This window comes from Neolamprologus multifasciatus, chromosome 5, assembly GCF_963576455.1.
Source record: "Neolamprologus multifasciatus chromosome 5, fNeoMul1.2, whole genome shotgun sequence".
In the NCBI taxonomy this organism is placed as follows: Eukaryota; Metazoa; Chordata; class Actinopteri; order Cichliformes; family Cichlidae; genus Neolamprologus; species Neolamprologus multifasciatus.
The window spans coordinates 22,979,265-23,264,377 of record NC_140443.1 but is presented as its reverse complement, the minus strand read 5'-3'; the positions used below and the strand labels follow the sequence as shown (position 1 = coordinate 23,264,377).

The window sequence follows — 285,113 nt, the reverse complement described above, 5'->3', positions numbered from 1 at the left end:
AAGAGCTCAGACCAACATAAAATATAGAAAATCAAATATACAGGTAAAAAAAGCAACATTCAGCTGCATCTTCAGATAAATCTGTGTCATTACTTTCACACCACTCAGCCAGTTCAGCGACAGTCACAGCTGCTTTCATGTTTCCTTAACAGAAACTCATTTCCACTTCACTTTGCCAAAATGAAAAATCCACCTCCAAGCTATGTGCTTCAGCCGCAAGCACCTGCTTATCAGATAACAGATCTTCCACCTCCTTTACGTCTCCCATTTTGGGTGTCAATTCCACATCAGTTGATCATGATGAAGTTTGACTTACAGTGGGCTGAAAAACCAATCACCCACATGTTAGTGCTTCAGATGGATGAGAGCCCAAAGACTTCCTTTTATTTATTAAAGGAATAATAGACTTTCTATAAACTTTCCTTTCTCGCCACTTACCGATAAACTCAGCAACAGCGTCATGTTCTCCATCTGTGCGGATCGTTCCTGCGATGCTGTCATTCTCAAGGATCGGCAAGAAGAGTTGAACAAAGTCCGACGTATAGGGAGGCGCGATCACATCCAGCACCTTTAAGAGAAATATCTCACACTGAGCTCTGTTCACAAAGGTCTGATGTACTGAAACAGTGTCTTATTTCCACATTTACCAATTATAGAGCATCAACTCCAGGTGTTTTATAAAGATTCTAGGTCAAATATTCATCCCCTTTTTTTGGCATATACCAACTACTTGGGTAAAGACGTCACTAACCAATAACAGGAATGGAAACAGTGAACATTAATCTGTGCAAAGCTGAAATTGAACAAACAACAGGAGAACAGACCTGACAGGAAAGAGTGCACACATAAATCAGATTTCCATAAGCAGCTGTTACCTCAGTGACAAAATATCTAATGAGGGAGATATCTGTGTTGAGTTTCTCCAGACATTTGCGGATGTAGCTGACGACGGGCAGGACGTAGCCACGACTCAGCAGGTGAACCATTCGGTCCAGCAGAGTCTTCTTCAACTCCAACTGGAGGGGGAAATAAAACAAACACGCTGTCAGCTCAGAGCTACAACACACAGGCGTCTGTTAACAAGCTGGAATTAAAAGCATGCGAGGCACACAACGCCCACCTGCTCCATGACGTCCAGCTGAGAGTGCTCGGTCTCAAAGAGCTTGATGAGCAGCTGGAGGACCTGCGGGTGCAGCAGCTGGTGACACGTACAGATCTGTGCAGAGAAAATTATAATGTTTGAACTTTAAGCTCCGCAAATTAATCACAATTTAATCTTTCATCTTGCAGCAGTGTCGCACCTCATCCAGTAAAGCTAAATGGACGGGAGTGTGGTCTGTTTGCAGCTGGAAGTACCGCGGCTCGGACACCGTCCAGTCCACCCACTTCAGAACTCCCATAGCAACCACTGGAAACCTGAACACACAGACGGTCAGTCAGTGAGGAAGTCTGGGTCTCAAACTCCGGTTTTACTTTAAGTACCAATATTTGAACCCTTCTGTACCGTATATACAATAGATTCTAATGGTATAAAACTAAATAATCATACATGTAAATAGATTTTTCATTTGCACATTTCATCTGGCAAATCTTGGAAGCCCATAAGCTCGAGCTGAGCTGTATTCAGGCTTTGAATGATTAACTGAAGATCAACATATTAAAAATGCTGTTGCTTCAAGTTTCCCCTTTGTTTCTTCTTTAACACAATCTACTTCCTACTTTTACTACAGACCTTACTCTACAACAATGAAAACATTATGACACAAATCTGACTGTACGGGTTCTGCTTCAAAATATTGAACTGTCTTCAGTGCCTAAGAAAATATCAAAATTAACTGCACAGTCTGGTAACATCACTAGATTTGTTGCTTCAGAAAGAAAAACAGAGGTGAAAGTAACTCTACGATGGTGCAGTAAGCACTGAAAGAGCTGTATTCTAATAAATAACCTTGTTCATTTTCACTGATTAAAAGTGCATCTTTTCCTGGTAAAACGATGCTTAACAACCATTGCAACATGTCTCAATAACCCTTACACTCCTTTACAAAGATTCACTGCATGATGGGGCTAAAATTTACAACAAGTAAGATTAGTGTGTTAGATGATAGAAGAGTCGCATTAGATACGATGAAACCAACTAACCAATATTTCATATTTGAAAGCTCTTGTCAAACACTCACCTGATGCACTGGTACAAAGTGCCGAGCTCAGCAATCAGCTCGGTGGCTCCTTTGTTCTCATTGCAGCACAGGTTGTGCACGGTCTCAATAGCCTTAGAGGTTGACTTCAGCTCATCTTTATTAATGTTCACTCGCTTGTTCTGGAATTGGGATAAAATAAGCATATTTTCATTATTATATGATTTAAATTAACAATGCACACAGCATCATTGTTTTTTTTTTGTACCTTTTTCCAGGTCTCCACCACACTGGCAGCATAGGCTAAAATGTGGATGTATTTGTGTTTATGGTCTTGGTTGATCTTCGATCCAGGCTTGAAAAGCGACTGCATAAACAGGTCGAGAAAGGCCGGCACTCTGATCTAAAGACAAGACAGACAAGTGCTTAAATTCAGAGTGCTTTAGTTAGTAAACACTGGACATAAACAGCAGGAAGAATGTTCTGAACTCACCAGTTCGACTGGAGGAGGGTCCATGCTGCTAAACATCTTGAACAGAACTGTTATATCAGCAGGATTCAGGGCTCCTTTGGACAACATGGCGCCGAGAGCCTGGCAGGCTCGAGGGTAGGCTGCCGCTGTACCAAGTGCAAGGGTTATCTGACTGGCATCGTGACCTCTGCAATATAAACCACCTTTATTGCACCATTTTTATTACTCAAGCTCATCCACAAAACTCTAATCTCACAGTTCACTTGATCACTTTGACTACATCAGTTGACAACGTTACCTCTCATGTGCAGACTTTTGCACCTCCTGGCCGATCCTGCGGACAGCTGAACCTCCCTGTTCCTCCTGAGCAAGGATGGACATCATTGCCTGGGCAAAGAGGTAGGTGTGCTCGCCGTGACACACCATTTTCTGTTGGAAAGAGTCGGGCGCAGCTCATCAGAGACCATTACTTACAGCACTTTTAAAAAAGTGGCACATAGAGACAAAAAGATACATATTTTACAGATCTTTGATGGTTGACAGAACAGACACGCAAAGTAATCCTCACAGCAAATTCGGGCAGGTTCTTCTCCAGGTTTTCTTCTCCTCCGTCTAGCAGCGTGGCCAAAGATGTTCTCAATACCCGAGAGAAAACTTCCAGCTGTTGGCAGGCTGTGGACACGCTGGTGATCTCGCCCTGGTAACCTGCGTCTGAAATGAGCTAAACAAACACAAACACAATACTGAAAAGAAGCAGTGACAGTCCAAGTCATCAAGCTGCAAAAATGTAAAAAAGAAGAAAAATGATTCAATTAAGGTGAATTTTCATATTCGGGTGAATTACAATTACAACAATACACTTACTGATCATGTTTTTATGTACACCTGTTTAGCTGCTTGTTAACAAAAATAACTAATGAGTCAAACCCATGCAGAGCCAGACTGATTTATTAGCAGGCCTACATTACCTTTTCTGCTGATCTATTGGTATTGGCATTAACTGTTGCATAGTTTGTCCACCGGAGGGCCCTCTGCAACTTTCCTGCTGCCAATACTTGGAATCTCACTAAAACAAAATCTAACTGATCTAAGAAGAGTTGGACAGAGCATATACAAATAAATAAAAAACTACACATAAAAAATAAAATACATAAATCTGTCTGTGTTTCATGTGTCTGAAAAAAATTAGATGCAAATGTCTCCGAATATCTGATTCTTAAATCGGTCATACAAATCATATCAGTGACTTTGAATGTTGCACAGATGTTGGTGCCAGGATCAATGTGGACCAAAATCTGAGGAATTTTCCCAGCATGAAGAATTAAGGCAGTTCTGAATCCAAAGGCTTCAAGCAAAGTGTCCCTAATAATGTGTCCAATGAGTGTAAACCACAATGACAGAACATCAGAAACAAATTTAAAGTTAAAATCTTTAACTTGACTCTTTCTATTGGTTAGTTTGTGTTCATGTCCTAATCTTCAGCTCCTGCTGCTCTTACTGTTTCCACAGCTACTACTATACCTTTACAGTGAAGTTGAGCATCAGGCAATCTGGGTGAGCCTCTGCCAGCTTATAGAAGAGATCTCTCCATGTTGTGTGCGCTATCATCTGCTCAAGCCAAGCAGGAGTCTAAAAGGGCAGGAGACTGGATTAGTTTGGTTTCTCTGAGCTTCAGTTAGATTTAAAATCACTCATTAAATTATGAAGCACAACACGCTCAAGGTTTCTCACCACTTTCATTTGTCATATGTGTAATTACCCCGTGTGTTTAGAGATCTCACCTCTCCCTCAACGGTGAAGATGGAATCAGCTTTCTGGGGGTCAAAGTGTTTTATCAGAAGACTCTTAAGGTGATTTTCTACTCGTTCTTGGACCTGTGCAGGCTCCACACCTGAATAATTACATTACACATTAATGAAAAGCCATCAGTAAGACAAACTAAAATTAGCTTTCTGACACAACAACAGTAAGACGAGTAGTCTGACAGGTACCCATCTGGATGAGCCACTCGGCCAGCAGATTAACAGTCTGAGCCACGGCAGAGTAATTTTCAGAGAGAAGCTGGATGACATGTTCTGGAGAGCCACCTGCTTGAAAATACCTGCAGAAAGAACATGGTTGTTAATCAATAAATGTCTTTTTAACAAAACTTATATTAAATTTACATGAGAGTGCAGACACTTACGTTTTGAGGGTGCTGAAGATAGCAGGCTCCATGATGTAATCCCTGCTGGAGAATTTCTCCAGGCAAGCTTCCTGGATTTTCCCATCATTCTCTCCTTCACCGTAACCATCCTCCTGAAATACACAGTGATGCAGATGCTTCTAAAGTTATTCATCTATCTGGGGAATAATAAGTAATACTCTGGTTCTCATTTGCATATAGTAACATATTATGGTGTAGCTACAAGGTAGAGGAGAATCGACAGGTGCTATACAAGATGTTATTATTAGACTCTGAGCAGGTTTTCTAACAATCATCCAAGTTAAAAGACACGGATATGTAGACATCAGGTTTCTGCTTCAGTTCCGTAACTAGGCAGAAGTTTCGCTTAAAACACACAGCTCTAACAATTTGAGCTTATTTTCTTGTCTCTTCAAGTTGAATACAGGTCTATGTGACTATCGCACCTTATCCTGATTTACTACTGTTTGAAAAACATGCACAAGGCAAAATTAACTTCTACAGTCATAGTTTATATATGAGGACATAATAAAAACCATCCGTTCCTAGAAGTGACAATCACCAGACACTGCACGATGCGTTATCACAATACTTCACTCACGATGTTTATTATAATAAATTTAATCAATAATTAAATAGATTTAATTTATTGAAATTTTCATTTCAATAAATGAAAATTTTCTTTTTTTTCCAACTGTAAATTATGTCATCAAAGTTAAACTTTGTCAATATCTGTTTAAGCCATTAAGATAAAGTTACATTACTTTTGCTCACCAGTCTGTAATAGAATGGGGTCACGCTGGCATTTAAGGGGGTAAGTAGCCAGGTTTCTGTGCGAGCACATCTATAAATGTATTGGCAGTAGGGCTGCACAAACGATTATTTTGATAGTCGACTACTCACCGATTATTTTTGCGATTAGTCGACTAATCAGAACATCCATCCATTGGACGTACAACGTACAGCTTATTGCACCAGCATGCATCTGCTCTTACATAACTATCATTAGCTTACAGCTTTAAGTGTAAGACAAGATGATAGTTTATTACATTTTAATGAAATTTGCAGATTGTGTCGGTGAAGTTTAATAAATTCAGCCGTCTGCTCCTTGCTATCTAAAATGTAACAGGACACCGGAGTATATTCTGGAGCATCTCACACTTCTGATAATCAGTTGTCTGTTTGACATTTATTCAGCTGTGTAAAAACTATTGTTAGGTTTTGTATTGTTGATTGTCATTTATGCTTAGAAATATCTACTTATATATGCTTAGAGGTGTATAATCAATTGTGTAGTGATAGGATGTGTGATCTTTAGCGGGCTGCAAAGGCTTGGTGTGGATTCCAGAGTGTTCTGGAATCCACACCTACATCCTGGGAGCATGGGAAAAGGTCGTACCTTCTCTTATTGTTTTATGGTAGGATAAACGTGGCTATATCTGTTTTAGGCTAAGTGCCTTTTGTTTAGATGAACTGGTGGACTTTCCAGACCAGTGGGTTTAGGGAAGTCATTTATGGGGTCACACTCTGACCCCCCACACACACACACACATACACACACACAATCCTTTGTTCACATGTATACCTATGTAAGATGTTATATGTTAATGACCCTATGCATATTCATGTAACCACAATAAAAGGAGTGCTATGGGGAACCTGGCTGAGAGTCTGATGGAGGTCAAGTGGTGGAACGACACTTGGCTCCAGGCAGGTCTCCCTCATGCATGAGTAACATGAAGAACTTTGCCTACTTGGTGTTCAATGCTTTTGCTGTGGTTTTAAATTGTCTCGTTCCAGCGGTGGGCCTGTGCTAGACAGACCCAACATTAATTGGTCCTTCGGAGCCGGAGCCCTAGAATTGACATTCACCGAGGGGAAAAAGAGACACGCCGAAAGACGTCAGCCAGGACGTATAGAAGTTCCTGTAGTAAAGTCCCGAGACGTGAGAATTCGTCATCGGGCCGGTGGATTAGCTGTCTGTTTTTTCTCCTCGCTGGATGGTGATTGACGGGATTCGAGATTAATGCAAGAGCAACACCAAGTAAGTACTGTAAAAAGAAGAGCGCTGTAGCTGCGCGGGTTCACGCGAGCACGGTCGCGCGGGTTTCACGCGGACCTGAGCCGTGCGGTTAATCGCAGGCTTATAAAGGAAAGAGAGCGACGGCTCCTTAGCTGCGCGGGTATACGCGAGCACGGTCGCGCGGGTTTCACGCGGACCTGAGCCGTGCGGTTAATCGCAGGCTTATAAACAAAAGAGAGCGACGCCTATGCCGTGCGGTTTCACGCAGGCAGGTGCATCTCAGTGACTGCGCGGGTACACGCGAGTCCAGGAGCTCAACGGCCGTGCGGGTTCACGCAGGCTGGGGAAAGTTATAGGCCTATCTGTGTTGTTTGTGTACGTCTGTGTCAGTTGTTAAAAGTAATCTGCATTAAGCTTAGGGTTGCTAAAATTAAGTACAATGATATATGAGATGAAGTGATATAGGTAAATATTTAAACTAAGGATGTGCATAGAGGCATTTGACCTGTGTGAAAGACTGTCGTCTTATTATGAGCCATTGCTGAGATATAGAGCACACCTGTGAAAACAACTAATATGCTGAACCCTGTATGAAACAGCTGAAAATTACATGATGGAGAAGCTGAATTGAATATGAAAGTGCAAGTCTTTGCCACTGTGGGGCAAAGCACGCAACCACTGTGTGAGGTTGTGTTGTGGTCTCTTCTGAGCTGATGAGCAAGCTACACATTTTCAGATCGGGAGCTGGCTGAGAACTCTTCAAAGAGAGGGAAACAGGACTATGATAACTATGATAACTGGAGTGTGCAGCTTTTCCGCGAGTTCAGTTTCTTCTTTCAGATGCGCAGCAGTTTTCCTGCATCTTGACTCATGTGTGTGGAGTGTTCATAGCATCAGCATCATGTTTTTGTTTATTTGTTTTGTTGGGTTGAAAATAATTAAATAAACTTGTGATCATACTTATGGATCACCATGGCACATGCCATTGGCCAAATGATTTATTTACGCAGATGAAAAAAGTGAGTGTGAATGTGTCTGACGTCACAGTGTTTTTGTGCGCTGTGTAAAAGTAATTGCCTCTGATTGTGAGAGCGGTGATTCTGCAGGTCACCAGCTATTGTAAAGAAAAAAAAAAGAGTGAAAAAGAGACAAAATTTACATTGTAGATGAAAAATAATCATAGGAAAAGGTTTTGTGTTGATCAGCCAAGAACAACTACAATCTCATTTTCTGCTTTTAAGAAAGGACTGTTCACAAAAACACAGAGAGAGAGTTGTGTGTGTTGATTAAGCAGTGATAATAATAATGAAAATGTCTTAGTTTGTCACTTTCAGGTGACAAGCAGACCTGAATCAATTTTCCACATGCAGCGGTCGGAAGAAAGCTATAGTTTAACATCATTGGAAACGTTCAGGCCAAGTTTTTGGCTAACTTATTTACAGCTCCATGTGTCTCTCAACCTCACAAGCAAGCTCTCACTCCCCCCTGAAGACAAGGAATGCAGCTCCAAAGAGCAATGACATGGCAGATAAAGAGACAGCAGCAGAGTCCTGAGCAAAGACTCCCGAGCAAAGAGTCCCAGCAAGCAGCAGCAGTGTGGACAAACAGCATCAGAGAAGAAGAGCAAACCCATCATCCTGCCTGATTGGATGAATGGCACTGTGTTTCCAACAAGCTGCAACTTCACTGTGCATGTGAAAAGAACGTTTGAGGAGAACTGAGGAGACTGTTGGAGTTTGACATTTGCCACCTTTGGAGTAAAATGGCAAGAAGAGTCAGTGAAACACAGGACAAAGCTGAAGGAGAACTGCCTGCTATTGGACTGTTGAAGTGGGAGAGGACAACAGTGAGAGCAGTGGTGAGAACACATAGGAATTTTGTTGTTTTCAATATGGGAAATCAAAATTTGGGTTAGCAAACCTGGGGAAAAGAAAACTGACTGCTTAAGTTGGAAAATTGTGAAGGAGTCTGAAACACTGCAAAAAAGAAACATACAAAATCACACACACAAGCAGAACATGCATTAACCCTACTAACACTTCCAAACACAAGAGAGCTCATCAAGATTAGACAACATCTTAAGCATGTGAGTTTGTTTATCATCTTGTCCAAGTCACTTAGTGTGATGAGAAGTGATGCAAAGATCAATGGACTCATAGCACATCAGTTAAGAAATGATCAAATAATAGCAGAGAAATGTGTAGGACAGGCAGCTTTAAGAACATGCCCTGCTGGAGATGCAGCTCCACAGACATTGATTAAACCTGCCTAATAACACAAACACACATGCAATGAAGATCAGCTTGTTATCATTCATCAGTGTTAAAATAGTGTTAATTTAACAGACACTTGTTATCAAATACTGAATTTATCCAATGCTGACAACTAACTCTCTAGGTTGCAGGACAACAGTTTAACTTTTGTGGGGAAAAAAAAAGATTCTGGTTTGACCACCCAGTAATCAGACAATAAATTTAGTTGTTACAGTAAATTGGGAGATGCTTCCTGCTTGATTGATGCAGCACAAATAATTTACTGTATGAGGGGAATTCTATTTTTGTGATAACATTTTGAACATGCATTTCTGTTGTCCTGTCATCTTAGTGGGTTAATAGCTGATATGCAAATTAGTTGATCGTTCTTAGATTGAGGAAAGGTGACTGAATTCTAGCACGAGTGAATGGGATGTGTTGGAGTCTGTTGTGTGTTGAGTGGAGACTCTAAAACACTGAGTTTCCTGTTTTGATGTGCGAGTGAATCCTGTACCTAAATACACAATTCTGAATACGTCAGAACAAACTTCTTTTGTGAAGTGCATGACAACATGTCACGTTTTATGATGAAGGGAAAAAGGAAAACTGAATAAAATGGGTGTGTGGCCTAAATGAGTGAAAGGCACAGACCTGTGGATTAAACTCCTAGCTAATAAGACGTTAGGCTTATGTTGTGTGTTGTGCAGCTGATGATTGGTTTGGAGTGAATCTAGCTGATGATTTTTCTTTTGTTGTGAAGTTGAGCCTGCCAATTAGTATGATGGTATGATAAACCATGCTAATGGTATGATTTACCCTCCTGAGATGAGGAGCATATGTCATGACTTAACAAGGCCTTTTTATTTTTGTTACTTTCACCGTGCACTGAAAGTTTTGTTCGATAATCTCTGTTTGAGCAGATCTGCACGATTAGAACAGAAAGCGCTGTACGACACGTCGTCGAGAAAATTGTTACAAGTGAGTTTCTCCACATTAAAATGGGCTCAGGAGAAAGCCACTTATTTGGGACAATTAGAAAATGAGAGTCCCTGCCTAAAAGGATTCAGCGATGTAATCCGATCTAAAGTTCTTCTTTTTCTTTTTGAAATGATGTCATTTTGCTGAGAGTGGAAACGTAATGCGACGATCGATTCCACTATTAGCAAAGAAAGAAAGAATGAATGTATGAATGAATGAGTGAAAGAAAAAAAAAACCTGGTTGGTAAAAGCTGACAAGGCTTGACCACTACTCAAGGTTAACCTCCACCTAGACAGGCCAAAAGGGTGGATGAATCTATGTGTGTTTCCTTTTACAGGAGCAGAAAGATGACAACAACATTCGAGGTTGCGTGACGATTTAACCTTTTAAATGCCACTTTCTGTGTCTGTGCATCTACCAGGGGTGTTATTCACCACCTTGTGTTGCTCACAGAGGAAACTGTGAGAAAGAGTGTATACATCTGCGCAGCGCTAACATTTGCATTTTCTTTTCTACAGCATTACAGTTCTTCATGTGAATTGATCATGTGATTTATACCAGGACAGCTGGTTGATGTTTTTTCCTACTACAGGATTTCTGGGTTTATGTGTGAATAAAACTGTGTTTACAGGTTATGAGTGGTGATGCTGTTACACTGTGTTTTTGGGAAAATGTGAAGGTTACTTTGACAATGTGAATGACACGTGAGAAATTTCCTGTGTTGAAAACTAGTGTCACTTCTTTCCACAGCTATGGATGGTTAACTTTATGGTCCTTTTATAGCACCTCTGGAACCTGTCGACCTGCGTCTGACCACCGGGATGGTCAATGTGTGTTGCTAATGTTTGTTTTTCTAAGAGTACATGTAGAGGATTCAGCAGAAGCGGACAAGTGACATGAGAAAAACAAATAAGAGATGCAGTGTTTATGGAATAGTTGAACATGGAGCTCATTAACTGGCCATTTTTGAGCTCCTAGTGATACATGAGTGGAGTGACTTTGCTTAAGGGAAGTCACCGATTACATTAATGTTGACTGAGTACATGGGATGATCCATGTCTGAGGCAAATTATGGTAATAATTGTAGTTTACTGATTTGAGAAAACCTGCACATGACACTTGTCTTGCTGATGTTGAATACTTTATTACTCTTATGATATAATTGTTTACAAGTGTGAAGTTTGATTTCACTTCCAGATCTTGTTTTCCAGGCCATTATGGTATGTATGCAGGCTCCTGGCAGAGCCAGTTTTTAAGCAAACTTAATATACAAAACACACTAACATTTTTTTATTGCAGGGTTGTGGAGCTACTCCAGAGGAGACACCCTGATGTTGCCTGGGACATGATCTAGCTAACCTTTTTTCTTTAAGACAGGAATCTAGGTTTGATGGGTTGACTCATGGGAGTGTCCATGAGTCAAGAGGAGGGGTCCAGGATTAACATGAAACAATGTTTTTTATGATTGTTGCAGTGATTTGTGTGATTAACAGTTCATTTATGGGTATTTTAACCTATGCAAGTGGAGCATTCAGGTTCAGATGAGGCTTTGATGGCCTATAAGTGAAGTTCACTGAACTAAAGAATGTGGTTTGATGATTGTTGACATGCTCTCCAAATAGAAGTTTTTCGTCCTAGTAAGGAAATACAGGTGCAGCAGTCAAATTATTGCTGGAAGGAATCTCCTGAGAAATCTCCAGAGGCCCAGTGAGAAACAAGAACCATTCCAGGCATGGCTGACAGTCCAGGCAGTGGTTGAGGTCAAAGGTCAAGCTGGTTGGGGCCCATCATGAGATCAGACTTTGGAGCCACAGCAAGGACCACGAAGCTGCGTTGGAATGAGAACTGTGCCAAGGGGGCTTTCCAGAGGCCAACAGAGGAGATTGTGGACAACAGACGGGCACCTGAAAGATGAGGGGAGCGTGCCAAGCTCCATCGACAGCGCAGAGGGAGTCCAAGGATGACATCATGATTCTGTGAAAAGCACAGGAACCAGAAGCTATGGTGGTGATGGCAGCAATTTCCTATGAACATCACCTAATGCTGTGCCACTGTACTGTGCATATGATGACACTCTGAAGACTGCTGGGATCTTAACAGCAGTAAGATAACTGGACCCAGCACCCTTTCCACAGAGGGGTTTTTCTGCAGAGCATGGACAATGGAGGAGTCATAAGTATCCCCCTCGCAGGACGAGGGCCTGAAGTGAGGTGATGGGGGTTGATAGAGGCCATAAAACTAGAGTGCTGAAGAGGTCTGCAGCTTTGGAGATAGCTGAGACCCATGTTGACAAACAACAAAACTAACTGGTATGTTTGAATGTCTATTCTACATACATTTGGACTCTGGTCCTATGGACAATGATGGGAACAACTGGAAGAGACATTTATGACGCCCTGCAGAACTTAAACCACTCTGCAGAGAGACATGTGATTTGCGCGCCCAGAGGAGCACCACCAAGCTGAGATGTTTTTGAAAATGTTAATTTCTCTTTTAACTATTAACTTAACAATTCATTTGTTTGCTCGTAGGATGCAGTTTGCCATTGGATGAGATCAATGAGGAATGGGATAACTGCTAATACATTTGTTAAACTGTGTACTTTTACAGTAATTTAGAGTGATTGACATATGCTGTGTGTAAAAATGTTTGCATTTACACTGTCAGGCATGAGGTGATCATAACTGGGAACTTTTCTAGCATAAAGGTCAAAAAGGGGGGAATGTTAGGTTTTGTATTGTTGATTGTCATTTATGCTTAGAAATATCTACTTATATATGCTTAGAGGTGTATAATCAATTGTGTAGTGATAGGATGTGTGATCTTTAGCGGGCTGCAAAGGCTTGGTGTGGATTCCAGAGTGTTCTGGAATCCACACCTACATCCTGGGAGCATGGGAAAAGGTCGTACCTTCTCTTATTGTTTTATGGTAGGATAAACGTGGCTATATCTGTTTTAGGCTAAGTGCCTTTTGTTTAGATGAACTGGTGGACTTTCCAGACCAGTGGGTTTAGGGAAGTCATTTATGGGGTCACACTCTGACCCCCCACACACACACACACATACACACACACAATCCTTTGTTCACATGTATACCTATGTAAGATGTTATATGTTAATGACCCTATGCATATTCATGTAACCACAATAAAAGGAGTGCTATGGGGAACCTGGCTGAGAGTCTGATGGAGGTCAAGTGGTGGAACGACACTTGGCTCCAGGCAGGTCTCCCTCATGCATGAGTAACATGAAGAACTTTGCCTACTTGGTGTTCAATGCTTTTGCTGTGGTTTTAAATTGTCTCGTTCCAGCGGTGGGCCTGTGCTAGACAGACCCAACAACTATAACCTTAATCTCAGCCAAACTGATTTACTCAGGAACAAATAAAATACTGAAAAAAGCCAAACAATAACATTTTTAAGTTATCTAAGTGACTTATATATCATGTTTAACCCGAGTAGCGAAAGACGGCAGTGGGTTTGAAAACGATTTGCCGGGAGTCTGCAGTTCTCACCGGCTCTGGTGATCCTTGCCCCCGGCTAGCTATTGAGCTGGTGGGTAACAGATGTCTCCGAAAACGTCGGAGCCCTTTTGAAAATATGTGGTGTCTTGATAAACTGAGCAGATATTTGAGGTTTACACACCTACATCCTGAAAATATGTTAAGCCTTTATTTTGTAATCCAGAAATTATAGAGTAATATTAAAACTAACTAGCTGCCGCCATTGCTGGAAACTGAACAGGGCTGTGCTATGAATTCTGGGACACAGCTTCTTCTTCTTCGGGGTTTAACGGCAGCAGGCTTGTACATGCAGTGCTACCATCTTCTATTTCCAGTGTTGGGGAGTAACGGAATACATGTACCGCCGTTACGTATTTAAAATACAAAATATGAGTAACTGTATTCCGTTACAGTTACTGTTTAAAAATGTGGTATTTAGAATACAGTTACTTTGTTGAAATAAATGTATTACACGGCGGTACTTCCCTGTTTCATATTGTCGCGGGTCAGGACTGTTTGGGTTTTGTTTGACAGCTACGTTCTGTTGTTCCAGGCGGCAGCGTTACGGTTGCCATGGTTACAGGGTGACGCTCTCTCTCTGCGTGTTTCCTGGGTGAGAGAGCGCCTGTTGTTGTTGTGCTAAGCTAATAGGCAGAATGCTACAGGCATAGCCCTAAAGAATGTAGCATCATGGGCAGTGTAGTCCGTGCTGCAGGGAGAATGGACTGCCATACACGTTATGTGCTGCAGCCAAGAAGCCAAGAAGAGTGCCTGACGAGCCCAGTTGTAAGTAAGCTATTAAGACTCGACTGTACGCTGTGTTCGTGTTTTCCTCCAAAAACAATAAGTTCCGTTGGAGCAGCCTTTCAACGCCTCTCTCTGTCTCTCGCTAGCAAAGTTGACCCAGACAACAAAGTAAAGCTAGTTTTCAGCTACCAGCCCGACACAGAACCCACCGTATTAGCCAGAGGTCCCTTTACTACGGTTCAGAGCCGCGGACCTTCAGTAACAGTAATAAATCACAGCAATTGTACATTCACGTAGTTGTAAACAGCATGATAATATATTAAGTAATCCAAAGTATTCAGAATACGTTACTCTCATTGAGTAACGTAACGGAATACGTTACAGAATACATTTTGGGGCATGTATTCTGTATTCTGTAATGGAATACATTTTAAAAGTAACCTTCCCAACACTGTCTATTTCAGTCCCTTATTACACTCTTAAATTCTACTACTTATTCTTGCGTCTTTTGTGATCTTACAAAGCTTCAAACAATGCCTCGACTATTAAGGCTATGTCCACACGTACCGGGTATTTTTGAAAACGCAGATTTTTCTATGTTTGCACCTCTCGTTCACACGTAAACGGCGTTTTCGGTCACTGAAAACGGAGATTTCTAAAAACTCCGACCAGGGTGGATATTTTCTAAAACTCCGTTTTTGCATTTATGTGTGGACAGAAAAACGGAGACAACGCAGCTTCAAAGATGTGCGCCTTTTTTGACGTCACAGTGTGTTATTGTTTCGGTGAAATGAATTTCTACTAGTAATGGGTCGTTCGTGAACGAAATGGCTCTTAGAGCCAACTCTTTGACGTGAACGACTCGAGTCGGCTCCTTATCGCAAGCCGTCACGTTTTTTTTTTTTTTTCTTCTTTCTCTCAGCCTCTCCTCACACTTTTTTCGCTTCACTCTGCAATGAGCCTTGTGCTTTACGCTGGGCAGAGGGGGGAGGGGCGGTAGTTACACTCAGTAGCACAGGAAGGGACAGAGGGAGAGAGAGAAAGAGAGCCAGGGACAACAGCGTCACATTAGAAAGGTATAGTAATCATCCACAACTATTTTCGTTTGCAGATGATAAAGGATTCAGAAAGTTTATTCATGCAAGCCCATATGACAGAGAATATGCATCTTCTTTTTGTTTTCATATTTTAATTTATATTTAATTGTGTTGTGGTTTGCAGTGTTTTGTGTTGTTTCACTTTAAATTTGTAAAAGGAAAAAGTTGAAAATTTAAATAGTTAAAATTTGAAATGTGAATAGTTGATTTTTGTATTATATGATTTATTTATTACATTTTATGTGGAGTGAATAAATAAAAGTATATTTACGGTGGACCCTAGAGACAAAGCACATACAAACTTCAAATCACGTACAAACTCCAAAACAGGAAGCACGTACAAACTCCGAAACACGTGAAAACTCAAAACACGTACAAGCTTTTGTTACCTAGTGAGCTTTTGTTACCTAGTGGCTAGTACACAAGCCAGCAAGTACCAACTACCGGATTTGGTGTGTTTATATATAAACATTTATAAATAAAACCACTTTTTTTATGTTAGTAATTCCTTTTGTGCATAATTTTATATTATTGTTAATAATAAATTAATTAAAGCAACAAAACAACCTGAAGAGCCGGTTCGGAGCCGGATCTCTAAAAAGAGCCGGAAATCCCATCACTAATTTCTACAATACTGTTACTGTTAATTGTACTCTCTGCAGTGTTTAAATGCTTACATATACACACACAGTTACTGTCCCTCCACACATACAACTCGGTTCTGCTTCTATGCCCCAGCTTTGTTTACTTTTTCCCACAGAGGCTTCTAGACTTCTGATTGGCCAACATACGGTTAGGAATATAGCGCCACCTGCTGCTTTGGCATGTTCCTAGCAGCGTTTTCCTTCTGCGTTTACGTGTGGACGGGATTATTTTTTAAAACGAAAACGGAAAATCTCCGTTTTCAAAAATACCCGTGTACGTGTGGACATAGCCTAAATCAGTCGTCGACGATTTTGATAGTCTACATAATCGTGACTAGTCGACCAATCGTGGCAGCCCTAGATGGCAGTTTGCTGCTCTGGAGCATTCAGGTGTCTCTGTTCCCCAGAGAACCCATCCCATCAAATTCACCTCAAGGTCAGAGCATGCCATGCTCAGAAAAACTGCAAAAACCCAAGAACTACATCTCAGACTCTACAGACTTCAGTTATCATGTTAAAGGTTAAAGTTCATGGTGGAGGGCTCGTTTTGCAGCCACAGGACCTGAGCGTCTTGTAAACATTGAGTCAACCATGAGCTCCTCGGTATACCAAAGTGTTCTAGAGTCAAATGGTCCAACAGCTAAAGCTTGGCCCAAAGTGGGTCAATTTTTATCATGTCCTGATTTACAAAACCTTAGAATTGACACAGGTGCGATTTCTCCTTTGTAACCACGACTGTGTGAACACTATCAAAACAGTCGATTCTGTTTTCTGTTGTTCCAAATCAGAGATAAAATATGTTTTTATCAATTTATTTTATCAGATATTTTAGTCAGAAATAAAACAAACTTGAACCTATAGCGAGTTGATCACCAGTTTGTAACATGAACATGAAGCAGCTGTGTCGTTAATTAGCCTGCAGCTGACTAACAAAGTAGCCAAGCCGCTGAGTTTAGACTATACAATGCATCTTTAGAGTACCGGAAGCACTTGTCTCAGCACATCAGCTTTTGTATTAAAGATAACAAGGGTCTGACAATCATCAGCTGCTGTGACTCCAGCGATGCTAATGCTGGCTAGCTAACCGAGAGCCAAACAGAAACAAGTCGCGATCTCACCATGCTACCCTCCGTGCCTTCCCAGTCTCCGGAACCGCTGTAATATTCCTCGTCCATGGTCACGGGGAAAGCAGGGACGTCGGGAACCGCTGCAATAACACACCGGTTGTATTTAAATCATGCACCGACTCGTTTAACTGCAGACACCGGGCTGACGGTCAGCTTAGCCAGCAAGCTAACAACAACACAGGAGGAAAATGGCGAGGCTGTAGGCCACGTCCCCATTATGGGTTCTCTCCCTGAGTTTAGACTTTCAGGCTCAAACCGATTGGAGTTTCCTTTGTTTAGTACTTACAATGGTAAACTTTTGCAAGGGAAAGTGGAAAAGGGTGCAGTGATTTATTTAAACTTTAAAAACATACATGGAAATACAACATATAAGGAAAAAACTGAGTTTGTGCAATTCTAATGAGCTCAAAAGCCACTATTTGGTACAATCACTGGAATCTCAGATGTCTTAGGCAAGCTTTCTCATAATTTGTTAAGCAGTCTTTAGGAATAGTTCTGCAACCTTCTTGAAGTGCATGGTTCAGGGTTAAGTGGTTTAACAAAGAAAAAAAAACATTCCTTTGAAAATGGTCAGGTAAAAAGAAGACATTCAGAAAGCTTTGTGAAGTATTGCTCAAGAGCACTTAAAAGAAATAAAACAATAGAAACTCTGGCTTCTTGTAAACAAAATATAAAGAAATGAGGAGTGATTAAAATATTTGCATAGTACTGCATGTGACCAATTTATCTTCAGGTAGACCTTTGTAAAAACCAGAGGAATGTTTACTATTTACTTCTTACTAATATAAACTAATTAGTTAATATAATTAGCACAATTGTTTAAGGCATTCCTGAAGGCACTAAAAGTCCACATATTACATTGTGCACATTATAACCAACAACAGGACTGTTGAGTAAAATAGCATTGGACCAACAAAAATGATCTCTTAGATTAGTGAAAATGTAATGTTACAGAAGGTGCAGATGGTAAAGCTTTACAGGATGTGAAAATAGTTTCTTTAGATTTGCATGTATGCATTACAGAGGCCTAAACTATTTTAAGTGTGCACTAAGTGAGTCTGTCAAAACTGAGAGTATCCACGTCCTGCCTTGTCTACTTTAGAGAAGAACACAGACTGTCTGGGCTGAGTAACCAGAATTTCTTCTGTAATTTTACACATTTCTTCAAATTTAAGCCCAAAGTGTAGCACTGAAAGATTTCTTTCATTTCCTCCAGCAGAATTTCTATATCATGTGGAAAATGTAGGATATACTGTCAGAATAGTACTTCTTTTTCTTATATTAAACTATTTCAGGGGTTAAATGTGCAGGTAATCGTCTTTACAACAATAGAAAGGAGGGTTTCAGTGGTCTGGCCGGTTTAAGATCAAAGTGGGCTGTATGTGGCCCTTGATTAAAAAAAAAAAGAGTTTAACATCCCTGTGAGGTCAGTTCCTTCATCATAATTATGCAAATTCTCATGACCATTCATCACCAACCACTGATCAAGGCCCACTGATCAAAGACCATGAGTACCATTCACAGAGAGTTGGGGAATGGCTGCAATCACAGCATTGTAAGATGGCGAAAGATGTACCCTTAGGCCCCCTCCTTGATTCGGGATGTGTACATCCTCATCATTGAAAGAGTGTCCACTGGCCTGTAGGTGTAAATAGACTGCAGAGTCCTGGCCTGACAAGGTGGCTCTTCTGTGTTGTGTCATCCGCTTCGCCAGAGGTTGTTTGGTTTCCCCGATGTATAAATCCTGGCAATCCTCCTGGCACTTAACAGCGTGCACTATGTTACTCTGTTTGTTTGTCTTATTGTGAACACCATCCCCACAGATACAGCGGCCAGGGAAGCAGAAGAACATCACATCAAGAAGGCCCTGAGTAAATGTGGTTATCCCAGCTGGACTTTTGTCAAAGCTGGGGCCGCCAAAAGAAAGCTCCAGCCGATCCAGGAGAGAAGGACAACCGTTGCCTAAACGAAAACCTTTTACCATCTTACAATGCTGTGGTTGCAGCCATTCCCCAACTCTCTGTGAATGGGACTCATGGCCATTGATCAGTGGGCCTTGATCAGTGGTCAATGGTCATGAGAATTTGCATAATTATGATGAAGGTGACCTACAGCCCATTGTTCCTTCAGTGGGCTGGTTTCAGTCATTATGCAAATGTGCTGTTTATAAGAAGGGGAAAACCTGCAGTCAGCTGAGACTGAAGAAGTCACTTGGATGAGTGACGAAATGTTTCTCCCACTGAAAATCCTACCTCCAGGTGAACAGAATCAACTTTTGGAGATTTACTTACCTGGATGATTGAGCACGCGTCAAGACGATGTAATTTATGCCTTTACTTTGACACCCTCTATTGGTCACATACTACATTGCAGAAGTTAGTATTTTGTTTTTAATTCTGAAAGATTGGGTCAGACTCTGCTGAAAACTTGCACAGGTCACTCTTTTTATTATTATAATTCATTCAATAGAATTAATAAATCGAACTGGTGGAGACTCCATCCACATAATGTTCAGTAAGACCACCAGTGATGTATACCTGTTGGCTCAGCCATCGGACTCATGCACAACTCCTCTCCTCTTTGGTCATCAGCCTTCGTACCTGTATCTTGTGGCATACTGTTCCCTGTACGTTAGCGTTGACCACAAATAAGGGCTATATATTAATTTTTACAAAGTTAGTGTAGCTAAACATATGAGCCTCAGTACAGTATAGACTTTTAAATTACAAACTGTTCAAATAAACAGGATAGCCAACTAAACAACCCTTTATTGGGTTTTAAAAGAATAGTATGTCAAAAGTTGTGCTTGAGAAAGAACTCAAGTGAATTTCATTTTTGGCTTGCCAGCAGACACTGGAGCCTGTGATAGTGTGTGTATGCTGAGCTCTTTGTGCAGTTAATGGAATTTACATGTGAGGAATTATATTAGTGGCAATAAATACCTGTGTCTGTTAAACAATCACAAATAAATGCCCCCCCCCCCCCCAAAGTTTGTTTTCTACTGAATGAAGTATGCTACAAGCTCACAGTTATTAAGCGAAGGAGATGAAATCAATTCCGAAGTCTCCCCAACAGGTTGAAGTGACTCTGTTTCTGAAGCGATCAGTTTACCTGTGACCTGTGTTAATTTCCTGCCGACTTGAGGATCACTGAACATATTTTCCTCTTCCAAGATGGATGGAAAAAAAAAAATACAATTTAAAAAACAAACAAAAAAACAGCTGAAAATCCACAAACTAACTTTCATGGTATTCAACGCAGAGTACTGAGGAGTCCAGCCGTACAGGAACAAACGTTTTATTTTATAATGCAAACTGCAACATATGAATTATATTATTTACCCAAAGGAGCAGGAAAAAGGTCATATACCCGTGTCAAAATAAATCACACAGTCTGTGTTAAATCTAAGTCCAACACATATATCAGCCTCAGCCATAAAGGGAAAATCCACCCAAAAAACAACATGTACATTCCTTTGATGTCGGACAGTTCATTCTTACTTTGTGGCTTTAATTGAGTCTCACCCAACAGCAGGAATATGGGATCCAGGACTTTTACTTTCCTCTGCAGACATCGCAGAAGGAAAACCTGACTTTATATCAAAGTCAGTGGTTCGTGAAAGGATCGTTGATCCATTTCGGTTTTGACGTCTACACAAATTTGAAGTGAACTGTGTATCATAGGGTAATAAAGTGAATTCTTCAGGGTTTTTGCTTTAGGAAGGTATTTTATCAAAGTTTTTCTACGCACAAATATAGCTCAGGTGAAAACCGAACCTTCAATTAATCTGTTCAGCTATTGCTTAGATAAATAATATTTACTCTACAAGAAAAAAAAAAAGAAAAAAAGATAAGTTTCACATTGTTCAGATGCATGTAAAAGAAAAACAAACTGTTCTAAAATGCCAAACTGACATTTTTTGGTTGAAAAATCCCTGCGCTGTTGGTTCTTGAAACATGTTACCACATCTGCATCGAGTCTTGGAAAGTTTCAGAAAGGATTAGTTGACTGGCTGAAAACCCAGCCATGTGACAAATAAAACAAAACAGTGACAGAAGTCTTTAGTAACTCTGGGGAAAAAGAAGTAGCACCATGTTCACTGAGGGCAAGCCAGAAGGTAAAGGGGAGAAGCCGCAGGACACACAGAGTTCAGGTGTGCACTTAAGTGCTGCAGCATCTGCAGTAAATCTGCTCATCCTTCAACATGACTTTTTGGTCTTTATTCTGCTCTGCTGTATTCTGGCTGTGTGCAGCTTATGCAAACATAATCCTCCTTCTCCGCACGCTCAGCAGACAGGCCGACGCAGATCTGGTGAAACCATTGATTGCAGTTGCCATCACACTGGACCCAGTTTACCTAAAAATGACAAGACGAGATACAATAAATTTTCCACTTTGTACACTTAAACTTCAGCTATACAGGCTATACATATATAAGTTGGTGTAAATGCAGCAGACTAATGAAACTCACCTCATCACCCTCTGGCTCTCTGCACCACGGTGCAGCACACAGCGAGTAGTCCTCTTCTGAATCTGAAAGAGCAGGGTCAGACGACGTGCGAGTGGGCGATCCGCTTCTCTTTGATTCTTCGCTCCTTTCTTTGCTTCTCTTGGGCTTTTTCTTGCGACACTTCTTGGCCTTCTCGCTGTGCTGAGAATCGGAGCTGTCCTTACGTCGCTTGGTCCGCTTGCTCTGACTGTTCACGGCCTCCTTTTTCAGGCTCGATACGCCATTCTAAGCACAACATACGGAAAGTGGACTTAATAAACAAGAGCATTATGGCATAATGCATTTGGTGTGACACTTAGTAGGAGCTGTTACCTTGTGTTGAGGGCTCCCTTTTGGAGACTTCTGGTCCTGTTCTGTGCTGTTCCCACAGGGAGGGCTCTGTGAGGGCAGGGGGACCAGTTTGTAGAGTAGATATCTGTACAGCTGCTCCGTCTCAGGCAGAGTGACCTGCAGCAGGAATCCCTCCACCATCAGCTCCTCCAGCTCAGGACTAAGTCCTGTGAAAAATTGAAACAAAATGAGCATCAGAGTTGCTCTGAAAAGTGAAACTGCACAGAGTGCTTAAATGAAAAAGCTTTGACACTTACCGTGGAGCGGAACAGACTTGTGCTCTGTATAAAAAGCTGACCCATTTTTTTCCTGAGGCAAATGTGAAGACTCTCTAGGTCCAACTCTCACCTGAAACAATTTAAAAATGCCATCAGTGACTGTAAATGCTCAGTGTCTAGTGTTTCCATGATGGCGTCTAGAAAACGGGACCCCTGATGGTGAATCACAATAATTCAGACCACAAACGCTAAACTTAAATCAACAATGTTTACAAAATAAAAGCCACTGACCATCTTTGACACGTTCTCGAGTACTCCATCTGCGCAGGCTTGCTGGACTCTGTGCTGCCATCTCACAGTCCTCTCGATGAGGAACCGCAGAGCGTCGCCCTCTGGCAGGCGGACCCGAATCCTCTGAAGGGAGGCCAGCAGGGGCAGGACTTTGTCTAAGGGTGGTTTTCTCGACCGCTGGCACAGCGGGCACAGCCAGGCCTGACCGTACTCAAGTTCTGCGGTTGTTGTAACACACCCGCAGTGGAAAATGTCTCGACAGAGCTCGCACTGCATCATGGCTCCTGAGGGAACCTTTTGGCAAACACAAACAGTAAGTGCACAACAGCTTTCAGCAGGAAGGAGCTTGGACTCGTTTGAAGACCTCAGAGACAGTAAGATCTCCATCTCCCTCTGTCGCACCTCTGCGAGAGTGGTCATCTGTGAGGAGAGAAAATTAGATGAAATTAAAAACGAATCTGAAGCCTAACGCCAATGTCTCTATTAATATATGAACTTTCCCTGATGAGACTTCTAATAAAGGAAATCATATTTTTCCCTCCCATTCATTTTCTGAGGAACCCTCCACTCATCGTTACACAGATTTGTGCCTACTAAACCTCGTTTTATGCCAAGTTAACCTACTAAAGGTGACCAAGATAGAGTCAGAGTCACTGCTTCTAATACTAGGTTAAATGGTTGAAATGGCATTCATAGACAATATTTACTGACAGAGTAAGGAAGAACAAGTGAATAAATAAAAAGATCAGTTTTTATCTGTTTATAAGTTAAAAAAAAACAGCACTTCTTAACAAAGAAATATTCTGGAGTAAAGGTAACTCTACAAGAGCTGGTTTTTAGTCCTAACTATACTGAAAAAGTTACCAGAGAAAAAGAAAATTTGATGCAGCCATACTTACAGCAGAGGCAGAGTCCTTACTCTCAGAGAGAGCTCTCTCTACATCACACAAAGAGTCCAGTTTTGTTAAAGTCTTTTTAATGATCTGTGGAGCTTCTTTCACTTTTTTAGATTTTGACTTCTGATGTGCAGATCCGATGTCACACCTTGGGCAGAGGACCTGAACACATGATGACAAATTCTATTAGAGGCACTTTTCAAGTTCAGGTAATTTGCCACACTTGTAGTTTTGTGATATCTGGCACTAAATTTTCATACTGATGCATAATGATTAAATTGGTCAGCCACATTTGCATACGCATTTACCTCTAGAAGTGAGAAAGGGGAGTTTTTCAATAGGAATGTCTTTGCGGCTGTCTCCTTCCAGCTCTTGACATCACTGACAAGGGCCTCCAGTCGACTGAGCGGGTCGAGCTTCACTGGGATGCCCTCTGCTCTGAGAACCAGCTCAGAGAGAATGTCGAGCACAGGAATACGTCCCCCAAGCTGTAAGCACAGACAAGATTAATAATTCAGTTTCACCCATTGCTCAAACTAAAGTGCTGAAAGCACAAAGTATGATTTTTACCTGCAGTGTTTCAGCTTCATGGAGCCATTTTTTGGCCTTGGTGACGACATCCTTCAGCTGCAGACAGTTGGGCAGATAAGCAGGGATGTTTTCTACTTCCTGCAGAGCAGCTACAAGGGTTTCTATGCCCTGATATGGCCTGTGAAGAGGCGTCAGGGTTAGAAAACAGTGTAGATGTTTAGGTTTTATACAAGTGATAAAGAAATAAAATAGACATTTCTAAAAATGAAAGACCATAAGCTCATTTGTAGCATTTGGTTTATGTTCATCTATTAATGGTTAAGCCAGTGGTTCCCAAACTTCTTTTGCTAGGCCCCCCTTTGTTTTTGTTTTTTTCATATATTTTTATTGAAATTTTTTATAGTACAATACAAACAAATGTTGAACACCCTCCCATTCACACATCCATCCATACATCAAACCTGCCTACATCACATTCAAATGTAGAAATGAGCATAGTTCTCAGTAATACAAAAATACAATGGGTTAGGATAGACAAGATTTTCCCTTCCTTCCCTTCTTCTTTTCCTTCTTTTTCATAAATGTCCTTCACCTCCACTCCCCAAAATATCCATATATGGCTTCCACATATTCACAAAGTCCCATTGTTTGCCCTTGGCAATATATGTTAGTCTTTCCAGGCCTAGAGAGACTGCAATTTCCTTCTTCCAGAGTCCCATGGAGGGAGCATCCATACTCTTCCAACATAGCGCAATGGCTCTTCTGGCTTGAAGTAGTCCATAGTCCAGTAATTTAGTTTTTTTTTTCCGATTGCTTAAATTCCCTTGGATATATTCCAAGTACACAGAGTTTTCCTTTTAAAGGGATTTTTACCTTAAACACTTCGGACAGATATTTGATAACATCTTTCCAAAAGTCCTGGATTTTAGGACACTCCCATAGACAATGAAGAAGAGTTCCTTTTTCAACTAAACATTTAGTACAGATGTCTGGAATATCATTGGACATATGATGAAGCTTGACAGGTGTTATATAGGTTCTCATGAGCCATTTATATTGCAGTAGTTTAAAGCGTGTGTTTATTGTTTGTTTGTTTTTGTGCTTTTAAGCAAGCCTGGTTCCAGTCATTTTCATCTATGTCCTCTTGGATCTCCCTTCTCCAAGCATCCAGCTTATCTGCTGCTGAGTCTTTGGAGGAAAGCATCAGTAAATTATAATATATAGAGAGAAAACCTTTCCCTTTTGTATTCTTAATGCATGCCTCCTCTTTTTTTGTCAATGGTGGAAGTTCAGCAATCCTTTGCAGTTTTGATGACAAATAGTTTTTCAATTGTAAATATTTAAAAAATTGCTTTGGGGGTATTAAATATTTTTTACATAACTGATCAAATGTGAGCAGCATGCCGTCTGCATATAGGTCTTTAATTTTTTTGAATGCCTTTATTTTTCCATATTTTAAAACCTCCATCACTTTTACCAGGTGTGAACTTTTTATTTCCCCAAATAGGGGTAAATTGTGAAAGCGATGGAGGATCGCCCACATATTTATGAGCTGCATGCCAAATTATAATTGTATTTTTCAGGAAAGGGTTCCTTGTATTTTTTCTTAATGTCTTAGTGTCTGAAGAATATAGAAAAGTGTGTAAGGGAAGATCTGGAACAGATTTTTGCTCAATGTCAACCCAGGCTGGAGGTGTTGTTGGGCAGAAATAATGGGTGGCTGATGTTAGTTGGGCAGCCATATAATACCATCTGAGGTTGGGGACTTGGAGACCTCCTCTTTCATAGGGCAAGTAAAGTAGTTGTAAGCGGAGCCTTGCCTTCTTATTATTCCAAATAAATTGGTTAAATAGTTTGTTTACACTGTCAAAAAATGAAGTTGGTAGAGGCAACGGAAGTGTTTGGAAGTAATATAAAAATTTGGGTAAAATTGTCATTTTTAGGATATTTATCCGGCCTATCACAGATACAGGCAGGTTTGTCCAACGGTTTAGCATTTCCGTGACCTCTTCTACAAGGGGATCATAATTTATTGAGGTTATGTCCTTGAGGCTTGGGGTGATCCTAATGCCTAAATATTTAAAGCCTGTTGTATTTGTTTTTTAATGGGGTGGCCACCACAGGGCTTCTTCTTTCTTCTTCATTAAGAAACATTAATTCTGATTTAGAATTGTTAATTTTGTATCCTGAAAATTCTCCAAATGTTTTTATTAATGTTACTAAATTAGGGATACTATCTTTCACATTAGTCAAAAAAATAATAATAAAAATATCATCTGCAAATAAAGAAATTAGATGGTCTCTTCCTCCAATTCTTATCCCTGATATTCCTGCATTTGCTCTCACAGCTATGGCCAGAGGTTCTATTGCTAACACAAAGAGAATTGGTGACAGAGGGCAGCCCTGCCTGGTTGATCGCTGTAAATTAAAGGATTTTGATACGTTATTATTAGTTAAAACTTGTGCTGTTGGATGTGTATACAATAATCTGATCCATTTCAGGAATGTTTCACCTAGTCCATATCTGGGGAGCACTTGTAAGAGATAATTCCATTCTATTCTATCGAAGGCTTTGCACGCATCTAGTGATAGCAGCGCAGTGTCCTCCCTATTGTTTTTCTCATAAAGTACATTGAGGACACGTCTTAAATTATGATAGCCTTGTCTTGTTTTAACAAAACCTTGTTGATCGTCTGTTATCAAATTAGGCACATATTTATCTAGTCTCCTAGAGAGTGCTTTACACAAAATCTTCGTATCACATCCCATAAGACTAATTCCCCTATAAGAGGAGCATTCAGTCGGAGGCTTATTTGGCTTCAATAAAAGGGTTATTGTAGCTAATCTCAGTGAGTCTGGGAGTATTCCGGACTTATATGACTCCTCATACATGTTAAGAAGTGGCTGCATTAATTTATTTTTAAATGTTTTATAGAATTCCATTGGAAGTCCATCAGGACCAGGCGTTTTACCGCTATTCAGGTCGTCTATGGCTTCTGACAGGTCTTTTATTGTTAAAGGACTATCAAGGGCTGTTTTACCCTCTTCTGAGAGGGTTTGAAATTTTAACTGATCAAGAAATGCATCTTGTGTTACTCGGTTTCCTGTATATTCAGATTGGTATAAAGATTGATAAAACTCTCTGAAATTTTCGTTTATTTTTAAAGGGTCTGTTGTTGTTATAATACCCGATTTGGGCCCCCCTTTGTTTTACAAGAAAAATGTTTGCCGGCTGTCACAGCACCATAATCCACTTTTATCCACCACGACCCAGCTCTACAGATGTGGCACATTTCACTCCGTCTGAAGTTTTCAGCTGGTTTTACACTTTCACACGACACAAAATGTGAATTTTACTGCATTTTCATAAACTTTATTAGTTGCAATAACCTTGGATTTTCTTCATTTCTGCCTTCTGTCATCACGATGTGAGCATGAAAGAAGATGTGAACCGTCATATCCTCACCTGGCCTCCAGGAGACTGAGCACTCGCTCCTCCCACTGCTCTGACACGGTCAGCAACTCCTGCAGACGAGCCATGGCCCTCTCCACAGAGCTGTGAGGGGCCAGGCCCACACCCTGGTCTATCAGCCTCCTCATCGTGTCCAGACACAAGCTGTCCGGCCGACTGCTGGCTTGCTGAACGGTCTCCAACCATCGAGCCTGCTCCAGTCTCTCTCTGAGAAGGGGTAGCTGCGGCAGCTCCACGTCCAGGCCCAGACTCACATCCAGCAGGTCCTGCAGCTCCAGCGCGCTGGGTGACTCATCAGAAAGGAGGCGTTCACTGCGCTGCTGGAAGTCATCCACCCGAGTCAAAAGGTCCTGGAGATCACATCCAACAGGTATGACATTGCAATATTACCTCGGCCACACCGTACAAATCTAAAGTCTAGAGATACTGCCAAACCTTGGACACATAAGGACTGAAGTTGAAGCAATTTCCTCAAGAGACTAATAGCTTGGAATAATTAAATTTATACAATTAAAAATTGTATTTACTTTTTAAATAAACAAACCTTCAGTAAAGGAGCCTGTCGGATGTTACATGGCAGGCTGTCCAGTTGTTTGACAAATGACCTCAGCTCCTCCACAGTTAACTCATTCTGGCTTTGGGACTTACCTCCCCCAGAGCGGTACCTGAAACACAGATTAAAACTGATTTACACACCACTTAGCACTTTGACTGGCAAAAAAAAAGAAAAGAAAGAAAACACAAGCAGATGAGCTCGACAACAGCAATTTGCATAAATGTGAGTAAGCTCACGCTAGCACAAACTGGAAATCTGTCCCACAAAACAGGTTGTTCCAGAAAATAACAAGAACATGACATAATTGTGTAATATCTTGTGTGACCTTATATGAAACTGAATCAACATGGCCGTTTCACGGCAATAAAGATGGAGCCACGAGCAGCGTGGAACATTTCAAATCAGATTTCAGTACCTCGTCTGCCTCTTCCCGTTGAGAAGCTGCTGTGCCGTCACAGAAACTTTATCGGCCTCCGAGGCAATTGTACGCAGCTGATCCAGGAGGCTGCTTTGAGGAAATACCTTTGTTTCCGCTTGCTCTACCAGGATGTGAAGTTCCTCCAACCCTAACCAGGAAAAACAAGAGTTCGTTAGAAGAGTCCAAACTACACGTTAACATTTGAGTAACTCGCTGAGATTACAGAAAGTGCATCACTGTGGTGGCACCTTTTTTCTTGGTTCCTTTGTTTTCCACAATGTCCTGGACATTAGACACCCAGTCTTTATATGAATTGGCACGCAGCTTCACAGATGCCATCAGTGGGTACAACTCATCCAGTGTAAATTTGTAACTGGACAAAAAAAGAAAAACAAAACTTGGTGAATAAACTGATAATTGCCATGTCAGTTTTCAGCAGAAATTCATAATTGCCTATGCCAAACATTGCAAGCTCCAAACCTTGTCTTTATAAAAAAAAAAAAAAAAAAAAAAAAGGCAGGCTGGCCTTGCACAGCTTAATATTTGTAGGTTGACTAGTAGATGGTGAAAGTATAAAGTTACTTTTTTTGTGAAAAAGTGCTTAGTTTTTTATGTTTTTGCTTTCAGGGAAAACTTGCTCCAACTTTTACTTCACGTAACATTTAAAGTAGGCCATACAGCTGAAGCAGACCCCTTGGTTACAATTTGGTTACAAATGATCTTCTTATGGCCTCTGACAGTGGACTCATCTCTGTGCTTGTCCTTCTTGACCTTAGTGCAGCATTCGATACTGTTGACCATAATATTCTATTAGAGCGATTAGAACATGCTGTAGGTATTACAGGTATTGCACTGCAGTGGTTTGTATCATATCTATCTAATAGACTCCAATTTGTGCATGTAAATGGAGAGTCCTCTTCACACACTGAGGTTAATTATGGAGTTCCACAGGGTTCGGTGCTAGGACCAATTCTGTTTACATTATACATGCTTCCCCTAGGCAGCATCATTAGAAGACATAGCATACATTTTCACTGCTATGCAGATGACACCCAGCTCTATCTGTCCATGAAGCCAGATAACACACACCAATTAGTTAAACTGCAGGAATGTCTTAAAGACATAAAGACTTGGATGGCCACTAACTTTCTGCTTCTTAACTCAGATAAAACTGAGGTCATTGTACTCGGCGCTGAAAAGCTTAGAAATATGGTATCTAACCAGATTCTTACTCTGGATGGCATTACCTTGGCCTCCAGTAACACTGTGAGGAACCTTGGAGTCATTTTGACCAGGATATGTCCTTCAACGCACATATTAAACAAATATGTAAGACTGCGTTCTTCCATTTGCGCAACATCTCTAAAATTAGAAATATCCTGTCTCAGAGTGACGCTGAAAAACTAGTTCATGCATTTATTACTTCCAGGCTGGACTACTGCAATTCATTATTATCAGGATGTCCAAAAAACTCACTGAAAAGCCTTCAGTTAATCCAAAATGCTGCAGCAAGAGTACTGACAGGGACTAGAAGGAGAGAGCATATTTCTCCTGTTTTGGCTTCCCTTCATTGGCTTCCTGTTAAATCCAGAATTGAATTCAAAATCCTGCTCCTCACATACAAGGTCTTAAATAATCAGGCCCCATCTTATCTTAATGACCTTGTAGTACCATATCACCCTATTAGAGCACTTCGCTCCCGCTCTGCAGGCCTACTTGTTGTTCCTAGAGTATTTAAAAGTAGAATGGGAGGGAGAGCCTTCAGTTTTCAGGCCCCTCTTCTGTGGAACCAGCTTCCAGTTTGGATTCAGGAGACAGACACTATCTCTACTTTTAAGATTAGGCTTAAAACCTTCCTTTTTGCTAAAGCATATAGTTAGGGCTGGACCAGGTGACCCTGAATCCTCCCTTAGTTATGCTGCAATAGATGTAGGCTGCCGGGGGATTCCCATGATGCATTGAGTTTTTCCTTTCCAGTCACCTTTCTCACTCACTATGTATTAACAGACCTCTCTGTATTGAATCGTATCTGTTATTAATCTCTGTCTCTCTTCCACAGCATGTCTTTATCCTGTCTTCCTTCTCTCACCCCAACCGGTCGCAGCAGATGGCCGCCCCTCCCTGAGCCTGGTTCTGCCGGAGGTTTCTTCCTGTTAAAAGGGAGTTTTTCCTTCCCACTGTCGCCAAAGTGCTTGCTCATAGGGGGTCATATGATTGTTGGGCTTTTCTCTGTATCTATGAAGCGCCTTGAGGCGACATTTGTTGTGATTTGGCGCTATATAAATAAAATTGAATTGAATTGAATTGAATTGAATTGTGACAGTACATGAGAAGAGAAATGAATATGAAAATAAGTATGCAGTGTTCCTCTGATTAATTACTTACTGGAGTGTGAGGTTGATAGGAGGACAAGAGCAGAGGTTCTGGGTGTGGTACAGGCAAACCATCTTGTCAGGACTGCAAGCACAGGTGATGCCAGACAGGTAACAGGTGGTCAGACACTTGAAACACTGCCGCGCCTCGTCTGGGAGCACCTCATAATCAACCTGTCGAGACTGCATCACACCCTGGGGACACAGATTCAGTCGTTAGAGCAGCACAAGAGGCAGAGGAGCCAAATGTGACATATGTGTACCTAAAAAACAAGATCTCTTGAGTGGAAACTTATATTGTGACAAACATCTTCTTTAAAAATTTTAAGTTCTCCCTTATTTCAGTCCGATAGATGAAATCTGTTATTTTGTGCTTCTTTTTGGATGGCTGTAATGTGCATGTTTACAAACACTGGATACTGAGGATGAAGCTGCTCACCTTTTTGGTGATTTTCTCTCGTAGTTCCTTCTCCTGTTGGATCATGATAACCATATCCTCATGCAGAGTGGCGGCCAGGTTGACATCTATCGTGTCTGCTTTAATGGCTATGTTGCAAACCATCTCATCGTGGGAGAAGACACAGTATCTGTTCAGCTGGCGATAGTGAGCCACACAGCCACGGCCAAGGGGCATCTATCAGAAAACATGGAGATCAAGGGGTGTTCAAGAGGAATGAGTCAATCATGTGGTGCCAAAACAGTAATATTAGTAACAACAAGCTTCTGTTTAGGGTCTAATCCTGGATTAAGCTTAGTGAAACAAACTGCAAACTAAGTATAGTATTATGTGATGCAGTACAAACATTTCTTACCCAGTCCATTGTGCAGAAGTTGACCGCTTCAGCAAAGTTGAAACCCTGGTTGAATCCACTGTGGTAAGCTCTGGGGAAAGTGATGACGAACTCACCTGCACACTGGTTGGTGCGATAAATCTACAGGTGAAAATACAAGAAAGAAATGTTCCATGAAGTTGTTTTAAAATGAATTCAAAACAAATGAGTAAGTAAAACAGTTTAAACAATGTTGACATTTAAATCTTTTTAATTTAATTTCCATAATTGTGTGAGAACATCATGTATGCGCAGATTTGTCTTCACTGTTTTTATTTACCGGGACGCCGTTGTTCATCAGCGTGTTGGGATTCATGATCGTGACCAGCTGATGAAGGAGGTCTGGCTGAGACTCAAACAGCTCAGGAGCTAGTTTCTTCATGACCGCTTCAAGGTGCTCTGCAGCATAACCAGGAGCCCCATACCACGTCTTAGGCTCACCCCTGCACATGTGGACAAACCTCTTAGTAACAAAAAAAACCAATCACAGTAACCCCGCATGTAACACATTTTTATGCATTTTAAATAAGTTTCACAATAGAGTGACACACTCCTGTCCGTTTGTTTTTTCCTTGATTCTGAAGTTCAGATGAGATGTGTTTTTAAATGTACACATACACACACACACACACACAAAACTGCTTTTAGAGTTAAAAAAAATAAAATAAAAATCCAAACTCCCAAATTAAAAATCATCATCATCACAGTTACACAATAGAGTTAAAACGTCCACTGTACCAGTGAAGATAGTTTATGGAGTAGCTCCAGTGGTCCTCGATGTGCCAGCAGAAAGAGGAAAAACACATGCCCACGTACAGCCAGGGTACCTTCATGCCACAGATGTCGGCTGTAATGTGAGTCAGCACTGAGGCATCGAGGACCGGCATATTGTTCAAGTTCCAGCCGCTGGTCAGGTAATGCTGCAGGTAAGACACAGGTCTAAATACTCCACTCACTCAGATATAGCCCAGAAAACTTTTAATATGCGACTGCAAACATCAGTCATGCTTATTTTTACTGTTGCCTGCCAGAAATCTAACACCACTTTTTTTGGTGATAATTCAGCTGTAAAAGTTATCATGCTTTGAGAAATTAAACATTAATATACATAAAAATATTAATCTTATATAGACAACTATATTTTTTTCTATTGTTTATTGATTTTTAATGTTTTAAAGAAAACAAAAGGAGACAAAGCATTTTCACAGAGAGAAGGCACAATACATTCCCATGACAGACAATTTGTACCTCATCCTCAGGAGAAACTTCAAAATGGCCGTTTCTCACGGGAAAACCACTCCCAAACTCCTTGGAGGCGATGTCTGCTCCATACTCCACAGTCACATCCTCCTCGATGGTACTCACTAGACGCCAGAACTCCTTCTCCACCAGTTCAGTAGGCACCATCTTAATAGAATTAAGAAAAAAAAATTAATGAAGGATTTATAATCATAATGGAATCCAGGGCCGTTTTCCTTGTTTTTTAAAAAACTGGTTTATGATGAAAATGGCACTTTCGTGCACTGGAATACTTTGCTTTTGTACATCCTTATGGTGTTGCACACAGAGCAGTTAGTAAGAGCCAGTGCAGCCTCTGTTTTGATTGTGCAAGCTGTCACATTTGGAGGTCATTCAATAGCATAAATAAATAAAGTTGTGGGAAAACTAGTTTTACATCACTTCTGGTAAGAAGTTGCTTACAACGCGGTTAAAAAAAAAAAAAAAAAAAAAATTGGTAAACTGGAGCACATTAAAGAATTTCTCAGTTTGTTTTTTTTTTCACTTCTGATTGTTGTTATTCTATTTCTATCATGGCCTGTATGTGTGTGTTTAAAATTTCTGAATAGTGAAATAAATTTAAATAAATTCATTCCACTTCCCCAACTTATCATAATTGCACTTAGTAATAACTTAATCTAGTATATGTTTCATATTAGTGCTCATATGTTTGAGCTGAAAAATATGATGAAATTCTCATTTATGTTGATGGTTGGTTAAAAGACATTATTATAGCATAAACTCATTGGCCAATTCATTAGATAGGTCTGGTCAACTGCTTATCAATGCAGGTGTCTAATTAGCCAATCACATGGCAGCAGCTATCACAAATGAGTATCACAAATGAGGAAGAAAGATGATTTAAATGACACTGAACATGTGAGGTTGTAGGTGCCAGTCTGACTGGTTTGAGGATTTCAAAAACTGCTGATGTGCTGAAATCTTCCCCACAAAACCACCTCTGTTTATAGAGAATGGTTTGAAAAAGAGGAATTATTCAGTGAGTGTCCATTTAGCCCATTTTTGTTGTATATAGAGAACCTTCACGCTTACATTTCTAAACTATTAAGCTGCTAACATCAATAAACAGAAACAAGAAACTGGAACTTAAAGACTTTACTTTTGACTAATATGAACTGCAAGCATCAACAAAACAGACTAAAGGCTACTCAGTGTATGTGTGATGAAAACTCACATGAACTGGCATATTGAAATAATCAGACTTGAAGGAGTCAGCCATGTCTCCAAAAGTTTGGAGGGTGTAGCTCCTGCTGGCCTGCTCAAAGCCAAATGCAACAGCTGGTTTGCCACATTCCTGTCAAAACCAAAAGATGGTATATGAAGTTAAAACAAGCCACTTGGGATTATACTATAATTGTACATGTCAGATGGGAGACTACACTCCAGTTCACGGTGACTTGAGCTTCCTGAGGGGGCAGGAGGTATAGCTCACCTCAACCAGGCACCTGGGGCATCTCCAGTCGCCTCTGGGAACATCATGGAGCGGAGGGATGAGACAGAAGATGTGATAGCTGTCATCGCAGCCATCGCATAATAGCAGGCGGTCCTCAGCGCTTCCACTGCCACACACCAGACACATGTAGTGGTCCACCTGATGAGACAGAACACTTATGAGGATGTACTGTGTACAAAATAGATCCATGTTTGAATCATGTAACAAAACAAAGTAGTTGGGCAATAAATTTAGTACATAGGGAAACATTTACTTTATTCACCGGAGGTTTGATAATTTTATCTAATACAGTTTCTTCATATTCAGTTGTATCCTTGTGATCAATGGGCTCCTTTTTCACCTCAGTGACTGCCATTCTCACTGAAAGACAAGGACGAAGATTGATTGGAGGCTTCAGGAGTCCCCAATAACACTCAGACCCATTACACAACCCATTTATTTCTATTTAGAAATCTATCAGTACAGGTCAGGTTTATTTTTCTTACCAGGTTCTGGTTTGGCAACAAATGTTCCCATCCTCCTCCTCAGGTTGGGACGAGTCTCACGAACTTCTCTGGGTTCACTTTTGACATAGCCCCTCTGCAGTGATAGCGAGAGTCAGAAACAGAGTCAGCTGTACTTTTAAAACTAATGTGGGAATATAACTAGTAAAATGCTGTCATAATGACAAGACAGAAACATCTTGTTTTAGAGCTAAAACACAAGCCTGTCAAGACAAATGCACAACACTTTATTTTAAAAAAAAAATTAATAATAAATAATAAAAAAAAACAAAACGCATGCAGCAGAGAGTCATTAAGAATGCTGCACACTGGAACAGTGCCCACTACTCATGCGTCAACTAAGCCTTCCTGCAGTTCTTCTGCAGTCAACAGGGAGTTGTGTTTTGCCTAAATGCCCAGCAGACATGTGGTTTTCTGGTTCCTGCTGTTTTGCTGCAACTTTCACAGTTCCTTTAGCGTCCATTACAGTCAGTGTAAACTACCTTTTTATAGCCTTCGCCTGCTTCAAAGGCATCAATTAGCTTCGCTGGAGATCAGATGGTTAAAGGAGGCCATCGTTGTTTAAAGTAACCACAAATCTGGAGAACAAACTCTACTGCCAGCATCCAGTAACAATTATTGACCTGACCTTCTAGGTGAAAATGAGTTAATCAAAGCCTAACAATTAAATAGAGTTTTAAGAATTTCAGAGTAAAATCATAACACAAAGAAGTTATGATTCAGAGGGAAATGTCAAAGATGACAGACAGACTCACCTCAGATCTCATTCGTTTGGCTCGGCGAGCAATGCTGCAGGTCTCCTGGGGCTGGACAGATTGGCGCTGCGGCAGGTCGTGAGGGGTGTACTCCTTATCTTTAGTGTCGTTGGTCAAGGTGGCTGCCTGTAGGAAGAAGTGAATGACACCAAATTAAAAACAAAACATTAAAAACTGGCAACAATTTAATTATCAAATATCTGAGGATCTCTACATTCAAACATTGTTCTCAACATTTGAAAGTACCAGAATTGAGTATATGAGTTTTACCGCTGTGGTGCTTCTATTTAAAGACATCAAACAAGAAATGTCAGTCAGAGTGTAGATCTGTCAACAGATCTCATAGTTTAAGTCAAACTTGCAAGATACCTGCATCTAAATTTGTTGCCAGTGAATTTTTACTAGGGATGCACCGATACCGATACTGGTATCGGGTCCGATACTGTAAAATGTGGTATCGGTTAACTCGTAAAAGTTAACCGATACCACGAACCGATACTAACTTATTTCATTAATCAGAGGGTGGATTGTCATTTCTGTTGTAGTTTTCTAGATTGGCCACTAGGGGGACATCCCGCGCTAAACAGGCACAGGGTTAGACGAGTGAGACTGGCGGCTCCAGATAAAAAAAGAGAAACTGGAGGCTGCTATAGCTAGGCTCAACAAAATGTCAGCAGTGTGGACTGGAACAGCCAACTTTAACTCGGGTTTTGGAAAAGCGATGAAAAATGTCAAGAGAAAATCCACGGGCAGTTAAAATAACAGAGGCTCTGACTCATTTTATTGCTCTGGATGACCAGCCAATGCCGGTCGTGGAAAACATAGGATTGCACGTCTTCTCATCATACTCGAGCTGCGATATAAAATTCCCAGCCGCCCACACATCAGGGAGATAATGGTGCCAAAACTTTCTAAAGAGGTAAAGACAAGCAGTGTGTGCGATGTCAGTCCTTGATTTAACGGCACAGTGGACTGATGATCCAGGGCAGATGGGGAGTTCGTTCCTCAATGCCAAATACTTTCGTTATTTTTTTTTGTTTGTTTATAATATGGACACTCTGCAATAATTTAAAAGTTTATTTTATTCTCAAACCTAATTTGTATTTATTTTATTCCAAACAGAAGTGTTTATTTATTATTCTGAAAGCTCGAGACAGTGCCAATAGTTCAGTGATATTTTGTTAAATTACAATGTGGAGACTCTGCAATAATTTAAGAGAAGTGCTTATTTTTCACTTGAAATTTTTTTGTGGTCATTTTTATTAAGATATTATTTATTATCGGCAGAGAATAAAATAAAACCTGTCTTCCAATTCATTGCATTTGTGTGTGTGTGGTAGAAGTATCGGTTTTTGTACTCGGTATCGGCAAGTACTCAGATCCAAGTATCGGTATCGTATCGGTTTGAAAAAAATTGGTATCGTTGCATCCCTAATTTTTACTGTCAGTTTTAACTTTTAGGAATTTGTGTTGGATAAAATCAGTCTTTCTTACACTGGAAAAGTCACTCTGACAACACCTTATTTTGGTGTGTGCATAATGGAAGGTCATAAAACACTTGAATTTACATGGTGGAAACTTTTACAATAAATGCACATCAAGTGCAAATAAAATTCCTTCATACTCATTTGCTTTCAAGACACTGTCAAGAGACTGAACTGCACCGGTTTTGGTGTGTACTGGATGAAGGTAAAGCAACAGTACTACATGCTTTGTAGTCCTGAGGTCTGTACTACAAGGCCAATTTAACATAACCAGGATGTCCTCTCTGTTATCTGGTTTCACTTACCCTAAGATCAACAATCAGGTTACGTGGTCACATGAAGCTGAGCGCATAACTCAGTAAGTGGTTTCTCAATCTAGCTACCAGCACATTAACATGAAAGAGATGACATTAATGGCATCTGACCAGTAACAAACATGGACAGGTCCACTGGCTGAATGGTTGGCTTTACAAAGAAAGCTAAATCTATTAGAAAAATATGGAGAATTAACACATAAAACAGGCTTAAAGTATATTACAAATATGTGGTACAAATGTCTGTAACAGGATAAGCACTGAAAAGGACTGTATTAATGTGTGTGCACTTTAAGCTCTTTGGCCAGTGAGACTGGAAAAGGTCTACTACATTAATAAAGTTTAGCCTTTTTAAAACCAGGAAGGAAAGCTGGCAAAAATGCTGACACTGCAAGTTAACAACCTTCTTGGTATCACAGCTGTATTATTAAGACGTGGAAGTGTCTGACAGATAATATAATTGTTGTTCCATTAAATTAATGTTTAGATGTGCTTATGATAGTTTTCCTTTTTAATCCATCAGCTGCAGTGGTATTTGACAATATGAGTGTAAAGATTAAATATAAAGACATTGTTCACATGTAGAATTACTCTACTTGCAAATTTTATATAAGGTCAACAAGCACAAATAGGTGCCCTGTTCTTTAGACCATCCACACTGATATCCGTGTGGAATCTTCTGGGAATGGTGACGCTATTTTCCAGAGATTTGATCAGTCACTAAGTGTAGATTTCACACCTGCTGACCTCTAAACTAGAACATAGCTTACTCAGGAGGCAGTTAGGTCTGCAGTATAAGTTACCATGGAGATGTACTCCAGCAAGAATTGAACTGCTATTGCAATTTTGAAAACCCAGGGTTAACCCTGGAGCTACTTTCACATGCCTGCTTTGTACTACAGGCCTCTGGTTGATCTAACCTCTGAAGCACAAAATAAATGTATTAATTAAAAAAATAAAAAAAATCACAAAATAAACCCCGTTACTCTTTGAAAACTGTGCACAGTATCACTGTGGTTGAGAAGGCTCAATAAGACACTAAAGTGCTTAAGACCAGGCTGTTGTTTCCATTGTATTCCACATTTACTCCATTAAAATAATTATTTTTCTGTCATTATAATACGACCAATAATTTCATGTGCATTTAGCCTGCAAACAAGCAGTCCCCGGTCATTGCTCCTGAGTTCCTCTCCTGTGTACATCTTGGAAGAAACTAATGGATTGCAGAGTCTTCCAATAAACATCCAGCCAGCTGTGAACCAGACTGCCTACTGTTACTCTGTAAAAAGAAAACAGGTGAGAGTACGTACAGGGAGATTGGCTCCAGTCTGGAAAAGGTTATATGGGTAGAGGATTCGCTCATAGTGTGCCCGCAGATGGGAGCCAATAGCCTTTCCTGGAGCAAAGCCCATCTTGACGGAAATCTTAGTCCAGCGGCGTTCTCTGCAGACTGCATCAAAACCACCCTCTTCGTTCACCAACTTGCGTGAAATAAGTGAAATAATAAATTAAATATCAAGTAAGGCAAGTTCACTGGTGTAGAAAGTTGTTGTACTGACAAGTGATAAATTAAAAAAAAATAAAATAAATAATGGAGATGAATTGTCTTAGTAGGAAAATCATTTTCCAAGTCTCTGCTCCCAGCTGGGGTGCAGGTTTTTCCCAGCTCAGATTGGAGTCTAAGCCACTATTGAGGGGGTTACTTTCACCAGGACAAGTGAAACCAAACAATCTTAGTTAAATCAGGGGTTCTGGTTTGGGGGCCAGGGACCCCTTACAGGGGTGTAAAAAAAATTTTAAGAACCCCTTTACAATCCTCATGCTGATAAAACTCTGGTTGCTTTGTGATGAGATGCCACTTTAGGTTGGCTGGCTTCATTTACTAACACTCAAAGACAAACAACACATTTTGGTCTTCCATTGCCATTCTCGATAAAGCCAAGATCGAGGTAAATGTTGTCATACTTTCTAATTTTAGCTGGTTTGGCTTTTGCATTACTTAGTAATGTGAACTGACTTAAAAATTTTTCCATTGTGCTAATTAGCTCAACTGCAGATGATGCATTTATGTGCCACTACATGCCAGGTACCATAATGTGTTAATGTAATTACCCAATCTATGGCTCACAAACCCTAGTTTGAGGCCACTGAGCTAAATGATCCCCCCCTCCTCTTATACTTAGCCTCACAGCTCCTCACTGTAGTACTTAAAGGTTCAGGTTTTTCCTTTAATTTGTCACCCATCTGCTGATTCACAAGTCATAAAAATCAATCGTAATTCAGTTGTAACGTATTCATGATCACCCTCTTAGATTCATAACTGTAGCGCTAGTGGGGATTTTCACACCTTATTCAGTTGGTACAGATCCAGAATCTTTCTTTCCACTTGAGGAATTTTCAGTTTGCATCCTTGTAGCTCCCAGAATTTTGCTATTTGATCCAGGAAGTTGAGTTTAACTCTGGTCTGAGCCTTAAAGAAAAAAGAAAAATTGTTTAGCTCCTCAAACAATAAGCATTGGAGTTGTAAGAAAATAATCTGAAAAGTACTAAGTGCTCCAAAAGAAGAGTACAAAAAAATAAAGAAATAAAATGACTGAGTTACTATCTTTCCGCATTCTCTCCTACTAGTATTAACATTTTTTTAAAAGACAGAAATAAGTCTGCAGTCTTTTCACGGCTCACCATGACATGGATAGTGAATCAGATATTTTGATGATGCTGCCATTTTTTTTTTTTTTGAAGGACAATGAACAAAAGCACAGCCAGTGAGGAAATACCTGAATACAAGAGATGAGCAAAACTGGATTTTGTAAATATATAAAGATGACAAATGTACCTCAAGCTCATTGAGCCGTTGTATTCGCGGTGTGAATTTAAGTCTGTCGACATCACAAGCAAACGGTGGCTGCCAATCCTGAAATGAGTAAAGGAAAAACAAAAAACAAAATAAAAAGACAGAACATTTTAAGCAAGATTAGACTAAAGCTGTGACGATTAGACTCACTGAAACCTGCTTTTGTTTGCAGATTTTTCAGTTTCAGCTGTATCATCGTATACAGCAAGATTCCAAGTCTACTTGCAGTAATCATCATCATTACACTCAAATGAGCCAATGTAGAGGAAAAAGCTGATGTTACCAAATGAATTAGGCTTTAGTCTTTCAGGCTTTATACCCGTCTGAGCTCCAAGTAAATACTTCAATTTCAATACCTGAAAATAAGATGCGAGTACTGCAGCTTGGCACATGAGAATGACGCAAAGACAATGGCATAATGAGAAACAATAAGCCACTGTTTCGGGAAAGTCAACATTTTAATGCTATTAAATATAATGAGTGTAAATATGACAAAAAGGTAGTAAATTTGTCAAACATAGGTTTGCTTTATTTCTGCTAATTAGCTATTATTTAACAGAACCTGTCCCCACTTTCACTTAAAAACAAAAACTTCACTTCGATGTCTAACCGCATGCGAAGCAACTGAGCAAAACAACTGTCTTACAAACTAAAACACTAACCATGCTATACTGCACAACTTCCTGTATGACTAGTTGTAAGTGCAAGTTCAAGATTCAGGAAAATGATCTCAATTTTGTACAGTTCAATGTGTGATACAAAACAGTGTTATTATAACTGTGTTATTCTCACATATTATCAAACCGATAATGGTAAATGGTGTCATACAGTTAAAGGACAGTCTCAACTGCTTCCTAAGAACAAAGAACAGTAAACAAAAAAAGAAAAGAAAAAATGAAAAATGAAAAAAGAAAAAAGTTTATTGTAGAGATAAGCTTTTCAGGTTTCACATTTGTTCTTCTATAGCATAACAAGCACTTATAAAAACAACTATACAGAAACCTCCCAATAAATGTGCAGCCACAGCTTCTCTCAGTTATTTGTTGTTGCATTGTGCCTTTTATTATTGACTAATGTTTAGTCGATAGAGTTTCCACATTGTGAACATGTATCCATGAAACTTTCTGTGCCTAAAGTGACGTCTTCCAATGTACTGTTTTGTCTATTCTGGAGTCAAAAAGGCCAAAATGTTCAGTCTGTGGGATTCTTAGAGTCAGAACATGAAGCATTCGAGTAGAAAATTATCATTGTTATTCAAACTAAACAAAACATGCAGGTTACATTTTCTTTAATGTTTCAATGGCATTGTTAGTCTAAATATTATTAATACCGATGGAAAATAGATGAACAGATGCTGTAAACAGCTTGTGTTCTCAATGTGCATAACATATGTTTGCACTGTAGGATCTAATATCAATAGATTATGATTTTGTAACTTTTAGTCATTTGTGATAACATCCTAACCTGTGATAAGTATACAAAAAGGGGAGCCATTTTTACTTAAAAAACAACAACAAACAAACCAGGTCTGTTTTCTCTTTTAAGATGACTACATTTACATGCCAAACCAACTGAAACAGTACTGTAATGAGAAGGAAATGTGGCAAATTTACATATACAGGCTGATAATGAGACCTGCAAATTAGTCTAACGCTCCTGGTGTGTTTCAATCTTCAACTATCGCAACATTTCTTAAAAATGAACACAAACATTTACTGTTAAAGCTGACTGCCTACTGTGTGCAGCGTTACCAGAGGCTCTTTAAAATGTCACAGTGAAGATTTACTGGGCCTGGACAATGAGTGAAATGCTGGCCAGAGAAGAGATAACAACAGCTGCATTAACACCACCTTATTGTTGGATTAGTCTAACAAATGTTGTGGGACCAAAGCAAAACAATCATTTTTGAAAACAAATAGAAAAAGTGCTCTGTTTTACTGACCATCCTCCACAAGTCTGACCATGGTAGTTAAGACTGCAAGCACAAATTTTGGTCTCTACATGACTCAGGCCCTCCAATCTCAATCCAAAATGACAAATACAATTGTGAGAAATTAACCACAAACAGGCCTGGCAATGTCCCCGAAAATCATCTGCATGTGCGCTACTAACCTCTATAGTCAAAATATGAGCCATGTAAAACCCTGAAGGAAACTCTACCTGTATACCGTGCACCAAATAAAAATCACTGATCGAAAACAGGTTGTGGTGCAGTGTTAACTTCCTTTTTCAAACATTGTCTGAACCGTTTGTACATGGGAAAGGGTTAAAAGAGAATAATGAAACAAAGAAACAGGGCTCTCAAATAAGAGCCAATCTATAATCTCTGGATTGTATACACCATTTGCACACACAATTTGCAGACAAAAAATAAAACTCCAGGATCTCTCTCTTTACAAATAGATAGAAATAACAGTTTTTAAAAAACACATTAAAATTACGAACTTATAAATTTGTCCTGGTAAAAAACTCAGCTCAAGAGCCCAGTTTCCATCTCTTCAAGGATTTAAGATTATTTATTGGTCTGTCTGAGCCACATTTTGATCCAAACATCCCAGAATAAACTGCTGGTGCTGACTTATAATTGTGAAATGTAAATCATAATTTAGACAGCACAAATAGATCTCGAATATCAAGCCAACTACTATCAGCAGCTAATCTTTGCTCACATTTACCCCACTGGCTTCTTTTGTTTACATGAGCTGTGCATTTCAGCCATTTACCCAGCAAACACTGAAAGCAGTCACCCCACCCATCCGCTTTTGATGACAATTCAATCCCTTGTACTCATACCCAACGGGTTAAAGTGTGCAAAATAAGCTTTTTTTTCCCCCTCCTTTTTTCATGCTTCCTGATTTCTGCTTTAGACGCATGGCACACATGTTAAAACATTTCCACCCATGTCAAGGACCTTGCAAAAAATAAATATACATTTTATCTTTTTAAGTTGACATAGAGAATACCTGGAAAAAAATTACGTCAGGCATATTAAAAAAAAATCAGTTCAATCTACCCTTTTAACGCATGGACACACCCTTGAATAAAATATATGCCCACTACTGTCACATGTCTCAGAAATAAGGTCAATGGGACATTATTTTTGCATTATGTTAGCTCTAAGATATTTAAGGGGGGGGGGGGGGGGGGGAGCCATTTTATTGTCAGTATTTCCTTACAGACTTTGATATTTGACCCCTGAGACGTTAGAGAGGTGTGAATTACGCCAGACCAATCGTCCAATTAGAATTATTATTAAAAAAAATAGCCCTGGATTTGCTTCCATAATAGCGAAATAAAGATTAGCCTGCAAGTATAAAACTATCTGGTTAATAAACTAACGCTAGTAGCAGTCGGGAATAACCGTAATTTGCGTGGATAAAGTTGATAAAACTACGATGAAAGAGAGAAACAGTGTCCCCCACTGAGTGCCGTGTTTCTACGACCCTTTTCTCCATAAACAGTTGGCCACCGAGCACGTACGTTAGCCAGCGTGAGATGTCAGAAAACTGCGGCTTTAAACGGGCCCCGACTGATGCTAGTCAGGTTAATTCACCCTGTCTAAATCCGTCAAATCCTACTCAAATACTTTGACTTGCTCAGATACATTTAACCAAGTGCGCAGAAATGGTTGTTAAATTATTAGTAGGTCAAGTCTAGGCGAGCCATTTCCGTGCGCAGACTCCAGGAAGCACTTCATTCTGCGCTAACGTAAACAATTTGCATCATATTTTGCGTACAGGCAAACTTTTGCCTTTGAATAATTTTTTATAGCGCTCTTTAAGTTGGGCGACCCTCTATCATGAATCCAGGTCTGGTTTGTTTTTACGACTAAGCCCGACCAGGACACAGGTTTCCTCTTGAATGGCATGTGTCTGAGAGCTTCCCATTGCCGTTACAAACACAACACAGTCCAGCTCGGGCTAGCTCACTATTCTTACTCGCAGGCGCAATCCGCCATGTTGAAACCTGTCTTAAAAACACAACTTTGCCTTCTAAATTAGCCACAGCGGCAGAGACCAGCACACCGTGCAAACACCACGAATAATTGTAAAAAATAAAAGAATTACTCACCGGCGGTGGTCGGATCTTGCAGATACCAGTTTTCTCTGCAATTGGTCGTATTTTGTTGATGTACGCAAAAGGGTCGGCAAATTCCTCCCAGCTGGGCTCAAAAACAGGGCACTCGGGAGGAGGAATGAACTCATTCACCTGCGGCTGAGTCATCGTTGCATCTTCGTTATGACTCCAGCTGAAATATTTTTTAAAAAGGGGGGTTCCAAGCAGTCTGTGCTTGCTTTGATCTCCAGTCTTTCAGTTCATGTCCACTCTCCACTCATTGAACTCAAAGACGAATTATCTAGTTGGAGACGAGCTCTGACAGCGAGGGGACGTACACGTCCGCTTCGACAAGTAGACACCCACGAATTATTTAGGCTAACGTCATTTTTGCGCCGTTTTCGTGCGCAAACATGCACTTTTGTTACCGAGATAGAAGTAAAAAACGGACTGTGTCTAAATTGACATTTTATTACACCAATTTAAGGTGTGCTTTTGTAACACAAAGGACTTACATGGCTGCAAATCTGTGGTACGATGGAGTAACTTTATTTTAGTTTTCACAGCGTTTTTAAAAATATACTGTAGTTAATACTTTAGTAGCGAACAGTTTAGGACTATATAGCTTATTGGTTCAGTGGTTTCCTCACAGATGATTGCTCCCTTGTTGGGTGCGTTTGGTTATTTCACCCTGTGGTGAGACAATGCTCCTGTTCTCCCCTTCTCAAATAAAGACAGAAGCCTCACTCCGCCCGGCTAAGGCGAAAGACTAGCAGACATTACCCGGTGTTTACTAATCGAACCCACCTTGAAGATCTTTGCGCGCTGACCGGCACTTTGTTTTTAAATGGTCTAGAGAAGCTCGTTGATTGGCAGAGAGGAGTCATATGTTGATAGCTCAGCCGTTTGTGTTTTTAAAATAAACATTTTAATTTGTTTGACGCCAAATGTATAATAACAATAATAATTATACGATATATTATTTTTATGCTATCGATAGCTTGTTGGGTGTGCTACAATTGCTTTAAACATCTAACTTCACAAAGAGTAGCTTTTGGCTCTGAAAGGCTACTCTTTGTGCCAAAAACTGACCACCACCACCCAAAAAACAACAACAACCCGAAAAGTTTTTTTCTTCAGTTTTTGGCATATTTGTCACACTTGCATGCTTCAGATCAACAAAAACAAATCTTAGTGATAGTCAAAGATAACCTCTGTAAATACAAAATGTAGTTTTTAAATGATTGTTTCATTTATTAAGAGAAAAAGGCTATCTTAACTTGGGGGACTCTATGTGGAAAAGTAATTGCTCTCTAAACCCCATAATTGGGTTTGGCAATAATCTTTCACACTGCTGTAGAGGAATTTTGTCTCACTCTTCTTTTCAGCCACATTGGAAGGTTTTCCAGGATTAACGGCCTGTTTAAGATCATGACAAAGCATTTCAATCGGCTTCAAGACCTCTTTAACTACCCCAAAACCTTTTTGGGAGGGTAGTCAAACATGTCTAATTCAGAGGTGGACTCGCTGGTGTGTTTCGGATGATTGTCCTGTTGAGTAACTTGAGTGAGTTCGAGTTTCAGGGCTTGACATTCTCCTTTGGGTACAGAGCTCACGGTACCACCACCATGTTTGACTGTTGTTATGAAATGCTATGTTAGTTTTACACCAGATGTAACAGGACTCAAACCTTCTGAAAGGTTTAACTTTTGTCTTATCAGTCCACAGAATATTATCCCCAAAGTCTTGGTATTTTGGCAAATATGTCGTTGAATTATTGTTGAATCATGAACTCTGACCAAAGCTGAGGGAAGTGAAGCCTGCGGTTCTTTAAACGTTGTTCTGGGTTCTCTTGTGACTTCCTGGAGGAGTCATTAATGCACTCTTGGAGTCATTTTGGTGGGCCGGTCACCCCTGGGAAGGTTTAACAGTGTCCCAAGTTTTCCTCTGTTTGTGGATAATGGCTCTCATTGTAGTTCACTGGAGTTCCAAAGCCTTAGGAAATTGCTTTATAACCCTTTCCAGACTGAGATGTCAGTGACTTCTTTTCTCAGTTGCTTCTTTAGATCGTGGAATGATTCGTTGCTTTTTGAGATAATTTAGCCTACTTCACTTTGTCAGACAGGTTCTATTTAAGCGATTTCAGGGAGTAGTCAGGCATGGGTGAGGCTAGTGAAAATGAACTCAGTTTTCTAAAAATTGTGGTTATTAACTGTTAATTCATGATTTAACATGAGAGGCAGTTCCTTTTCCACACAGGACCAAGCATATTTGAATAGCTTTCCCCCCTTAATGAATAAAATATTTTAAAAACTGGACTTTGCCTTTATTTCGGTTATTTTTCTCTCATATTAAAATTTGTTTGATGATCTGAAACATGTGTGACAAATACGCAAAAAAAGAATAAGAACTCAGGAAGCAGGCAAATACTGTTTTTCTCAGCACTGTACAGAGCTGATTTGAATGTCCCTGTTTTCTGTTTCGCCTAAACTTCCTGTTGGACGGTAAACTGGCAGGTGTTTTTTAATGTATGCTCACTCTTAACAAAAACTGCTGTTAGCACAGGATATTTTCTTCCCTTCTGTCCCAAGCAAGTGAAGAACTTTAAGTCATTCTGGTACCTTTAAACTCATAATGACATAGTAATACATAATTTATACAGCGGTAGTCTTCAGAACACAAATCTTTTCATTCTTCACAAACCCACATCCACCACACAAGGTATTTCAACTAATACCACCCCTGAAACTCACATGGTGGGACTCATCTTACCAGGTGTGAGCATCTGGAACCACATCACAAAGAAAATGTGCTGGCAGCTATAAAATCAGGACCCTTAGTGATGAACAGTAGACCTCTCATAGCGTGAACCACAGAACATAAATTATTACAGAGAAACTGGAGACAGTTGGGTTGAACAAAATTATATTCAGAACTATAAAATCTACAGCTTAAAACTTTGCTTTGCAAGGAGGATCAGACTGGATGCAAATGTAATAAATGCTTCCAACACCATATCGATAATGCAGACTTGCTCACATGTTAACACCTCGTTTGTGGATTTAAATGAATAATGTACCAAACTGAATTTCAGATGGTAAGTAACTTAGCATTTCCAGTTTTACTTGTTTTTGGGAACAGAAGTCCAAAACTGTGAAATACACTAAAACCTACATGCAGTCATGTGATGGGAAAAAAAAAATGTATTTACAGCACTTTGTGTTGACTCGTGAAAAGCAAAGTACACTCTTACAGTTTCCAAACGTATTAAGAGAGTAAATATTTGTCAGGTGCTGCCAAATAAATGTGTGAGCACCTATATAAAAGCAGAAGTTTTGGCAGTTTGCTATTCTGGAGCATTCAGTCAAGACTGAGAAACTAAAAAGTCCAAAAGCTACATCTCAGACTTAACAGGCCTCAGTTATCATATTAAATGTTAAGGTTCATGATAGTACAATTAGAAAAAGCCTGAGCAAGTGTGGCTTGTTTGAAAGGCCTTCCATGTGAAAGTCTATTCTCTCTACAAAAACATGGCAGCACAGCTTAGGTTTGCAAAGTTTCATCTGAGCAAATCATAAGATTTTGTGAACAATGTCCTTTAGACAGACAAGACCAAAGTGGAGATATTTGACCATAATGACCAGCACCACATCTGGAGAAAACAAAAGCACAGCCTATCAGCACAAGTAGCTCATATCAACTGTTAGACATGGTGGTGGAAAGATCATGATTTGGGCTTGATTTGTAACCACAGGACTCAGGCATCTTGTAGTCACTGAGTCGACCATGAACTCCTTTGTATACCAAAGTATTCTCAAGCTAGGCCGACACTGGAGCAACACGACAATGAGCAATAGCACAGCAGCAAATTTACAGCAGAATGGCTGAAAAAGAAAAGAATCAAGGTGTTGCGATTGTCCAGTCAGTCCAGAACTCAACCTGATTAAATGCTGTGATGGGTGACTGTGACAGCTGTGCATGAATGAATACCTGTAAACCACAATGAACTGAATTAACACTGTAAAGAAGATTGGGACAAAATTCCTCGATGTGAGACACTGACCAAGTCAGACCGAAAACAATTCCTTAAAGTTGTTGCTGCTAAACGTGGTTCTACAAGCTACTAAATCATCAGTGTACTTACTTTTTCCCCAGGAGTGTTATAGGATAAACTGAGTGATTACCTGCTTTTTTGTGCTCCATAATGTTTCAGTGTTCAACTGGCATCTTTTAACTGATTATAAAAGAATATGCTAAAATAAAGGATGAAACCAAATTTTCTTTCAGGAGGAAGCTGCAAAAGACTGCATTCAACATCAATTTCCTAAAAACCTTTTTTATTAGAACATGATGGTGAAACTTGTCAGCATGAAACATGAGAATGAAAACAACACAGTCCTGTCACCGTTAAAGACATACACACCAGTATCTGTAAGCATGTGTGGTGGATGAAGTCGGGGTCACCTCTGGGAGTAAATCCATGAACCGATGCTCTGCCTGCTAACACATTATTTTCAAGTTCTCGTGCACTCACTTACATATGCACTCAAACTATGCGTGGTTCACCCTGTCCAAAGCAATGTAGAAACTTTTCTTGTCATCCAAACAGTGCCAGCCGATTGGTCCAATCTCACAGTCTGCACAGATGAGGTACTTGATCCTCCCCACGTCGTTAGTGAAGCCCACGTTCTCAAAAGTGTACATGTCATCCACGAACCAGTGGGCAGTCAGTGTGTCACCGTCCACTGAGGCCTCTGTGCTGCTGAGGCCACTCTTTTTCCGCATGGATGGCAGGAACAGCTGGTGGCAGAAAACACAGGAACAGATGATTTAAAAAACAAAACAAAAAAACTTGTGAAACAGCACAAAATTAGGAGTGAAACAGGGTAAGCATGAAGGGGTTTGTGTCAGCCTCCAGCTCAGATTTAAATTTCTCTCATCTGTTGAGCACCAATACAGCTCATCTTGAAGAAACAGAGTTAAATCCCTGATTTTCTACTTTGCATTTGAGCGTAAATAGGATGTTTTTCTTTGCATAGAATTAGCTGAGTATGAAAAAAATTTAATAAAAACCTCCAGCACCTGCAGTTGTATTCTGCTCTTCAAAGAGTCAGCATATCCTAAATATCCATGTGCCTTTTGCTCACACATCTGCAGAGCCAAGTCTGTCTTTAGTAACTAAGGCCTAAAGAATACATCTGTTTCCTTTCTTAATTCAGTAGCAGCACCTGCAGTATATTTACTGAAAAGCACCCTGAAGAATCAGTAATTTCATTCATTCATTTATTTATAAAGCACGTTTAATAACAACAGGAAGCTGACCAAAGTGCTGTACAGAGTGACAGTTAAACAATGACATTGACAACAACGACAAGTAAGAAAATTAAAAGAAAATTAGGATAAAAGAATTGGTAACTCATGCAGTTTCGAAAGCCAGAGTAAAAAAATATGTTTTAAGATGCGATTTAAAAAGAGTAAGAGTTGGGGCCTTTCTAATGTGGAGAGGTAGATCATTCCACATTTTCACTGCCACAACCGCAAATGCCTGATCTCCTCTATGAACCATCCTAGACTTATATAAGGTAAGGAGCAGGTGATCGCTTGATCGAAGGGCTCTAGAGGGCGTATAAAGCTGCAATAGGTCAGACAAATAGTCCGGTGCCTGGCCAATTAGCACTTTATAAGTCAAAAGTAAGATTTTGAATTTAATTCTAAAATGCACTGGAAGCCAATGAAGGGAAGCAAGCACCGGAGTAATATGTTGGTGTTTCTTCACACGGGTCAAAAGGCGAGCTGCAGCATTCTGTACAAGTTGGAGCCGGGCCAAGCTGGACTGACTGACACCCACATATAGTGAATTGCAGTAATCCAGTTGAGATAAAACAAACGCATGAATTGCTCGTTCCAAATTTCTAAAAGATAAGAAAAGATCTCACTTTGGATAGGAGCCTTAATTTAAAAAAGGACTGCTGGACAACTGAATTAATTTGTTTCTCAAATGTAAGTTTGCTATCCAAGAAAACCCCCAGGTTTTTTACATGCGTTTTAACAGCACATGTTAGGTTGCATAAGTCCAGATCTGGGGCATTGAAATTACAGCTCGGTCCAAAAATAATTACCTCAGTTTTATCCTCGTTGAAGGTAAGAAAATTTGACGCCATCCAGGTTTTAACTTCATCAAGACATTTGACTAGCGATTCCATGGGCGTGGAGGTGTTTCTATTAAACCGAAGATAAATCTGGGTGTCGTCGGCATATGAGTGAAAGCAGATGTTATGCTTCCTAAAGATTAGGCCTAGGGGCAACATGTAGATTGAAAAAATAATTGGGCCTAATATGGAACCCTGCGGGACACCACAAGTAAAAGGAGCTGGGGAAGAAATAAAATTATCAAGGCTCACGGAAAAAGTCCTCTCGGAGAGGTACGACCTAAACCATTCCAAGGGGATACCTTTGATATCACATTGCTCCAAACGGGAGATCAGAATGCTGTGGTCAACAGTATCAAAGGCTGCAGTTAAGTCTAGGAGCAGGAGCACAGCTGGGTCTCCTGAGTCAGTGATTAAAAAAATATCATTAAGTATTTTTAGGAGGGCAGTTTCTGTGCTGTGGTGGGTTTTGAAGCCCGACTGGAACTTCTCAAAAATATTATGACTATTTAGAAAGGTTTGTAGCTGCTCAAATACAATCCTTTCTAAAAATTTTGACAGAAACGGAAGCTTGGAAACAGGTCTAAAATTAGCAAGAACTACAGTACAGTAATGACTTTGGTGTTTACAATCATTGGTCATTTTTTATTAGGTACATCTGTTCAATCGCTCATTAATACAAATAGCTAATCAACCAATCACATGCCAGCACCTGGCAGCAGACAACCTGCTGAAGTTTAAACTGAGCATAAGAATGCAGAAGAGAATCTCTGAACACACAACACCTATCGATCTTCTGATTGTGGCTTACAGCAGGATAACACTCAATGTAACAACTCAAATGAACTCAAACTGGTTTCTTAAACATGAAAATGAGTTTGCTGTACTCAAATCATCTCCACTGTCATTAGATCTCCCAAAAAGCACCTTTGGGATGTGGTGGAACAGGAGTCACATCATGGATGTGCAGCCAACAAATCTGCAGCAACTGTGTGATGTTTTCATGTCAATATGGACCCAAATCTCACGAGGAATTTTTCCACCTTGTTGAATCTGCCACAAAGAATTAATGCAGTCCTAAAGACAAAAACTGGTCCAACCTGGTCCTAGCAAGTTGTACCTAATAAAATGACCAGTGAGTGCATATCTGCCTCTGATTGGTTTGTTTCAGCAGCACTTTGGTTTGGCTTTATTATCCTTTGAAGCACACAGGAACTCACTGATATTAAAACGATGAATGTCAAAAGAGACTGAATGCATGCGCCATACCTCCTTCTCCGCTAACACGGCCGTACCGGGGCAGAGCACCTTGGACCCGCAGCGTTGACACAGCACAGACTTGCTGTTTTTGCCGTCATCAGAAACCAGGCTGGATCGGTCCGTGCTTTCTTTCGATTCCTGATCCATGTCGATCCTCAAAGAAGAGCAGGTTTACTCGGACGAACGAGCACAAAGAGGCTCAGGGGAGACTTCCACCAAGAAAACCAGGCTGGTCCAAGAGATCTCCGTTAACTGTAACGGTTAAGGAGATGATGTTAACTAAAGTGCGATCTTAAACAAAAAAAGAAGAATAAAGGGAGGGCACGAACAGAAAGGGTGCACCGGAATTACGAGCCGTGCGGAAGTCCCTAATCCTAATTCATTTTTCTTTACGTTACAAATACAGGTCACACATATTCCTAAACCACAGCTTGAAAAATACATTTAAGAAGATAATTTTAACCTAATGCAGTCCAATGGGATGACCCGTATCTTCATGTGTGCTAACTCCGGGTCTGACACTGATATACATAAACCTAAAGAGCAGAGACATATGTTTTAGACACATGCATTTTAAATTAAGCCAAATAACGCGTACCTATATGTTGCAGAAGATGCTCTGAACAAAACTGTATGAGACAAGCAAGCTAGCCCAAGCTAGGCAAACAATCTGGGTCTCTGTGTGCCAACCAGTAAATGCTCCCGTGTTGAAACACGGAGCTGTGACTTGGTTCCCAGTTAGGTTTTATTTTATGTTGTTTTTTTCTTCACTGTTTACCTAACCAACCAAACAAAAAAATCAGCTTAGTTTAGGTTAATTTACGTACGAAGAAGTATTAGGACCACATTAAAAAAATAGTGTCCATTTTAAATATTAAAGTCAAGATTTTGAGATTAAACTCGAAATAGCAAACAAACAAACAAAGTCGAACTGTAGAGATTCCATTTGTCCTTTTAAGCCAAACAGCTGCCACGGCTCCTATGCCCTCTGCAAAACGTGTAGATGAGTTAGTGAAACAAAATAATCAGTTGTCTTATCGTGTCCTGTGTTACAACATACAGGACGTGATCATCCAGTCCGAAGCGGGTGGATTATAGCTATCCTTGCATCTGACCACAGCCATTTCATTTTGTATAAATCCGGCCACCGGATGCAGCTTTCTGCTTTCTCTCTTCAGTGTCCTTATACTTACCGCCACAATTTCCTTGTTACTAAAACCGAATCCGAAGTAAGATTTCACGATCCCATCTACACAAGGCATTTTGTAGAGGGTATAACAGCCGTGGCAGTTTGTCTCAAAAGAAAAACTGTAATCTCCACATTTTGACTTTATTTTCAAAATGATACTCCTTCATATGTATACCAGAGCCTACTTGAGTATTGAATATTAGGAAAATCAGTACAGGTATTACAATAAAGCCTCATAAGTTCATAACAAATTAACAAGTATCTGCTTGACTAAGTTAGTTTTCCCCAAAAGTTCCTCAAATCATTTCATTTAGTTTTTATTTTAGTTAACTATAATAACCTTGTTTCCAATGTTTGGGCCGCGATCTTGCAAGCGAGCCGTCAGAGGTAATTTCCTGTATAAATAATTCAATTGCCTGAAATACCTCTCACCATGTGTGTTGCCCTGTGGTAGGACAAACAGACTGAGATGCAGCTACTTAACGAATACCTTAACACTGAACCTCAACAGACTTCAACCACCTCCACCTTCTCTTTCTGCAATAATTTCTCCGGTGTATAGTATCACAGCTAATGATCAATATCTTCAAATGATTAGAATTCTCTTTGCAACATTGTCTATTTTTAGCTAAGTCACGATGCAGTTTCATGCTGCTCCTTAACATGAATGCTTTTTGTTACCACATTATTACCATCTTATGTAGTACTTTTGTAGATCTTATGTAGTACCTAGTACTATAACTTTAAAAGAAAAACTATGGGATAAGATGGACTCATATATGCTGAATCAAATGACAATCCTTATGGAATAAATCTTATAAAATCAGATGAGGAAAAAATCCTTTGGCTCTCAAATTTACCTTAGGAATCCTAATGGAGTTTTGACTTGTGTTTTGAAATGCAGTTTAAAATAGTCATGAAATGTTAACGTTGTAAAAAGAAACTGAACTAGTGAAGCCACAGGGTTTAAAAAAATACTATCAGAAGAACACAAAAATAATATTCTGCAGCTGACCTGAGAAAAATAATTAAGATTTTAGGCTCCTGTGTAGTACAATATCACCCCCCCCCCTCCAAAAAAAACAAAAAAAACCAAAACATGTCAAACTGCATATACTTTATAGCTAAACATTTATCACCTTCAGTAAGTTTGAGGCTTCATTTGTGAATTAAAAATATTAAGTGTGTTCAGGAGTGCAGTTTTGCCAACACAGCGGTTTACATTTAATTTGTACCACTGACGACATGATACAATCAAATTATGTTTGAACAAACATCAAACCACAAAAGAAAGCACTGAAACATGGTACAGATTATATTCTTGACATACCTGAGAAGAAGTAGACCATGAATGCTTTTCTCTTCATTTTTTAAACTGGTGATGTGTCATTTGAAAGTTCAAGTCATACATTCCTGTGACTGATGCTGAACCTGCTGAGTGTATGTTAATGTAATCAGCTGCTTGTAGTCCCTGAACCTTTAAAATGTACACTGGAGAAAACTGGACACCACATTTTCACGTGTGGAAAAGAATTTATTACAATAATTTTCCAAGATTACCATTAATAAATATTTAGGTTTACATTTCTGTGAAATGTATGATTTATCACTTTCTACACAGGACATTACACAAAGTCAAGAATACACATTGTTTTAGTCTTTGTAATAAAGTTTGAATAAGTTCATCTAGAAAAAGGAGTCTTAAATTGAAGTTCATACAACCTATCAATGGAAGTGTAAGTGTAATGCAAATCCAGTAATGATTCGATTGATATATATATATATATCTATCAAGAAAAACAAGAAAAGTCAACATCCGGAAATCCTTGATACTCCCTTCACTCTTAAGATAGGCCATTTTATTTAAAAACATTTCCATTGGCCTAAGGCACAGGAATACTAAAACTTTATACAGAGCATGTTTCCTCATATGGATTCTAGGTTTTTTAATTTAATAATGTACGCTAAGGTGTATTTCATATTTATACCTCTCACTTCATTTGAGATCTAACAAAAGAAAAACCTCTGACAAAAATGCAATTGAACCAATCCATATCTGTACATTGTGCGTAGCCCAGGAACTAACTCTAGAAATTAATCCATGAAGTGCTGGGTGACTGATAAATAATGACTGGGTAGTTCTTGTCACCTCAATGTTTCAAGCATCTTAGTTTAACCTGAACTAAGCTGATTTATTTTTATACAGCAGCTACAAACTCTTAGGGCTTTTCTGTGCCGTTAAATGATTTGAAAATGATCCATTTATGATTTTTCTTGATTTAAACGACGCAACAGAAGCAGAAAAGAAACATTCAACCCTGTGAGGATCTGATTAGCTTTAATCCATGTGTTACTCAAACACTTACTGTGCGTAGCTCTTATTTATGGGGCCTAAGCTCTAAGCTTTATTCAAAAATTATTTATCTGTTTGCTGAGCAGGGAGTGTCCACATGAACAAACGAGCTGTGGATGAGCTGGAGTTAGCCAAGAGGCAGTTTTCCTCCTCCAGGCATATGGTTCAAAGTCACCCTAAAACCACACAAGAACGTAACACTTAAGCTTTGACCGGGCTTTCAGATAAACTTGTGGTTTATTGCTGAGTGGGCTTATGTAACAGATAAATGAATATGTGCCGGTACACACACCAAAACAGACAAACAAAAACAAAAAACAAGTGCTGACAACCATGCCGAAAACTAGATGCTCCCAACCAGCTAAGCTGTCTTCAGCTGCTCTACACCAAACTCTTGCTGGACAGCACATTCATCTACTAGCTTCCATGGAAAATAGGAAAGGAATGGTTTACAGTATGTGCCTTCTTCTACAGCACAAATTGGTGACAAATGACAAAGTGGCTGGGGTACTAGTAAGCTGCAGTTTCAGGAATACATGACTTTTTTTTGGCTAAAATCCCACTTTTATCTTAGCTGAAAATGCAGATTTTAAGCTTAATAACAATTTTATTAACAAGTAGCGCCTGTTTCCACCATGGTACATTGGCTAGTTAATGCTACTTTATTGAAGCAAAAAGGAGCCAAAGCAGAAAGATCACAAAAAACCCAAACAAGATGTTAAAAAACATCAGAAGTATAGAAGGAGGAATAAGTGACTGTTTTGAATTCCAGCAGCATTTTGTGTTTGTGTGTGTGTGTGTGTGAGAGAGAGAAAGAGGGGGCTATAGAGAAAAGTTTAAGTCACAGTCAGGCCTCTCAGAGCAGAGAGTCATCTGTGCATCCTCCCTCGAGGCCGTATCGGAACTCCTGCAGGTTGGAAACGCCATAGAAATGGATGAACGCTGCTGCCACGACCAGAACATGAAAAATCTGATGAGAATGGAACTGACAGAAAGAAAGATGTGCATATTAGCAGCATTTATTATCATTTGCTTGGTATTTAAACAAACTACCAAAGATACATCCAGAGGCTACAGCTGAGTATAACACTGTTCCTTTAGTCACTCACTCCCTTCTAAACCTACAATAGATGGACAATCTGATATCCTCGTGTTGGTGCTGTTCCCTCGTCATCATAAATAATGTTGTTCCAGGTTCAACATTGCAAGTGACCAATCACCTTCTGCTGATGTCATCGCGACCTCGAAAAAAACAAACGCCTTAAAAAAATCTACTTCACTTGCGAGAAGAGAAACCGCCTCTGTAAGGACAATATGTGTAATGCTTACCGTTTATGAAAGGAAAGTATCGTAAAATGCAAAGAATTCAAGTTCCTGGATCGGCGGACAGAAGCGGTTTCTCTTCTCGCAAGTGAAGTTGATTTTTTTAAGGCGGTATTTTTAAGGCACAAAAGGGGGACGTCACAACAATGTTATTGGTCACTTGCAATGTTGAACCTGGAACAACATTTATTATGATGATGTGGGAACAACACCGACACGAGGATATCAGATCATCCACAATGGACTGTAAATACTGAGCTTTGAACTTGCTCAGACCACTACTGACTGCTTGCATGTTTGAGGGAGGAAAAACTTACCCAGATGTCGCACTTGCCAGGGAAAAAGCGTTCAGGGATCCTGGCTGCGTACAGACCAGCGCCGGTGATATACATGGCCCCCATCAGGTAGAACCAACCCATCTGGCCGACTGTGGTTGCCTTAACAAAGCCCTCCTCAATGGTGAAGTGCATGGTGGGAACAATGCCACTTAGTCCGAGACCCATGAAGACGCCTAGAAACATGGATTGCAGTTACGTGTTATTAGTTTCCTGAAAATATCCCCACTGCTCAGAAGAGGAATAAACGGAGGTGTGATAAAACTGCAACCAAAACAAACTGCTGCAAGTGTAAACAGTGTGTATGTTCCTTTACTGGTGCCCACCTGCTCTTGTAGGTCTGTGACGAGGTGTAGAGAATCGGTCCCACTGGGCGACAATGATGGCGGCAATGCCGAGGATACATACAATGGTGAGGTAGATAAGGCGAGGCTGAGGGGAACAATAGAATGAGTAGTACAGCCAGGGCACGAAGGAGCCCATGATTAGGAGGGCGATCCCCGAGTAGTCAAGCCTGAGGAGAGAAAATGAGTGTTTGGATAGAAGACCTACAACAAAAATATCAAACTCATTTTACACTGCTGACCACATACAGCCCACTTTAATCTTAAGTGGAATGCACCAGTTTCACTCCTCTTTCTGTCGGTGTAGACAAGTTTAGAAATATTTTAATATTAAAAAAAGTGCAAGTTCAGAAATGCCTCTAAGTTTTTCTACATGAGAACGAAATGCTGATTTGGTCTTAAATTGTAACAAATAAATCTGTAAAATTACAGAAAAAGTTCTCATTGTGCAGACTGTCCTGCAATTATAAAACAGATAATTTTTGTTAACTGAGAGAATGTCCTCTTTTTTTCTTTTTTACAGCAAAACCAATGTAAAAAACTAAACTAAACTAAAACAAAAAATCCCCAAACAAAATCATAGATTTTGTTAGTAGACAGTGAAAAAACAGGAACTTTCTGTCATTTAATTGTTTTTATACTATTGCTTAGTTACTTTTGTGTAGTATGAATGGATATAGTGGAGGTCTTTATCAGTAGGAAAGGATGTTAAACTTGTGAAAATCAAGTTAAAAGTCTAAAATGCATTCTGTGCTTCACATTTTTCAAAGCCATCAGGTGGGCTAGATTGGGGTCTTTTGCGGACTGATTCTGGCCCCCAGGCCTTATGTTGCAACACCCCCAATCTAGAAGAAGCAAAAACTAAAAACTTTTTCATGTTTCTGAAAAAGAAAAACAACAGAACTTTGTTTCCAGGTCTATTCAAAACATATATTGTTGAAATATGATAACTGCTATGTAAACATGAGCTGTGGGTATATTAAGTATAGTGATGCTTCAAGTCTGCCACAATAAATACTCTGCATCTTTAACCACAGATCAATAAAAGCACTGACAAACTCTGGGGTCAGGTTCTTGTTAAATGACCCTTGGAACATGGACAAAAAGGGTTGGCATCAAATCACTAACTCTTCCTGTTCTTACAGTAATATGTGTATGTGTGTGTGTGTGTGTGTGTGTATATCAGTTAAACATCCAAGCAGAAACATGTTTTAAAATAAATACTAAAGTCACTTGATGATTAAACAAAAACTATAGAGGATTTAGCACAGTGTTATAAATATGTAATCAATATTACACAACACTCAAGGCGACAAGTTCGAGTTGCATGTGTGATTTAAAGATGTGACTGAACTTTAACAGCCTCCATAAACAAATGAAATTTTATTTAGTCTGACAGAAATTAATCGTTCATGATGTACAAAGCACCGTTTGACAGTGTGAGGCCTTACTTGGAGAATGTGCGAGACACTTTCTCAGAGTGGCAGTAGACCGTATGAAAAAGCCAGGAGAAGCTGAGGCAAAGCACAGCACCTAGGAAGAACATCCCAAACACAACCTTCTCTTGCAGTGGGGCCATAAAATACATGTTGGGCCGCAGCATGGTTAATGTGCCCAGACACAGGAATAAGATCAGCCCTGAGAAAGACAAAACAGGTGGGAAATATGCAGAATGACTCAGATGAAAATATTTTTGACCATAATGGAAAATTTTTATCTGTTGCTAATCAGTTTGTAACACTCACCTAACAGGTGAGTCCAGATGTTTCCTGTTTCAGTGTGAATTCTGAAGATGCTTCCGAAACAGGCCCGGAAGGATGGCATGGGTGGTCGATGTCCGTGCAGGAGGTAATCATTGTCCTTCAGCCACTCTGGCAGGACGTGAAAAGGGATTACTCTCCAGCGCCCCTCCCAGACCTGAAAAACAAGAATAACTTTTGCTCAGAGAGGCATAAATTCTGAGTTTATTGTGAGGGTCTTCAAATAAAACACACAGAAAAATGAAAAACAATACAGGAGTTATATTCAGCATGTTAAAGATTGTGTATGAATTAAAAACAAAAAAACAAAAACCAAATATGTAAACATGTCTGAGAGTTTGACGGCAAAATTAAACAAGTCCAATATTATTAAAAAAAAAAAAGTACTCCGTAAATGTGTCGTTACAGAACTGTGACCTAGATATGAAAGACATTTTTCAGTACAAAAAAGAAGTGCTCATCATTGCTCTTGTGTGGACTACTTACTTAATGAACAGTTTCTTGTGATTTATTAAAAACACTGACATATTCTTAATAAGCCAATTCATTAGTCTTTTTCCCTCAACGAGTTCTGTTTAAGCATTAAAAGACAATTTTTTATTTTTTTTTACCTTATGTACAAACTCCTCCATCTTCTCCATAGCATGGTGAGCCTGTAGCGGTAAGGTCAGAACCTCACCCACCTCATCATCCTCCTCTTCCTCATCAGCAAGCATTGCGGCTCCCTTTAAAGAGGTTACGACACTACTGAAGTTACAGAGAAATAACAGCTTCTTTCTTTGTTGCTTATTCTGAAACAATCCTACCTCAGGGTGGACACTTTTGGATACTCCCTGCCGCGCCCCTCCCTCTTCCAGCAATGGCCCCAGCTCCATCAGCTCAACATCTGGGACTTGGCAGTCCTCAGAGATCCGGCAGTCTGCATCACTGGCAGACCCGTTTCGGCCTGACATAGGGAGACTGCCTGATGATCCACTCACAGTCGATGTATTCTGCTTCAGATGGTATACTTGAATTTCCTCCTGGGGGGCACCAGAATTGCAATCAGCTTTACAATCTAAGTATGTCAATACCTTCATGTAGTCTGACTCCAGTTCTCTTCAGTCCTCGAAACACTCAGTGATTAAAACTACACAACTAAAGACTGCAACGAAAATAATAAACTAATAAAAGAAAAGTAAAAACAACCAAAATTAAATAACGAATATCTATGATAAGACTGATATTACGTTATCTACAGACAAAAATGCCTCACAATGCAAATGAGCTAGAATTAATTATGAGATGATAACTGTGGAGGCAAGAGGCCAACAGTATTATTGGCTGATATCTCTGTTGTACAGGATAAAAGACTCATTTCGAAACACCCAGAGCACAACCTGAAGAAATAAAAATGAACTGCTTTGTCCACGACTTGAATTCGGAATATTTAAAAGAACTAAACAAAGCAAATCAGGATATGTTGTGTTTTGTATTTAGAACCTGACAAGTATGTCAACTAATATGTTGTTCTAGACCAGGGATATCACCTAAAACCTGGTCTGAAAGGGGATCAGCTTTAAGTAACTGAGAACAGAAAAGCAGAGCCTGCCAGTAAGGAGAAAAGGTGACTGACTTTAACCTACATATTTAAATAAGCAGCATTTGAATGTAACATGTTAAGTTTACATTTATCAAATGAAGGGTATATCCTATGAACGCTGATGCTGATGTTAAACACTTTTTTTTTGTGCCTGCAGTAAAATAAAGCCATCAGTCCAATTTGCTTCAATTGACCTCCTTTGTAAGTGAAGTTTCTGTTTCCATGTTACTGTGTCACTATTAGTAAGCTGCTATATTATATTACTATAAAACATTTAGTATAAATAGTCTGCATTGCCTTGCTTCAGGTTTATGCCTAACTCAGAATAAGCCTTTGTAGAAAAACAAAGTGAACAATGAACGCAATCTGTCTGTGATGCCTTGTTTTTTGATTAAAGTTTAACGGTTATTTCTGCAGTTCTGTTAAACAAAATGTCCACTGTGCTTCAGGAAATGAGCCCCGCTTAACAAAACTGGTTAGAAATAATCAATTTATTACAGATAAACGCTGCTGATTTCCTACTTTCACTCTAAATGAAACCTCTTAAGAGGTTCTCAATAACTCATCTATGTCATAAACCCATCTACTTGTCATTTCATAGGGCTTCAACAGCTCAATAATTAGCACTCACGATGCAATTAATACGTCTAGTACTTCTAAAAAAAAAAAAAAAAAAGGACATTAATGTGAGCTTCGCATGAAACCCCTGTGTTACTGACCAAAAAAACAACAAGGAAACAAAAGAAGTGGCTAAACTTGTTTAGCTGTACGTCTCCGGACAAGTACAGCACGACGGCAATTCTTATTTCAGACAGGATAACGATTTATGTAACCCTAGTACTGACTGCACACCTAACACATTTAACCATTTTACTGTTTAGCCCAGGCTCCCAGACGGATGTTGATTAACGTTAGCACAGCGTCAGACGAAACAGGGACCACAAAATGTAAACAACACCAAGATACAGAGGATTTGATACAAATTCTCAGTATCAGTGCGCTTTCTTACACTTTTTAAAGAGTAAAGCATTAATTGCAACCTTGTCCGACAACGCTTATAATGAGCTGGTCTAAGGTGCTATAATATCAGGTTGCTAACGTTTCCTTTAAGCTAGCGCCGAGCTGTCGCTGAGGAGGGGACAATTTTCAGAGAATTAACTTAATAATAAAAGTATTTACGAATTCATCAGTCTGAAGTATTATCTAGAAGCTTTACTGTCCCAAGATCCTTTATGACAAGTTCATTTAAAGCATAAAAGTTACCTGGCAGGGTAGCCTTCAAACCAGGAAGGTGAATTATTTACCGACGAGAAACACAATTCTTTCCGGAAGTTGAAATCTCTTTTGTAAGCCGAATCCAGTTCTCCTTTCAAAATAAAAGCATCAATTCGAATGTCGAGAACAAGTCAGACGTCTTCACGAGGTCAGAAAAGGTTTTTAAATTATTAATTTTAGTCAGTGCAATTCCAAAATGACTTAAACAATGTAAAAATATTGTTTTTAAATGTAAATGTTTACAAATGTAAAACAGACAATAGTGTAGAACCCCAGCCCATTACACAATAACTGGTGACTGATATGATACATAGGCGAATGCATAGTGTTGGAATCTTGCACTGGTGTAAATAACCCAAAATAAGTCCTGATGTCTGCTGATGTGGTCTGCTGCCATAAAAGTCAAGAAAATGGGTTTATATGCTCCTGTTGTTGCATATGGCTCTTTTATTGCTATTTTTTATACTTGTCTTTTTTAAAATCTAATTTTATCCCACGTCGTCCGTTGACAGTCACCAAACGTAATTTTGTTGCATTTAAAAAATTTTTTTTTTTTTTACAAATAAATAATCTTAATCTTAAATCTAAATTATATCAAAATTAATTTACTATCGCGCATAACTATTACACTTTCGTTTCTTCTAATTAGCTTTTGTTTTGAGTTTAGCCATTTATTCGTTTCAGCAATAATTTAACTCTTTTTAATTATTCCACTTTGGAAGGATTTTATTATTGTTTGTACAACACTTTTTGAAGTGTTGTGTCAAACACTAAATATAAGGACATTTCTGTATAATTTATGTGTACAATATTGTTCAGTATCTATTTTTATTTCAATTAACCAAAATTGCCCCCCCCCCCGCCACCCCGCAGCCTTTAGTAGATGCAGCTATTGTATTTATGTGAAACGTCATATAACTTTCTTCTTGAATTATCATGTTCATGAGATTATCAGAAAACTTGATCTCTTACCTTGACCTTTAAGTCAAGATCACCAATAGTTAAACCCCTTCAAGATTTTCAGTTATTGCATCTACAGTGGCAATTTAAAAATCCTACGTTGCCTCGTTTACTAGTTATTATGTCCACAAATGTGGGTCCACGCTGCCTGCCAGCCAGTGATGATAATAACCCATCAGCCTTTTATGACTGAGGGATTAAAAGTAGACTTGTGCAGTTTTCTGGAAAGACTAAGAATATACATGGTAATTTTTTTTCTTTAAACTTTGTGCATCTCAGATATAAAACAGTGGCTAACTTGCTGTTATGGGTAATGTCTCAAATATTAATGCAAAATTGTCTATTTACAGTTGATCAAATTGGATTTCTCCCTTCAATGTTAATAGTAATTAAGGTTAATAGCATTAATAGTAACTGGTATTCAGATCAATGCTTAACCTGTAAATATTAAAGTGGCCAAAAAACAAAGAAAAACAAAAACATTCCACTCACATTAATGAGTCTTTAATCATAAATGACTAAGTAGTGTGTTACTTCATCTCACACTGTTTTCTGTATTCGTGAAGTTTATATAAAAATTCTAGCATCAGCACATTTACTCTAAATGTAAAACCATCCCCAAAACACTTAACTTCATAATTAATATTTTGTTAGCTCCACTTCTTATTTCTCAGTCATATTTTGTATGATCGTATGCCATCCTTGCTCTTTCAAAGGTAAATGGCACAAAAGGCAGTGATAGTCCAAGTCACATGATCGGTTGTGTCCGAGGACAACCAGACAGTGTGATAGTGAGCCAGCATCTTGAAAATTAATCATTCAAGCAACAATATGGCCATAATTATGTACATTTAAATCAATTTTTTTCTACCTTGACAAGTCAGAATGTCTTCAGGAAGTATTTGTATTACAAAGATCCCGTCACAACACACAATATAAGCTAATTAAACTCAACAATACTCAAACAATAATCTTTATTTATCTCCACAGGAAAAACACTTTCACAGATTTCTTTTTAAAACAGCAACATAACACAATAACTCCACTTGAACTACTGTAAATGATAAATAAAAAAGACAGTAAAAAAAGAGACACAAAGGGTAACATGATTGTGGTCTGTTTTTCTTTTTGTAAACTAGACACCTGATTTGTTTTGCAAACTCTGGTCCATATTTTATTTAATTTCAAGTCTGACTTTTCACAGGTCCAGTGGTGCAAATCACAATAAATTAAGATAAATAGATTACTGTGAGAGACCAGTCAGTGTGTATCTGTAGCTGAATTCACTCTACATGATTCTCAAATATCTATTATTTGAAGTTTGTTTGGTTGAGAGTGGTGGGCTTGGAGTGTTTGTGTCTACCTCAGTGTCAAACTATTACTGCTGCTAACAGAAAGGTTAGTGAGCTGCTCTCTCAGACGCAGGTAAAGGCACGGATGAAGTTCAAAACATTACAATTTGGCACACTAATAAGCTGCCAAGCCTCAAGCCTCTGCTCAATTTGCCACCATCCCACATGGATGAGTTAGTGTCTAGTTTCAACTAGCTGATTAAGTCTGTTAGTTCAAGTCAAATGTTTCTGTAGCTGTGCCAGTTGTAACAAGTATAACATTGAGACAAATTTGCCTCCATAAGTATGTGATAAAGAGGTCAAACCTGGGATCGTGAAATAAAGCAGCACAAGTTCAATAAAACTGTGACTTCATTAATCTCAGGCAACATGATAAAAAAAACAACCCAAACACACATTTACAAAGGATGAGTTGCTAATTTACATTATTTTGGCAGTAGACTCCTTTCCTTCATACAGGTAGAATGAAAATGAGTATATTAGTTTTCCAACTAGTAAACAGCAGAAACTTAGTTTCTCTGTCTGGGGGTACATTTCTCAAAATGATTAATTATTTGGTTTGTTTTAAGCTAGAGATAACCACATCTATGTTACATTAAGGCCATGCTAACACGTGTATTTTCTTGTTTTAAATACATTTATACATCATGTCCACATTACTGCATTTAAGGCACCATAAAGCATAATTTTTTTTAACCCTGTTTAATTCTGCATTTTATAGATGCAGGACGCACATCCATTGTGTTTTAAAACAAAAACATGTTAGTGTGGATCTAAAGTACCTAAGGTAGTTCAATATCAATCTGGCATTATCAATTCATCCTAGATTCATTTCTAATACAACTTTACATCTGACTACACTACGCACATTTTGGTAGCTGATTCTTTGTAGGATCTCATGTCATCTCTTCCTCCATTTTTCATTTTGTTTGATTGCTTCAGATGTGAAGGAATGATAAGAAACCTGCAAGGTTTAATCAATGGATTGACCTAAATTTAGCTGCTTCATTAATAGTAATTCACTGGCATTCAGATCTATGCTTAACCTATAAATATTAAAATGGCCAAAAAACAAAGAAAATCAAACAAACACTGCACTCACATTTCTGAGGATGTCTGATTTATGGTAACCTGGAAACTATAGTTAGTGCTGTGCCATGTAACATTGTTTTGTAAGACGCTCCAATTTTTTACTCTAGGATAACAAAACCTTTCATGAGAAGTCCTTTTAGAAATAAAAAATTCCTCTATATCAATTTTCTATCTCACTTTGGTATAATGGGAAAATATGCTGCCTTTACGTTAACAGAGTTAAGTTTGGCATCCAAGTTTCTTCTCTTTATACTTGGCTGTAAAAGTGAGAGGCGTCCTCTCCAAACCAGCGGCCTTGAGCACCCTCTGCAGCTCTGTGGAGAGTCCCTCTCTGAATAACCTGAAAATGATCAACAGAAAGAAAAGATGAACATGTGGAGACGTACGTACAGCAGTGAAAAGCAGCGTATTCTCCCTGTCGCAGCAACACAAAGTAATTGTTCACTTTCACTTCAAACAGCTGCCAGCATTTAAAAACTGAGACAGGTGCACAGTTTTACTGTGTCAGATCATCACAATGCAAACATTTTGTCTGTATCATATCAGCATTTATGTATTGTTCAATTTCTCACCTACTTATGACTCTATTAAAGAAAGCAGAATGAAATGCTTTGGAAAAAACAATAAGCTTAGCTCATTTACCTGCTCATGGTACTGCTGAGTTTGGTAGCAGGGCGACTCTCCGACAAGCACGTTTTTCATCCGCACTGCTCCCTGTCTGTCAAGGGAGCGAGACCTGGGTGCTCTTTGCTGACTGCGTCTGTGCCACGACTTTAGCTGTTCGTTCACTGCTTGTCGTGGAGAACCATTAGCGTGTGGATGGTCCCAATTTGCTGGCGGGGTGATTCTAATATCAGGAGCAAAAGGCCTCTGTACTCTCTGGTGAGGTACTGCAGTGTCTTTATACCTATAATCATATCTATTCGAGGAACAAGGAGCTTGCTGGGGGAAATAGCTCCGTGGCATATCCATCTCATTGTAGATCAGTTCTTCATTGTAATAGGCTTTTGGAATACCAGGACTGGGCTGCTGCCTGGGATTACGGTAAAAGCCAGCATGCGGGAAAGCTTGAGGTCCATAGCTGCCAACTGGGCTGGGGAGCAGGAATGCAGATGGAAATTGTTTGGGCAAATCACCGGGCAATTCCCGACACGGGGAGCTATTGTAAGAAGGAAACGAGTTTTCAGAGTTGCTGTCCTCAGAGCTAGCATGGCTTCTGTAGTTCAGTGTAGGAGATGGAGTCTCTGGTAAAGTTATCGAGTATTCGGTCAGCCGCCTCCTCGGGCCTCGGGGGCGACTGCGCTCCTTTTCAAATGCAGAGTCAGGAGAGGACAACCTGTGCAAACCACAATAATTATAACAAACACAATAACAAAGCTACTTTGCAAAGAAACTGCATGAAGCTTAAATAACTTTAACTATATTCTTAAATAATCCATTCTGTAAAGGAGCACCACACTGGGTGCAATTTCAACATGCAGATATGTGTGAGGTATAGCTACCTCAGGGAGAGCTGTCTGTGCACTCGCATCTCTGGGGTGGAGGGTGTACTGTTTGACTGGGTGCGACTCAGCTTTAGATGGGAAAGTTGAACAGGCAGAGCCAACTGTGCTAAACAAGCTTCCAAAGGTGGCAAAGACTCAGGTTTGGCTGGGCTGCTGAACACACAACATAGGAGAGTAATTAATTAATATAACAATATAGCTTATGAATGGTTAATGTGGGTACTACATGAAGGGTGGACAGTGTGGACATATACACGCACACACACACACTTTGATAAATGCATTTTGACATATCAAACATTGAATGATTTAATACTGTGGCAAACAGCAATTGTTCCTTTTAGAAATGAAAACAAATAGAAGAATACACATTATCACAGGCAGGAGTTTCTATATATAATTATGTAAAGAGTTACAGTTGGCTCTGCACACTGACTGCTGCAAAAACAAATGGCAGTATTAGACATTTGACATGTTCTATTTAATTCAGAGCATTAATGGTTGTAGTGAAAAAAAGGTTACTTTTTAAAAATGGCTTCTCTAAAGTAGATGAAGACGACCTGTTTTGAAGTAAAGGAATTTCTTACACTGTTAACGTGTTAATTAACGGTTTCCTTTTAGATTTTAGAAATGAAAGGACGTTTTCTTTTTTGTTTTTAAATCTCATTTGGTCGTCGGGTTCTTTGGAAAAAATCCAACTGGATTCCTTCCAAAGAATCCAACGTTCGTTTACATAACATCACAAATCATAATTTGTGTTTCCAATTCCAATCCTCACAACTTGATAAACAGGAAAGGAGTTATAATGGATAGCCGGGGTTACCTCATCTTGACGGACGAGTGCGACTTCTTGCTCTTCTGGTAGGGCTGGTCAAGACTTGACTCGGCCCATGGGGAGTGCTCGATGGGAGGAAGGTCATACGCTGGCCTCGAGGTAAAGCTCAAGTCAACACTTGGATGGGGAGAGTGACTCAGGTTCAGCTGCAGGGACTGCGGAGTCACACATGGAGAAATGTAGGCGCCATCCACGCAAGACTGCATGGACAGAGGGAGCAGCTGGGGAGGATCCGTCTCTGCTGGATAAGGAAGTCCTGAGGAAGGCTGTGAAGACTGACTTGTGACTTCTAGGAAAAAACAGAACAACCCCCCCCCCCACAAATGATGTGCATGGTAAAGAATTTTGCATGGATAACATTTATTGTCACTACAGACTCTCTACCTTTGTGAATGACAGTATTTAGGAAACATTTGAATTCTCGTGAAGTTTCTGTGGTTAACTAGTCATCTAATAAACTCTGTGAGGGTTTTAAACCAAAGAAAATGAAAGAAGGAAAAAAGTGCTTTCAAAGAATTAAGCAAAAACCTTACCTTCATCTTGCACAACAGAATCACATAGAGAGCTGTCATCAGATGTGCCAAGATCTAAAAAAAACAAAACCGAAAGACACTCAGTATTAAAATTAAACATTTCTATGAAGAGCCGTTATGATTTGAATTGTCACCTTACCTTGTTGCGTAATACTGAGGGCAGGGAGTGGTGATGATCGGCCATGCTCCAGTCGAAGGCTGAAGGCCGTCTCTTGTAGATGCTTGAGTTTCTTCTCCTCTCTTTTGCACTGCTGCAGGCGGCTCTTCCTCACAGACTTGCTCAAGTTTTCCTCTTCACAGAGCTTCCGTGCAGCTTCATATATCTTCATCTGAAGCGCTAGAGAAGCGTCGACTGAACTCAATTTAGAATCCTGCAAAGGTTACGGCAGTTTAGCAGAGAGACAGACAACAACAAGGGGACACTATTCCATTGTGCAGTCTCCAAATTTGGCTTATACCTCTGCTCCTCGAGGGATTTTGAGTTCGTCAAGTTTAAACGCAGCTCCAACGCGGCGGTGAACCTGCGGGGCCTTCTCTCCTGGCTGCAGAGGATAATCTTCTGACAGCCGGCCCGTCAGCTCCTAAACAATATGTAACTAATTAAAATCCAAATGTCCCTAAAGCAACATCTCAGCATGAATGAAAGTTTATTTTTATAAGGATAAACAGAAGCTTGGTTAAATGGTCAATCAAAACAAGGCTTCTTTTGAAAATCAACACAGATAAATCTCTTCAGTTTTGTTCCTGGCAGTTTTTTTCCCCCCATTCAGTTTACTCAACCATCTTCATGTTGTAGTTCTGAAATGGTGTACAAGTATCTACCTCTTATCTCTTTACATGTTCAGACTTATAGGTGCAGAGACGTGGTTGCACAATTTTGCATTTGCAGAGATTTTCTTTCACAACACATTCTTTGGGTTTCACTTTCCCACTGTATTAAGTACCCGTGTCTTCACTGAACCCAGAGAAAAGCAAAGCACTGTTTCCGATTTCATTACAGATGATTTCATTACAAAAGAGGCTCGTACTTTGAGTTACTCAAAGTCAACCGCCTTTACAGACAGACAAAATCTCAAGTGTAGCCAATAAGCTTACTTATTCTTTTGTCACCGAGATCTGGGAGAGGTATCATGACTCTCATTAGTTCACCTAGAGCATGTCCCAACAGGACTGCCTTGCCCAAGTGTCAGCAGGAAAGAATGATCCGGCCTGGGATTTTTCCCCGGAGCACCCATGCACGTCATGAACATGCCTGAATCTGTGTGTCCAGTTGGGAAATTTCTAGATTTCATTTCATAGAAAAGAGAAAAGACTTAACATGAAAAATAACGACATGAAAAAAAGTCTCATGCTGGATCCAAACTGAGGCTGAAACTGCTTAAAAGTCTTTAACAGCTATAATGCATTTATACACTACAGCCACATTACATGGACTGATTTCTCTCCACGGTCTATCTGAAAGGAAATGGGATAACAGAGAACAGGTACGATGGATAACGGAGATAACCTTGAAAATGCATTAGTTAGAATTGGTGTTGGCCTTATTCCTTCTAAATGGCCTAAAAGGAAAAGCGAGAATAACTGAGATGAAGTCTCAGTCTCACTGCGGCACTGAACTATTTTGAATGACTCAGTTTTGAAATCTGCTAAAATTTCATATCTTTTCCTGTGATTTGGAAATTCTCTGTGATGGACTGGAGACCTGACCAGAGTGTACCAGATCTTGTTTACTTCACCTCACAAATAAACAAACAAACAACAAAAAAAAAATCAAACCTTTACTGTCATTCAATCACCTGGAACTTTTAGTTCACACTTTAATATTCTCCTGCCTTGATTATTGCAATTCACTTTTCAATTTTGCATCTCTCAGTCCTCCAGATTATTTCCAACTGGTGCAAAATGCAGCAGCTAGGCTGCTAACAAAAACTAGCTGTGGTCATATATCACACCTATTATCGTACCATTTCACTAGTTTCCAGTGAGTCTGAATCCACTTTAAAATTCTGTTACTAACTTATAAAGGTCTACATGCACGGGGGCCCTTGCTTGTATAGGAGAAGTTCAGAGATCTTATCAGAGCAGCCGGCCTCTCCGATCCTTTAACCAGGGTCTCCTAACTGCCCGTCACTCTGGTTTTAAAACAGAGGTGATTGTTGATCAGTTTCAGCTCATCTGCAACCATGTATTAGATAAGTGATTAAAAAGGATGGACAGGTTGATTTGGAAATGGAGCATGTAAAAACTGCAACCTATGACTGTCCTGTGATTTCGCATTAGCGTCCCATCCTCAGTCACTTTGCATTCATACATATTTGTGCATCCACTTGTGCTACTAATATTCTCATTAAACAAACACGAAATGTCCCTCCTGCAGGTCACTTAACACGAAAACATAACAAGAAAACTGCCCCACCACTTTAATCCTTCATAAACGGAGGGTGAATCATCTGCAGTGTGCTTCCAGTGTGAGCAAAAGCTGTACCTGTGACAGCTTGCCTAATTTCCTAACAATTGTCTTTACTTTGTGTAGATCTACTTAAACCATTAAGACTTTAATGAAGAGATGAATTAGATGTGACTCATTTGTTCTGTGACATGTTTCATTGTAATATGCAGCCTCGCCAGGTTCAAACGGTTGATCTGTGGATGACCAGTGGAGTAAGCGTTACTTACAGCTTCTCGGATGCACAGTTTCCTCAGCTCATGTATGCACATCTCTAACTTCTCTTGGAGCTCCTGGTGTTTGATCTTTATGGCCCGTGTGTGTGTGGTCACATCCTTTGTGTGGGTTGTTGGGCTGTCAGACCCTGCAATGGCAAAGGAGCACATGAACAAATCTGAGATGATGTGACATTCATGTATTTCTTTATTTAAATACATAATAAATTACTAAGAAAATATATTATATTTGATGCATGTGTTTTTGGGACCTCAGCATCATCGATGTGATTTTTTTCCCCCCAGAAAAATCTGAGATATATTTAATTTCTTTTTTTTTTTAGAAAAATGTGTTAAAAGGTTCAATACACACTCCACTTTCAAAGAAAAATACATTTTTTGGCAGTTACTTGATGGTTAAGACTTTACAAGGTAAAGCAAAAATCTCCAATGACACTTAAATCCAAAAGAAAAAAAAAGTCATTAAAAGCACCTGGGACAACTGTAACTTAAGCAGAAACTCAGTGATGATTGTCATTGTGTATCAGCAAGATGACAGAAACACTACTAAGAACACCTGAGAAAAATGAGATTTTAAATCTTAACAGCGGTTACACAACATGTACAATAATTACACACATATGCAGGGAGAGGAATATTAAACTTCAGGGCTAAAGAAACATCTAAGCATGCTACTGTCCAACTCCAGGATGCTGCAGCAGCATGCTGTCCAACTCCAACTTTTAAAACATCTTGAATTTACTTTCATGAAATGTGGTAGCCCTGTGACCCCAAAACTGAATAACAGCAGAAAATGGATGGATGGATGGCTAAATAACTCAAATAAACCTGTCCAAATAAACTAAAGGAAAATAGATGAAAAGCAGTGAATCCTCTAAAACACACAATATTTAATTATTTTCACCTGGTATTTGACATCACTCATAAAGGTAAATACAAAAAACAATCAGCTCTTCTTAAAGATACCAAAGCACATACACGTTGCTGGTTCATTGGCTGAACCCAGACAAATTTGATTCGATTCCAAAGAAGAGTCCTGCAACAACTCCTGCCTTTGTGAAGCTTAACATGCTCAGTTTCTATTGACATTGTATTGCAGATGTGTGGTTTCAACACCATCCTCATTTTGCTTCTGAAATGTGTTGTGCTAAAGCAGACGTTCCCAAAGTGTGGGGCCCGCCCCCTAGGGGGGGCGCAGAGCCATTGCAGGGGGGGGGCGCGGCATGAAAAGGGAAAAAAAAACCAAAACAACAACGCTTGGACACTGCTAGCACGGGCGCCCACGCAAACGCAAAGCAGGAAATGAAGCATAGCTGAATATGTTTCCAAACCAACTTCATTCTAAGCCAAAGACTAGAAAAATATGGTGAAGCATATCTTCCCTTTGGTTTCACCTGCACAAGTGCCAAGGTAGGTCTCCCTGCAGAATTGGTTTTCCCTTCGTTGGGAGCAGCGCTGGGCTGTTTAAATCACGGACAAACAGTATCCCACATTCTTGATTTGTATTTCACAAACACTTGTTGTAATGACTAACTACTCCTGACATTTTGGAAATGTTAGCTCTTTATACAGTAAAGTTACAGCGGGATACAAATAACATCAGGTCGTTCCTGCCACAATTTGTTCTCTCGGTTCAAATCAGGACAAACAGCATCCAACAGTTGTTTATGTTTTTGAACCCATTTTGCAGAGGGATCTTTTGAAAAATGTATTGATAGCAATGTTGAATATTATTACACAGGAAAAAAAACAACTACATGTTATTTACAATTACACCGTGACGCCTCTGCCTTTCTAAATGGAGGGACAGTAACTGTGTATATATGTAAGTGTGTAAAACCTGCAGATAGTCAGATTAACAGTATTTCGTCTCTATCTGCCATTCTGCAATTCATCTCATGTAAACAATAACGTGCACACAGCGTGACGTGAAAAAAGGCACATACCTTTGACGTTGCACAACGAACTCTGTATTCCTCGTCCACACGTAACCACAAAAAAGGAGTTTTAAAAAATCTCCGTTCTCGGTGATTCGAAACGCCGTTTACGTGGACGAAACAGCTGCGTGTTCAAAAATACCCGTGTAGGTGTGGACGTAGCGTAAAAGAGTTAGTAGTTTATTTTCTTACTACCTGTAATTTATTGCAGATTTCTTGTATTTGCTTAATTGTTTACTAAATGTTTGAGGTGTAAAATAAACGCAATGGAGCAAAATATGGGTCTGTGTGGTTGGAGGATGTGTTCGTGCGTGCGTGCGTGCGTGCGCGTGCACGACGGGGGGCGCGAACATTTTTCCTGTAAAACAAGGGGGGCCCAGCAAAAAAAGTTTGGGAACCACTGTGCTAAAGTGACAACTCTGTGTGCACAAAAATGCCTGGATCTTAAAAGAAATTCACCACAAAAACAAGAAACTGATTAAAGACACTAAAAATCATTCAATGTCATACTTACAGAGAAGTCAGACTACTATGGAGATACAAATTCAATTTTACTCACATATTTTATCTGTACTGTGCTGTTTAAATCTATTTTTTTCCTGGTGTGTATATAAAAGGGTTGTTTATGATGTATACTTTTATGTCTGTAAAGTGCAGCTGGAGAAAAAAAACTATTCAGTCATATCATTGAAGCAGATTAACAACGGAGGCCACTGAAACTTAAAGCAACAATAACAGTGGACAGAAGAACGAATCCTTTGTTTTATCTTCTGTTTTAATTAGTAACACTGAAGCAAAATAACCGCTTCTCTGTAACTATAAACAACGCGAGCGTTCGACTGGTGCTGTCTGTAGCCTTGGCGACTAATGCCATTAGGTCTCAGGCTTATGGGAGTAGTTTCAGGCATCATCCATTAAGCACCACATACCTTCAGAGATTATTAACAGAATCCCTGCAGGTACTGACAAACATATGAGGCGCGACAGGAGAAAAAAAAAAAAAAAAAAAGAGTGACAGCACTACAATAGGCTGAGAAATTCCTCTTCCTCACAGTCATAATCACCCTATTCTTTCTGGTGTGACATTTTTTCATTGTATAGAACAAAGATCATGTGGCTCAATTAGGGCGTGAGGAATTTCAGAGAGGCCACAGCAAATCAGCAGAAACTAATGTGTGTGTGAAAACAAAACAGCTAATCTTTGCCATTAATTATATGATACTGTGAGGAAGATAACCAAAGTGGAGAGGCAACTTTACTGACACCCTGAAGTAAACTGTGGCAATCCTCCCCCAAAAAATGACAGAATACAAAGACCAGCATGTTTACAAGGGCTGAACTTAAAATGCCCAGTTGCGCCTTTGGGCAGGCAAATTGTTTAACTCTTCCACCCTGCATTTGTGACCAACGAGCAACTCGCCCTGCTCTGCTATGATCAGTATGTGCGCTGCATTGTTGGACTTCATTTCTACTGCACCAAATTCATGAAAGCTGTAGCTGGATATTTATTAAAGTTGTTCAATAACAAAAATGTCTATTTACTCACTGTTACAGGATATTATTAGATCTTGACAAGTGAAAATGTTTTACATCTCATTATGTCCTCCTAAGGAGACATGGGCATTACTCATATTTCAAAACTCAAAAGGTTGTTTGAATTGACCCTAAAGTTATGGAACTGTAAAAACTGAAATAAGATGCTTTCATGTGTAAATAAAACAAAAAAGTGGTTATAGAGTTAGACAGACATAACCTCTTTTAGCTATTCCTCATCTCTGTTTACATCTCTGAATACAATGGCTACTACAAGCATACCGTCCAAATTTCTGACCCAAGTGTCAGCAGCGGTTGCATTGTGTAGGTTGTAGGCAGCAAAAGGTTTCCATGAATGTGAAGAATGAAAACTATGGTCTCTGCTGCACTGATTTCATCCTGTTGTTTGTTTAACTTGGTAGATAACATCTACCTGACCTTGAATGGGAAGGAATGACTTCTTAAAAGTGAAAAGTTAGTGGAGATTATTTTATCGAGAACATAACTGATTTTTCTGCTACCAGGGTATAACTCCATGTTTGGGTGAATTCTGTTATTTTCTAAAAGGATACTGTTTTGCTAAGTCAGCAGTGATCTCAAGAAATCATCGACACTGTTGCTTAAAAATATAATGGCCTGTATTTGTATAGCTCATTTATCTGGTTTGATGTGTGATGTGTGATGTGTTTGCTCAGTTTCAGCACTCATTTACGGCAAAAGCAAGGCTTTACTGGGAAAAATGACTTTATGCTTTACAGATCAGATGTGGGTTTCAATGCCCGTTTCAACTTGAAATCGTCTATTACCATTTTGATAATTCACACACTGCATGGGAAAAACCAAGCAAAGATGCAGATGAGAATCATTGCAATGATGCAATCAATAACAACCGTACTTTCCAGTAGTTACAGTGTTGATCTTATTTTAACTGTCTGCAATACAGGGTGTATCAAAAGGATCATCCGAAGTGCTTTAATTCTACATCCGTCCACTGTTAATGATCGAAACACACTGTTAAAAAGAGGGGATTCATGGAGTTTGCATGGACATAGACTGACATAGATCCTAAGGGAAGGGGGTATTTCAAACTTTATATTTAGCAAAGTTTACTCCATCATTACCTTTGAAATCAGATGATTCTTTTTGCATTTCTCAACCCCCCCCCCCCCCCCCCCCCCCACACACACACACACAAAAAGTAGTTTACTGACGTATAAATTACAAACAAAGCACTCTTTTGTTACAGGTCCTCGCCCAGCAAACTGTATATGAGGGGAACATCAGTGCTCAGTGTAGTCACACACATGTATGAGTACGACCTGACTAGTTAGTCAGTTAGCGAGGCCGATGACTTTTCAGTCTTCAGCCTGCGGAAATAAAGCTGTGTGGATTGTAATTGACTGACAGTTTTGTATATTTTTAAGTATTCGCATTGTTACTAAACCACAATATTTCAAAGAATGGACATGGTTTGACATCTTCAAGTAAAAAAAAAAAATCAAGTGAAAAACTAAAAGACAGAACAACAAAGAGTCATTACTGAAATTAGTTTCTTTGCATGTTAGTATAAATTTTTTGAAATGCGAGGAAACAAAAAAAAGGTGAAAAAATTAAAATTGTGGACTTTCACATGGCTTTTTCATGTTGAGTTACAACTGTCAGCACTGTCTAGCACTTAACTCTACTTCCTACTTTCACATTAATGAAAGCATTTGAGGTTGTTAAAGTTGCCCAGTTTGTTCCTCCTGCCTGTAGCTGTTCTACACTGACACAGACTCAGGGGAACAGTTTGAAATCTCACCTCTATATCAAATGTAATGATCATATTGCAGTGTGCAATGATTAGAGTGCATAGTTTTTTACTAAGCGTGACATTTGACATTTAGAAATAAATGCTGAAACACTGATTTTTTGTTTGTTTTTACCTGAATGAAGAATGATGCCGCTGTCAGTGTCGCTGATCTCGCCGTTCCCCTCCATGTCAGTAGATGGTCTTCCTGTTCCTGTCCTTCAGTGGAGGCAAAAGATAATGTCACATACCAGGTCCTTCTGTTAAGTAAGAATTTCATTTAATTTAAAGTGACAGACTCTTTTTTTTTCCTTTTTCTTTTTAGTGTCATAGCCCTGAATTGGACAAAGCAAGTGTTGGCAAATTTGATACAGAATTTGGGAGTTTATTCACAAAACCTGCGACCTAAGATAATCCAACAGCAAGGAGAAAAAAACTGAGAATAATCCTAAATAACTAGACATTATGCTTCAAATAAAACCAATAGCGTAATTAAAAAAAAAAATCCTAAAACCAAGGCAAACATCATTAACACACAAGCTTCGCAAAGACCGCCCATTACGTAATCTGTGACCTGTTACTTAAGTGATTCAGGTGTGACTTGCCTCTTTGAACTCTTAGACAGGTGTAGTCACAGTCTTCCACAGCACACGTATGTGTAGCATGAGTACACATACGTGTTGTCAAGTCTAGGGTGTTTCCTGTGACGGCCTGTTTGTTAAGCTCTGATGTCATGATTGCCACTAACTCACTCCGTGTCATAGCTGGCTCACAATGCATGAGTTATAAATCCATCTGGTGGCAAATAAAAACTGGGAAGTTTAATAATTAACTGAGTGAACAGAGGAATGCCACTGTGGTTGCATTCCAGCACACAGGCTTGGTTAACTTCAGCTAAGACTAGAAAGCAAAGGAACAACTAGCCAAGGTAAAGTCAGCTATGTCATACAAGAACCAGTTTAATGTTAGTCGAGCTATTGGGTAACACCAGGAACCATGCAGAGATCTTCAAAAATAAAAGTATCCCATTATCTTATCCTATTCTAAAAATGACATAACCATGACATACATCCACAAACCTGTGACTGTTACCTCCACACCTCTGAATCACAGAAACCTGCCAGGTGTTTTTGCACAGTTGCAGCAAAACAGTAAAAAGCCACCTCATCATCACTGAGCACTGACATCTCAAACCAAGCAATTAAAATAAATAAATAATAAATAGACGCAGCCACACATCTTTGGCAGATACACCGACACAATCTTTAAAATCTATAGGTCAGGAGTGCCACCAAATTTCATGCGAGTGTCTGGACCAACATAATCCTACACAGTACACAACAGGTTTTTTCTTTTTTTAACTACACTTGCATAATGTTAAAGTACATGCAAGTCAAAATGATAAATAAACCCACTTCTAATTGGGCCTCAAAACAGACCTCTTACCTGGAAGAAGATTTGCCAAGGATATCTCCATAATCCTAACACTGATTTAGCTGTTTGGCTAATAAACAACGCTGCACAGCAGCAGGAACAGCTCGTTACAACCCTGAGAGAAGTGAACGAGACTAAAGCGATGTGTCACAATCTTATCAGTTTCTATTAGCCCAGAGATAACCAAGGAGGGAGCAACAAACACAGCATTCTCATTTTATACACATTAATGGTCCAAATCTGTGGAAATGGACTTAAATGATGCAGCAAAACTTTAAGATTTATAGCAAAGTATGCCAAAGACGCCCCTTTCAGAACCACTGGACTGATCAATCAATGTTCTTTCAACAAAGCCTTAACAGCCACCTATTCTATTAGCCCAAATAATGTCAGTACAAACAATTCAGTTACTGAAACAATTAGTCTGCTTTATTCTGAGACATTTTAATCAACAGTATGATTATTCAAGGTTGATTTTCATTTCCAACAATACACCAAAGCATATCCTCTACATTAAAATCTGGGAAGTCCAGTTATATGCCTTGGAGCATTTTTGAGTTTTCCGTTTCCCACTTGGCAAGTTGAAGTCAAGTTAAAATCCCCGGGAAATAATCTGCACTCATCTATCCTCCATGCATGGATGAAGTTGCATTCTCAGTTGCAAGCGAACTGAAACTTGTCAAGTGTTTACAGGTAGGCATTTGGCTTGGTGTGATTTACCTGCCGGTAAAACATATTTTTCTTGTTTGTATTGTATTTTTTGAACAACTTTACATCCTTGAGGACAACTAATTAACAGTTTCAGTAAAATAATTTCATTGTGTGTAAGCATTCACATTAATAGTACAATTACAGATATTCTACATTAATCAAGTTAATGCACATGGACGTTTGTAGGTTTTATGAAGAATGTCATTAGGACAAAAAACAAACAAACTTACTTTACTTCATGGAAAACTCAAAAATCCAACCAGTGAAAAGTGTCCCACAGAATTCCCAACTTGAACAGAGATACACAAAACCTGAGCCGCACAGAGTCTGGGCAGGAGTGAGAGCCTCACCGCTAAGAAAGCGCTGCTTGCTGAAGAGGTGTGGCCTCGGACAGCGAGGGCTGAACACTTGAGATGGTATCACATAACTCGACTCCTGTGTGAGCTTGAAACTGTGTCAACAACAATGACCAACACACTGAGAAATTACAAGTCACTTCACGTTCTTATCAGTCCACTTACAGATGGGTGGGGCCATCTTTGACTGAAACGTGCGTCTCGTGACAAATGCAATATCGATTGTCCCCCGGACAATAACACTTTAATTCATTGATAAACAAATTGTTAAAAACAAATAGACTGTAAACTTTTTTTGTTATTAGCCAAAACAAAAAAGCAAAAACATACTATTTTCATGCTCAAAAAATTGCAAATTTCTGTTCTCACATTTTATAGACCAAAAGATTAATTAGCACTAAAGTCATTCAACAGATTAATCATGAGCTCATTATTTATTAGTAAGTTTATCCTTATCAGCAGCCGGATTGCAGCAGTCAAAGATCCTGGTTCACTGTGATTTGTTTAAGGGCTGGAAATTTGTTTGTGGGACAGAGCTCATATCTGGTTTAAATGACTCTATGACTTCATAACTGCATTTAAATGACTCGCTCACAGAGTTGGGCTTCTATTTTCTCACTATGATCATTATAAACTATTCCTAATAACTGTGAGAGTTTGAGGTAGTACAGACCAAAGATGAGAACACCAGAGTCAGTGCATGTTTACTGCCATCTCCTGGTTGATTATAAGCAGAGAAAAAAAACAACAACATGCAATCATGAATTTAAAACTTTACTAGCATAGATTTTTGCATGTCCCCTTAAACTTCTCCCACCTGTCTACCTACTTCCGGTCTACCCATACAGAGGGTTTTTTTTTGCATCCAGCTCTTTCTTCCTGCACTGAAAAGAGGGAAACAAATGGTAGTGGCATAGTTCACATGATTTACAGAGCACCTGCTTTGCATGATTCACATTCATTCTGAATCTCAATATTCAGTTTGGCTTTCCAGGAATGTTGGTGCTCAGACACCCGCAAAAAGGTCCAGCAATTCCCAGACACTCAGGGATCAGATCTCAAATGACATGGCACAGAGAAAGCAGCAAGGTTTTGGTTCAGCGACTTCTACACTTAAGACTTCACACTGTGAGCACTACTCGAAACATTTCACAGATACTAAGCCATGTCAGACTTTCAAGTTTGCCTTTGACTAGGTGGGTTTTTCTGCACTGAAGATTTCTGAGCACCTCAGACCCAGAAAAATACCCTCCCCCCATTTAAATGCTTTTGCTCATTTAAGATTCATTTAATCAAGTATAATCTACATTTTTGTACATCAAATGATCAGAAATAACAGGAAAATGCATAGATTTCTGTTTAAGAAATAAGTGGTAATTATCCTTTCACGTGGAATACTGCATACACAAACAGACAATATTTGGTGTCTCCTTCAAAAACAAAAGTTAAAGTAATAGTTCTAAATGGGGATTTCAGGAAATCTAGTTTCTCATGTGGCTCAACTGATCAGACAGGTCTTTCTGACAGTTTGCCCATCCCATTTATTTTAAGGCTAAGTAAATAAGAGTTCAACAGCCTTTTTTATGGTTTATTATAGCACTAGATGTATTAGTGGTACGACTATATTAAGCTATATTTGATGCATTGTTTGACCTAATAATAATGCAAATAAAGGTTGTAGTTGGGAACAGTGCTTACCACCTACTTCAGTCAGCTGAGATTTTGTCTTTTTCAAAGCACACTAGAAACAGTATTAAACATGGGCATAGCTTCCAGGTCTGAGAAGTGAAGGCAACATGGAATTCCCTTAAATATGTATTCATTTTAACTTCCACCAGTGACCTTGACTCCTATAGACATCTATGGGAAAACATGACCCCAACATCAGTAAACATATGAGTTTATGGGTTAAGTCACTAATTTCATGTCATACTGAATAAAGCATCAAGTTTAGTTTGGAGAGATAATCTGGGCTATAACGCCCTGGCTATTTACTTACTGAGAGGCCAATAAGTGCGTGGTTTCTCATCGAATCGCCAAAATAGTGACATCATCATCTTGAGGCTTTAAAACAGGGCTTCAGAAACCACTGGTTGATGTCATAGAGGGTTAGAGTTTTCACAATACTAGAATTACAAACTCGATACCGATACACAGGAAAACACTCGACACTCAATAGCATTTTCAAAACCACGACAAAGATTTTGTCCCCCTTAAGCAAAAACAAAATGAATGAACTGATATTTAGAAAGTGTTAATTTTTTAATGTTTAATTATCCAAATTATAAGTTTGATTTAACAAAATTAGTATTTAAGATTACATTTTAAAATTGGAAAACTTCATTAGAGATCATGAAGTTAAATATATTTTAGAACCTACTTAGAAAAAAAGGTACAGAAAATAACAACACCTAACATTTAAAGTGTGGTGTTAGTTGTGTTATGTTCACTGTGAAAGACTGAGGCTACATCCACACGTACACGGCTATTTTTGAAAACGGAGAAGAAGACGTCTAGAAGCCTCGGTGGGAAAAAGTAAACAAAGCTGGGGCATAGAAGCAGAACCGAGTCGTATGTGTGGAGGGACAGTAGCTGTGTGTGTATATGTAAGCATTTAAACAGTGCAGAGAGTACAATTAACAGTAATAGTATTGTAGAAATTCACCGAAACAATAACGTGGCGCACAGTGTGACGTCAAAAAAGGTGCACACCTTTGACGCTGCGTTTTCTGCGTTTTTCTCGTCCACGCGTAAATGCAAAAACGGAGTTTTCAAAAATATCCACCCTGGCCGGAGTTTTAAAAAATTTCCGTTTTCAGTGACCAAAAACGCCGTTTACGTGTGGACAAAAGGTGCAAACGCATAGAAAAATCTGCGTTTTCAAAAATACCCGGGTACGTGTGGACGTAGCCTCAGTCTGCATCTTTTTACATCCTCAGCTCCGCTCTTCAGGCCTGAAACCTTTCTGATTCTGCTGTTCTGCTCTGGATTTCACTCTTTATTTCTACTTTTTTCCTCGCTGCTCTGCACAGCAAGCAACCCTCCAGATTCCCAATGACAACGTGATGATAATGTGGCTATCGGGCAATTGCTAACAGTTAAATGGATAACGTGTGCACAGGCCAGGTTAACATTTCTAATAACAGATTAATACTTCACTGTTGTTGAAACAGAAGCTTTACTGATCTCTGAAATTCCTGTGTCTGTCATCCAGCAGCAGTGAGGGGAAATTGTACAGCTGCAAATGGCAATCTTAATTGGATATTAATTTTAGTATCTATTAATATGAGGCTTTAGATTTTTTTTTGTGGTCAAACCTACAGTGGGTACGCCCATCTTTTACTTTATATGTGCGCACCTCATTTCTTTTTTATAGAAATGGCTTTTGCCCTATTGCATGTTTAGTTGAGATTTACTCACTTAAAAACTGAAAATACACAATATTTAAGGCTCAAGGAAAATCAAAGGTCAGTTATAAATCATCCATAGTTAATGAGTAAATAATGCCATGAGAATAATGATCAAATTAGTAGTGATGAAGCATCCCTACCTATTACCAGCACCTGTTAGTACAATACAGCAGCAAATTATACAAAAACAAAACAACAACAAAACAGCAATAATCATATATAAGAAATTAATTCATATTTTTTTAAGTACTCGTGTAAAACGCTACTGTTAAATTCCAGGATTTTCACAGGTTTTCCAAGACCGTCTGAGCCCATATAATACCCCGCACTGATCTGGAAAACTACAGTTAAGAGGAACTGAGAGAAAGCTGTAAATGAGAAATGTTTAGCCACATTTTAACACCTAGTCAAAGATGCAATTATAGTGTAACATTTCACAGTCAGGAGCGCATTAGTCACATCGCAGCTGTCCACCAACAGTGTATTTAAGTCCATCACATTAAGCTTGATGTGATGACTAGTAAAACTGTTTCCCACAAAGATACCAAACACACAGCATCCAGAGTTATGGTAGCCAGTTGGTGGATGTCATCATGGGTAGTTTATATAAACCAGAAGGCCCAGAGAGACAGAGAGCAGGCTTTGTAAAGGAAACATAGCAGCTGGCAAAACAAATTCTTTAAATATTCTTGAGTCCTTTTTATAAGTTCATGGGCTAGACTGCCGCTGCCAATGCAGAATTATTAAGTGCCAGTCCTCAATACTTTACAACTTAAGACAAATGTGTGCCAGTGAAACACTTTTTAAGCTGCACTAATAAACCACAAACCCTAAAAAAAACCAACAAAAAACCAAAAGAAAATCAAAAAATAAAACGCACAGGAAGAGAATCCTGTTTCAAACCTTCACACTTCTCGCTGCCTGCAGCCAACTTAAGCTTCATGTTGGTTCAAACTCCAACCAACTAACGTACATGTGAGAAAAAAACCCCCCAAACAAAACACTACATGCACACTTTGGCAGAAGAAAAGTCCCTGATTTGATCACTGAACAATTTGTCTATCAAACGCAAACCAAGCATTAAAATTGTGGCTGAGAGTGAACAAGCCTAGCACATTTAAAACTAAAATGAAAAAGATGAGTATACAGTTATGGTTAAAGAGGGAAAAACGTATACCCTTAGCAGGTAAAAACAACCAGCAACAAATGACATTATTTATTTAACAAAAACCAAATCAAAATTGAGAAGCAATGTGTGGAAAAACGAAGTTCAACCCACGATTCAGTAGCTGGCAGAAGCACCTTTAGTAGCAGTAACCTGAAATTACTTTTAGTTTCTTTATGACTATCAGTCTCTCACATCGTTGCGGAGGAATTTCAGCCCACTTTTCTTTGCAATCTTAGAATATGGCTTCAGTTCATTGAGGTTTTCCCCCCACACTTATGTACAGCTCTCCTCACTCCAGGTCCTGCTAGATTAATTAAATTGGTTTGAAGTCTGGACTTTGATTGGACCACCGCAAAACCTTGATTCTTTTCTTTTTCAAACATTCTGACATAGACTTGCTGCTGTGTTGCTGCAATTCTCACCAAGCTTCAGCTGTCAGACAGGTGGGCTCATAATTTACTCTAGAATACTTTGGTATAGAGAGGAGTTCATGGTCAACTTGGTGACTGCTAGACGCCTGGATTATTTGGAGTTATTTGGCAAAACAAGCCCAAATCTTCACCCCTCTGCCACTGTGCTTGACAGCTGATGTCTAGTGGAGGTGTTTGTGAAAGTCAAAGTCCAGACTTCAACTCAATTGAACTGCTGTGGCGGGATATCACAAGAGAGCTGTATATAAATGGATCATTGCTAACCTCAATGGTGCGAGTCATACAGAAACCTGAAGTTACTTCAAGTTATCACTACTAAAGGTGTTTCTTCTGGTAAAGGTGGTTTTACCATGACAGTATATTCTGTTTCAGTTTGCTTTATCTCTTAAATCCCAGTGTTATCTTATATTTACACCAAATACCAAACACGTTTTTTTTATGGCCTCACACATTTAGTAAATTTTACACTCATTCTCTAACACTCAACTAGGGGTGACTGACACATCAGGAAACTTTACGGTTTTATGTGGGTTTAAACAATGCTGGGCGGCACAGCATGAGTTTGTAATTACTGCTGCACTGGAGGGTCAGTGAAGTAGTAGGGGTTAAGCCACTTCTGTCTTTTGCCCTCGGGTCAATGCTGAGAATGTGTGACTACGTAAAATTTCAATCAAGTGAAATGAGAAACTAACGAATGGGACGACTGCACAGGAGATAAATATGCCTAGTATTAACAATTCTGTTAACTGTGTGCAAATTTCAAAAAGCTTGCAAAAGTACTTCATTAAACTTGCATTTTATGATCAGACATGTTTACTCTTCCAGTCAAAGAGGATGTTGCAATCTTTACAACTTCTGTGTACAGTCAGGTATCTGTAGACAGTTTATGGTTCACCTTCAAGCTTGACTTCTCATTTGCAAACAATTGACACACCAATATTTTTAAACAGCTTTTTAAAGAAAATAAGTATCACATAAAAAAAATTAATTCACATTTTAAAAAAAGAAGATAAACAGACTTCGTGATACTTAGAGTGTTTCTGGATCACTGGTTATATATATATATATATATATATATATATATATATATATATACACACACACACACACACACACTGAATACAAAAACAAATAAAAGTAAATCTAACTAAGAAAGGAGAGTGTGACTGTGTATCATCCACTCGCTCAGTCAGATGCACTGAGCTTGCTGGGCCTCATCTTTAGAGTTTCTCAAAGTTTAGGAACTTCTTCGCTTCAGTGGTCAGCTCTTCCCCAAAAATACTTTTACCCTCGGCTCACTGTTACCCATTATTAAGTTAGGTTCAGCAGTTCTAAATAAACAACACGCTTCAAAAAAACTAGTTAAAGTTTTGTGAAGCTTAAAGCTACCTTGTTCTTACCTTCGTAGCTAGTTAGCCTGCTAGCAGCATGCCTCATCTACATCCATACAATCTGCGCTCCATTGGCTCGCAGCCTCCCAGATTTGAGCTGGAAGTTTACTTTAGCTACAATGAGAAAAAAAGGAGTGGAAGAAAACAGAATCGAGTCCCAGCGTTACGTCAGTGTAGTCTAGCCGCTTGAATTAACAGGAAAACAACCATTAAGCTGAAGCTGAGTTCTCAAACCGCTAACTTTGTTGGAAAGCATAGTCCGAGCGCTCACTGAGGCAAAGGAACGCCGAGCTGCCTTCAGGTACCGTCGGAAACAGTTAGCACACGAGCCAACAACAAGTAAATACCATGGTAACCGCCTTGTGCCAAAAAGTGATCATCTTCTAAAAACTGATTTCCAGTGTTTCCATTTGTGTGTGTGTTTTTTTTTTATATGCAATGTCTTTACTTATATTGGTAAATAGACTAAATAAACAGGATTTACTACGTGGCTTTTAAACTAGATAAATTAAGGCTATATTACAGTCACTTTGCCAAAAACTGATTTCGGCTTCTACCTTGCAACAGAAATGTTGTTTGTGGCTCAAGATGACTCGATATCATTCATGATGGATACGTTTAACATTTGTTTTACATATTATTGCCTTACAAGTTATTTATACCACATTAAATACAGACAATGGCTTTTTGGCAAATACCGGAAATCATTGGTAATATGGTTACCAATGATTCACATACATTTACGTGTTGTTTTCGAGCCACGAACTACTCGTGGTTTCAGCCCTGCTGGTTTGGTGTTTCTTACATGAAACAATATAGCAAAAAAAAAAAAAAAAAAAAAAAGCAGCAGTGTTGAGCAATCCTTCACCCGCAGTTAAGCAATTAAGTCTGAGATGTCCAGCATCACCTCTGCAGTTTACATGACTCCTGCTGTGTTGTCACGGTGACATCCTGGGCTACCTATTGATGCCAAATGTGTAGGGACTAGGCTAACATAGCACACAGAGTTTTTCAAAATGATGGAAATTACAGCTTCCATATTTTGTGGCTGCGAGGAAAGTTATGTACCCCCCCCCCCCCCCCCCCCCCCCGAAAAAACAAAAAACAAAAACAAAAAATAAATAATCAAATGAATGTAGTGTCATCTGGAAAGTGAGAACTCTCTCAAATATAAATCTCTCAAATGTAATGAAATAAGGCTCACATATACGGATTCCCTACCAGTGTTGGTCAAGTTACTTAGTAACTTGTAACTTGATTACTTAAGTAATCAGTAACTAATTACTGATGACTTCCCCCAAAAAGTAATCCCGTTACTTTACTGATTACTTATTTTCAAAAGTAATTAATTACTTAGTTACTTAGTTACTTTTTAAAAACACGATTTACAACCTGAATAGGTGATAAAGCGATAGATCTTTCCACCCAATTCTACTTTTTCTACATAATCCATCATACAAAATGTAATCAAATGGAAAAGTCTCTTTTTAAAACTTGTTTTACTAGTTTTAATCTTTTAAATTTATGCATCAAGCCAAAATGTAATTATATGCAACATTCTCTGACTGGAAGAAATTTGTTTAATATTTACACCTATTTTCTGCACATTCCAGCACATAAAATAATTTTTTTGTGTGTGTGTTTACACTCACTCTTTCAAATAGATGCAAGTAAAACACAGCAGAAAATAAATAAAGTCAAAGACTAGCGGTCCTTTTGCTCTATTTTCACCTGTAAAGCAGGAGTAGGTTAGGCGGAGGTTCACCCTGGTGCAGGTGTGCCGCAGCAGTCAGTGGAAGAATCCGCGAGTTTCTCTGTGAATTTCCCATTATGTCATAGCGCACTCGGTGTTTGCTTGGAAGTTAAGGGTTTTTTTCGCTGTAAAAATAAGTTTTCTTCCCACGCACAACGGACACTAATGTTTTTGACACTTTTTATGGAATCAAACTCAAATTAAGGTCAGTACTTCCACTCTTTAAACGCTGCATGCTCATACTCTCTCCCGCACTCGATATATTATCCATTGTTGCTCTGCATACAGCTGTTGTCACAAACGTAGCACTTGCTTATGTCACTGTCATGAGACATTCTGCAAAAAAAATCACAGTTTTAGTAACGCAGTAATGCAGCGTTCCTACGGGAAAGTAACGGTAATCTAATTACCGTTTTTGCAATAGTAATCCCTTACTTTACTCGTTACTTGAAAAAAGTAATCGGATTACAGTAACGCATTACAAGTAACGCGTTACTGCCCATCTCTGTTCCCTACACAGGTTAGTGTCCTGTGCGGCAGCTGAGAAACCAAATCTCACAACGCCAGAGCCCAAACTTATACGATACTAAAATAAAATATTCTTCTGCTTTTTTTCATCCAGTGATCAACCAAGACCTGATGTCCACTTCAAGGGACAAAAGATAAGAAATATATAATAACATTTTTAAGATGATGCAAAATGTTTCTTTGAAACACAATATTTAAATGTTCTAAAATAAAATAAAAATAAAGGGCCTACACGCTGTGTCAGCCACTCGGATGTAAGAAATTCCGAATGTTAGATAGGATTGTGAAGGCAGCACCACTTACGGGTAGCGAGCTACAGATGACCAATGCATGAGTCCTCATAAAAAATCATGTATTGGTCATCAAAATATTTTTTTTTAAAGTCACAAACAAAGAAACAAAAGCAAAAAGAAAAAACCAAACCAAAGAAACGCTCACTGTGAATCTTTATTAGGATGACTAATAAGAGGTAGGATAGACCTACATTAGAATCCTATCGAAACGTCCACTAGAGGTCACCCGCACCTTACTTTGAGTTCCCTGTAAACAATGCAGTCCTGTGAAAAACTAAGTACGCTCTCATTTAAGAGAGTGTACTTACGATAGAACACTATCGCTGGTGATTTTCACCCGAGCAAATACATTTACACGATTTCTCTCTCCCACAGGTGTTAGCGTGTCAAAGAGACTGTGCCTTCACCAGGGAAGTCTCAAATATCCCCACTAATGATTGGACCAAAGACCAGCTGTCCAGTATCATTATTTTTTTTTTAGGAATTTTTTTATTCTTGAATTCCTAATTTTTCTGTAATTTTGGAGCATTATTTTATGACACTTTATGACACTCATGACACTTTTTTCATTTTGTTAGACATGGCACAGTTGAAAGTAAAAGAAGACTACTCTAACTTGTCATGTGTTGTCATATTTTGATATATTTTGATGACAAGTACTTTTTATTGGTCATATTATATCGGGTAAAAATCACCTGGCATTAGTGATTGTGTTACTATTTATAGCGATAGTGTTCTAGGGTTAAGAAGGTAAGTGGCTGCTGCTAATTAAATGCACTTCATTCATTGATCAACAGTAAGTGTGACCACCTCTATAATTGCAGAAGTTCTGTCAGTTTGCTGGCCTGAAGCCTTTAGGCTTGTGTTAACGCAATAACACAGTCTTTCCACGAATAGATGTTGAGCAAATTCACTGGAAGATGACACCTTGCAATACTCACAGAAATTGCAAAAATGCAAGAGTTATTTCTAAGACTCTGCAGGACTCAGCACGTTGATAAGAAAATGAGACTGAACAAGTATGGTTTGTTTGGAAGAAAAAAAAAACACAACCTGGCCATAATGCAAAGTGGTACATTTGGAGAGAGCAAAAGCACATAAGCACAAACACCTCATGCCAACTGTCAAGCACGATGGTGGTGGGGTGATGATTTAGGCTTGTTTGCAACCACAGCACCTTGACAGCTTGCAATCATTGAGTAAAGCGTGGACTTCTCTGCATACCAAAGTATTCTACAATCCAATGTGAGCTGTGCAACAGCTACAGTTTTGCGCTACAAGCAAATCTGCAACAGAATTGCTGAAAAAGAGAAGAAGATGTTGGAGTTGCCCATTCAAAGTCGAGACCTCAAACCTGTTTAGATGCTGTAGTGTGTTAAGAGAGTTGTGCATAGAAAAATACCCACAAACCTCAAGGAAGTGAAGCAACGCTCAAAGAATAGTGGAACAAAATTCCTTCACAATGATGTGAGAGACTGATAAAGTCATACAGAAACTTCACGTTGCATCAAGTTATTACTGTATGATAAGGCAACGTCGATTTTCACAGAGTCCTGTACTGTATAGACAGCATAGAGTCCTGTGAAAGCTTTCTTTTTCTTATCACTCTACATTACCCTCATAACATATTTCCTCTTATGAGTCCCTCCGTGTAGGAGAAAATATTATGCCTGCGTAGCTGGTTTCAAAACCAACAAGGGCCAACAAATGAGGTTTTTTTTTTAAAAAAGGGATGATTCTAAGAAGACAATTTTTCCGGTAAGTCTAATAAATGTTTAGGACAACCACAATAAAAATCTCCAGCTGAATATCCACTACATTTTCAATTCAGGGTCATCAGTGTCACAGATCAAGAGACAGTACATGCTGGACAGGCCATCAGTCTATTGTGGGGCGATCGCACAGAGACACTCACACCTGTAGCCAGTTTAGAATCATCAGGTAAACTAACGTGTGTGTCTTTGTATTGTGAAGAAGCTGGAGTTTCAACAGAGAACCCACTCAGGCGTGGGAAGAACATGCAAACTACACAAGAGAGTGGTTTCAAAACCAGGACCTTCTTACTTCGTGGTGACAGTGCTAACCACTGCGCTGCTAAATAATATAATTCTGAATACTAAATGATGTAACCAGTCAATTTTTTTAATAGTTTTTTTAGTTTTTGTTAAGATTTTGCAGGTGGCTTTTAATCCCAAACATCAAGCCATTATGTGCCCTGAACACTGAGTGACATAATCATAATAAAATCCCGAGTTGTAAGTTAGTGTAAAGCAATTCAAGTGAGCTGTTTCCTAAAAATAAGAAGCAACATGTTAATGCTGCTGATGTTTTCATCTGAACGTGTTATTGAAAGAGGATATAGCCAGTTTTTAATAGTAAACAACGTCTGCCTGTCTTTTCTTTCTTTTTTCCTCAGCACTTCCTTGCTTCTTGTAATCAACAACATGTAACCACATCAGTTGAGGTGTTGTTTCATTTTTCAGGTAGACAGAAAAAATCTGAAACATCTACCCTTTGTTTTCCTTTTCTTTTTTTATTCTAACAGCAGCTATCTTTAAAAACATAGAATACACATTATTCAGAAACACAGTTCATGTAGAATTATTATGAAAACTTTCAAGTTTCAGTATAAACCAAATGATCTATTCCTGTTAGTAAAGGAAAGAAAGTTGCTAAATCTTAATCAGGGTTCCTTACAGGAAAGTCTCAAAGGCATATCTGTGCAGGTGCATGATTTTAAATCTTTCGGTGTTTATTTGAGACGCCTTGTTTATCAAATGTTGCTCATGCAGGCTTCGTTTATGAGATTATAAAAACCACAGCCAGTCGTCTCACCTGAGGCTTACAATGCTGGTATGATCTCATTGCAAATGTTGTATGTGTTTGTGGTCGAAAGGGGGTGTAAACATTTTTTAGCTGCACACCGTTATTTTGCCGTACTGCTTGAAGTGGGGCAAAAACAAAAAAAGAAAGCTACTGTGACACTACTGTGCATGTACTTACGTTCATACTCATTTTATATTTGTTTTTGCAATTAGTAACATTAATATTTGAATTAAATGCATTTATTTGCCATTTTTGCCTTGAAACCTATTTCATTAAAACTCTTTAAAGAAACTATGATCCAAGCCAAAACAAGGGACAACTACAGGAAAAATAAAGTAAAAATAAAAACTAATCTTAAGTGTAAATCCAGCATAATTGAAAGAATAAGTAGAAAGTTGTGTTGAGTAATTCGGTCACAATCAATCAATCTGATACTTGCAGAAGTTACATAAATGGCCTTTTTGTGAAGACTGAAACATTAACCAAAAATATTTTGAAGATTACACTCATGGACCAACAGCCATAATAGTTCTAGTTAGCTTTGATGTCAGCATTAAAATACAACACCACTGTTTTATTATTATATTTTCTTTTCTTACAATGACTTTAAGGGCACGAGAATAAACTTACTTTTAATTTTAAAAACGAACAGAAAAGTTCACGCGGCATAGGGCATGACTGTTTTAGCCCATAGGGGTTTTGTAAAAAGTGCAGGGGAAAGAACTGCAATAATGCTATGAGAACACTGCAAGTTCATAGTCACGCCAACACTAGAAAGAGAAACTGGCAGTTCAAACAGAAGAAAGGTTTGATAAAAACCAAGTGCCAAGGTCTCACCTTTCAATTTGCGTGTGCTTGACTGGCAGAATGACGACTAAGTCATTTCCTTACCCGAAGAGTTTGAGCTTTAACATTTGCATTTCTTTCATAGATTTTCTGCTGTGAATGTAGAAGTGTCAGAATTAAATCAGTTGGGGGTAGATATCAGGTAGCAGACATTGCCTGTAAAAGTTATTTTATGAATTTTTTTTATAGTTGTGTCATATAAAAGTGATACATTGCAAAATGTTCACAGCTTTTAACTGAAGCGTAGAAATTGAAATGTATTTTAGTTTTGGGTTAGAGATAAAATCTGGCTGTGTGAAAATAGCATTTAGTTAGCGTTGACCTCACAGCTTAAGTCCACGTGACTTTTAGCATTAACAACAACATGGGCTGCACTGAATTTCTTGCATGTAAGAAAAAAATTCTTTGCAAATAAAGTTTAATCTTTGAAGAAAACATTTTTCCATCATTACAGGCTTTAGCATTTGTATGCTGACTTCATAGGCGAAGTGTGAGAAGCATCTCCCGTTACCCACACGACCCATGCCATCTTTAAAAATTAGACAACAAAAAAGGGAATGAATCATTATATATTTTCAAGAACACATGTCATCTTTGTGAAACATTTCACATTTAGTCAGTTCTGTATTAGAACTGACTATGTAGTTCAATATTATGACTAAGTGTCCCAGAGCTGTTCGTTGAGCCCGAGAGCTGCAGCACTTGGCACCTCTGGTTCCCTCTTTGCACATCGTCTGTGATTATCTGCAAACATTTCATCAAAGCAACCTGTGCAATAAATGCAAAAACAAGTTTAACTGAAAAGACTTTGGCAAACTGGTGCAACAAAAAAAACCCCAAACCAAAAAACACAGAAATAACTGCATGTTAACGTAAATGACTGTTTTTAGATCGCAAACCACCTAAACATGATTCACTCACAGTATACATACCTATTTTTGGTAAAGACCATTATCTATATCAGGCAACATACATGTCCACTGTATCTATATATTTGAATAGAATAGACTACTGTTTCTCGAGTGTGTGCATGTGCGCTCCACACACAAGATACAGATGAAAGAAATTGCAGCTGTGATTTTTATATGCCAAAAAAAGCAGGTAAAATATTTGTGCCAGCACTATAACCAAAGCTGGTAAGATATATCTAAAAGCAGGAAAAGGGGAATTTGTGACTTCCCTATTCTCACAGCCAGCACTGAGTCTGTTTTTTCACATGATTCAAATCACTCATACAACTGAAAAACAAGTGGGCAAGCATGAACATTTGAACTTTCACACACCTGACTTTGCCATCATGCGAATGCATTTGACTTCTGAGAAACTGCATTTGGGGCACTTTATGTCTGAGTTGGGGTCAAAAGGGTGTGTGTGTGTGTGTGTGTGCGCGCGTTTGTGTGTGAGTGTGTGCATTTGTGTGTATATGTATGCATGTGTGTGTGTGTGGGTGGGTGAGGGGATACAATGCAAATGTAAATGTAAAACGATTGTAATATGTAATATGCAACTTTTAAAGGTTTGTGTTACAGATAACCTGACCTCTCCACCGCACATGAACATAAATAAGTAAAAGAAAATTTGAAAAAAATAAGAAAAAGGAAAAAGCAACCCCAACTCACTCAACAAAACCAAACTGTTGCTTCCTGTTGCAATTTTCTGTGTTGGTTGACCTCGGGTTGCCAGCTCAGTGCCTCCTTATATGTGTCAGCGCACTTTTTTCTCATGTTCACCTTCTCATTTCTGTTCGGTTTCTGTTGCAGTTCACATGGAGATCACCAACCTTATACTTCATATTTTCGCAAGAATCCCACATCACTTCTGTTTTGTTTTTTTGTTTTTTTTAAATATATTGTCTCCTATTTGGGTTCCATGAAAAAGAAGATATTGACTCATATCAGTACTAAAATGGTGAAACTGTTTAGGTAGAGTTAAAAGACAAAGTATAACATAACAAGACAAGGAAGTTGGGTCCCTTGTGAGACCCTAAGCTTTGCACCTAGCAGAACTATGCTCCTCTGCTGCAATTAGAGAAGTATTGTTTGTTCAAATTTTAATGCAGTTGTGTAATTTCTTTGTGCCAAAATATGCTTTATCATTGTAGGTTAAAAAAACCCCAAACCAAAACAAACCAGCTTTAATAAACGTGTGAGAAATAATGTGTGAAAACACACACTTCCTCTGTAAGGACAAGACAAATTTTTACTCTACAGTGAGAAGTTAGAAGTTAGAACCTTCACAGACATCTCTTATTTATCTACTCTTCATTAGTGAACTGGCTCAACTGAAATTGTACCACTGTGACTTATATTAGTTATTACTATTATTTTTAGTGTTATGTAATTAACTGTGAAAATCAAATAAAACTCTGGGGAGAGTTTTTTTTAAATAAAAATTTTCAGTGTGCAGCCAAATTTTTTGTTGAGTTTTAATTAAGTTACGAAATACCTCTGCAGATCATTATATTTTAATTACATTTAATTTTATTTTGGTTTAATTTTATATTAAAATTAAACCAAAATAATAAATTATGTCATTTAGCGCTATTAACCGTAACTACTGTAACTACTGTAATTAAGTGTAACTGTAACTAAATTTAACTACTGTTTTTAGCAGATTTTTAGTCATAGTATCAATTCATCACAGAAATCTGAGGCTTTATTAAAGAGGATTTAAAGTTTTAAGTCCCACAACATTTTTGTTCAGATTTTATTTATTAACTGCAACCATATTATGCAAATATAGAAAATAATTATAATAGTGATAAAAAAATGATACACAGAAGACACAGAATATTTTTTGATTTTCATTTCCCACTTTTCCAAATGATCTGTTCAGCTACAAATGTTAAATGTTATTTACATTTCTAAATTAATTAATAAACTGTAGGATATTGTCTGTTAATGCTAAATATTTACAACATTAATACATTTCATACAAAGCAGATATCATGGGAAAATTGCAATTTAAGGAAAATCCATATCATACTTTTCCAAGTAATATATGCATGCTTGATATGTTACAATACAATAAAAGGCCAAAACAAATTTGAAAGTATAGTACCATAAAAATCAAAAAACAAAACATATAATGATGTACAAACAAGATGTTAAATTGATCTTAAGGGTGGCAGTAACATTATTACTTTAACACCTCCAGAGTTCACCATATCAATCTTCCTCCTACTAAACCATTTGAATTTGACTTCTCCCACCAGTTGTTCCATTGCTCTCTGAAGTGTAGCCGTTGGTGAATGAAGCTGAAGAGTTGAAGCTCTGCAGCATCTTTGACTTTCCCAAGCAGGTTTTGTACATCATCTCAGCACGTCGTCTGAAGTGATGGTCCAAGAAAAAGTAAATGGCTGGATTCACACAGCTGTTGAGGAATGCCAGGCAGCAGGAGATGACGAGCCCGTTTTTAAGTTGTGAGTGAACTTCACAGCTGGCTTTAACGTCTCCGAGACGTAAAATAACTGTGATGGATTTAAAAACATTGTAGGGGAGCCAGGACACCACAAAGGCCACTATGATGCAGAGGACCATCTTCAGGGAGTGCTTGCGGCGCGCTTCAGCACGAGGATTTCCCGCAGCAGCGCAGTGCTTGTTGAGGTGCATGATGATGGTGCCATAGCAGAGCACAATGATAAACACTGGGAAGATAAAGGTGAGTAAGGCCATGACCAGGCTTATTCCAAGAAAAAAAGGTGAACTTTGATCTTCTGTACAGAAATTGACATCTTTCTCTACTTTCCGGTACACCAGAGATGGGATGCCAAGCACCAGGGAGCTTGCCCACACTGCAAGACAAGTGGCACGAATGCACAAACTACTCCTGAGGTGCCTCGAATCCATCAGCTTCACAACAGCCAGGTAGCGATCAACACTCATGCAAGTAAGGAAGAAGATATTGGAGAAGCGGTTCACAGCAATTATGTAGCTGCTCATCTTGCAGAGAAAGTTGCTAAATAGCCCAAAGTTCCAGTAATTTTTCTCCATTGCAGAAATGGCCCACAGTGGCAGCGTCAGGACAAAGACGAGGTCAGCCAGGGCCAAGTTGACAACAAAGGTGTCCACGAGACGACCACCTCTCTTCTTGTTTCCCACCACTAGGATCACAAGGAGGTTGCCCACAAATCCTGTGAAAAATATCAGGAAATAAAATGTAGGCAAAAAATACTCTGAGCCATTAAGGGTTTGTTCACACTCTTCCTGGAAATCATAAAGCGAAAAATTGTCAGTGTAGTTCTCAGAAATGTAGAAATAGTCTACAGGAGTTGTGTCTCCGTCCATTCTGGAAGATCACACAGAGGCTCTGTAGTGCAGCCGTTGTATTGTGGCAGAGTGGTTAATCTAACCATGTCAGCATGCAGCTGCTTGATATTACAAGTGCTAACCACAGAGAATCCTATTTCAGCTCTCTTCCTCTCGCTTTACTGTGCTGTGTCTCCGTCTCTCCGTCTGCTCTGTCTGCTCTGTCTGAGTTGTATAAACCCAAAACAAACAAACAAAAAACTTGACACACATTAATCAAACTTGTTATACAATAATGTGATGTTCCAATATTACAGTGCATTATTATGGGTACAGCAGATTGTATGAGTGCAAAACTTTTGCGTTTAAATAGAACTCCTACAAATGTTTTCCTTCTGAAAAACTTTGAAGTCTTATACATATTTATACAACTTTCTACTCTAGATTGTTATATGATGGTGCCTATATTCATAAAAAGGGACAGATTTCACCTTTAAATTGCTTTACATGAGCGCATTTTCTTTTTCCTTTATCAAAGAAATTGTGTATTGATGTGCCACACCAGTAGGGGGCAGTTTGATACTGTATGTGGTGACCTCCCACTTAATGTCAGGAGCTGTGATTCCTGAGAAAATGCCACTGATCTACTTCAAAAGGCTTTAGTATTTACACGTGAAAAATAAAATTAGGTTCACAGCTGGCAATAAATTCACTAACATCAAAATTTGTGACTAAAGTCAATTTACAATGCATTTAATGTCTGGCCTTTTTTTTTTACATTTATTTTTAAATTTAAGAGGACACATTTGAATTGTTTTGACATAAGTGTATTGGGCCCCATATTTTCAGATAACACTCCATGTAATGCTCTTATGTCATCATTCATTTGTTGTTGTTGTTGTTTTTCATATAGGGTAGTTTTTGTTTTGCAGTGCTGTAACATTTTAAGGTAAAAAATAAGTACCTTAAGGAATAAGGACTTTGGATAAATTACTCTGAGATTTATTCAATTCTTGAGTTAGCTTGGCCTGCTACTACAGTTATATCAGGAGGAAAAGTATAAAAATATGCATGGCTATATAAAGAAATATATATACACACACAAATCAAATCAAATATCACACAATCTTTTCTGTAACATTTATAACGCATCAGCCTTTTTATTATGATCACAAAGCAGCGCTGCTGAAACAGACAGGATATACACTGTTTGGTTCTTGTTTCTATGCTTTTTTCTGTCAGACTTGATATTTGAACTGCTGATCTCACCTCTGTTTTATTTTGTTTTATAGAGAAAGTGAGCTTGCCATTACTTAAAATTCAGCGGTGCATTCATCTTTGTTTGTGCAGGTTTTTGCAGATTTTAACCTGCTTACACGTGCCTGCACGACTCTTACTATTTAAGTCCAAATCTTTCATTAAACAGCATAGTGATCATGATTTCAGTTATGCTGTGTTCAGACAATGTGACTGCATAAGTGCACACATTTGTAATTGTGTGACAGCATTATAGTGTCAAATTTTAGGAAGCAGCTGACCTACATGTCTGAACTTAGATATAGAAGTTCTTCATTGTACAACTGTAAACACATTTGTGTGAAACCCTCAGAGTGCCAAGGAAATGTATATGACCAAAACCTCAAAACCAAAAAAAAGAAGAAGAACAAAAACGAAAACATGTATCTCGCGAACCAGAGATATACTCGGTTATGCCTGAATACCAACAGAGTCAGCAGAGGATATTAGTCATAAAACCAAGCAGACAATAAAGAGATGTGTGTACATTGTGCACAGATGTTTCCACGCATAACCACAAAAAACAACCATGAGCAACACCGAAAATCACTTTTTGTCAAAAAAATGGACTTCAGAGTTTGATTTTAGAATTTGAGTGGACCCTTGTTACAGGAAAGAAAACTGTCATCACGACTACCTCGACCACAACAGGACAGACCAAAGGTGAAATGAAGTCCCTGGTCTGGCTCATTGCTGTTGTGTTAGAGCCAGAAAAAGTGAGGCTGGCCACATCTTATAGGAGGCTGGAGAACGTGTCATTGTTCTGCGGAGAGCTTCAGTTAAGAAAGCGCAGTGAGTGAATGACCTCCTTATGGGATCCCTGCTCCACTTTCTAGCATTGAACGTTATTCAAACACTCCTTCACTTTGTAGTGTCAAGGTGATGTGTGGATATACTCATCACGGCAGAAAATCCTGTCAGGGCTCATTGTTCGGTTCGACGTTGTTCTCCCTCACGCTCAGCTGTACCTTTTCCTTGGAAAAGTTTTAATTATTTCTCCTGCATTCTTGCTGCTCTGTCAGTGGAACGCTACATTCCTCTCCTCGAATAAGTGCTGTCTCACTCCAATTGAGCAGAGTAAATGTGAGAGCCAGTGAATGGAGCAGCCTCAATAGGAGAAAATAAACAATTGCATTGGTCCATGGGTGCAGCGGGGGAGAGCGGATGAGAGGAAGGGAGAAAGGCCTCCCTAACGTGCTAAGATTCCCATGGATACTCAGTCCTTTTTCTGTTTGGAGGAGGATCTCGTAAAGTACTTCAACAGTGGATGATTTCTCTTTTCCTTTTACTCTGTTTTTATTCGAGGAGAGAAAGGGTGGTATGTGTCAGGGTGATTGTTAGACATGGTGGTGGTGGTGGGGGGTCACATGCACACACGTGCACTCTTGTACACACACGCACACACACACGCACACACACACAGATGTACAATTTGCTCCTCATTTGTCAAGTGTTACGTTTAAGAAGGGAGTCCATTGTTTGGGTGTGAAAGGTTCTTGTTTTAGCAGTTTAACTGAATCAAAAGTTCCCCCAATACAAAGGGTTGCGCAGCCCCAGTGCTCTATTTTACCTGATCCCTGATGTCTGAAATACTCCACAGTTTTAACCCACTTTTTGTCTCATTTACATACAAAACCAAATGACGCAAAACGCAGAATAACACCTGAATGCTCACATATACGTGATTACGTAGATTTAAGTCAAAAACGCCTAAAAGAGTCATTCCTGTGAAACTTGGGTTAAATGTCATGTAAGCACAATTCCCAGGTGTCTGACCCTCCTCTGTCATTGTTAAGAGTTCACGACCCAAGCAAAGAGTTGGCAATGTGAGTAACAGAAGACAACAGTAGATTTTTTTTTCCCGGGCTGTCAAAGTGAGGCCTGCAGGCCCACAGCAGGTTAAGAATGCATTTTCTTTATCAGCAGTTAATGTCATATCGCGAGTAGTGCATTTCTCTCCCACTATTACAGCAGACTAGAGACTAGTCACACTCCCAACGTTGGCTAAAGTTACTTTTAATAGTCACTTGGTAATTGGAGCATTTAGAAATAATGTTTTATATTACAATGTTACCTACAGTGAGAGGTAGGTATTAGAGAAAATCAGTTTAGCTTGTACATGTTGGTTATTTTTTTCCTGTGTAGCCAGCTGTAGCTACATTTACCTCTGAGCACACTGACCTCATTGCATACACGCTAGTAGAATTTCTTCCACCACATAAAAAAACGAGCAAAACGTGTTTTTCCCCTGAGCGAAATCTTTAAACATCTAAAAGATAGCTGTGGTACCAGCATCATTCTCCTCTTCAACCCCCATGCCGTGTATCTGCTCTTAACCTGCACAAACTTCCTCAAATTTGAAGTGGAGCTGCTTGGTTCTACAATAATGTGAATGTTTCCACAGTGCAATGACTGCCCTCTCTGCCAGCTTGCTAGGTGACCTTAACATACACTCTTACAAAGCCTACATCGTGAATGTGTTGGGGATTTCCTTTAGCCACAATAAAAGAACCATGCAGTTACATTTTAACAGTATGCGATAGTTTGCTTGACAAAGTAGCTAACTGATTTCTAGAACTGCTAAATGAATGTTCAGCATTACTTGCTCCAACAAATAGTAATGCGAGAACTTGCCCTGCAAATGCCCTACTTTGAAATGTCTTCCCATCAACACAGATTGCTGAAAAAGATTTAAAAAAAAAAGACAAAAGACAACAAAGAGAAGAGAAACCATCATCATCTTAATAGAAACACTTAGTATGTTGTTTGGCCCTCAGTCATTTTCTGGCTCCATAAATTAGGTCATGTGGTTAATTAGGTTTTTAATATAATATCCACATTTTACTCTAGTTTTTAGTTTGAAGGTATTAGTGGCGATGTAGTCTGGGGTGGTAAATATCTGAAAAGATACCCGGTTAGTGTGAGTGTGTCATTAGGTGAACACTGAAGCTGTGCCCACAATCACTCATTCATTACCAACAAAGAAGTTGGTTCACAGTAGTAGTGACCGGGAAATGTGGATGGGAATTTTCTCCTTTCTATAAACTGTGCAGAAAAAAGAATACATGTTAGAATAACAGTGTGTTTGTATGTGTGAGTTATCACCATCATTAAAACATAATTACTGAAATCTGTCAAAAAAATCTGTCACAGTATCTAAAGCAGTGAAAGTGGTTATTATATGTAACATTCCAGAGAGGTTTAATTAATTTAATTTAATTTTAGCAAAGGTGCCTTGCACGAGTAAATATTGGTTCATGTATGAGGGACTTTTTTGGTTTGTTTTTGAAGTTGTTGGTCATTACTTTGATGGTAATGTATTGTAGCTGAATCTAATGTAATGACTAAACACCAATAAAAAGACCACAAGTGGAATACAACACTATTACTGCTATTCTTCATGATGATGCAATGCAAAGACGACTGCCGTCTATTTGAAAAAAAATTTCATTCTTGATTTTGCAAGATCTGCTTTAACCTTTTTCATCATGACATGCATGTCACTCTGTTTATTTTGATAGGTTCAAGGAACATGACTTATGACGCTAATCCACCTGCTTGCTTTTGCAAAACGGGAAATAAGCTACATGACTCAAGGTGACTTGATGTGGACTGGAAGCTTAAATGTGTACAGGTTAGATTTTCATCCCCGAGCATTTAGCATACATGCTGCTGAATCACTCAGGGAGTCATATTTCATCTGCTTTTGACATAAGAAGCAGGCACGAGAGAGGATGGAGCGAAGAACCCTTTCAGCCGGATCACATTTTTATTTCAGCAGTTTCATAATGTGCATACAACATCATGTCATGTTGTCATGATGAGCATATATTAAGAAATGTGCAAATAATGCAAAAGAAAATTAGCATTTGTGCAAAAACTCTACTGCAAAAACTGTTGGGCAGTTTTTGCAGTAGAGTTTATTGATCTCTCGCTACAGTCTCACAGTGTTTTAATTATAAAACACATTTGGTCACAAAGTGCTCTACAGCAAAATAGACTAAAACAAATAAAAATCCCAGGAGGAATCGCAAAGAACATAATAGACAATTAAAATATAGCTAGCATTTAAAAGTAACCTAAAAAAAGCGATTAAAGATTCAGTTATTAATGAATTCTAGACTGATTTAATTATTGTGTTATTCTAGTTAAGCCTTGGTTGAAGTCAGAAACACAAACATTTTATTGACTAAATTAATGTTATTGGTCTAAAGTTGTAACTTTTATTACTTTTCACTTAAGTTCTGCATGAAGTCCAGTTTATGAGTCCATTGGAGACATATTGCATATTCCCTAATTTGCATTTTGTTTTAGACACTTTATAATCATGTTGCGTAAACTTCAATCAGCTTCAAGCAGATTGGTGATAATTAAAGGAATAAATAGCAACAGATTTGCAATCTCATTCGGAATGATAATAGCAATGAGATTGTGGATGTTTGTTGGCTTACAGGTATAGTGCTCCTGCTGATTTCGCCTCGTCTCCCAGGGGAAATTTTTAGGAGCAGATGGTTGCCTGAGTGGACGAGTGTCAGCTAACAGTAGATGATCTTCTCAGCAAGGGGCCATCATGCTATAGTTTGCCCTTGTAAAATGAAGAACAAGGTTTTATCTAAATGTAACAAAAGATGTGACAATGCTTTTGATTACTGACCAGCAAAACAGGCCAGGATTGGTCGATGACATTTGTCATGAGACCCGTGACAAACCCCAATCTGATCCCAGGGTGATACGAGAACGCTGAAAGCCTAAGCTGTGGTCATGATGATAGAGACAGAGCAAGCCAGAGGTGGCAAAAGTACAGACTTTCTTTACTTAAGTAGAAGTACTGATTCAACTTCTATACTCAAGTAAAAGTGGAAGAGTACAAGCAATGAAATGCACTCAAAGCAAGAAAGTAAAAAGTGGCTCTTTGAGGAAAATTCTATCAACCATTTTTGACCTGCATTTTTACAGGTACCTTGAACCTTGCGCCATATTATTACAATAATAAAATAAGATTATAATTCTAATGAATCTGTTATGTAGGACACATACAGTGAAAGACAATTTTAAACAATAACAATTTACCCACATTGTAGAGAATGGCTTTCCTCCACACCTAAACAAGAAAATGAGCTTCAGCAGATTTTCTCGGTGTACAGGCTGTGATCAGCTGACCTGCTGCTCTTTGTGGGTTCACAGAACTAATTTCAGCAAGATGTCAGCAGTTTCACAAGCTATCTCGACTGATGTTTATCCTCTACTCTGACAGTATAGAGTTTATACTGCCTTCAGACTAGACAGTATATGGTTGGTATAAAGTTGGTTTCCAGTGAATTAATCTAAGCATTTGCATCTTAAATGCAAATTACATGCAAATTCATAAAATCTAAATCTAACCATAACCACCAGAGACACTGTGCACCAACACAGTGCTTTAATGCAAGCTAACCAGTTTATCCAGGGTAAAACTAACCAGAGTTTTTATGCAACATTTCAATAACACAAAGTTAGTATAGCTTAGTTTGTCAGGACGTTTCACAAAATGAAAATGCATAATTATATGTATGGACGTTTGCAGATATGTGTATATATATGTATATGTAGTGTGTAAGTGTGTGTGTACATGTCTATACTCATAGATACTTATAGATATCTATTATTTAGATATCTATAGTAATAGTAGTGATACAATAGTTACATTTATTTCTTGCATATTTCCACAACCCTCTATCCATAATCACATACGGTGTATGCTACTGTTGTATGTAGTGTATTATCTTATTTATTTTGTATTTGTTTGTATTTTTTGTATTTTCCTTCTGCTATCTGAACCCAAGCTGAGGTAATGCACACATTTCCCCGCCATGGGATCAATAAAGTCATATCTTATCTCTTATCTTAATTTAACAAAACACATCATGGACAATATGATGTATGTATATCATATATTTTAATAATTTTAATCAATATATGATTAAAATTATGACATTATATGTAAGCTTAAAAGCAGCAGTTTATCAAGTGTCACTGAGCAGTCCTTACCTTTAAATATAACCTCTCTTCTTCATCTGCTGTCTTGTCTGTCTTCCTACATCTTTCTGTTTAAATTTCCTGGGGAAAATTCAGACCTTTAGCTACCAACACGCAGCCTGATAAACTGCACACAAACAGTCTCTGTGTTTGCTGATGTTTCTTCAGCTGATAGAAACACTAAATTTGAAATTACCTGACACCTATAATTATGTCACTATCTTCATGCTTCCTCCTCTTCTGTAGTACTAGCTAAGTTAGTACTGCGACCACAACTTGCGGACACCCGCACTCGTCCGCCCTACTTTGACTCTAGGGTATAAACCCTATAAATGATGCCATCAAACCTAAAGTAATTAGTCTGTTTTGAAAATTAAAGAAATTAAAAATTAAGAAAGTAAAAGTAAAAAGTTGTCAGAACAACAAATACTCAAGGAAAGTACAGATACCTGGAAATTCTACTTAAGTACAATAACAAAGTATTTGTACTTTGTTACTTCCCACCTCTGGAGCAAGCACTTTGCTTCTGAAATCAATGATAAACGTTTTCCTTATCATACTGACATGATTATTGTCAGTATGAGCACTTTTATCATCTGAGCTGGCAGAACTACCGGCCTCCCGGTGAGGCGATAATGTGTCTCACTTTCTATGAGCTGGGACTGTTCCCACTCTGTGTTTTGTCAGTAGAACAGATTTCATTCTCAGTTTTGTCATTAGCTGTTTAGACCTGTTCATTTCCAGAGTGTTTTAGGTCACAAGGTCAGAGGACAGGCTCCCCCAACACCTGGGGACAGAGTTCATCACTCAGAGAGCCATTAAGAAACAGAAGTCTGAACAAGACCAAAGACAGACCTATCACTTGTATAGGGGGTGATCAGAGAGAACATGCATTTGTCTAGAGGCATGAATCAGGGGCGCCACCAAGTGGGGGCCAGGGGGGGCACTTGCCACCCCCCACAATTTGCAGCCCCCCCTCAGCAAGACTGTCCTATGTTGGTAATAATGTGATAAGGCTGTAGAAAAGGTGGTGCCAATCCCTGGGCAGATCACTTGTGCATCTAAGGGCCAACACAGAGACAGGCAACAGTTCACACTCTTACATGATCTAATACTTACTCGTCTTTCCTGAACAAGTTTGCTCTTAAACTTAACTCCATTCTGGGAAAGTGAATGCTTCTGCTTCTGAATTTATTAAAGCAGTGGTGGGGACTTCCAGTCAGTCAGTTAGAACAGATTATTATTTATGTCAACCTATTTTCAGTGATATCAACTTTAATAGCAGACAGTAAACTAGGCTTATAATTATTTTCTTTCTTTCTTTTTTCGCCATATTTTTTTTGTTTTTAGTGTGCCTTGCCAGTATTTTTAGTGGCGCCCATATGAAAAAATTCTGGAGGCGCCCCTGGCATGAATGTGAGCAAATGTGTGCTCTTAGGTAGGAAGAGGGCGGGGACATGCACAAGCATGGATGCATTGTTGATTTTGCAGAAGAATTGTTTTCTGAAGAGAAAGGGGGTGGATTCATAGGTGGGGTTGATGAATGTGTTGATGGTGGCATTTTGATAGGGGTAATTTTGACCTGACAGGGCCCAGGCTCTCTCATGAATCAAAATGTGTCAGCCAGTCGCTGGAGATGGAGGGTCGCTCATTGTGGCTCTGACACCCGTGTGAGGGGCTGAGGCTGCTGGGGGTCAAGTGTGACACCTCATTAGGACGATGTTGATTTAGTGTGGCCACAGCGCAACAGACCTCCTCCCATGGGGTATGGAGAGGCGTGTGAGTGAGGGGGTGGGGAGCACCTCACACTGGACAGAGAATGGGGGCCTACTGCTCTTCGTCCGCAAGGCCATCATCTGACAGCTTGCAAATCACGCACCTCAACCCCTCAATCCCCCCCCCCCCCCCCCATTTAATTTCCACCCTATCCGTAGTTTTAAACATGCATGTCATTGAATCACAAAAGAGCTGCGTCCAGTTTCTGAGGGATATAAAATGTGTTTTCTGTTTTCTTTGAAGGTTGAAGGTCTGGTCTGGTCAGTTTTTCACCTCAGTGAGCCTACCACCCCTGGCAGAGCAATTCTGGTCTTTCACCTTTGAACTTTCAATTTGAAGTTTTCCATGATGTCAAGATTGCTTCTGACAAGCTGCAGTTGCGCTCTCAGCTCAAGTGCAAACATGTCATTTTAAGGAATGAGTGTTTAAGGTTTAAAAGCAGGCCCCCTGTCATGTGTTCTAAATTTGTACCTAACTGTTTTGAGTAGATGCTACTGACAGAAATGTTGGAAACAAAAAAATGCTGTTTTACTGTGTGAACTCACAGCTTGAGTGTTTCTTTTTATGTCATGCTTAAAGTTCCGTTTTGTCCCAGCAGATCATCCCCTTTTAGGGCAACTTTTTTTATCAGCACGCTGTCAGACTATTAGTGGTTTATATGACACTGAGCACTGTGCAATATACAGAGATGAATGTTATCTATCTATCTATCTATCTATCTATCTATCTATCTATCTATCTATCTATCTATCTATCTATCTATCTATCTGAATAATCCTTTAATTGTCCCACAAGGGGAAATATGGTTGTAACAGCAGCCAAAACGACAAATATACTACACACGGAACAGAAACATACACAATTTTCCTTACATATTTACATTAAGGACAATGGTTACTATAAACAGAGAGATCTATCTATCAGAATAAAATAGATTGATAAAAATGCTTTAACCATTATGGTAGAGTAAGATTAAGTAAGTATGAAGACTGATTGTGTTAAGTCTAAACTTTAGTTGTAGTGCCCCCTTCTGGTCAAGTTGTTATACTGCATTTAAAGTTGTCCATGTGCAGCTTTTGCAACTAAAACTATTCCTGCTGGTTTATGCAACCTTTACAGGAACTGCACGTATCAATTAAAAACCTTTACTTGACACATATTTATTAACAACAAACGTGATCATTATCTGAAAGCCAACATTTAAATAAGACCATGCAAACTGGTGCGCACCATTATGAACCATCATCTCCATTCTTCTTTGATGCTTGACACATCCACTCCTGACAACGGACTGGCGATGCATCTCATTGGCACAGAATTCATTGAGAAAATTAACATCTGTCTTAATGTTTCTCCAACTGCTTGAATTTGATTACACTGGCTCAGAAGCATCCACCAAATGTCACGGCTTGTCACTGTGCGCTTTCCCCCACTTTCTGTGCTGCACAAACGATATTAAATGACCCTTTTTTGCATTAACTCATCATGCATACCTAAATCTAAAATGATGGAAAGCATTGAACTAAATTTGTGTATAATTGTATGCATGAATAATGGATGAATATATTTAACTCTATAGTTATCAGTCATTTATTCATTAATAAAAAAAAGTAAATCAATTAAGATTTTATGTTTTTTTTTATTATGTTAAATAAACGCTGAATTATGCCCAAAAAAGCATTCAAATGTAAAATAACATTGTCATGAATCACACCTTTTCTATTCCTCAGTGTGTGAGTGATGTGGACACACACACACACACACACACACACACACACACACACACACACACACACACACACACACACACACACACACACACACACTCAAACAAATGTGCAGTGGGCCATCTGTCTTTTCTGATGCTGCAGATCTGGGATAACAATGAAGGCTTCGTGACATTTCACAGATTTGCCTCTAAACGTTTCACACCACCACAACAGACATCTGCTTTTCTTGTCACCGCTGTTGGGTGTGATAATTAGAATTTTGTAAGTTGCAGAAAATTATATTTGTCACCCACTTATCAATAAATCGCTCTCGCCGAGAATGAATGATTTATGAATGCTGGTATAGCTGATGTCACAGTCCACTTTTGTTGCCTTTGAGATTTTACTCATTAGTCTGAATAATAACTGTCACTAATTCAAGCTGTTCTCGAATGGCTTTTTGAATAGAAGGAGAGGGAGAGAGTGCGAGTGAGAGAGAGGCAGCAATAGAGAGGAGAGATTAACTCCAGTGAGCTCACTCTGAGAGGCCCAGGAACGGCTGAATATTGTTCTAGTGGTGGGGAGAAGGGGATGGTGGGGTGGTGGTGGGGTTTGAGGGAAGGAAAAAAAATCCCTATGCAACCAGAGAAATGAACTTGATGATCTCAAGGGGGCGGGGGGAGGATCACCATTCCTTGCTCCTGACAATCAAAATTAGATTGGCCAGCACTGTGTCAACACTAGCCTCAGTTAAGGCATGACAGGGGGAGGGAGGGAACACACCCCACTCACCCCCACCCCCCTGTGGGTGTTTGAGAGTTTGCCATGTGAACTATGGAGACCCCACAGTGCCTTTCACTGACTGCTCAAGCCCCAAAGAAATCCTCAAGCCTTTTTTATTGGTCGGCACTGTAACCGATGGCACCTCTTCCCCCGAGTTTCATATTTTGGCAGCTCATTAATGCTTCAGTTTGGTACTTGGCTTCATTACACCCCAAAACGTGAAGTTCTGGGATTTTAATCTGCAAGAAATAAACGTGGGGCATTCCTTCACGTTTTTAACCTTTCACTCCTCCTCACTTCATCCCGTGTGAACTCTTAAGGTCGGCTGACCCGTGGCATTAAAGCTCAAATTCATCCAAACAGCCCTGCCCCTTTTGGTGTTCTCTATATATTAGTATATTAAAGGGATGTACTTTAAAACAGGCAAACAAACAAAACATGGAGATAAAAAGATATAGTACATGCGGCTGTTTATCAAGCCGTTCACATTTTATCCTACATATTAACCAAAGGAGAATGCGACCCTTTAGAGCAAAAAACAAAACATCAGCAGAGCACACTGCATAAAGCAAATATGAAAAAAATAAACAACGTTTAAGATGTTGTGATTATGAAGCAATCAGTTTAAGGTGTCAAGAGCCTGAAATGAGGCACAGGTCAATGTTTTGATCCCTTTATTTTGTTTGTATTTCCCCCCACATTAGCTATTAAGATGTTAAGATGAAGTTGATTAAGGGTTGTGTTTCTGCAGGTTTGGTCAGTGACCTGGAATATTTGGTGTGTCCAGCCTTACCATTAGAGAGGGAGTGCAGCTGTGTCCTCATCTAACCCCCTTCTTTTTATTCCTGTTTTATCATCCCAGTGAAATTCATCTGAAGCAACTCAACAGAGGAACAACTTTTGTACGTTTTCTTGATTATAGAGACACGGCATCCTGGTGTTTTGGGTATTTTGTGTTATGTTATTGAATTTATTTGCTGCAAGATTCATTAATAGTATTACATAATATTTCTGAGATTCTTACTCCTGGGTTTTTGTCTCCTGTTGATCCACAGATTTAAGATATTGCAGTGATAGGATTAATACTCGTGGTACTGCAGGGGCAAGAGTGTGGGGTTTTGTTTTTCACTCTTAAGCTGATTCCTGTTGTTGCCAAAAGAGAGATGTCCGACTGACTTTCAAGCAATCACACGCTGCTGTGAGGAGCATTCAAAATAAATGGAGCAAACGTGCGGATTGCTGTTTACTGGCAGAGGAGGATGTAAATGGTAAATGGCCTGTATTTATATAGCGCTTTACTAGTCCCTAAGGACCCCAAAGTGCTTTACATATCCAGTCATCCACCCATTCACACACACATTCACACACTGAATTAAGTGTTGTACATTAAGACGTCGTACCTGTGAGGACTAGAAAGAAAACTATCTGCTTTTTATGTGTTTTTCTTGTAGATACACCTTCCTCTAAGCATTTGTCTCCATTTTGGCAAAAATCCTGTAACACATATTATGGTTAGTGGGATGAGGGGTGAAATGAGGACAGAGGAGAGAAGGAAAAACAGGGAATAAAATGAAAACAAACAACATCAGCAGGTAGTAATTTGTTAAGTATTTACTGGATAGTTAACCTACAATTTCTGTGTGAAATGTAAAATGATATTTCACATCGATGCATATGTAATTAATGCCTGCATTTTGTATTGTGTGCACTTAAAAACACTCCAGTTTATTTAAACAATTGATGAATAAAAATGCTCTCATGTCCTACATCGAGGTGAAGCAGCTTTCAGAAGAAAGCTCAAGTATTTTTTATACGGAACATTTAAAACCGTGTGTGTATTGTTTTACAACACAATACACACATTGAAAAGTTTCACAGCTCCAGAGATCAGCAGTTTTCAAAAGCTTGACAAAAACGTAAAAATAAACTTTTTAAAAAGCCACAGCTTGTCCGAGGTCACACCAAATAATTAACTCATAATAAATTAATTAACTTCAATTTACCAAGGTTTATAAGTAAAATGCATTTCACTCACTTACATTTCACTTGCTGAATTCAGGAGAATGAGAGGGTCTGACTGCAGAGGGTTTTCAGACTTATAATTGAAACATTTGTGACTTCCTTACGTGTGCCCTGTATTTAAACAAAGGAAATCCTTCAGGGTTGGGGTTGGTCATCTTGTCCCCAGGTATACTCTGTGGGTCTGTAAGACTGTACTGCGACATGCCCGAGCAAAGCTGCACATCACCTCCACCATCTCACCATCAGGGTCAGCAATTGTCTACTTTGAACCAGATGGTGTGCTGGGAGCACAAAAGAGTGACAGCTGTCATTCATGGGAATGAATGAGTCTCTGTAGTGAGCTGTGAGTTAATGTGTGCAAGCTGCACCGGAGGAGAGAATAAAATAGATTAAATGAAGTTGGAAACTGTGTTTCCCTGCATCAAAATAGAAAGGTGGCAGGGTTAGGTTACGTGAAGCAGACTAAATCGGTGCAAAGGTACAAACTCGGGAGTTGGATGTATGACTAAGTGTGAGCTTTATATTAAAAGATGATAAATTTCACAATAAAAGTGTTTCGGTTTTATTCTTTTCTCTGCATTTAGAGAGGTTAGGGATGATTTACAGCTCATAAAAGTGAACCATATGACAAAATCTGAACCAAACCTAAAAGAAAAAAATATTTATGATCAGCTTGAAAAGTCAGGTTTATTGCGGTGTTGATAATTATAACATTTAATGAGGATTTTTCAGTGTGACCGTTCACACATATAACATTCATCTCTGAGTGTGTGACCTTTCTTGAACAGGCCCCCTCTCTAAACAGCAGCCCATCTCCAAGCCAGACAAAAAGGTGTTACTGATAACTGTGTCCAGCAATTTAAGTTGTTGAGTGCTGCCCCCACTTCACCTTCTTTCTAAACTTTATGGCTATAATTGCCATAAAACTCCTCCTAAACCCTCCCAGCCCCCACCACCCTGAGATCTTTGTGACATGTTCAGCACTCCCATTGTACTGTACGTTTTCTTCTCCTTCCATAAGAGCCAGTATGGCATACTTTAGTTCTTATTTAATGAAGCTGGGTCAGAGTTCATCATGTTAGCGGGTTTAAGGCTCTAAGTGCAGCATTCAGCCTTTAACACTTCATGTCCAACTTGAACAACCCCTTCTTATGTGCCAAAACAATAAAAACATCCATCAATGTCCCTGTCTATGTAGGGCGCTTATGACTGATGATGTGTACGGCGCATTGACGCACTTGAGGGCCAGGGGACTGTGTGAATGTTTGTTTATGTCGAGTGAGGATTTGTCAAAAGGTTTATGTCATTGCTGGCATCGGGCTCCTCGAGCTTGTACTGGGTGGTCTTTGTCTGTTTGCATTCGTAAAAAGCTTCGTTCTCACTCTCGTTTGTCCCCTATTGATTCTCTAAATTAGGTTGATGAGAGGCCCTCCTATCAGGTGGCATATTAATTGGGTCAGGCTGGATTTTATATGAAATCCAAATAATGGCAAGTCGAACCCCAACACTAAACCTTTGTCCTGCAAGTGCTCTCTTTCACCAATTAGCCTCGCAGTGAATCTGCTTCCTGCCACCTCTGCGGCCTGTCACTATGAACCAAGAATCAGGATGCCACCAGCTGCTCAAGCAAGTGTGTGTGTGTGTGTGCATGAGAAGAAGACAGGAGTGTGTTTGCTTGTTACTACTGAGCAGGTCCTGTCCTCTGTATTTGTTTTATTTATATATTAGGTTTGCATAGCCCGTTTAAGAACTTCCATCCATCTATTTATCCTATTTAAATTTCTGCAAGTTTAAAGGTTCATTTTCAGTTTGGTTACATTTAGTAGTTTTAGGACAACAATACAAAAAATAAATGTTTCAGCATTTTCCCTCTTGACATCCGGGTGACAGTATTTATTACAATTATAGTTTTCATGTATAGTAAGTGCAACATAAACAAACCAAAAAATATTACAGTTTAATTTAAAATGGTCACCATTTTTTAAACGAGGACTAAATGGTAATCTTTGCTTTTACACTTAGCTTATCCAATTCCGTTCAATTCAATTTTATGTATACAACACCAAATCACAACAGCAGTTTCCTCAAGGCAATTTATACTGTAGGATAAACACCCTACAGTGTTAGAGAGAAACACATTAGGTGATTTTGGGAAGGAAAAATATTGTTTTCACAGGAAAAAACTTGCAGGATCAAGCAGCGGCACACATCTACCACGTTTGGTCGCGGGTGAGATGAAAGATAAGAGAAAGAACAAGAACATGTTTAGTTTACTCTGAACTGTTGAACATGTATAAAATTGGTTTCATTAGAAAAAACAACAACAACAACAACAACAACAAGAACCCCCCCCTTAAAACAGATTTTCTAAAAGCTTTTGGGTGAACTCCAGGACTAACAAATATCATTAACTTCCTGAAAAAACACAAATTAAAAAAGCTATATAATAATGTGAAACAATGTTCAGGCTAATGTAGCATGTATTATTTTAATGTTTATAATGTTAGAAAATAAGACATTTACTTTTATGGTTATTATCATGTAATATTTCCCATTTCCTCTCTAATGGTGCGCTAACACTTTGCTTGAGTTCAGTTTGTTTGAGTGTGATGACGGTGTACCGGACATGGTATGCATAACTGCTGTAATCACATCTTAAGGCTTCCTCACTGAGCGCTGCCACAGTGAAAATCTCCTTGTTAGATAAACAGCAAATATCTGTCAGGACAGTATGTCACAGCTTCCCCAAGTAAGCCACAAAATGCATGAAATCACGAACCACATTGTGCTTTGCAAAAGTGCTTTTCAAGAATGCATAGTGAGAGAGCTAAGAGCAGGAAAGGAGCTGAGATGCTGTGACAAACAGAAGTGTACTTGGCTTGAATCTGTAGGGCACTGTGAGACCAGGACAGTTGGGGGTGGGGGGCTGGTGTGAGTGGACAGGTATTTGTCCAGTCAGTCTTGAGGTGGTTATAATATTATGTAGCTATGAGCATAAAAAGCTTACATTGACTCATAATGAGAACTGAACATGAGCAAAATAAAGCAGGAAACTCAACACAAACGGATACAAGTTAGCTAGTTAACCCTAGTTAACCCTAAACTGTCTAACTTCCACCTGCAACTTCATTTAAGTGTTGGTAAATGTTGACTTTGACTGTACAGTAAGTAAGTAATGGTTGACACATTTGAAATGTGATCTAAAATGATCATTTTACTGATTTGAATACAGAATTTTAACAGAATTTTCTCCTAAAACTATTATACACATAAAATTTAATGTTCTAAGACAAAGTGTTTGGTTAGGTTAGCATAATTTTACCCATTCTAGACAGCATGCTGCCAGAATAGAAAGATAGAGCTCATCATGCTTGTGTAATGCACTTATACCTACAATTTTATTTCACATATATGTTGAATTTAGTTTATTATTTGGGCTCCTTCAAGTGTTAATTTGCATAATAGTCTGCAATAAATTCATCCTTTTTATTTTTATTGTACTGCAGATATTAAGCAGCAATGAGTTTAAACATTAGAAGGTCTTCTAGTCTTAAATGTTTTAATGGTACAGTCTGATTTTGTAAATTGAAATATTTTATGTACATTTTAATCTTAAAGGTAGGATAGATAAGTAAGAAACCAGTTTTACCATTAGCACTTGATAATACAGCCCACAGCTGGGTGCAGTTCTCCTAGAATTAAATTAAATTTTCTTTGATTATGTGAAATTGTGATACAAAGTGTTTCCTACTTACAGTTAAAAAAGTAAACACCATTAAACTTTGTGGGTCAAAGGCTCCTTATTGTCTTTTAATGATGGATTTTATCAAAATATTAGTTGTTTTGTGCAAACTTTTCAATCATAAGTTACAAAAAGGCTGTAAATGGTAGAGTCACGTGAATAGAATTTTTATTTTTCTATTATCTTTTTGATTATCTTTTTGGTGTAAATTTGACCAAACATAATAATAATAATGATGTCTGCACAGACAGGATCAGATGCACTTTTTGAACAAATGCCCTCAACTGAAGGACGAGATTAAGTAAATGAAAAGAAAAAAAAATTTCCTATCAAATGGTGTTTGTCCTGTTATGCTTATTTTAATTTGTTTATCCAAGTGTTAAGGTATTTTTTCATGTTCTTGTTGTGTTTGTTGCATTCAGTATAATTTCCTTTTGTGTGTGTTGTATTTATTTTTTATTAAAAGTTTCTGAATGCAAATCACTGTAAATAGTGAAAGGGAGAACAATCATCACATTTTATATCTCTTATCAGAGTATAACTGAATAGTCAAAAATCCCTCATACAAACAAAAATAACGTGTCATTACGCTGTAAGATCAGAAAACTATGCCACTTCAGCCTGCTTCCATTAAAGGTATTACCCATTTACATGTTTATTTCTATGCAGAAATACATGGAAGTTAATCACTACTTAAATGTAATATATAATAATTTCTTCTTTCCTGTAAAAACGTGAATTTACACCCCCTATTCCAGTGTATCTACGGATAAGCATTTGTATGCAAATATAATTACCTTGTTATTCTAAGATAAAAGACCTTGAAATTCCTTCCATATTATAAAGTGCTACCGATTTTCTTGCTACAGTCACGGCACTGTTTAGATTCAACTTCCTCATTTTAAATTATATTTCCTAAATTGCCAGAACACTCTATCAATGGGATTTCAACAAATAAACAAATAAAAAAAACAACTACAATTCCAATCCTATGAGACAAAGTAACCTAATAATCCTGTCTGAAAACAATTTTAAACAATTTTAAAATGTGGTCAAAAATGGAAAATAATGAACTTCATCTGTTTGCAGTTATCAGTCTTTACCATGGTGGTAAAAATAAAGATTTTACATATACATTGTATATACATAACTACCAAACACGACATCTTACACCACATCATTATTTATTTTTATTTTATTATTATTTTTTAGCAAAAAGTACGCTAAAATGAAGAAGCAATGTGTGAAAATTAGTAGCTTGCAGCACCATCTTTAGCAGCAATAATGTGAAGTAATTGTTTTCTGCCATCAGTCTCTCACATTATTCTCTTCTGTACCAGGTTGCTTTTTTTCATTGAGGGTTGTAACCACTGATTTATCTGCAGCTCTGTCACAGCATCTCAATCAGGTTGAGGTCTGGACATTGGGCTGTTGCAGCACCTTGATTTGTTTCTTTTTCAGTCATTCTGTTATGGGTTTGCTGGTGTGTTTGGGATCATTGACCTGTTGCTTGACCTAATTTTGCCCAAGCGTTGCCTGTCGGACAGATGGCCTTTCAGACTTAATAACTCCAAGGTGCCCAGGTCCTGTGACTGCTAAACAACCCAAATCGTTACCCCCTCCACCACCGTGGTTGACTGGTGATGTGATGTATTTGTGCTGATAGGCTGTGTTTGGTTTTCCCCGAATACAGCACTGTGCATCAAACACCTCGACTCTCTTGTCTGTCCAAAGGAGACTGTTCCAGAAGTTTGGTGGTTTGTTTAAATGCAAAACCTGAGCAGTGCTTTGAAAACCATGCTGCCACGGTCTTTTTATAGTAAGGAGGCTTTCTTCTTTTCAAGTAAGCCATACTTGTTTAGTCTTTTTGAACTGTACTGTCATGAACTTTAATATTTAAGATGCTAACTGAGGCCTGTAGCTCTTGGATTTTTTGCAGTTTCCCTGAAACTGAATGTTTTCCACTTCTGAATTATCTTTCTTACTGCAGTATATTTGCATAATTGTAAGACCTGCTAAGGGCTGGATTATTATTATGTCCTGATACATAAAAATGTAAAATTGAAAGACTGTGTTTTGTACATTTCTTTGCATTTATCTTTCTGTGATTCTATAGTAGTAAACAGTAATTTATTTCATTTTTGAAGAGAAAATAGAGTATTTAGGATGGCAGGTTGAGGTTCTTTTGAAAAAGAATAAAACATGCAGGTGGACTAATTCGTTTTTGGTTTGTGAACTTGGTTCTGTATTTTAAAGTGTGGACTTTGATTGCAAACTAGTTCATTTTATTCTGCGTGGTCTGAAGTTTCCCATTTGCGCAGATGCAAAGCATAAGAACAACAAAAGCAGCATAAGCTAAATAAATGATTTATTGTACAAAAGAAAAATGACAGTAAATAAACAACAAAAGGCAAAAATAATTGAACAGTTACTCATATGCACAACCATAGAACTACAAACGTGGGGTGATTTTTCTTTTTCTTTAACTACACAAAGAACAGAGGAATGAAGAGGGAAAGAGAGAAAAACATTAGAAGCGGTGAACCTGTCCAAAACATCATAAATGTCAACATTTGGGTTGGTATTTACATTTCTTACTCTCATATAATTATATGGAAAAAAAACCCTCTTACATATACCAGCATACAAAGACTAAAATTCAAAATGTAACTTCTCAAGAGCATTAACCATAGTTAATATTTTGACCACGCGTTACCAGAACTGGTACCATCAGTCACTCTGTCAATAACTCAATCTGAACCTGAGAGCAAGGGGACCCTGTGGTTTTCATCTGTTTTTGGAAGGTTGGGGTGGGGGTGGGGATATTCTTATGAGTAAAAGTTTCTGATAAACTGATAGCAAATTTTTAGGCTAACGTGAGGTAGACAGACTTTGAAATGCATTGTATTTAATATTAATAAATAAAAATGGACCAGCTTTTTCTTTTATCTTTTAACCCAACCACTGCCCCTAAACCAACTTTTTTTTCCCTCCCTTTGAAATTTTCTAGCATATTCCTGCAATTACAAAAGTTACAGCACACAACATGTCATTCTCTACTTTGGCTAACAGTCCCTGGGTACTCCTCCCATTCTTACATGGGTGCTTTCACTTAAAACACACACAACGGCAAAAGCAAACAAACAAAACCAAAAAATATAAAATCCCCCCCCAAACTTCTACAAGACACTCTACTCTTTTTTTTTTTTTTTTTTACGTCAAAAGAATGAAGTCTCTCTAATGCGGTGACAGGTTAAAGTTGATGGGTGGGCCTTTTCCAGTTAAAGCATTCTACAGTCATTGATCCAGACACTTATTACACACAATACTTATCAGCCAAAGCGGGCGTGGAGGCCTTTCAGGCCACTGCTACAGTACATCCAGGTTCAAGATTTGATAGAGATCTGTGAGTGTATGGACAGGCCCCCGCTTCAGACAAAGTCAGGAAAGTGTGATGGCATCCAAAAGAAGTGATAACCTCGCTAGTTTATGGTTCATCACCAGAAGCTTGAATAGTTTATTTTTTTTTTAACCTATACTGTACAAGCTCTCTTGTGCTTGGTAAAACACAACACTTACCTCCTCACGCCATGAACGTCCCATAGTGCAAAATTTATTGTTGGTAAGGTAGAGTGCCCCCAAAAAGGTTTTTGTACCCCTTTCTTTTTTAATATATACATATATCATTTATATATAATGTCAGAAGGCTCTTCCTTTATCCAACAGCATAGTGCTTTCGTTTATAACAAAAGGATATCTTTGCTTTGATACCCAGGAGACAAAGACAAGCTTCAAGCATACTAATTCTACTCTGCGTTCAAGCACTAACAAATACTTTTTTTTCCCATTATGACAGCGATGATACAGTTGAGGATGATGTGGATGGGGGCATTTCAAAATGCAGTCAAATATGTTTTCGAAGCTAAAATCAGTGGTTGAGTTAAATTATCTTTTTTTTTGTTTATTTTCTTTGCTGTAAATCATAAAAGCTAAAATGTCTTAGTACATTACTGCACTTTTGCATTTGTATTTTTATCCATTCTGAAACTAGCAAAAAAAAAAAAAAGAAGAAGAAGCATGAACTGGTGTGTCAGGAGTAATGCATCTACCACAAACACTGCACAAAAAGAAATGTAAACTTAAAGTGATAAAACTGTAATCATGGTTTGTGTTAATTTCAGCTCAATTATTCCCTTAGGACATAGTGAACATTGAGTCTTTTATTTCAGGGTATGCATTTTGTTGTTTTGTTATTTTTTTTTATTACATATTCAGTCCCGAGCCTCTTCAAGTTATAAAACAGTGCATTTAACTCTCTGTTTTAAACATTTACTGCAAAAGCTGAACGTGATTTTCCTTTGTTGGATAAATTAAAAACAAAACAAAACAAAAAAACCCGCAAAGCCTGCCCTCTTCCTCCTCACAGTACTGAATAACTTGGTGCATCTGGATTTCAGTTTTTCTTTAGACTTCAGTGTGCAAGGTAAACTCTTTTTTGCCAAATGGTTAACAGCAATACTGAGTTTATGTATCTGTTTTTAAAGGTGGAGCTGAACTAGTAAAGTTAGGTCCATAGATTTTTGGACTAAGATGTTTTTTAGATTTTTGCCCCTTCACACCACTGCAGTGGATTTTAAATAAAACAAGCAAAATGTGATTGAAGTTTAGGATATTAATTAATTGTTTAGGAATTCATTCATTTTTATCATAGTTCTCATACCCATAGTTTCTATAGCTTTCAAAGGCTCAAAAGTAATTGGACAATTTAGGGACTGCAGGTTTTAGATGTGTCCTTGATCCAACTTAAATGGCTAAATTACCTCCTCAACATGTCTTGAAGTTCTCCAGAGGCCTGGTAATGAACTGACCATTAGATTCAGGTGTGTTGACCCAGGGTGAGCCCTAAAACCTGTAGGACACCAGCTCTTGAGGCCTGGAGTTCCCCATCACTGCAGTAGAGCATGCATCTCGTGTGAAATACAAAAGTAAATGTAGAGGGTAGCTTTTACTGTAGACTGCATTTTAGTATTCAACTATTCAAACAATAGTTCAATTCAAAAATTCAACTATTAAAACGATTCTTATATTTAAAATATAATAATTTACGCAGTTAATTTTAAACCACTGAAAATGGGGAACTATATATGAAAATAGCTCCTAAACAGTTAACGCCATACTTTTGTTAAACCCCTTAAATTAAGGCTGAACTTGAATCACATCCTAAGGGTTTGATTTGAAAGCCTCTCTCATTACAGAGGCCAAATTACATATTACATAACATGTCCATCTGTATAACCCTTTCTTAATATTTAATTACAAAAATCTAAAAACAAACAAACAAAACAAATCAAAGTTGCTGTGAAGAGATTTTGGAGATACTTGAAAATGTCAAACTCAGGTAATACACATTAAAAGAGGGTGCAGTTTTATTTTCTTTGTTTGTTAGTTTTTTTCTCTCTTTTTTGGATATCTCTAATATTCTTAGGAAGATTTTGGATTTCATCTAATGGTACATCCAGAAGTTAAACCTATTCACATCGTGTTTGTTTTTGTTTCTGAGCTTTTGTTAAAGTGATGGATTGCAAAATAATTTTGATAATGCCCCTTTGAGAACATTTTTATCACACTGGAAGTAAACGTATTTGTGGAATGAAGTATTTGCGAACTCACCTCAAAACTGGAATTGCTCTTAAAAGTGTAAATACTCCTGTCTCCTGTCGATTCAATCCACTAACCTGGATATTTCACAAAGATGTCGTTAAAAAAATATTTTAAAAACCCACAAAACTAACATATATCCTATAGCGCCTCATTTACCACTTTCAAAAGCTGCTCCACAAGTACAGCCTCTTTAAATCATTCATAATGTATGGTATTTCCATCACTCAGTTCTGTTTTGATTCTTATTTCATTCATAACTTTTTTGTACAGTTAGAATCAGTTTAATTACTGGACAAATGGAAACCCAGTGGAATGCTTTTGTGGCTGAGCAGAAGTGAAATCTGGTGCCGAGGAGTGGGTTCTGGTGCCAGGGGAGAGCTCAGAAAGGGTTTCAGGTGGTTTAATGTGGGCTTTACACAAATGTGCTTCCTCCAGCAGCCTAAGAGCAGCCACATCGATCCACCACCATCCCTGGAATCTTGCCGTGAATGATCTGCTGCTTGTCATTGAAGTAGAGCATGTTAATGGGAGACATCTTGGTTGGGGTGCAGCAGGGCCCTGCGGAGCCTCGCGGGTTTGCGTGCTGCACCAGGTGGGTGTGCGGGTATTTCTGCATGAACATGTACTCGCACTGGCCAGAGCAGTAGTTCGCTTTGTAGCGTTTAGGGGCAATGATCCAATCCCAGCCGAACGCCTCAAAGTCCACAGTTAGAGGGTAGCGACAGCAGCGAGACTCAGTGGAGTGCTCATCGCAGTCCAGGCCGAGGTTTCTCCGAGAACGTTTGGTTGTCTCAAGTACCTTCACTTCCAGAAACGGCTGCTGGAATCAGGGGGAGGAGGGGCAGGACAAAAAGAAAGAGGTGGTTATAAGAGAACAACAGCAGAGACATGACAGCAAAGGAAAATACAATAAACTGACAATTGGCTAATGCAAACATTTAGATAACATCAGTTATTTTCAACATTGTGGTCTGAGAATTTAGTGTGTATCATATGTGTTTCTTTTAAACTCTTACATTTTGGTGGTATAATGAGTCAAGGAAATAAAATGTTCCAGTAACAGGGCATACTAACCACTAGACACTGGTAAAGCAGACTTGGATTTGTCAGATTTCAAGATGACAGATGGTTGATGATCCATAAGGCCTTTCACATAGAATGCAAGAACCCTAGAAGCGATGGTTTGCCACAGTGTTGAAAAAAGCAGAACACAATGTGCCAGCTGAGGTCAAGCTTCACCTTGTAATGTAGATTTGTGTAACCAATAGATATGCAGAATGACAAGAAGCGGGCCCATACTGACATTTCTGTGTGGTTTTCGCTGTTGCAAGTAAAAACCACATTACCTTGTCAACCATGTTGGATATGTGATAATGTAGGGTAAAATGAATAGAGCACCAGTCAATCAGGAACAGAGAATCGTCCATGGAAACCACCAGTCATTGGTGTTGACAAAAGGTTCACTGTGATTGCTTTGATAGCTAGCATATAGTTGCCATCAGACTTTGAATGGAAGTGAAGGGCTTACAAAAACTGTCCAGCTACTGTACAAGTTCTTGTGAAATCGTAAAAAGTGTGACACTATCAGAAATAAAGAAGTTTTGCCTTCAAAGAAAAAGTTGCCTACATGATTGTGGCTTTAGCCATCAACTGCCAGCAACAATTCACAATTGGTTGGGGAATGCTCATTTTACCTTCGCAACTGGTGGTTGCAGGTACTGTAAAACCAACTCTAGCCCTGTGTGACTGGGGGTTAGTGCTATCAACTGTTTTAACTCATCTCAGTCAGTCTAGCTGGACAGCAACCAACTCTTATAACCTATTACCATACAGCAATGATAACTGATATTTCCAGTATACTTCTAAATGAATCATATCTTTTTTTTTTTTTCTTTTTCTTTTTTAATTTTTTTCATGTGAATGGAGAATGTTTTTGCATTATATATGCTTCTCTTGGGCAGTATTGTTAGAAGATATAGTATACATTTTTAATGCTATGCAGATGACACCCAGCTTTATCTATACATGAAGGCAGATGACATACACCAATTAGTTAAACTACAGACATGTCTTAAAGACATATAGACCTGGATGACCTCTAATTTCCTGCTTTTACATTCTGATAAAAATGATAAAAAAAAATTCTCCCTTAGTTCCACATAATGCATGGAGCATTTCTTCTACACTCTGAATTTAATAATGTAATCATTAGTAATAATTTCAAACTCCAGCTCTCTACCGTGTATGTCTTTTGTCCTGTCTTTCTACCCACACCCCCAAACAGTTGCACCAGATGGCTCCCCCTCCCTGAGCCCGGTTTTGCTGGAGGTTTCGTCCTGTTAAGACCAAGTTTTTCTTTCTCACTGTTATCAAGTGTTTGCTCATAGGCAGTTATCTGATTGTTGGGATTTTCTATGTATTATTGCGGGATTTTTGTCTTATAGCGCCTTGAGGGAACATTTTTTGTGATGCGGTGCTATATAAACAAAAACTGAAGTGAAGTGAATGGAGCTAATTAAAGGTTAGCATAATAATTTATTCACAGGAATTGCACCATTCATCAACTGGATTCTTACAATCAACCAAATCTTTCTTTCTTCAGCTCTGATTAGAACATTTTATCCCTCCACACGTCATTTTTGTGCAGTGCATATTCAACCACACAAAGAAAACCACACTTTGGGAAGTCGTTACGCCTGTCTGCTATTTGTGATGAAACAGTTTACTTCTGTTCTAGTTTATTTCCTCTATTTATTTGTGGGAATTAAACAAAATTAAACAACAAAGCAGTGTTTTAATCAGCATCTTTGGACGTCTGTTTCTGGAACAAGCCTTACTAACCGTTTCTCCCTTCTTCCAATCTTTGCACTAGGCTAAACTGCAGCAGCTTTATATTCTCAATACTGTAAATATTATAATCAAACTTTGGTAATAAAAAAGAACTTATTTTCTAAAATCCTGAACTATTTCTTTATTATCTTGAACTGAGAACAAATAAAGAGTCTGACATAGACAGGCAGGGTGCTGCAGGCAGAGAATCGGCCCACCCTTACTTGCTTAATCTTCTGTTTCACTCTAAAAGGATTCATAATCTAAAACATCTATATTACAAATAAGATTTAAAGCCACTGACTGAGATCAGAATCTCATCACTGGTTCAACTGATGCATTTTTCAACCTAAGGTGTCGCCTCCTGCTGCCCTTTAGAGAGAGTGCAGCTTCAGATTTGTAAGCTATGGCCAAGATTTCATACATGTCTGTAAATGTTGAATGAATATTATTATCTTTACCTGCACAATATATATGTCCAAAACCTTTGCAAGCATCTCACCTCATGCACGGGAGGGGGCAATCAGTGCATTTTAAATAAAGACACCAATAATCACACCAACTCAATCCACCACAAAATGGATTCAGTGAGTTAAGTACTGAATAGTAGTAGTTATTTGCAGAGGTGGCAAAAGTACAGACATTTTGTACTTAAGTAGAAGTATAGACTATCAGTACTAAAATGAAAATGAGTAAGGAAGAGGTTAAAGTGTGATTCAGCATGTGGAGGAACCCTAAAATCAGTTCTAATGGCTCACCATCGGGAAGGGGACTCATGACTCTCAATCATTTCTACTGAGAGCTCTATTAGATTTTCTTAATGTACAGACTGTTTTCAGCTGATCTTGTCTGCTACTGCTCTGAGTTTTACTGCTTCTTGTGGATTTACACAACTGAATTGAACCAGATGTAAGTAGATGATTCATGAGTTGTCCTGGCTTATTTCCATCCTCTACAATGACAGTACACTGTTTGTCTTTATGGATCTTAACATCATCAGCTTAATGTCAAATTCATCTCTGCTACACTTGATGTAACCTAACGCTGACAATGAGCACCACAGCCACTGTGCACCAGTTACACACACTGTTCTTTACTTTGAACCCACCAGAGTACAGCAAACTAATCTGTTTATCCTGCAGTAAACTGCTGATTTTTTTCATGCAACCTTTAAATGACACAGTTAGTCTGCATTGCAGCAGGTCTCACAATTTGAAAAAACATAATGACACATGTGCAGACCCAATACCTATTTTAAAAACACTAGGACAACCACCGAGCAGTCCTTACTTTTAAATATAACCTCTCTTTCTTCATCTCTGAGTGAAGTTAGCTCTTTTTTTCTCTCCCTGCGAAATACAGCAGCTGGACAAACTGGACACAAACAGTTTAACCCCTGATTATAACACGTGGTTTTACCTCTTTTGTCTCTTTTTATGCGACATCCTCTAGTGATTAATAGACTAACAGGACTGCTTTTCATGTGTTACTGTTAAGGCTCAAATTGGTTTGATGTTCTAGGGCTCGCAGTGACATGAAATAATAATTTCCCTCAAATCTGTCAAAAGCAAAAGTAATGAGTCTGTTTTGAAAATGTACGGAGTAATAGTAAAAATATCTACACAAGTAAAGCACAGATACCCCAAAATTCTACTTAAGCACAGTAATGAAGTATTTGCACTTTGTTATAGCAGCATGATGAGCATTAAAAGAGTTACAAATGTAGCCTAAATATCACAGAAGAAATAACAGATATATCATAAAATCCTTGATAAAGATGAGTACTGTATACATACAGTGATGACTTACTGTCAATTGTCAAAATGGCATACTGTCTTACTGAGGCACTTTAATGATTGTTACTAGTAACATCTGTGCTAAAATAAGCAATTGATATCTGAAATAAAAGTCTAGTAATTGTACAAATAGCATTCAAGTAGTATTTATTCAAGTCCCTGTACCACAGTTGCAGATTCTGTAAGCTTTGTGCCATGTCAGGTGCTCAATTCATCTAACAAACCATATGGGCTCTTGACTCTATCGTAAATGAAACATTTACAATGCTGTGACATATGGTTTATAACTCCATCATTAATATTCATGTGGTGATCTGGACATCTGTGTGCAAAGGATCTGATGGGAAAGTAGAAATCTCTGATACCTCTAAATAATGTAAGAGCAAATATATTTTCTCTACAAAGACTTTGATCCACTTTAACGAAACATAATGGATTTCATAGCACTTCGCTCACACGGCAAGTATTTTCAGCCCCTAACTCTTTTTCTACTGAACTTTGAGTACAAAGAATACAAAGAAACCACACTTGTAAGTAAAAAAAAAAAGAAAAAGAATTAAATTCAATAGTCATTTTATAATTAACTAAAATGTATGAATTAATTTGTCAGCTTTGAATAGGAAACACAACTTTCCATTTGAGCACTGACTCCATGGGCTTTGAGAGAAACTGGTCTATTCAAACATCGATAGCTGACTCTGTACGCTTGGTTTGATTCATGACCCAAGAGGTCATCTGCAGGCTACCATAACCTTGACCTTTGGGCAGAGGCGAGCACATCAAATATTTTACTCCATCATGTTTGTTTTACAAAGCCTTCTTCTCCTCACAGTGATTCCAGCTGGGCTCGAGCACACTGAAAAGAGGAAATAAGCTGAAAGGCTGTTGGGGTGAGACCATGTCAGCCTGGTCTTTAGGGCTTTTGTTGTAGAAAAAAGACCCAGAGGATCAGGAAGAAGCAGAGTTTGACTCTTTCATGTCTTTCTTGTTGTGTTTTGTTTAATTTTTGCACACTTGCATGTCTTTTTGATCTTTTCCTTTTTCTTGGGTTACCAAGAATAATATAGCACACTGCTGTGTGCTCAGAAGGCAGCAATTTATTGGCCAAGACACCAGAGCTGACCCCTGATACGTGTTGTGAAGAGCTGACCCAAATAATCACTTGGTAAATATTTGGTGTTGCTTAACCAGGATAAGTGGCCTACATAATCCAACAGGGATGTTGTAACTGTCAGTTGCAGTAACTCTGGGATTGCTAACTAGACTAATGGTTCATGAGTTTTCCTTTGAGGTTTAAGGTTGAAGCAGCTCCATCCATTACATCAGAGGTTTAGCATTGAAAAAAGTGAAGCATACTTGCAGTGTAGAAAAAAATCCCAAGTATTCAAAGGAACACTGGGTAAAAATTTGTCTTAATTACTTAAAGTTTTCACATTTTCCCCAAGGTGAACCATTGCAAATAAACATGTTTTCATCCTAGCAGGATCATTTTTAAATGGAGTAGTCCTTTAACTGGCATTGTTATCTTTAAGAAAGTGAAAAAGGAAAGATTTCTACCTAAAACTAAAGGAATAAAAATCAGATTTTCTGAAAAGTATTTTGCGCAGAAAGTTCTTTTTGTATCATTAGACGTCATTAGAGTTTGTTGATATCCATAATGCTGACGGACGATCTGAAACAGCTGTGTTCGAGTGGTCATGGCTGTTTTCAGAACCCAGATTTACCAGTATAGATATGATTTCGATACAGTTTGAAATCATACAGAAAATACGTATGGGAACTCAGGAGTAAAGCATCAAAGGCCTTCAGCAGTTCACTGCGATGTTATGACTGCATGGCGAGGATTTTCTGTTTGATTTAAAATTAATGCAGATTCACAAAAAAACAACAACCAAAAACCGTTCTACCCGCTGCAGAGCGGTTGCAGATATTTCTTAATGTAAGGAGGTATATCCAAGGTCCGGTAGTTTTGTGTTGTTTTTTTTTTTTTTTTTGGCATTTTGGATTTATTTGTGTTTTGCTGCTTAAAGTTTTTGCCGCATGTTTTGGTGTTTCTTTCATTAAAGTAACGCTGAGCTTTAGTTGTACTGTAATGTTTGAGCTCAGGTTGCTGTTTAGTTGTTCTAGAGTTTTAGAGCCTATTAAAATCAGGCTTTACTATTAATAAAGTTACAAAATATAATTACCTATCACTGTCTCACTGTCGTCAGCCCAGTTTTTCTAGATTTTAGCATTATACAGTACTCGCTTAGACACCCCTGTGTTTTCTTCCTATCTCATTATTGTATATTTTAAAATATGCTTGTCATTTTTTTGTCTCTGTTATACCACATGTTTTTTATTTTATTTTATTTTATTTTATTTTATTTTATTTTATTTTATTTTATTTTATTTTATTTTACAGTCTGCTCAGGATGTTTATCCTGATGTTGTACTTGATGTTAATCTGATATTAGGAAACAATATTACAATATATGTAAAACCTGGAAGGGGATCATTAAAAAACACAGTATAGCTGTAGTGGCTCCTCACTAGCGACTGCTATATTTTGTGTATAAATTTTACTCTACGTGCTTCAAAGAGTTTATTGTAGAAGTAAAAATATGTGGAGAGACAGAAATGATGCACAGGATTACTGCCTTCCAGCTTCCAGATTATTAATACCAATTTATCGACTAATAATATGATCTTCTAATTGCCTTCTTTGAATAAAATCTGAATTTGCATGTGCACAAAGTAATTTCCCTCCCCATCCCAGGGACAGGTCTGAGGGTCCTTACCAGTCCCTCCTCCCCAGGTCGCAGTGAGGTAACTGCCAGGTCATTGCCGCTCTCGTCAAAGGCGTTGATGTCGATCCCCCAGTTAGTGTGGGGCTGTTTGAACCAGTTCTGCAGCACGTGCTTAAAGTCAATACTTTGCCAGTGGCCGACCCTGGAGTTGAGCTCTATCTTCAGGGAGCGGATGCGTATGTGGCGGCTGCCCTGCTCTGTGACTGGCTTTAGTCGCAGGATCTGCAGGTAGACGGTGGAGGTCTGCTGCAACGGTCGCAGATACACCCACAGCTGGGCCTTCAGCACCTTGGTGAACATCAGTTTGGGGCTGAACTTGAAGAAGCAGCAGCTGGGCTTTCCATTCACCTGCACCAGAGGCTCCGCTGTGAAACAGAGGAGAGTCAGATTTATAGAAGCACACGTGGACAGTCGTTTCACCAGCATTAAGAGTGTTTGCATTTTAATCTAAATGCAAAAAAGTACTCATATTTATTCTGGTTTTCCACCTCTAATCGCATGTTTTTTTTTCATCATTATCTTTTCTAAAACAACAGACAAATAAATTAATTAAGTAGTAGCAATTTAATGGTCAGTGTTTTGGATGTACAAATGCAAAATCGCCATCATCATCAAAAGGACAACCCAGCACGCTCTGTTCATATGCTGCTAATAAACAAAAGGCATCCCTCCAACTGAGTCATGTGAGGTCTTTAGAAGATAACAAAGAATTAATTAATTAGGAGAATCTGCAGCATCACTCTGCAGCTTTCTTTCTCTACTGTTTCAGAACAGCTTTCATGAATACTCAGAGGAAAACAGAAGCTTCAGTAAAAGTGGGATTTTCTCCTCTCTAATATAAAAAGAAACAGTGCATTATGAAGGCATCAGAAAGCACATATGCACTACTTCATGCTTTGTAATGGATCATAAAGCCAACGACTATGATAGGCCTGCATGGCACAAATAAACAGAAGCACTGAATTAGTTAAAAAGGGTTGCACTCTTGAAAGGATACTTCTTATTCTAGATGTAATAGTTTGTATGTTCTTTGGGGAAAACTATAGTTACTATGTTAGATTGTAAACACCTGGAAAAGTGCCCATAATTTACAGAAACAGTGTGATCTAAACCGAGGGAGATACCTGGTGTTCATTTTACAGCATGACAATGTTAAAAAACAAAACAAAACCCCCCTAACATTTATTTTAATAAAAGCAGCATGTCTGTAGTAAACTGACAGCCATCCTCAGCCTGTCTGCTTGAAGGCTGTCAGTTATCTATTCGGTTACATGTGTGATTACATTAAGGTTGGAAAACAGATACATTTGCATATTAAAACAAGAATCTGTAATGGTGGCCAGTGGACAGATGGTAACCTTAGATTCCCCTGGGTCACTCATAATGAAATGGCCTACCCCTGCATTTAACTAGCAAAACTAAAACATTTCAAGGTTTCTTTTTTTCCCCTAGCGGGTCCCTTTCTTACAAATGTATTTGGGGTCTGGATTAAGGGTTATGTCACAGAACACAAGGCGTCCCCTTAAAGAGCCAGATTTATTCCTGTCATGATCTCGGGCGGGCTCTGGTGTTTTGGTGATTTGCACCACATGTCAGATCTGCACATGGTCATTTACATAGACCTCCATCTGATATAATGACGCGTCCATCCATTGAATTCGTTCATTCATTTCCATGTAAAGCATTCATTTACTAAGGGAAATTTATTCTGTATTTATTTGGCATAATAATGTGCCGAGAGTACAATAGAATATTTAAACTGTCCATTAGCTCCGAGCAAATCGGCAAATTAAAACTACAGATTCTGCACTTTTAGGAGTTGCGGTTGTCCATCTTTTTAAAAAAGAAAAAAAAAACTGTATCAACTTGTCAATCATTGCTAAATCTGAGGTTGCTCGGGCAACCTGCTTCCTGGGTCAAAAGGTTATTTGGAACCTCAGCCTAGTTAAGAAATGGGATCAGGGGTCAAACCTGTCAGCCTCTTTACATCTCAGGGGTGCTGGGGAGGGGCAGCTCTAACAGCCAGATTGAGTTTGAAGGTCAAGGTCAACCCTTTGGCAATAGTAATATGTCTTTCTTCACGTCACGCCTTTTTACCAGAGAATCGTTGGAAACCTCAGGCGCACACATAACAACGCTGAATCACTTTGTTGTTGTTTTGATTAGGGTGGAAATTCTGCAGCCAATAGTGAATTGTTTATCAAACCAGGAGAGGACACTGCAATTTAATTATGGGCATGCATTGAGGGATAAGAATTCACTGAGGTACAAATGGACTGTCCATTAGAAGAGTCCAAGGCAAGCATTGAATAAGGGCCAAGTTAGGGACAGACGTGGTCCTTCAGCCTGTATTTCCAAGTCATTAGTGAGTGTAAATTATACAGTGTCTCACGCTGGACAAACAATGTTCCTTTTGGGGGGTTGCTGGGGTCACAGCAATTAACGTTGGTGGTGTTGTGTTTGCTCATCAGCACAAAACTGGTAATGAATTATTCTGCAAATTTGCTTGTGATTAATACTTTTTGTTGTTTTGAATCACTGCAGATGAGGACACGAATACACCAGCACTTCCTTTGCAAACACATTTCATCGCCTTTGTGAGAGAAAAAAAAAATCCAACAAATGCTGAGGGGATGAAATGGTCAGTTTCTCAAGGAGAGTAATCCGAGAAGCAGGGCCTGCACGCCGTGATCCAGCGAGGACCCCGGTTATTAAACACACATGCACAACATATGAGCTACGTCATGTTAAACAATGACTGCATTGATAGGTGAAATCAATTTGTGCCTTTATGGATCCTGTTAGTGCACAAGTCAGAGGAAAACCATGGAGGATGAATGCCTGCAGCTTAATTACACCCCACGCCTTGCCAGAGTGTTCCACGTGTGCAAAACGAGCAGGTCTAGCTTGTAAAGATCCAGAAAAAAAGTGGTGGGACATTTAATCCTTCCACCTGAAGTAACCGCTGTTGAAAAGCTTATAATTTTATGGCGAGACTGTTTTTATGGCTTAATTTCCTGCGCAATTTAAACAGGTATAAGCTCTGTGTTTTAACACTGACTTCAATAATGAAGTCAAGATAAGAAGTCTGATTATGCGTCCAGCACCACCTACTGGAGCACAAACACCTCTCTCGTCAGCTAAACTGAAGATGAAAAGTAGAAACTAATTACTTTACAGTAAGAGCACTCATCTCATTTTACTCAAACTGAAATCCAAATTAAAGACAGAAAGAAAGAGACTTTGTTTTTGCAAAGGAAACCAGGTTTGTTTGATTTTCCTCCTCGTGTTTCCTGCCTGCTTCATTATTATAGCACTTTATTTCCCTGTGGTATAATTGCAGCATATGTAGCGCATGGATTTTACTGCCAACACGCAGTGGGCCTGCAGGTGAGCCTATCAAACATCTGGTGGACTCCCTGGGTACCTGTGTTCCATGGCTAGCCTCCTATACATGCATGTAAGAGGAGCCTTATAGAATATAAGGGTTTATTCAGCATGCCATCTGTCAGTTTTCATACAGTCCTCGCCCATTTAAATGCTTTTAATAAGTGAACACAGCGACGTTCCTGAGGGAGGGATGAGAACTGAGCCGGGTAAGCTGTTGAAAACAGATGGAGAGGGAAAGTTAGGGTGTAGTTATACAATGAATAAGTAATATGAGACCAAGTAATGCACCTAGAACAATAGATTTTATACACACACACACACACACACACATATATATATATATATATATATATTGGAGTGTGACAGGAAACACATAAAACAAGAAGACTTTTACAAAGGTTTCTACTGTTTTGTTGTGGCAACCTGTCCACTCAGTCACATACACAGTATGCCTCAATGTGAACTTATCTGTTATATATCTTAAATTTATTTTTTAAATCAGTCAAAAATGTTCCTTGTCAAATAAAGCAAAGAAACAACTTTTTTAAGAGTGAATAACCACATAGTTTGACCAAAGTTCATAAACTGTTTATATCCTTTCCTAACTTGCATTGGAAATTGCAATGACACCTAGCTGTGCAGCAGATTACACCAATCAGGTGGAAGTACATGGCTCAGATGTGGTGGTGAGAGAAATGGTCACCTATTGTTAATGTCCACATGGATAATGCATAATAGTATGACCCTAGATAGGAGTTTCATTTGCATATATATCTATATTTTCTTTTCTTAATGGGAAATGCAAATGTGCCATTTTGTAGTGAGTGTGTGTTTGGGAGCCTTCGTGTTGAATAAATGTGACTCTAGGGTATCCCTGCGCACCTCGGCATATTAATCATCGTGACACGTTCACGACCCTTCTAATAAGACAGGGGCCACAGTGCACCCCCTCAAACATCCCATCCCACCCCAGCCCCGCTCCCTCTTTGTTTCTCGGCCAGTCCCAGGGGAAAGGAGAGGGTGGTGGGGGAGGCCGAGCTCGAGCTGAGGATGGAGGATGTGTGTGCGTACTTGTGTGTGTGTATGTGTGTAAAGTTAGACCCCCTCATTCAGAAGCCCTTCCCGGGGACAACGGCAGGCACAAGACTCCTATTAGGACTGAGCACAGTAGCCCCCCAGGAGCAACAAAAGACACCTCCTAATGCACCCTGTTCTAGCTCAGTGAACACACACACGGAAACACGCAGCCACACATAAATGCACAACATACACCAGCTCCAAACCAACTGCCCTCAGCAAACACAGTAAAACTCATTGTTTTTTTTGAGTTTCACATGTTTGTAGCGAAGGGGCACGGCTGCTGGGCAGAAGGATGGGGAGAGCGAGTGTGCATTGAGAACAGCAATAAGGTGGACAGCTGGACAGCACGGAGCACGCCCGGTTCTCACTGCTTGTGTTTGTGTGCAGCCACACATACATGCAGGACATTAAAGCCACAGGACAATGTTCTGCTTTGTTAAATGCAAAACTTTTCTCATGCGTTACACAAGCAAGTAGAGGGCTTTAATTGACTCAAAGGCATTTTTTAAAAATTGCTATCAGACTTAAGTGAGAATGAACACTAAAATATCAGATGATTATTTAGTTTAATAGACACAGAGCCATAAAATAATAAAAATAAATGAATTTACAGGTATTAAATTCCCCCAATGTATTGTTATCATTTCTATATAACAACACATTTAACTTCCAAGGAAAGTCAGAGCAAATTTTCCTAATTGAGCTAAAATGACCCAAAGAGCAAAAAACAAAACCAAACTTTTCTGTGAAACTTTAGCCAACCTTTTTTTTTTAAAACTACCAATCACAAGTACTCACACAGCGCTATTTTAGACCTTTAACTTCCTGCTTATTAATGTTTCACATTATTCACATAAAACAAAACAAAACACTGAGATTTATTGTCTAAATCTCCCTGCTACAAGTGATACCACATGCTACAGCCTAGCGTATTCTGGTTGTTGCTTCTCAATGAAATTAAGTGTAGCAATATTTTTCATTTTTAAAAACATTGCATGAAACTTTTCCAAATTGCCCCATATATCTGGATAGCTAGAAATAACCGTGACACAGAAAGTTGCTGGAAAGAAAAACAAAACAAAACAGAGAATGACACTAATGCAGATCCATGAAACCAGAGCTGGAACCAGGTCCAGCTCTAAGCTTGGTTTGGCTTGTCTAGACCAGGCTACTTCACGTAATAGGTGGTGCTTTCTCTCTGACAAAAACAGGCATAAAACGAGAACCATACATTAGTAGGTTATGCATTTGGTGTTAAACTCTTCACAGTTAGAGGGACTGGGTGTGTGCAGGCTGAGTTATTAGAGTTTAGTCCCTGCAGTGGAGTGATCTGCCTACTTTAGTGCTCTATATATTTCTTGACTAGGACAGGAAGGTGCACAAGTGGTCTAACACTTAGTGTTTGAGGTGAAAATTTTAGAAAGCCACTAAAAATGATCTTTTCATCTGACTGAGATTTATTTTGGCACGTATAATTCTGTCATGCAGACTGTTTGCCAAATCTGCTCAAATTTGATTGGTCAACACTCTTTGGACTACAAACAGACACCAGAAATCTTCCATTGCAAAGCCTGCAAAATACAGATATTAGCTTAGATATTAGAGATTATTTTTCTGATAGTAGACAAATACATTATTCGTAGTTATTGTCAATGTTACTCTTTTCATTACAATGCACCTGACATGCTGTGAGAAAACGAGACGTAGCATCAGTTTGTGATGCACTTACAGCTCAGTTTGATGGGAAATTAAACCACTGCATCAAAATGTATGTTTATATTTGAAAAACCGTCCTCAGAAAATGTGGATTCTGAAAATGTTCACCTGAGCCATAGATGATATTTAAAAGCAAAGCAAACCTGAAAACATGAGCACAAATGAAAACACACACTTTGCCCCACTCTGTTAATAACGGAAAATATCATTTTTGCTGTTTAGAAAACAAATGATGCACATCTCTCAGTTTTTGTGCAATCATTTAATCTACAATCATTACATATTGTTATTTAAAGATTATAGTGAAAAGGCAGAAAACATTTAAAAATTTTATAATTTGAACTACTATAGGAGAAAGAAATACCTATGAACAATAATAATATTATAATGAATTTTTAAAATAATATTAATGACTGATTTCTCAGAAACGTTCATACTTTCCAAAGCCGTCCAGTGGGGTGAACTGGACTCTTACTTGCCAGTTCAAGCCCTGAAGCCCTGAAGCCCTGAGATCTACAGGGCTGCACCAGTACATCCACCATTCAAACCCAACAACACCAGTTTTAATCTCCATTTACAATAATCTTAATCATTCACCCAAAACAAATTATGAAACATTTTGTGTTGCTTCCAATTTTTTCTTTGGTTGGCAATGTTTAACAGTTAACAAAAATAAAAATAAATAGCTACAAGTTACAATCTATCAGCAGCTTCCCACCCTTCAACCAACAACATGTAATTGTTGCTGGATTACATAACAAAGCCAGGGCTACTGCTGCAAGGAATCGAGGTGAAAATTCATCAAATTTTCAGCCATTGGCTCAGATTTATTATGTCACTTTAGATGCCTGCTGAAATAATGAAATCATGTTTCATAATTATGCAGACGACATCCTCATTTATCTTTTATCTTATGTGAATGCACAGACAAAGCCATTCAAACTTTTAGCAGATATTACACAAGCAAACTCTCACTGACCTCTTTTGAATTTCTACACTAAGTGTCTTGTGAATTTTTAAAAACTATGTGAAGTCTTTTAGAATTGAAATCAAATGTTTCATATAAATATGTTACACAATCAAACACGCACTGACCGCTAAGCAGCTCCGGCAGCTTGAAATATGAATCGCCTTTGTTCTTAAAACTCATCCCTCCTTAGCTGCTTCCCCTTACACATTTATGTCAACTGTTTAAACAAAATGCAAACACTTCTGCCTGCAAGTTCGAACTCACTAAGCTACTGAGAAAAATCCCTGAGGCCACCCAAATCTGTCAGAGCCTGAGCCAAGAGTTTTCTCTAAAAGGCAAAGTCAGTGTGGCCAGATTGTGCCAAACCTCCCTTGAGGAAGCTTTTCCCCCTCTTTTCCTCAGTTATAATCAACATAATATGGCCATAGTTCCCTTTATGAGCTTCTCTTTATCCATTTCTGCTGTACATTATATAAATCAAACTTGGCCCTCGTCCCTAAAGAAATTACTCAAACCATGCATTTTCACAACTTCCATAATGAATGTCCCCGGGTGATGTGGGTATGGTGAGGAGAAATACAACCACAGGTGATAAACACGGTACGAAGCTGCTCTCTTTTGCCGCAGAAAAGAGGCTGATTAAATTTTCATGTAGATAATAATGAGGTAATCCACTGTTAATTGTGCCTCTTTCCAACATACTGGCTCCCTCGTGGGATCCAACGTTGCGCCCACGAAGCATTTCGTTTGCTTAAATGCCTTAGATTTAATGGACTCTTCCATAAACTGATCCTCAGCACCTCCTCACACATCACCACACAGAGCCTGAACACATTCATCAACAATAATCCCCTCAATGATCTCCGTTTTATCTTTTCACTCCCCTTTTCCTCCTCCTCCCTTGCGTCCCTATATAGGCCTTAATTACTGGTCCAAAGTAATTATTTCGTTTATTAGTGGAACGTAACATCTGTTTCAGGTCTTTTTAATTGTACCTATAAAACCCTTCCATTATTTCTGTCCCTTTAGGATAGGATTGGGCTGCTTGTTGCTCCCTGTGGACTTGCTCTCTTCTTCCCTCCACCTCCCCACCAGAGCCACAGCATGAGCCACGGTGCACCTATCTCCAGCTCCCTCTCTGAAACTCTTTAAAGAAGCAACAAGGAACTCAGCAGCGATACACACACCAGCTGAAAAAGCAGCAGGAGGAAATATTTATGTGCAGTAGTGTCTTCAAACATCCATTCTTCTTGTATTATTGATGAAGGTGGTATATTTCCAAATGCCAGGGGGAAAAAGCCAGCTGCAGGGACTGGTACACAGGAGCGTGGGAATAGAGGAAGGAGGGTGGAAGGAGTGAGATTCCTGAGGTCCTGGGGAAATTTTGTCCCCGTATTAATAGACTTTGGTCCCTTTGAAATTTTATTAGCCATAAAGTTGACGGTACGTTGTGCAATTTCTACAGTCGTACGGACGTGTCTTAAGTTTTTACTCCTTTTTAAACAAACCGCTCATGCCTCAGCGCCCAAACAATTCAAACACCAAAGTTTATCTTTCCCTGAACTGATGCCAGCAACTACACAAGGAGAACAGGTGTCATCGTCAAACTGAGACTATATCTATAAAAACCTCACATAGTCATCAACTTCCAGCAAACACTGACCAGTGAGTTGAAGACAGTCCGGCTGCTGGTGCTCTGTCCTTTTAGCGCTCTCCCTCTTAATTTTTATGGTTCCTGCACCTTCAGGAAATGACCCTTTTATAGGGTCAACACTATAAAAGACTTGTTTGTGTGTGTGTGTGTGTGTGTGTGTGTGTGTGTGTGTGTGTGTGTGTGTGTGTGTGTGTGTGTGTGGTGGGGGGATAAGTGTTCAAGTTACTACCGGTTCGTCTTTGCTGCCAAAGAAAGAGACCTGATGAGGTTAATAGTCTCCTCTTCCAATATATCACATAGCTGTGAACTCTGTGACCCTTTTTGTCAATAGGAGAACTTTTCTCTGGAGTGTGTGTGTGACTGTGTGAGTAGGTGTGTGTGGGCACCCTGTGTGTCTACACAAGCGTGCACATGTGGAAAATGGCACATGCATACCTCGACATGCGTGTGGATGTCTCTCTTTAATCGAGAGTTGTGTAAACCGATGCTCATGCTGGCTGAATGTGGTTCACCTGAATAGGATTACATAACGATGCCAGTATAAAATGGCATAATGTAGGCCTCTACTATTTACTGAACAAAATGTGGGGATAAAATAGTTTAAAAGTGAAAGTGCTATTTAAGGATGCATTCAATGTGGTGGTCTTGAGTTCTTCTAAACCTTAAGTACTCGTCCCACTAATGGTTTAAGTGTTTTGCTGCAAACTGCCAGTCATTTCTCACATTTTGGACACACTAATATATCCATAAGCTGAAAAAAAGACTCTTTGCAGCAAAGAAAAGACATTCACTAAATCTAAAGAATGACCAGCAGTACAATAACTTTCTTGTGTCTATTGCAGTAAATGAAGTGCAGTAACTGTCTGAGCAATTACTGTAATGCTTCTTCTGGTGTTTTCTACTGGCTGGCAGAAGTCATAAAGTGTGGCAAATTAGCATTAAGGCATACAGAAGAAGAAAAGGGGAGAAAAAAAAGAAAGAGGTTGCCGGTGGCGGAGGAAGGTCTGGACTGAAGGTTTTTTGGACAGGTGACAAATGAGAGACTAGTGGGGTCAAATCCTCACCCCACCTCGGGCAAAACAAACCAAGCCCCAAAATACACACAATTAGACACATAAATCAACAAATAGGAACACAAATAGAGCAGCTCACACGTCGATACACATGCATGCATTTGTTAATAAAAATTCTCTGACACGCTGATCAAAGCCGAGTCACTTTTTCTGTGAGGGAAACAAGCGGAGCGGTTTACCTAAACAGCACGCTGTACAGACTGAGAACCTTCACAGACATACAGAGGGGAGATGTTTCAGTACATAAAGTGCCGCACTATGATATAAATAGATGTACTTTTCCATGAAATTTCATAGTAATTACAGACCAGGAAGCATGGACCCTCTCAACCCCCACTGCGGCACCCACGTACCTTGAGTGAATACTAAGAAGCAACTCTGGCACAGGTCCAGTTCAGTATGTACTGTGTGAACCCCTGTGGCCTAATCAAAGGCAGTGTGCACGACCGTGAAAGGGTGATTGGGTTCGAGGTGCACAGGGAATAGTGTTTGAAGTCTTCCTTCTATCAGAGAGACAGAAAAGGGCACTTTTAATCCTGTGGGATCACTAAGGCGCCACAGGCAAAGGAGATGCGCTCATTCTCTCAATTCTTCCATGAGTACCGGGGGGGAAAAAAGAGGAAGGAGAGAGGGGGCTAACAGGGAAGAAGGTGGAGGCGGGCGTGAGGGGGAATACAGAGAGAGAGAGAGACTGAGCTGATGATAAAAAAAACAGTAGCTGACGTAAAGAGATGAGGCAAACAGATGAGAGAGAAAGTGCTGCTCCCTAACATGACAGATTCAGCAGTAATGTCAATCATTAGCTTCGCTGTGGGGCCGTCAGAAATGCGCAATAAGCTCACACAATGCCTTTTTCTGGCTTGATGAGATATCAAATCCCTTTGCACTGTGTGTGTGTGTGTGTGTGTGTGTGTGTGTGTGTGTGTGTGTGTGTGTGTGTGTGTGTGTGTGTGTGTGCGCGCGCGCATTAGAAAGAGAATATGTATGCGTGTGAGGTAGTGCAGAGGATGGAAACCGGGGGTAAAAATATAATTTGAAGTCACTGTGTTTCCCAGAACGTACACTGAGTGTGTCAGCAATGCAGTCGAATGTGAGATTTCTTAATCAGCCAATCAGAGAGGTAACAATAACAAACCAAATACACTCTACATGTGTTTGTGAGCAGGTAACAAAAGGGAAAACAGAGACTGCACTCACGTATTTATGAACTGCTGCTTATATTAAGCAGTTTGAAATCAAATCAAATCTTTCACCTGCGCTAAGACATCATCTGTGCACTGATATCCTTTTTATGAGTTACAACAATCAACGCAAACAGAAAACTTGAAGGATGTCTGAGGTTCAAAATAATGTGAATAATGTGAGAACTAAACAGCACATATGGCCTCCTCTAACTTGCACTGAAATAGAGCAATTCAATAGCTGACATTTGAGTTAATGTTTTTTTGTTTTTATAATGACAAAGACAGGTGGTGCTTTCCATTACAGGTGAGTGGCAGTAAACACACACACACACACACACACACACACACACATATATAGGTCTTTGTTCAACCAGGGAGTGAAAAAAAAGGATTATTTGCAGAGTGTTTCATCCGCCTTGTGCAGAATATATTACGTGTGTAAATGTTGTTGAACCCGGCGCTTCACCACGAAAAGGTCACACACTCCCCTCGACCCTAAGTGATTCTCTGTCTTTGTGTACTCTTGGTGAAAAAAAAAAAAACGAGCTGCGCCTATAAACTTCGCATTTAAAAGGCAAGTGCGGCCGAGGGGGGCCGCTGCATGAGGCGAACAATAGCAGCTTTTTGGACACACTTTTTCTCACTGCGATGAACAGCAGGGGAACCGGTAGAGCCTCCTATAAAAGAGCGATAGAGCACAGCTGCCAGGGTTCAAAAGTAATTTTATAAAATGTCTCAGAGGGGGCCTGCCTGTGGTTTATCTGTGGATTTATGGGAAACAATGGGAGGGAGAGCAAATTGTTAGAGGGCCTCGAGATGTGATAACTCCAGAATTTAAGGCCTTTATGCAAAGGAAGACATTAAAGGATAAAGTGATGCAACTGCCAGCCAAATGCTGCATTATCATTAATAATGCACTTGACATTCAAACGGCTCTGCCATGCCTCGTCTTCTTAAAACGTTATGGGAGAAATGGAGAGTTTAAACGTGACAGCTAGGAGTCCAGCAGCTAAATATTAAACACTCAGGTTCATCATCATCATCATCGTCATGAAGACAAAAGTCAATCAAGCCATATTGGCGCTGTCCGTTCAGAGTGATGAGGTTCTTTGTGCTACCAGTTATTGATTTATCAGTTTCACACATTATCCCCTCTTTTTGACAGCTGTCTAATTTTACCAGTTAGTTTCCTTTAATCTCAATCACTAAGAGTAGGTTAGGTCACCGACTGTCCCCGCAGCAGGCCTGAGCCACTTGAACCTATCCTGCTCCGCAATTACGCGCATGACGCATTTGGAGACAATATCATTGTTAGGTTGTAAACTATTACTCACGCTCAGAGGCCATAGTAATCACGGACTCCGTGGTGGCGTGGTACTCATCCTCCTCCATAAACTCATCCTGGGACGAAGCATCTCCCTGGAAGTCGTGATGGTCCAGAAGCTGCTGGAGCGGGGGCGCCTTGGGCAGCAGCTGATTGACCACCTCCCGGCTGATGTTGGGCGCCTGCTTCAGACGCAGTTTGCTCAGGATCTGGGACTTGATGGTCTCCAGTCTCAGCACTTTGCTTTGCTCCCTCCAAACACAAGCGGAACACTCGTGAGAACCGGCGTCCTCGTCCAGCAGAGATAGCCCGGCATCCGTGGGCGTCTCGCTGGCAGGAGGCAGCAGCAGATTGGGCTCATCGCTCCCCGACTGTCCCAAGGAGATGAGCACCATCAAGCACAGTAAGAAGTTGTACCTCGGCATGACGATGCGTGGACAACAGAAAACGCAACTTTTCCTCCCCTTCCTTAGCTTGTTTTTTACGCACTTTATTCCGTTAGATCCCGTCTCTCGAATCTGCGCCGCTCCTCGTCTTAGCCTACAAACGGCAAAGAATAAGTGACATGCATCTAATCCAATACGATCACCCCGAAGTTTCTCTTTTTGTAATATTCTTTCTTTTTCTTTTTTTCTTCTTTTAACAAAAAAAGTGCGCGCAGAGGGTGTCGGTACAAGCTCCTTTGATTGAAAGTTAAATGCCTGGTGAATGCATAGCCTGCTCACGTGCAGTATAAGCTAATTGTTGATTTCTGTACAATTTTAGTCCACTGAGGTGTGAGTGTGTGCAGAGGTGTCACTGAAAAATGTGCAAGTACGGTCAAAAAGGCGCTCTTTATATATCTCAGCTGCCCGATGTCGTAATCCGCCTCCATTGGCTAAGATTGCAACAAAAGGCTTTTAGGTCTGTCACCAAGTCAAGAGGGACAGAGGAAGGGAGGGTGTGCGCACCGTTAAGAGAGTATAAATGTTTTTACAGTGCACAAACAATGTCTCCCATTTGAGATAACCTATAGCCCAATTAGGTTATTAGGATGATGGCAAACTGCTCAATATGCATGTTTTTGTTTTTGTTTTTTAAATAGGTTAAATGTTCAATGGTGCCAATTTAAAAATAAAAACCAAAAAGAAAAAAGCTAAATGGCTTTCTCGCAAATTTACCACAGCCAATCTTGAAGCATGCACATAGCATTTATGGTGTAATTAAACTGGTAACTCGAAGATAAGAATTTATCATGTAAGTAGACCAGATGGTATTATGCAGATTATTTAGATATATTCTTGTAAGGCTCTTCAAAATGAATGTGAAAGTTTTCATTGAAACCAGTAAGAAAGAACACACTCACGGTTTCCTTGAAAAATAATAGCTCCACGTGTACAAGGGTGCATTCATAAAGGCTGATCATGATTTTAATAGATTATGTTTAATAACCCTACACCTCGGAGACTTTTGAGCCATTAAGCAGCAGCATGTCTGTAAGCTCTCAATTATAACGTAGATGGACTTATTAGTATACACAGACCCGTGTGAATGCCATTTGTACCAATCAGTATATGAACTAATGAGCAAGTGACGCATGCAATTATAGTGAGCTGTGGAATTTCAGTCTTTCCTGAAACATCATCCAACGATATATAAACATGTGAGGATGTTATCTAAATGGTGCCCAAGAACCACGCTCATATACATATTTTCATATGTATATCACTGGAGGGGGGTAAGTTAATTGTTTTTTCTTCCAAAATAGGCTAAAAGTTTTGCAGCACCCCCTCTTTGAGCGATGAGCAGCCTGTGCGACCACACCGACATCTGCTGGAGAAAAACAAAGTTGCGACTGCAGGTCTCGTCTCAAAGCTGCGAGACTCTCTGTTCATTGGAGGCTGTGTTTTGTAAAATTCACCTTCAGGAGCTGCACTCTAAAGCAGGAACCCTATTGGTTAGGTACATTTCAGCCACTACTAAAGAACTGTGGATTCTCCATTGCACCTCCAATACAACGAATGAAATTCATTGCAATGAATGCATTACTTGGTCATCTCACAAATTTTTAAAGTACCAAAGTATCAAAGTGTCCCTTTACAACAATCTTGGAGACATCAGACATGAAAGCATTGGTAATATGTCTGGTGGTATGTGCTCAACTCTTTTAGTTATTCTCTTTCTTTCAGAAAAATAATTTAACGGTTGCTCCGTTAAGATAAATCATTAGCAAACTGGATCAAAAGACAAAAACGAATGAGTCCTGAAGTGATGAGAGACTCGTGTTCATTCTACTGCAGTTGCCACTCATCCGTCCTCTGCACGTTTGCATGTTTTTCTGTTCATGTATGCAGATAAAGTGTGAATCATTTGCATGATCAGATTTGCTGATCTAACATCTACTCAGAGCCTTAACATACTAAACCCACATACAAACACTGAAGCTCAGAAAGGTTTTGTAAAACTTTAAAATGATAAATGTAAAATGATCAATGAGGTTTCTACATGATATATACACAGTGAACCTCATGGTCTTTGCATTGATGGGTGTAAAAAAAGGGGCCAGCCTCTTTTTGAATAACAGTTATATCTCAAGCACACCAGGAAAAACAGTCATTAATGAGGCAGTCATTGATTCAACAAAGTGTCATAGCACTGAGTCTACAGTAAGCAGTCCTCACTGTTGCTACGCAGTGACAAACTACAGTTCAGAGGACAGCTCAAGGAAAATTTTAAACCTGGTTTGGAGTTTTTGCCCCAAACTGAGGGTCTGGTCCGCTGCACGAGAGCAATGTGCAGATTTTGTATTCAGTCAATCACCTTAAAGGTGAAGGAAGTTGTATGAACATTTCTATTTAACCAGTGCGTAGGCTGATATATTACTACATTTGCCTACAATTATAGAAACCCTGTATCAAGATATGAGACTATGTCATGATCATCTGTGAGCAATAAACACACATATTTGCGATGAATAACAGTGTACAGCTTTTGAGTCATACACTGTGTAAATATCATTATATATTTAGGGGGTTTGAACTGTTTCCTCATTTCCTGTTGCAGTTGTTCACTTTTTTCTCCACTTCCTCTTTCACCCTTTGTTTAAATGATAAGTAACACATGTTAAAAAACAACAACAACAATAAGACAAAACAAAAAAACCTTTGCTTTGTCATGTATTGACCGTCATCTTAAGTTCTTCAGCTGTCAAATAGTTTGGTTTGTAAAGTTGTACAAACACTTCAGTTTCAGGATCCAGGTCTTGTGGAGGTTAACTTTGTCAGAAACCTGTGTTTTCACACCATGACAGGGCAAAAATCACTATATGCGAGTAGAGTGAAAAGACAAAGAAAAGGCTAAATTGACAGATTAATCAATAAAAGTTGCTGTCAAGGTTGAGTAGTGAGGGAGTTGGCTTATCTCTGTAAAGAAGCATTGCTGTCTGTGTTCTCAGATTGGTTCCAGTTTATTGGAATAAAAGTATGTGGTTTTCAGAGTCTGTAAGTGGTAGAAATCCTCACTATTCTGAGCCAAATGACTTATGATTGATCAAGTTCATCATTTTCAATTCGTAATTAAATAAGTAAATAATAAGAATAAGAAAGCGTCTTCTCTCATAAATGAACATGGCAACACAGTTTATGTTTGCAAAGTTGCATCTGAACAAACCTCAAGACTTCTGAAACAATGTCCTTTGGATAGACAAGACCAAAGTGTAGGTTTTTGACCATAATTCACAGCATCACATTTGCAGAAAGCCAAACACAGCATATTTGCACAAACACCTCATACCAGCTGTCAAGCATTGTGGTGGAAGGGTAATGAGTTTGGCTTGTTTTGCAGCTAAAAGATATTTGCAGTTATGAACTATTCTTTATACCGAAGTATACTCAAATGTGAGGCCACATGTCTAACAGCTAAAGCTTGGCCCAATGTGGGTAATGCAACAGGACAATAATCCCAAGCACAGAAGCAGTAAATGGCTTTGGTGAGATCTTAAGAGACATTAAGATAAATGAAATGAACTGAAGCAACGCTGTAAAGAAGAATGGGTCATAAAGTCCTCCACAATGATGTAAGACTGATAAAATCATACAAAAAAAATATTACTTCAAGTCACTGCTTCCAAAAGTTGCTCTATAAGTTACTGAATAAAAGGGATTTCTTATTTTCTCACAGGAAAAGTCCTGTTAAACCTCACTTTTCATTGTTCTGGTCACGTTTGTAAAAGTACCTATAACTTTACTAAAAAAAACCCGGCAGGCCATGCACCAGAATGCTCTCCCTTAACTTTACAACAAACCAAAAGTCATATTTTAACCCCCCCACAGCCACAAACGTGACCCATGTCTCCCGAAAAAGACGGATATTTGACTGTTCAGAGAGAGTGGGCGGAGCGAGGGCGGTGTTAAACACGGTTTGGTCCCTGCGGCTTTCCGTAGATCAGGGCCTGGGTGTAGCTCCCTGTAGCTGCGTAGGAAACAAGTACAAAACACCACTTCAGCCAGAGAGCCCGGAGGTGTCTCTTATATAAAGAAAAACGTAATATAGCGCGTACAACATGCACTCAGTCACGCTGGACAGCAGTGGTTCACCGAAGAAGCGCTCGTTTTCTCGGGGAATGAGCGAGGACGAGTCTCTGCGCAGTATTATTAAAGAGGTGAGAGGACAAAAATCACGGCGTCGTTAACGTCAGTGTCAAACGTCACAGTTTTTTTAAATAACCGAATAAGTTTGGTGTTTTTAATTTGTTCAACACTTAAAATAAACAGACGGCTAGGGTAAACGGAGCAGTCGTCAGGCCCGTCGCTTCACTTCACTTCCTCGGCGTTAGCGCTGTTAGCTGTTCGTTGTTTTGTTGTTGTGGCTCATGATGATGAGGTGATGATGATGATGATGGTGATGCTCAGACTCCGCCTGAGATGTGTTTTCGTCTTCTCATCAGACTGACAGCTCCTCCAGACGTGTGACAAGAAGCGACAGCAGAGCGAGCACCCTGAAGAGGAGGAGTGACAGCCAGGTAGTAGCTAGCATAAAAACTGACACTCGATGAGATGTTGTCTCAGTGTTACAGCATTGCATATGTGATGGACACGCAGTGCTACCTAATACCTCTGGGATGAGACGCTTGCATAGGCCGAGAGTCTAAAGGGTTGTACCTTGTGACTCAGAGTGGTGTCTAGTTATGGTCAGTCGTGCCAAAACGTGGATAGATGGATATCTACTTTGTAGATCCACAAGAAAAATGATTATGTTACAGCAGCAAGATGAAGAATAAAAATAGTGCAGCCTACAATATTTAACAAAGTTAAAGTGCTACAGGGGTCTAGTACAGATCTTATACTATGATAGAATGGAAAAACTTTCTCTGATAATATAACAAGTACAAGTAAATATGAAGACAGTTTAAAATAGTCAGAGCAGGACTGGCATACATATTATAGCATAATATGTATGCTATAAGCGCCTTGAGGCGACATTTGTTGTGATTTGGCACTATATAAATAAAATTGAATTGAATTGAATTGAATAAGTGCATGAAGGTATAATAGAAATATGTGTGGAATCACATGTCGGACAGGTGTGACCACCTGTCACAGAACTAGGAGTTATTATACAGCTTTATAGAGAACGATGGGAATGATTTCCTGAGTTGTTTATGGCAGTGAGAAGGAGCTCTGCTGGCTCAGAAGTGTGGAGCAGAGTGGGTATGATGAGTTGTCCATGACAGAGAGCAGTTTGATCACTGACCTACGGTCTCTAACTGACTCGAATGCCTCCAAATTCTGCCCAATGATGGGTCCAGGCTTGAGGATTAGTTTGTGGATCCTGCTGACATCTCTGGCACTGGATTTATAAAGTAAATTAAATTATTTTTTAAACAGCTGTTGCAGTTACATCTGTAAATATCTGGGTCTTTCTTTGTAGTTAGGAGAGAAATGTTTGAAATGAAAACCGTGTGACTGCCAGTAGTGACGGGAGCAGTAAAACCATGAAATGGTACTTTCCAAATTGCAGAAGATGGTTTGCTTATTTTTACTAGTTCAGTCAAACTTGTACTAAACAAGCTCGTCTATCTGAAAGCTCCAAAAGCATGTTGTACAGCATGAGTAACCCAGTTTTAAAAGATTATTATTAAAATAAAAAAGTCACAGGTTAACTAGATATTTTGTAAAAACCGAGATGGTTGTACTTCTACTCGGTAACTGACAGGGTAACTGACAGGGTGACTGCAAGGCTACGCATTCCCAGGACCCAGAAACTGAAGCAGCTACATTGAGTTGAGTTATGATTTTAAATTTGTTTGTGTATGTTTTTCTTAATGGGATCCTTTTGGTCAGGAGATCACAGTCTAATAACTCCCAACTAGAGCAGAGCTTTTGTCTGCGTCATCAATTATCTAAAAAGCCTATCAGTTATGGGAAAATGGCCACAACATTAAATGCGGAAACAGAAGTGCTTCTGTCAGAGATTTCTTCCTGTTAAAGAGGCATTTCCTTTCCTACTGCAGCCAAGAGCTTCCTAAAGGGAACATTTCTGTCTTCATTATGTAAGTTGTTGACCTGACTTTGTAAAGTGCCCCGAGATGACCGTGTTATGACTTGGCATGGAATGAATTGAAGGGAAAACGTTTACAATGCTTATTTTCCATTCAGTATTAAGTCATTTACATGTGTTTGACAGCAGCTGTCGGCATTAATTGATTTATAAATATAAGTAACAAACTCCTGTAAGAGATGTATGAATAAAGTGGACAAATAATCAAAGCTACCTTGTGTAAGATGCAGTAAAGTTTATTTTGAATAATATATATATATATACTTATAATAACTGAATTTGTATAACTTTAAATTTTAAGGTCATCGTTCGTGTTTGAGTTAAAGGGGACCAACAGGAGAGGATCCAGTATGCCTCATTTAAACTGCTTTGTGCTGATGTTAACTCAAAATACTCAAATGTTTTTTAATAAAATTATTTGTTTTCCTTTACTTTCAGCAATCTGAGCAGGACCTCTTCATGGGACTACCAGAAATGGTAACGATTTCTCACCATTATCCTCCTTATTGTTGCTATAAATATAATGATGTTTACTGCTATTGAAGGCTGTGCTCACAGTAATAAATCACAGCAGTGAAGCATATTCCTTTACATAGGGAGGCATTGTCACGCTACCACGGGAGGCCTCCCACAGATTGTTGCCTCTGAGAGCTCAACGAGCACTCCCACTGACTGGCATGCATACTCCTGAAGTTGCCTACACTGATCTGTTACCGTGTAACTTTGTGATATAGCTAGAGCTGCAGGCCAGCTATGAAGAGGCTGTGCAAGAGCTGCGTGGGCTGGAGGTCGAGCGAGAGGCTCTGTTGTTCCAGGTGGACGTCCTGCAGGACACGCTGGAGGGTGTAGAGGAGCTGCTGGCTGAAGCCCAGAGAGAAGCTGGACAGGCTAGTTTGGTAAGTCCAGGTCGAGCCAAAACACGAAGTAAAGTCTTAAAGTCTCTTAGAAATCCTTTTGTGTGTGTGTGTGTAAAGTTTGTTGTTTGTGATTACAACAGATTGTGACACTAACGAGCTGCTGCTGTCTCTTTGCATTTGTAGGAGTTGGAGCGAGAGAGGGAGGCCAAAAGGAAACTGGAGAGCATGGTGCACTCTTTGATGCAAGAAGTGGAAAGATTAAAAGAGGTAACGTGAGACCGTTTATGTAAGCTTGCAGAGGCTCCAAATTTGTTTATAAAGATGTAAAGGGAACCTATTACGCAACAGACTGTCAGGCGTGTGATCACTCGTCAACATGAATGATGGCGATGCTATGTCGTTGTTTTGTATTTTTTCTGGGTGTGTAACCCGGAGACACGGCAGGCCTGGGCATACAAGATTTTCTGTGTGTTGTGGTTTAGTTTTGTCCTTAAGGGTTTTAGCAACTGAGTCTTGTCTTTCTGGGAAAAAAGCCCTGAAAACAAAATGAAGAAGTTAGAAAAGTACAGAAGTACTTAAGTATCCAAGCCACATTTGTTGAGACTGGCACAATCACTTATTTCAATTACTGTTACTCATTTTCCACTCCTGAAACCTCCACGCCTCGTCCATTCTTGTGTTGTCCTTATAAAAACAATTTGTGGTGGTGCATAACACGTTTTGGAGTAATCTCTTCATTTTTCATGGTGAAAATAGTCTGATCACTTGACCTCTAGCCTTAATTATGCTGAGTGTCTAGTGTGAAGGACAATCAGGAGTCTGCTCAGGTTATTCTACTTTAAACCTGGACTTGATGGTAATGCTCTTCTTCAAGAGTCTGACTTCTTGCTTTTCTTATCTTCTCTGTTTAGATAGTGTTAGCTGAGTGGAGAGTAGGAATAAAAATTCTTAAGAATAGCTTTAAAATATACAATATTGTGCAAAAGTCTTGGGCCACTCCTCATTTATTTATATTTTGCTTCCAAGGCGACAGACATTTTTGATTTGTTTTTTGTTGTCGTCGTTGTTGTTGTTAAGCAGTTTAATACTTACCTATGACTCATTCAAGCTTAAAAAAGACACCTAACTCAAGGGATTAACCAGTGCTGTGACTACACATAACAGACAACAATTTTAGTTCATTTTTAAACATTTGTTCAGATTTATTTAGTTCAAATGTACAGAAAAAGCCAAAGATGACATCTTTTGGGGACATAAGACAATATTTTTGCACCAACAAGATGGTTCTCAAAGAGGCAAAAACAAAAGGCAGCCAAAATCCTATTTGTTTGTGTCTTATATACTTTATTTGTATGTTTACACATTTCAATAAATTACTGCACATATTTCCTGTTTTCCTTCCAAAAAGAGATGATTGATGGCTCAAGATCTTTAAAAAACACTGTAATTATATTTTCTATGAATGAGCACTGCATATGCTTTTCTTTGTTTACACCTTGCAGGAAGGGAATAACAAACTATCAGGTCCAGGTGAGATGGCTAAAGCAACAATGCAGGGACACAAAATAAGAAATGATGCCAACAAAGTCGAGAGTTCCTCTTCTCACAGCAGCAAAGATGGATTGGGAGCTGCAGTGCAAAGAGGACAGAGTGAGGGCACAGAGGAGAAGCAATGGAGAATGGTAAATAAGCCCATGTGTCACCAGCCTTCTCTTGCACTGGACAGCCTGGTCGCTGAGGATGGGGTCCACCAGAGACCTTATGAAAACGGGGCAGCAGATGGACAAGATCCCCTGCTGGACGAAAATGACTCGGACAGCATAAGTGCCTACAAGGATGCATTCGATGAGACTCCAGAGCAGGACAGGATCTTTCCAGGTGACGGAGACAGTTTGGAGCTGCCTCACGATGCAGAGAACACAAAGAGCCCGCCTAATAATGGAGATGCCCTCAACAGTGAGGTCGAAGGCACCAAAATCAATGAAAGCTGCATTTTGTCTTAAATTTATGTTTCATCTACTACTGAGTAAGGTCAGAGATAAAATAGTTCATAACTTGATAAAATCCAGCAGCATTTTGATTTGAAGTTAGATATTTCTGTTCTTACAAAAATCAGTTGAGATTAGATGTTGCTAGTCAATAGTTTGACATTTTATGAGAAAATGATTATTAGAATAACTGTGGAAATAATTGGCAGCTTAATCTATGATGAAAAGTTGAAAAACATTGTAGTAGAAGTTACATTTTTAAAAATTGTGCTGAACGATCTCAGGTTTACAAATTTCGCTGACTACTTTATGTTATTTGCCAATCATTTAATTCAAGTCTGTCGTAAGTGTTTGGGGTTTTGTTTTGTTTTTTGTTTTTTTTATGCACGTTGCAAAAACATGGAACATACTCCATGTTGCTTTGACTGTTTACCTTTTTGATTTTAAGAAGGATATTTTCTACACAAGAAGCAGTCAAGACAAAAGTCACGATTTATCTGTCTCGGTAAGAATCTCCACAGCAGCTGGTTTAGCTTCAACCAGAAGAAGACATTACAAACACAGCGAAGTTATTGTTAACTTAAATTTGATCATAAGGATTTTGATCGGGCTGTGTTGCTGGTTTCTCTCATGTTTTTCTTGGACTTGGAAGTCTGGTGATTTCAAATAGGCAGTTCATTTATTCAAAGCCTCAAAGTCTTAAAATTTTTATGTGTTTTTATTAAAAAAAATAGACAGAAAATGGATTTGGCTGCATTTTTAAAGTTCTTATATTGTGACATTTATTTGTCAGATTGCATTAAAGCCAACATTCCCTTTTTTAACCAAATGTGTCAGCCAGACCTGACGAGCTGACCACTGCAGGCTGGATTTTTTTTGTCTGCCTGCAAGGACATGCTGCATGTTTGCACATTCGCAGTGGAACTTGATGAACTTTGCCTCTTCAGATGTCTTTCATTGCTGTAAAACACTTTGTATGTAACATTTTTAATGCCTTTTTACTTTTTTTTTTAAAAATTGTGCCAGAATCAAAAGTAGACTCCTCACTTCATCTATGAGCCGTAGCCTGCACGAGCACCTATGAATGTATACTGATTTCCAAAATGCACACAAGTTTGTGTCATTTATGAGTGTGTTTGCATGCAATACTATCAACTACATGTAATGAATAATATGTCTTATTTGCTGTTACAAATACCTTTTTAAAAGGGATTTTCAGTGTCAGTTTACTTTATAGACCATGTATCATTCTTTTATTCCCCAGTTTACAAAGTCGATTTAACAAAGTTGACAAATAATTGAAGTTTTGAACATATCAGGCTGGACTTTAATGATTAAAAAAGCATATATTGATAAATGGATCTCTTGTAGAAGACAGAAGCAGAACAATAAATCTGCAAGGGTTATGTTGAAGTTGCTGCATTTAGCTGTGTATCATTTTTGGTTTTAATACAGGTTGTTGACTTTGTACTCTGAAGTACTTTTTTGCTAGTTCTTTATAACCTGTAGCATCGACTGTCAAATGTATGTAAGCTTAGGAGGTTTCTGTTATTTTAGTGCTGTGTGGTGATACTGTGGTCAGTTCTTGAGCAGTCAGGTGATGGCAAATGAATTATAACACCAACATCCATAGGTGCTGGACAGTTCATTTTCAAGTTTTCCCGGTGATACAAAAAGAAAAAAGAAAAGGAAATGACCTTTGACATGTTGCTGTGCAGCCAAATTGGGTTTTTTTTCTTTGATTTCATACAAAAGTACTGAAAATACATTGTTTTATGTATCATGCCTTTTTTCTGTTTGTAATATTTTCAGCTCTGTCATTGGCTTTGAAATAGATGTTCAGATTTAAATGTTAATGCCATACATTTATAACATAATAAAACGAGTGAGCAATGCTTTGTGCCATTTCTGTTAACTTGCATTTAAAATATGGAGAAAGTGAATAAAAACAAATAATGACTTAATAAGCAGCTTGACATTCAAGCCTAATTATCAAGGAACTCATCAAGGCTCATCTTTCAAATCTGTGATGATCAGTTAAGCACCTCATTTTTAGGAGACTCATCACCGATCGTATAACTGATTGTATATTAAGTACACTAAAGGTAAAGGTCGCCTTTCTGGGAATCACATAAGATAACAATTTACAAATGAAAGCAGAAATGGATAGATTTTTGTTTTCTTCACTTATTTTGAGCACATCGTGTTCCATCGTTATTTGCACAAAAGATGGAAAAATCAGGTAATCTTTACTTTCATATTATGAGTAACTTCGAAGTAAGTGACACAAAGGTTTGTTGCTGTTCCGGGTGCAACTAAGTAAATCATTTTAATTACTTTCTTCTTTATAAATAGTTTTCAGTTTAATTCTAAACCTATTAATCCTATTGGCCATTATGGGGATAAAAGAAAATGCACCATCTTCCATCTCTTAAGATTTTGCGTATTGGGACACAATAAAAAAAAATCAATCTAGAACATCAATCAAACTTCAATGAACTGAAGCAATGCTGTAAGGAAGATCAGGCCAAAATTCCTCCACAACAAGGAAAGTTATACAGAGTCATAGAGAAAATGATTATCATTGCTGCTGAAAGTGTTTCTACAAGCTATTGAAACATGAACTTACTTTTTCACATTCTTATGTTTTATTAATTGAATAAATAACAGTGCAGTGTTGTTTATCTGAGGTTTTATTTAAATCATTATTTGAACCTGGTAAGAATCACATTTGTTAAAAAATGACATCCTGATAAATATCGTAATATAAGACGTGTGAGTTAACTGTTGCCTCCTACGGGATTCGACTGCACAAACATGCAGAGGGGAACAGCCATTGTGGTTCATAGTTCAGTTAGGTTCATTGATTTTGACACAAGAGTTCCTAAATAGTGCTAACTCCATAAAGGCAGCACAGATTACAAAAATAAAGTTTTGAAAAAAAAAAAGTAATTTGACTAAAATGTACAGAATGGACTCATGATTATAAATTTCATCTGCAAGTAAGTGAAAAAACATGAAAAGCAAGAAAGATCATACAAAGAGACCCCAACAGCTGGCTTCTATCAGTAACTACTTATTTCAAATACTGAAAAAAATCTCAAAACATCCCTTTTTCTTTCTTCATTTTCAGCTGTTTCCACTGCGGCAAGCTCACAAACTCATCTTTGGTCATTTCAAAGACGGTGGTGAAGTCAGAGTCAGAGAGGTATTTCTGCAAATGAGGTGACAAAGTTTAGTGAGTGATGGCACATGTGTTATTTTTTGAGCTGCAGAGTTTTACTGGTGATGGTTGTAATCATCACTAAATAATGAATAAGCAGATACACGTACAAATCTTGAACGTAAATGTGGAATTTATGGGAAATGGAAACGTTGGGAACGCGCGTACATACCTCTTTCTGTTTCGGGTCAACACCTTCTGGCAGCTCGTTGGCAAGCTTGTTTCTCAAATCGTCAGGTGGGAAAGATTGAAAACTTTTCACACTGTTCCCACCGTTCTGCTCCTAGAAAATCACATTAAAATAACATTTTAGTTTATATTGTATTATTAATCTCAATCTTTGAGTATAGAAATCACAGTACTTTATTAATGCAGGTTCTGGCCCTTATTCTTTACTCCTGTCTCTGAATTATATTAATCACACGTATATTTAAGGCAAAGCCAATAATCACCATGTCGAAACTATCTTCGTGGTTTAGTGTCCTGGTTTCCCGTGTACTTAGAGTATAGTGATGAATTGATTGTCACAACAACTGTTGCCTGAAGGTGCTTTATATTGTGATGACTTTCATGGTTTTGATTGTGTTTTCTTTGTGCTTGGTTTCAGTTGGATTTCTGTTTGTTTTGTAAACAGTCCCTAATCAGTTTATTTCCTTACCTTCATTGTGAACTTTTGTTTGGCCTTTAAGATTCATATTCTTTATTTTGTATTTTGGTTTCTGATCATGTTTAGAGCATTTATATTTATTTACTTGTTTTAGTTTGTCCCTGCCTCCTCAGTGTCCTTTTGCATATTGTTGTCAAGTCTTCTCCAGAATAGCTCTTGTTTTGTTTTGTGAGTCATTTCGCTCTTGTGCTTTGTCCTTATTTTTATTTTGTCTCACTGTCCTTGATTAGTTTCACCTGAGTCTTGTTGCTCTTATGTTTCCACTTTCGCTGATCTCTGGTGCCCATTTAAAGCTCCAGTTTGCTTGTTCTATTTATTGTGTTGTCCACTTAGTTGTGTGTCTGTGGCAGTACACGCCCAGTGCTCCCAGTTACTTACCTGGCTTTGCTCTTTGTGTTTGGATTCTTGGATTTTGATTCATCAGCAATAAATATTTTGAACTTTTGCCTTCTGTTTCCTACACTTGAGGGTCTAATATAGCTACACTCCACACTGCAGATTATGATATGAAGGTCTATAAATGTTAAATCTTTTAAATCCAATAATTCATGAGCTAAAACTTCATGCTAACATAGAACTTTGTTGCAAGTTTTAACCTAAACAGAGTTGGAGAAATGAATAAAAATTTACATACTGCAACAGTAACATTAACAGGTGATGCTGTATCTCCAAACTCCTTCTTCAGCTCCTCATAGCTCTTTCCTGACTGAAAGAGAGAAATATTTGTAAGATTATTTTAATTATAAATGGAAATCCACATTTCAGCTCAAAAGCATAACACTGACACTCCATTTGGTGGGATCCCAGGCTGTAAACCACCCAGTGAAGGTGGGTGGCTCGAAGCCTTGCTTGATCAAGACAATGGGGGTGTGTGGATCTCTGTCACCCGGGTGGGTCTGCAGATACTCTTGGCTGGTTGTCAGTGCCTCTTTGCGCTCCTCCTCATTTGCGTCTTTACCGACCCAGATAAACACCTGAGAGAAAAAAGGAGAAAAAGCAGGATGTGATTAAAGTGGTGGAGTTTATTTATTTCATTGTTATGTTCATATTAATAACCTGGCAAAAATCCTACCTGGTCCCATGTGTCCAGTAGCATGACATCATCCTCGCTGAGGTCATCCTGTATGAAGTGAGTCACCTCAGTCACAATGAAACGCCCTGTCTTATTGGAGCATTCAAACAGGCGTGGCTTATGGTCCAAAACTACCTGCTGCAATCTGCGGATGGCACATAACCAAGTGAAAGCAAACATATAGAAAAGTCACACTTGAAGCTGTTGGTTCACCTGTTCATACTATCCTCACCTCTTGTCACTTGCATAGGGAGCTTTCCCCCCAAGCAGTTCCCAGAATTCAATGGGCTCCTGACCCTCTGCAATAATCTCTTCAGAGCCTCGTGGTGAGTTCTGGCTGATTGCTGAGCTGACCTCTTTCGCCATGGCTCTCTCATCTCCACTTGATCCCTGGTTTACAAAAAGATGCCACCCCCGACCCCAGAGCTCATCAATAGGCCTATATTTTGCTAAAAATGTTCATTTTATTTGGTTTAATCTGGTTTTTAGAAAACGAGGGAAATCTTGTGACATGTTTGTTATTCTTATGAAGGAAAGTCATGAGTGCTGAGTCAGCAGCTGGTAGAGATGAACTGTTTGACTCAGCAAAACCACAGCAAAGGCAGATGCTCACCGACAGACAGACTGAAAAGCCAATGAGTCCTAGTACTTTGATATATATACTATATGCTCAAAAAAATACAGTGGGGCAAAAAAGTATTTAGTCAGCCACCGATTGTGCAAGTTCCCCCACTTAAAATGATGACAGAGGTCAGTAATTTGCACCAGAGGTACACTTCAACTGTGAGAGACAGAATGTGAAAAAAAAAAAAAAATCCATGAATTCACATGGTAGGATTTGTAAAGAATTTATTCGTAAATCAGGGTGGAAAATAAGTATTTGGTCAATAACAAAAATACAACTCAATACTTTGTAACATAACCTTTGTTGGCAATAACAGAGGTCAAACGTTTACTATAGGTCTTTACCAGGTTTGCACACACAGTAGCTGGTATTTTGGCCCATTCCTCCATGCAGATCTTCTCAAGAGCAGTGATGTTTTGGGGCTGTCGCCGAGCAACACGGACTTTCAACTCCCGCCACAGATTTTCTATGGGGTTGAGGTCTGGAGACTGGCTAGGCCACTCCAGGACTTTCAAATGCTTCTTACGGAGCCACTCCTTTGTTGCCCGGGCGGTGTGTTTTGGATCATTGTCATGTTGGAAGACCCAGCCTCGTTTCATCTTCAAAGTTCTCACTGATGGAAGGAGGTTTTGGCTCAAAATCTCACGATACTTGGCCCCATTCATTCTGTCCTTAACACGGATCAGTCGTCCTGTCCCCTTGGCAGAAAAACAGCCCCATAGCATGATGTTTTCACCCCCATGCTTCACAGTAGGTATGGTGTTCTTGGGATGCAACTCAGTATTCTTCTTCCTCCAAACACGACGAGTTGAGTTTATACCAAAAAGTTCTACTTTGGTTTCATCTGACCACATGACATTCTCCCAATCCTCTGCTGTATCATCCATGTGCTCTCTGGCAAACTTCAGACGGGCCTGGACATGCACTGGCTTCAGCAGCGGAACACGTCTGGCACTGCGGGATTTGATTCCCTGCCGTTGTAGTGTGTTACTGATGGTGACCTTTGTTACTTTGGTCCCAGCTCTCTGCAGGTCATTCACCAGGTCCCCCCGTGTGGTTCTGGGATCTTTGCTCACCGTTCTCATGATCATTTTGACCCCACGGGATGAGATCTTGCGTGGAGCCCCAGATCGAGGGAGATTATCAGTGGTCTTGTATGTCTTCCATTTTCTGATGATTGCTCCCACAGTTGATTTTTTCACACCAAGCTGCTTGCCTATTGTAGATTCACTCTTCCCAGTCTGGTGCAGGTCTACAATTCTTTTCCTGGTGTCCTTCGAAAGCTCTTTGGTCTTGGCCATGGCGGAGTTTGGAGTCTGACTGGTTGAGGCTGTGGACAGGTGTCTTTTATACAGATGATGAGGTCAAACAGGTGCCATTCATACAGGTAACGAGTGGGGGACAGAAAAGCTTCTTACAGAAGACGTTACAGGTCTGTGAGAGCCAGGGATTTTCCTTGTTTGAGGTGACCAAATACTTATTTTCCACCCTGATTTACGAATAAATTCTTTACAAATCCTACCATGTGAATTCATGGATTTTTTTTTCACATTCTGTCTCTCACAGTTGAAGTGTACCTCTGGTGCAAATTACTGACCTCTGTCATCATTTTAAGTGGGGGAACTTGCACAATCGGTGGCTGACTAAATACTTTTTTGCCCCACTGTACATCCAACCAGTTATATTCATTCATGGTTATTGACCATCAATTTGTTTCCTTAACAGCCTCCACTTTTCTAATGAGAAGCCACAAGAGTATTAGCTATGATAAGCCCTGATGAGAGATGCTAAGGTCTGACTTTCGGTTCCACCCAAAAAGTGCAGAGGCCTGTCTGGGCATGCTGAGTTAGTCAGCTCCAAACTGTGAGAAACAAATTCTTTACAGTCCTTACAGCACACTTATATTAAAATCTTAATAAAAACCAAAAATTACTATCTGTACATTACTTTATTCTTTTTTTGGAGGAAGGACATCCACCATTAAACTCTTCTAAATCAAACGTGGAGCTACCACTGTTGCAACCCCTTCAGACAAGGGAGCGGCTGGTTTTACTGTTTCTAATTAATTCAGAGAAAATTTACATGCTTGTTATTCTTACTAAACTTAGGGTACCTAAAACCTTAAATACTGTTCATTCAGGTGCCTTTAAAAATCAGTTTGATAAGAATATTTTACTCATTAGCCCTTAAAGCTTCATCGTAAAGCCACATCGTTGAATACTGCAAGAACCCATCATCTGTTCCTATTTTCTATGTAAAGGTGATAGACAGAAGGGGATTTTTATTAGTTTCTTTTCGGCAAAGGGACCTCACCTATGCACCCAAAACTCAGACTTTCAAAATGACTATTCTCTTAATTTAGAAAAATGTTTTTTTTTTTAAATACCGTGTGAAATGTGGCTCACCCCTCACTGTGAAGAAAGAAATCTCCCCAAATAGCTAGACATTTCTCTCCAGATATCTTTCATTATGAATTATATTACATTAAAGAAGTAAGAGACAAAACTGCTCTAAAGGGACTGTCAGTTTCTCTGTCTAAAATAAAGTTGTATCTTTTACCTTTCCGCACCAGAGATACATTCCTGTTTGGCTCTTGAGCAAAAACACATCACCGGAATTTAGAGAGGTGGCCAGGGCTGGGACCTCGATGGTTTTTGTGTTAAACTGGTCAGTCCCGTGAACCTGGAACAATCTCACTGGAGGCTCAGGTTCTGAAGATCCTTTTCTAGATGTGCCGCCCTAAAGGGAAGAACAAAAATATCCTGTACAGAGTAGCACTTTGTAATAGGGCAAGCCACAAATGGTGTGATTCCCATAGAATTTAATAGCATTTCAATGTATGTCATCTATAATCACAATGTAGATTAACAATTAACAATTTAACATCAAGTTGGTAAAAGTTCAACTTTTTACAGATAAAAAAGGAAAGGAGACATTATACTGTCATTTTCCATAACTATATCTAATGCATAACTAATTTGAAGCGAAAACTGTGCAAATGAAAAAGCATATATATATATATGCTTTTTCATTTTTCATATATATATATATATATATATATATATATATATATATATATATATATATATATATATATATATATATATATATATATATATATATATATATATCTATATATATATATCATATTCAATAATTTATTGTTGATTCTCTTGTGTCCAAGTCTGGGTCCGCATGTCATTTTGCAGTAATTTTAACTGGAAATAAAAAATATGAATTAAGATTTGGCTCCATCAGTATAAAAGATCACATGGACCTATGCTTGTTTTTTTCTTATAAGTAGAAAAGGGAGAACAATTATTAGCACATTTTTATATGCAATGTAAGGGCATGTCCTTTCATATTTTATATGTAATATACAAGGACAGTTGAATTGTGAAACATATTGATGCACACCAGAGTAAATGTACAATAAAAAAAATAAAACGCTCAAGTAAGACACCAGTAATTTAAATTACTTGCAGTATAATTTGTGTCTCTTTTCATTAAACAGTAACGTTGTAAAAACTGAATGAATCTCTTCTTATTCTAGAGTATCTAACAGTGAGGATTTATAGGTAAATATAATTTCATTGTAATGCATTGAAATTCCACTTAGTTTTAGGGAAATTCTACCTACCATATCACGTATCATAAAGTGTTACCCTGTACTGTTACAAAACCAGAAGTGGGCTGTTTATGTTTCAAATGAAATAAGGGTAAGTTGAGAGAAGAGTCTTACTTCAAAGATAACCAGTTTTCCTTTGAAAATTGCCATGAAGTGTCTCGGCTCCCTGCCCATAGTTACTCTCACTTGAACGGGCTCTCCGTTGTACTTTTGATCTAAGCTCACAGCCTGGAAAGCCGAGGCAGCCAGCTCGTCCTGTGTCGCATGACGCCCCTGAAATTTCAAGTGACACAGTAGTGTAATCTCATATGGTACAGTGACACATACAAAGTTTAGGTGTGTGATTGTGAATTGCTTTAACTGTGACCTCACCTGCCACATATAGAGCAGGTAGCACTTCTTGTTGTTAACCAAGTAAGTGTAGAGGATCAGGTAGCAGTCTCCTCCATAGAAGTATCCATACCACTGGGGGTCCACAGGGGCTAGCTCCAGATTTTCAATTCTCCACACCTGGGCAGGTCAAAAGTAAATTAACATGGAATATCTGCACTTTCTCTGTGAAATCACCAACATGAATGTTTCATTTGAAGAGCTGAAAGCTTCAAACAGACCAGAGAGCAGCATCAGCAGTACTTGATTTTCTCCTGATATGAAGTTTTAAAATCTGTAAGTATGTTAGCGACCCCGTGAGGCTACACCGGTAATTACACCATAAGGAGGGGAAAATAGGTGGTTGAAGGACAGAAAGCAGTCTTTCCTGTTCTTTAATTCTGATTAAACAAATAAACAAATAATAACTGAACTCTGTGTGGTTTGAAGAGGCCCACAGGTTTGAGACTGATTACAGCATAATCACGTCATCATTGCTGGTTTTACAAAGTAGGCTGTCACACAGAATGGGGACTTTTAGATACTTAGCATGAGATCTTTACAATCGCCAAACAAATATATTTTGTTTATTTATTTTTGGTGATATATCTGTGAAACCATGTTCAAATGACACCATGAGATTATTGCTAGGTTTTTGATGACTGATTGTTACATTTGATGGACTGTTTATGATGTGGGAGGAGTTTTTGATGCAGAGGACTGTTTGATGCAACTGCTGCAATTGTTTACTGATAAAAAAGTTAAATATAGAGTTAATTTATTCCTATACCTCTACTTGACCTGTGCCATCGTCCACCATCCTCTCTTGTGCAGCAACCTCTGGCTGGGCGTGCATCAATGAAGCATCAAATTTCTCCTGTGTGACATGAGCTAAAGAAAATATGATAAAGCAATATTATAAAGATACTGTGATCAGAAGTAACTTGTATGTAGGTTTGTTTTCTTTTAAAATCTGAAGACTTCTTTGTTATATGTGTGTGTGTGTTTCTTTCCCCTCCTCAGAATTCACAGCTACACATACCGATCCTTCCTTTTGTGTTCACTTTTCCCAGACCTTGAGTCTGGTCTTTCACAGTCCACCTCTGGAACAGCTGCTTGAAGAGAGTTGACTCTGCCCCATCATTCACTGTCTCCACATTTGTAGTGATCGGGTAGTTTTTCGCTTTAATGAAGTCCTACGACGGCAATTCAATTACAACAGAGGAAATAAATATGACACCTTTCATCAGTTAAGTAAAAGCTCTTAACCGTTCCTCTCACCAAAGCTCTGGTCATAGCGGCCTGTCTTTCTTCTTTGTTTGCTTTCTTCCCCTTCCACACAAAGATCTTTACCCCTCCCTGGTCCAGGATGTAGGAGTCCTTAAATAATAAGATTATTTGTAGTAATTTTACAAAACTAAGTCATTATATTTTAGTAAATATGGAGTTTTAGCTCTAGCTCATTGTTGTGGTTGAATATTAATGTGTATATTTGTTTTTTGTTTAACGGCTCACATCATGGTTAAGAAGATCCTGAACTAGTGGTCTCGTAGCAACTTCTGTGACCCTCATCTGGCCGTCTGCATCTGAGACCCTGAAATGAAAGTCGTTAGCAAATAAAATAGTGCAAAATTGAATCTTAACATAGATATGGTATCAGTTGTCGGTGAGCTTCTGACTGGTAAAGTGTGAGTTGTCCCTTCTGTTCTTGGTCAACTGCTTCATCAGGAGGTCCGTCCTTCAGCGCTACGGTTCTTTCTCCAAGCGTCTCTGTCATGAGCTCCATGGCCTGAGGAGAACTGCTCTCAGCTTCACCCTCCACCACTCTGATCTCTGCCCGACCTCCTCTCTCTCTGTCTCGGATGTCTTGAGCTAGCAACATGCCCTGGGAAACAGCAAAGTACAAGCTGTCGCAGTGTCCAAGAGTTGGGAAGCTGGAATATAATTTGGTCAATTCCTCAGATAAACCTTGTTTTAAACATCCTATTAAACATGTAAAAACATGTGAGTTGGTGTTGTGAGCACTGCAGAAACAGACATCCTGGCAGAAATAAACTCTTAAACTGTTTGTGTGTGCTTCTTAGATCAGAATCCCCTTTTTCTTTATTCCTTGGTGTGTGTTGGCCTTAAAATAAGTCATATTCGAATTAACATTATGTACCTGTACTTCACTTCCAGCCTTGTACGTTGTCTTTTTTTTAACTGTGTTTTTAATGCGCACCTGTATTTCTCCACTTTTAAATCAGCGTTATCATGCCACGTTTGCTTGTCCGAACATGTGAGCTTACTATTTAATAAATATGACTGAATCACCTACAGAATAAAATTACAATATGCAAATATTCACTAGATAAAGGCTCTTTATGATTTAAAAGTTTGAGTCACTTTTGCAATGATATTATCTGTATCTTAGTTTCTTCCTGTAGAGCATTTAACCCTCTGCAGGAAGAAGGAAATGAGCTTTAACTGTGCACACCCACAACTCTTCATGGCAGATTTCATAATGATACTTAACTGGCAAAATAAGTAAAAGTATTAAATATTACATACATAAAGCACCGAGTATAGAGGTTTTAGGTGCTCAGGAGGAACAATCTGGAGGAGAGGCTGCTGGTGACATTCTATAGAGCCACCATAGAGAGCATCCTAACGTACGGCATAACAACGTGGTATGCAGGGTGCTCAGTTGCAGACAGGAAAGGACTGCAGAGGGTCATCAACACAGCCCAGAAGATCACTGGCTGCTCTCTGCCCAGTCTGGAGACCATTGCGAACTCCCGATACCTCAGCAGAGCTGGCAATATCATTAAGGACTACTCTCACCCCAGTAATCAACTGTTTGAACTATTACCGTCAGGCCGACGGTACAGGTCACATAAAACCAGGACAAACAGATTCAGGGATAGCTTCTTTCCCAGAGCTATCACCGTAGTAAATGAGCACAAAACAATTAAACCTGCTTAACCATACTTGCCATTGTCACTATACTATGCTGCTATTCATACTATCATTATATTATGCTGCTATCCTGTATATATTGTACTTATTTATTGTCTGAGCACTACAGTTGTTTTATTGTACTTTTTATATTTTACATTTATATTTATTTTGCTTTTTGCACCAAGGGAGTGGCACTCCAATTTCGTTGTACTTTGTACAATGACAATAAAGGCTATTCTATTCTATTCTATTCTATTCTATTCTATTCTATTCTATTCTTTAATATGAGTAAGTTAGATTAACTGAACCTGTAACTACACGATACCGGTACAGTTAAGGTGAGGCTAAAGGTTACTCATCACAAGCCCTTTTAGCACATGCTTTTCTTATTTCTTCTTAAATGTATATTACAGTATGAGTATCCCATCCAACAGCACTGTTACACTTAAAAAATAAAATCTTACTTTGAGCCTTTCCTGTCTGTTACTCTTTTGTCCGTTCCACTGAATGATGTTCTTGCCCAAGTCCAGCAAAAACACATCTGAAAGGTTAAAACTCTTCCAGCTCATCTCCACCTGAAAGAATAAAGCATAAAGCAATCTTTCTGTAAGATATAATCTGTCCAGTAATGTTATATAACTGCTTTGAAGTATGGCTCACCTCCTTGGCAATCACCCTTTTCTTTCCTTTCACATGGAGCAGTCTCTTCACATCATATGTGTTGGTTTCAGTGTGTCTCATGCCTGATGCAACACCGCCTTTCTTGTAGCTAAAAATATTGGCATGATAATTGTTGTTGTTTCTTTTACTTTATATTAATAACTACTGTGCTGGCATTCACTCACATTATTCCTTGTTTGAAGTAGCCCTTGAAAGTGTCAGATTCGTGGTCCTGGACCTCTCGGTACTGAACCGGGGAAGAGCCCAAAAATTCATCGAGCTGTACGGTGTAAATAGCAGCAGAACCCTGCTCATCCTGAGTGGACTGTGAGCCGATCCAGTAGTGGATATTATAAGACAGAGAGTTGCCCACCTTCTGGGTCTGGAGAAGTGCATAATTGTGTCAAGACTGTAGTGTATAGCAGGAATCAGAGTATTTAGTTACCACTGACTACTCAAAGAACAAAACTAAATGGAAAAGTGTTGAAAACCAACAGCAGAATTAACTACATAATATGCAGTCCTTGAATCTAACAGTGTAATAGTGCATCAGTGGCCATCACAGACTTACAAACAGAAGCACATAGCAGTCGCCTTCAAAAAAGCTTCCGTAAGATTTCTCAGGAACTTGAATCAGCTCCATTTTCTGTTGCACAACAACAAAAACATAGTGTCTTTATTTTCATGTTCACCAAACACATCTATACATCAGATTTAACAACTACTTCAATCATCACTGCCAGGACAAACAGCTGAATTTGATTTTTTTTTTTTTTAAACAGCTACAATATTATAATTGTCAATATTGCAGCAATTAAAATTACCTCAATTCTCCAGATTATAATCCCAGGGCTGCGGGTTACTGCTCGAAATGTTTGGTCCATGTTGCCTGGATGCACTCAGTTTCAGTGGCACTTTGGAAGCTTAGTTTTCCTTTTCTGGAAGAGTAAACTGATATTTTAGTGCACTGAAGATAATTTCCTTCTTTACAAACTTATTTACAAACTACAAACCAATTCAAAATCATGTGAAATACTGTTTAAATCTCATAATGCAAGAATTATCCAGCCATACATACCCTGTATCCTTGTATGTAGAGGTTCCTCTAAGCTTATATGATCTTCCAACAGCTGATTTTCCGACTGATAGCCAGAGACCCTCAGTTCTCATCCTGATAGTACTCCGAAAACATTTGCATCACTTTGCATGTTTCAGGAGCTTACAGAGCATTCTGCCCAATCATTGAGGAAGAAGCGAAATCCTGTAGGCAAATGTGCTGAGAAAAAATGAAAAAAAGGATTGGCTCATATTCAAATAGACACACAGTAACTCTGACCAACACGTCTATTAGTTTCCCGGCCCACTCGGCCCAAGACTACCACATTAGCACCATATATGGATACCTATGAGTACATAAACTGTGTGTTAGTAAAACACGCGATAATGAGCTTACAGGAGGATGGAAAAGTATGATATTCTGTAACTGTGCAGCGGACAGAATAATATTGTAGTACTACAAATTGTGTTGTAGTATCTGATGATATGTTACTGCTAATTACTGCTACTGGTAATAATAATAATTAGCTTTCTATATCATATCATTATATAATAATGTATAGTTTCTATCTTGTACAAAAATACTGTAGAATAACATTACAAATGAATAATAAATATATACAGTGCATCTGATAAAACAGTGCAGCTGATAAAAACAAGTTTTAACTTTTAATAGCAGATTTATGACAATTTTATTCACAGTGATGAGTTCATTAACACTGGGATGACGTCAGTGGGGAAACTTGGATCACACGGTGCAACAAAGAAGTTTGACAAAACTTCAGATTGTAAAGGACTTGCTGTAGTTGCTCATAACCTTAACATCAATTATTTATTTATATTATTAGCAGTAATAGCTACAATAGGAATTGGCTCTATGGTGTAACTTAAATACTCACAAATAAATATGATTATTGTAACTTTATTTTCTATGCTTTGTTTCAGGAGGTGATGACTGCTGTTTGGTACTGTGGACCCATCCTCCTGAGTGAGTCGGGACCTGCCAACATCAGGACTTTTTCTTTTAACTAAACTGTCCTCTGAGAGTCTGACGGTGTTCAGAGAATTAAATATTTAAATATTTAAGAGACTGCATGCCGCCATCCGAAATCCATCCTTCCTCGGTGCTAATGCTGTACACGTTATTCAGCAGCACCACATTTAGTCTGCTTGATCTACATTGTTTCCAAAAGACAGAATATAATACATGTCATGTGCTGAAATCATGCCATGGGCATTACATTTGAATGTGAGAGTGTGCCAGTATAGACACACCTACCATTGCTGGCTCATGTAAAGTGGTTTTTATTTGTGGGATACCAGCAGCTGAACAGTTCTGTAGAAGCAGGAGTGGCTCATTATAAGTCACTTTTTTCACTTTAGTGATTTTTTCACTTTCCTTCATGTCATTAATGGTAGAAGATACCCACCAGATTTAGGCTCTGATCACATAACAGGGACAGAAAGAGTATCGAATTCATGTGAAATCACAGGATAAGAATGAATAGTAGTGAAAAAAACGAATGCTTCTTGCTTGAATTTAAGTGATGAGCATTCATGAGCCCGCCCACTTTTCCTCATTTAACACGAAGGACTACAGGGAAACATTTTCATATCAGCACAAGCACATTACACGTGCCGCTTTTTCACAAACTCACAACACCACATCATTTAATGATACCCTTAACCTTTTTCATAGACATATCTCCACTGATTGTTCTGACTTGAATGTCCTGCTCTGTTTCCTCAGTCATAAAAAAAGACTCAAATAAATCAACCCGCACAAACAAACCTCAACCGGTAACAGTGCAAAGTGGAGCAAAGCAAAGTCATAAATAAGCCTTGAGCACTGTAAACACAGCAGACCTTTAGTTGTAGTCATGCAGAGTGGCAGCTGAAGCATTAGTGGTGTGACCTGAATCATATACATAATTCTGCATTTGGATGTGAAAGCCTCAGAGTCCAACCCTGCGCAACAGAGTGGTAGCAACAGGAGCAAATTGTTTACAAAATGAAGTAGTTTGATGAGCATGCTAACAGCAGATTTTACCTGTTCAGATACAGGAAAGGAAAAATCCTTGGATTAAACAGTTCACAGAGGAAGTTTCCACACAGCCTGCTCAGTTCTTAGTACACCCACATACATCACCTTTGCAGGGTAACATGATTTGTTAAAAGTAAAGTTTGATGTGCAGAATTGAAATACATTTAAATGAAAGCCATACACGTAGAGTATATATTCTATTTATCATGTGTGCATGAAAACCCTGAAAGCTTAACCACTACAGTGGGGAGATCCAGTGACATTTTGCTGCCATGGTTTGTATCCACTTGCCCCCTCAGAAAGGGATTCTCAATCCAAATGATCCAAATGAGATCCTGATGGGATCAATGATACGCTTTCACTATCATCAGTAGAGACATTATCAGTGGGCTGGGTGCGAGCCATACTGCATACTGCAGTAGGTCTGTAAATATGAACATGCAAATCGATCCCATTGCGGTCCATAAAGTATGAAAATGCTACTGTTTTGATTAGCAAAATCTATTTACAATTTTATATATACTGGGTGTACTGGATCTACTGGTTTCATTAATTGCCACATGACACACAATCGTGTCATTATACCCATTATATCCATGAGCCATCAGTGTAAAAAGGGATAAAATATTTTGAATCCCACAACTTTTCACACATGGCTTTATGTAACCTACAAAATCAAACAAACAAAGAATAACACCCCCTCAAAATTCATGAAGGATATACCTGTAAAACTGGAAGAATATATTATAACATTCATAATTACGGGTGCTCACAGGTTTAACAGACGACGATATACCACAGGGTTAAATGCAGCGACCCAGTGTTTGACTCTGCCCCCTCTTCACTGCACTATAGTTGTATTTTCTTTAAATGACAGGGGTAAAACAACATACATAGATATAGTTTTAGAGCAAGCTGGAAAAACAAAATAAATACACATTTTAGAAATATGTTTCCATGCCATATCATTAGAGAGGAGACCAGACACATTATCTGCTCATCTTTCCCTGTAATTCACTGCTCTAACTATGGTTTCTGTTATCCAGACGACATCTTATTGCTGTGAGAGCTAATACAGCTGGAAAACACTGCAGACACACTTGTAATATGACTACATTCAATTCACATTTTATCTCAACAATTTGAGTTAAGAGAAGGGAAGCACATATACGGACCAATCAGACCATTTTAAACAGTGGAGAAAAAGTCGAGCTTTTCTTTAAACTTTGTATTAAATCAGGCTCCACCCTTAGCCACTGCTTTCATATAAACCAGGAAGGAGTACTGCAGTATCAGACATAGGTGACTCAGACATACATAAATAAATATATAAATACATGAACACCAAAGAAAAAGAAAAGGAAACCAAAATACTAACGTTTGATAATAAGCTAATGAAGCTGTAGTTTGAATGTGTATGTCACACTTAGTGAAGCTGGATCTTTTGCAGCTGAAATATCTTAGTTCCTAATCACAGCATCTGTCCTCTCGAGACAGATGGTATAACCATGGTACTTGCACTTGCAGCAATGCGCAATACATGTCTCCCTGTGCCTGTGTGGGTACTCTTTTAGTCCTTTGAGTGATCAGTAAGGCCAGGAACGTGCTATATAAACAGCAGGCAGTTCCAATTGAATAAGCTGTACATAAGCCCTGCATAAATATGCTTATTGATCTATAACAGAGATAGTGCACATGTGGGGGATGTGTAAAGTTAAATGAATCACACTATAGTTATTTATTAGAATGCAATTTTGTGGACATCCATCCATCTGAAGACAGACCTGAAGCCTATCCCATTCGTCACAGAGCGAGTGCGGGGCACACTGTCAATCCATCACAGTGTTCAGTTGACAATGGGATCACATTGCTTTACAACCAGTGTGCACAGGAGGGTAGATTAAATCAACAAAATGCACTTTTAGCGTCATTTGGGCATGCAAGCATTTTTAAAGACATGCAATAAAAATATCATATTTGTATCACAGCTACGTCCTATAGGGGTCGCTATAGCAGATACTCTGCCTCCATCTAACTTCACCCCTCCTTCACTACATCCGTGAACCTCCTCTGTGGTCTTCCTCTTTTTCTCCAGTCTGACAGCTCCATATTCAACCCCCTTTGTCTCCCAATAAAAATCTAATTAAAAAAGAGTCTAAGTATAAAAAACTTAATTTTTCAGAGTAAATGCTGCAGAGACTTTGTGACAGAGATCAAAAACAACTGCTGGTTTCTTGCCCTTTATGCTGAAGTTGTACCTCCTTGACTCATCACTGTAATTCAGATTTTAGTTCCTTGTGGTGCTGCTGATGTTCCAACTTCCTGAAACCTAAACATGTATTTAAGAAGTATAATATGTATAGTTTAGCTTTTCAGTTTGTTTGTCAGGTGTGGATGTCGAAGGTATAAATAAGAAGCACAGACTGTGCGCCTCCATCTTCACAGATGTTATTGGCTCCTCCCAGACAGCTTAGTAAAACATTCCAGCCCACCTCTGGGAATCTGCTGGCTCCTCGGCACACTCTAACTGAACTTCAGTCAGGACTTTACAGGAGTTAAAAGAGACTGAGCTGACACAAAATGAGAGGACTTGTTGTCTTGGTAACTTTGGCGTGCTTTGCCACAGCTCAGCACCAAGCACTGATTGACTACTTGGAGCGGAGGCTGCTTGCTATTGAGGTAAGACTCTCTTTACCTCCCTGCCGAGCCCTGCGCTCCAGAGTCCCTCTGAAAGGAAACTTCTAGGGACAGAGGCAATGGAATGCAGATGTGGCCAAATCCTGGAGAAATTACTGGAAAATACAGCTCCTTTAAGGGTACGGGGACTGTGGCCTTTTTGTCTGAGTTGTGAGTTAGAAATGGGCCTCTGAAGTTTCCTTAGTCAAGGTATACGTGCATGTATGTTACCAACAAAAAAAAAGAGTTTATGCAAAATTGCATCAGTGAAAAAACTTTTTTTGAGGGCAAGTAGTTTTCTGGCATCACAAAGAGATATTCTAAAAACCAAAAAGGGCCAGGGCTAACCTTTTTTTCTATGATGGACACAAATTTATTTGGCTTAATTGGACAAAACTAAAACACAAGAACAGACTGATTGATTGTCAGTCATGACTGTAATTTAATTTAAATGAGAAGCTTGAACCTTTTTAACACACTTTATTTTACTGAACTCCCAAAAATGCTATTTACCCACATCTAACAGTCTCAGCTCATGTCATGTTGAATGATTACCTGTGGGAAGGATCTCTTTTCATTTCCTTCTTCCACAGCGGGGTCATGGGTCAGGCTTGACCACAAAGCACTCAGCTGTATTCTGCATTCAGCTCATAAACACTCGAGCTGGGTGGAAACTTGCCACGTGTGGGCTGAAGCCGGTTGTTTGATAGATGGGTTTTATTCTTATTATTATGGCTTTCTACCACAGTGTTTACTGAGCCTGAAAAGGACATCAAATTATGGTGTTTTCATTGCAGTCAGGGCTCTCTAGAAATCCACTCAAGCTCACTGTATAACACACATCCTATGTATTATTCTGAGTGCTATACAAACAGGGAATACATGTCTGATCATATCTCAGTTATGACTAACCACCTTTGTTAAAACAGGACAGGATCTCTCTGTGGCACGAGCAGACCACCCGCTATGCCTCCGAGCTGCGGGAGCTGAAGCAGCAGATGGTTTCCCAGCTGGAGAACCTGGACAAAGAAAAAGAGACACTGAGGATGAATATAGACAGCGTGGGGACCAGGGTGGACCGGGTCGAGCGGGAATTAGACTATCTGGAGACACAGAATGGGGCTCAGCCGTGTGTGGATGTGGACGACAAGCTAATAGAGCAGCAGGTGACTGTGGTGAAGGAAAAACAGAAGTCCAAATATTCACAACTCTCAGGTGAGAAATGAAATCTTTACTAAATACCCTGATTTTTTTTATTGGGGATGAACATGACATGCTTGAGCAATGCATGAATAATGTGACCAACAGTTCAAATATAAAGTCAGCTGACAGCTTATTGGGTATACCTTACTAGGACCGGGTGAGACCTCCTTTTGCCTTCTGAACTGCTTTAATATTGGTGGCAGAAATTCAACAAGGTGCTAAAAACCTTCCTCAGACATTCTGGTCCATATTATCGTGACAACATCACACAGTTACTGCAGATTTCTCAGCTGGACATCCATGATGTGCATGTCTGGTTCCACCAAATCTTGCTCTACAGCATTGAGATCTGGTGACTGCGGAGGTTATTTGAGTACACTGAAATCATTGTCATCTTCTAGAAACCATTTTGTGGTGGTTTGAGCTTTGTGACATGATGATTGCACTGCTGAAGCAGCCATTAGAAGTTGTGCACACTGTGGTCATGAAGGATCAAGAACAAAACTGGGGTAGGCTGTGGTGTTTAAACAATCCTTTGTTGGTACTAAGGAACCCAAAGTGTGACAACAAAGCATCCTATAAACCATTAAACCACCATAAGCCTGCAGCCTGAACTGTTGATACAAGGCTAGATGCAGCCATGCTTTCATGTTGTTTACAGCGAATTCAGACCCTGACATCAATCAAGACTCATCAGACCAGGCAACAGTTTTCTATTCGTCTGTTGTTCTATTTTGCTAAGCCCGTGTGAATTGTAGAATCAGGCCTCAGTTGCCAGTTGCTTACCTGTCAGGAGTGGTGCTTGATGTGGTCTTTTTCTGTTGTAATCCATCTTCTTTGAAGTTCAGCCTGTTGTACATTTGTTGTCGCCTTCCTATCATTTCAAAGCAGTTTGGCTATTCTCCTCTGACCTCTCTGTAAACTCTACAGATCACTGTGTGGGAAAATCCCAGCAGATCAGCACGTTCTGAAATACTCAGAAAGCACTCAGCCCATCTGGCACCAACAACATTGCCACGTTCAAAGTCACTGAAATGACCTTTCCTCCCCATCCTGATGCTGTTTTTAAAGAGGCTGTCTTAAACACGTCCACATGTCTAAATGCTATTGCTGCCATGCAATTGGCTGATTAGATATCTGGGTTAACAAGCTGTTAGACACATGTACCTGGTTGCCAGTAATTGCATATTTATTTCATTGTCTATGAGAGCCAACTCATATATATATTTTAAAAATTCCCAACTCGCCCTGCAAGGACCCAAGCTTTATCCTTAAAGCTTGGGTCCTTTGCCAGAGGCCTGGGAGCTTGAGGGTCCTCTGCAGTATCTTTGCTGTCCTAGGACTGTGCTCTTTTGGACAGAGGTCTCAGATGTTGTTCCTGGGATCTGATGGAGCCACTTGGCCAGTTCACGGTTCACTGCCCCAAGTGCTCCGATTACCACTGGGAATTGGGTTGGGTTTTTTTTTAAAAAAAATTATGTTAAATAGCCAGTTTGAGATGACAGAGAAAGAGATTCTTTCTTTCCTGTCCAACTGAGAAGATATTCTATTATTAAAAATAACTCCAGTAATCATTACTGCAATTTGCATCATTTCAGATGAATGTAATGCTGCATTAAATGAAAGTTCTTTTATTCTTAAAATTACATTTAGTGATCCCAAGTGTCACTTAAGTGTTAAGTGTTTTGAGAGGCAGTGCCTTTTAGTTTTTAAGGAATGTTCTAAAAATAGCTTGGCACTGTAGTTTTTAGCAGTCTGCGTAAAGCTGGAGGAAACTCTCTTTAATGTCAGACAGACTCACATTTGGTAAGCTTGTGAGTTTTTATGGCACCAGGACTGCATGCAGAATTCATTTACAAGCCAAGAAAATCAAATTAAAGCAATTAATTACAGTTAACTAAAGGAATGTGTCACCAGTGCAAGGGTGTCTGGCTGATATAAAAAATAATGCAGAATTAAAAATACAAGCAGCAATGATTGTGCTCCTGCACTTTCATGCATGTCTAGTTTTACTGGAGTCAAGATGTTTCCTGCACGAATTTGGATGCCATGTTTCCTGGATTGTAACTGGTTTTGCATAAACAAGTTACCTAACACTTCCTGTGTCCATTAGTTGGTGTTTGAGAACACCCACTAATTATATGTCATGCTGCTGTTTACCATGTGTGGAACCCACAATGAAAACCTGATGATCATTTACATTTAATGATGATTATCACCTACAGCTGATTTCCAGATAGCACGGTGGCATTATGACCTAATACTGGCACGTAGCTCGGATTCTGCACATGAAGTTTGGGACAGATTGGACAATGCACATTTGAGATCTAACAATTTTGTTTTGTTTTGTTTTGTGTCAAATGATTGATTTTGACATGCTGTACTAAACAAACTCCTCTATGAAAAGCTCTTCAAGCAAAAAAGCCAAAAACTTCAGTTTTGGCCATGCTTCGGCCCTCAAATGATAAATAATTGATTTTTGCACTGTGAGTACTCGGTACACTATAACCCATAGTGGAGAACACAGAAACTTGTTTGTGGGATAAATTGATCCCTGGCTGGGTTTTCTCATGCAAGTACCCGTCCTTCCACAATATGAAGACAGCCATATTTACAATGCATATGAGCTAAATTTACTTTAATTTAATAAATGAGAAGTTTAATCTATGGGCACAGGAACATTTCTCTCTTTGTTTTTTCTTTCATGGACAGTAGACAAACTTATTAATCACACAAAAGGAAAATGATGCTAATAGCCAATTTAGCTACTGGCTGTTTTATCTAATTAACACTCAACTGAAAGCAGAGCTGATGCTGATGACTGGTGGGAATGTTATTAGTTTTTCATGGGAACCATGAATGTGTGTGCCACATCTAATGGAAATAAAACGAGGTGTTCTTTCTGAACCACAGCTATAAATAGTACAGACGTGATATTTGAAAACTGTCAGCTGTGTCGAGTAAAGCCTGTCCTGCTCTCTGTTTCAGACTGCAGCGACATGATCTCCAGCATAAAAGCCATGAAGATACTGAAGAGAGTCGGAGGGCAAAAGGGCACCTGGACTAAAGACACCAACAGGGCCTCTGGGAAGGTCTACATTTTTAATGGGACGGAAGACGACATCATCCACGCGTTTGCCTCTGTGCAAGACTTCACCCGCTCGTCGGGCATGTCTCTGTCCAGTACAGTGAAGCTGCCGTCAGCCTGGAGGGGAACAGGCCATGTGGTCTACAACAACTACGTGTATTACATGAGTCAGGCTGACGAGTTAAAGGTGGTTAAACATGACCTGCAGAATAACTCTCTAACAGACAGTGCAGTGTTTCCTGTGCAGGACCACGTCCCCGTGTATGGTCTGACCCCAGAGACGGTGATTGACCTGGCTGTGGATGAGGAAGGCCTGTGGGCCATTTACGCCACACAGCAGAATGAAAGGTACATCTCTCTGGCTAAAATGGACACCAGCTCACTGGATATTGAGCAGATGTGGGACTCAAATTGTCCCAGAGAGAATGCAGAGGCGGCCTTTGTCATCTGTGGCACTCTGTATGTGGTGTACAACACCAAGCAGGCTGGACGCTCACGAGTACAGTGTGTGTTCGACGTCAACGACATGGTGACCAGTGAAGATGCACCACTGGTTTACTTTCCAAAACGCTACGGATCTCACTCAAGTCTGAAGTACAATCCCCACGAGAAGCTGCTCTACGCCTGGGATGATGGCTACCAGATCCTGTACAAGCTTACCATGAAGAAGAAACTAGAGATCTGAGCTTCTCTAAACAGCCCTAACGCTGTATTCTGAGAGGTTTTAGCTTCTAAACTACAGATGAGGTCTCAAAACTAACGATTTTGTAGAATTTAAGATCATTTCTCACCTTTCAGGGAGTTTCAGAACAGCTTAAATATAAAATCTTGGACTCTAACATTGTAATCCACTTCTCATAAAACCTGGAAGCTGCAATAACACAACATTTACTGTAGGGACTGTGAGGCAGGAGACAAAAGTAAGAAATGAACAAGAGTCTGTGATAATTCTTTCATGCTACATAGACGTTATTAGGAAGTGACAAAGCTTCATTAGAAAAAAAAGGAAACGTGAGTGGTTTCCCAAGTGTTGGCCATCGCACCCTGGTGGGCAGTTAAGGTACTGTTGGTGGGCCACAATATGATATTTACAAAAAAATAAATAAATGGAAAAAGGAAATACAAGAAAAATAAGTCTGAGAATATGAAGTGAAGAAAATACTCAACCTTTATTGTCCACAATACATAGATGGTACAAAAATACTGATTGTGAGATGATCAGGATGAAAAAAGAGGAAGAAAACAGCCAAGATTCAGGAGTGTGAGACTGTAATTATGCATCATAATTTTCTTTTCAAAAATTGAGAACTAATTTCAAAATTCTCAGATTTATTTTGTGATATCTGGTGTTTTGTGGCTACCTTAACCCCACTTCTTACGAGACTACACTGTGTTTTCATCTTTAGAGTTGTTTCTCCATCTGCTGTTGAGTGGACCGAAACAGATATACTGTACTTACCCATGATTAGCTGCTGTCAAAGTTTCTGCAGTGGCTCCAGGCACTTTTGTGTTTTCACAGATGTGAGGCAAATATTCAACACATCCTTTTAATAGCATAAAACCTCTGTCAAACCTCTGCCACTTTTATACCTGATATTTGTCATATCAATATGAATCTTTATACCCCAAGTGCTTCTCAACTGAATCCAGCTTCTTGAATCTTCCTTCTCAGCTCATTTGTAGTGACTCCATTGGATTTTAACATGACAGTTTTGTGTAGCATTCACAGTAATCTTGTCCGTGCAGGTAAATACACAACATTAATTACACCCTAGGAAATGTTATCTTTTGTAGCTCGTTAATTTAATATTTTTTAGTGTTCAGATTTATATCATAAGCACTGTTAACATAAAATACAACCACTGTGTAAGGTGAGCTGAAAAATCTAACTCAGACATTAGGATACTGTATATGCAAGAAACCGCTAGCAGGCTAGCACCCTGTGCATTATCTGCACTCTTCCCACATGTTGAGCACATGCGCATTTTTGCTAAATACCACCCAAAAAATGAGCAAACAGCACCACTATTGCGATTACTATTCTTTGATGTTCATTAATTTATATCTGAACATAACTTTCTTACTGCCATTTCTTCTACACTTATATCTCCTTTTTCCCCGCTATCATATTTTTTTCCTAATAACTGTTCATTATAAAAATAACTGGCAGACTAACCATTTTAAATAAGGCTGTCAGTGTTTTTCTATGTACAGTATATAAAGATTGATATAGAAATATTTAAGCATCCATGTAAGATTTGACTGCTACACAGTTGCCGCATTGAGCGATGTGGAGCGTTATCCTGCTGGAAACAGCCATCAGAAGCTGGGTACACTGTGGTCATAATGAGATGGACCACAGACATAGATATCAAATGGTGTGAAGATAATAGTGGTTGTTGAATATTATGTTATTCATGATTATAATAAATCTGAAGAAATTTAATTGAATTATGAGTGCTTTATTGATTTTAGTAACGTGTGTTGTCCTCTGGGGTTAAGAAGACCGCACAGGACAAAGCGGTGCAATGGGGATAAATTGTCACGCCATACAGCTTTCCAACACATCTTCGATTTTGGATGTTTAAAATGTGAAGTCAACCAATTTTGTCGTGTTGACAACAACACAACAAAACAGGCAGCACAATTTGACCATCTTGACCATGTTTAAATGCACTGAGCTGTCGTCATTTGATTGGTCGATTCAGCAGCTGAACAGGTGGATCTAACCGTAATATTTAAACCTCCGTTTTGCTTCACATCGCATCTAATTTGTAAGACTGCTTACCTAACCAGTCCAAAAGTCTTTGGAGCTATAATTTTATCATTAACATGATTGCCTGACATTTCCAAGAATGATAAAATTACAGAATCAAGCTTTTTAAAAACCACATTCATCATAAGTACTTTAGTCCATCTGCAGGCTGCAGACGTGGTCTTGTATGCTCGACTGGCCAAAGCTTAATGAAGCATGAAAATAATTTCACAACCAGACGGCCTGTGAGACTCTGGTATTTGAGTCATATAAAGCGCTTGGTAAAACTTCTACATCTGTCTCGAAGTGTAAGATTTCGCTCACCCGTCCAAAATAAGATTGGTCAAGTTTATAATGTATCAATAAAACCAGTAAACAAGTTTAAACAAGTTTATTTTTTCCAAACTGTAAATAAACATTTATAAAAATGGCTTAAAATTTAGAGTAAGAAAAGAGGCAACAGTTACATAAAATCTGAATTACAATACATTTGGAACATTTTTATACCCGACTGAGTTTGCTGAGAAATCCTGCCATTAAACCTGAATCCCACCAGTAATTAAATGAAGGTGCACTTTTAAAATCAATTAACGATAACTGGGACTCAAACCAAGCTAGAAAACCACTGCTTTCATCTCATCTCTCTAATTTCAGTTGTGACCGATTCACTTCAGCCCATCGTAATCAGCTGCTGCTCACCCACCGTTATTTGCACTACCCCACAAACTTGTTTGATCACGTTTAATTCTAACTAACCTATTACTTCAAGATGGACATGCTAAAGACAACATACCATTAAAATTTGGAAATATAATGTTATACAAATAGAATGGGTCTACCCAACCTGCACTGACTCAAAGCCCATCATAAATATATCAAATATGACAAGTTGCATATAAACATGCAAAATAATTATATTGAAAATTACAGTTAAATCCTCAAAACTATGATAAACATTGAAACAGTGAAACTCTCACGACAAGTTGCTTCTTGAGGGCTGGTTTTAGTTACTGAAGAATCGAAAATGTATTCTGTAGTGTCCACTTTTTCCCGTCCATTTGAGTCATGAACCTGAAGCATGGCGAGTCTTTATTGCTTAGATATAGCTGGCATTAAAAGAGCCTGTTATTTTGCACGACTCAGAGTCTGAGGTGGGGAAGTGGCATGGAGACATCACGGAAAAATCGATGCACAAGAGCATTTTTGGCAGACAGCCTTTTGTTTGGATCGTAGTTCAGCATTTCCTGTAAAAAAAAGAAAAGAAAAGCAGTTAATGAATACAGCCACGTGCTTCAGTCAAAAACTAACACAAGTCATGGAGTTCATGACACTGTTCAGGGTGCACAGTGGTCAACTCTCTAGTCTGAAAGGGACACTTTCACAGGAGAAAATATTCCGATAGGCAAAGCAGATAGAGGACCAACTTCTTTGGCCATGAATATATAATGAGAGTGCCAATAAATCAGAAATGTTCTCACCCCGAGCAGTTCTCTTCCATCTTCGTCAAGAAGAGGCACCACTTTTGATAAATCCTGCCGAGCCCACTTGGGGAAGGTTGGTTTGTAGTCAGGCATGGATGTGACTCCGGGCCAGACCGTCTCGTCAGGCGTCCCCAGAGTACGAAAGATTCGGAATAACTGATCTATCTCCGAGTCACCGGGAAACAAAGCCCTCCTGGTGACCTGTGGGCAGGGAGACATGGTCGGTGTCTTTTGTTCATTTTGGAGCTTTTTCTTTTTTGCTGTTAATAATTAAAGTATGTTACCATTTCAGCAAAGATACATCCAAGACTCCAGATGTCAACAGCTGTGGAGTAGTACTTGCAGCCCAGGAGAATTTCTGGGGCTCTGTACCAAAGTGTTACCACCTGAAAAATATAACAGGAGTAAACAGTTGTGGCATGCACTGAGCTAAGAAATTTTTGGTGCCATTAACCTACATAGTAGAGACCACATGAGAGCAGAGCAAGCACATCTGAAGTTCTAGCCATTTATAATCTTATAACTCTAGCATTTACTTAAGTAGGTTGTCAACGCCTTACTTCATGTGTATATGCGCGGACGGGTACTCCGAAGGCTCTTGCCAGGCCAAAATCAGCCAGCTTGATCTCACCCTGGGCGTTGATGAGGAGGTTCTGGGGCTTCAGGTCTCGATGGAGAACCCTGTGAGAGTGGCAGAAAGCCAGGCCTTGCAGCAGCTGAAAAAGATAGCTCTGCAAACACAGCAAAATATGCTCAGTTGGGTCAAGCCTGACTTCCAGAGTACAATTCTTAGCAGATCCGCTGTGATGGTTACCTTTACTAGAGGCAGCGGGATACCAGTGACTGAGGAGGAGTCCATAAACTTTTTTAAATCCTGGTGAAGAAACTCAAAAACAAGATAGAGCTTGTTCTCGGTGTGGATAACATCGCGTAATCTGCAACATGTTGACAGGTAGTTGGCTTAAAAAAAGCAACATCAAACAAGTAAAATAAGAATACTGCAAGCATGGTTTAGACATAGCTGTAACATAAAGCACTTACTTGACAATATTTGGGTGACTGAGTTCTTTGAGAAGCGATATCTCCCGGATAGCTGTGCTCGGCACACCCTCTGTTTCCCTGAAATGAACAAACAGTAAAAGAAACAGGTTTTTATCTAAGCTAAGCATGTACTTTAGTATCCTGGCAGTCTGACAGCTGATCAAGTCCTGAAAGCTGAAAGAAACAACAGCACTACACCTTTATGCAGTGCACCTTATAAATTAGCACAGATTAGACACGCCAATGATTACGTTTTCTCTGGTTTGAAACAAAGGTCACAAAGCAAGCAACTTTGACTAACGGCACATCTGAATTTTCAGTAAGGTTTTCTTATGCAGCCTGAGGAAAATGATGGCAACACAACAAGCTCATAAGAGCTGTAAGGTTATGTAGGTGTCCTATGTAAGGACTGCTCCTTCTGTGGCCATGAAGACTTTGCTCTTATGTCCAGTGTGGTTGTAGGAAGTTAACTGATGAAGCAGTCATGCCCTGATGGAGCCACGAGGTAAGTAAACTGATTACATCAACTCTTAGGCACAGTGAAACTTGAAAACCTACGTTAGCCTGGTGGCCCGAGGATAAACAACACTAGTTTGTTTACTTACGTGTCCAGCCTGATTTTCTTCAGAGCGACAGTTTCTCCCGTCACTTTGTTCTTGGCTTTGTAAACAACCCCATACGTGCCCTCTCCAATTTTCTCAACTTTCTGAAACGAGTCCATCTCGTACCAAGCGCAGGTCTTTAAGCGGCAATTAGCCTTTTAGCTCTTTGTGTCGAAGCTAACGAATGCTGGGTAGCTACTGAGGGAAACCTCGCATATAACCATGTAAGTAACTGCTGCTCAAGGCTTCTTCATCCGGTCCGCACGCGCCACAGGTTTAAGACTTAATTCTGACTGAGGATAAACTATCTCAGGTCAGTGCGAAGTAGCTAAAAACAAAAGAAAGGGTCATTTGCAGACCCTGTTAATAACAATATCCGTAAAATGTGTGGTTTGCGCGGCGGTAGCGGCTCGTTTGAAAAAAAAAAATCAGAAGCAACACAACAGCGTTTCCCGCGTTAGACTGGAGGAGTTCGTTTTTGTGTTCCAGACACACCGGTAGGTGTAGGTGGGCGGTAGCCTAAATGCTTTTCTCTTCCACTTGAGTCCTATTTGAAAAATTGTTGTGCATGGTACTGCTCTTATCGATTAAAGAAATAATTTTAAAACAATTTTTTATCGGCTAATTTTAAATTCTTAGCTTCTGTTTAACAAAAGGGTGCAAGTCGTGATATAGAGCGGTGTCGTATCGGGATAACAAGGAAGAAGTTAACAAACACCCTCACAGGTCACATGGTTGGACGGCGACGTCGTTATACGTAAACTACGTCGGAAAGACACGAACGGATTATAAAGTGTACAGAACGCATACTATTTACTGTCTTTCTATCTATGAATGTAGCCACAATTCACAGTTTTATAGATGTGTACTGCACAAATATGAACAATTATTCAAACACATACACAATCCAATGCAAAATATAAATGCAAAATAAAAAGCATGAGCAACATTGTGTATAGCATAATAAAAACATTAGTTGTCTTCACATCTATGATATATCTTCTGCATCTTATAGTCACGCATACAGCAGTTTTAAAAGTTAGAAAGCTGTTTTCCTAATCCTAAGAACTTTTACTTTCTATAGTTATTCAAGCATGGTGAGAGTAAAAAAATAAATAAATAAAAGAGAACAATTTGATCTCTTCAGTGGCAGGAAGTGTTTGTAATGACCCACTGGATTATGGAGCAATGCTTTCCAAGTTCTGTTTTTTAACTGTTTTTCTCTTGCTCTCTGTTTTGATTGAAAAACGAAACTAATTAACAGACACAGTGATGGATCTGATATAGCGTAATAGGACACATCTGTACTCAAATAATACCTTTGAAAAAGGTCTGGTAATGTGTGTCCACCTGCAGATCCTTTGTGTTCTTTCAAAGGGGCAACTGGATTTAACACTTTCTTCATCTCAGGGGCCAAAATGACCTGCTGGGTACCAGTTTGTGAACAGGAACCCTGAGCTAGCCTCTAACCAGGGGATAAGCTGTACCATTTTTTTTAAATTACACAACAACACTTTGTTTTATAGAGTTATACACTCACCATCATCCTCATTCGGCAAACAGGTTGAACTGCTCATTAATGCAAATAAATAATCAGCCAATCACATAACAGCAACCTAGTGCAATTGGGCACATATACATGTTCAAAGCGACCCGTCGAAATTCAAACTAGACATCAGAATGAGAAAAACAGGTGGGTAAAGTGAATTTAAATGTGGCATGGTTGTTGGTACTGATTATTTCACAGTACCAATGTCACAAACTTTTAAATCTGTAAGGATTTAGTGATGGTAAGAGTATTGTGACTTATCACATTAGCAACATTATGAGTGTAAGTAGTAGATCTAATCTGGTGTTATATGATTATGCTGCAGTTGTTTAAAGCCACACATTCAGTGTTAATATTATCACTAACACCCGTGTTTTTCTCTGGTATGCCAGATGTCTGCTTTAAACAAGGTCAATATTGATCTGAAATTTTAACCGCAATTGTGTTTAAGTCAGTAGGTTGCCCCTGCAGCATGAAGAAACACCCTCATTTGGTGCTAAGAGACACAGAAAGCATTCATTCCAGTACTGCACATGATCGAAGCCTGCAGGCCCAACACGTCTCCATGTCGCATAATTATATGTGAAGTGACGTCTTTGAGCACCGCAAAGATGTTAGTTCTCATTTCATTGTGTCGACTGTACTAAGTTTCTCCTGTAGATGATCAATGATCTGTAAAATTACGACTGATCCACAGAAAGTGACGCATGTAACTTGTCTGAATATTTTTCTGTCAGGAGGAGGATTCAGATTTTCCCTGTTCTCCCTGCAGTTTAGAGGAGTTGGTTTCATAATCTGTGTGGACAGAGGTAATTAGGAAGCAAGTTTCCTGTCAGGAGATCTCCCACAGCCTGAATAATCTGCTGGTGAATCATAAGCAGCCTTGGCACAGGTCCTGTGGATTGTTCTGCACTACATGCTCCATCATGTATCAGTGGAAGCTTTGTGTTTGTAGAAGTAGTTGTGCTGTACGTGTTTACCTTGGTTTGAGGTTTCTCTTTAGGCAAATCTTCTTTTTGTGTTAGTCTAGTAGAAAAATACAAACAATGAAAAAAAAATGAGGAGAGTTTGTTTTAAGCCATTTGAACACACCGAATGACTACTGATGGCTGCTGTGGTCATGAACTGATTTGACTGTCTAGTCTGGTACTTTTCATATACCAGATGGCTTTATTGATCTGGTTTGGGGTCAGTTCTAAATCACATCCCTCAGTTTCTAATAGTAAGTAAAGTAAGTAAAGTTTATTTATTAAGCGCTTTTCATAGACAGGTAGTCACAAAGCGCTGCACACAGAGATTAAAATAAACAGTACGATAAATAGCAAAATGCACAATATACACAATATAGAGTTTAAATGTAAATTAAAAATATAAAAATGTAAAAAGCATTGGTCAACAGAAAGCTTGTTTAAACAGTAAAGTTTTTAACTGTTTTTTTTTAAAGGATTCCACAGAGTCAACCAAACGTAGTTGTAGAGGTACACTGAAAAAAAGGGATTGGCCAGCTCTTGGATTTATGTAAGCATCTTGCGTGTATTTAACACAATTGCCTCATGGTTTAAAGTTAAGTGTAACTATATAGTTTAGAAACGACATAATATGCAGAGCAGGTAGATTCAATTGTTCATATCATGTTCGAGTGAAGTAAGTCAATGATATAGCAATGTTAAATCTCGCGACACTGCACGGGATTTCAGTCTTGCACGCTTTGGATCGTGGTTTGAGGAAGGCATCCATCTCAGTCAAGTCGAACAACCACCTCTACTTTTTTTGGTAAACTGAAAAAAGTAAATTGAGTGGTTGTTACGTTAAAAAAGTCTACCTTGTAATTTGACCACAAAATTTTCATGTTTCTATCTTGAACGTAATTAAATCATGTAGGATCTGTACGAAATTCAACAACTTAATCTGTTCTTGTTGAGATGACATGATACAATCTAGTAAGAGTGGTTAGTTGCTGGACTCATGAAATTAACAAGATTACATGAGATTTCAAACTGCAGGAAAATCACTAGGGTTATAAGAGGCAGAGAACTACACACACACACAACGTGTATGCTATTGCTTTTTATTGTGGTTTAACCTGTCAAGGACAAAAACGTACAGAAAATTCTGCATCAAGCCTTGAAATCATAGCTTTCCTACTTTTGTCAACCCTGGATTGGTGACATGGTGGTTAGCGCTGTTGCCTCACAGTAAGAAGGTCCTAGGTTTAAATCCACAATATGGCTAGTTTGCACTGGTTTCTCTCTGGGTATTCTGGTGTCCTCCCACAGTTAAAAGTCATGCAGTTATTAGAGTCAGCTTAGGTTGATTAGTGATTCTAAATTCACCATGAATGTGAATGCAAATGGTTGTTTGTCTCTATGTGATTGACTAAATCAGTTGTATAAAAAGAAATATACAACTTATATTACACTGTGTTATGAACAAAATATAAATCTATAACTCTATGTTATATTTACATAATTATCTTTCTTGAATTTTCCAGTGTGTAACCTGCCTCGTAACCTACACCCCCCCAACCAGGATAAAGATAGGAGGATGTTAGTTGTTGTAGATCCATTCAACTTTTATGATAACCAGACTCTAGACTTTGTTGAACATTATGTAATATGAAGACAACATGTAGTATTTAAGTAATCAAGTAGTACTGTGGTAAAGGTTATTGAATAGTGTTGAAATAAAATGACAAAATTGTGAAGGATTAAAATATTCCAAGAGCTCAACTTACTTCATCTAAACATGTTTCAATCACGTTTTATGAACACAAAATGCACAGGTTTATTGACTATGAATAAGTTGTGTTGATTTAACTCAGTTGTTTAAGTTTCTGCCAAAGCAAAATGTTTGTGTGCAACCAATGTCCACTATTGAATCAAGTAAATCCAACATGGCCTTTTTTTCAGTGTAGACTGTTCCACAGCCTTGGTGCCACAGACTGAAAGGCTCTGTCCCCTTTCGTCTTCAGACGTGCTCTGGGAGCAACCAACAAACTCTGAGTCTGTGAATAGTGCGTGAAAAGAAAAGCCTGTGTGACTGTTTGACTTCAGTTTTGTTGACACGCTCTATATTGATTGTGCTGAAGTAGTTTTTGAGGATTCCAGGCTTTACTGGCCTTGTTATTAAGTGCAAATGAGAAATATTTATAATGTCAAATAATTTGTGCAGAAAGTGATCAGATTTCACGAAACAAGGTTCTGTGTTAATTCCATAAATTCCCTGAAACCCAGGAACAAATTTATTAAGATAATAAAAAGTGGAGGCTAAATGAGCCTATTTGTGGTATGTGGTATGTTAAGTCAGGTGCTCCTTGTGAGGCCTTTTTCTCCTCCTGAACTCTGTTGAGTAGCGCATGAGGGGTCACATGTAGTGCAGTCTGAATAGTCTCGCGGGCATGAGAGAACATTACTGGGAAAGCCACCAGTCACTGTCAAAATGAGTCCGTTTGACTCTGTATAAAGTATAAGAATTTATCTGCACAAAGTGGAAATAAGAAAACAAAAAAGCCAAACAAACAATTAATAAAACAACTGAAAATGGAAAATTAGAAAGTGGGGGATAATAAAAAAAGCAGTCACTTTACACTTTACCTTCTTACTGATTTAACATGTTACTTGTTATACCTGAATGAATTTTGTGTGTAATAAGTAAAAAATTAGTCTAAAAAGTGTTTTTCCTCCTCTTTAACAGTTTTCTGAAACACAACCTCAGTCGGGAAGCTGTAAAAAATGAAAATAAAAACAAATGTAGAAAATTTGCAGATCTAATAAACTCACGTTTTATTTTCAATTAAAACTGAAACCATTAAATTGTTTAAACTGAAAATGAAAATGTTTCTCCTCTTTAGTCCAGAGATTTTCCAAATCTTGATTCCTCTGACTGCAGAACAGTTTGAAATTTTGCCTCAGTAAATTTTAAATGATCTTTATCCCAGAGACGATGGCAGCATTTCTGGACCATGTCTTCACAGATAATGAGTTCTGGAAGTGTTCCTGAGCTCATGCAGTCCTTTCCATGACAGAATCATGTTGTTAATGCAGTGCTGCTGATTTTTGGCCTCAAGCTTACTTTTTTCCTCTTCCCACTGTCCTTCTGCAACTCCAAGATGCTCTTTTTATACCCAATCATGTAATTGATTTGTTGGCAGTTAAACTAATTAGCTGCAAAATTTTCCTCCAGTTGTTTCTTTTTAGTAACACTTACTTTTCCAGCCCTTTTCCCCCCATGTCCCAACTGTTTTAAGTCTTGCCATCAAATTCTTTATCAGTAGGAAAAGCTGTAAAACTTGTGAAAATATAGTTAAAAGTCCAAAACTTATGCCTTCCTTCACAATATCCTAAGCCATCAGGTGAGACGGATTGGAGTGTTTGACAGGTCGATTCTGGTCCTCGGGCCTTATGTTTTACATCCAGTGGTTTCCTCCATTTGTCCACAAAAATTCGGGAGCATCAATATAATGTCCCAGCCTGATCAGAGTCATAACATCAATGATGAGCGACTTCCATAGAGAAATGGAGGGAAGCTCAGCCCCCACCCATCTCAACATAATGCTTTTCCTGGCCAACATTAACAGTGACTGAATTACATGCTCATGTTGTACCAATGAGACAGGAATATATCCCAATAAACGCATTAATGGATTTTCTGTCACCTGATGACCAATGGCTGTACAAATATTGGCGCAGACCTCTTTCCAAAATGACTGGATAATAGCACATTCCCACAAGCAATGGAATCTAGTGCCCACTCTGGCCTTACACTTGAGACAATTCGGAGATGTTCCCATATTATACTTACTATAAATATATGGAGAAATATACACATTGTGCAAAATTTTGTACTGCAGTTCTTTAAATCGGTTACAAACAGAGATTTTAGACGGGAGGAGCAGGATTTTGTCCCATGCCTGTACATCTATTTCGCATTTAAGCAACGTCCCCCAAGATTTTCTCAACCAGGCCAATTTGTCCACAATTAGGGCATAAATCTCTGAATAAAACTTTGATACAAAATGTTTACGCTCCCTATTATCCAGAAGTTTCTCCAACTGAAAAGAGGCTGTTGAGATTTGTAATGATTTAGCATTTTTTAAAACATAATTTCTCAATTGCAAATACTTATAAAACGCAGTATTTGACATAGAATACTGGGACTTCAGGGATTCAAAGGATTTAAACTCACCATGTTTAAAGAGGTCACAAAACCTCTTTACACCTACTTTATGCCATCCCACAAAGCTCGACCCTTTGTTCTGCGGCAGAAGGTCTGGATTATTTATAAGCGTTGACAAAATATTAAACGGAAGACTACTGTTAAAAAGTTTTCTCAGTTTTCCCCACGTCCACATAGCATTATATATCAGTGGGTTATGCTTTATTACATGAGGTAAGTCATTTAGGCGTTTCTCTGGAAAGTTAACAGGCGAGGATGGTTTACATAATACTTCCTTAATATTTAGCCATGGCAGATCAGAATGTTCATGTATCCAGGAAGAGAGAATCCTCGCTTGTATTGAGAGAACATAATTTTCTGTTTGGCACTCCCCACCTGCCCAGATCTTTCGGTAACTGTAGTGTCTCCAATTTAATTTTGGGTTTTCTTCCTGCCCAAATGAAATCCACCATAGCCTTATTAATTACTTTAATATCTTCTGATTTCAAAATTGCAAACAACATGCCTGTGGGATATTAGTTTCTATCTTTTAACTGTGTGAGGAAAGCACTGCATCACTTCAACAGCTCAAGTGGCCACACATCTGCAGTCCAGAATTGACTACAAACACACAGATCCAAACAAATCAGCAGCAGCTGAGAAGCCCAGTCTCCATACAAGAGTCTTCCTGGAAATGATCACAGGCAAAGCTGAACTTATAATTCGGTGTACTTAACAGCATTTTCACACAACAGCTCCCAGTGTTGGAGCTAGGTATTACAGTAAGATGTCCTTCAGAATGAACTTTTAATGTTTGACTTATATTTGCTGGGAAAATTATTATTTCCAGAATAACGCCATTTCTGCCAAAGTATTTGCGATCCTCTGCTGCATGAAACTCTGCACCGTCTGAGATCTGAGCTTGGGTGTGTCATCTATGCTGCAGATTCTCTGAGCTGCAGCAGCCCGAGGTGAACACCGGGATACAGAGGAAATAAAAGGATGCTATTGATCTGCAGTCCACACACTCATCTTGTGATGCCCATACCCACATAGCTGTAAGGTCATATGTCAAACACAGACATGCATCGAGCTTTGCACACAGCTCTCCACACTCCAACCTGAAACAAGTATTGCAAACATTTGTATTTACAATGTCCAGAGAGGATCCATTGATTTTTCCAGTATGCACTTATTAAGGATGTGAATTATTAACATGCACTTTATCCACAAATATGTTCTCTGTACAGTTTCTTGAGTTCTGGAGATTTCTGACACTAACAAGCAGAATCTGAAAAAAAGCTGATGAAATATGGCTAACATGAGGCTCTCCAATGACAACAGTTCAAAGGAAATAAACCAGCTAGCTCAGGTAAGATTAAAAATGTAATAATACAACTTTGTCAATGGTAAAAGTTATGAATAAAAGCCACAGTTTTGCCAAATACAACTGAAACTAATAAAACTCTACTTACTCTTCCTAAAAAGGGGGAGGTGCCAATTTGCAGACGAGTGATGTCAGAGGGTAGAAGAAACTTTATGGTAATTGAGGTCCAGGCCCTTCTTAAAGAGGGTAAGGAGACTTTTGTTAAGTCTCTGGGAGTTGAGTTGGGCATCAGGATTGCAGGGTGAGGATCAGGGCTCAGAGAGGAGAGAAAACCAAACACACGATGAAAACTTTGGTGCTGCTTGTTTTAGCATTTGCTACTACAATATCTGCAACCAGTGAGTATACATCCAAAATTACAGACAAGAACAAACACCAAATTGTTGTTTAATGTGTGTTTTATAACTCTTTCTTCTAAAGGTATACCCCTGAAGAAGAAGAAAGTAACTTCTTTGATATTTACTCTTTAAAAAATCATATAAGGAGATAAAAAGGGTAATGGCTTTTAAAAGCACCTTTTTAATGTTGTTGTTTTTTTTAGCCTGCGGGATTATACTGATTTCATCGCCCACTTTTATGAAAATGAAAAATAGGAAAACTACAAATAAATAAAAAATATATTAATCACCTGACGGGATAAAAAATACAGTATTCGGAGAGTTAAATATGTGTTTCTTGTTAAGACAGGGTGATTTGCTATGTGTGATGCATGAACTTTGTACAAGCAGAGGTGATTACTCTGGATTACTGTGACTGAAGTAAATCAACGCATTTCTTCATGCCCACCAATTACAAGCTTGTTTAAGCTTAGCTTTTATTTGGATAGCTATTTAACGCTTGTTTCATGCCAGCACACTCTCCACTCTGTTAAAAGGAGGTACCAGAAACACATTTTCACAGTCCAATTTCATACTATTACATGTTTTATGCCAATTTTGATTAATGACTTTAGACTTCTAGGATTTCAAAGGTGATTTATAAAGTCTAAAATGGTAATTTTATCTTTTAAGTTCTGAAAATCATTAATCATGTCACAGTGGGTATATTTTAGGCTTTGATATCTAAAAAGATATCAGAGTGTCTTTTTCATATTCACTAACACATCACTATCTGGGAGAAAAGGGCAGTGAGTCAGTGTCTGGAAGCCCTCATTCCTCTCACTGGGATTACTGATGTTGCTGCTCAGCTGATAGTCACATGAAAGGGATTGAGGGGGATTGCAGGTCCTGTGACTCACACTGCCAAGAACCCTGACACCCCTCCACCTTAACAATACCAAGAAACATGAGCAGACTGCACCTTATCTTGACAAATATACACATACTTAGAATTATGTCTACAATGTAAAAGTTTAACTTGATTACAATGTTGAGCTGAATGTGTATCTACATTTAATGGGCATAATTAAAGTTGTGGGAGGTGGCAGACTAACACTTGCTGCATGGTGCTATTTTTTTTTCTAAAGAGTTTCAATGAATTCTTACAGGGCAGAGAAGTCACTTCACTCGTTATCGATCATGGAACTCACGCATGTACCCGGTGTGGAGTGATGGAGACCCAAGATTCAGAAACTGCTGGTTGGGTGAGCTCATTGATTTTTCTTTTCATTAAAGAAAAAAAAAAATTAAGATCATAAGATGCTAGCTCACAAGACCTGTTATTTTTCAGGTGGTAACGTAACCTTCGCTCTCAAGAATGATGCCCCTACCCTGACTGGAGCAAAAGCAGGCTTCACTATTAATCTGAATTTCCCACCAAACCAGACGGTGCTCCCAGGAGGAGAGGTGGTCTGGGCAAATAACTGCACCGTCGATGGTAGGAAACCTTCTTACCAAGGGGGGTTTAAAGTAGAGGCATTAGCCAGTACCAGAGATGTAATATTAGCAACTTAACTTTTGCAGAACCAATTTTGTAGTTTTTTCAATAGTTAAACTAAAGTCATTAAGTTGTAATGTACCAGATATTTCTTCCTGCTGCATGTTTGATTAATGGTTACTGTCTGTGTCAGGTAAACAGTATGAGGAGGGTCAGGCTGTGTATCCAGACCGGGACACTGATTGGACTGGAGTTTTCCCCGATGGCACACCTTTCAACAGGAGCCAGAACAGGAAGCCCCACTATGTGTTTGTGTGGAAAACATGGGGTAAGTTACAACTACACAGGCTCTGCAACAGACCAAATGAACTGGCCGGGCTACCAACTCTGACAGAGGGGCACAGGGATCAACCAAATACGCACAGTACACTCATAAGGAGATGTAGCCGCAGCTATAAAAGTGCATAAATATACTTCTTAGGTCCTCGGGTGCCGAAGCGCTTCAGTGAACTCATCACACAGTTGAACTGTTGAGTGTAAGTGTGGAACATCGTCAACACATTGACTCTTGTTTTGGAAATTTTGAGTACGGTCATGCTTGAAGTTTCAAAGAAACATAAGGGGTACATCCCAAAGTCTAACCTCCATCCATCTGCTCAGTGTCCTCCTCGCACTGCAATAACTTATAGCAATATGTTTTGGGGTTTGTTTGTTTTTTTGCTAACTTAACTTACAGTCAAAGTCTATCAGCAGAACTCTCCTGAGGGGGCACAGGGACTTTATCAGACCCCCGAGGCCCGTCCATAATGCCGAGGCTGCAGTATCCCAGAATCTTTATTATCTTTTTTTTTCCTGATTAGCAAAACTTAGGAGAAAAATTTAATAAACAAAAAAATGGCATAATGTGATTTCATATGGTTAGAGTAAGAACAGATGCAGCAACTTTTACTATGAAAACAGAAAGTTTTAAGCAATTTTCAAGAAACTGTGTCATGGTTCCTGGGTTGATGAACCAGTGTTTTGGGTTTCGCTGGTTTATGAAGTGATTTATGTTCTAGTACTATACTGTTTCATCCTAGCTTTTTTCAGTCGGCTTGCTCCAACTTTACATTTTTACTTTTAGTTTTATCTGCCATTTGCCAGTGAGCTGACGTCTGTCTGCAGAGTCCTACATTTGAGTCCTCTCTCTCTGCCTGCTACACAACCATTGCATGGTTTCACAACTCCATACACGGAACTGTGTATGGAGTTGTGAAACCATATTCAGTCATATACCTCATATAATACCTGCTTGTTTAAGCTACTTACATCTTTGTTGTGCTTAACTTTATTTTTTAACTGTTGTAAACAAAGATTTTCACAACTTTGGGATGAAGGTGATGGCTAGAAAGTATAAATGATTACTAATAGATGTAAAAAATTAAATCTTCACCGTATGGGACTATTCTTTATCTCATCTGTATCAGTCAGGTCATGAAAAATAAGTTGCTTAAATGTTTTCATTAAAACAAAATTGATGTTGTGATATTAACACTATTTGAAACAAGAGATATTTCGGACCAAGTGCTTCCCATTTTTCCATGTTCATCATGAGCAGATTATGTGGCGAGCATCACCTCGACCCCACCCTGTATGTCAGGCTTCACTGATTATTGTGCTACTGTCCTCTAAATCACCCTAATGTGACTGTGTTTTAGGGCGTTACTGGCAGGTGGCAGATGGACCGTCCTCTTCACTCACCATCGGTACAGACAACATTCCCCTGGGCTCCTACAACATGGAAGTCGTCATCTATCACTGCCGTGGCAGAAACAGGTTTATCCCCCTCGGATATGCCTCTACAGTCTTCACCATCACAGGTGACCACTGAAACAGTCTCTAAGCTCCAATGTGAGGGAAATGATCCTGTATTTCTTTCTTTTCAGAGCTCTCATCATGACAGCTCTTTGTTTTTTGCTCCGTCATTAGACCAGGTTCCATTTACCATATCTCTGGCCCAAATCAATGATGTAAATCAGAACGACCAGAACTTCATCCAGAACCAGGCTATTGGCTTTACCGTCAACATCCACGATCCCAGCCAGTACCTTAACAATGCAGAGATCAGCTTCACTTGGGACTTTGGTGACAACAGTGGAACTCTGATCTCCAGGGAGCACACAGCCATACACACATACATTGCAGCTGGGACCTTTAGGCCTCAGGTGATTCTGATGGCGAGCATCCCCAATAACTGTGGAAACCCCACTGCTGGTGAGATCTCAAAACTCATCAGTCGACTCTTTACCTTCTACATGTATGCTGTTTCGCTCTGTAGCTTTGTGCTTTTCTTTCAGCCGCTCCTGTTGATGCCTCTGCTGCCCCAGCAGTAGTTGTTATGGCCTCCAGCCAGGCAGCTGTCCCTGCTGTCCCAGTTGAAGGAGGAGATACAATAGCTGTGGATGTTGTCGCCACAGACGCCACTCCAGTGGCTGCTTCTGTGCAGCCCGCAGACGCAAACACAGACAATGGAGAAGCGGCTGCTGATGCCGACACAGAGGTCGTGGTAGTTGCCTCGGTGGCCCCTGCAGCAATAGATACAGCCGTTGTTGCCGCCAACACTGCTGCTCCTGCCGCAGAGGTAGAGCAGGAGGCAGCTGATGCAGAGGTGGCTGCTGCCACCGTTGCACCAGGAGCCGAAGAGCCAGCAGATGCTGATACGGCTGCTGCAGATAATACTGCAGGGGTTACAGTTGCCACTGAAGATGTAGCTGTGATCGATGCTGCTGCTGCCTCGGTTGCCCCTGTTGCAGAAGGAGAAGAAGTCGAGGTGGCTGACACCATCACTGTTGCTCCCATCACAGACGGAGCTACAGAGGAAGAAGCTGCAGATGGTGTTGAAGCTGTAGAGGCTACTGCTGCTGCAGAGGTTGCGCTAGCTGAAACACAAGCCCCTGCTGATAATGTTGTTGCGCCTGCTGCCACTGAACCCACAGCTGTGGAAGAAGCTGTAGTTAATGCAGAAGTGGAAGCAGTGGAAACTGAGAATGAAGTTGCAGCTACTGCAGCTGCTGCAGGTGAGCACATACTGTAAATTCAAACACCCATAAAGAAAGGAAACAATTCCTCTTCTACCAGAACTGTTAACACAATCCTCTGGTTTTTTTTTTCCACGAGCAGTTGAAGACGAGGCTGCGCCAGCCGAAGGTGAAGTTCAGATTGAAATGGAAGCAGATCCAGCTCAGGTTGCCCTTGTTGTGGCTAAACGACAAGCACCAGAGCTGACAGCTGACTGTATGGTCTACCGCTACGGCTCCCTCGCTACATCTGTCGATGTTGTTCGTAAGTCACAACAGTCTTCTTCTTTAGCCTGCACCCTTCACAGTGGGTCCCTATCCTTAGCGTCCTCCTTTGTCATACTAACACTCTGCTTGTCCTCCATCACTATATCCACGATCCTCCTCTTTGGTCTTCCTCTTTTCCTTCTGCCTGGTAGCCTCATATTCCACACCTTTTGCCCAGTATGTCCACTTTCCCTCCTCTGCACATGTCCAGATATATATACTATAATATACATGACACTAATGCTTTAACAGAAAGAATTTTTGTCATATTAAAATCTCTCTTTCATCCTGTTTCAAACCTGCAGAGGGTATCGAAAGTGTTGAGATTGTACAAGTGGCCAACGTTGTGTCACTGGAGACGGCGTTGGATCAGAATGCTGTGGACGTCACTATTTCCTGTCAGGGAAGGTGAGTAAAACATTCATCAAGACTCTGCACAAGCTAAATCAATAGAAGTTTAGTTTAGTCTGGAGTTTTAAACACTATCTCTATTCACACTGCACTCAATCCAAAAACATTCAGTGAGGTAAGTTTCTAATCATTGTGACTTCTCATTAAAACTTGAAACACATGCGATCCAAACACCTGTCAAACTCGAACCGACCACTTTAATGAATCAATGCACAAACTTACAGACAGCAACATTATAGTATCAACACAGTCCAACAAACATAAACTATCATAATATACTGTTATGTGTCATTTTTTTGTTTAGTAGATTATCTTTATAGAGTTAATACATCAAGTCATCTTTTTTTTTCCTTGCAACAACATCTCTGCATCCTCAATCTCTCCTTCCTGTAGTCTGCCAAGTGAGGTCTGCACTGTTATCTCTGATGCTGACTGTATCACGCCGGTGCAAACCATCTGTAATGCAGCCTCGCCCTCTCCAGACTGTCAGATGATCCTTCGTCAGTTCTTCAATGACTCTGGAGTATTCTGCCTTAATGTCTCTCTGACTAATAATGTCAGTCTTGCCATGGCAAGTGCAAGAGTCAGTGTGTCAGTAGGTGAGTAAAAGGTATAATCTGTTGTTGTTGACTGAAATAAACATTTCAAATTCATTCAAAGGAAAAACAACAACCAGAAACTAAAATGAGCTAATTTACAGGGGTTTTTTCTCATTTCTTCTCATTACGTGCTTCATTTTCAGCCTCCGGTGGTTCACCAGCTGGAACTGCTGCTACGGTGCTTGGTGTTATGGTTCTAGCCTGCATCGTCTGCTGTATTGGTTTGATGTACAGGTAAACTTAGGAAACATTCTTACAGTCAACAATTCTTTGTATGTTACGCAGGTATCATGGATCAATATGCATGCAATGACCACGCATTCCTAAATTAAAAAGCCATGTCAAACTGACCAGGAAAACTGAATATTCATATTACATTTTAAATATTGCATAAACAGTTATAGGTGGAGTAAAGGCCCAAGGATAGATTCCTTTGGAACATCACAAGTGGCTTCTTATTGCATTGTAAATCATATATTGCAACATCCAGTATAAATTTTACCTTCATCAGTGGAATCATACAACATTTTATAAAGTTACAGTTTCTCTTCGCAAGAATTAGATAAGAAAACTGATTCAACCCACTTTGGGCCTCTGTCTTCTACTTTAAGTGTCTTAGCCAGCCTGGTGTGTTAGCTGAGTTTGACACAAAGACTGAGAGCAGCCCACAGGCATTATAAAACCAGAAAAATGAAACCACAGCAGGTTTAAGCTTAAGTGCCTTAAACATGCATTCTCTCTGAAGGCCATCAGATGGCGATAGCTGTGGTTACACAAAGACTTCCAGTCCTATAGAAGTCTATGGGAAAATAGTTTCCTGTTCTGACCTCTGCAAACACTTTCTTGCCGAGTTTATGGGCTTCTTCGCTCATGTCGGCCATATTTAATAAAAAAAATTATCTATAATTGTAAATCTTAGTTACACTATGTTCCAAAAAGGAGGAATATCTGTCTGGTTGACAAGTTGTTAGCCAATTAGCAATCAGTTTAACAGTCAGACCCATCACCTGTTTTGTTTTGGAGGGGGGGGAAACCAAGTTAGCAACAGTGTAAAAAGACAGTTGTCAGTTTGCTCCTGATTGATGTTGATTGTTGATTGTTTAAGTGATATTGCTGTAAGTGCAATTTTTCTAAACAGGCGTTTCAAGCAGTACCAGCCGCTTAGAGAAGACCGTGCTAATAATGGAGGCATCTCTGCAGTAACATCAGTGCCTTTGCTCTTGTGGAACCTGCTGAGTAGACAGTCACCAGGAGAGAGCCGTCCACTGCTTCAGGGAAGGATTGTGTGAATGCTGTCGTTAATAAATGCACTCAACATCAACAATATTTGCTAACATATCGCCTATAAACAGAATACTGTCTGTACTGTCTCTGACACTGTAACTCCCTGCCATTAAACCAGAACCAATGAGGTGAAAAGAAGCCCCATGTACAAGATATGTAGGAATCAGGAGTACCTGTGCAACTGTAAAAGTGTGTTTAAGGTGTTCAAGCATTTGAAGTGGAAACTGATATTTATTTTGATCCATAATATTTGTATTAATTGGACCTGATAGTTTAGAGAAGTCATAACATATTCTCTTATTTGTGGCCTACATATACTAAACCTATTGGAAAATCAATACTAGCACATTTCCGTTCAATGTCTTTACAATATAAATGAGAGAAAATGTATAACTGAACATCATTTGATACCCTGAAATTAATAAAATGGAACTTTATCACCATTGTTTGTTTGCCTTGATTTTTTTTCAGTCATTCTGAAACTGATGCTTGATGCTTTTAGATTGTTTATACCCACTTTTGACCTTACCATCTGAATAATGAGCAGAATTTGGGACTCAGACCAAATAAGGTTTTTCTAATCTTCTATTATCTAATTTTATTAAGTCCTTGAGAATTATAACTTCAGTTTCCTGTCCTTGGCTGACAGTAGTGGCACCCCGTCTGATCTTCTGGTGCTGATTTGATATTTTGTGTATTCACAGATGCTCTTCTCTATATATTGGTTGTAATTGGGTTACTGTTGCGGTTCAAAGCAGCATAGCCATTCTCCTCTGACATCAACAAGGCATTTTCACCCAGAGACCTGCCGCTCACTGGATATTTTTCTTTTTCAGACCAGATGGCTGTGTTGAAAATCCAAGTAGATCAGCAGTTTCTGAAATACTCAGACACCTGGTACCAACAACCAGGCCAAGTTCAAAGTCACTTAAATCAACTTTCTTCCTCATCCAGGTGCTCAGTTTGAACTTTACAGGTCATCTTGCTTGACCATGTCTACATGGCAAAGTGCACTGAGTTGCTACCACATTACTGAATGATATTTGCAGTAAAAAGCAGTTGAACAGGTAAGTTTACAAAATTCAAGTGATAACATTCATCTGTAGGTCAGGAAAGCTACAGTGACGATAGCTCAATAGCTGGAATACGTGCTGCATGTGTAAAGATAAGAAGCTTCTTATATTTGCAGATCTACAATCCATACAATTAAAAAAACATCCTGTTAAGCTTGAAAGAAAAAGCCCTGATTGAACCTGGAACAATGCAAAATCAACTCGAAGTACTTTCCCCAACACCAAACAGCAGTTTTCTTAAGTAGAAACTAATAGTAAAATCAACTCGAAGTACTTTCCCCAACACCAAACAGCAGTTTTCTTAAGTAGAAACTAATACATGGCACTCAAAAATCTATGACAAAATACGCAGATGCCTTGTTTGGACTACAACATTATGAAATGTGTGGTCAGGAAGTACTGTGGTTGTAAGAACGCTGTAGCTGAGTGCACTGAAAAAATTATTACTATCAATATCATTCTCCACTGGAGTAAAATGATTTACTATAACACAGCAGGCTACACTCAGGTACCGAAGGAACAAAGCACTGGTGATAGTAAGGTTCATGTATGACACGCTGCAGCAAAGGAGAAAAGGCTGACGTCATTGCAGCAATCTTTAATGGAAGAGGCTTTATATAGAAGAAAGACATGGAGTGAAAGGGAAGCCAAGGGGAATATGGCTTTCATATTATTATTCGTATTCATGAGTCAAAGTCTAAAGTGACATGTATTCTTGTTTCAAATGTTGATTATTGTTTTTACTGAAAAATGGTTTTACTGCTGTACACTGAGACCATAAAAGCGCACTGTAAAACCAAGAGTTAATATGCATATGCTGCATCTGCATATGTGCACTGCTCCACATGTCCTTTAACTGTCTCACTTAAATTGCATAAACAAGATTCCAAATGAATATCCTTCCTATGGCTTGCTCACGACTGTGCTGCTCCATTACACTAATGACCAAATGCAGCCATTAATCATGCTCAGCCATTAACATGTCTCCTGGTCACATGTTCTCAGTCCTGTTCAATCACTCCCATTCATTCCTGACATGCTACTCAGCCAAGACACGACCCAATAGCCCTTCTGGGAGGCCATTGTTTTTTACTGATGATATATATTGTAGCCCTCACAGCATTGTAGCTGTTACTACAATCTCACCACTTGTCCCAGTCAAAGCAAGATACATTTGGTGCTGTCACCCAGCTCCACTGAAAGATTCAGGAGGTCCAATATCATTTTTTCTTTGTTAGATTAATGGCCTTCTTCAAACTTTTATTCCGGACAGTGAAACCAGAGATGAGTCAGTGAGGTGACGCCACCCAGGCAGCCAAACGGCTCTGATTAATTTAACACACTCTTTATTGCTCACCACTCCCTAGCAACAGATCTAGAAATGGATGTAGTTTCCTTCATCCATCCTCAGCACAGCAAAATCTTCTACAAGAAGGACATGATGATAAGCACTGCTGCAGCCCACCACATCCAGCAGTTTTGATGGGAAATATTCATGGAAAATATTGTTCACACTCTTTTGCATTTATAACAACATGCTAAGCATGCATTATGTTATCCTAAACAACACAGTATTACCACATCTTATTTCAGACCTTCCCAAAGTGTGGGGCCCGCCCCCTAGGGGGGGCGCAGAGCCATGGCAGGGCCATGGCAGGAGGGGCGCGGTATGAAAAGGAAAAAAACAAAACGCTTGGACACTACTAGCACGGGGAGCCCACAGAAATGCAAAGCAGGAGATGAAGCATAGCTGAATATGTTTCCAAACCAACTTCATTCTAAGCCATAGACTAGAAAATATGGTGAAGCACATCTTCCCTTTGGTTTCAACTGCACAAGTGCCAAGGTAGGTCTCTCCTGCAGAATTGGTTTTCCCTTTGTCAGGAGCAGTGCTGGGTTCTTCCAATCACGGACAAACAGGATCCCACATTCTTGATTTTTAGTTCACAAACACTTGTTATAATAACTAACTACTCCTGACATTTTGGAGATGTTAGCTCTTTATACAGTAAAGTTACAGTGGGATACAAATAATATCAGGATTGCCACGATTTGTTCAAATCACAGACAAACAGTATCCCACAGCTGTTTATGTTTTTAACCCCATTTTGCACAGAGAGCCATTTTTTGAAAAATGTATTGATAGCAATGTTGAATATTATTACACAGGGAAAAAAAACCAACTACACGTAAAATAATCACACCGCGATGCCTCTGCCTTTCTAAATAGAGGGACAGTAACTGGTGTAAAACCTGAAGATAGTCAGATTAACAGTATTTTGTCTCTATCTGTCATTCTGCAATTCATCTCATGTAAACAATAACGTGGCGCACAGCGTGACGTGAAAAAGGGCACATACCTTTGACATTGCGTGACGAACTCTGCATTCCTCGTCCACACATAAAAGCAAAAAAGGAGTTTTAAAAAATCTCTGTTTTCGGTGATTCGAAACGCCGTTTTACGTGTGGACGAAACAGCTGCGTTTTCAAAAATACCCATGTAGGTGCGGACGTAGCGTAAAAGAGTTAGTAGTTTATTTTATTACTACCTGTAATTTATTGCAGTTTACTTGTATTTTCTTAATTGTTTACTAAATGTTTGAGGTGTGAAATAAACCACAATGGAGCAAAATATGGGTGTGTGCGGTTGTGGAGGATGTGTTTGTGCGTGTGCACGCGGGCGGGGGGGCGCGAACATTTTTCATGTAAAACAAAGGGGTGCCCAGCAAAAAAAGTTTGGGGACCACTGTCTTATTTTATTCAGAATTGCTTGAACCATTTCTAATGATTTTTTGTACCTTTTAACAGTCCGAACATTCATGCCTGTTTTAAAGTTACAGTGTATGAAATTGAACCACTAGATGTCAGTAGACTGCAGATTGCAGTCAGCTGAATTCTATATTTTTGCCCCTTTAATTTCAAGAGTATAAGGGCACCTTCGTCATGGTGGCGCCATGTAAGAAAATGATGTTACATTTACCTGTGTCACTTTGGCGGGTACTTTGGAAGAGGCTGTAAAACATTGTGAAAGGAGTCAGTGTAGTTCACTTCCATGTGATGACACCAATAGTGAGTTGTTTAGGATGTGCGTAAAGTTTCTGTTATTAAGCGCTACTTTTCCTACTGCCAACTTATTAATGTTAGCCATTGTTAGCTAAACTTTCTATGGAGTAGAGCTAACATTGTTGGACTTAGCAAATAAATTCTCACATAATATCAAAATGTAATCATACTGTATTTAGAATTGAGCAAACAGGGACACTCGACCCAAACACTGGCTGGCATAACATTAATAGATTAATGTTTCCAGAAACCAACACCTGTTCCTATGTTTTTTTAATAGATTAGTTCATAAGAATGCACCCGATCAACATATATCTATGAGTACAACAACAACTTTCTGTTAACCTAAAAAACAAACTATACCTTTAACTACTGACTAACCAGTTGTGAAGGCATTTGATATTATCAGATTCTTCACACAACTACATTTTTCACTTCTTAAACCTACACACGTATCTCGATTTGTATGAAAGTTCTTCACATTTTGATTTTTGCCACCCTGAAACTTCCAAAAGTGTTATCATATTTGATAAGTCAGATATTGCTTGTAACACGACCACTCTGAGGGAGAATGAGCTCAACAGAATCATCCAGAAATTCTGACTTTTTTCTGTGCAAAATATAAAAGTTAAAAGTGAAATTAAAATGACAAAATGACAAAAAAAAACAAAAACGCGTATTTGTAAATGTTTCTATAAGTTAGGTTTTTATGCTGTAGTGCTCTGTGCTGCTATCACTGCTGTTCAACTTTGATCTGATATCTAATCCCAGACCACACCCAATACATGAACTCCCTTCACCCCGATAATGAAATCTCAGCACAGTATATTTACTCCCTATTTTTCCACATGAGTGTGATATCTGCTTTCATTTGAAACACGATGCACACACTGAGTTCAGCAGGTTGAAATGGGAAAAGATATTCTATCCTGACAGTGTCAAAGAAGAAGCATTGAGGGCATGCCCCCTCGGGAATACTCAGAGAACCAGAAGGATCAATGCTAATGGCAGCATCTGGCTGGTGGTTAGTATTATTGATACAGTCGCCCTCAAAAATCACTGACTATGATGTTTTTTTAAATGTGGGTATAAGTGCATGTGCCTCACATAAACACAGTTAAAGCTAGTGTAAAACTGCAGGTAGTCTTAGGATGGATAAGAAACTTTGACAGAAGCCATTCTGGCTGGTTAGAGCAGAATCTGGAAACAATAGAAAGTGAGATGAGCTCTGTGCAAATAGGGGGAGGGAAAGAAGAAAGCATTACTGATCATACAGCAGGTTGATTAGATTACAGAGCCAAGGCTAACAGGCCATTTGTTACACAGAGAGCCAGGCCTTGGCAGTAGCTGCGGATCTGAAGTGCAGAGCAAAACTGAGTGCGTTTGTGTGAGGGTGAATGAAAGATGTAAAAAAGAGATTAGACTAATTAAACTACAGGGTGCTGCAGATGATCCTTCAGGAAGAGGAAACCCAAATTTAAATCTAATCAGAAAATACTGAGTTTGAATAAAGGCTGTTGATTTATTTGAAACGGCATGTGGGTATATGTGTTAGAAGGAGGAAATAACATGATAGACTGTGTCACATGTGTGTTGTAACATATGTAATCACTTGAATGGCTATGATTCTATCAGAGGTATTGAGCATCACCGGAGACACAAAGAGTGCCACACCCAGTCGACACAGAGCATGCTCTGTATTACATCAACTTTATGCTGGACTGTCTGCAGACCTCGCTTAAAATTACTTTACACAAACAGGCACACACAGAGACTGCTGAGAGATCTGAAGGCATTGCCTCAAATCGTCATACTTTTTATAGTTGTTGCAGTGCCGTGTGCTTATCATGTAATGCTCAATTATAACTTAGATTTCACAGTTTGAGCTAATATTCTTAAATGGCACAGTGGGATATCATGACTTTTTAGTTTGCAACCTTGCAATTACACTTTATACTTGCAACACATATTTGTTCTATTGTAGCTTATATTTATGTCTGCACCTGGAGGAAAAACAGCAAATGTAAAGAGAAGAATTCTGGCAAGCTGCACTTTATTGGCTTGGTGCATTAGAGTATAATAGAAATCATTTGTTCTTGGTAAATCACAGACTCTGTGAGCTTGCTGTAACAAAAGTCACTGTATGTCACCTGTTCCATCTGCAAGACCAGTGTTTCCATGAACTTACAAGTTGGATTACCTGGACTGAAAAATCCAGAGTTTTCTGACATACTCAAACAGGGATTACTGGGTTTAGTGCATTTCAAATGGATAGCATAACTGCAGAGTCATGGCTCTGTCCCAGACGCCCAGAATATCAATAAAGTATCCCATTACTATAAAAGGAGAGAGAGACAAAGAGGAGAGGGGCAGGGAGACAAATGGAAAGGAATCAGATCAATGTACCTATGTGATTCAATTAAGAATAGAATTTCACATTTTTCTTATATTGAGAACCAGGTAACAAAATCCTCAGCTGGCACTGTTACGAGAATTGTAGAAGTTTATGCAAAAGTAAAATCACTTATATGTAAGATATAAGAAATTAAAACTGACAGAGAAAACACGAGTTCAAGATGTCAGCGAGTGCAAAAATCAGAGAGGGGAAGAGGGCAGGAGTGAGGAGACCTTAGTTTTTAAAGTAGTGTTGTGGAAGCTGGTGTGGCTCTCTGCCAAATGCTCTTGTTAAAAGGATGGTACCGTCGAGACAGAGAGCAAGGCAGAGGATTGGTGACAGCACAGAAAGAGGCAGTCTTTCTGTGCTGGGCTCTGAAGGGTAGGGAGTGGTCAAAGCTGGTGTGCTGATAACTGATTGAGTAAGGAAGGCTTCATGTGGGTGGGGTGAGGAAAATGAGCGAGGGGGGAGGTGTGATGCTCATAGGGCAACTAGCCTGAGTGCATAAAAACCCTCAGATCTCTTCAGTCTGATGTCCTGTTGCTTCACAAGCTTCTTGAAGCCTACATCACTCCATCTATCCTCAGCAGCAGAGAGCAGAACCAGCCCAACCATGAGCCACTCTTCAGTGCATACCTCCTACAGGCGCACCTTTGGAAGCCCACACTCCATGTCCTCTTACACCCCCGTGTCCTCTCGAATGCCTGTTTCTGCGGGACGCTACATGCGTTCGATGTCACCTGTGGTGACATCCCGATCCACCACCTTCCACCAACAGCGTTCCCGCCCTAGCCCCCAGCCCCCTCGCCTCTCCTATGACAAGGTGGACTTCACTCTGGCTGAAGCCATCAACCAGGAGTTCCTCACCACCCGCAGCAATGAGAAGGCCGAGCTGCAGGAGCTCAACGACCGTTTTGCCAGCTTCATTGAGAAGGTGCGATACCTGGAACAGCAGAATGGTGCATTGCAGCAGGAGCTCAACCAGTTCAAGGGCCAGCAGCAGCACGGGCAGCCCAACCGTGCATCTGAACTCTTCCAGGAGGAGCTGAGGGAGCTGCGGCGCCAGATGGATGCTATCGGCAAAGAGAGGGACCAATACCAGCTGGAGAGGGATAACCTGGCAGAAGACTTGGCCCTACTCAAGCAAAGGTTGGTACCAAGGTGACAGACAGACAGATAGATAGATAGATAAGATTATCTAGTTTTCTTTCCTCCCATTTTAAGTGAAGAGGAGACAGGAAATCTGCTGTGCTGCTACTTGACTCGTGTAAAGGGTGAGGTTGGGCGTGGCACAAAAGCAGCAGCATGACACAGAGGACACAGGAGGCTGCATCGTATCATGTCTGCAATTCATATCTGGTTATATATAAATGTCTTGAAAGACTGAGTAACTAAAAGTAAGGTGAAAAATGTCTATTAACAAAAGCAAAGAGATCAAAGGAAAACAATCTGTGACACTGTGATTGATGCCAAATAATGTCATGACATGACTGACAGTAAATAGTTTTCTTGAATGCCAAATCTGTACAGTGCTTTACAAATGCACATTAGAATTCATGCAGACAGGGAGACAAGAGGAGGGAGGAGAAGGATGGAGAAATCGGACACAGGGAGGGGCTGGTGAGGACCAGCGAGGAAAGAGAGAGGGGAAATGGGACCAGAGGAAAAGAGGCTGGGTGTCAGGCGTGGTGAGGATAGGGTCAGGAAAAATCAATGTGACTCAATGACTCCATTAGGTGTATTTTCAGTGTCCCTCTGTGTGCTGAGAGGACGGTGCCAGAGACCCCATTAGGACAAAAGGCCCTGTGTAACACGACATGAATTAAAGATGAGGCAGCAGGACCCACTAATCTACTTTATGTCCAGCCCGGGTAAGACCTCTGTCTGACATAACAGATGGGCCTGCCTTCACCTGCACATCCAGACACTAACAGCCCAGAAGAACTTAGCAGAAGCAAACTTAGATGTTCTGCATTTAGATCAAGGACTATAGAACTTTAACATACGTTCGACAAGAAATCCAATGAATAAGCATAAATCTATAATTCATTTAAATATTTTCTGATATCACGCAAATTCTACTCTTTAATTCTTTATCACTGTAAACTAGTTTCACTAGTGTAATGATTTCAAAATGTGTTAAAAAATTATAAGTGTGTGTGTGCATAACCCTTCTGAGTGCATGACCTTATTGAACTGCAGAGATGCCACATTAGCCGAGAGGAAGAGCAGCTGATCCCAGCAGGCGCACTCCCAAAAGTCCTTTTTACAACACAACAAATTAACAAATTGATCCAGAAAGCTTTTTGCCAGCTGATGCCCTCCTGCAACCTTTGACTCAGACAGTATTCTTGGGGGGGGGGGGGGGGGGGGGGGATAGTCCACCTGTCATCGATCATTACTGAAAATATTACATTTTGTTCTTAGGTTGGATGAAGAAGCCCAGAAGAGGGCAGATGCTGAGAATAACCTAACTGCCTTCCGCAAGGTAAACAACAGGCTCAGTGGACTGTGACTGATTACAGTGTTCCCTTTCAGGTCACAACGGACAGCTTTGTTCCACCTCCAATACTTATGTAATACTGCCACAGTAACATGACAGGGCAGATTCCTAAAATGGCATTGATCCACACCAGTGCACACAGGAGCCTGTGTACATTTTTTAGTTAATGCATGTTTTTATATAAAAATTGTATCCTCTCAGGGTGCAGATGTTTGTACAATTGAAACACACATACACTGAATGTTTTATATTGCATTTTATTTATGTCTGTCATTGCCATTGTTTTATAGGATGTGGATGATGCCACACTGTCTCGTCTGGAGTTAGAGAGGAAGATTGAGTCTCTGATGGATGAGATTGAATTCCTAAAGAAAATCCACGATGAGGTAAGGGGTAATATCACTGCACCCCACTTCTCTTTATTTGTAAAAATGTGAACCCTCTTTCTTTCAGGGTTCACTTATCAAAGTACAGAATATTTTCTGGAGAAAGAATTGTAACATTCTTTAGAAATAAGAAATTCCTCTGTGATTGAATGTCATTTAAGTCCTTTAATCTGATTATAATGATTTAATTTGCATTTAAATCATCATAATCAGATTAAATGACTATTAAGTGAGTATAACACTAAACAATTCAGTTCAATTTTATTTATATAGCTCCAACTCACAACATTAGATGCCTCAAGGCATTTGAAGGTAGAGACCCTACAATAATACAGAGAAAACCCAACAATCAAACGAACCCCTTTGAGCAAGCGCTTGGCGACAGTAGGGAGGAAAAACTCCCTTTTTACAGGAAAGAAACCTCTGAAAGAAGCAGATTCAAGGAGGGGCAGCCATATGCTGTGACCGGCAAATACACTCCAGGATTGGATATGCAAGGATTTGTGAGAGAGATGTTCCTGTTAGTGTTGAGAGTTGAGAGTTAGCCATTATCGGTGAGACCCAGCCTCCGGTGTGGTATTAATGGAGGGTTACACAGATGTTTCTCACTGAGGAAAAGAATTTGAAAAGCATCTTTGCAGAAGGAAAACTGTTTTCACAATTTTTATGTGCTTCTATTTGTCATCAGGAAATCCAGGATGTACAAGTGAGCGTCCAGACCCAGCAGCTGACGATGCAGGTGGACAGCAGCTCCAGGCCTGATCTAACTGGTGCTCTGAGGGAAATCAGAGCCCAATATGAAACCATTGCCTTAAAGAATATGCAAGAATCTGAGGAATGGTACAAGTCCAAGGTAGGCAGAGAGAAAGACACATGGGCCACACACAAGTATATAAGTATTTTTTTGTGTGTGTACTTCATCTTTTGCTTTTTGCAGTTTGTTGATCTGACTGAGTCTGCAAAGCGCAACAATGATGCTCTGAGGCAGGCCAAGCAGGAGGCCAACGAGTCCAGGAGGCAGATTCAGTCTCTTAACTGTGAAATTGATGCACTGAAGAACACGGTAAGCTGGAGTACCAGATGGCATTAATCTATCATAATGTACTATACACAAGTATCAGCAGTCGAGATGTTTTTGGATGGGCGTCTAAAGTCTGATGTCCAAATTTGTGTGTGTTTTTGTTTTCTCAGAATGAAGCTCTGCTGAGGCAGATGCGTGAAATGGAGGATCAATTTGGCAATGAGGCAGCCAACTACCAAGATAATATAGGCAGGCTGGAGGATGAGATCCGCCACCTGAAGGAGGAAATGGCTCGCCACCTTCGCGAGTACCAGGATCTCCTCAATGTCAAGATGGCTCTGGACATTGAGATTGCCACTTACCGCAAACTGCTGGAGGGGGAGGAGAGCAGGTGAGCGAGAACATGCTGCGTCCATGTCTTCATTAGTAACAACATGATCAGTATCAGTATCATCTGTTTCTTCAAAGCTTAGCCCCAGATAATGGTACAACTCAAGTGCAACAAAACAATTAGCTTTTTATTACACGTTGTAACACCATCATGTTATTTTTCTGTTTAGGATTTCTGTTCCCATCCTCAATATTGGCATGAGCAATCACCTTGGAGGTAAGCTACAGTTGTTGGGGGTTTTTTCACAGTCAAATATTAGATTAAATTCTCTCACATCTTTCCATTAAAGCTGTAACCATTTGATTACTCTTCACTTTCTTCAGCATTGTAAGAATTCCCATTTTGTTTCTGAGCTGCTCTCTTCGGCTTAGTCACTGGCACAAATTGTAATGAAATAAAAATGTGTTGTGACTTCTTTTATCACAGAAAACATTTTCCAAAAGAAAAGTTCATCTTTTTACTGATTATTCTAACAGGAGAGGCTCATGCCAGAGGCAGATGTAAAAGTAATCTAGGATTCTCATTTCAAACAATGGGTTCTTTTACTTCTAGGATTAAGGGGGCCTAGACTCCCAGAACTTTGCCTCTTATCACTGTCCAGTAATAAACTCTTTCAGTCATTCATCAAGATGATTCAACTTTTCTAATAAATCTCTCAAAAGTAAAACTCGTCTTTTCGTGAGTGCACATATATCTAAATGTTAAAATCTAAGCAGCATTTTAATGGAACCTTTTTGCAGACTATGAAAAAGCTCCGGATAGCATGGGCAAGAGAACTGTCGTGATAAAGACAGTGGAGACTAGAGATGGAGAGGTAAGGCAATTTATACAAAAATGTTGCTTACCAAAGATCACAACACTGATCACTGGCAAGTAACACAACGACAATATTAGTATGCATCGTGTAGAAAAGTTATACTAACCTGGATATTATGTTCCTCTCTAGGTGCTGAAGGAATCCAGGAGGGAGAAAGATAGAGATTCTGGTGCAATTGACAAGGATGACAGGGATGAGTAGACAGAAACTCATTACATAATATGAAGGCCAGTGCCATGATAGAAACAAAACTGAAAATGTTGATGAAAAATAGAAAAACAAACTCCGATCTGTAAACTGTAGTTCTCGTTCTCACTAGTTACGAGTTTCACTGTTTAGCAAATTGTCTCTCAGCATAGGTGCAACCATGGATGAATTCCTTTAGACAGTGTCAATCTGGTGCTATTTAAACCACCCAACTTTTTGCTAAACACTTTTGCTTTCTGTAGCAGTAAAACCCCTTTATAAACAAACCACAGAGGCCTTGGTTTACAGTGCAATCCTAAGATGACCACACCCTAAACTACATCATTTATGTACAGCATTTTAGTTGTTTGTGTTGTATAAATATCTCTCTCTATTTATGAATGCCTTACTAACAAACTGCTTGACACTGCCCTTTGGCCAACAAACCTTAAAAACCGACTGAGAACAAATCAAAATGTCTGCATTTGTTTTAGAAGCTTTGCTGCCCTCTTACTGTGCAAATCACCATTCACCAAAGACAGTAAATACAATAGGAAATTCTGACAGTATAAATATGAAACTTTACTGATTTTGCTTTGCAATGCCGTTTGTATCTGCCACAACTGAGGAAAGAATATGTATGTGAGAATAAAAGTCATCCGTGAAAATAAACGCCATCCTTGCAAATCAGTGTTGTTGTTGTGTTTCCATGAATGTAATCTCTCCATAACCTGCATTTTGCAATTTTCACATGTGTGAAGTGGGTTGCATAATAAAATTAGAGGATAGATGCAAACTATCGATCCTATTACGCTAGTAGTTCCGATACCAATATTTGGCATCCATGATATCATATGTGGATCGATCTGGCTACTTTTAGTATGTACGTGAATCGGGTAGTAAGAGAGCTGAGGTATAGCTGGGAGCAAGACCACAAAGGTATTAGTCAATGACAGCTTAAAATAAATTCTAATAGTTTAGTTTATGCAACTCTTAGCATTTTTGCACACGGTCATATCCATCACACAGGACCCTTAGTTATAGCTCCTATTCCCCGAGTGACACCTCCCAGGCGAACCTTCATCGCAGACTGCAGCTGTTTTCCACACATTTCGCGCACTTTGATTCCGCCATACTTTAATCCTGCTGTATCAAATCTCTGTATTAAGCTTCTTCGCTTAAACTTAACACAGCCATGTCAGTGGTGTACATTCCTTTTTCAGTCCCCAACTTAAAAAGGCGCTACCTGAAAGGCAAAATTCAGGGCATAGATACTCCAAGTCGTTACGACATTCTACATCCGCCTCCAGAGTTTTCGCTCGCGGTCTTGGCGCGAGACTTGTCCGGTTTGTCGCAGTTGTGTGACTGCAGGTGGAAAACAGCCGTATATTGTTAGAAAAGACAGCGCCAAATGCGCTGGTGGTTGTTTAAAAGGAGCGACTGAAACAACATTTGGACGACCTAGAAGGTAAGTAAGTTGTTTCTACTTTCTTTATACTGTTTGAAACGTAAAAGCTAAGGTAGCTGCTCTGACACAAGATTACCGATCTGAAGGAAGACCGCAGTCTTAGCAGAAATAGTAGCATAGTAGTATTATAAGTATATTGTATACAGCTCTAAATATGCCATCAATAACATAAGTCAGTTTTCTTCAGCAGGTCCTGTAAATAAGTAGTAGTAATTGTAGTAAAGCTAGAGTGCACTCAGTTTGTACCGACACACACTTAACAAGGTTGGTCATCAAGTCAAACACAGCTGAGTAGGTATATGCAAAAATGTGTCGCTTTATTTATTAGGTACTCATTGCTGGTACCTGGTTGGACTTTCGTTTGCTTTCAGAATAGCCTTAATTCATAGATTCAACAAGCTGCTGGAAAAATTCATATGAGATTTTGGTCCTTATTGACATGACAGCATCATACATTTGCTGCAGATTTGGTGGCACTACATCCACGATGAGAATCTCCTGTTTCACCACAACCTAAAGATGCTGTGTTGGATTCAGGACAGTGAACTCAGTGCCATGTTTAAGAAACTAGTTAGAGATAATTTGAGCTTTAAGACATGATGTTATCCTGCTTGTAATCATCCATCAGAAGATGGGTTCACTGTAGGTAGGGTCAGTAGCAATAACTCCGTAGGATGTGTTGTTTAAACAATGCTCAGTTTGTACTAAAGGGTCCAAAGCATACAAAGGAAATATCCTCTACACTATTACACCAGCAGCAGCAGCCTGAACCACGTTTTCATGTTGTTTTCACCAAATTATGACCCTACTGTCTGAATGTCGCAGCAGAAATTGAGGCTCGTCAGACCAGGTACCATTTTCAGGTCTTCTTTTGCCCAATTTTGGTGAGCTTGTGGTAATTGTAGCTCCAGTTTCCTTTTCCTAGTTGACAGGAGTGGCACCCAGTGTGGTCCTCTGCTGCTGTAGGCCATCTACTTCAAGGACACATTTGAGACGCTCTTTGCTAACCTTGCTTGTAAGGAGCAATTATTTCAGGTTGAGCTTTTTGTGATTATTCTGACAATTTTAGGTCACTTACGCTGATCCCCTGGAACTCAAGGCACCCTGATGGTGTGTGGACTTATTCATGATGAACTGTGAACTTTTGGCAACGTGCAGTGCTCTAGGTTATCTGGAGGGAGACACCTATCACAAGGAGGCTGATTGCTTAGGTGAGTCCCTTTTGAAGTGTAAATATATATGTAGTTGTTGTTTTGATTCAGAACAGTCCTCTCACAGCTGCCCTGTCTCTATGTTACAGAGAGTGTGAAAGACTTGATTCGCTATTTACGCCATGAAGATGACGCCCGTGATGTCCGGCAGCAGTTGGGTGAAAGCCAGATTGTACAGAATGACCTTCTGCCTATTATCATTCAGCACAGACAGGACAAAGCCTTATTTGATGCCTGCATCAGGTACGAATCCTGAGAAGTCTCATCTATAAAATATATGTGTATATATAAATATCCTCATCTGTATTTTAGCGAAGGTTATTTGGGTATATTTTTTATCTTATTTTTGTGTTATGTGATATGTTTTGTGATTCTGGAGTAAAGATTGATTGATAGGTAAGTGACAGTGACAAATAAAAATAGTAATACTGTCCTTTAATACAATTCGTGTAACATGTGTTACTATGGTGACACATTATTGTTAGAAAATTAATCAATTTGATTCTCTGTCAATACAAGTTTGTTTAAAAAAATCTGTTACTTAAAATCTCTCTCTCTTTTTTTTTTTTCTAGACTCATGGTCAACCTCACGCAGCCTGCCATGCTCTGTTTTGGTAAAGTCCCAGATGACCCAGTGTTCAGGCATCACTTTTTGCAAGTGACGTCTCATTTGCAGGCTTATAAGGAGGTATTTGAAGAGCAATAACGCAAGGATTTTATAAAAAGTGTTTTTTATGTAATTACAAACAAAATATTTGCAGCCAATGTTTTTATAAAGCACACAATAAAAGTATCACTGATGCCACTTTATCGTTATCTTTCATTTTCAGGCATTTGCCAGTGAGAGTGTGTTTTGTATCTTGAGTGAGACATTGTACAACCTTCTACAACTTGTGAGTATTTCACTTGTTCAGATTTTTGTTTTCATTGAGCAGTTTCCAGTCAGAGTAAAAATGCTTCTGATTCTTCATGCATTTCTGTCTGCATCCTCACTTTTGGTCACTCAGGACTGGGAGCAGAGACAGGAAGAAGATAACCTGCTGATAGAGAGGATTTTGCTGCTGGTTAGAAATGTGCTTCATGTACCTGCAAACCCCAGTGAAGAGAAGGTTTGACTTAAAAAAGAATTATGCTGATTCCATATAAGTGCTTTGCAAGTTCTTCCCATCCCTAATCTCTCTCTTTTTATCCTTTATTTGCAGAAAGTGGATGATGATGCCAGTGTCCATGATCGAGTGCTGTGGGCCATTCACATGAGCGGCTTTGATGACCTGATCAAGTTCCTGGCCTCAGCACAGAGTGAGCAGCAGTGGAGTATGCATGTGTTGGAAATCATCTCCCTTATGTTCAGAGACCAGGTTAGACAGAAAGATCCATTTTGGGAGTGCACATCTAAATGTTCTAGCTGTTCTCTGTTTCAGTGGGTTTTGTTGTTGTTGTTTTCTTTCTTTACAGACTCCAGAAGCTTTGGTGAGTGCCGGCCATGCTCGTTCAGCAGAAGAGAAGAAGAAGGACTCCAATGAGCTGGAGGCACTGAGGCAGAAGGAGCATGCAGAGAAACATTCTCGCACTTTACAAAGAGGGACCAGGTGCAGACACACAATGTTCTTTAGTGCCAAGTTTACCGTTGCCAATTACAGAAGAGTTTAAATGCACATAGATTTTCAAGTGGTGATGGGTGGGAGGTCCTGGGTAAACAAGGGTTCCAACTTGAACCTCTGAACTTCTCAGTCAAAATCACTTCCTTGCTGCAATTCTGGACTGTTCACAATAATGTGTATTACATTAGAAGTATCTGTGAACTAGGAATACTTCTGGGTGAGGTGCAGCTACAGAAGAGTTGCAGTAAAAAAAAATAGTTTCATGGCAAAAGTCAGCATAGCATTAAGACACATGGTGGAGTTGCAACAAGTTGGTTTAGAATGAGTACAGATGGATGGGTAAATGTCATTATATTTACATTTACCCAATGTAAATGCTGATGCTTGCAAAAATGTTCCCAAAAACACTATAGCATCCTCAGCACTGAGACACAATGTATATGCTGTTGTTTTCCTCTTAGACACTCTCGCTTCGGTGGGTCTTTTGTTGTTCAAGGACTGAAGGCAATAGGGGACAAAGATGTGATCTATCACAGGAACCTTCAGAATGTGAGCTGTTAAATTTCCATTAAGAAATATTTCCATTAAGAGATTGTGTTAAGAGAAAATAATTTATTGTGTCTGTTTTATTTATTTATTTTTTTAAGTTCAAAAATTACACTCACGACATTGGCAAAGCAGTGAGACGTGTTCCCAAGAGGCATCGAAAGGCCCAAGAAAGTGGGGAGAAGCGACGTTCGGCCTTAAATGTTCGACTTTTCCTGCGAGAGTTTTGTGTGGACTTCTTGGAGAACTGCTACAATAGACTCATGTACCTCGTTAAGGTCAGCCGCTGTTACGGGTCTTATTTTTTTGTATAGATGTACAGTGATATGCTGAACACAAGTTTTTCTCAGCTAAATTATTAAAATGCTTTTTTTGTGAACAAGAAGATGCTTCTTACCTCGACATCTAAAACCATCGAAAACAGCCAAAAAGGGCATCGAATGTTTTTTGTTTTCACCAGATTTTTGTCTTTGTCTTCTCAACAGGAAAGTCTCATTCGTGAGCAGACTCAGCAACATGATGAGACCTATTACCTGTGGGCACTCAGCTTTTTCATGGCTTTCAACAGAGGCAGTTGTTTCCGTGCCGACCTGGTTTCTGAGACCATGTCAATCCGGGCATTTCATTTTATTGAGCGCAACATTACCAACTACTATGAGATGCTGCTCACAGACCGGAAAGAGGCCACTTCTTGGTCCCGCAGGTAAGGCGATCGTTTAGAAGCTGGTTAATGGAATCGAATACTTGAGTCGGCCCAACACTGCTGCGATTTGTTCCTTTTAGGATGCACTTGGCACTAAAGGCATATCAAGAACTGCTGCTAACTGTGAATGAGATGGACAGATCGCAAGATGAAAGCATCCGGCAGAGTTCCAGCGTCATTAAAAGTAAGATTGTAGGTTTAAAAGTTTATATATAACTTTTGTTCAAGGGGAACAGTTTTTCACATGGTCTTCTAGTATATGCATAGTTGTGATCAGACATTTGGGCATGAATGTCATGGTAAATTTGGGCTTTTGTACAGCATAAATCCTAAATGATTTTAAAAAACAAGACTTGAGTTCACAAGTTTTAATTTATTTTGGATTTTCTCTGAACCACGCAGGGTCAAAAGTATACAAACGGTCTCAAATATGTACCACTAATACACTCTTTTAACAAGTGGTGCTGAAGGTTTTACAGTGACTTTCAACTCGCCAAGGCCTATTAATTTCTCGTTCATGGTCATGATTGAGTACAACTGGCATGAAAAGGATTTGCTTGATAGCACTCATTGGATTGACAATTGTTAAGTACAATGGGGAAGTCCAAGAACTTCACAGACGTGCTAAGGAGAATTGTAGATTTGCACAAATTGGGAAGATTTCTTGGAGCCATTTCTAAACAACTGCAGATTCTAAGATCAGTAATTCAGACTTTGCCAAAGTCTGGAACAAGACCCAAACTGTCACCCTCAGATGAGAGGAAATTGGTCAGGATGTTCAGGAACAACCCAGGAACCTCAAGGCTCAAGCCTGCCATTAACTAGAAACTGCTGAAAGACCAGCATCACTGTCCACAGTGAAGTGGATTTTACATCACCATCAACTGAGAGACAAGCCAAAGGCTTCTGGATAAAGGTTTTAGGGTCAGATGAGACAAAGATTGAGCTGTCAAGAGGTATGTATGGAGGAGTGAAGGTAAGGCTTTCAAACTTGACTTAATTTGCTGCCAGTGGTACTGGTACATTGCACAAAGTGGATGGAATAATTAACAAGGAGGACTACCTCCAATTTTTCCCCTTCCCCTCAAATCAACAGCTAGAGGATCGTTACCAATATGAGCCAGATATTAGTGGTATACAGTGGGGCAAAAAAGTATTTAGTCAGCCACCGATTGTGCAAGTTCCCCCACTTAAAATGATGACAGAGGTCAGTAATTTGCACCAGAGGTACACTTCAACTGTGAGAGACAGAATGTGAAAAAAAAATCCATGAATTCACATGGTAGGATTTGTAAAGAATTTATTCGTAAATCAGGGTGGAAAATAAGTATTTGGTCACCTCAAACAAGGAAAATCCCTGGCTCTCACAGACCTGTAACGTCTTCTGTAAGAAGCTTTTCTGTCCCCCACTCGTTACCTGTATGAATGGCACCTGTTTGACCTCATCATCTGTATAAAAGACACCTGTCCACAGCCTCAACCAGTCAGACTCCAAACTCCGCCATGGCCAAGACCAAAAAGCTTTCGAAGGACACCAGGAAAAGAATTGTAGACCTGCACCAGACTGGGAAGAGTGAATCTACAATAGGCAAGCAGCTTGGTGTGAAAAAATCAACTGTGGGAGCAATCATCAGAAAATGGAAGACATACAAGACCACTGATAATCTCCCTCGATCTGGGGCTCCACGCAAGATCTCATCCCGTGGGGTCAAAATGATCATGAGAACGGTGAGCAAAGATCCCAGAACCACACGGGGGGACCTGGTGAATGACCTGCAGAGAGCTGGGACCAAAGTAACAAAGGTCACCATCAGTAACACACTACAACGGCAGGGAATCAAATCCCGCAGTGCCAGACGTGTTCCGCTGCTGAAGCCAGTGCATGTCCAGGCCCGTCTGAAGTTTGCCAGAGAGCACATGGATGATACAGCAGAGGATTGGGAGAATGTCATGTGGTCAGATGAAACCAAAGTAGAACTTTTTGGTATAAACTCAACTCGTCGTGTTTGGAGGAAGAAGAATACTGAGTTGCATCCCAAGAACACCATACCTACCGTGAAGCATGGGGGTGGAAACATCATGCTATGGGGCTGTTTTTCTGCCAAGGGGACAGGACGACTGATCCGTGTTAAGGACAGAATGAATGGGGCCAAGTATCGTGAGATTTTGAGCCAAAACCTCCTTCCATCAGTGAGAACTTTGAAGATGAAACGAGGCTGGGTCTTCCAACATGACAATGATCCAAAACACACCGCCCGGGCAACAAAGGAGTGGCTCCGTAAGAAGCATTTGAAAGTCCTGGAGTGGCCTAGCCAGTCTCCAGACCTCAACCCCATAGAAAATCTGTGGCGGGAGTTGAAAGTCCGTGTTGCTCGGCGACAGCCCCAAAACATCACTGCTCTTGAGAAGATCTGCATGGAGGAATGGGCCAAAATACCAGCTACTGTGTGTGCAAACCTGGTAAAGACCTATAGTAAACGTTTGACCTCTGTTATTGCCAACAAAGGTTAAGTATTGAGTTGTATTTTTGTTATTGACCAAATACTTATTTTCCACCCTGATTTACGAATAAATTCTTTACAAATCCTACCATGTGAATTTATGGATTTTTTTTTTCACATTCTGTCTCTCACAGTTGAAGTGTACCTCTGGTGCAAATTACTGACCTCTGTCATCATTTTAAGTGGGGGAACTTGCACAATCGGTGGCTGACTAAATACTTTTTTGCCCCACTGTATGTTTGAAATATAAATTCATACTTATTCACCCAAGACATATACTGTAGAATTATTCCAACCTGGAAAAAGAACAACTCACAGAAATTGCTAAAATCCAAAAATAACCACAACATTCATGCCCATCATGAGTGGATGTAAACTTCTGTACACAGCTGTGTATACCACTAAGACAATCCCCAGTGTTAATTCTTGTTTATGGCTGATTATAAGAGTTTGTCTCATCTGTTTGCGTTCACTTTCTAGGCAACATATTCTACCTGATGGAGTACAGAGAGATTTTCCTGACCTTGCTGAGAAAGTATGATGAAACCAAGCAACCTCAATCCTACCTCAAAGACCTGGTAGAGTCAACTCACCTCTTCTTGCGAATGTTAGAGCGCTTCTGCAAAGGCCGCAGAAACTTGATGGTGCAGGTAAGTTCTTGTGCTTAATTTGCAGTGTTTGTTTGTTTGTTTTTTCGCCTGTCCCATTTGGTTCTTTTGCCATCAGAATTATTGTCTAAAGGCCAAGAAAGATGCCCAACGGATTTACTTTACCAAATGGACCATCCCGGCCTTGCAGTATTGGTCTATTTGATTCACCTTTGTTTTTATTGTTTATTTTATTTTCACTTGCTTTTGTTTTTTTTAATGTTAACATTTGCTCTGTTAACTCTTCAGAGGAAGAGGGTGAAGCGGAGAAAGTCTCAAGGTAAGAAAAAGGAGGCAGCTCCAGAAATGAGTCCAGAGGCCCTGGAGGAGACCTGGAAGATTGTGGAGGAAGAGCTGAAGGGTGCAGGGTTTAAGGTTGGTGTGAAGCTCAGCCTCAAGAGATGTTTTTTTGGTTATGTAGAAACATGAAATTGTTTTTAGGAAAATTACTTCACAGGAAATTTCACTTTTAAAAAATTTCACTTTTTTATACCCAAAAAGAATAATGGGACAAATCAACCTAATTTTCTTAAATGCAGACACATGAATCATTTTGTTTTGGGGGAAAATGTAATAGTATCGATGTCGCCGGGTGTGACTCGACAAAATAAGTAATGGCAGCACAACCGTAAAAATTTGGAAAGGTCAGAAGACCCTTTGAATAATATCCATAAGTTTTTGTGTGACTTTGTATTTAAAATGACTGTAATTCCTAATCAGATGATTCAGTAAACCCATTACATTAAAGCTAAAAGTCTGCATTTTAATCACATCTTGATTATTTGTTTTAAAATTTACTGATGAGATTGGAAAGTTACAAAATAATTTACCATTATCTAGAAACTTATAGACCTGACTGGTAGTTAAAAAGCACCTTTCTACACCATGTGAGCATTCAGAGTCCTTTCTGCTCTCAGGCACCTGATCTCACTCACATCCATATAGCTGTTTTATCTATGTCTACGTGCTTTATATTCACACACACTCCAATATTGTTGCATTGTAAGTATATTATAATATTATTATCAGGAGTAGCAGAGAGAAAGTTTTGTTTCAGAGCTGATTTTAGACAAGAGGTCTTAAAAATGTCAAAAACATATCGATGTGACAAACTTGCTCACGCTCAGCGTCTCCTCTTGTCCTCTGTTTGCAGTTGTCTGAATCTTTAACTCAAAGCTTAGTGCCATTTGATGCCACGTCTGAGACTCCCCTCGAGGATCAGCGTACTGAGGCTATGGTGAGAATGCAGGATGCTCTGCTGGCTCGAATGGGCCCAGAAGCTCTGGGGCTGCTGCGTGCTGCCAGGTCAGTAAAACTCAGTATGATTTTATTTTTTTTTATTTAAATCTTATAGTGGCCACTGCAAAATGTTTAAAATTTACACAGTTTCTGAAGTTAACTGCATTAGAGACTCAATTTGAAATCATGTGGATATGAAAAATGCCTTTTCTAGAAGAAGTTTTTAAAGGTTAAAAATGACTTTGTTTATTAAATTAGACTTTTCTTTCAGTTATCCTAAGTTTCTAAGCAGGCATGTGTAGTTAGGAAAATGTTTGTTTTTTTCCTTTCTTGTCATGCTCAGAGAGGTGTGGCCAGAGGGAGATGTGTTTGGTTCAGCTGATGTGGAACCTGAAGAGGAACTGGAACTCCTTAAGCAGATCCTCCAAGCCAAACTGCCAAGTAAGTATCAAAGTGTATATTTATCACTCTTGTGCAAAAGCCTCCATGCAGGATTCAAACCTTTGCTTTTGACTTCAGGGTCATCTCAGACTGCTGTGGTGGAGGAGGAGGAAGAGGAGGACGATGGACCAGAGATGGAAGAGGAAGAGCTGGAGTCTGTCCAGGTTTCTGAAACAGAGTTCAAATTTCTAGACTTTATCAAGAGGTGAGAAGTAACTTGTGGCCAATCTGTACTGTGCTCCATGCTAAATGTTGTCTTACAGTCTGTTTGCATACAGTTCTGTGACTTTCCTAATGGGAAGTTTGCCCCTTCTCTTGGTCTTCACAGATTTGCCAACCCCGGTATTGTTCATCCGTACCTTCTCCTGCTGAAATCCTATTCAAAAAACACTCCACACACAAACCACTGCATTGCTCGAATGCTGCACCGCCTGGCTGTTGACCTTAAAATGGACGCCCTGCTCTTCCAGTTGTCAGTTTTCCACATTTTCAACAAAATCTTAAATGACCCTGCTGCAGCTGCTTACCAGGTAGGGTAACAACACTGGAGGAAAGTATTTGGTAATCCTGGTTAAGTTTCTCTGACATCTGTGTGAGATGGCTCACTATGGGAGCTTCCTACTGATGCTAAATTCTGATACCAGAATATCCACATTCAGGGACTACCCTGACAGTGGATAATAAATCAGTTATGTCTGAAGCACTCTTTGTAGAAGAAAGTAAGGTTGCCTAGTGTGCAGCCAGAACATGCACTAAAGGGAGGGGATGCTGTTACATTCAGGTGTGGGAAGCTTCTGTGATTGATAACACCGGAGGGCACCTGGCATGTCAGATATCTAGCAATTAAAAAGAACACTTTCTTCTGCAAGCTGTTGATATACAGCTTAGATATTACACAATCGCTTACATGTTTTTTCCTCTTCTCTATCACAGGAACTAGTGACTCTTGGCAAATATTTAGTGAAACGGTTCGTTTCACTGGCAGCACAGAACAATAAAGCGTATGTGGAGCTGCTGTTCTGGAAAAATGTGGGAGCTGTGCGTGAGATGACAGAAGGCTACACCAAAGAGTGGGTGCTTTTCTTTTTTTCACGTTCTGTTTACATGGATTTAATACATGTGTTCATGTAAAGTCATTTTCACATGTGCACTGCAGCCCTGAACTATTATAGACATTATAATACAGAGTATAATCTCATGTTTCTAGGCAGCGCCCCTTGTGTGCCCAATTACTTTCTCGTTGCTCATGTGTGAAAACGGTTCATGTGTCATATCATATGTGTAACATTGTAAAGCATGCATATGTATTTATGTCCATAATTTGAAGTATTGCATGTCATTGTTGTGAATCTGTTAGAGAGGAAAAGAGACCAGCATGGACTGAAGAGGAGGAAGAGGAATTGCGCAGACTCTACGAGGAGCACCGTGACTCTGAAGGTTGGCTTTGTTTGCTGTTTGCACATCCTTTCTTGTCTCTTATAAGGAGTGTTGGGGTCATTACTCAAAAAAAAGAACATGTTAAATATTACTTATTCCTTTTGGGAGTTTTCTTTTGTTTTGTTTTAAGTAATGCATTGAGTTACTTAATGACTGTAGAAATGAAATTGTTACAGTATTTGTTACATCCTTTTGTGTTACTCTATCACTTGGCCTGAAATACACAGTTACATAATTGCCAGTTAAAATAAATCATATTCTGTAGTCCCACACACATAAATCAACATCCTAATAATAACACACATGAAACCTTTTATTGCAAAGCAAATTTAGAAATCACCCAAAGTAACTTTAGAGCAGTTGTTACTGCAGTTCTACTGTAGAAATATGTACACATAGAAATAGCTTTTTAATTAATTTTTGACTGTCAAACCAGCTTATTAATAATTGAACCATTGGAGCACCATAACAACATAATTCTAACTGTGACATGATTACTGAGTTAGGTAAGTGATACGTTACTGAAAAAGTAATGTGACCACATTGATGTGTTACAGAGTATATTACACCCAAAACTTGTTATAAGTTACTAAATATACTTGTACATGATGCACTGAAGTTTGAAGCTTCTGACTGCTGACTCTTGTGCATAGTGCCAGACATAGTGGAGACTCTTCTGCCATTACTAAGCAACAGCAACCGCACTCGGCGTCAGGTAGTGACACAGCTGGTACATATGCGCCTGGTGGACAATGCTAAAGAACTGAAGAAACCCAAGTATGTACTTATTTTCAATGAAGGATGTAATGCAAACTAATAATACACTGTACACTAAACAAGGCTGCCATTAAAGAATGTTTGTCGTATTCAAAGGAAAGGTACTGGAATTGTTCTGTGGACTGAAGAGCAGGAGCTGGAGTTGCAGATGCTGTTTGAGGAGTACAGAGACTCTGATGGTAACAGATATTCTATTATTTTTAAACGCATGACAGAAAAATTAAATTTTACCTTTCATCTGTCCTCTGTTCCAGTCTCAGTAAATTAAGCATGAATACTTCACAGCATGTGTCTCCAGTTTTGACTGATAAAACCTCTGCTTTCACAGATGTGCTGGGTAACATCATGAAGAAGCTCACTGCTAAGCGGTCCCGAGCACGTGTGGTGGACAAGCTGCTCAGCATGGGCCTGGTGTCTGAGAGACGAGAACTGTATAAGAAGAGAAGTCGGAGTGCTCACGGGAAGAGCACTGGAAAAGGAATGGTAGCTACTTTAGTCTTTTATGCTTAAAATATAAGAGATTAAAAACTTCAGAACAAATAAGATTTGTTTCGGGGTCAACCTTCAGGATCAATAAAGTTTTATTGAATTGAATTGAATTGAAGATGTTATTTGTTCAAATGAATTATATTTGAAGAAATGTCAATTTCTTAATAAATTTAAACAAATTTTTTGATGCAGACTGAAGAAGAGTTCTTGGCTGAACTCACACAAGGCACCCAGGATGATCCTGTGGACAGAGATGATGAATATGAGCAAGAGGATGAGTCTGAGGAGAGTGAGGCAGAGGACCTTGAAGAGCAGGAAAGTGAAAGATCACTAAATGGTGGCAGGAGGAGCCAAGGCATGCACTCTACAGGAGAAAGGAGACCTGATGTAGAGAAAATGGTGTATGCTCTGAAACAGGAAGGTGAGACAAAGGCCAGATTGCCCATGTTCTCACTGATCAGAGAGGATGAATGGATAACATGTAATGCGATGATGTGGATTTAATGTTTGTAGTAAGTTATTAAAATCTGGATTTTTTTTTTCCCCCATAGGCATGTCTGGACCTTTGTTGTGGCTACAGAATTGTCTGAACAAAACAGCAGATGATCGTGAAAATGACGGTGAGTGCATCTGTCAACAAAAAAAAAAAAACATTTTCCAGACATTGTTTTTTCTGATGTTGGTGATTTTAGGAAGATATGGATGCATGCTGCACAGTGCGTTTAAAGCATGTTGTAATTACTTTTATTTGGCGCGATATTGAAATGATTGTGGTCCGTTTCCCAGGTTTGTCTCAGCCCGTTCCACTGGCCCCGTTCACAGAGTCAAATGAAGAAGCCATGGAAAACAAGAGCTTCCAACGACTGTTGCGCAAATTGGGAATGCGAGCACCTGCAAATGAACAGGTGTGTGCTTGCATGCGAGTGATATTTCACTGTCAAATGAGTCATGTGACATTATTCTGTGCTGTAGTCCTACTCCTAATCTGTTTTGTGCGACTGTAGTTTGGGCTGAATTAGAGAAATCTATATTTAGAAATGACACAGAACTACCGTAAATACAAAAGAAAAAACTTGAGGTGAGTGTTGTTGAAAAGGGTTTTTGTTGTTGTTTTTTGGTAACTAGGAGTCCTTCTGGAGAATCCCTGCAAAGATCAGTGTATCTCAGCTCCGGAGTGCGGCTGCAGCTCTCAGCCCGAAGGAGGACAAACCTAAAAATGATGATGAGCAAGATGGGACCAGGAGCCCAGCAGAGGAACCCCGTGGGGAGGAAGAGGAGGACATGTCTCGTGAACAGAGAGCTCAGGCCCTGAGAGCTCTGCTGCTTGCACGCAAGAGGAAACGATACACCGCTGAGGATGCAGGTATATGTGGCAGATTTGTTTTCTGTCTAGGATTAAACCATTTAATTACAATTTACAGCACTTTAGCTTGTCACATAGCCAACAATGTAGCAGTAACCTTGAGTAATAATTAATGTAGTAGTAGTAGTAGTAGTAGTTTAATCTGTTAATCTGTTACAATAGCACTGTTCTCATAGGTTGTGAAGAACTGACCACTGTTTGTTTGCATCTGGAGTTTAGGAAAAAAGTAACAAAGCTTTAAGTTTGAAAAAATAATTCAGCTGCCTAATGCAGATGTTGTAAATTAAATCGAGGGTCATTTTGCTCCTGTGAAGCAAAGACAGAAGATGTTTTGAGGATTAGGATTAGCTGCCGTCTTTAGTACACTGTAAAAGCCATAGACAGGAGCTGAGAAAAACAAAAGCTCCCTAAAGTGGTTTGGGGGGTGAATTCAGCCCTCTGTAGGTCTGCAGTCTAGACAGTGGAAACTTAACTGAATATAAAACAAACCAAAGAAGTGGAAGCTGGGCCTTATGCCAGGAAGCAGGTTTGGCCAACGACTCTGAGTTTATTAACCGTGAGATGAGGGAAATTTTGGCTTTTATGTTCATTCCTGAGTCACTTAGCAGACTCTGTGAACTAAACCTGGTTGTTGGCAGGTTTATTTCAACAAACAGAGTTTCCCTGACTCCCTCACATGAGCGCTTTTTTAATCGTTTAGTTGTTAGAATACCTAAAAAGAAGGAGACAGTGATTTATTATCAGCTCAGAATAAAATAGTCTCCATCTTTGTGACTGTAGACATTAATGCAGCTGTCAGACTGTCAGCCAGTTTCCCTGCACTGGACACTTTTACTGTACCATAAGTTTATAACCGATTAATCGTCGGTGTGTTATGTGTCGTACTATAATCGGTCAAAGAGCTGCATCTTAGACTTAATGTGAACACTTGAGTGAAGATGAGGCTGAATAGATTTTGATCCTGCATCTGCTAAAAATCTCAGACAAGTTTGCATTTCAGTGACCTCGAATCTCAAGGTCAAGGGACTTGAGGGCGGATCTATCTGTTGCTCTCTTGATAACTAATGTCACAGATCAAACTAGGGATATACCGATACTGTAAAATGTGTGTGTACTCATACTCGTAAAAGTTAACCGATACCATGAACCGATACTAACTTATTTCATTAGTCAGAGGGTGGCTTGTCATTTCTGTTGTAGTTTTTTAGATTGGCCACTAGGGGGACATCCCGTGCTAAACAGGCACAGGGTTAGACGAGTCAGACTAGCAGCTCCAGATAAAAAAAGAGAAACTGGAGGCTGCTGTAGTTAGGCTAAACAAAATGTCAGCAGTGTGGACCGGAACAGCCAACTTTAACTCAGGTTTTGGAAAAGCGATGAAAAATGTCACGAGAAAATCCACGGGCAGTTAAAATAACAGAGGCTCGACTCATTTTATCGCTCTGGATGACCAGCCAATGCCTGTTGTGGAAAACATAGGATTGCACCGTCTTCTCAGCATACTCAGGCTGCAATATGAAATATAATAAATGAACAGAAGTGTTTATTTATTATTCTGAAAGCTTGAGACAGTGCCAATAGTTCAGTGATATTTTGTTAAATTACAATGTGGAGACTCTGCAATAATTTAACAGAAGTGCTTATTTTTCACTTGAAATTTTTTTGTGGTCATTTTTATTAAGATTTTATTTTTTATCGGCAGAGAATAAAATAAAACCTGTCTTCCAATTCATTGCGTGTGTGTGTGTGTGTGTGTGTGTGTGTGTGTGTGTGGTAGAAGTATCGGTTTTTGTACTCTGTATCGGCAAGTACTCAGATCCAAGTATCGGTATCGTATCGGTTTGAAAAAATTGGTATCGTTGCATCCCTAGATCAAACGGTAAACGTTGTCTTAGCTGTTTCTCCAGATTTTTATCCTCAGTTTGAGTCACCTACACTTTGTCCCTGTCAAGTTATGTTTGAATAATTTGATTTGCAAAAACAAAATAAATGTAAAATTAGGATTCCAGCTTCATCTAGTGCAAATTCAACTTAACAGGTATTACTGACTAAAATGACAGTTTTTTGAATGGAGGCTTTGCTCTTTATTTACCTGTTGCCATGGTGAATCCTGGTCTCAGAGCTGCACTGATGATGACTTCATTTCTACTCTCTATATAAAACTCAGTTTAATTTTTAATGTTGAATGTGCTTCCTATTCTTTTTAGCAGTTTTATCATCTGTCTGTGAAGCACTGCTATGTTGTCTTGGGTATATTTTGGCTATGCCTTGTATTTTATTTATGCAAGTTATGCCAAACATGTTTTTGTTGTAGTTGCATCTGAAATTGCTAGAAAAAAGCAGCGTGCACATAATATAAAGTCAGAAACCACATGTTGTGGTGAGAGTCCTCTGCTGTGCCAGTTTGGGCGAAGTAGTACAGCTGCATTAGAATCAGGATGGGAAATGGCTGCAATGCTGGTAAAATACTTAGTGTCTCAAGCGTTAATTGGGGATGGAGCAGTAATTACATTGATGTGACTTGTGTTCATACTGGGTTTTTTGTTGTTGTTGTGTTTTTTTTTTTGTGTTTTTTTTTTTTTTAAGCTCCTGAGTCAGATGCCACTCCTGTCGATGACACAGATGATGTAAATGAAAGGTGAGGTCTCATCCTATGATTTTTATTAACTAGTAAACATAAGGGGGAAATCCTCAGAGCATTAACTCCTTAAATATCCATGTTTACATCAGTTCCCAGGACAACACCTCAACTAAAAGAAACAGAAGCAGAGTTTTGGACGATGACGAGGAGAACGGTATTGTGCTCCTGCTTGTTTGACGGGTTCACTGGTGTTTGATTATGACAGAGCTTGATCATTTCGCTCACACGTTGCTCTCTTTGCAGACAAAGACTCCGCTACTGCAGCGGCTATGGATACAAATGGCGATGAAGATTCAGACAAGGAGGACATCTCTGCTCCTGTGAAGAGAAGACGCGTGGTCTTAATTGATGAAGAGGAGGATTAGAGACGGCCTTTAATGGGCTGTAAAACTTCAGATGGGAGATGCATTAAAAGTCCCGCATGTTGCACGCAGCCCGCTGGAGGCCTGAAGTCCAGACAGGAGAAACTATTAATGGAATACTAAAAAAAAAAAGTAACCCAAAAGAGCATATGGAAAATTAGCCTGTGTTTTAAAAAACAAAACAAAAAAAAACTTCTTCTTTTTGTTCTCCGAGTGGACAATTTATTGGCATTTCCTGCTAACGAAGTTCTGCTGGTCTTTAATTTTGTTAGTCTACATATGTTCTTAAAAGGTTCCCAAATAGATATCAAACAATGCTGGGAAGGTTGTGCATCATGTTTACTCTAAGATTAAACTTTTTATCTGAATGCTGTTCCATGATACAAGTCTTTTGTATGTTTTCAAGTTCTTGTCAATGTTGACTTGAGACTTCATAATTCTATTCAAGTGTACTGATTAATAAAACCACACTGCTGACAGAATACAAAAATGGCTTCCTGGCAGGTTTCTTTTTTGTTGTTGTTGTGCGTCGGCCTTTGTTGCACCACTAGGGGGCGTATACATGTTATTAACTAAGAATTAAGTATAGAATTGGTAACAGACTCATTTTTTTTCTCTTTATTGCTTTCAAATGTGGCTTTCAGTTTTTGAAAAAAATGGCTTTACAGTTACAGAGATGTACAAGACAGCCGGAAAAAATAAAAATTCTTCTTTGGTTCAGTCATACTTGTGAAAAACGCAACAAAAAAAAAATCCCAAGAATAAATGTGTGATTCGATTTCCTTCCATGTGTGGATCTTGCATCTAGTCTGCAGTCGCCGCCTCTAGTCATCCACGTTTTCCAGCTGGGTTGGAGGTGGTCTTTGTCCTCACATCTGGACCACGTTAGTAACTTCCTGTCACAGCATCTGCTCTGCCCCCATCCCACAGAGCCAGAAGCAGAGCTGACAATCTACAGACACTGCTGTGAGTTAAGTATGTGTGGGTGGAGTCCTTAAAGCTGAGAGGTTAAAGGTACATCACTTCCTGTGAACAGTAAAATGGTCTACATGAATTTAAGGGTCAGACACTTTAGTTGTTAGCAGCGACTCAGGATTTGTGACCAGAAGCATTCGTCTGATGTGAATGAGGCATCATGTTGACCAATTGATTAAATATTTAGAAGTCTAACAAATGGTAACTCAAATGGAAGTTGACTTTTCATTAAAAAATTAAAGGACATTTGATTTTTAAAGTGTGTATGTTTGTACTCAACTGTTTCCTTTAAGAAACCGTTGTTTAGTTGTTGCCCCAAGGTGACTGTGGCACTTTTTCTCAGCAGATATGAAACTGTTGCTTTTTATTTCCTGTATTTCTCAGGACTTTTTGTAGTTTAAAGAAAGCTGTAATTTTTAAAAGTAGTTTGGCAACAAACAGGTCCTCTAAGGATTTAATGCCTTACAAAACTGAACCCACTGACAGCACCCATTCAATTTCAAATCCATGAAAACTATTAAATCATACATCGTGCATAAGGCAATTAGTCATTCTCCTTCTTTAGATTGCCTTGGGGCGCTGTGTGTTTGTGGGTAAATTCTCTGGAAAATACCTGCCTATTCCATTGTAAGGACTGAGGGAAAAAACACCACAACTTCCTGATATTTTTGTCGTACTGCAATTTATCTCAGAATACATGTGTAATTGAGCTTCATGCCACAGCATGATAAGAAAATGCACAAAGATGTTATTAGTTCTGTGTGTCTGGTAGTTCATACACTTCTGTGCATTCAGTGATCAGATTGTGACTTTCAGGGATGTAAATGTTTAATGGAAAGAAACAGAACAGGGATGCTACTCTGTAGAAATTAACTGCGTTTGGAGGTGGCATCTGTTCTTCCTCGAGAGCACAAGAAAATGAGGTTAAATAGCTCACTTCTACATGTTTACTTTTTCTTCATTTTACTATGGCCACACATTTATGTTCTTGGAAATGCAGTGACGTGGCTTACGCAAATAAACGTGCCAATTAAATATTATATCGCAAGGTTTGTCAGACCAATGATTTACAATACATGATTCAAGCTTGACTGAGCACATCCAACAATGATTTCCATACGCAAATGTGGATGGGGGGACACACAGAGAGTGGTAAACAACACATGTGGGTGTTGGTTTCAACCGACAGGGCCGTGGCTGGGGCTATTGCTCAACAACACTCATGCACAACCAACTCATCTGACTGTGAAAGAAAAAAAGTGCTCCTACAAGCAGCGCTTGCAGCTGCAGCTCATTTCTGAATGTACCAGCGCAAGCCTCGAGGTCCTGTGTCACCAGTTGTTACTCTCTGTACCCAAGTCATTCCCTGTGTGAGCACTAAAGTAGAAACAAATGAGTTGGCCTGTAAACAAATTGACCTACACATCTAAACACTTGTCTCTGTTTTAACACGCAGAGCTCGACAGGCCTCACTGGAGACACACACACATATATATATGTATTAGTCATATTTTCTTTACGTTTTCCCCTTTTTAAAGGATGGGATATTTATGAAAAGTCTCCTCTCAGTTTTTGCAAATAAGTTAATTAAGTAACAAAGGTAACCAGCAAATGAATATGTATCTATAACTAGAAAGTGCATTTTCTGAAGAAACTGCAGTGTGAATGCTTGAATCTGAATGTATGCACTGAAATGAATTAATTGCTGAATTTTAAGTTAAAAATTTTGAATGAGATAAAAAAAAAAAAAAAATGAATTTTTAACCTGAAAACAAAAAAGACATTTACACAAGTCGGAAAATAGCTGAAAATGTTTTAAATGTAAATTAGAAAAACCTAAGAAATAAGAAAATAAAATTTAGAGTCAGATAACATCTGAATGAATATTAAAAGTTCATATTCTTTGAATCACTGAATTACTAAAATGTGATCCCTCCACTTGGATCCACACAGTTTAAAAAGTCTGCATTTCTGAGCTTTCAAAGACACTGTGTTGGAAAGAGAAGAACGATGGCTACGTTTTGAGGGTAAAATGATGGCTGTAGAGCAAACACTGTGGACACAGCAGCAGTTGAAAGAGAAGTGTTTAAGATGAATCATGGCACAGTGAGAGACAGAGCTCGTTAGGCAGGCAGGTGTGAGCCTGGTTGCTATAGTGACTGCACCCAGTGGCTCCATACACAAGCACACAGACATGCGCCTGACTTCTGCTGCTTAAAATGAACAGAAACGTCAGCCCGAAACAAATCGTTCCCAAATGAAAAGTACAGGTCGTATTGACAAAATTCTTTCACCGTGAGCGACAGCAATGTCTAGTCTACTGAATTCTCAGTTTTCATGGCTGTGGAGTTTATTATATGGACGTGGTGACAGTGTAAAACACCCTGTACTTCTGATTTTCAGACAAACATTCTGAGCCATTTTAACATTAGAGTCTATGGAAGAGTTGGAAGGAGGAGGCTGTGCATTGGTGACATTTATGAAAGAACCATAACACCTATTGCATTAATAAACACATTAGATGAAAGAGGACAGCGATGGCTACGTTTTGAGAGTAAAATGATGGCTGTAGAGCGAACATTGTGGACACAGCACCAATTTGAGAAAATATTTTAAGATAAATTGCCCCCCTCCTCTCACTCTAGCAGTTGAGCTGTCTCACTCTAGCGCCAACATTCCGTCCCATACACACCCATTATAAACTCTGAAATGGCTGAAAAAAAACATGAAAATTAAACTGGAACTGAAGAAAAAGTATAATAGATATTGAAAAGATAAATACAAGTTGAATAGTTGAATGTCTTGTCTTCGTTTTAAAGTTTGAATGGAGGCTCTACATTAATGTATGTGGAAGTAGTTAGATTTGAAAAATTAGTAAGTTGAATGAAAATTTGAAGAGTCTCCCATTGAAATACATGGGAAATTTTTGTATATATAATAAAATAGAAAAATAAAGATTAGAAGAACAATACTGTGAATGCTTTTCAAGCATTCACACTAAATATTAACAGTAACAGTGGTTGTAGTCTTGGTAGCCGGTGATCGGTCAGCCAGGGCCTCCACTCCTGGCCGCCGCCCGACACAGAATGCACCAGACCCTTACGGCGCCTCCTGTGGGTGGTGGGCCTGCAGGAGGATGGGCCCATGTCCCTTTTTCAAGCTGTGCCCGGCCGGGCCCCAAGGCCCCCACCAGACGCTCTCCCTTAGGCACCCTGCCCGGGCCTGGCTCCAGGGCGGGGCCCTGGTACCCCTATCCCGGGCAGGGTGAACTGTCCCTTTGATGTTCTACTCATAGCGGACTTCTGAATCACTCTTTGTCTGGTCCCTCACCCAGGACCAATTTGCCATGGGAGACCCTACCAGGGGGCAGAAGCCCCTGGACAACATAGCCCCTGGGACACACAAACCCCTCCACCACGATAAGGTAGCGATTCGCGGAGGGATCAGGATACAAGCGGCAGAAATGAGCTTCTTCCGAAGGGTACCTGGCCTCTCCCTTAGAGATAGGATGAGAAGTTCAGCCATCCAGGAGGGGCACAGAATAGAGCCCTTGCTCCTCCACATCAAAAGGAGCCCGTTGAGGTGGTTTGGGCATCTGACAAGGATGCCTCCTGGGTATGTCCCACCGGAGGAGACCCCGGGGCAGACTCAGGATGAATTGTGTTGATGAATTGTTAATAAATGTGGTGCAGCAATGGCATGTCTGAAGAGGGGGCATGTGGTCGTTTCATAACTCATGACACGCTGCTCTGCCCTCCATAAGCTGCCTTTACATTTTAAAAGTATCAGTATTTGTATCAGCAATACTGGACCTGGATTACTTGGTATTGGATTGTTATTGAAATTTGCAGTATCGCATACCTCCCCAATATGATTGGCCCCTGCGGGGCCCCTCCTCCAAACAATATCATTGTACTACAGTTCCATTAATCTAACCACTGGATTAGAGCATGGATAGAACCAGTAAGATTGTAACTAAGTAAAAAAAAATTATTACTTTACTGAAATACAGGTTTAATGTACTTGTATTTTATTTAAGTATTTCTGTGTTTTGCTTTCTGCTTTTACTCTACTAAATTTAGGATGCAAATATTGTAGTTTGTATTCCGTACCATTTTTGTAAAGCTTTAATGGTTAACGCATTCACCTTATATGCAAAAGATCTGCATTTCAAGGCTGGAAATAGACACAAAACTCAGCGTCAGTGGATCGCAAACTATTGTATTCCTAGTGCCAGTCCCAAGCCTGGATAAATGGGAGGGTTCCTTCAGGAAGGACATCCAGTGTCAAATCTGTGCCAACTCAAGCATGAGGATCCATCTGCTGTGGCAACCACACTGGAAATAAGGGAGCAGTTGAAAGTATCCATACTTATTTTATTGCTGACAAAATGCATTCCCACAGATCAAGCTTTCCAGCAAATATATAAGAAATTCAAATCAGCAGCAGCTGTAATACTAAAGAGATATGCACTGATCAGTCACTTTGCTAACACTGGATTGTCTTCAGGACTGCATTATTTCTTTGTGGCATAAATTCAACAAGGTGTTGGAAGCATTCCTCTGACATTTTGGGCCATGCTGACATGACAGCATCACACAGTTGCTGCAGGTTTTGAACTGCTCATCCATGATGTGAATCTCCAGTTCCACCACATCCCAACGGTGCTCTTGAAATCTGGAGGCCATTTGAGTACAGTGAACTCACTGTCATGTTACAGAAAAGTGTTTGAGATGATTTGAGCTACTGAGACATGCTGTAAGCAACCATCAGAAGATGGGTACACTGGTACACTGTGGTGATAAAAGGATGGATATCATCAGCAACAATAGACTGTGGTATTTAAACAATGCTCATTTGGTACTAAGGGACCCAAAGTGTGGCAAGAAAATATCCCACTCACCATCGCACCATCAGCAGTCAGAGCCATTGTAACAAGGCAGATTGAATCTACGCTTTTATGTTGTTTTCATCTAATTCTGATCCGACCATCTGAATGCTGCAGCAGAAATCAGCAGTCTGGTTGAACTGTGACATGCTGGTTGCTTACAGCATGTCACAGTAGCTCAAACACTCATCAGACCAGTGAACCCTTTTCTAATCTTCTATTGTCTCATTTTGATGAGCCTGTGTGGATTGTAGCTTCAGCTTCCTGTTTTTAGCTATTAGGAGTGGAACCCAGTGCGGTCTTCTGCTGCTGTAGCTCATCGGCTTCAAGGTTCAATGTCTTGTGCATTCAGGATTCTCTTCCTCATTGCTTGGTTATAACAAGTGGTTGTTTGAGTTATTGTTGCCTTCCTATCAGCTTGGTGCAGTCTGGCTATTCACCTCTAACTTCTCAAGAAGGCATTTTCACCCAGAGAACTGCTGCTCACTGGGTTTTTTCTCTTCAGACCATTCTCTGTAAACCCTAGAGATGGTTGTGTGGGACAATCCCAGTAGTTCAGCAGTTTCTCAAACACAGACCAACCCGTCTGTCATCAACAACTGTGAAGGATTCAAAATGACTTATATCAACTTTCTTCATCATTCTGATGCTCACTTTGAGCTTCAACATGTAGACACAGTCATCTCAACTATGTGTACAGTAATAGTGTGAGAAATCTTGGAATTGTTTTTGACCAGGATATTATTATTGGGCCCTAACACAGAAAGGCAGACAAACACTGACACTTACATTCCCACCTACAGGTAATGTAGAATCACCAATCAACCTGATCCCACACTTCTCTTTGGACTGTGGAAAGAAGCCAGCGTACCTGGAGAGAACTCATGCAGACACATGGAGGATATGCAAACTCAGACGGGCTCCAGGCTTTGGGTCAGCTTTTGCAATTGAAATTTGCTATAGGTTATACAAAATAGAAATGGCTGTCCACATATTTTTTATACACAACTGTTGTTGTTTTTTTTTGCATTTGGTACAGAAGTATATTTTAATATTTTTCATTAAAAAAAAACATTTCATTTCATTTAGTGGGCTGCATGCTGAACTTCGGGCCACGGACCGGTACTGGTCTGTGAGTCATTTGGTACCGGGCCGCGAGAGTTGAGACTCGGGTGTGAAATGTATGGTTTTCAGGGTTGTTATCGTTTTTTTCGTTAACTCGGTTTTCCTGGGTCTTTTCACGTGTGTTATGAATAAATCTTCTTTTTTTCGGTACCGGTACTAGTTTTATTTTGTTGTATTTATCCACGACACCTTAAAGGCCGGTCCGTGAAAATATTGTCGGGCCGTGGCGCAAAACAGGTTGGGGACCGCTGACTTAGAGGACAGAAACCAAGTATCGATCTTATAGCACTAGTATCAGTCTGATACTATCGACATTTGGCTCGTTCCACCCATCTCTACCACAAATGGGCAGAACATGCAAAGTCACAAGGCCCCCAGGCTGTACTGGAACTCAGTACCTAGTGTGCACTGACAGTGCTAACAACCACTGTGCTTCCCAAACTGAGGTTATTTCAGATTAAATATAACCCCTCCCCCCTAGCCTTGTTTTTGGTCCCCCCCCCCCCCCCCCCCCCATCTCATTAAGAAAAAATCCTAGATACGCCCCTGTAATTGTAGCTAATTCAAATAAATAGTCCTGACAACCTCGGTTTAAGTTGGTTTAGTTAGTTGGTTTAAATGCCCCATAAATCCATAGTAAATGATTTATTAGGCATTCTTTGTCACTTATAAACCCTTTGCAAAGGTTGTCTAAATATGAACTCCCGTTTAGCGTGTCCTTTAAAACCCACTACACTGTAATCTATATGCAGTACGTGTACGCTGTTGTCTCTCTTGCATTCACATGAACCCCCCCTCAGGTGCAGCCACAGTAAAACGTTGAGCTGGGCCCCACTACCCTCCCACTCCCTTTCCCCCTCCCTCCCGCTTTCCAACGGCCAAACTGCCGAGGCTGGATGCAGATAGAGAGGGGATTAGCTCAGGGTGGGGGATAGAGGGAGAACTTTTTTCCTCTTTTGTGTTTTTTTAAGTGTCGTTTATTTCAGTGTGAAGAAAAGGAGAGGGGAGGTGTGTGTTTGTGTGTGTGAAAGAGAGGGAGAACTGGTAAGATTTTCCAGAGAGGTGGACTGAGACGGAAACTGAACATTTTAGTTTGAAAGTTGGGTCGGAGTGACCGAGGCTCTACCCGGAGAATGGAAGCGAGCTGAAGGTCCGCACATCTGCAGTCGGAGCCTTTCTTTTTCTTTCTTTCTTTCTTTTTTTTTTTTTTTTAAGAGATTTGCATTAGGAAAGGCAGGGACGGGGAACAAGACCATGCAGCCGCTGCTGTCGGGTTATTGGAGCTTGTGAGTTAGGGGAAGAAAAAAGGAAGAGCCTGAGGAGAGAAAACCGGTTTTCCCTTGAATCCTACCGCCGCTGCTTTTGTGTTTTTGAATGGTTGGCTGCCTTTCCTGCCTGACAGGGCCGAGTGTCACAGAAAAGTTTGAGGCTTCAGCAGCTCACGGGCGCGTCGGTAAGTTTGTAACTTTAACTTTAGGCTAACGTAAAACATATTTGTGTGCGCGTGTGTGTGTCGTCCACAATGCCAGCCTACTCTGGATGTCATCTGCGGTGTTAAGTGTGTCAGTGGATATCTGAATTCAGTTAACAGCCGTATGGAGACAATAGCCGCATATATTCCACTGATAGAGCTGTTGATGGCTGATTATAGTTGAATCCAGATTCTGACTGATCGATGCCAAGCTCTACAGCTGCTCCTCTTTTAAGGTTTTTTAAACTTGAGGCACGTAATGCAACTTATCCCGGAGCCTTTGGGCGCAAAGACGTAATGATCCGGGATAATGCAGGCTTTTTGTGTGCGCACTGAACCGGACACTTACACCAAAGTCCCACAGTAATGTGCTTTAATCAGTGGAGGCTAACAACTCAGTGTTAGTTATGCTGAAGTTGTGTGTGGGGGGAGAAATAAAAGTCAAGATCTTAGTTGAAGTTATCAACCCCTGCTGATTTGTGCTTTTAATCCGGGTTTTATGTGAGAGCCACAGGTGGTTTGTAACAACACCCTACCTTCTTTTGTATCCACCCAGCGTGCATTCAAGGATAACTATATAGTTACATCTTTTTATGCCTGTGGATGGCGTGCAAAGAGCCCTGCCCTGTGGTTCTGCTGTGTGATCCAGGGTAGGAGTGCCTCTTGGTTTTTCTGGGCAGTATGATGACAACCTTCAGGTCCCGTCTTTACTGGGGGACCACAGTCTGCAGTTACAGCCCCTCCGTGCACCCCCCCCCCCCCCCCCCTCCCGCCATCTACACGACCTTCTCCCTCAGCCTGCACCAGATGGTTTTAAAAACTCCTTTGAACAGGCTGAGAGGAAGCCCTTCCCTGCTTTGGGGAAGGAGGAGAAGGAAGCGCGAAGAGCAGGGGCTGATGAAAGTCAGTCTGCAGATGTCAGCGTGGATGCAAGGGTCTCAGTTTTTGTCTTTTTGATGTTAGTAAAATATGCTTGCTCATCTAAAATCACTGAAACACAAGGTGACATTTCAGAAAAATGTCAAACACTCTTTGGAGTGAGTGTATGCACATTTTAAATCCTTAACTTGACATCTCGGTAGGACGTGGATTACAGTCTGTGTTGTTACATTTTTTTCTCTCAAAGTGACCACAGGCTGGTTTTTATTCTTCTGACTAAAGCATTGACTTGCTGCCCTTCTTTATTTATCTGCAGTTTCAAACCTATATGAGATGTTTTTGCTAAAGATGGAATATCTAAGTTAAATGTCCAAATGCAATGTCTTACAGCACATTGGCAAGTAACATTTAAGCAACAAGAAACACAAATATACACTTGTACATCCAAAATGCTGTTGGATGATGATTATTTAGAAAAGTTCACCTCTGAAATTTTCAAGACATATGTGTTAGTGTGTCAGGCCACATGCTTGACCCCGGTACTCTGTACCCGTGACTCCCTCAGCTGCTAGGAAACTACAGCAAAGGTGTATTTCTGAAAACTTCAGTACTAAAGTAAGGCAAAAATACAGAGTGCAATTTAAATAGACGTGGGCTAAATGGACTTTTACACGCACACAAATATTTATGGCCAAAATGCTGATTTAAATCATTTGACAACATGTACATTTTCCCATGCAATTGTGTTACATAACGACAATGTAAAACATCAAATGCAATGGAATCGGGTCAAATAAAATGTACCTGTTTGGTATACATTTAGTTTATGTCAGTCATGTTTTCCTAAATGATTAATTATATGAGAAAATAAACCCTCGATTTGATATATTTCAGTTGGATTTTATTCAAAATTATTGCTTTACATTTACGAGGGCAAAGAATGAGCACTTGAAGCTACAAGCCTCATTCACCCATTCACATACACATTCACCAAGCTTTTTATTCTATGGCTAGGCGCCTTATCTAACATTCACACACACACACTTACACTCCGATGAATGAGGGGCAACCCAGGGCTCAGTATATATTGTGTCTTTGTTACAGTGCAGGGAAAAAATCTGCATTTCATCACGTTTTCATCAATTTTCTTTCACTCTAACCGTTGTCCTTTGTACTGATAGGAAGCTAAACTGAGTGTTACATGTAGCTTTTAAAGAAGTAAAAACCATAATTTTGAAGGAGGTTCTTCTTCCTGTTAAAAAGGAGATTTTCTTTCCCACAGTCTTCAAGTGCTTGCTCATAGGTGCTCATTCGATGGTTGGGGTTTTCCCTGTATTATCGTAGGGTCTCTATCTTTTAATATAAAGTGCCTTGAGGCAGCCATTATTGTATCTCAGAGCTGTATAGTTTGAATTGAATTGAACTGAATTCTCTAACATCCAAAAACTATTTAAAGTACCCTGTGCTATAGCTGTGACATGAGGGTGGTGCTGATTTGGGAGGAAAATGAAGGACGTGTGATATTTTCGGCTTGTGACGGCGCTGTAGGGGGTACAATTATTGCAGGCTGGAATTATACAGAGAGGGTTAAAGGCCTGCTCTAAATGACAGAGCTGCATTGGAAGTGCTGCATACGTACTGTATATAGGCACAGCACTGGAGGTCCGAACCACTGCTGTGTTACGGTCTGACGTCCTTTCCTCTGTACTGGGCTTTCTTTACATTTCAGTGAGTGGCCTTATTTCAAAGTTTCACGATTGGAGGTCATATTTAGACTCCGGCCTGCATGTCATTGTTCATCAGCTGCGTATATTATCTCATACACTGCCACGCTGCTGCTAACATATGGACATCAGACTCCACCGCACGGCCTGCTAAACACTGCTCCCCCACCACAGACGTTAATAGAGCGTTTGTGAACCTGCCCCTCCTTACAGCACATACGGTGCACTCACAGTGCTAACTTACCACAGCACAGTTGATGAATGTACATTACACGTTAGTATATTTTCACTGTGTTAATGACCTTTTTCTCTGAGGTACAGTATACACTTATGCACCACTGACATGTGACTCTCTTCAAAAGGCTGCTCATTGTATTGCAGATTTTTTCATGCCTCTTTATGAATAGCTCTCTAAGGATCTCTTTTATTGAGGCGAAAATCAGGCAAGCATGAAATGGAGAGATTAAAGAGCAGGAAAAAAGTTAGATTGCTGCTCATAAAAAAAAAGGGAGCCATAAGTGGATGTAATTGGGACCAAGGACTACAGGGGAAATGATTTTGCAGTGAAAATATAAACTTGACTGAATGTTTTAGACTGAATTAGAAATTCAACTAGTGGCTCTCTTATTGTCTTGCAGAGTACAAGAAAATACTGCCAATGTGCATTTCCATAACTCAGGGTGATGACCTAATTCAGGGACCTCCCACTGTGGAAAATGAGGTTGGTTTTTTGACCTGGGTCAGTTTTGGGAGGCAAATAGAAGAAATTGTTTAACTTGAACTCAGCATTTAAGAGACTGTGGTCACAAGGCAGTTTATTATCCCCTCTGAATTGTTTGGTTAAAGGCATCGAGTTTTGTGACATTTCTTTATAGACAGATGTACGGATCCCTGTGTGTAGGTATCTCTTTAGTATAGATCAGGACCACGAGGCAGAGAATACATGAAGAACTTTAAAGTGAGGGGGGGAGTTGCAGGTCAGATTTGTGCAGTGAAAAATTAGGTTTATGTTGATGTCGTAGTTTATATGTGGCCCTAAAACGGCTCTTGAAAGTATGGATTGATATGTGGAAAGTTGTTAAAAACAAGTTGTTGTTAATTCACGTACAATGGAGTGAAAAAACACTGAGAGACCTGAGTTACCTACGCCTCAACAGCTTTGAAAAATGCTGCTTTTTAAAGGTTTTGAACCAAATAGCTCGCCCCTAGTTTTATAGCTCAGTTTATAAATCTCTGTGTGTATTGTGTGTTTAGTTTTTTGGCACTTAGTAATAAGAATGAATAAATAAAAGGACTACAGCCAAGAGTTTGTGACAGCTACTAATCTGTTTTCATACACAGATGCATATGAAGAAGAAATGCAAAGCCCGCAGGGACTCAAAGTCTGGTCAAAGCGAAAACTGACTGTCATGTGGTGCTTTGTTCGTTATGTAAGTTCTTAGCATACAAACACGGCAGTAGCTGCTATGCAAAAAAACCCTTCTGAAAGTAGCCACAATCACGTAAGCTGGGCCATTATGACATAATTGAAAGTGTTATGTGTAGTTTAGCCTGTGAGCCAGACAGATTACAAGCTTATTAACGCTGCATCATAAGGTTGCCTGTCCTGCAACTTCCTAATGGTCAAATTTCTCAGGTGAAATGGTTTCTAAAGACACTGCTAGTTTTTTGACTTCCAGGTAGCCGCCTTGTTTTTCCTCAGCTTTGTGTGTTGATAATGCAGCTCTTTGATAGCCTTTCTGGTCCATGTCACAAACACAGGGGGTCAGTTCCTGCTGAAACCTGATGTTCCACTTCCTCATGTGGTCCTCAGCTTCCTGCTACGGCGAGGCAGGAAGCTCAGCAGTGGGTCATTTGAAGTCTGGCTCTGTCTGCTTTAGAGTTAAAGCAGATGTTATTTTGATAAGTTTTGTGTTTAGCACAATATGTATTATCATATTTAAAGACCCCAGCTGTGACATTAGTTCGCTTTATTCACATTTTTATTTTCTTGACTCAGTTAGTCTTCCAGCTGGTTGGGGTCTTCACCTTGAGGGGACATAATTTATACCAACAACTGTTCAAACCCCAGTGCATCTCGCATTCTTGGTAGGGTCTTCCAAGTGAAGCTGTTAGACGGCCAGGCCATAGCTCTGCAGGTTTTTCAGTTCTCAGCTGGCCCCAGCCGTCAAGTCAGAGAAACGCTCCCAGAATCTTTGGCTGTGATCGTGCACGCCCACCCCCTTGATTAAACACACCCGCATTAGCTATGTGGGGAACTTTTAGTCAGCCTTGTCTGTTCCTCAGCAGCTGAGCACTCAAATCTGTGCTGTTCAGGACAGCACCCCGCTGGGTGTGTTCAAGGGGAGGATACCCAAGGACAACACATTATTCCAATAGCGCATCTACAGCTGATACTGAGTGTGAGCTCAGTGAGCTTTGTAGAAGGGATTTGAATTATTACTTGTTCATTGTGTTTTAACAGTGCAGAGGTAGACAGGACACAAAGAAGGGAGGGAAATGAAGTGCAAAAGAGTTATTAAACTGTACAAGCTGCATTTCACAGTAATTTCAGGGCACTTTATGTTGTAAAGTATAGACCTTCCAATGGTGCAATATCCCAAAGAGAAATGGAACTATTTTCTGTTTTCAGCTGGAAGAAATCTGCAGCAAAAGCAGACTTGGGAGCGGCCGATCCACCTCAATGGAGACAAAACAGAAGAGACTAGAGAAAATACAATAGAGACTACAACAGAGAGAGAAGACAAAGAGGAAAAAGATAAAATTATTGGAGGGATGACATAATGACATGCAGCAGACGCGCAGAAATTTATGGAGCCAGAGAGAAGCAAAGCTCAGGGCATTCATGATATGAGATTCTCCAGTAAAAACTAAATTGATTGAGCAATAACTGTAAGTGTGATCAGTACAGAAACTTTCAGGCCCGTTCATAAAAGGAGCTACACTGTCTGCCTCAGTAAGACTTTTTAAAACTGTAGGAACCACAAACCTGCACTCTGAGGTGCTTTAAAGGATTAAAAGCTATTGTGGACTTTACTGTGAACTAATGAAGGGAAGCTTCAGAAATCTGATTCATGTTGCTAATTCCTCATTGTACTCACACTGCAACACTTTGGATTAGCTGACGGTTTGTCACAGCAGAGCTTCTGGCATTTTTTGGGATGTTTTATTTAAGAAGCGACAGATGCATGGGCCTATTTTTGAGTGGCAGTTTGAGACACATGGTAAGCATTTATAAGAATACTTATATGAAGGGCATTTTCCGGCCTTGTTTTCTAATGAGTTACTTTCATTGATGACGCATGGCCTAATTCAAAGTATGTAAACAAGGTGCCAGCAGCAGCTGCAGCAGCTGCAGCAGCATTATATCCAGTGATACAGCGAATATCAAATGTAAGCACAGAAGTAGCTTTGGGTAGTTTTTCCCCCCAGAAAATGTAAGTAAACGTATAAAATATGTACTTAACACTAACTAAAGTAACTTAACCTTGTAACGCTGCACACCACGGTCGCATGATTACACTGAAAATTGTTGTCTACCTCTGACGTCGAGCTTTTTAACCTGTTGCTTAAAGCCCTTGTTTTCCACGGTGTAAGCACAGCAATAATTTCCATTCACTGCTTGCTCTTCCTGTCATGCGGGGGGATAGTAAATAGCTCGTCCTCACTCATTCTTATTCTGCTCAGGCTACGGGCACGAATGTCCTAAAATCCTGCTGCTTCTCATTTGTCTGTTGTTGGACCCTCCATGAGGAAGGGTAGGTGTTATACTTCACCTTAAATGTAGATTTAAGGTTACGGGTGATTTTTTTTTTTTTTTTGCATTATAGGAAGGCAAGGTAAAATTTTATTTGACCTCTTTATGTCTTTATATAAATAAAATAAGGAAAATTTAAAGAGGCTTTTCTTGTGACTTAAATGCTTTAGAAAGGTTTTTAGAAAGGCCCATTTTTGTCCCCCTCTACACCCAGGCTCCCCCAGGCTGGTGGTCCTGTGTATGTGTTTGTGCCTATTATTAGCTTATGTGGGTGTCATATTTTGAAAATTTCCCAAATAGCTGCTGTAAAACTAACAAATTTCACTTTAATTTCCACTGAGTCGTCAGAATTGAATTCATTAACCTTTGTGCAGTACTTTGCTGCATGGGGGAAAACCAGTGATGCTACCTTCTGACTCAAAGCGCTGCCAGGCCAAAGTGCAGCCTCGGAGAGCTGCCTGTGTGGCTGCAGACTCAAAGTCTAGTTGACTTCTAATGAATCTGTTGCCAGGCAGCTTGTTGAAAATTCTGCATTGTAAGCTCTTTTTTTCTTGGCGGGGGGGCCTCCAGGGAGTTTAAGCGTTAAGACTGATAGCTCTGTCTTCTAGTTTAGGACCACCCTTCATCACTTACCAGCCGTCTGAAGGCAAATACTTGGCTCCCCTCTTAAAGCAAACGACTTGGGATGTAGCAGCGTCCTTGCTGCTGCGCTCAGTCATCTTTATGCGGTCTCGTTTTTCATTCACATGGTTTCCTCCGAGTGCCACTAGAGGTCACAGCATGGGCCTCAGAGTCTTTGTTTTGCCCCATAATGGCTCTATTCTCCCACAGCGGCAATGACTCCCAAGGCTGCTACACATAAGACACCATTGTGACGAAAAGGGACGAGGCAGCATGAGGCAGAGGCATGGGAGTAAAACATGGGTGTATATGTGTGTGAAGCTGAGGCAGATTACTGTTAAAATCCTGCTGAAATATGAGCGGATCTCTAGTTTAAGAGTGAATTAAGTCATTATCTTAGCAGTTAAGATATGAGATCCAACAGTAACCAGATATGTGAGAGAAAGGAAGAGGCCTGGGTTGTTATTTCGTGTTAGCGCCACCGACGTCTTCCTGCTATTTAACTAAACCTAATTAGAAGACGGCAAAGCGTTCATTCAGAGTCCGGCCTGTGAGTGTAAATGTGGAATATTGTTAATGTGGAATAACAGGAATAAATATAAAATTAATAATATTTAATAACGGCCCACAAAGCTTCGTGGTAAACAGTATTCAGGTTGGTGTTGCTGTAGTTGTTTAGAGCCAGTTAACTACCCAGGACTTTAGTCTTCTACTAATTTAAAGGAGTAACGATGCCTGGAATATAAAGAAGCCATCAAACTTAAAAACGGTTTGAAAAAAAGGAAAATAAATTGAAAAAGAGCAGCTGTTTCATATCAACACTGACCAGGTGCCATAATAACACCAGCTAATGCGAAGAGTCTTTGACACAAACCAGCTGGGTTAACATTGAGTTGAGTGTACACTAAAAGTCAGCTCTACTCATAAATAAAGTGCATCAGCCAACTTTCTTCATTCAAATTCATTTGACACCTAAAGAGAGTCACGCATAAACAAAACTTTCCCCTTCTCTCACATGACCGCACCTTTGGTAACACGAGGAGGGAGACCGTAGTACTTCCCCAGCCAGAGGTAAACAAAAGCCTCTAACAGTAAGGGATTTTTTCCCTTCTAAACCTCTTTCACAACACACTGACACGAACATCTGCTCGAAATTTAGTGCCTGAATTTTAGGAGGTAGCATTAACCCTTAATCACACAAAGAATGCAAAAATGTCGAAGAAAGACACTACCACCCTTTCTGCCCACCAGCTGTCATATTTGCACTGATCCACCAATGCTGCCCAGACCTCTGTGCATAGCTGCGTCCCAGAGCTGAGTATGGGCCTTCATTGTAAGCTGGCGAGGGCTGATGTGAAGATTATAGTCATGAGTGTAAACAGAGATCTGGCCCACAGCAGTCATTCTTGTTAGAAAAGTTTTTTTTCTCCTTTTTATTATTTGTCCTGCTGTAGTCAACAGAGAGCACAGCTTGGTTTCATTACTTTAAAAAAAAAAAAAACATTTTTTTTTTGCAATCTTTCTATTTGCACAACAGCTTATTCCTTTTGGTTTACTGTTCCAATGAAGAAACTGACAAATAGGAGTCATTATAGTCTGAGAATGAGGTCTTTTTATTATGAGAAAAGTAAGATATGCATATCTTAATCAGTTTTGAAATGCAGGGGAAGCCCAGCAGAGTGGCACTGATCATGTATTTTTTCTTCTAAGACCACAGAATTGGGACTTTGCAGTTTTAGTGACAGAAAGAAGAGGGGCAGAAAGGGAAAAAAGGCAGAAGAACTGTGAGAGACTGCAAAAGAAAAGAGAAATTTCCAGTGGCCAGCTCATTTTTTCCATGTAAAGTCATTCTTAGGCAGGACATCCAAATTAGTCATTCTTCTGTCTGAGGAACAGATAGAAGAAGTTTGTAGAGTTAAAGAGAAAACAGCTGCAAGGTGGGGAAACTTCGATGTGAAACACGGTGAGGTAAAGATGGACAGAAAGAGAGGAGCTGGTTATTAAAGAGAAAAGGCAGCACCGAATGTTCCTGAGTGTCTCAAGTAGAAACGTGAGTTAGCTGTAATCGGATCTCAGCTGCGGTGAGCTCATACAGGAGGCCTGCCAGCAGCCTCAGAAAGAGCAGTCCACCCATAAGTCTTTAGCCCCACTGCAGCCCTCTGTGGCGATCTGCAGGCCTGCCAGCTTAAATAGCATATATAATCTTTTAAGAGTGCTTGTTGGTGCCCTTCCTCTGAAAGAGATTATAACAGAGTAGAAGAGAAGGTGGTGGGGAAATATTAACAGTCGCCTGCAGTTACAAAAGTGAACTTGGGGCCAATTTAGCCCATAGATAAATCTGTGCCTTTGTTTTCCACGAAACGATTGGTGATTTATTTATTTATTTTTTTAACAAAAGGGTGAATTACTCAGGGGAGAGAAAATTAAAAACACAATCTGCTAGTGTTAAAAAATTGGGTGTAGAAGAGTGGTTTTCATGAGATGGTAAAACGTGGTGAAGAAACATAATTCCTTTACCATGAAACCAGAGTTTGTTGACATATAAAAATTCCTTTTCAGGAGGATCTGAGCTTGCATATGAGCGGAGCGAGTGAATGAGACGTTTGACTGCAACATTTAGGGTTTTATTGAGTTGCAGTGAGAGTTGCACATACAGAGCCGAAGATTTAACACCCTACTTTTGAATTACTTTATTTTCAGTGTTAATCAGCATTAAAAAACGCTTCACTGACTAGGATATGGTCACCCTTTCTTAGGTTTCCTTGTTTTATCGGCACTTTTGTCTTCTCTTGCAGTCACCACACCTGCTCTGATGGACTTCAGATAACGCCCACAGCGGTCCCCGCCTTCCTTATCCTGACTTTCAGCCTGTCCCAGAGCCTCAAAGTTCAACACGATGACGGATCCCACTGGACTGAGCTCTGAGGGGGCAGGGTCAGCCATGGCAGATGCCTGTAGTTTGGAGATCGAGAGGAAGTATGATGTCATCCCTACCGTCATCTGCTCCATGTGTTGCCTGTTTGGAATCATCTACTGCTTCTTTGGTGAGGATCTCTGCTGGCTTACAGAATTTGAAACTTGGGGCGACATGAGACTGCAGGCGCACGTGCAGTCTGCTGTTTTTATCTTCTGGTCATATATTGGCCTAACTTCATTTTTAGTTTCTTTCCAGTTCTTCATTCTCTAATTTCCTCACTACACGTCTCTCCTGTGTGCCCTCCTCTGCAGGTTACCGGTGTTTCAAAGCTGTCATGTTCCTGTCTGGCCTGATGTTTGGCTCGGTCATCATTTTCTTGCTGTGCCACAAGGAGCACGTGCTGGACACGCAGCTGAGCGTCGAGGCCAGCGCGGGGATCGGCCTCGGTATAGGCCTCCTGTGCGGCCTCGTCACTATGCTCGTGCGAAGCGTCGGCCTCTTCATGACGGGCCTGCTGCTCGGCTTCCTCCTGGCTCTCGCCGCCCTGCTGGTCACTCAGCAGTTCTACACACCTACCACACTGTGGGTGCCGCTGGGCGCTCTTCTGGGATCGGGCATGCTGTTTGCCGTGCTGACACTGCAGTGGCAGAAGATGTTCACCATGCTGTCCACCGCTGTGTTTGGGGCGGCCATCATGACAGTGTGTGCCGATTACTTTGTGGAGATGCTGGTTTTGGGAATGTACGTGTATGAATGCCTGCGCCTCACACCCGGACAGGCGCTCTGCTGGTACAGCTGGGTCATTCTGGGCATCTGGCCTGCTCTCAGCCTCATAGGAGTGCTGGTCCAGTGGAAACTGACGGACAACAGCTTCTCACACACAGAGGGTAAGCATGGCGCTTTCATTCCTCCGATGAATCAAATCAAGCTAAGGCTTAAACTTAGCATCAAAGTATTCTCTCCGTATGAAAGCAAAGTTTGGCGATCTTCTGACCTTTTTTTGTGAAATCATTTAAATTTGAACTGCTGGAATTTTTCAAGCATTTTTTCAACTTTTACTTTCACAAAATTAACATTTGTTCTCTTACATTACTTTCATAAATGTAGACTCACATTTTTTCAATCAGGATTCACAATTTATAAAAGTTGCTCTCGAACTTTCCCTTCACCTCATAGTTGTCATCAGTCGGAGACAGAAGAGAGTCCAGCTGATGCGGATCCGAGAGAAAGACGCCAAGAAGCGACAGCAGGCAGGTGGGCAGGAAGGCACTTACCGCCGTAAACCCACCCCAGTGAAACGTTACGCTGGGGATCTACTGGCACCGGTCAGTGTGACAAACATGCCGCGTGCGGTAGCGATTAGACGTTAGACGCTGGACTTTTTTCTAGCTCTTTGTTCGCTTCGCTAATCTCTCTGTTTTTCTTCTTCTTCTCCTCAGAGCTACCTGCAAAGTCTGCGGGACAGACAGATGGGCACCGGCACTTCCCTTAGCAGCGTGGGAACCGCCAACCACACCACGATCGACTTGGACTACGACACTGGCTCCACGGTGCCCCTCACAGCCACAACGCCAGTTGTCAGGGTCTGAGCAGCACAAACATAAGAAGGGACTACTTAATGCACTCTGGTTCTCCAACTGTGTCTTCCTAATGTAGAGTAGAAGTTAATAACTGCTCTTCTATCCATGGGGTGTTTGTCGCCCTTGAACTGATTTTCTCCTCAGTGGGTCGCAGGTGTTCAGCAAAACACAGCGCTGCTGGAGAATGTAAGAGGATGAGGCTAAAACCACTGCAACTTCTGTGTTTCACAGAGAAACACAAGAAAACCCCCAGACATGAACAAAAATAAAGGTCGACCATTTCCACTCTTCACTGAGCACATAACAGCCCAATGAGCCTCGAAGACAGATGTGTTTCTGTTCTGATAGTGAACATCACAAAGCAATGCTTGACATTACATGTACTGTACTTCAGAAGTTAGTCATCGCAATCAAGTGTCGTGTTATTACCCGTTTTACCCTTTTCCCGTCCGGTCGTAGGATTTTTTTTGGGGGGGGAGGTCTTGTCATCACAGTAAATTTTATTTTGTGTATTTCTTCAGATGGAGTATGATGAAAAAGTGAAGTATGGGACCTGGCTGTGTGGAGTAAGACAAAGTGAAGTGAAAACTAAATGATGCGAGAGAGGAAAAAACCTTTTGCTGGAACCTTTAGTGGGATCTTCTAGCAGAACTCTAACAAATTCTGTGATCTTTCTGTTTTTGCAATGTAGCTCCCATCAGAATAAAATGGGTGGTGATTTAGAGTCCACTTTTTATAATTTAATTTATATAAAGTTCAAGTACCTTAGTAGCGCTAAGTAAAAAAAGAAGGAAAAAACTAAACAAAAACAAAGCATGTTTGTTGTTGATCTGTAGATTTTTAAATGATTATCCAGATGTTGTTGGGATCTTTTTTTGCAGTGACTACACACATGTTGCCTGAATCTGTAAATACCTGTTGATAGAAGTGTCAAAGATTAATAAATGTGTTTAATAATAAGCAGTTTTTAGTCATCTGTTGAGTCGGGGGGGAGTAATTGAGACTGTTTGTCTCTCCGGGCTCTTAGCAACACTGCCGGCATTACTCACCAGATTTCTCATAGGCAATAAAGAGGTCATGGGGAGGATTTCCTACTCTGCAATTGGTTGGAGTTGCCATGGCGCTCGCACAGTTTGCTGATTTTTTTTCTTTGCAGACACAATGTGAGACAGACCGCCCTTTCATCACAGTAAAAAAAAAATTTTCTGTCCTTTCAATGTGGCAGTGTGAGCAACTGTTGTGAAGATGTTGTGAGCAATCCGAGACGCCGTTTTATTGTTGATGTTATGTCTTGTTTATTCGTAGAAAATGATACATTTTCACTTTAAACGAGGGAACAAGTGAGTGTCGCGTGCTTTTCTCGCAGACCAGTGTTACTCATTGAACGCAATGAAGTCCATAAACACAATTGACCAGAAAGTGCACGTTCCCGTCATCGTATTACGTCTTACTGAGTGTATAGTGACAGCTAATCCAACACACATGTTAAATGGGAAAAACAAAAAACAAAACAGCTTTGGTTTTTCTCAAGGATCACATAATACAAAAGTTTGCACAATCCTGCATTCAGAGACACACAAACACAAGCCTGCTCTAGAGTGTACAGGTTCCCACACTAGCTTTTCCATTAATGTGGTCAGTGATTATTTACGATGAATTGCTGCTCTTGAGGTTAGGGTGGTTTGTAAATGCCCTGTGCTTCACACCTCTTGGTACCTGCTGCCCCCTGATGGTGGAGCACTAACATCGCATCCAGCGTTTCTTCTTGCTCAGTGGATAACCTCTCTCTGCTTTCAGCTGCTCATTCACTCGCCAGTAGTCGTCTCCCTTGAATATGTATATTTTGCCATTGGTCCAGGTGAAGGCTGCATGAGGAGCGGGTGGCACTCCAGTGAAGAGCATGCTGAGCGGCTTGGGGTAGAAAGTTAGGTCGTTATATTTCAGCTCATCCCACTGCCATTGCTCTGATCCCTACACAGGGTGATGGAAATAAAAAAAAAACAAATGAGGCAATGAGGAATAGAAGGTGTGGATGTAGCTGCATGTTTATGTGCTTCTCTTCATAGCTACTAGGGGTGGGGGAAAAAATCGATACTGTGTAGTATCGTGATATTTTGTTTGGTAATAATGTATCGATACAGGGACAGCAGAAATCGATATTTTGTTACAAAAAAAGTTTTTGTGGACTGGAACATGCTCTGACTTCAGAGCATGTTGATCCTTTTTCTGAGCAAGAATTCTGACATTCCTTCACTGTCCAAATGTGTTTAACTTTTTTTTATGGCAGCAATAAACATGACAGTTTACTTATTTTAATTTAAGACATGTTTTATTTTAATTAAGTTTAAAACTTTTTTATTTAATGTAAAATTATATTTTGTTTTAATTTACTTTCAAATTCTTCAGTTGCTGAAGGGGCTGCATAGTTTTCATAAATGTCATAGTTCAGAATAGCTATAATTGTACCAGATGGTTGCATTCAGTTAAGTTGGACTAGACTGTAATACAAACCGTTCAAGTTTGTCAACAATAAAACTGAAATGAGAGAAAGACTGAGTGTGAGACTTTGATATTAGATAAAATGAATATTGATAAAGTTTACCTTTATGTACAGAATCTGAATATCGCAAAATATTTAAAAAAAATTGCAATAATATCGTATCGTGCGTTAAGTATTGTGATAATATCGTATCGTGGGATGTATGGTGATTCCCACCTCTAATAGCTACCTTAATGAAGACAAGCTTTTTGTTCTTCTTCAGATACAGGGCTGCATCGATATTAGGGGGAATCCTTTTCAGCTCTTTGGGGTAGCCGTAGTCCAGAACAAAACTGGTATACCTCCACACTTTATTGCCTGTGACCAGAAAGAGCACAAACCTTTCACGCTGACTATTCCGACCCAGAGAGCGGTGGGTAACTGAAGTGTAGCTTGACTGGACTAAAATTACCTTTTAAGAAATATGTCTTGTTGGTTCGCTGAGAGTACACAGCAGCATTTAGGTTTCCTGGGAGGCCTCTCCACAGTCTGTCAATTCTTATAGGTGGGTTGTGTCCCAGGTCAGAGATAGTCCACACATAATCGCCACTAAATGCAAAGGTTTTCTCCCAGGGACCTGATTGAACAAATAATAACAGCCATTCATGAGAAACGATCTGAATAACAAGATCTATTAACCTTTTTAACTCATGGTGACATTATAATCTTGGTATCTTGCAGTTTCATTCTTTAAACTAATTTCATGTTTGATGGCCTAATGTAAAGTTAGCTGGTCTAACAAACACTGATCGATAACTTACCTAATATAATCGCATCCAGTGTTGCTGTGCAGGGATCAGGGATGTTCTCAGTCCCCTGGCTGCTCACTGTTGGAACCAGACTGTCTGGAGTTGTGGGACTGGCTAACGTGCTTATGATGCGTTTGCCTTAAACAGATAAGTTAAACATTTTAGGACGATTGCATGTTTTCTTATATGCAATCAGAGCCCAGAATCATCACCCTTAAACTGACTAATGTTGTATATGTGCAACATCGACAGCCCAGGTCCAGTAACAGCACCAATCATGTTGCAGGACCCCCTCGACACACTCACCGTATAGTGCCTGGATGCCATTCACGTCATCTGAGTGCAGCCTGAAGTTGACACGGTAACCAGAGTAGACTGGTGCCATCAGAGCGCTTCTGAACTGAGAGTGACCCAGGCCGAGAGCATGGCCAATTTCATGAGCAGCTACAATACGCAGATTAGTGCCATAATATGTTCCCTCAGTCCAGAACTCATCCTCATCAAAGTGGACAATACCCGATTCTGGTGACTCAGCATGGGCCAGTACATGACCTGCACCCAGAGCAAATAAACAGTAACAGTCCCAGCAACCCAGTCACAGACGACCTAGTGACACATGCATTTATAAACAAGACTTACCACGGCCATCAAATGGGACAGAGCAGAATCCATCTTTCTTATGGAAGGAGATCTTTATGTCGGCTCTGCCATAATCGACCTCTCTGAAGGTCAAAGCCGCCACATCGCTCCAGTACTTGAAGGCAGATCGGACGGCATTCCTGACGTCTGACTTGATCATGTCAGGAGTGTAGTTGTAGATGCGATAGGTTAAGCTCCTTTTCCTCCAGCGGCCTAAAAGAGAAGAACATTTCGTTTCTAATGAGTACTAAATCATACTATACCCGGTCATGACAGCTTGTCTTGTGTAATATACATATATTCTTAACTTTAAAGCCTCAGCATACTAGAAACACTGATGTCTTGCTGCTCGTGGTTTTATGAAACTAAAAAAACTAAACGAACCAAAATAATCAGGAAATTGTTACACTGGCTGGGTATTTTGTATAACAGTTGCAAGTAAATGTTAAAACCACCGATGTACACAATTTGCTTCTCACCCATCACTCTGTACTTGTGAAATTTCTTGTTGAAAGGATCCTCCAAACCACAGCGGGGCTGGTTCATCACTTCCAGTGTGGCTTCATCTAACTCTCCAGTAGGTGGCAGATCATTCACTCTCTGGAAGACACTGATGAATACAAGGAAATCAAACATCTGCAAAGTAATGAAAAAAAAGACATTCCCCACATCTTGTGTAGGGAGTATCGCTCTAACGGATCCTGATCTAACAGCAGATGTTACTGGAAGTGTGTTCTCTGTAGAAATAGCAATAATCTACTTTACCTGAGGGCTTCAATGACCTCCTCTAGGTAACGAGGGTCCAGTGTATCGATGGGCTCATTCAGGTAGCCGTACTGCCTCAAATAAGCCTGTGCATGTGTGAGAAAACAACAAAGCTGTCATGTGCGACCGCGATAAATCAACTAATTTGGCAGGAAAATAAAGAGACATCTATAAACACATCATAAGGACTCACTGATTAGATAAAGTAAAAAGGTCTGCTTTTAGAGAAGTTTTCAAACAAGTCACAAAACGACCTGCCATCTTACCGTTGCTTCACTGAACTCCGTCCATGGTACCACTGCGCAAAATACTCCTTTGAGACTGAACACCAGCAGCACCAGCAGCAGTCCTTTGTGCTCCATAATCATCCTCAGATTCAGATTTCACAGCTGGTGCTCCGGAGACGTGCTCAGCGGAGTCCCACAGCAGACTCTTTGTTCTCTTGGCGCTCCAGCGGTTTTTAACTCGTCCGGCGCATGAGTCAGCCCCGCGGCTGTGATGATCCACCTCTGAAGAATGAGGATTACAAGAGCAGCCAGTTGACCTACTATCAACATGTCTGCAGTTAAATTGTACAGCTGTCAGGGAAGACCGGAAGCCCCCCCCCCCCCCCCCCCCCCCCCCCGCATGCTCTACACATTAGATGTAGTAAATGTTACAGTAGTGTGGGTTTAGTTTGGTCTTTTTATGAGCTGGTGGAGAGAGGGCCTTCTTCCTGAACACAGCAACACTGATATATCACTATCCAGGATCACAGCAGAGTTGTTCATTCCTTAACACATGACTGGAGTTCAGGTATGGGCCTAAACCACAGGATTTGCCCTGCCCTCTGTTTTCACATTCCTGTCACCCCCACAGCTGTGTTACCTGGAACAGATATCTTTAATACACAAACAGATAAAAGCTTTTGTATTTCCATTTGTGGAACAATATTCTTAGTGGACCTGCATTTAATTTTTTTCCCATTTTTCAAAAATGTTGTTTTACGATTCTCCTTATTGTCTTTAATTTCACAAATAAGAAAAAAATATACTGTCACACCTGCGGTGGCAGTCGTGTGGGGTTGAAGGGAAAAGGACCCAATCGCGGGCACTGACGATGCAATGAGTGACCTTTATTTACATGAGGTGATAATACAGACAGAGCAGAGATGGGACAGACGGAAACTAAGAACAAATCTAAACTGGGACAATCTAACCAACAAATCTGAATCCGTAACTGACAGGAAAACATACAGGGTGGAACACGGGATGACATGTGGAGGTAACACAGGAAGAAACCGGAAACACAGACGGACCAGTAACAAGCAGAAGAAAACACAGGGCTTATATACACACAGGAGCAATCAGGGAATGGGAGACAGGAGGGAAACAAAGCTGGGAGAAATCAGAACTGACAAGACAAGGGGAAGCAAAACCAGACACACTACACACAGGACAGGGACTATCAAAGTAAAACAGCAAATACAACAGGTATGAACAAACACGAGCTTAACACAAGACATCAGACATGGCAACAGGGAGGGAACACATAGACGTGGGACCAGCAAAGGCACAGAGACACAGAACAAAAGGAGCTCAAAATACAAAACAAATACCAAACGTAAGAACAAGAAAATCCTAACAAGAATTAACCTGAAACATAAGATAATAATCAAAACCACTGAGTCCACAGACTCAGCACCATGACATTTACAATAAAATGCTCTGAGTGTTCAAGTAAGGCAGAAAGGTGCTATATAAAAAACAGTCCTCATGATCAAGTCCTCATGTTTAGTTTTGCCTTTGGTTTCGATTTCTTCTGCTGCATGTGTAACTTTTTCAGGTTTTTTGTACAACTCCACTTCAAACTACAGAACTTGAGATTGTGTATAAAATGTAAATAAAAACATATTGCGATGATTTGGAAATCTCAGAAATCCATATTTTGCCTACAATAGAACAAATCAAACGGTTAAAATAACACATTTATGATTATAAGAAAAACATGAGCTCATTTTTAATTTGATGGCAGACACACATCTCAAAAAGAGGGGCTGTCTAGCTGATAACAAGGTCCTTGACCTCCATCAAAAGCCAACATCTCTGATGGTAAAAGGGTCCATTAGTTCCTTTGGAATTGACAGATTACATCTGGAAATCTGGAAAGACACTGTCAATTCTGAAAGCCATGTACAGGATTTAGAGCAACATATGCTCATTTATTCATACGATGTCTTTTTCAGGAAGCTAATGCTAAGCAACATACTGCATTACTATTAAAACAGTATGGCTTCATAATAGAAGAGTCTGGGTGCTGGCCTGCATGCAGTGCAAACCTTTCATCAACTGCAAACATCTGGAGCAACATGAAATGAAAACCATGACCAAGAAGACTCAGAACTGTTGAGCAGCTAAAATTCATATCAGCCGTGTGAATGGGACAACATTTCTCTCCCAAAAGTCGGGAAGCCGGCCTCCTCTGATTATTTACAGGCTGTTGTTAAAAGAAGATGGGATGCTTCAGTTAGACAGTGGCTATGTTGTATGTTAAAGTGAGCTATGAGCACTGATCAGATCTAAACAAAAATCATGTTCCTATTTCTATAACGAGAGAATAATTTGGCATAATCAGCCAAAGTTTTATTCCTTCTTTTTTTCCCCTCCGTGAGCAGCAGAGTCATACTTTTTGAGGAGCTTAGCTCATTTGGGAGATATACTGATTTCATTCAACCCTGCTTTGGCATCTAATGAAAAAAATTGCAGATGATGGAAGGCTGACATTGTGTTTTGATGTGTATTCTTGAAAATGTCTGCGATATGATTGGAATAGAGCGCTGTGTACTGAAGTGGTATAAATGTACAGGAGCATTAAAGGCAGTAAAACAGCTGGTCTCAAGATGTGAGTGCATGGTTGGCATCGTATAGTCCAGACCTTCCCAAAGTGTGGGGCCCGCCCCCTAGGGGGGGGGCGCGGTATGAAAAGGAAAAAAACAAAATGCTTGGACACTACTAGCACGGGGAGCCCACAGAAATGCAAAGCAGGAGATGAAGCATAGCTGAATATGTTTCCAAACCAACTTCATTCTAAGCCAAAGACTAGAAAATATGGTGAAGCACATCTTCCCTTTGGTTTCACCTGCACAAGTGCCAAGGTAGGTCTCCCAGCAGAATTGGTTTTCCCTTTGTCAGGAGCAGTGCTGGGTTCTTCCAATCACGGACAAACAGGATCCCACATTCTTGATTTTTAGTTCACAAACACTTGTTATAATAACTAACTACTCCTGACATTTTGGAGATGTTAGCTCTTTATACAGTAAAGTTACAGTGGGATACAAATAATATCAGGCTGATCCTGCCACGAATTGTTCCCCCGGTTCAAATCACGGACAAACAGTATCCCACAGCTGTTTATGTTTTTAACCCCATTTTGCACAGAGAGGCATTTTTTGAAAAATGTATTGATAGCAATGTTGAATATTATTACACAGGGAAAAAAAACCAACTACACGTAAAATAATCACACCGCGACGCCTCTGCCTTTCTAAATAGAGGGACAGTAACTGGTGTAAAACCTGAAGATAGAGACAAGATACTGTTAATCTGACTATCTGTCATTCTGCAATTCATCTCATGTAAACAATAACATGGCGCACAGCGTGACGTGAAAAAGGGCACATACCTTTGACATTGCGTGACGAACTCTGTATTCCTCGTCCACACGTAAAAGCAAAAAAGGAGTTTTAAAAAATCTCTGTTTTCGGTGATTCGAAACGCCGTTTACGTGTGGACGAAACAGCTGCGTTTTCAAAAATACCCGTGTAGGTGCGGACGTAGCGTAAAAGAGTTAGTAGTTTATTTTATTACTACCTGTAATTTATTGCAGTTTACTTGTATTTGCTTAATTGTTTACTAAATGTTTGAGGTGTGAAATAAACCACAATGGAGCAAAACATTTTTCATGTAAAACAAAGGGGTCCCCAGCAAAAAAAGTTTGGGGACCACTGGTATAGCCTCACAGGTACCACACAGGCAGTCTGTTACACCAGCAGAGGAGTCTGAATCCACATTTTTTCTAGGTTAGAGTAATAACTTTTATAACGTGATGTAACGTGATCATAATTATAGCACTAGTTATAGCACTGATTTACATAGAAGAAAGAAAGAAATTGTACTTTATTGATCCCCGTGGGGAAATTCCTCTCTGCATTTAACCCATTCACTCTGCATTTAACCCATTCACTCAGTGAAGCAGGGGGCAGCCATTGGGCGCCCGGGGAGCAGTGTGTAGGGACGGTACCTTGCTCAGGGGTACCTCAGGGTAGCTGTTCAGGGGAATCGAACCCCCAACCTTCCAATCATGGGGCCACCACTCTACCTACTGAGCTATCCCTGCCCCATAGTAGTACTAAGCTAACAAGAATGACTTATATGTCTCAGCTGTCCAGGTTCATGGTAGGCGCGAGAGCCTGAAAAGTTGACTGGACTTCTTCAGTTCTTTTAGTTCTAAAAAAAGAAATACAGTAATGGACAACACGAAAATCCCACGGTGCTTAAAACCCAGCAACACCCTCAGACAAAAACTGGTTCATTCCAAGGGAAAAAACTCCCAAACACAAGCTAAACAACATAACGTACGCTGTGCAGTGCAGCAAGAGACCAAACACCCACTCCACAAACACACAGCACAGCATAGAAGAGCCACCTCGTGCCTCAGCTGTAGATCTGGACCTAAAGGGCAAAGGTCACTCTTTCTCATCATATCAATGACCGAGAAGACAGATGGTGTGAAACAGGAGTGAAAGAGGTCATCAATGTCCAATGTGAACAACCATCATTGAACAGAGGCGGTGACTTACACCAGCTATTAGCCACCTAAAATGCAGTCTTGAGATCTCTTCCCAGGCTGTTCAATGAACACTCACACTTTTCCTTAGGTGACCTCACATGGCAGGGTGGGGCAAGGTCTCACAGGGGGTCTCACCCTTAACCCCTGATGATGGTAATGACCCACGCCTTTTTTCACAGCTTGGCTCATATGAGGACCCTCAGGATTACTTCCAAAACCCCACTAGGGTTTAAATACGTTGTTCTCTCTCCACTATTTGTTTTTAGAAATGAAGAAGCATCTTCAATGAGAGGTGAAACATCTTCCCAAACCTAAAAAACTTTTTCAGTATTTTCTTAATATTTGTCTTTTTATAAAAGATTACAAAAAAACCCAAAACAACTGTATTGCAGACTTCAGTTATGTTAATCTCGCATCATACTGGTGAAATATTACCATTTACCATCAATGTGACACAGTTCTGTGTGTTTGCTAACCTCGCAGTAAACTTCAGGCGTCAGCTTTGTGCTTCCTGCCATTTGCATTTGTCATCGTTGTGAAAGTTACAGTTATGTAACTAAAGGGGAAAAAAGGAACAAAAGGAGGGAAGAGTAAGACTAGTATGTACAAAGTGTTCCTTTTTTGGATCGGGCTGCTTTTGAAATCGTAAGACAAACACACACATATCTAAAGCAAACACAGAGCAGAGCTATGTGACTGACAGGAGGCGTTTTGTGTACCAGCTGGACTGAAAGTTGCTGAAATCTATCCATCTGTAACAACAGCCATCCGTCATCATGGTGTAATTATTCCTTGTACATTAATTTGAGAAAAAAAATTAGCGTGAAAGGCAAAAATCAGGAAAAGCTGAATAACCAGACTTAGGCCAGTGTAAAGTCAAAGTCTTTATTCATTGTAAGCAGTTAAGTGCATTTCATGATTCTCACACTGTATCGGCATATTTTCATAATGTTGTAAAAATAAAACCTGCAGTTTCTCCAGTTCTTCAAGCAAATGCTAAAATGACTAACCGGTACATTTTACTGGTCCTATATATTATTCCCCCCTCCTCTCCCTGAGTGTAAGGAGTCAGCACTCACTTCTCAACAGTATATTTTTTCTGTCCTCTCCTTACCACACAGGGACCTCTGCTGCGCTGCAGCGTTGCCCTGTACACAGCTGGACTTCAGCTGGAACTTCACACTGTAGTTTTGTATTTCATATCTCCTCTGAAAGAGCAGAGGACAGGCCCACAGCATGATTAGTCAACAGAGGGCCACAGTCCACCACTGATGTGCTAACCTAAGCCAAACATTGATTACTTCAACGAGATGGTTACTACAAGTAGATTTTCTTTGAGTAGCTCAAAGTTTCCAAAAGAAAGGAGAAATGAGACCACTACACTCAGTATCACCACTCTTGATTAAAAACAAATCAATACTTAACCCTTTAAAGCCGGTTGCTCCGTTTTGCGTAACTATTTTTAAATCCCGGTAGCACTGCAACCACGTAAGCTAGCGCAATAATTTTTTTTGCATATGAAACCGGAGGAGTTATACTTACATCTTGTGCCATTGTCCTAGGTCACGGTTTCCTTCCACATATAGCTTTGCAAAAACTGCATAAAAAGCACTTGCAGCAACAAAAACACAATATTCCAGAAACACGCTTTGCCGATCCGATCAGCTGTTTGTAACACTTCCTACGTCATCAGCGCAAACTATCGCATGTCCGTCCTGTCCTGCCGGAAAACGGAAGTGACGTCATTTGCGGAAATGTAGTTTTTTTTACCATCAGGGCCTTATGAGTCTATACTGGTGTTTTTAAAAGTTATGTTTAACTTTATGACTTTCTGTGTTGTTTCTGGGATACTTAGGACTCATATTGCACTGCTGGAAATAGTTTATTTTGATGCATATGCTGTTTTTTTGCAAATTTGCATTAAAATATTTATTTTCGGTTTTCCTGCAGTGTATAAAAATTGGTGTATTTCAAAAATAAAACTATGAAGACACTTAAAATAAATTTCCTGTGGTGGGAAACTATTTTGTGCAACTTTTTTATATTTACAGTTTTGAGGGTTAAGCCTCTTAAATTTTTTGCAATTTATGTAATTACTATGCACTTAATGCAGACGTATTATTAAAATTTGGACTATAATGGTTGTATTGATGTATATCAACTTGAAATGCTCCCAAAAATGGCTCCACAACATGTAAAAATATAATATGAGCTCTGGCGGATTTGGTTCTATGGTAGGTCTTAAAGGGTTAAAGAACCACTTGGCTTCACTTCAGCTAGATTAGAAATCTTTATAAAAAGTAAATCAAAACTTTTAACCCTTTTAAAAAAAAAAGCCCTCATCTTCAGTGTTATAAATATGGATTATAAAAAATAAATGCTTCATCATTATAAACCACAGAGCTTCAGAGTCAAACGTAACTACAGTTTTGCTTAAGAATAAAAGAAAGTGACTAATAAATGGAGATAACCAGACATTTTTTAATTTGGCTGTTCACAGCCTTGAGCTTCATCCCATGTGCGTACCGCTGCAAATCTCCCCGGCAACAAAATGAATAATTATTTAAGGCTGTTTGTCAAAAATATTTCAAAATGTAGTGCTACTCCTGGTTGATCCTACATTTGCTGAGTCCATGATACAAATGTAATTAAAAAAGACAAAAATAGCCCACTCTGAAATGACTCTGTTTAAGCTCTAAGTCTTTTGATTTCTGTACTTCAACCGCTGAGCCTATTCTTCCTCGTCATCCTCGCTGATCTTCACCTTCACTCTGTGCCAAGCGTTACTCAGCAAGCCCCTCACATTCCAGATCGGACCGAATGTGTCCGGCTGCGTGTTGTAACTGTTGTCCACTGCTTTGCAAATGAGCTCCAGCTCTTGGGCCTCTGGAGGAAGAGGAACTGTTATCTCCCACAGCTTCCATGCCCAAGCTCGTCCTAGTGGGGGAGAAGTTTGATCTCCTTCCTTGTCGCTGCTCTTCAACTTGGCCACCTTCCACGTCTTCCCTCCATCCACAGAAACATCGACGCGTATCACCTCTCTGCCCCCGCCGCTCCAAGCGTAGCCCTTCACAGTCAGCATTTCTTCGGTGCGATCGATCACGGAGCCTTCTGCAGGTGTGGTAATGGCAGACTGAACAGGCAGCTCTTGGATGGCTGGAGCAGATTTGTAGTCCACTGTGTCCCAGTCTATTCCAGGGGAGAAACCTTTGTAATCGTTCTGCTGCCAGTGGCTGCTGCTCTCCTGTGCACTGACAACTATTTTACCCAGCCACTTCACGTTGCGTGTGCCCACTACACCTGGTACAACCACACGAATGGGGAAGCCATGGTCGGCCGGAATATCCTTGCCGTTCATTTCATAGGCCAGCAGCACATCACCCTCCTCGCTAACTGCCTTATTTATAGGGATTGAAGCACCGTACGCACTCCCTGTTATTTCTTTATCCAGTCCTTCAAACTGAACGTGGCGAGCCCACTGGGCTACATCTGGCCCGTAACCTGCAGCCAGCAGGACATCCCTGAGCTTGGTGCCGCTCCATGTCGCATTACCAATGGCACCAACGCCCCAGTTCAGTCCCTTAACCTGCCGGGCCTTATTCATCTCACTACGGCGGTTTCCTGCACACTGCAGGGTAGCTGTGATGGTGTGTTTGGGGAATCGAGTCTTCAAGTCTTCTAAAGACAGTGTGAGCACTCCTCTGGGTAGCCCCTCCACATGTAGGCGATATAAATCGGGGTCCACCTGAGGAACCGGGAGGTGGTTTCTTTTGAAGAAGAAAGCAGTGGGCGTGATGTAGCTGTCAGAGAGGATTTCAGGCGGAGGTTCAGCGTTGAAGGGCTTGAGGCTGTTGGCGCGCAGGACAGGGTGACGCTCAGGGTCAGAAGAGTAGGGGTCTGATGATTTAAAAGTATTTTGCTTCTTCAGGTCTTCCGCTTTCAGCTCACCAATCTTGCATCAACCACAGACACAAAGATTTTATTAGACCAAAACTGCAACTGAACTTCTCTTCAGCTCAAGAAGCTAATAAAAACATCAGCCACACATTTTTTTTCTCAGTGACCACTTGAGGGAGTGCCAGCATTCAGCTTACAGCCATGAGGTTTTCCTCAGTATATAGTGTGCAGCAGACCTTTTCATATGTGTCTGCACTGAACAGAAAGGCAAGATGAACAGCATACATTTAAAAAGTTAATTTAAGGATAAATTCAAGCGATGTGCTGCGAAAGCTCATCAACCTCTGTTGCAATTTTTCAAAAACATCTAATGAACAGCATCTACTGTTTTATTATTATGTCAGCTTTTCTTTTGAGTGAGAACCTTATTAAAAGAAAGAGCTCTGCAAGCTTAGCAGTGGGTATGTCTGTGTTGACGTCAAATGAAAGGCTCACACATGTGTTGAGGTCTGCAGTTTGGTTTAAGTGTAAATTTCCACACAGCTATACTGTGTAATATCCCGTTTGACACAACTATTTCCACCCATAAGAAAGTTTTTTCCTGGTAAATTTCTATGAATAGCAGTGTTGCTAAAGCTTTTACACCCACGCTCCCCTTTAGCTAACTTACTACAGGGTTGATTATGTAAAACTCTAACCAAGCTCAGTGGTTACACCTGATCTTTTAATACTGAATAACAAACCCCAGTGCAGTACATTTTAACTCCTTAGTATGTAACAGCACTTTAGTTAAATCAACAGAAACAAGCGGATTTCTCACCTTATACGCAGAGAGCATTTCCAGCACATGCTCCTGATTGTGTACCGCATAAAGCGACCAGAAGGGCTCAATGGCACCACCTGCTGCCATCATGATTTTCTCCCCACCAGGGTGTATGGAAACAAACTCGGTAATGTCATAGACGCCGCCTTGGTAGGTGACCCAAACGCCATCTTTCAGGGAGCGATGCCTTGTAACTTCCTCCTGGCTGATGATAGGAAGGGGGGAGCTCTTCTCTATAGCCTGCACAGAAACAGAGGCATCAGGCATCAGTTTCTATCAAAATAGCAATAAACTAATGGTCATGCACAAACCTATATACTCCCTACTTATTTTAAAAACACCAAAAAGTTCACTGGGATGTCAAAAGAAGAAAATATATGAGCTTTCAACTTTTCAAATTTGAAGCGCTACTGCTGCTTACTACCTTAACATAAAACTGTGTGGCCTTTTTTATTCGATTAAATAAACAACCAGTAAGCAGCTCCTTGAGAGTTAGCACTGACTGCTAGCATACGAGCCTCATTAGGTACAGCCTAATTCCTGGAAAGACAACAGTTGATATTTAACTGTTAAAGTTAAAAAATGTCAGACTTTATGGCAGTTTGAGTATATAATGCTGTCGGTGCTGTTAATCTGGTTGTACTGCTGAGAAAGGGTTTCTGTACGACTGTGGACTTTGCAGGGCAGTGCTGTTTTTGCTTGACAAGCTCTGAAGGTACAAAATCTGCTGATGTAGTTGAAGTTATAGTCATTCAATGGCCTGACTAAGGAAGAAAGGGCTCAATGACCCATTGACTTATTTGTTTAGTGTCTACCACAACACCAAGAACCATTTAAAGTCACACTCTACTATGTATTAATAATTTACATACTTTGAACAACTGCATTCATACTTTGAAAAGTTAATGTTTTTTCGCTGAGACAGTGCAATTTTAAATTTTCATTTGCTGCTGTGGTTAAAAACATATGTAGTTAGCATAATTTAGCAACTTATGGCAAAAAAAAAGTGCATTAAAATTTAAAAAGAAAGTAAAAATGGACAGATATCATCTGTTCGTAACCTTGTGATGGTGTAGACCATATGCTAGTACAGCCCCTGTGCCAGCCAGCAGTCCTGCCAGGACGTGTCTCCAGCTGGCACTGAAGCCATGTTGGTGAAATCTCTGGTCATTGCTGCTGCTGCAGAGACGAACTGCACACGATGCAACTACAGGTGCCACCTGATTTCTGAGAACATTTTAAAAATGGAAATATAACTTTGACATATATATACAGCAAAATCTACTAGTAAAATTCTAATGAGAATGAAAGTGAATGTTTGGTATGACCACCTTCATTCTTAAACACAGTCTGACTCTCTTAGGCAGCTTTCTTGTCATTTCATTAACTAGTCTTCAGAAGGCTAGACTTCGTGAAGGACATTTAAAGCGCTTCTTTGGATGATGGCTGCTCTTTGTTTGGTTCTCTGTCATAATGATCCCACACTGGGTCAGTAAAGTTGAGGTCTGGGCTCCGGGGTGGCCAATCCATGACTGATGCATGCTTTTACTGCACTGGCAATGTGTTTGGGTTAAGCTGAAAAATGTTCTTGTCAATCAGACACTTTCCAGGTTTAAGGCACTTCTGCATTTTCTTTACTTTTTATTCACTGGAAGCTACAGCCATCATTTGTTTACAGATTATGCCTGTGACAGAAAGCAGAAGTGCACAATGCAAGACAAAAAAAACTAAGAGACATCCTGTAGTTGTCAGGGTTCTGTCAGTTTTAAATGTTCAGCAGGTAAAACCTGGAATATCTGTTGCTAATTGCTACTGTAGCCCCAAAATAAAGTGCAAGCTTTTAGATTTATTGTACACTAAAACGTAACCTAACAACTCGTAACACTACATTAATTTGCAGGTACACAGTCTGTTAACCAGAAAGAGTTGTCTTAGTGGAGCTCAGCTACTGAGCTACATCACAAGTAAAAATGAAGTAAATTATATGAAATAAACAGAAATACGTTGTTATAATAATGTACCTGTCAATGCTGAGCGGGCCAATTGGATTCAGCCTGTGGCAGCGTCTGAGGAGCAGCATTGCATTGACGCTCTGACAAAGAAAGAGAAATTTAAAAAAAAAAAAAAAAAAAGCACATGAGCATCATCTGGTAGCTGATGATTATTTTTCCATCCACACTTGGTTAGCAGGTCTTTGGGGCAGATAAATGTACTTCTGAAAATGTCAGTAATGTGAAACATTTCAACAGAGTTCCCAATTTTTACTTGTATAATTCAGTGTTGTTGCACTCCTCAAGAAACTCCAAACTGTGTGTACACTTACAGCCAATGGGTTTTGAGTAAATGACAAACAGAACCTTAAAATGTTCCCATTTCTAATCAACTGACCAACAAACTGTTACTTCATCCTTCAAAAAATAGCCAACCAGCTGAGGGGGAGTGAGCAGGGAGGAGGGGAACGAGGAGGCCAAGGGCTCAATTCACTCTTGTATGTTGTCCAGCAAACAATAACAACTGAGGAATAGTTGATTGACTAACCCGAGAACAATACCATACCAACCAAAAACATATTTACAGACCACTGATAAACCAGAAGATATCACATGAGGTAGCTGTGCTCTATCAGGTGATTACACATATCTTATCACAGCAGCCATAAACATTACTTTGACTTATCTGACAGCTTTTACAGAAACAGCACAATTACAGTCACTGAGGAAATTCTGATTTTCAGAGACTTTCAAGAATGGTAAATGGTAAATGGCCTGCATTTGTATAGCGCTTTTCTAGTCCTTAAGGACCCCAGAGCGCTTTACACTACATTCAGTCATTCACCCATTCACACACACATTCACACACTGGCGATGGCAAGCTACATTGTAGCCACAGCTGCCCTGGGGCGCACTGACAGAGGCGAGGCTGCCGGACACAGGCGCCTTCTGATTAGTGGCTGACCTGCTCTGCTTTTTTTGGTAACACATCTTTGGAAAGCAACAAGAACAACTGATCCCAGCAAGGTCGGGCAGAGCATAAAGGAGTAAATAAATAACAACACACAACAAATGTTATGTAAATATGTGCCTCAAAGAAAAAAAAATATTGGCCAATATATTGGAATACTGAATTTACAAATCAACAAAATCCCATATTTGGTCGGGTTCAACATTTTTTGTAAAGTGCTAAATCACCTTGTTTCTGTAGTATCTGCTAGTATCTGCATGGTGTTCCTGAAAGCTAACACTATATGGACAGGACACACTTACACTTCATATGTTTACCACCATGACATAGTCTGAACCCCTTACCCTAAAAGTAAATTACATGTATTAGCAAACTTATATAAAATGTATGAAACTAAAATGAAAACTATAAAATCCTACATTTTAGAAAAAGTAAACTAAAAGGACAATGTGTACTTTCAAAACAACCAAGACATAAATAAGATACAGAGGAATGTCCTTTTTAGTTTGGTCAAACCTGGCAAACAACCAGCATGGACAACATCATCATAATAATAATACCAAAAAAAGAGTATGAGGGCACAGAAGCTCCAGGTCCCTGCTGGTTCACGCAGAGTACACATTAGCTAAACCGGTTAGAGGCTTCTGATGGCAAGCGAGGGAAAAATCTATTAAAAATCTTCACTGACTATTTTATATTAACCACAGCGAACCAAGGCAGTATTAATCCTAACGAATTCAACACAAGCACAAAGTTTTAATTTAATTTTTAAATGGCAGCACTTCAATGTTTACGTAACAAACACGCCGGCGTTGCGCTTCATCACCATCCTCACGGCTAACCTAGCTAACATTTCAGTTAGCAAGCATGCTTCTTGTAGCCCTTCCTCACCCAACCTGTAAATAAGTCTTCATGAACAGAAGAAATCTCAGTTTTCTCCCGCTTCTTGGTCCAAACCGCAGCGCACTCACCTCTCCTGTGTTTCCGTGTGCAGGGTTCTGCGTTGCTCAAGATGCCCGAAGGACAGCTACCCTGCGGATCTCTGAACGTATCCACACACACACACAGTGAACGAGGAACGTTCAAGGAAGCTACTACTTACATCATCCACGTAATGACAGCACAGGGCACGCTTCATCCGCCGAAACAATTAATAAAACAAAATTTTGAATTAGATATTCTCCTGTTTTTAAAAAAAACAACAACAACAACCTCACTACTAACTGTTAAATCTGTCTAACAAATAAAACACCCTTTATATACCCTTAATTAACCATGTACACTTCGTTATTTTTTTTTGCTGCAAAATATAAAACATATTTATTAGCGTATTATCATATAGTTATTAATGTGATATCAACATCTATGGCAGAATTTTACATAACAGGCATTATAAACAATTTGCTAAATTGACTGTGCCAGCAGTGACTTAAACACGTTCAGCTCTACTTAAATGACCAGATAATCCTGAACGCACCTGATTGACAGGTTAAATACTAACTGGTATGCAGAGTACAGCTTGTCCTCCACACCAACAATTGAGATAGAGCAAGAGAACAGAAAACTCAGAGACCACACCCTGAACAAATGCACAAATGTAGAAGCAACTAAAAGCCTTCATGCGCTGGAACAAAGTAGGTGTGGATGTCCTGCACTGGACTACTTTGCCCTGCTAAAACGAGCAATGAATGGGAACAGCCTCACTTTCACAGAGACAAGACAGCTCTGTTTGAAGGAGCTGCTAATGTTCCAGACACAAGACTAACTGAATGTATTGTTTCTTCAATCAGCACAGCAGTTTTCCGCTTTGCTCACTAGTCTTTATGCATGGTAAACTTGCAGAAATGGTGGCTGCCGCCTTACTCTACACTTTTGCAGATGTTCTGCTAAAAATTTATATCTGGTCGTTTGATTAATCATTAATTGTTACAACATTTCTGATCAGTATAGCATTATATCAGATAAACATAAATGTTGATTCAATTTATTTATTTTTATAGCGCCAAATCACAACAACGGTCACTTCGAGGCATTTTACATTATAAGGTAAAGACCCTAAATAATAATACAGAGAAAGCGACAATCAGACGAGCCCATATGAACAAGCACTTGGTGACAGTGGAAAGGAAAAACTCCTTTTTAACAGGAACAAACGTTTAGTAGAAGCGGGCACAGGGACAGGGGTGAGGGGAGGAAGACAGAACAAAAGACCTTGTACTTTCTTTTCAAATGCAAGGAATTTGAAGTGAATCCCAAAATTTGGACCAGTAGCATGACATTTATCCATCTGCATTCATTATATTTGTAGAGGTTGTGATAGCTCTGACAGGTTGGCAACACGGTTACAATACCTTCTCAAATAAGTGCAGATATTATTATGATTGAGCATTATTGCTCCCAGGCACATAGATCCTTATCCATTCGCTTCCACTTATCCTTTTCAGGGTGAGATACACCCTGGACAGGTCACTATACCCTGGACAGGTCACTATACCCTGGACAGGTCACACACACAGAGAGAGACAGACAACCATTGGGCAATTTGGATTAATCAGTTAACCTATCCCCACAAACTGCATGTCTTTGGACGGTGGGAGGAAGCCAGAGTACCCAGAGGGAACCCACACAAACACAGGGAGAACATGCAAACTCCACACGGAAAGACTTGGCCTGATGGTGGAATTGAACTCAGAAACTTTTTTATTCTGTGCATCTCAGCAGGAAGAGGTGAATGAAACTGCTGTTACAGAAGACAAAATGCCTTTTTTATGATGGCATGGCAACCTGTTTTCTCTTTTAATCCCATCTTTTCAGTTTCATTTTGAGGTCACACCTGCAGTTTCACTTTCCTTTACACAATGGAAAACCCTGCAGTGACTCACATTTTGGAAGAACTTAGCAGTGTGCCCACATTGGTCCACTCTTGTGTTTGATGTGTCAGAGTGTTGCCCCTTTCCTTTGTTTAAACTCGGCCAATATGTGAGCTTTGCCATGTTTGAGTAATCCAGTCAAAACTGGTCTGAGGACGGGGTTGCTATGTCAACAGCAGATTTAGTGGACTGCCCTATCTTTATTTTGGCAATCTCCTGGTACATTTGTGAATGTGTGTGTGATTGGGTGGATGACTGAATGTAGTGTAAAGCGCTTTGGGGTCCATAGGGACTAAGTAAAGCGCTATACAAATACAGGCCATTTACATTTGCACACATAGTCTTCTTGTAAATCAAAATATATATTTTCGTATCCAAGTAGTGATACATTGCCTTTTCTTTTGTTTCTTCATGTTGTTGCTAGGTAGCCCGTGAAACAGGTATGTTGTGTATTTTAACATTTCACAGACAAAACCTGGTTAATGACAGAATCCACATGGAAAGAGAGCCACCAGGTTACATTCAAACTTTACACACACCTTATACAAATATTTAAGAGTTACTTATGTAATACTAACAGTCTGCCAGGGGTGTGTAGGTTGTTGCAATTTGGTGGAATGTATTAATTTACAAGAGTTGTAAAGATCCCTATAGGGTTTAGTTCAGGTGAAAAAATTGAATGGATTATGTTCTTATTGCTGTGGAGTTCATATAGATTTTGAACAGCTTATAGAATTTATTCTCGCCTGAGCGGTGAAAGAGGCGGGCAGAGTGTGTAAGTGTGTTTATGTCTCTGTAGGAAAATTCTGTCACATATGTGCCTAATAACACCTAGAATAGTGATCCTGTTGTTTTGTTAACTGTTTGGCTTTCTAGTGCCATCTACTGGTCAAATGTACTCCTCGTGTTTTAACACTTCAGCACTTTGGTAACAAAAAGGGTAACACTTGTGAGGAGTCTGGATTTTCCGGTTCTTTAAAACTCATCTCGAACAAGTCAGAGCAGGATGGTTAAACCTGCACTGACATGCTGTCAGTTTAATGAAATGTGTTATTTTATCAGTCCTTTAAATGCACTTGGTATGTATTTTGGGAAGACCATTGACTATTCATGCCTCATTACTCGTTGTCATTCAACAAAGCTCTATGGTGAAAATAAAGTTTAATGTAAAAGTTAATGACTCTACTCCATCCTACAGTAACTGAATGTTAGGCAAGATAACTTCATCTAGGATTAATAAATTAATAATAGAGAATGAAATTAGTTTTGTGAGCAAACAATATTTTAGCCTAATTAAGGCATATTAAGCTTAGTTAAACAGAAGAACAGGCCTGCAGGGCGCCTCTTATACAACAAATAAAGCTGTTGCAGACTAACAGACTAATATCACACAGGAAAAGCAAAGGCCATAAATAATTTTCCCCTCAAATTCTCCCAATCCGTGCATTGACCTCACTGTTATAGTTTAGTAAAATCTTTCTTACTGTTGAGATGATGGAATAAAACTGATTAAACTTAAGTTAAAGGCACTCAGCCCAAGAGGAACAACGTAATACACTCAGTTTTGGTCACATGCATTACCTTTTTAATTTGAAAAGCAGAACTAGCAATCACTGGTGCTCTCAGACACTTTAAGTGGTGTTCAGCACTTAAAGTGTCTAAGTTAAACAGGGAGTTCATTTTTAGTCAGTATGCTTCATCATACCTGCTGCATGTTAAATAAGCATATAAAGAGTCTCAGTCAAAAGATATAATGGACTTATACCTCGAGTCATCTTGTGTAAAGTCAATATTCAGTGTTTTCAGCTGTTTTTCTATTAACTTCTTATTTACAAACAGATTTCTTTGCAAGTTTGTTTCGTCCAGAACTGTTTTTTTCTTTTTTGGGAACATGCAAAATTTAATATTCAAACAGCCAGACATTCATTGTGTATACAAGTTTATTAATTTGAAAAAAGTTTTACTACAGAATTTAAATACAATATTGTGAAAAGCTGGAAAAAGCGAGGCTCTGTGAGAGTGTCTACATTACATACAACATAAAATATCCACACACCAAGTAAAAACCTGTTGCTGTCATGCTCCAGGATTTAGCTGAAGCCTGTGTGACAATCACATTTCAGGCTGAGGGGTGAGAAGGCCATTGTCAGTCCTATCCCCTCGAAGCACTACAATGCCTCACAAGAGCACCTGTAACCAGTGTTGAGCAGACTGCCTGATATGACATGCTCTGCTGCCATAGGCCAATTCTGCAGCTGCAAGGCTGACGATCACTGTTGTGTCATCTTGGCCGCTTCAGCTTTTATTAGAGAGATGAGCTCCAGATTAATAAGAAACACGAAGCGAAGACCTGCAATCTGAAGAAACAGACAGGTTATTTAAGCAAGAATAAAAGATTAAACAGCCATTTAATATGAATAATAAACAACTTGGTTAAGATTCTGACATTACCTCCACCACTGAGTTATTATTTAATTTCCACTTGTTGCCTGACAGGACCGGTCTGCCATCTATGTAAATAGGCCGCCTGCCCTCATTGGCAATGAAGAAGTCTCCGTTGTTCTTCAACTTAATAATTCCTGGCAAAACAAACAGTAAACATCAAGTACATCTGATTGACCTCTGCAAGCTGAAACACTAAAATTTAACCAGACAAACTGATGCTTCCATTTGTCAAAAGAATGATTCAGTTTCTTCTTCTTCTGTTTTCAGCTGCTCCCTTTAAGGGTCACAGAAGTATATTATCTGCTTCCATCTCACCCGTTCCCTAACATCCTTCTCTGTCACACAAACCCTCTGCATGTCCTAGTTCATTAAATCCATGAATCTTTTGTGCTCCTCCTCTTTTCCTTCTACCTGGCAGCTCCATATTCAATATCCTTTGACCAATACATCTATAATCCTTCCTCTGCACATGTCCATGTCCAATAAATAGATACATGTGGGTGAGAAACATCAATAATCATGGCTGTAAAAGGCACAGGAGACACAATGAGCAATCAGACAGAGGGAAGGGAGCAGCTTTGACTGTGAGAGAAATGCTGTTCCACAGTTTGGGGGCAAGCACAGAGAACCGTCTCCTCTGAGTTTAACTCCAGAGCAAGGGACAGTCAGAAGCATTGGATCAGCAGACAAGAATGACCTGGAAGCTGATCGGGGGTGTAAGAGGTCAGAGATTTAATGAGTGAGTCAAATCACTATGGCCTTTGTAGGCAAACAAGATGATCTGAAATCGATTCTGAACCTTACTGCCAAGCAGCTAAAACAGGTGAGATCTGATGTCTTTTTCAGGTGCCTGTGAGGAACCAAGCAGCAGCATGGTCACTCCGAATAACAATCTTAACAACAACTCTGGAGGTCAACTCTGCCACCTCCAAACTGACCTCCTGTTACCATACATCCCAACAGGTCTCACTACCATGATGTAAACCTTCCCTTGCACTCTTGCTGCCATCCATCTGTCACAAATAACCTGATACTAGTCTCTACCCATTCCACTCTGCCTGCACTCTCTTCTGCACTGTCTGTTGCTTTGGATGGTTGACCTCAGGTATTTATACTTATCTACCTTCACACTCTCTATTCGTTGCATCTTCACCTTTCCAACTCTCTCCCCGTCATTTACACACATTTTCTGTTTTGTTTCTACTGACTTTCATTCTGCTTTTCTCCTCTACCTTTTCAGGCTCTCTTCCAACTGCTCCCACTACAGATCACAGTGTTATCTGTAAACATCATAATCCATGGAGAATCCTGCCTGACCTTATCTATTAATCTGTCCATGACAACTTCAAACAAGAAGGAATGGTGCGATTTCAGAGTCTCTAAATGGTTACTGGATAAGCCATGAAGACAAGCTATACTTGTCATGCTTTCTTTATGCATGCGTTTGGCCAAAATCCAAATGAAGGGACTAACAGTGATGTGTGTGCGTGACTGGACTTAGGAAAAAAAGAAAGCAAATGATGAAACGACATGGTGTTGTTCAAGAAAATGCTAAGTCACCTTGTTTTCTTGAGATTTTCCAAGCAGGCCCCTCTAGCGACAGATCTACATCGATCTGTTTGTCCTTGGTTGCTCTGCCTAATGTAATCTGTGTGAATACGGGTTAAAAAAAAAATTGTATCATACTCCAACAAAAAGAAAAAATTTTCTTTTACAATTACTTGACATTTTCTAACAAACATCTTCCTTAAGCATCTTTTCTCTTTAGTCCTTGTTTCTATTATTGAAAGATTACTTACCTCTCTTGATCTCATAAGGTAGCGTACCATTCTTCCACGTAATGCTGCAAGCGTCTGGTTGTCAAAGTCAGGCATGCTCATCCCTGAAACCCCCAAAAAAAATAAAAACATATGCACACAAATAAATTCTGCATTCCTCAGAACATAAACAAATATAAAGGCTTTCATTTGCACGTTATGAATGAAAGCTTAAGTAACCTGTGATACTGTCCACAAGAACCTGCCAACGAGGCAACTCCTGCTCCAGCTGTCTGATTTCTCTTTTCTGGTGACGGTCTGAAATCATCAGCTCTGAAAGAAAAAGAAGTGTATTGAGCAACTGAGATTACTCTGAGTCAGTTTCCAGTGAGTCACTCAACCCCTGACGCAGCAGCGTGAACTTCCCCATTCATACAGGGGACATTAAAACAAACAGATGTCAACAGCAGAATTCCTTTTCGTTCCTTTTAGACATCAGTTTCTTATTCAATGCATACTCATAGTAATGACGCAGCTTTTAGGATCCCTGGTCAGAACATAGCAGTGTCCTGACATTCAAAGATGCACATTGTGGATTCAGAATAAATCTACACAATGGCTTTTGTAATGCCCCAATGCATCCAAGCGCATTAAGTGAACAGCCAGGTTGACCAATGAGCCAATGAGTTCCCCTTAACTTTTTACATTTTCTGCACTTCAGCACAATCAATGAATAATTAAAAAGTCTGAATGAAAAAGAGCAAAATACATGAATGATAATTTCTCATGTTCTGGCAGGGCATACTGATGGAACATTCCTGTCCTAGATATCAAGAAGATTATGTAAACGGTTCAGATTAAGTAATATTTCAGACTTTGGCTGACTGTTTTTAGTGTTTTAGTGCATGCGTAGTGCAGCTAAAAAAAGACTTTTGAACATTTGAATACTTGACTAAATGTAGTTTGAACCAGAGTCTTTATTGATCTAGTTTTAAGAGCATTTAAGTTACACCATTCAAACTCTGCAGTGTGTTTAGATTAATTAATTACATGATGCTGTTTTTTCCTCTGCACATTACCTATCTGTCTTATCAGTTTGATCTATATTGCCATCTCTGTTGTCAAAGGAGCTTGCAAAGAAAAGCGTCTGGACTTCTTTAAGTTACTTGAAGACGTTTCACCTCTCATCCGAGAGGCTTCTTCAGTTCTAAGGTCAAATGGTGGAGAGTCCCAGATATAAACCTGGTGGGAGTGTCCCCCCACAGAGGGACAAAAGGACCCCCTGATGATCCTCTAATCGCCTGAGCCAAGGTGTGGAACTGGGTGTGGGTCCCAATCAGTCAGAGTTTCGGGTGAGTTCATTGTGAAACCTGGCCCCACCTTATCATGCGAATTCCTGAGGTCAGATGGCCCAGGGTGTGAGTGGGCGTTAAGGCGTCTGGGAAGGGATCTCAAAACTGGATTATAGATGGCAGAGAGTTGGTGTCGTAAACCACCGCCTCTGTTCAAAGATGGTCGCTCACAGTGGACATAGATGGCTTCTTTCACTCCTCTTTCAAACCATCTGTCCTCTCTGTCCAAAATGTGAACATTGGCATCCTCGAAAGAGTGTCCTTTATCCTTAAGATGCAGATGGACAGCTGAATCTTGTCCTGTGGAGGAGGCTCATCTATGTTGTGCCATGCGCTTGTGAAGTGGCTGTTTGGTCTCTCCAATGTAGAGGTCTGGGCATTCCTCGCTGCACTGTACGGCATACACCACATTGTTAACAATGTGGTTGTTAACCTCTACATTGGAGAGACCAAACAGCCACTTCACAAGCGCATGGCACAACACAGAAGAGCCACCTCCACAGGACAAGATTCAGCTGTCCATCTGCATCTTAAGGATAAAGGACACTCTTTCGAGGATGCCAATGTTCACATTTTGGACAGAGAGGACAGATGGTTTGAAAGAGGAGTGAAAGAAGCCATCTATGTCCACTGTGAGCGACCATCTTTGAACAGAGGCGGTGGTTTACGATACCAACTCTCTGCCATCTATAATCCAGTTTTGAGATCCCTCCCCAGACGCCTTAACGCCCACTCACACCCTGGGCCATCTGACCTCAGGAATTCGCATGATAAGGTGGGGCCAGGTTTCACAATGAACTCACCCGAAACTCTGGCTGATTGGGACCCACACCCAGTTCCACACCTTGGCTCAGGCGATTAGAGGATCATCAGGGGGTCCTTTTGTCCCTCTGTGGGGGGACACTCCCACCAGGTTTATATCTGGGACTCTCCACCATTTGACCTTAGAACTGAAGAAGCCTCTCGGATGAGAGGTGAAACGTCTTCAAGTAACTTAAAGAAGTCCAGACGCTTTTCTTTGCAAGCTCCTTTGACTACGATGACCTGGATGACTGAGAACCTTCACAGACATATTGCCATCTCTGTTATTAAATTACAGCTGAATAAATATTTAGTCTAGCTCTTTAACAATGACATTGTTGTTCACAACCTTTGGTTGCCAAATCAGACAGCAGTGTTTGCTAAACCTGCTTAGTTTTAACAGGTTTCAGGGGAAAGGACATTCATGTAAATATTAATATAACCAGAGGTTTACGTCCATGTCATCTACAGACGGATACATTAAGACATTTTAATTCCAGGTAATTAACAAGGAAAAACAAATTATCTGCAATACAGAACTACTGGAACAAAACGCATCTGATCTGGAATTTGACTTCAGCTCACATTGATAATAAGTGATCTGAGCTTCTTTTGACATTCACAGATTAAATGGGTTGGTAAATGGTAAATGGACCGGTGCTTTTATAGTACATTTCTTTCTGAAGTGAACGCTCAATGCACTTTTCATTACAACCCAAATACACCCATTTACAGTGCCGTCTCATGCTTTTCAGTGCTTTCCAACTATCACAGACACACTCACACTTCAATGGGTGCATCAGGGTCAGTCTACTGTTCAGTATCATCTCATGGACAAACTGACATATGGACCACTTTGAACTCAGAAGAACATTAGAAAATCCACTGTCTCCTAAATCACAGTAATCCACAGTGACCTCTCCTGTCTCTTCTTCTTTTAATGTGAATAAAGGTGATGTGTGATGTGCAAAATTAACTGAATCTACATCGTAAGCAAATTACTTACCATGTTCCAACACTTCATCTCTGCTGTCCCTGTGTGAAAAGCAACAGAACAACTTATAGGTGCCCTGAAGTCATGGAAATACAATGCTTTTTAAGAATTTGGAAAATATAGCATGTAATATCCTTTAGCATGACCTGAAATGTTACAAGCAGTAAAAATTTGCTGAATGCTGAAGTGAATGTCTGACTTACTTTAATTTTACATCATCAACCATCTGCTCGGCGTCAGAGAAGTTGAGAACTTGGTCACCTTTTGGGAGGGGCTGTACTGCAAAACAGTCAGAGGTAAGATGTTTTTAAATTTTTTTTGTTTTGTACATATTTTAGAGAACAACCAGGTATGTCAAGTTAATTCTTAGTAGTTTTATTGGGAGAAAATTATAACATTCATTTTTCAAAACACTGTTGGAGTAACTGTTTGCTATCTTATGTCCAAACATCCTCCTCGCCTCTATTAAAATGTTTACATTGCAAATCCCACGAAGCCACAAAGATGATCAATGCATTTGATGTTGACATGAGTTATACTTGTATGGTTTTCCAGCTGCTCAATACCCAAACTGTCAACGGGAATTTGAATGGATCCTCCGGGAAACTGAACTCACCACTCTGGTCGTCCAGCAGGTAGTACTGCTTGAGCAGCTGCCAGTGCACCAGTAGGCTCTTGGGACTGCGAGACGGGTGAAAGACATTAGGGTGCTTACTTAAAAGCTCCTGAAACACGTCCAGTTTAGGCTGACTGGTCTGTTTAGAGAGAAACATAACACAACACTGTGTGTGAATACAACAGTCCAATATGTACAGTAATAATGTGTTTCATTCCAATCAAGGTGAAATCTCACAATTTTGAGCCATTAAAAAGTGACCTTAACTGGGAATGCATTTTCCCTGTGGAGCACTTATAATAGGATATACACAATAGCCCACTCAATATAACTTACTGAACCAATCTTGGCCAGCAGTGCCTCCTCAGCCTGACTGAAGAGAGCTTTGCTTTGGATTGCTGCAATTGCTTCTGGGTGAAGCTGCCGCATGGCCTGCCATGCCAGCCTAAATAGACACACAAAACCAAGAATGTGCTTAAAAGATGACTCAAACACACAAGTGTAATAAAGCATATGGAGATATGCAGGACTGGGAGACTGCAAAAACCTAGTCAGAGTCAACAACAGATGCTAGGCGTCTTACTTTGAGATGACGGGATCGTAGAGCAAAGCGTACCACCGCTCTTTAATTTCACGCAAAGTGAAACGACAGCTGAACTTGACCCCCAGATGAACAGAAGTTAAGTCAGTGGTCTACAGACAAACACAGAATACCACACAAGATACCATGAATCAATACACATTAGATCATACACTGACAATCAAAGCCATTAAACAAAGCAGCTCCTTTAAGCTAATTCAGGACAACCTTTTTGACAATAATCTTGTTTTTGGTAGCTCACCTGCAACACTGCATTTATAAGCAGCAGATCATCTGTGGGTTTCCATCGGCCCAAGTCTTTAGTAATATGTAAAGGCTGCTTGCTTTTCTTAACTCTTTTGGTTAAAGGTGCAGGGTTTAGTACCATTGTCAGAGATGGTGTAAGAGTTGCTCCTGATTTTGTTACCTGAAAAAGCATCATTAAGGGGGGGGGGGGGGGGGGGTAAGAAAAGAGAGAGAATCATAAAAAAATGTGCATATTTATCATCTTTAATGTGAATTCACTCAATAATCTGTGGATTTGTTGGTCTTATTTACCTTTTTTTTCTCACTTGAGGAAGGCTCACTCCCCGAACAGCGCACAGGCTCCATTACGGGTGGACCTTTGACTCTACTGGATGACTTCACAAGACTGCTTTCCACTAGCTCATCGTCAAACTTTTTTCGCTTTATTGACCTAAACAGATTGTGATAATAAAGTAGTTCTTTAAAAATTTAAAGATTAACCAGGGAAAAAAACAAAACAAACCACAGTACTGAAACACCATCAGCATAGAAAACAAAGATTCATTTCTTCCTGCTAATTATGCTGGAATACCACCCTGACTGAAATAATGAAATATACATTAGTAGATATCAAACCTGGATGAACTTCTGCGTTTGGGAACACCACTGCCAAATGCTTGTGTTGCTGTCCTTTTCAGGTCTTTTACTCCAAGTGACTCTTCATCCTCTGACCGACTCTGAGCACCACCTACTCCCATCGAGGTGCCAACCACAGGGTCCCCAGCCTGCATCTGTTCAAATGCGTCAGGAAACAAAGCAAGAAAGAGTTAAAACGTTTCTCAGCAACACTTTGTTTCACAGAGTCGCTAAACTTTAAATATGCTGTTGTCTGTAAAGGTTTCTTTACATTTGCGATGAACTGCGGGTTCCTCTGGTAGGTTTTCACTAAATTCAAATGCCATAATATTAAGCATTTTATTAACACTGGAATAACAATAAAAGTATAACTCCAGACGTAAACCGAAAGTTACTCCGGGCACACAGATTACAGGATAAATGTTTTATTAATAGTTTAAATTCACAATTGTGTATAAAACTGACTAATAGTATTATTGTTGTTTTTGTTGTTGCTTATAGGAGTCAGGGGAATTAACAACTAACAAGTTAGCTAGCTTTGTAAACAAATGCCATCTATTGCTGCCTTCAGAACATTATATTTAATAACAAATTGATATCTATAGCAAACCTCTCTCTCAGAAAGCAACACACTAAGGTCTGTTTAGCTAACAAGCGTAATTTGATTTAAATGACCGTTGGTTTGTGTTGGCTAGCTAACATTAGCTAAGCTAACTGCTAGCTTTGATTATTAACGAGTTAAAGTAACAAGTTACGCTGTTTTGCCACTCACCTTCCCACACTGTTCCCCTTCGTTGTGTCTTTAAAGGAAAAGATTAAGTTATTATAGTCCAGTATTTCTCTTTGTAAATCCCTCGTTGTTCCGGCTACATGGCTAACTCGCTTACTTGACGCTTGCCTCGTTAGCAATAGCCGTTTGGCTAGACAGTTGTTTTCTTCCTGTCTAGCTCACCCGCTGTTCGCAACACCGCCGCCATCCGGGCTAAAGTAACAGTGGCCTCCGTTATCTTTAACATATTGTATTACAGTGCCTTCCTCTGAATATTCATCTGTCAGAACAATGCACGTCGTAAATATTTGAAACGTAACCTTTTTTTTTTAACTTCTTCTCTATTATAGATGTAACCGGCAAAGTGAATCCCCATATGTGTAAAAGTGAATAAAATCCACATTTTCACATTTGAATGTAATTATGCAGCTTCATGAAAAAACATCTTGTCCACCAGGTGACCCGCCCAGCAGTTTTAATATTGTAATTTGATACTTTTGTATCTAATACACCACGCCTCATTGGTCCTTTTCCCAGCAGACACTTTAAAACTTTTCCAGAAGACTTTTATTGTATTTCTGGCGCTTTTGCAAATGTACTCACTACAGGGTATAAGCTGCAGCATTTATTTCATCTGCATGGCCTGGCAGAACAGATACTGTATCACAGTATTCACACAGATTCTTCCATATCCATTTATCTATAGCAAAATATAGATTTGGGGTCAAGAACACACTTGAATGTCATGGTTATTTGGGGCCAATAATTTCTTTGAACTGTTCTTTTTCCCGGGTGGAATCATCATCGTACATGTTGTTTAAAAAGAAGAACACGGTGTACAAGTTTGGATTTATTTTGGATTCTCTCTAATACCCACAAGGTAAAAAATATACATGCACGCTCAAATATATGTGTACAGCCCCATTCATTTTTGATTAAATATCTCTTAGGAAGTTCTACCTTGACCATATGCTTTTGGTAGCCATTAACAAGTTTCTGGAACAATTCTAGCTGGATAGTTGACCAATCTTTTCAGGAAATTTTTTGTAGAGTTCATTTAAATTGTCTGGTTTCCTGGCACCAACTCAGCTTTTGAGCATAGGGTAGAAACTCAATGTTCGCTTACTTTTACAAAAGCAAGTTATTAAAGATGCATGCTGTAAATAATTCCACCCTGGAAAAAGAACAGCTCATGCCCATGATGAGTAAACCTGTGACCACAACTGTAGCACATACCTATAAAACACATGACTGTGGTTGAGGTTGTGCTTGGCAGCAATGTGGTCCAAGCTATTGAGTCACAGCAGCTACACAGCAGTTTACACTGTCATGTCACACAGGAACTTTGATACCCAGCGTTATTTTCATGCAAACATTTGTAGAAAACGTGTGGTCCATGTAAAACATGCTTGATTGACCTGAGCCCTAGTCTGATGGTGCTGTGGATGATGATGGAGATATTTTCTTTAACGAGACACAAAGGCATCACATAAAGAAACACATGGTACAAACAGTAGGCCAAGATTCAACGTGAAACCGTTTATTGACATTTACAGTGACAGTTTCCAAATGCGATAAATTAGAATAAATACAAAGTTCAGATCGTGAATCTTATTACTTACAAAATGATGTAATATCTTTCAAGTTTAGATGTATAAAAAAAAATAAAAATAAAATAGATAAGCTTCGCCAGTGAACTAAAGACAGTATTGAAGAATTTGAAAAGAGTACAGAGTGGCCTGTTTTTGGATTTTAGTGGCATTATATATTCATACACAAGCATAATCTTAGCAGCTGCCTTTTTTTTAAGGAACCCATCACTAAAGGTTTTTGCACCGTAAAAGCACCTTTTAAAAACACATCAACACAATCAACATACTGACAATCATGTTTACGGACACCTCTGTAGATTTTTTTTTTTCTTCCGTGTGCAAGACTGAACTCTGAGCTCCAAATTCTCTGCGGCTCATGATATTCTGGACGTACATAGAAACTCTCTTGAAATATTTGCACAATCAGGACACTGCAGATACCACGTATCTACGAGCGTGCACGATCACAGTTCATAATCAGATTTAAGAGACTGTTACCAAATTCAGGGAAACTAATTTCTGTCAAATTCCAAGAAATGCAGCAATGACTAAAAAGATCAAATGAAGGACGAGTAGCGAGGGCACACACGTCAGGCGAGGCGCAAACGTCAGATTTTATTTCCTTACTGTATATCTTTCAACTCTCTCCCTACTCCTCCTTTCTCAATCCGTTTTCCACACCGGCCCAGATTTTGCATGAATTGTACCGCACAGCAGATGGAACAGACGACAGACAGAAGATCCCTTCTTTGGGTCTGGCCTTTGCACAAATGAGCACCTTTTGCCAAAACTGGACGTTACCCTTCTCCCAGTTGATAATGCCTCTGTAATAATCCATCAGCCCTCACCCTTCATTCATCTGTCCTTCTCCACATGTCCGCCTGCAGGCTGCAGGTGAGAAGGGCTTTGGTCTTAGTTGGGATGAAGGCTGAAGGCCCACTCTGAAATATAGCACTGCGATAACGGCGCCTGCTTGTTCTGTCCTGCTTGTTGCTGCTCACAGGCACGTAACTGATCAGTTCCAGGAGATTAGGTCACCGTTCAATAAACTGCAGGCTGATGACATTTTCAGGAACTAGAAGTGTCCGTGTCATGGGCTTCACAGAAGCTCCCTCTGGGTTCGGCTTCACATCGAACTCTGAAATGATCTAATGAAATCAGAAACAAAGCAGATTAAGCGCAGGGCGCATGAAATGAAAAGCAATCAAGTGCTGCGTAGTGACCCTGAAATCACTTACTTACAACACAAGCTGTGTTCAAACAGTAACAGAATGTGTTTTTCTTAATTAAATACATTCCCAAAAGCTGACATACACTGTACAACCTAATTTCCCCCAAAAACTTGGGATGCAGTATAACATGTAAGTAAAAAACAAAATAAAGTAATGACTTGAAAAGCTTTTCTACCCCATAATTAATTAAAACAGTACAAAGACAAAATGTCAAATATCAAAAGTGAAAATTTTAAAATATGTGATATAATATGTTCAGTTTAAATTCAGATGCAAGTAACAAGTTTTCAGAAAGGACTGGAAATACTACATAATCCTTAAAAGACACCGGTGAAACATCTCATAGCTAATTGGATTGATTAGTGACATGATTGGTTATTAAATGAAATTCTCCAGGAGTCTTTCACTTTCGAGTTCAGCTGTTTCAATGACTACATGCAAGTACTTGAACAATTAAACAATTGGAGGTTGGAGACAAAGTTAAAGAAGCAAGGCTGAGAGGATTTGGACATGTGCAGAGGAGGGATGTTGAAGATGTAGCTGGAGGCAGGAGGAAAAGAGCAAGACCACAGAGAAGTGGTGAAGGAGGACATTCAGAGAGTTGGTGTGATAGAAAAGTATGCTCAGGATAGGGTGATAGAAAAGGTGATAGGAAGATGGTCTGTCTGCAGTCCAGACCTGTGCTCGATTAAGATCAACAAATATCACCAAGGAAACACAAAAGTGTGTCAGAAAGGGATGTCACTGTAATTAAATGCAACAGCTTAAATATTTGACATGTTGTCTTTATTACAGTCTCCTAATATTTTGGGGGTAAATGGGGTTGTATATTCTTTAAGAATGCTTTTAGGGTTTTTTGTTTATTTGTTTTTTTAGTCGGAATTTAATGGCAAATGACAAAAAAAAAAACCACACAGGAAAAACAAGAAAAAGACAAAAATTGCTGTAACTCACCCTGGCAAGAGCAAGGTAGAGCTCCAGCTCAGCAATACGGCGACCTATGCAGCTGCGTTTTCCCACACCGAAGGGCACAGAGGCATATGGGTGATAAGTCTGGTCTTTGTTCAGCCATCGATAGGGATTGAAATGATTTGGGTTTGCAAACACTACTGGATCCCGTGATGTTGCAAAGTGGCACAGGGTAATCAAAGTCTGAAAGGGAATTTTATTTTGGTCAGATAGGTTTTTGACTATAATGGTAAAACTGAAGCATTACAACTTGATACTGGCTAGAGTCAGATGGTGAACTCACATTTTTTGGGATGAGGTAGCCTCCAACCTGGATGTCTCTTTCTGGAATGACCCTTGCATTAGCAGGAATAACAGGGTATAACCTAAAAAAATAAGGAAAACAAAACAAAACACAATAGCGTAAGCTAAATTTGATTTCAAATCTCATAACATCTTCAAATATCTGAAACCTTTTGAGTTATACCTGAGCACTTCTTTGACTATGGCCTTCAGGAAAGGCATTTGAGCTACATCCGCAGCCTCTGGTATCTTTCGACCTTCAAGTACAGTCAACACCTCCGCCCGGAGAGTGGCCTGTACATCTGGATGACGGGACAGCTCGTACAAAGACCAGGACATGGTGCTGGAGATCTGAAACAACAGAGCGACGGATGGTTTTAACATTTGCTGGCCTAAAATCAGGAACTGATAAAGGAAGACGGCAAAGGAGCCACTCTCACTGTGTCAACTCCTGCAAGGAGCAGCTCCGTGACGTTGCTGTAGACTGTCTTCAGGGGCAGCCCCGTCTGCGACAGGAAGTAGGTGAGATAACGGCCCTCTACTTTCTCTCCTCGGGCAACCTTATCTGCTTCGGCAGTCAGACGCTGGTCAATGTGACCTTTTGCTGCAGATACATGGAGATAAGCCATGACACATTTATCCCTCGATGATGATGATGATGACACAGAGCGTTAAGTCTTTAACTTTCTGGTGTCAGGTTCAATAAAGTTAGGTCAAATTCCCCTTCTTAAAAACAAAATCCCTAAAACCACGTATCAATTTCATGACTAACATTCACGCGTGTTTCAGTGCAGATGATCTTGAAGTGCGTGAAGGTTAAAGACTTTAATCTCCCTCTTGCCGATCTAGCTCGAACCAGTGCGATTACGTCAAAACATGTCTGATGTCTCAGATCTTCTGTGAGTCTTAATGTACTGTGTGAGAGAGCGTGGGATGTCAACCCAGGGCTAAGTGGAAACCGGCGGCAGCCAATGACAAGAGAGGAGAGCAGAAGGAAAATAATAACATCAAGTGTGGAAACATCATGTTTGTCTTGGTTCCACATTGCAGTGCCAGCTTGTGTAACGCATCTCCAGCTTGAGTACAGCCAGAAGCATCTTTATAATATCCTGTAGTCTCATCTCTGGTATATGACTTATATTTAGTTTTTACTTGTGCATTTTATATAATATTTTACCAAGTGCTTTTTTGGAGACTGCAGCCTGCTTGTAGTTTCTGTTATCACTTTTAATTTTAAAGTACCATTTTTTCTCATTTTTCTGTCCAAGCTTAAAATGTTGTGCTGTGAGAAATAGCTTACCAAACTCAAACATGTAGTCCCAGCACTGGCAAAAGATATTCCAGGGTTTGGGGAACAACTGGTGCAACCAGCTGGGCATGGCCATGGTAAGAAGCGTCATCACAAACATGGTGTTGATAGATTGGATGAAACGCTCCGTGTCTTCGGGAACAACCTGATCCAGGCAACCAATTCTGGATTCGAACAAGACCGAAGAAATGCCTGCCAAAGCAAAAAAAAAAAAAACAAAGCTCGTGACGAAGGCAAGAAAAGATGACTAGCGGCTTTTTTTTTTTTACTGAAAGCTTCCGAGGTGAACATGCATGACATTTGCCAGGTTTTTAGCCTCTTTATCAGAAATGCCTATTAACTAAAGGTGTGATGGTTAAATAAATAATACTGTCTGCATGCAAAGTGAAAACTTAAATATTGGCAGCTTTCATCAGCTCCATGTATCCAGCATTTATATTTAACTCCTGCAAAAAGAGCTTCAGTGTAGCTAGTTATATCATTGCGTAAGATCAACAATGGGTCATTTCTCATCAAATCATGGTTACATGCTTTTTTCCCCTCCAGCTGTACAATAACAATGATGACAGAATGGTAAACATCACATGAGCATGAATTATTAAGGCATGCCTGCACAGGAATGTGTGTTTAAAATGTTAACAATGTGACATAATATTTGTGCATACAGATGACTTTGATTACAGCATTTATGTGGCACGGTACATCCTGTGAAGATCCTTGAGACGGCATGAAACCTTACCCTCGAGGCCGAAGCGATAGAACTCGCTGGCGATGTCGGTGACAAGGCCCTGAGGATGTCTGCTGAGGCGAAGTTTGGCAATGAGATCACTGACGACACTGTTCAGGGTTTTATCATAAGCTTCCACTGCCTTCGGCCGCAGCATGTGTTTCCCCAGGAGACTCCTCACTGTCTGCCACTCCTCCCCCTCACTAGACACACGCGCACACACATTAATGTGAAAACTGATACAGTGGCTCCAGCTCTGCACACAATTCAGTTAACTGCTGTATTGCATTGTATACTGACTGCATACGCTAAAGTTCTGGCTCTTTCTATCTGTAAGTGAAGGAAAGCTGATAGAAGAGTGGTATAAAGTCTTTGAACTGAATGAGACTGGCCAAATATTACATTTACTTCAGCTTTATCATCTGATGAGAAACAAAATGGAAAAGCGGAGGAAGTAAAGCTGAAAGATCTTCCTGCAAGCTTACGCTGTCAAAAGTCCGTAGTGATGACCTCTCAGCTTCCTGTAGTCCTTCCAGGAGGAAAGATCGGAGCGCATTGGGTGCTCGCCCTCCTGCCTCAGGATCTGCTCAATGAGCGATGGATCAGCCACATGAACTGTCAGGATGGGACCAAAGCTTGCCTTCCACATAGGTCCATACCGCTGGACTCCCTCCAGCTAGGAGATTAGACAAAGGTTGTAAAGGCACTGCAATCATCACCTTTGGAGGCACCATCCTCCCTCCAGTTTAGAGATCACTGCAGAGATGTATTTGCCTTGCAGGCGTTTTAATGCACTAGTTATTAGTTATTTGTTTTAAGGATGCATTCACTTCACATAGGCACGATCTGTCACGTTGACAAAGGACAGTTCATTCAGCTTAGAGTGAAGTGCAAAGCTCTCAGTAGATACAGAGATTTTAAACTGAAGTGAGAGACAGCTTGAAGCAGAAGGTATAGACTGGATGTGCTTTTGTGAGACAGCGAAACTTCGCAGAGGGGACGAAAAATAATGTAAGAGGATATTTTATAAATGTCACATTGAGAGGGGAGTCAAAGTACTTGCATTGTGTTATGTAAAAAGAACCACCTGCACTCACGTTTTTAGTCTACAATGACGATACGTGCACTTTGGATATTTTTAGTAAACGTGCAATAATTGTAAATATCTCATACAGGGTTTTTTTTTTTTCGTGTTTATCTTCTTACCTGTAACTCATGCAGACGTGACAGACCGCGTTTGGCAAACAAGTCCCAGGCGAAGCTGGTGACCGACGGCCCGGGCATCTCGTTCAGCGTCTTCACTCCCTGCATCTTGGTGCCCTCCGAACCGGCTGCTGCGCCCTCAGCCCACCTCTCCATCAATTTGACCAGCGGGAATGCCGTCCGGCCGGATACTCTGAGCGCTTGCTGCAACATCCTTCTCACTAAGATCATGGAGCGGTGACGCAACGCGGGCCTCTCGGATGTCGACGCTCATTTTGTTTTACCGGTTGAGCGTCCTATTTATAACTGCCTTTATGACCTGCTCCAAGAACCAGGCGAGCAAAAGCTGTAAATTTGCTTACTCTGGGCCAATCATGGGTGCAAAGGCAGCTCAGGTCCCGCCCCACATGGATGAAAATGGGGAAGGCGTGTACCAAGAAAAAGGTGTGTCCAATCAGAAGGCTGAACCCAGACCATCCCAGCGGCGGCACACGTGGAATCCCAAGATCCTTGTGTTACTGTTGAGACTCATCTCTAGTCCCGAGAAGCACTTTGGTCTCCGATAGTCCCCCACCACCATCACCCACCCACGGCCAATGCTATGGTAAATCCAAATTATCTGAAAGGGGATAAGGTCTATTTAACAGTGATAACAGTGCTGAAGGTTAGTTTCGCCTTAAATAAACATGACAGGCAGCCCGTTGATCCAATAACTAAAAACCTTTAGAAACACTAGACAAATATCTGTAATGAAACTGAGGGAGAAAATAGGTAGAGCTAGTCTGTGTCCTGCCCAAGCTTTGTTTATACAGCTATGGCCAGTTCTTTTGCTGACTTGGTGGGTTTCCTAGCAGAAAATCCTGACCTGATTTCATACTGGAAGCTGTCCAAAGCACCATGTGTGCGGACTGTGAAGTAACAACCCTGGGGCTGTACTCAGAATCTGCTTTGACATTTGCTCCCATCTTAAATCACCCAGTTTCACAGAAACGCAGAGGAATGACTGGCTTTTTCAGGCAGAAACACACCCAAAGGTTGGATGAGGGTGCAATATCTCAGCTCATGCAGCTTTCTTCATTTTTCATATTCGCTATGTCACATTCAAACATGTTGAATGTTTACAGGGCAAGCCTGCAAACATGTTTTGCATGCATGTTTTTGGCACTGCAGTGCAGGAAAAATGCACATTTTGATTAATTCAAAAGAGAGTGTGTTATTTCACACCAAGGGAGCTACAGGAAGAAAGCATTTCTAAGTGCTATGTTATATAGTACTGTGAAAAACCCTTGTGCCACACACCCCTCATTAAACTGCTCTTTAGCAATAGTTCTCCAGGGTTTCTGAAGGTCTTTCAAAGGTTTGGCCATGGCTGCTTTTTCACTCATTTCCAGTCCTGTCCTGTACCTGACCATTTTCAAAGAAACACGAGTTTTGTTTGTTAAGCCACTTAACACTGATGTATGAATCATTCAAGCATAAAAAGGCACTTAACTGTTAACCTGCGTTGTGTCTACAAATAATACAGTGGCTTGCCAAAGTATTCGGCCCCCTTGAACTTTCCCACATTTTGTCACATTACAGCCACAAACATGAATCAATTTTATTGGAATTCCACATGAAAGACCAACACAAAGTGGTGCACACGTGAGAAGTGGAACGAAAATCATGCATGATTCCAAACATTTTTTTTTTTTACAAATAAATAACTGCAAAGTGGGGTGTGTGTAATTATTCAGCCCCCTTTGGTCTGAGTGCAGTCAGTTGCCCATAGACATTGCCTGATGAATGCTAATGACTAAATAGAGTGTGCCTGTGTGTAATCTAATGTCAGTACAAATACCTCTGACGGCCTCAGAGGTTGTCTAAGAGAATATTGGGAGCAACAACACCATGAAGTCCAAAGAACACACCAGACAGGTCAGGGATAAAGTTATTGAGAAATTTAAAGCAGGCTTAGGCTACAAAAAGATTTCCCAAGCCTTGAACATCCCACGGAGCACTGTTCAAACGATCATTTAGAAATGGAAGGAGTATGGCACAACTGTAAACCTACCAAGACAAGGCCGTCCACCTAAACTCACAGGCCGAACAAGGAGAGCGCTGATCAGAAATACAGCCAAGAGGCCCATGGTGACTCTGGATGAGCTGCAGAGATCTACAGCTCAGGTGGGGAAATCTGTCCATAGGATAACTATTAGTCGTGCACTGCACAAAGTTGGCCTTTATAGAAGAGTGGCATGAAGAAAGCCATTGTTAACAGAAAACCATAAGAAGTCCCATTTGCAGTTCGCCACAAGCCATGTGGGGGACACAGCAAACATGTGGAAGAAGGTGCTCTGGTCAGATGAGACCAAAATGCAAAACGCTATGTGTGGCGGAAAACTAACACTGCAAATCACTCTGAACACACCATCCCCACTGTCAAATATGGTGGTGGCAGCATCAGGCTCTGGGGGTGCTTCTCTTCAGCAGGGACAGGGAAGCTGGTCAGAGTTGATGGGAAGATGGATGGAGCCAAATACAGGACAATCTTGGAAGAAAACCTCTTAGAGTCTGCAAAAGACTTGAGACTGGGGCGGAGGTTCACCTTCCAGCAGGACAACGACCCTAAACATAAAGCCAGGGCAACAATGGAATGGTTTAAAACAAAACATATCCATGTGTTAGAACGGCCCAGTCAAAGGCCAGATCTGAATCCAATCGTGAATCTGTGGCAAGATCTGAAAACTGCTGTTCACAAAAGCTGTCCATCTAATCTGACTGAGCTGGAGCTGTTTTGCAAAGAAGAATGGGCAAGAATTTCAGTCTCTAGATGTGCAAAGCTGGTAGAGACAAACGCTAAAAGACTGGCAGCTGTAATTGCAGCAAAAGGTGGTTCTACAAAGTATTGACTCAGGGGGCTGAATAATTACGCACACCCCACTTTTCAGTTATTTATTTGTAAAAAATGTTTGGAATCATGTATGATTTGCGTTCCACTTCTCACGTGTACACCACTTTGTATTGGTCTTTCACGTGGAATTCCAATAAAATTGATTCATGTTTGTGGCTGTAATGTGACAAAATGTGGAAAAGTTCAAGGGGGCCGAATACTTTTGCAAGCCACTGTAGCTACAACTGTGCATTACGTTTTTCTCCCATATATGAGGCATAAAAACAATAATCAGACTTTGGCTTACCCTCTATATTAATGCCAGAATATTTGCAGTTACCATTCTGTAATAATGAGGACACGTCACTGTGTGTGTGGGTATATATATATATATATATATATATATATATATATATATATATATATATGTGCGTGTGTGTGTGTAATATATGATCATAAAAAATAAAGCCCTCTTTAAGCTGCATACTCCCCTCAAACCCAGGACTTAATCTTTTTAAATCATACATTATGCTCATAATATGCCAGCCAAGCGTTACAAACCTTAATATATAAATATGTGCTGCCTAAGGGAGGAAGAATTATGGGTTGGTACCAGAAAATTAACTCTGCTGCCTACAAAGGCTTGTTTCAGAAATTATATATTACATTTGTTTTCATGCAGTGAAACACAGAGTGACACAGACATGAATGTTATACATGCAGAAGTATTCATTAGAGTTACTACAGTGTTAAAAGCCTGTTACCCTCAGATGATCGGACTCTGTCATGAGCAAACAGTGTGGGGTTTCTTGCTGATTAAAACTGTGATTAGGAGAATTTTTTTTTCCTTGCCACTGCAACATCACATGTCCAGTGAGCCTGCTGGTGGGTTACTTAACCCCTGCGGACATCATGCAAGATATTCAGACTTTAAGCACTTAGATGGTGTTTGGGATAATGTGGAGAACACTCCAACCCTTTAGATGAATTGTCTTTATTTTATGGTCCAATCTCTCTATAAAGGCCAGATATGGTGTGATTTTTAAAAAAAAATTGTTTGTTTATCGTTTTGGCTCAGGCGAGGATTCAGTCTTATGAGGATCACTTTCTGTGCTTCTGGCCCTTATCCCCCACACACTTACATAAACTGTTCAGTATAATCAAAAATACACCCTTGATAGTCAAGCTGAACATGGAGATTAGTTCTTCTGAATCAGTTATTTTCCCAAAGCGGAGTGCTGGTCCGAGGAGGCGGAAGTGCGAACATTACAAATAAAAGCAGCACGACTGTGACATAATAAAGTTAGATTTGATTGCACAGTGATGATAGTGAATCAAGTGCTTGCATGGTGGATGGATGCAGGCATTTGATAACAGCTCCAATTGTACTGAAGAACTCCTCAGGGTAGGTGGAGGATATTGTCAGGAGACCATTTTTACGCATTGCAGCAATCCTCGTACATCTGACATCCATCTGACTAGACCATGTGAAGTGACTTCTGAATTAGAAGCTGCAAACAAACTAACTTTGACTAACGAAGATAAAAGTGCACCATGGAGCAGGACATGAGGCGATGACACCAGACTTCCTGAATCGAAGATGCATAGCTATCTTGAAGGGTGATAGATAAAGAGTGACCTCTGAAATTTTCATCAACACTAATAACTTATTAGACATGGCCACTCGTGCCTTGATAAGTCTCGGTCTTACACAACGCAGTGCAAACGTGTTATTTTTTTTGCTGGTCTGCTGAAGCTCCCTGTCCAATGGATAGACAGCCACCTGAGAGACAACAGCAACATATATACCAAACCAATGCTGGATCTCAGCAATCATTTGGTGCTATGTAAAGCTATGATGATGTCAGACTGATGTCATTTTTATTGCATGGAATTAAAAATTCTAACTCTTTGTAAAAAAGATGGACACATTTTTGCACTGGTGTCAATTGGACGCACATCCTCACTTTCTTGTTCAGCTGGCTGGTAACTTAAGACCACACAAGGAACGAATTTCAATTAATCTGTGCTCGCCTCAGAAGCAGGGGATTAATACTGATTATGAAAAACCTAATAGAAAGAATGGCTTCTTTGTGCTAGCGTAAGGTGCAAAGTGTCGTGGCCCAAATGTAGATTATGCTATAGAGCACAGAGGGGGTACCCTCAGAGGTATTTTCCCTTATTGTATTGGCCAAATGCCCAGAAAGGAGGTAGTTATACTCCCAGACTAGTGTGTCAAAGTTCACATCTGCAGTCTGCCTGTCTGGGTGGCATCAGAAGAGTACCTTTGTACACACTTTCAAACACACACAGATGTCTATGTATTAGTATGTGTGCCTAAGCGTGCATGAATGAGAATGTGTCTCACTGTTTTTCTTCACTCTGAAAGCTGTTAGTATAATTTATATATGGTGATGGGTCTCCCCTGGGACACCAGACCGGTGCTTTCGATATTTGAATGATCATTTGATTGACAGACATGACCTGTCGTCAGCTGTGTTTCATTTTTTTGTTGAATGTATCCCTATTTCAAATATAGTCATCAGGTAACAAAAAAGACCTCTTCTCCATAGAAAAGGAACATGGCAGCACAGGTTAGGCTTGCAAAGTTGCGTCTGAACAAAACACAAGACTACAAAGTTGAGATGTTTGGCGGTAATGTACGCCACCATGTTTGCCGAAACCCAAATACAGCATATCAGCACAAACACTTTACAGTCAAACAAGGTGGGGGAGGGGTGATGATTTGGGCCACAGGTCCTGGGGACCCTTGCAGTTGAGTTGACCATGAATTCCTCTGTATACCAAAGTATTCTAGAGTCAAATGCGAGGCCGTCTGTCTAACAAACTGTATAAACTCTTGCCATTACAAAAGGAAAATGATCCCAAGTACACGGCATCAAATCTACAACAGAATGGCTGTAAAGAAACAAATTAAGGTGTTATAATGTCCCAAACTCCAGACCTCAACCTGATTGAAATGCTGTGGTGGGACTTTAAGAGAGGTGTGCATAAACAAATGCCAGTGGGCCAAAATTCCTCCTCAATGATGTGAGAGACCGATAAAGTCATAGAGAAAACAGTTCTTTCTCACATGGCTGTTTATGCTTGTATTAAAGGTTTTTTTTTC

The 285,113-nt window shown here is 39.7% G+C and overlaps 19 protein-coding genes and 4 long non-coding RNA genes across 35 annotated transcripts in view; 8 read left to right on the top strand and 15 right to left on the bottom strand.

Annotated features, from left to right (window-relative positions):
- The window catches only part of nelfcd (negative elongation factor complex member C/D), a 17,393-nt gene extending 22 nt beyond the window's left edge, over nt 1-17,371 (bottom strand). The window contains exons 1-15 of the mRNA XM_085159189.1: nt 17,158-17,371; nt 4,796-4,908; nt 4,602-4,711; nt 4,392-4,501; nt 4,132-4,239; nt 3,179-3,331; nt 2,909-3,039; nt 2,632-2,797; nt 2,407-2,541; nt 2,181-2,320; nt 1,302-1,416; nt 1,121-1,216; nt 876-1,016; nt 439-568; nt 1-322 (exon numbers count right to left, since the gene is read on the bottom strand). The exon at nt 1-322 is cut by the window's left edge and continues 22 nt beyond it. Coding sequence (XP_085015315.1) covers nt 288-322; nt 439-568; nt 876-1,016; nt 1,121-1,216; nt 1,302-1,416; nt 2,181-2,320; nt 2,407-2,541; nt 2,632-2,797; nt 2,909-3,039; nt 3,179-3,331; nt 4,132-4,239; nt 4,392-4,501; nt 4,602-4,711; nt 4,796-4,908; nt 17,158-17,214 — 1,740 coding nt within the window. The 5' untranslated portion in view covers nt 17,215-17,371 and the 3' untranslated portion in view covers nt 1-287. The remainder of the gene's footprint in view (nt 323-438; nt 569-875; nt 1,017-1,120; nt 1,217-1,301; nt 1,417-2,180; nt 2,321-2,406; nt 2,542-2,631; nt 2,798-2,908; nt 3,040-3,178; nt 3,332-4,131; nt 4,240-4,391; nt 4,502-4,601; nt 4,712-4,795; nt 4,909-17,157) is intronic.
- Nucleotides 7,863-17,151, bottom strand: LOC146518698 (uncharacterized). Its single transcript, XR_014874045.1, has 2 exons — nt 14,751-17,151; nt 7,863-13,873 (listed from the first exon to the last, which is right to left on the bottom strand). It is a non-coding gene; the product is annotated as an uncharacterized LOC146518698 (long non-coding RNA).
- A 3,076-nt stretch (nt 17,372-20,447) lies between the features above and the next one.
- kdm5ba (lysine demethylase 5Ba) lies at nt 20,448-44,867 on the bottom strand. 2 transcript variants are annotated; one of them, XM_085159181.1, is made up of 27 exons: nt 44,324-44,867; nt 40,235-40,312; nt 39,746-39,868; nt 38,709-38,879; nt 35,601-35,726; nt 34,828-34,921; nt 34,605-34,702; nt 34,322-34,480; nt 34,064-34,183; nt 32,839-32,997; nt 32,329-32,510; nt 31,871-32,033; nt 31,573-31,692; nt 31,200-31,394; nt 30,774-30,955; nt 28,637-28,761; nt 28,386-28,536; nt 27,959-28,079; nt 27,409-27,764; nt 23,982-24,120; nt 23,720-23,899; nt 23,415-23,573; nt 22,516-22,935; nt 22,264-22,354; nt 21,989-22,173; nt 21,638-21,901; nt 20,448-21,523 (listed from the first exon to the last, which is right to left on the bottom strand). In XM_085159181.1, the coding sequence occupies exons 1-27, from the start codon at nt 44,474-44,476 to the stop codon at nt 21,386-21,388; spliced, it is 4,452 nt and encodes a 1,483-aa protein (XP_085015307.1). In that variant the 5' UTR covers nt 44,477-44,867; the 3' UTR covers nt 20,448-21,385. The 2 variants fall into 2 exon arrangements, with proteins under 2 accessions (XP_085015307.1, XP_085015305.1); XM_085159179.1 differs by having other exon boundaries at nt 34,596-34,702; nt 44,324-44,865.
- On the top strand, nt 24,147-28,153 carry LOC146518696 (uncharacterized). The gene is made up of 2 exons (XR_014874046.1): nt 24,147-25,979; nt 26,323-28,153. It is a non-coding gene; the product is annotated as an uncharacterized LOC146518696 (long non-coding RNA).
- Nucleotides 44,868-48,628: 3,761 nt separating the features above from the next.
- rabif (RAB interacting factor) lies at nt 48,629-52,496 on the bottom strand. 2 transcript variants are annotated; one of them, XM_085159194.1, is made up of 3 exons: nt 52,316-52,496; nt 51,727-51,969; nt 48,629-49,108 (listed from the first exon to the last, which is right to left on the bottom strand). In XM_085159194.1, exons 2-3 carry the CDS (start codon nt 51,862-51,864, stop codon nt 48,860-48,862), a joined length of 387 nt encoding a protein of 128 aa, XP_085015320.1. In that variant the 5' UTR covers nt 51,865-51,969; nt 52,316-52,496; the 3' UTR covers nt 48,629-48,859. The 2 variants fall into 2 exon arrangements, with proteins under 2 accessions (XP_085015320.1, XP_085015321.1); XM_085159195.1 differs by lacking the exon at nt 52,316-52,496 and adding an exon at nt 52,181-52,300.
- On the bottom strand, nt 49,756-51,720 carry LOC146518694 (uncharacterized). The gene is made up of 2 exons (XR_014874044.1): nt 50,133-51,720; nt 49,756-49,970 (listed from the first exon to the last, which is right to left on the bottom strand). It is a non-coding gene; the product is annotated as an uncharacterized LOC146518694 (long non-coding RNA).
- A 2,733-nt stretch (nt 52,497-55,229) lies between the features above and the next one.
- On the bottom strand, nt 55,230-61,993 carry adipor1a (adiponectin receptor 1a). Its single transcript, XM_085159190.1, has 8 exons — nt 61,867-61,993; nt 59,828-60,043; nt 59,633-59,746; nt 59,007-59,178; nt 58,713-58,899; nt 57,244-57,431; nt 56,900-57,093; nt 55,230-56,244 (listed from the first exon to the last, which is right to left on the bottom strand). Exons 2-8 carry the CDS (start codon nt 59,972-59,974, stop codon nt 56,116-56,118), a joined length of 1,131 nt encoding a protein of 376 aa, XP_085015316.1. The 5' UTR covers nt 59,975-60,043; nt 61,867-61,993; the 3' UTR covers nt 55,230-56,115.
- Nucleotides 61,994-63,800: 1,807 nt separating this feature from the next.
- Nucleotides 63,801-85,314, bottom strand: inavab (innate immunity activator b). 7 transcript variants are annotated; one of them, XM_085159182.1, is made up of 11 exons: nt 85,205-85,303; nt 85,007-85,111; nt 76,233-76,310; nt 70,832-70,965; nt 68,614-68,736; nt 68,295-68,526; nt 68,156-68,209; nt 67,611-67,911; nt 66,785-66,940; nt 65,925-66,618; nt 63,801-65,622 (listed from the first exon to the last, which is right to left on the bottom strand). In XM_085159182.1, the coding sequence occupies exons 2-11, from the start codon at nt 85,041-85,043 to the stop codon at nt 65,530-65,532; spliced, it is 1,902 nt and encodes a 633-aa protein (XP_085015308.1). In that variant the 5' UTR covers nt 85,044-85,111; nt 85,205-85,303; the 3' UTR covers nt 63,801-65,529. The 7 variants fall into 7 exon arrangements, with proteins under 7 accessions (XP_085015308.1, XP_085015309.1, XP_085015311.1 ...); XM_085159183.1 differs by having other exon boundaries at nt 85,239-85,303; XM_085159185.1 differs by having other exon boundaries at nt 76,233-76,315; nt 85,007-85,314.
- An 8,601-nt stretch (nt 85,315-93,915) lies between these two features.
- On the bottom strand, nt 93,916-95,789 carry gpr25 (G protein-coupled receptor 25). The gene has a single exon (XM_085158749.1). It carries the CDS (start codon nt 95,527-95,529, stop codon nt 94,426-94,428), a length of 1,104 nt encoding a protein of 367 aa, XP_085014875.1. The 5' UTR covers nt 95,530-95,789; the 3' UTR covers nt 93,916-94,425.
- A 19,828-nt stretch (nt 95,790-115,617) lies between these two features.
- gdf11 (growth differentiation factor 11) lies at nt 115,618-142,633 on the bottom strand. Of its 2 annotated transcripts, none has more exons than XM_085159608.1 (3): nt 138,310-142,633; nt 125,900-126,273; nt 115,618-119,314 (listed from the first exon to the last, which is right to left on the bottom strand). In XM_085159608.1, the coding sequence occupies exons 1-3, from the start codon at nt 138,722-138,724 to the stop codon at nt 118,934-118,936; spliced, it is 1,170 nt and encodes a 389-aa protein (XP_085015734.1). In that variant the 5' UTR covers nt 138,725-142,633; the 3' UTR covers nt 115,618-118,933. The 2 variants fall into 2 exon arrangements, with proteins under 2 accessions (XP_085015734.1, XP_085015735.1); XM_085159609.1 differs by having other exon boundaries at nt 115,618-119,311.
- Nucleotides 142,634-142,716: 83 nt separating this feature from the next.
- Nucleotides 142,717-149,575, top strand: LOC146518688 (uncharacterized). Its single transcript, XM_085159610.1, has 6 exons — nt 142,717-142,938; nt 143,224-143,298; nt 145,275-145,313; nt 145,571-145,732; nt 145,877-145,960; nt 147,196-149,575. The coding sequence occupies exons 1-6, from the start codon at nt 142,840-142,842 to the stop codon at nt 147,694-147,696; spliced, it is 960 nt and encodes a 319-aa protein (XP_085015736.1). The 5' UTR covers nt 142,717-142,839; the 3' UTR covers nt 147,697-149,575.
- Nucleotides 148,679-162,256, bottom strand: avil (advillin). The gene is made up of 20 exons (XM_085159604.1): nt 161,944-162,256; nt 161,690-161,803; nt 161,437-161,511; nt 161,051-161,247; nt 160,866-160,974; nt 160,670-160,780; nt 158,945-159,150; nt 158,781-158,859; nt 158,547-158,645; nt 158,308-158,461; nt 158,056-158,156; nt 157,269-157,406; nt 157,011-157,169; nt 155,828-156,007; nt 152,876-153,033; nt 152,644-152,788; nt 152,357-152,545; nt 152,206-152,277; nt 151,077-151,187; nt 148,679-150,895 (listed from the first exon to the last, which is right to left on the bottom strand). The coding sequence occupies exons 2-20, from the start codon at nt 161,747-161,749 to the stop codon at nt 150,782-150,784; spliced, it is 2,457 nt and encodes an 818-aa protein (XP_085015730.1). The 5' UTR covers nt 161,750-161,803; nt 161,944-162,256; the 3' UTR covers nt 148,679-150,781.
- Nucleotides 162,257-166,530: 4,274 nt separating this feature from the next.
- On the top strand, nt 166,531-173,994 carry olfml3b (olfactomedin-like 3b). The gene is made up of 3 exons (XM_085159607.1): nt 166,531-166,644; nt 167,571-167,856; nt 170,833-173,994. The coding sequence occupies exons 1-3, from the start codon at nt 166,546-166,548 to the stop codon at nt 171,615-171,617; spliced, it is 1,170 nt and encodes a 389-aa protein (XP_085015733.1). The 5' UTR covers nt 166,531-166,545; the 3' UTR covers nt 171,618-173,994.
- Nucleotides 173,995-174,063: 69 nt separating this feature from the next.
- On the bottom strand, nt 174,064-177,327 carry cdk2 (cyclin dependent kinase 2). The gene is made up of 7 exons (XM_085159611.1): nt 176,815-177,327; nt 176,210-176,287; nt 175,983-176,103; nt 175,729-175,899; nt 175,453-175,554; nt 175,166-175,369; nt 174,064-174,931 (listed from the first exon to the last, which is right to left on the bottom strand). Exons 1-7 carry the CDS (start codon nt 176,928-176,930, stop codon nt 174,827-174,829), a joined length of 897 nt encoding a protein of 298 aa, XP_085015737.1. The 5' UTR covers nt 176,931-177,327; the 3' UTR covers nt 174,064-174,826.
- Nucleotides 177,328-185,082: 7,755 nt separating this feature from the next.
- On the top strand, nt 185,083-192,776 carry pmela (premelanosome protein a). The gene is made up of 12 exons (XM_085159606.1): nt 185,083-185,239; nt 186,388-186,483; nt 186,570-186,716; nt 186,910-187,044; nt 188,414-188,575; nt 188,685-188,969; nt 189,053-189,772; nt 189,876-190,037; nt 190,345-190,447; nt 190,844-191,049; nt 191,193-191,283; nt 192,188-192,776. Exons 1-12 carry the CDS (start codon nt 185,185-185,187, stop codon nt 192,336-192,338), a joined length of 2,313 nt encoding a protein of 770 aa, XP_085015732.1. The 5' UTR covers nt 185,083-185,184; the 3' UTR covers nt 192,339-192,776.
- Nucleotides 192,777-199,245: 6,469 nt separating this feature from the next.
- prph (peripherin) lies at nt 199,246-205,359 on the top strand. Its single transcript, XM_085160280.1, has 9 exons — nt 199,246-200,013; nt 201,292-201,352; nt 201,658-201,753; nt 202,442-202,606; nt 202,691-202,816; nt 202,945-203,165; nt 203,335-203,381; nt 203,906-203,979; nt 204,112-205,359. Exons 1-9 carry the CDS (start codon nt 199,397-199,399, stop codon nt 204,181-204,183), a joined length of 1,479 nt encoding a protein of 492 aa, XP_085016406.1. The 5' UTR covers nt 199,246-199,396; the 3' UTR covers nt 204,184-205,359.
- A 124-nt stretch (nt 205,360-205,483) lies between these two features.
- On the top strand, nt 205,484-222,084 carry timeless (timeless circadian clock). Its single transcript, XM_085160279.1, has 30 exons — nt 205,484-205,636; nt 206,706-206,847; nt 206,937-207,090; nt 207,421-207,535; nt 207,678-207,740; nt 207,855-207,956; nt 208,050-208,205; nt 208,303-208,436; nt 208,910-208,997; nt 209,096-209,272; nt 209,480-209,697; nt 209,778-209,881; nt 212,679-212,848; nt 213,095-213,220; nt 213,999-214,150; nt 214,428-214,525; nt 214,604-214,730; nt 214,854-215,055; nt 215,459-215,595; nt 215,883-215,962; nt 216,616-216,739; nt 216,836-216,918; nt 217,068-217,222; nt 217,421-217,649; nt 217,780-217,848; nt 218,015-218,133; nt 218,354-218,591; nt 221,178-221,229; nt 221,322-221,386; nt 221,476-222,084. Exons 2-30 carry the CDS (start codon nt 206,763-206,765, stop codon nt 221,595-221,597), a joined length of 3,744 nt encoding a protein of 1,247 aa, XP_085016405.1. The 5' UTR covers nt 205,484-205,636; nt 206,706-206,762; the 3' UTR covers nt 221,598-222,084.
- Nucleotides 222,085-229,756: 7,672 nt separating this feature from the next.
- mmp19 (matrix metallopeptidase 19) lies at nt 229,757-246,731 on the bottom strand. Its single transcript, XM_085159744.1, has 9 exons — nt 246,490-246,731; nt 246,224-246,309; nt 245,938-246,068; nt 245,459-245,671; nt 245,126-245,371; nt 244,832-244,957; nt 244,483-244,647; nt 244,261-244,388; nt 229,757-243,502 (listed from the first exon to the last, which is right to left on the bottom strand). Exons 1-9 carry the CDS (start codon nt 246,589-246,591, stop codon nt 243,272-243,274), a joined length of 1,428 nt encoding a protein of 475 aa, XP_085015870.1. The 5' UTR covers nt 246,592-246,731; the 3' UTR covers nt 229,757-243,271.
- LOC146518681 (transmembrane protein 198-like) lies at nt 239,931-242,491 on the top strand. 2 transcript variants are annotated; one of them, XM_085159747.1, is made up of 4 exons: nt 239,931-240,078; nt 240,263-240,838; nt 241,128-241,205; nt 241,391-242,491. In XM_085159747.1, exons 1-4 carry the CDS (start codon nt 239,931-239,933, stop codon nt 241,441-241,443), a joined length of 855 nt encoding a protein of 284 aa, XP_085015873.1. In that variant the 3' UTR covers nt 241,444-242,491. The 2 variants fall into 2 exon arrangements, with proteins under 2 accessions (XP_085015873.1, XP_085015872.1); XM_085159746.1 differs by having other exon boundaries at nt 241,128-241,276.
- Nucleotides 246,732-251,921: 5,190 nt separating the features above from the next.
- On the bottom strand, nt 251,922-259,827 carry suox (sulfite oxidase). 3 transcript variants are annotated; one of them, XM_085159741.1, is made up of 5 exons: nt 259,703-259,827; nt 257,792-257,862; nt 256,832-256,997; nt 255,768-256,010; nt 251,922-255,002 (listed from the first exon to the last, which is right to left on the bottom strand). In XM_085159741.1, the coding sequence occupies exons 2-5, from the start codon at nt 257,848-257,850 to the stop codon at nt 253,782-253,784; spliced, it is 1,689 nt and encodes a 562-aa protein (XP_085015867.1). In that variant the 5' UTR covers nt 257,851-257,862; nt 259,703-259,827; the 3' UTR covers nt 251,922-253,781. The 3 variants fall into 3 exon arrangements, with proteins under 3 accessions (XP_085015867.1, XP_085015868.1, XP_085015866.1); XM_085159742.1 differs by lacking the exon at nt 259,703-259,827 and adding an exon at nt 258,036-259,693; XM_085159740.1 differs by lacking the exon at nt 259,703-259,827 and adding an exon at nt 259,628-259,650.
- LOC146518678 (uncharacterized) lies at nt 256,961-259,936 on the top strand. The gene is made up of 2 exons (XR_014874128.1): nt 256,961-257,258; nt 259,726-259,936. It is a non-coding gene; the product is annotated as an uncharacterized LOC146518678 (long non-coding RNA).
- Nucleotides 259,937-263,527: 3,591 nt separating this feature from the next.
- On the bottom strand, nt 263,528-272,107 carry mcrs1 (microspherule protein 1). Its single transcript, XM_085159745.1, has 14 exons — nt 271,801-272,107; nt 271,029-271,183; nt 270,705-270,843; nt 270,409-270,573; nt 270,150-270,259; nt 269,903-270,011; nt 269,567-269,705; nt 269,154-269,229; nt 268,963-268,991; nt 266,044-266,136; nt 265,846-265,928; nt 265,607-265,694; nt 264,053-264,180; nt 263,528-263,958 (listed from the first exon to the last, which is right to left on the bottom strand). The coding sequence occupies exons 2-14, from the start codon at nt 271,181-271,183 to the stop codon at nt 263,872-263,874; spliced, it is 1,401 nt and encodes a 466-aa protein (XP_085015871.1). The 5' UTR covers nt 271,801-272,107; the 3' UTR covers nt 263,528-263,871.
- Nucleotides 272,108-272,619: 512 nt separating this feature from the next.
- On the bottom strand, nt 272,620-279,677 carry cyp27b1 (cytochrome P450, family 27, subfamily B, polypeptide 1). Its single transcript, XM_085159743.1, has 9 exons — nt 279,115-279,677; nt 278,394-278,584; nt 277,921-278,111; nt 277,173-277,373; nt 276,313-276,476; nt 276,057-276,223; nt 275,874-275,955; nt 275,576-275,773; nt 272,620-274,537 (listed from the first exon to the last, which is right to left on the bottom strand). The coding sequence occupies exons 1-9, from the start codon at nt 279,340-279,342 to the stop codon at nt 274,424-274,426; spliced, it is 1,536 nt and encodes a 511-aa protein (XP_085015869.1). The 5' UTR covers nt 279,343-279,677; the 3' UTR covers nt 272,620-274,423.
- Nucleotides 279,678-285,113: the final 5,436 nt, after the last annotated feature.

Coding starts and splice junctions, on each gene's coding strand:
- olfml3b (XM_085159607.1), top strand. CDS start 166,546: ATGAGAGGACTTGTTGTCTTGGTAACTTTGGCGTGCTTTGCCACAGCT. Junction 166,645..167,570: donor GGAGGCTGCTTGCTATTGAG/GTAAGACTCTCT, acceptor TTGTTAAAACAG/GACAGGATCTCTCTGTGGCA. Junction 167,857..170,832: donor CAAATATTCACAACTCTCAG/GTGAGAAATGAA, acceptor TCTCTGTTTCAG/ACTGCAGCGACATGATCTCC.
- timeless (XM_085160279.1), top strand. CDS start 206,763: ATGATGAACTGTGAACTTTTGGCAACGTGCAGTGCTCTAGGTTATCTG. Junction 208,206..208,302: donor CCCTTATGTTCAGAGACCAG/GTTAGACAGAAA, acceptor CTTTCTTTACAG/ACTCCAGAAGCTTTGGTGAG. Junction 216,919..217,067: donor GGAGTACAGAGACTCTGATG/GTAACAGATATT, acceptor CTGCTTTCACAG/ATGTGCTGGGTAACATCATG.
- prph (XM_085160280.1), top strand. CDS start 199,397: ATGTCCTGTTGCTTCACAAGCTTCTTGAAGCCTACATCACTCCATCTA. Junction 202,817..202,944: donor TTGATGCACTGAAGAACACG/GTAAGCTGGAGT, acceptor TTGTTTTCTCAG/AATGAAGCTCTGCTGAGGCA. Junction 203,166..203,334: donor CTGGAGGGGGAGGAGAGCAG/GTGAGCGAGAAC, acceptor TTTTCTGTTTAG/GATTTCTGTTCCCATCCTCA.
- inavab (XM_085159182.1), bottom strand. CDS start 85,043: ATGAGGCATGCTGCTAGCAGGCTAACTAGCTACGAAG. Junction 76,311..85,006: donor CAGGCTAACTAGCTACGAAG/GTAAGAACAAGG, acceptor ACTGAAGGACAG/GAACAGGAAGACCATCTACT. Junction 66,941..67,610: donor CACTCGTCCGTCAAGATGAG/GTAACCCCGGCT, acceptor TTGTGTGTTCAG/CAGCCCAGCCAAACCTGAGT.
- rabif (XM_085159194.1), bottom strand. CDS start 51,864: ATGGATCAGGAATCGAAAGAAAGCACGGACCGATCCAGCCTGGTTTCT. Junction 49,109..51,726: donor CCGTGTTAGCGGAGAAGGAG/GTATGGCGCATG, acceptor TTCTGCCACCAG/CTGTTCCTGCCATCCATGCG.
- mmp19 (XM_085159744.1), bottom strand. CDS start 246,591: ATGATTATGGAGCACAAAGGACTGCTGCTGGTGCTGCTGGTGTTCAGT. Junction 245,372..245,458: donor TGTCCCATTTGATGGCCGTG/GTAAGTCTTGTT, acceptor CTCTGGGTGCAG/GTCATGTACTGGCCCATGCT. Junction 244,389..244,482: donor CAAGACATATTTCTTAAAAG/GTAATTTTAGTC, acceptor TTCTGGTCACAG/GCAATAAAGTGTGGAGGTAT.
- suox (XM_085159740.1), bottom strand. Junction 256,011..256,831: donor ATGGTCTACACCATCACAAG/GTTACGAACAGA, acceptor GTTTCTGTGCAG/GCTATAGAGAAGAGCTCCCC. Junction 255,003..255,767: donor AAATGCTCTCTGCGTATAAG/GTGAGAAATCCG, acceptor GGTTGATGCAAG/ATTGGTGAGCTGAAAGCGGA.
- cdk2 (XM_085159611.1), bottom strand. CDS start 176,930: ATGGACTCGTTTCAGAAAGTTGAGAAAATTGGAGAGGGCACGTATGGG. Junction 176,288..176,814: donor AAGAAAATCAGGCTGGACAC/GTAAGTAAACAA, acceptor TGTTCATTTCAG/GGAAACAGAGGGTGTGCCGA. Junction 176,104..176,209: donor AGTCACCCAAATATTGTCAA/GTAAGTGCTTTA, acceptor AACATGTTGCAG/ATTACGCGATGTTATCCACA.
- gpr25 (XM_085158749.1), bottom strand. CDS start 95,529: ATGGACGGAGACACAACTCCTGTAGACTATTTCTACATTTCTGAGAAC.
- cyp27b1 (XM_085159743.1), bottom strand. CDS start 279,342: ATGATCTTAGTGAGAAGGATGTTGCAGCAAGCGCTCAGAGTATCCGGC. Junction 278,112..278,393: donor CACTACGGACTTTTGACAGC/GTAAGCTTGCAG, acceptor GCGTGTGTCTAG/TGAGGGGGAGGAGTGGCAGA. Junction 276,224..276,312: donor TCCTTGCAGGAGTTGACACA/GTGAGAGTGGCT, acceptor CTGTTGTTTCAG/ATCTCCAGCACCATGTCCTG.
- mcrs1 (XM_085159745.1), bottom strand. CDS start 271,183: ATGCAGGCTGGGGACCCTGTGGTTGGCACCTCGATGGGAGTAGGTGGT. Junction 270,574..270,704: donor CCTCAAGTGAGAAAAAAAAG/GTAAATAAGACC, acceptor ATGCTTTTTCAG/GTAACAAAATCAGGAGCAAC. Junction 268,992..269,153: donor GTTGATGATGTAAAATTAAA/GTAAGTCAGACA, acceptor CTTTTCACACAG/GGACAGCAGAGATGAAGTGT.
- avil (XM_085159604.1), bottom strand. CDS start 161,749: ATGGACCAAACATTTCGAGCAGTAACCCGCAGCCCTGGGATTATAATC. Junction 159,151..160,669: donor ACAGACAGGAAAGGCTCAAA/GTAAGATTTTAT, acceptor GCTGTTTCCCAG/GGCATGTTGCTAGCTCAAGA. Junction 157,407..158,055: donor ATGGCACAGGTCAAGTAGAG/GTATAGGAATAA, acceptor TGACCTGCCCAG/GTGTGGAGAATTGAAAATCT.
- pmela (XM_085159606.1), top strand. CDS start 185,185: ATGAAAACTTTGGTGCTGCTTGTTTTAGCATTTGCTACTACAATATCT. Junction 186,717..186,909: donor AAATAACTGCACCGTCGATG/GTAGGAAACCTT, acceptor TGTCTGTGTCAG/GTAAACAGTATGAGGAGGGT. Junction 190,448..190,843: donor ACTATTTCCTGTCAGGGAAG/GTGAGTAAAACA, acceptor TCCTTCCTGTAG/TCTGCCAAGTGAGGTCTGCA.
- gdf11 (XM_085159608.1), bottom strand. CDS start 138,724: ATGCCGAGGTACAACTTCTTACTGTGCTTGATGGTGCTCATCTCCTTG. Junction 126,274..138,309: donor GATTACTATGGCCTCTGAGC/GTGAGTAATAGT, acceptor TCTGTTTCACAG/CGGAGCCTCTGGTGCAGGTG. Junction 119,315..125,899: donor GACCTGGGGAGGAGGGACTG/GTAAGGACCCTC, acceptor CCCTGATTCCAG/CAGCCGTTTCTGGAAGTGAA.
- kdm5ba (XM_085159179.1), bottom strand. CDS start 44,476: ATGACTCAGCCGCAGGTGAATGAGTTCATTCCTCCTCCCGAGTGCCCT. Junction 31,395..31,572: donor ACTTCTGCACAATGGACTGG/GTAAGAAATGTT, acceptor GTTTTCTGATAG/ATGCCCCTTGGCCGTGGCTG. Junction 28,080..28,385: donor AACGGGAAGAGGCAGACGAG/GTACTGAAATCT, acceptor TCTGTGTTTCAG/GTACCGCTCTGGGGGAGGTA.
- LOC146518688 (XM_085159610.1), top strand. CDS start 142,840: ATGCACTCAGTCACGCTGGACAGCAGTGGTTCACCGAAGAAGCGCTCG. Junction 143,299..145,274: donor AGAGGAGGAGTGACAGCCAG/GTAGTAGCTAGC, acceptor CTTTACTTTCAG/CAATCTGAGCAGGACCTCTT. Junction 145,961..147,195: donor AAGTGGAAAGATTAAAAGAG/GTAACGTGAGAC, acceptor TACACCTTGCAG/GAAGGGAATAACAAACTATC.
- adipor1a (XM_085159190.1), bottom strand. CDS start 59,974: ATGTCAGGCCGAAACGGGTCTGCCAGTGATGCAGACTGCCGGATCTCT. Junction 58,900..59,006: donor CATCTGGACTCACCTGTTAG/GTGAGTGTTACA, acceptor TGTCTTTCTCAG/GGCTGATCTTATTCCTGTGT. Junction 56,245..56,899: donor CTGGCAAGTGCGACATCTGG/GTAAGTTTTTCC, acceptor TCTTTCTGTCAG/TTCCATTCTCATCAGATTTT.
- LOC146518681 (XM_085159746.1), top strand. CDS start 239,931: ATGACGGATCCCACTGGACTGAGCTCTGAGGGGGCAGGGTCAGCCATG. Junction 240,079..240,262: donor AATCATCTACTGCTTCTTTG/GTGAGGATCTCT, acceptor CCTCCTCTGCAG/GTTACCGGTGTTTCAAAGCT. Junction 240,839..241,127: donor CAGCTTCTCACACACAGAGG/GTAAGCATGGCG, acceptor TTCACCTCATAG/TTGTCATCAGTCGGAGACAG.